The following is a 284,820-nucleotide window of genomic DNA, read 5'->3' as shown; positions in this document are numbered from 1 at the left end:
TTGCCAAGGGAAGCAAACACTCCAGGTCTTGTGCGGGGGCCAGGACAGGATGTTATTACTTGGCGTTGTTCTCAAAAGCAGGATTTTTATCTGTTCCCTCTCCTGAGTTCAGTTTTCTCTTTCCGTTTTACACGCCCTATAGTTTTACAAAGCGGCATGCTTGGTTTTTGCTGTTAGATGGTAGATATTTGAAGTGTCACAGCGTTTCACTGCCCTCTGTTTTATCCGAATGCTTTGTGGCTGCGGATCACGTTGTAGATACGTCACATGGACCAACTGCTCAAGATGTCAGGAAAATTTTTGCATTTGCTATCCAGATAAGAGAAAAGAAGAAAACTTCACATTTTTTTCTTTTACATTTCTTCTGAACTAAGACTTCATCTAATGGTCACCATGCAGACCCTGGGCTAGATCTGTGCGAGCAAGGTCTTGGGCGTGCAAGGGAACGCTCTGAACAGAGAGCCGGTGTTTTCCCAAGCTCTGCGCAGAGTGCGGAGCTCGCAGGCAGGGCAGGAAAGGCAGCTGAAGCTGTTACTCATGGAGCATGCAGACATTTACACCTGGGAGGAGGGAATTCCAGCGCTCAGGATGGGTGAAGCCAGCGCAAGCCCTTTCCAAGCCATCCCTCCAGGGCTGATGGGGAACACTGGGAAGGTCGAAGGGACAAAGAGGAGGGCTCAGCAGTTTCCCACACAGGCGCCTGCGTGTTGCGAGCTCTTCTCTGAAGATTAGCTCTTCCTTCAGAGTCTTGGACTCTGTTTTAAAAAGCAAACAACTTGTTACAGCTCGGAAGGGTATCCGCATGTCTGAACGCTGTGTGATCAAAGCAGAGTCCACGGGAGATGTCCACAGCCAGTTCAGTGTAGGGTGATTTGCCTTGCTCATCCAAGTGAGCCCATGGTTTATATAACCAGTTACGGTAATTTAAATATTAACATTAGTGGGAATTTTTTTCCTGATGGAGCAGGCAGAGGTAAGGTTGGAGCCTTCCCACGTCACTGGGATCGGTTTCTTGTTGTGTTGCCTTACTGCGGGTGTTAAGAATCACAGAATGGTAGGGGTTGGAAGGGACCTCTGTGGGTCATCTAGTCCAACCCAAGAAGCAAACATAATTTAGGATTTGCCTAAATGGAAGAAGTTAACATATAGATAAAGCAAGTTGTAAGTGAAAGGTTATACAAGCAAAGCATAACTTCCAGTAAGACCCACCTTGGAACTTTTGCTTCACCCATTTGCTTACACTCAAGTAAGGTTATTTTCAAAGAAATCATTGTTTCGTTCTTTTCCTCCTTTCCGAAAGCCACCACCCAGAGCCCAGGAACAACTGTGCTTTGCTGCGGGTAGGTCTGTCTCAGGCTGCAAACGGGTGACATGCACAGCATGATTTTTCCAACCTGCACAAGTCAAGGACACCTTGCTTGGCAGCGGAGTCAGGAATGCGTGGCCTCCCTGCTCAGTGCCGACTACGGTGTTCGCTTCTCCTGGCACTCATGCAGAGGAACTGACATCTCTGAGGCAGAACAAGAGTATTTAAAAACTTTAGACAGAAATACATGAAATATACACCGTCTATGGACATGCACACAACAATATATGCTGTATATGCAAAGCATACATTATCTACAGTGACAGGATGCATGCATGCCACTAACTCATCCTCTCCAACCATCCCTATGTGGTAGAAAGAAGGCGAGTCCTGTAGGCCTCATAAGAAACAACGTGTCTTAACATTAGCTAAAATTTTCCAAGCTACCAAAGCTAGAACGAGCTTTCACTGAAACTCTGGCCAAGGGATGATGTTAACCTTAAGACGCATTTGCTCAGTATCGATTACCTCCGTGTGTAGCAATCATGATACGCCTAAGGTGCCAGGAAATGTTAGTGTAATATTTCAGTTAGTCACCCATATAACTTGCATTTATTCACTTGTCGTTTATGGGGAAGAACATGAATCTACCTGACTTTTTTTTTTTCTAATGCTATGAATAATATTTATGAAGTTGTTTGTACTTCAAAACCACAAGGTGGTGAACTCTAAGATATAAAAATGCAAAGAACTGTAATCTCTGAGGAATGAAAATGTGAGATCAAGTGTTGAGCAAGAGGCTGCTAAAGGAAACAATGTCTTTTCTGAATTATATTACAAGTGATTTTGCTGCTGTGCGGAATAATTTTTCATTCACTTTTTGAAGGAAAGTAAAAAAGAAAACTGCATTTCATCCCCCTCTCCAGCCCCTTACATTAACAAATGCTTAGGCAGAATATCTTGTCCTCATTTAATTTTTTATTTTCAGTTTCAGAAATTTTTTCCTCCCCTTTCCAGGTAGATTAACTGCTAGTCTCCAATTCTTTGCCAATGAGGAAAGGATTATGCTCTCCACCCCCCTCTCCCCCATTCTTTTTTCTTCTAAAGGAGAGCTTTTTGTGAGTTTTTTTTCCCCATGGTGTCACTTTCTTGGGGTCATGAAACACAGTAAAGCCTCATACTCTCAGAGATAAAGCTGGATACCTGGAGATGACTCGGAGTTATTGGAATGATATTGATTTTGCATTTCTTAGTTTTATTTTGAAAGGTCTCAATCCAGTAAGAATATTTAACATAACCATGTCAACTACAGGTATAGAATTTTTTTGTTGTTTAAAGAAATGAATAGATGAAACTACATCACGCTAGTCTTGATTATTTGCTGCTCCTTGTGGACAATCAGGCAAGATCAGTGAACTCTGAGAATCTGTGCAGTGGATAAAATATCTGCTTATGCTGTGCCACCTGTGAAAAGTGTTGCTTTTAGAACAAGAATTCATGTAAATGCTGAAGCAATGGAGCAAAGGGGAAGTGCCCATAAGTCAGGAAACCAAAAATTGATGGCAGGGTGTCTCCTGGAAAAACAGTGGCTGGATAAGAGTGCGTGTAAAGTGGGGCAATAGTTACCAGGGAGTTGTCAGGAAAGAGCTCGCACTCGGCAGCGGGTTGTACCTCGATAAACAGGGCCTCAAGCAGGCAGTTGTGGAGTGGAAGAGATGTTTCAAAAAAACACGCTTGCAGGTCAAAGTGGGAAGCAGTTCCTCAGATCCGGGGCCTAGGAGAGATGGTGAGAGGCAAGGAAGGAGTGAGCGGGTGTATCGGCAAAGGAATCAATCTCAGAGTTCGGGAAACAACGGTGCCACTGAATAAAGCTGTTTGCTTGGGATGTTCTGCGGCCTAGAGAGAGAAGAAAAGAAAAACAACCCACCTTACCCTTGCCTTGGAACCTCTCCAGAAAAATTCCATAACTTGAGGGAGGAGGAAATGCCTGATGAGGAACTGCTTGATGTGCACAAAATACTCAGCCTTGCGGGGAGAGAAAAAGGAGTTTGACAGGAGACCTGCTTTTGGAATACAAGTAACCAAGGAGATAAATACAGAGCTCGGTGGGGACACCATGAGGCTCTGGGCTGCATGTAGAGAGGAGAGGTTCTTGGACGCTTAGGATGTGTGACAGCCTGCTAGCCGAACTACTGGGTGGTAGTCATGTACATCAGTTTAAGAACAGAATGGTATGTGTGGTGAACTATGCACCTTAGTTACAGGGTTATAAAGGGCAGACTGCAAGGCCTGCAACGGAGTCGGTGGGAAACTGTTTCCTTCTCCCATCCGTTTCGGTGTTTCTATATGCTTTCACTGCAGAGGAATGAAAAGTCTAGCTCTGGTGACAACGGGCGCCTTCACACCGTCTTCACTGGGTCTTCAGCCAGAGGGACGGACACGGAGCCCTTGCCAAGGGTGTGAGCTTCCTTCATTCCCAGGGCAGCCGGGCCAGGGAGCGGTGGCAGCGTGTGGCACCAACTGCCAGGCATTTTATTCAAAATCAGAGCTTCCTTACGAAATCGCCGGGCTTAGTTATAAAATACTTCATGTCCATCCTGCTGAAGGAAACCGCGGAGTTTTTAAAAAGTTTAAATGTGATGAGGATGCATCTTTCCCATGACAAACTATCCAGAAAAAGCTTTGGTTTGGTGTCTCTCAGGCATCTGCAGTTTTTCAGTATTTCAACTGAGTAGCCTGGAGATTTTGAAAACTCTGCACTGTTAACACAAAATGCTGCTGTGGTGAGAGACAGGAACGCATGTATCCCGAGGGAAACGTTGCAGGCAGAAAGGGAAAATTATACACTGAACGAAGCTGGAGTGTTATCTAACAATTCAACTGTCGTCCCAAAAGCCAAAAGTTCTGATTTCCCTCCTCTCCCAGCTCTGGACACTTTATTTTTTGGCTCTAGACTCACACGTGTATGCTAAGCCGCCTCTGATAAACTTCGTTTTCCTCAGAAGGCTTGTTAGACATAATAGGCATTTCCAAAGTGAAAAACACTTTGAACGTCTCCAGGTTACACTTTGGAAAGCAACAAGATGAGAGTGGTGAATGAAGCCCTGAAGCACACACGCAGAGCCCTCCCGCAGGGCACTCCAAATGCCATGGCTCTGCTCATGCCTGTCTCTGCCGGGACGCAGAGAGAGCGGGAGGCAATCTCTCACAGCGACATGATAAAGCAACCAAACCCAGCAGCCGGCTTCAAAATTACACCCGTGCAGACGAGCCCGCGAAAAACAGCGGAAAAGCTACGCAGAAATGGCAATTTCTAAGGAAAGGTGCTCGATCCAGAGGCTTTCCCTTGGGAGAAGTCATTATGTATGTGCTTGGCGTGACAGCACTCAGCAATGCTCTGTGTCCTCCCTGGGAGCCAGGCACCAGCACCAGTCTGTGTTCCTGCCTGCCCAGGCGCAGGCAGCAGGACAGCCCTGTGGCCAGTGCCCTCGCCTTGCTCTGCATGGGCACGAGCACTGCGGACGCGCGGGCACCGAGCACCCACCTCCTCACGGAGGGCCGGTTCTGGCAGCAAGAGCAAACGAGTCCCCAAGCACCGAAAGCGGGCAGCTGGGGCAAAGATGTGCAAGAAGGAAATGGCTCGTGGAGGCTAACAGGTCTGCTGCATCGCATTTTTTCAAACGACAGCCTCTTCACAAAAAGTTACATGCGGTTAATTAGCAGTCTGCTCTGATTCTGTTTTTTACATCCTGCTAGGTCAAAGTACCCAGGTAGTAATTCTGAAAAACCCTCCTGAAAGCACTGGCTTGGCTGAGAGCCTACACGTCGTTGACGATGCTCTTGCGCTCTCGCTGCAGGTATTTCTTCATAGCTTACCTGAGCAGGTTTGGCTGTTAGAGATGCAGCCGGGTACCCACTTGCCTTGGGGAATAGCGAGGGGCATTAAGTAATTTTGGGAAATATGAAGAGCAGTCTTTCTTGATGAGCGTACTTAGAAACCCGCACAGCTCAGCGCTGTGGTCTGTTCTCTGAGTCAGCTGCGAGGGGAAGAGGTGTTTGCTTTGGCAGAGCGTCCTGTCCAACCTCAGAAGATTCCTTAGGCCAAGATCTTTGGTCTCAGACAGATTTATAGTGCAAAAATGCTTCCTCAGCCTTTTTCCAGCTGTTTACAGAAATTAGACATGTCTTAAGGAGATTGTACACAAGTCCAGTACTATTTGAGTGAGACGGGAAGAGCACAGGACACGGGGAGCTTTAGGATAACACATTCCTTACCCCTTAAAGTGATTAAAAAAAAAGTTTGCATGCCTCTGTATGACAGCTTTCATAACAGGTTGCTAGTGCACGTTGGAGGCAAAGCACAAGATTTTTCTTTCAGAGAAGGGATAATCGTCTAATGATGGTGAAGTAAATTTAATCACGTTAAATGCGGTTCCCGCTTCTTTGCAATTTTGTCATATTTTGAAGCATCTTCACTGAAGATGGTAATAACTTAGGAGAACTAAACCCTGAAAGCTAATCATTGTTTCACGTGAGTATTTACTATCCGGAGTGTTGAGCGGACTTGATTGATCTGGGCAATGCAGAAAGGTGAGGCCACAAGCACAAGAATTTTATAGCACCTATAAAGTACTGTATACAGTTTTTGCTCAATTTTATGCTGTTAAACTAAGCATTTGGTATCATATGGCACTTTAAGTACTCTGATTTATGTCAAGACAGAAATTGCATCTGTAATAAACATTCTAAAGTATGAGTTTAAGAGCAATCTACTGTATTTATTTGTGACATAAACACTCACCTGCAATGCATTTGAGAATCGTCTCAGGCTGAACTCAGCGCACATTACAGCCATTAAGCCTCAGGCACAGCAAGGTCATAGCCAAGGTGAAGATGGAAGCGACTGGGAAGAAAGGGCTGGCAAAAATATTCTTTTTCTCCTGTTAAATATTCCAGATACAGGAGTGTAATTTCTTACCAAACAAGATAAAGTACAAATCCAGTCTTGTTTAATTTGAAATGTTTAAGCAGACAGCCATGAAAATAACAGGAAAACCCCACTGACATCTTAGAAAATAAATATAATAAAACTGCAGGTGTTTCAGGTTTAGGAAAACTCCCTCAAGGATGAAGGAAAGCACAGAAACCCTTTGTTGTGCTGGAACCTGCCATGGCTGGGCTCCATGGGAAGAATCCTCCCACCGCTGCATTCACTATTTTGGTACTGAATTCGTTATGCTCAGTGGAGCCCGCTTAAGAGTAACATAAAGTAATTTTCAATTATTTAGGTAGCTTCTTAAATACCTGAAGCCTTCTTCTTTGCATGTTTTCGTATGATAGTAATAGATGGCAATAATGTCACTGATATTACAAGGGATGAGTGACAAGGCTTCATTGGCGGAGCAGGATGTTAACACTCGTACATTTATGTCTTAGGAAGTGATAGAGTAAGTGAATTCAGATAGATCTCTGGTCTCTCAAGAGCGGGCAGAAGAGAGGACAAGAGAAAGCAAGACACGGTATGAAATCATGAAGTTTTCAGGATAACACAGATCATTTGGGTCATGAACTTAAATCAAAAAGAGAAAACCAGGATTCTTTAGTATAAATAATAAAATTGGAGTGAGATTACTAAACAGTACTCAACCTTCGAGGTCATACATGCTGAACTAGCCCTGTCTCACTGTTTTTACAGGAAAGGGAAGGAGATGCTGTCTTTTTATGTTTCTGCTACACATCGATGCAACAGTGGCACCCTGAATTTCTTACGGTAAGGCAGACTTGGGCTGTCATGCTATGGAGAGTTACATAAACTGAAATGGGTCAAGAAGATGGGAAAACAGTGCTCCTTACTAAAATCCTTCTGCTAAGTGAGCAGAGAGTCAGGCTGATCTTCTTTGCCGAGTATTTATTTTTCCAGGAATCCTTTGTCATCGTACTTGGCAGAGACAATTCGCCACGCTTGTCAGAAGCTCTCAGAAACACTTCTGCAGAGTGCATTTTTTTGGTCTTTAGCATACAAAACATTGCAACAGAAGTACCCAGGATGAAATCCTGATCCACAAGTCAGCTTGAAAGATGGCAGGATTTTTTGTGGTAGTTGACTGATTAATTGAAGTCAACCCAACAAGAGCTTTGGTGAGGATATCCCCAGAGCCTCTGCAAGCTGCTCACTTCCACTTTTCCCATCGGCATACACAGCTGAATCTGGCCATAATATTATCATCCTAACTCACAAACTGCAGTTTAATATGTTTACTCACTGTGTGGTGTTGCCTATTACTTTGATTACGGGGCTAGAAAGCCTTTTTGAGACTTAGGAGATCAAATCTGTTTTATTAGATCTTCCTTTAAATATCCTCGCTCATAAAATGAATCAGATGTTACATGAGACAATTTCCGTGGGATCCTCTTGTCAAAGTGCTGGCATCATGGCACTGCCCATGTGAGTTACACATTAGATTGATTCGAAATTGGTATGAGAGTATTATAGTTTAAAGAATAAAATCGAAGTATTACTGCTTCAGACAATGACAGAGCATTAAAATGGTACCTCGGGGTGTACGCCGGTTACGTATCTTCCAGCTTGAACTACCCCTTCTCTGTATTTACCTGTGACTTCTGAACCAATGTTTAGAAATAGTTACAGGAAAAAGGGCACTATCTTTTTGATGAGAATATTCTGGCACTCTATAGATTTGTTAACTTTGCTGGGCACAGCAGCCGGAATTTGTACCCATCATATTTGGGGCAGGCTCTGCAGTTCGTTTCTCGTTGGTGAGGGTTGTCGGCCTTGACCCCCAATATAAAGTGTCAGGAATCCCTGTGGTTAGGATTGTGCTCGAAACGGAGCAGGGGGGACCTGGGGGAGCAGCCGTGAGCCATGGAGAGGTCAGCTCTGTTGGCTCTGTGCTTCATGATCAGAGCGGGCTGGGGGTCTCTTCGCCCTCACCAGTGATGCATCCAGCTGCCTCCTGACGCTCCTCAGCATCTTCCTTCTGAGAACGATGGTGGGAGGGCATTCCTGGGACTCTGGCCTGTTGCAGCAGCCATACGTGTGTCCTGGAGGGAAACTGGAGTGTGCACATGAACAAAACCCATTTTCCATGGATCAGAGACACCTGGGAAAGCGCTGGGCGGCATGACAAGGGTCTCCTGGAATAACCGGGCTACTTAGCTGGGAAAAAGACTACATTTTTCTTTCCGGACACAAGCTTTCGCTGGATACAACTCTGCTTTCCCAAGCTATCCCTTCTATCTGTGTATACAAACCATCTCCAATCACGGCCCCCCCCCGCCGTGAAACCCACGGTGCTGTGCACGGCCACGCGTTACCTTCGAGCTCCCTCAGGCGGCCAGAAACCCTCGAGTTTATCGCACGGGTGCTTCCCCACGCAGGTTGGCAGCTGGAGGCTGTTTTTCAGAGCCGCTACGGTAAACTGCAAGGGCTGCACTGATTTCAAGCCATCTCGACTAGTTGAGGGCAGCTGAAAACGTGACCCTGTAATTTTGTATCATAGCTCTCCTTTGGCAGGCGTGTATCTGTTAAAAGACATCTATCGAGTGAAAATCCAGCATTTTTATACCCAGTAGTTGCAGCAGATGTGCTACGAGCAGGCAATGCCTGTTTTGAAAACTTACTTTGATTTTCTTGAGTGGCTACTGACCAAATTAATGACAGAGTGGCTGGAAGTGGACCTCTCCGTTCACAGCACGGCAGGTAATAATGCTTTTCTTTCGATCATCCTGGAAAGGTAGATAAATACTTTGGCTTAAAGAAGAGAAAATGAATACTTGGCATGCTGAAAAGGTAAATAAATACTTTGGCTGCCCTCGTCAAGAAAATATTCTAATCAAAAAGCACCATCTGTCCCTTGATGACGCGCACACAGGATTCAGGCAAACGTTGGTGCAAGATGATGAAATTTTTCTGAAGGCTGGACCTTTTCACAGGGAGTAAGTAGCTTTTGGAAGGGTTTGCCCAACACGGGAAGACCTGCCTGGACCAAACAGCTGAAGTAAAATGACTTTTAACAGCTGAGAGGAGGATAACGGAGAAATTTTAGCAGCTTTTCCATTTCCCTGTGTGCTTATTGTAGGGCTTGGTGCAGTCTGTGCCTTAAGCTTTTTAAATTTTTTTTGCTACTGCTTACGAGATGTTTGTCTCTCTTGAATGCCTCAAGCAAAATACTAATACAAAAAAACAAAGCCTAGCCCCGCACGGATAAAGTTTGATGTTCGAGATAAAGACCACTCTACGATTCTACGGTTCCCAATCAACGGGAGGCGAGGGAGGCTCCCCGTTCCGGGGGGGGGGGGGGGGGACGATTTTAAGGGGTTTTAGGTCGGTTTGGCTCAGCGAGCCTCATCAGCGGCCGTGCATGAGGCGCGGGACTCGGCTGAGCTCCTCACGGCCCGCAGGCCTGGCACAGCCGACGAGGTGCAGGCCCCTCCGCCGTAGCAAAACGTCGCGGAGCATTGTGGGCCGGGCCCGCCGCCGCTCACGTGACGCGGGCGGGGGAATCACGTGACGGCGGCAGCGATGGCGGAGGAGGAGCGGGCGCTGTTGGGCCCCGGCGGAGGCGGCGATGGCGGCGGCTCTGCGGGCTTCCCCCGCGCCCTGCCCGCCGTCTGCGACCCGCGGCGCTTGCCGCACCGCCTCCTGGTCCTCGCGCTCATGTGCTTCCTGGGCTTTGGTGGGTGGCGGCGAGCGGCGGCGGGCGAGGGGGCCGGGGCCTGGGCCGGGGCTTCGGCCTCTCCCTGGGCCTGGGTCTCTCTCGGGGCAGAGCCCTGAGGGTTCCCCTTCTCCCTGCAGGCAGCTACTTCTGCTACGATAACCCGGCCGCGCTGCAGACGCAGGTGCAGCGGGTGAGTGGCGGCCTGCGGCGGGAGCGGGGTCGCGGAGGCCGGGCAGCAGCTGGGTGGGATAGGGGGCTTGTTTCTGACCCCTCCTGCCTGCCTGCTCAGACTGTCTCTGTGTGGTTACCTTAGGACTAACTGCTTTTTTTTAATTCCCCCCCTCTCCTCCGTGTAGGATATGAAGGTGAACACAGCACAGTTCATGGCGCTTTATGCTTGGTATTCCTGGCCCAATGTGGTTCTCTGCTTCTTTGGAGGTTTCCTGATAGACAGAGTGTTTGGGATCCGGTGAGTGGAGTGTGTGTGTAGTAGTAGTACCACTTTTTCACACTTTTTTTTGTATGCTCTAGGAATTTCCCCTGGTCTAAATAGGCTTCCTTCCCTTTATGGCTTCAGAAATGCCAGTCTGTACCATCTTTTTTTAATGAAGCTGCCAAGTCGTGACATTTATTACAGACTACTTTTTAATGCATATCAGTCTCCCTTTTTTTCCTTGCAGTAGGTCTGATATAGTGCTTTATAGGAAAAAAAAAGATTCTAGTTACGCATTAAGTGGTTTTATTTTTCTTGCAGGTTGGGCACTATAATATTTAGTGTCTTTGTTTGTGTCGGGCAGGTAAGTGCAGATGAGAGGGTGATGTGTGTCTGAAGCATCTCTGCTAGTGGTGGGGCGGGGAGAAGAGCCCAGATGGCTGCTCCCTTAGCAGTGTAAACCTCGCATGGGAGAAGGTGGGTGAAGAGAACTGAAATGGGAGAACCAGGAATTGTATTGGGGTGACTGGGAACAGATGGGGTAGCTGGGAACTGAGGACCTTGAAGGAGGAGTGAGATAAGCAAGTGAAGGAACCAAGTGTTTTATCTGTTTGATGTGAAACTACTGTGTAGGTGTGTTTGGGTGTGGTGATAAAGGGGAAGCATTAATGTGAGCCTTCTAGAGGTGCTTTCTGAGTGCAGCTCTGGGGTGGGCCCGGTTGGGTGTTGTGTAGCCAGGAGGATGAGGTGTAAGGCAGAGGGAGCAAAGACGAAAAGCTGGGAGCAGGATGTGTGGTAGCAGCAGCTGTGAAGTATTTCTGCAGGCCTGGGAAGGGAAAAGCATTTTTGTATCTGTTTTGAGACGGTTCTAGTTTGTTCCATACTTCAAATATAAAATTGTAATTTTTCCTTAAATTTTATCTGACAGGTAATTTTTGCTTTGGGAGCACTACTTAATGCTTTCTGGCTGATGGACATGGGCAGATTCATATTTGGGTAAGTCTAGAAGAGAATGGCATGTGCTCTCTGAGGTAGGGACTGTCTCTCTGGGTCCTAGGAAACTGCTACTGTGTTTACACTTGGAGATGGAATGGTTGGATTTTGAGGCATCTGCAAAATTGAGGCATGCAAGATCTTCAGTCGCGATCCCAGTCTAACATAGAGTTAGAAAACAAAAAATAGGACTTTGCAGGTCTTATGAAATTCAGAAATTATGAAACTACCCAAATAAAGACATGCAGTAAGCTGATAAAACTGCTAGTCCTTCTCTTCTCTTAATTCTTACTTTCCTGAGTAAACGGAATTCTTAGCAACAACAAATACAACAAGGCTCCTACGGTGGCAAAAAACGAGAGCAAAAGTCAGAAGAAAGACCTCCAACTTATGAATGTGCCGCAGCATACTGAAAGTTAGAAAATCTGACCAGCTGTATTGGGGGTTGGGCAGGTGACTGAAATTCAGAGCCCGGGGAAGATGCCTGCTTCTGGTTTTGTTTGGGTCAGGGTCTATACCACTTGGTTCCTTGATGCAGAAGAGAGATGAGAAGCTGCTGCCCATTGATTTAATTTCTATAAATGACCAAAGGCAATTATAATTGCTTCTAGACTACTTCAGATACTTTGTACTCTTAATTATCCTTAAGGCACTGCAGTTCTCTTTTTGGCTGGTCTTTAAGACTTCTGTTGCCTTGCATGCATGCGTGAGATCTACCGGTACGTGGATAAATTTCTCTGAAGTGCTGTTGTCTTGGTGTTGCCAGCAGCTGATGGACTGCTTCTTTGTTGCTTTGCATGTTGCAATTAACGTGTTTTCTTTTGTGCCTTCCTTCTCTTTTAGAATAGGTGGAGAGTCCCTAGCGGTGGCACAAAACACGTACGCAGTCAGTTGGTTTAAAGGCAAGGAGTTAAATCTTGTGTTTGGATTACAATTAAGCATGGCCAGAATTGTAAGTGTAAAACTGTAGCTTTAATTCATAGACTTTAAGTTGTGCGGCTTGTCTTGGCAGTGAGACAGGTGGAAAACAGCATTCCTACTGCTCCCTAGGGAGTTTTAGTTAGAAATGGATATGAAATTTAAATTTAAAATGTTTAAAACTTGTGGCAAATAGACAAAGGATACACAAGGAAGTGGGTTGATAAGATTTCTTAGAACCTACCAAACTTCTAAAGCAGTCAGGTGGTGTTGTTAGTGTGGATTACCGGGTGGGACAGTCACAGTACTGCGTTTCATCAGACTTACTGATTCTTGGCATATCTTAAAATGTTGGCTTAACTGAGTGTAGCTTGTGGCTCGGGGACTGAGCTCAAGCTCTGATAAATGAGTTGGGATGGCTCCTCTGAGAAACTCCCATCCCTACCTGCTGTTGTAAGATGGCTTTGTCCCTGTTGCTGGTTCTGATGGGAACTGTGTGACTGCATCTCAGCTGTGCCGGTTTGGTTTGGTATGATCACTTAAACTGCTGCCAGAGGTGGGTTGAGAGCAATGTACCAGGCTGTCAGGGGTTAGTGTGTCCTGTTAGGGTTCCTCCTCAGCAGCCTGTGGTGTCTTGAACCACTGCAGGCCTTCACCTTGGTAAAAGAGTTAGCTGGGGCTGGGTTAGTGTTCAGGCTGCTGCTAATTAGCAGTTGCCTCATCACAAGCTGAACTGGAGTTAAACTGGTGGTTTTTAGCGTTGGGATTGCAGCCAGGGATCCCTTCTCTAGGGAGAGAAGGGGTGGGGGAGGAGTGCTTCTTCCTGGTGCCTCTTGGGTGGGGGTCCTGTTTGCTATAACATGTGGTATTAAATTCAACTCGGTTTATGAGCTAGTATGGTGTAGAGTTTATAGCACTTCTAATGTTTCTGTCGAAATGCTGTCAGAGTTGTATGAAATTTCGGTTTGTGATGGTATATTATTGTTGCAATGGTGAATTTATTACAAACACTGTCTAAGCCAGCAGGGAATACTGCTGTCGCTGTTGCTGGCGGTTTATGTTCCTGGTGTCGCATCTTACCGGTCCGTTTTAAACACTGCTCATTAAGCAGTCTGCCGCGTGTTGCTTGTATGAATTCATACAGTTGTGAAATACAGGATTCTTCACATGAGTGTGTTCTGCCTAGGGGAGCACAGTGAACATGAATGTCATGGGATGGATATACTCCAGAGTTCGAGATCTGCTGGGCTATACTGGTCCCAGTACTCTTGGGTTAACCCTCATGATAGGTCAGTAATATTTTGAATTGATGTCACCTGCTATTTTGGGCTTCTGAATTTGAACAGCATGCAACTTGGAAGTAGGACGAGTATGTTTGAGACTAGGAAGAGCAATTCAAGTACTGTTTTTGTCAATGGCTAATATTCTTACGAAGAGTGTATGATTACTGCATCTGATAAAACGCTGTGTGATTTTTGTGGTTGCCAAATCCAAGTTTGTATCTTGTGGAGATGAAACATTTAACATACTTTGAGTAAAGGACAGACTTGAAGAATTTTCTGAAGGGTATCGTGTCAAAGCTTGTGTGTAGCTGTCTAGTGTAAAAGTGGAGTTTCAGCTGCCTTTGGATGTGTGTTCCTCTCCCTCAGAGCTGCGGGTAGTAAGGCCCTGGTGTTGGTAACAAGGCCTGGGCTTTGTTTCTGGTATTACGAGGTACAGATAAGGAGCTCGGCTGTGCTGAGTGGGACTGGTTGTAATGTTTTAAATAAAATACATGCAGCTACGTGCTTGTACTCTAGTTCAGGGCAGATGTCTCTCGTGGGAGGCTTCAGTATTTAACCCCTTACTTTGAGTTGTACAGCTGTTGAGTCTTATGTATAAGACAAATTGTTGCTAAGCTTAGTTTGTATTAGATATGTAAAGGTACACTACACTAGTTGTGCTTAAAAGCCGGATTACTACTTGAGTCAACAGCTAAACGTGTCGCATTGCCTTGCTGCAGGTGGCTTGACGTGTCTCTTTTCCCTGACCTGTGCGTTAGTCCTTGCTTATCTGGACAAGAGAGCAGAGAAGCTCCTTTCTAAAGAGCAAGGGAAAACGGGTGAGTGCTGTGGCTGAACCTGCCTTGGGCTTCATTCTTTCGTGCTGGAACGGACCCTTCCAGGTAGTCTGTGCACTGTGCAGGTTTGTCTTTTAGGTAATTCAGTGGCTGCTGCTTAACATCTTTTTCACAGTTTAAGCATAACTTCTAGTTCATTTTTTTTATCAGTAGGAAGCGTTACAGTTTTAAACACTGATTTATAGGCAGATGCACTGTCATCCACTTTATAAATAAAGTATGTGGAGAGCCTCCCAGTTCACACCAATTTGAGCTGTGCCATTCCACTGGTACTTTCTTTTGTTGGATAGGTCTTATTTCCTTTAACAGGCATGCAAAAACATGCAGCTCTTCTCTGTCCGTGTGTGTGGTGGTTTGAGTTTTCTGTGTGGGAGGATTTAGACCAATTAAAAATAAACCAAATGTGAGAACCAAGTAAGAGCCTATAACATGAGGCTTCAGGTGTGAATTTCACTAGCTGATTAAACACTTCCTTGAAAAAGTGGCTTGTATTTAATTCTGCTGCATAAGACTTTTGGAGGCTGTAGAGAACTTCTCTCCCACATTATGCTGGATGTGCAATTCATTCTTGATTTGGCACTGTTGATTTAACACTTCGGTATTCCTAACCGACTCGCACTGTGTAGTCTTCAAACGAGGGAGTAGATAGTGGCAGGAATACATGCTTGAATAGTGACTTGTGATCGCCTTAATGTGTATTCAGTGTGAATGAAGTTCAGATATCATTATGCTGACTGAACCAATGTTGTCTCTCACCCCACTCCAGGTGAAGTGATTAAGCTAACCGATATGAAGGACTTCTCTTTGTCCTTGTGGCTTATATTTGTAATCTGTGTCTGTTACTATGCAGCGGTTTTTCCTTTCATTGGACTTGGAAAGTAAGTGTCTTGTAAATGTAATGTAAATGTAGCTATTCCCCTTGAATTTGGCTAGGGTTTTAACTATCCAGAGAGGTGCCGGCTAATATTTAAGAATCCCAGACGGCTACAGAGCCACTGGTCTCCCAGCAAGTCTGTGCTGGGGTTTGTCATGTCTTCTGCGGCATTGTTTGCTGTACAAACTAAAACAACTCTTATAGTTTCCTTGTCCGCTGAGCTTTGCGGGAAATACCCGTGCTTGGCGTAGACTGAGTTGTCAGAATTCAAAGGTGTAACGCATGCTCCATTTCCCAATTAAAACTTGATACAGATTTAAAGTACGGCGTGAGTTTTGGTGTGGGAAGCTGTGGAGAGCTTTCATGTAGAATTCATTCCATCCTCATAAGCTATTGACTGAGTGCAAGGTTGGGGGCTGAAAGAAGTTCTCTTACTGTGCTGACTTTGGTGTCTGTCAAGTTGAAACCTGAAGCGTTCATATGTAGGTTTCCCTTTTGAACCACACGACTTGGTATAATGGCTCAACCAAGTGGACTTTGAATACACTTGGAATTAGGAACAGGTCTCTTGAGCTCAGTGTGTGTGTTGAGTGAGATGGAAAAGCCGGAGAAGACTTGGAGAGGCCTTACAGTCAGCAGTGTAGGTGCCTGTTTTTACTTGTGCGCATATTCTCAAAATTCTAACTTTGGTCTCTCTCAGTGCGCTCCCTGCTAGTGTCTCGTTATTGGGTCGGTTATGTACTTGGGATGTTTTCCCCAAAGTGTAACGTGAGTAGTCCTTAGCCAAAAATTTGTAGAGTGTGATAATAAGTTGCTAAATGCATTATAAATGAGGATCTGTGATCTTATTTTTTTTAAGATCTTAAGGATCTTAGCTTTTCTTTCATGTCATACAAGCGTGCATTTTAAATTTTTTTTTCTTTAGGGTTTTCTTTATTGAGAAATTCAAATTCTCATCTGAGGAAGCAAGTGCAATTAACAGGTATGTTGTGGCTGACTTAACAAGTAAATGTGCTAGTGCAGTTCTGGGGGGTGCATGTACCTCTGGGCTCTCCCCGCGGGGGAGGAAGTTTGGGATCTGCTGTTGCAGGTGGTGACTTGCATGGTAGTGGGAGGACAGATTTCACATGGCCCAAGGAAGAATTGGGAGGTGTGGCTGTCTGTTTAAATAAAAATGTCTTGGATGTTCACATTGAGGAATCGGAAAGATAAGGCTCTGTCTGAAGGGTGTTATTTTGGTATTTGGTGATTCCTTTCTGAGTGATAGGAACAGTTTAATAGCGGCACTAAATGTTCCTAGTTTGAAGATGGATTTGTGATGTGGCAAAAACCCAAACAGATAAAAAACACCAACAAAACACTTGTTGGTACATGATTCCGAGAGTTCCGAGTATGTCACTGTTTCCTGGGATGTTGAATGTTTTCATGTCCTCAGACCTTTTGGGAATTTTGAGTTCTGGAGTCTGTCTGGGGGTTTTTTTGTGGGTTTTTCTTATGGCCTCACAGGTAACGAGAATATGGTGTTTTATCTGGAGACACTTGTATTGTGTAATGCCTAAAGCTGTCCGAGGCTAGGTAGTGTTCAGTTCTCTTATTTTTATTCTTTTGTAGTATTGTGTATATCATATCGGCACCCATGTCCCCAGTCTTTGGACTCCTGGTGGATAAACTTGGAAAGAATATCATCTGGGTTTTATGTGCTGTAATAACTACACTTGCTTCTCATATTATGTTGGCTTTTACCTTCTGGAACCCCTGGATAGCAATGGTAACTAATTCTCTGAGACTCACTGCTAAATATGCTAAAATAAGAAATGGAGTTGATGCAGAATTAGTCTGCGTAAGTTGCCACTGTCTACTGACTGTTTAGGCAGTCCTCAAAGCCCATTTTGATATCCCTGGCTTTAAGGAGGATGTACTGCGTGAAACTGAGTTTAAAACTGAAGACAGTGAAAAAGCAAAGAACGCGTAATGCAGGCAAAGCTAACGTGCGCTATCTGCAGCCTAAAGAGAGCACTTCAGGCTTTGGTGTTTCGTGGAGGGAGGCGGTAGTTATGCGTATGTGTTGAGGTGGAAAAGACTGGCTGCTGCCTGCAGCAGTAATTCAGTGGTCATTTGATGCCAAAGGGTGTTCAGCTCCGTGGGAAGGATGGGGTTAGGCGGGAGGGCTGCGAGGAGCGGCAATTCCTCATCCCTTCAGAGGCCTCAATTCGTCACAGCACATGGGGTTCGGTGGTGCTCTGTTGCACAGGTCTGCTCTCATGCTTCATTCACACTCCTTGCACTAGCTACTGTGAGATTACTGTACTAGGTGCTCGCTTTTCTCCTAAACCTTGTTCGTTTGGTGTAGTTCTGAAGCTTATTACTGTTACCTAAACTGTCTGTAATATGCTGTATTGGATAGTGGCAAACTGCAATAAAAATATTTGTTACTGATTTCTCCTTCCTAGGGCAGATTCCCTGAGAAATTGCTTTTGAACTAAGGTTTACAGGCTTAGATATGATGCTTACCACTGTATTGGGGTTTGTTACATTGGGGCCCTTGTTTCTCAGGTGCTTTTCTAGCGAGTTGCAGCATTGATATTTTCCTCTTGGTGTACAAGTCAGGCTCTTTACTGAATGCTAATTAGATAGGGTTTAGTTTGTGGGTTGCTCCTGGAAAAACTTCTCTCTCCCTCTAAATGTGTATATTGATTTAGAATGATACTGCAAAAAGTATTACTTGAGCTCTTTTTTCTTCCTCTTTTGGGAGAATGGGAAAAACAATATATTCATTTGTTAGAACTTTACCGCAAAAATGCAGCTCGTCTCATCTAACGTCTGTTCACTTGTTCTTACTTCACCAGTGTTTGCTAGGAGTGGCCTACTCCTTGCTTGCCTGTGCCCTGTGGCCCATGGTGGCCTTTGTTGTTCCTGAACACCAGCTGGGAACTGCATATGGCTTGTGAGTACTGAAATCTGTCTGTGCGCGCTGCTCTACAGTGACAGTGTCCTGATGCTACTGAGCCACTGAATACCAGGCAGTGCTAACGTGTTTAATGGTTACCAGTTCCTCCAAGTTCAGTCTAGCAGGAAGCCTCCTGTAGTTCCAGGATGTGGATGTGTTGTAGATGCACAGAAATTTCTGCAAAAATGCAGAGTCATGACTCTCATGTGTTGTAACAAATGGGGAGAAGTTAATCTCATTGCTGCTAACGATGTCTTCTTTAAAAAGAAGTTTCTACACAGTGGTAATCCTTTGTTTATGTGTTAGTATGCAGTCTATCCAGAACCTTGGTCTGGCAATCATTGCTATAGCAGCTGGGATGATTCTGGACACAAGAGGATACTTGTTTCTTGAAGTCTTCTTCAGTGCTTGCGTTTGCTGTAAGTAGTAAAAACATTCAAAATGGATTCTGTACATTCGGGAAGCTTTATTAGGCTTTTTTCTTAGTATTTCCTGTAGAACAGTAATAACTCCTTTCTTACAGTTAGGTTTCTACTGGGACGATGTTGAAAGTAACTCAAACTTAGCTGAGTGTCTCGTGGTTTTCTTGAAGTGACTAAGTAGTTTCACTGTTTCTGAAAAAAAAATGAAGAGTGAGTAAAAGGGTGGGTGAATGATACTCTTAGAGGCTATGTTTGTGGGCTGTTCTTGATATAACTATAACTAAAATAATCATTTATGAGTTACTGTGCTACTTAGCATCATGGAATTTTCGGTAGCAATTAAGAGATGCTACTGGCAAAAATCTTCCCTCAGTTACAACTATCCTGTAAAGTCTTAGTTGTTGCTTGGTTGTATCTTAAAGCTGTTCTTCTCTCATTGTAAATTTATTATTAGCTAAAACTCTTCCCTTTTTTTTTAAGTGTCACTAATAGCTGTAGTCATGCTGTATTTTGTGAATCACCTCACAGGTAAGCAGATGTTTTCAGTTTCTCCTGATACTGGTTTTTGTCATAATTGTTGCAGTTATCAAGCAGAACTGTTCACAGGTGGCATTGTGCAGCCCTGTGTCAGGTGCCATAGCTCATGGCTTGGGTACCAGGAGCATTGCTTGATGAGGCCTGTCCTTGTAACCTCGTCGTTGTAGGTGCTGTAGTGTGGAATTCCCTGAACCTCGCTGCGATGTGAATCTCGTCAGCAGGGCAGTGGTACTGATCCCTTCAGCTGACTTGAACGAACGTGTAGGATGTTCTGCAGCTTTGTCTAAGCTGTGTAGCAGACTTGGCTGTGTATGTATCTGCCAAATATAAAAACTTAATTCTGTAGACTTTCCTTCAAATAACAGTGTTCTTTCTCAACTGTTTTTTGAAGCAGTAACTACTGAAAGATCTAAAAGGGATATTAATTTGTTTCCTTCAAAATTGCTTCCACTTTTTTTAGTTTTGTGGGGTATTATGGTGAGTTGTAGAGAAACTTCATTGTTACTCAGCGGAAAAATGGATCAGACTTGAGAGCTTAGTTTGGATCCTGATTTTGCTTGCGCGGATGATTGAGCAAGTTGCTCTTTCTCTTTACCTGTTCCTACTTTTGTAGAATTACTCCACGGATTTCTTTTGGCAAATGGTCTGAGAACTTCCACAGTGAGGTGCGGTATCAAAGATATGATACAGAAAGACCAATTTCAAAAATTTCAGAGTGCGTATTACTTCTGTTGCAGGTGGTGATCTCAACTGGTCTGCAAAGAAAAGGGAAAAACTGCAAAAAGTAGCTGCAACAGAGTAAGTATAAAGAACAAGAAAGAATAGTGTCCTTGGGAAATGTTTATTAACCTGAAGTAATTAAGCAGGTTACTGTCTGAATTCAGTCTCTTGCAGGTCTGCCATTTGTATTAAATGTTATTTTCTTTTTTACCAGTTAGTAGTAAGATTTCATATTCCTGCCTCCTGTGAATGAATAATTAGAGGAAGTAGCAATCAACCAGGTGTTCTTTCCTGGCACTCTTCCTTGATATTTTTCTGTATTTCAGTCGCCTTTCAACTGAGTGGAGCTGAAGTGTGTTTAAAAAAAAAAAAAAAAAAGTTGTATTGCTTCTTTATGTGGTGTGTGCCTGACCCAGTCAGCAGCAAACATTCCCTGGGTTTAGTGCCAGGTAGCGCATGCACCAGTTGTTCTAAGTGCCATTAAAACTAGCGCTCTCTTCGGAAGCAGCTACACTCCAGTCGCTTCCCCTTCAGCTTCAGCTTGCTCCTCTTGCTGCCTTATTGAGAAGGCTTAATTCAGCTTGTCTCTGAAAACCGTGTCTTCAGTCTAAATTGCAGAGCTAATGTGAAACTCAGCTTGTGGTCAGATCTGTCAGGAATGTTACTGATTACAGTGAAAAGTTTCAATTTTTAGGAAGAAAATGGGACAGAGGTATTTCAGTACAGTGGAATCCACTTCCTTTAAAAGGAAATGAGGCACTTGATGTGGGCTTTGGGCAGAAGTTGTTGAAAGAAGCAAACTTTGACAGTTCATCCAATTAAGCACATTTCATTCTGCAGAGATGAGGCGTGTGTGTCCTGCTGTACTCTACAGAGCATAAGGACAGTGATGCTCTTCAGATTAGTAACTTAATTCCACTTCCTTGGTCTTGAGAAAACAGCAGTGACACGTTAAGACCCCGTTGCTGTGCGTAGTGCTAACAGCTGGACTCGGGTGCTCTTGCTTTTTAAGAGTGTTGTTTGAGCAAAGATGAAGGTATCAGTCACCTGCTTTTGGGATATCCCCTGAGTTCCAGGGCACCAGGTTATTGCCTCTGCATGGTACGAAGCTTATTTGCTGTTTTGTTTGCTAAATGAGGGGTAAAGCTCTCAGTGGATATGGAATGTTGTACAAGAGGGTCAAACACTGGGTTAGTCTTACGACTTTCAAAGAATTGCTGTGTACTGGGGGAAGAGGAGAGAGAAAGCGTCGTATTGCAACGTCCATTAAGAGATGTCACCTTAAAGGGAGAGCAAAAGACCCTTCTGCTCCAACCTCTCCGTTATCTATTTAAATATCTAGAAACATTATGCTTTTTAAGTCTATAGAATGTAAAGTCTGTCCATCAGACTGAGCTGGGGCAGCATAGTTTCTATCCTGATGACCTTGTTGAAAACGCTTCTTCTAGTAGTGTCTCAGCACCCAAAAACTGTGTTCCCTTTTCCTAGTTCTAATTAGTACTGTGACGATTAAAAGTATCTGCATCGGAGAATGTAATGTCAGTGGGCGTAAAGTCTTGGTTAATTTTTTTTTTTTTTAATAATATATTTGAAGTAAATGTTTAATTTGTTGAAGGGTAGAACAAGTCTAAGAAATCTGAGGTTCTGCTCTTCTGATTTGAATTTGGTGAGATTGGGACTGAGAAGTGTTGGCGAGGGCACAGTCTGTGCATTTCATGACTGGTCATAGTTTAACGTTCATCACGTGAAAGAGTAACTCAATATGCAACAAGTCACTGCTTTCAGGGCAACATCTGTAGAATTCAAGCTGCTTGTACATGAACAACACAATTTTTTTTTTTTAATGCTTTCTGTTCTGACCTAATTCAGCTTGGTGGGTCTCTTCAGATCTTGAAGTTCATTTGCCTGTAATGTTGGAATTCTTTACTTTTTAGTAGGCAACTGCATTTTACCTGCAGATACTATACACCTCACAGCTTATACGTGAGTTTGTTCCAGATAAATACTTTGCGAACAAGCCATCTCTTACAAATGGACTTTATGGACTTCTCTAAAACTGGGCTGTGTGACTGTCCGTATGATGACCCTTAAATTAGTCTTGAGAAAAAGCAAAAAACCCATCAGCAAGGTCTAGCCAAGTGACTTGTGATGAGGTTTAGCATGGTTTTGACTCTTGTCCTAATTTGTGGGCTTACTACACATCAGTCGTGAGGAAAGCTCAAGGAAACAAAAAGCGCACCAGACCTGACGAGCGTGCTAGCTCGGTTGTGGTGAGTACCATCTTTGAGCCAAAAGATTGCAACCAGTTTTTAATACAAATGTGACAAAACCCACCCCGTACCCAGGAGCAAAGGAGTGCTGTGTCCAGATGGAGCTGCTGTTCAGTCTGCCTGGCACCTGCGGGATGTGCTTAACTCTTCCAGCATTTCCTGTGAAAGATGTCTTTGTATTAGTGTATGTTGTGGGATAGAGTGTCTTAGAACAATATTTTCAGTAACTTTTATTACAATGTTTTTTGCAGAAAAGAAATTTGAATAGCAAATATCATCCAGAAGTGGGGAGCAGTTGATGAGCATCATGTCAACTTGAAGAATTAGAGTGTTGTGTAGTTTGGTGGTCACTCTGGACAGTAGTTCTTTGGAAAAGAAACTAGCGTGCTGGGGATTCTACAGTAAATGGCTAAATTTTATGCTTTGTAACCAGTTTTAACTAATGCCAAATCATCTCTTAGTTTGAACAGAATGGGTTTACAACGTTTTGCACTCTGTTTAAGCTCTGTCATTGGAGAGGGTACTCTGCAGCCCAAGACAAACGTGTTCATCTTAAAGACTAGGGTAAAGTGTCTTCTGCGTGCAGTGCTGCCATTTTGGTGAGGGTGGAGGTTTGTTTAACGCAATGACGGTTTATGTTCTGTAATAAGGCTCGTTGCCTTACAGAGCTCAGGTCACTGTCTTTGTCACTGTCTTTATGCAAACCACTTAAGCGAAGTGTATTTAGAGCTGGGTTTGGTCCTGCTTCTCTTTAACACTGACTTGAAAACGAGCGACCACGCTCTGGTCAAATATTGACTCTCTTGTAGGAGACTGCTATTAATTATGAAGACTGCTGAGCAGTCTTTTATTTGCATTTTTGACAGTAGATTCTTTTTGTATTGTAATCTTTAAGGAGTGAAAGCTTGTTTAATAAAGAGATAGTAAAAGTTGTTACAGAAGCTCACTGAGCGTGTTGTAATCTGTGCAAACCAAAAGGTTTATGTTGCTGCCGAAGTCTTGCGATCTAAATAAAAGGAAACTGCAGAAAACAGCCTCTCTCTTTCTTTACACTGAATTAGAGTAATCCGTACGCATCCCTTAGTGTCTTTGATATCCAGTATTCATCTATAAACATTACAAGGTTTTTCTAGTTATTAAAAATGGAACTGCGTACACGAGATAAAGTTGCTTGGCTTTGCACTCCGCAGTGCAAATATCTTAAACCAATTTTCTTTTCCAGAGCGGAAGAACAGGAGAGACTCAGACGTCAAAATGAAGATGACTTGGCCAAGTTATGGCCAAAAGCTGATGACTTTAGTTTAAGGAATAAATACCTCTCCAAACTAGGCGCTCAGGTATTGGTAACAAAGTAGAGGTTTTAGTAATGAAGAACGGAACAATAAGACGCTGATTTTTAAGAACTTGGCTTATTGTTTCAAATAGCCAGCAAATCAACCTCTGATTAAAATGCTAAAGGTATGCTTGCTCTCAGAAATGGTAATTAAAAGTCTAATCAAGGCAATAAAAATGAATCAATGATGACAGACCCAATAAGTTGAGGAGCAGGTTTATTATGATGCATGATTTTTTAATTCTATTTTTTTGCAGCTACCAGATAATTACTCTTCCTATTTATCGACAATGGTACACAGAAGCATGTTGAAATAGCATCTTGCCCCACTTGCAGAAGCAGAAATACATTGAAGTTCCTGGTGCACCAAACTTTGTTTCCAGCACTGACAACAGCCACGGCAAAAGCACCGTGCTCTTCTGCAGCCATAGATCCTGTTTTTAAAACACTTGGCGTGAGCTCCCCCTCCGCGCCGTGGAGAAGTAACGCAGATGCTGGTGAAGAACCATCTGGCTGTTTGTTTGAACCCAGGAGCTATGTACTACGCCCTCCTGTCTAAAATACTCCGTGAGGAGCTTGAGTCAACAGCTTAGACCTGATCTCTTCAGCGGTGTCTGCAATGTGGAAGCTGTGTTTCGGTGATCAGATTGCTGTGAGAGGAGCCTGGCTGTAGGTGTGGGTTATTTACCCTCTGGAGTTGGACAGTTTGTTACCACGTTGGAAGTGGTCTGTTTCATTTTTCTTATAGAAAAACGTGAGGAAAGGCTAACTTTTTATTTTGGTCCAAGTAAATATTTCAGAGGTAACTGAACTATACAGTTCCAGTGTTAGAGTTCAAAAAGTGCTAGCCCTGGAGTTTAATACTAGATCACAGGCTGAGCAATAAACCTCCTCTAAGTCCCGAAGAATGTGAAAATTGTTCAAGTTTGTAATGAAACTTAGCGCTTTCCCATAATTTCAGTGGAAGGCTTGCTGAATAACTAGTTACTAGCATCTCCTGCAGAGTGCATTTGTCCTTGTTTTTGTTAGTGGTGAAGGCTCACATGTAATTGGACAAACTGTTCCTAAACTACGCTAATCTGACTGTAAAAGGCGAGAGCATCTGGCTCTTGGAGCAAGAGCACTAAGCACCCCAAATGAAGAGCTGCTGTACGAGCAGAGGAGGAGGTGTGCAAGGCTGAGCAAGCTTTCCTTGGCTGACTTCAGGCCACAAAATGCTGAAGAGCCTTTGAATTGCTTGCTTGCAGAGAAAACAGTTTGTTATAACAAAAATGTTACGTTATACCTGCAATATTTTTTTGCCCACACTAATTTAAGCAGACCTTCTGGAACTCATGGTCTCAGGGATTTTTTTTTTTTTTAAGATACTTTTGGGTGGAGACTTCTTTCCTGTTCCTGGAAGACAAAGATTATCTTCCCGAAAGACTAAGCCAGGGCTATTTTGGTTAATAGTTCTGAAGAGCAATCAAGGAAAATAAAAGTAGTAGGTCATGAAGCATGCTGAGCTTACTGCTGATGGGGAGCAGCACACTGACCTCTGATAACTTTTATCGGTGCTGTCTGTGCTCCCTTCGAGAGCCGCACGCTATCAGTGCTGAGACTGGTTGGTGCAAGCTGGCTTGTGTTTCCTTGTAGACTTGTGAATTCTCAGGCTTTTTTAATAAAAGCTTTAAACGGACACTGACACCTGTATTTTTCTTGCCTGACGGATCAGTGAGGGGTTGTTGCCATTGGTGGTTGTTAAGACTTAGGTACGCATTTTGTTAAACGAGCATGACGTCTGCTTTCCCCTGAGAAATGTAGAGAGTATCTGGGGAAGTGTCTTTCTGAGGATCCAAAGGCAAAGTTTCTCCCAGCTCCCCCCGCTGATGGGTTGATGCTTTTTTTATCTTGGTGAGGGAGGGGTTAGAATCTTGTTCTGTTGCTCTTCCTCTCCTTCAGCTACCTGCTCCTCCTCTGATTCTGCCATGTTAGGTTTGTGGATGACTTTTCTGCTGTTACCCGGAGGTCGACATTTCACATGTGATGTGACATACAGTAACTGTGAACTTCGTGTCTTGTTGGAACTTTACTTTCAGTTCCTAAATTCTCTGTACCTTTGAGCGTCTTGCTACAGTAGTGTGGTGGACTTCTGCAAACAGCGTAACTTCCCGGGTGAGCTCAATGCCACGTGCCGTCGCCTTTCCTTTCTGAGGGATTTCACCCCGTAGATTTCCTTTTACCTCGCTTTTTCGATTGTGGATGTGGAGCATGGGAGCCATCTGGCTTTTGTTCCCCTATCCCCCATTCCTCTAAGAAATCTCTGGTAGGATGGAGCCTTCCCCTTTCTGTTGCCAGCCCTTTTGCTTCCAGCCCTGCATTAGCAAGTCGTGATGCTGTGTTTGCACTTCAGACTTTCAGTGCATACTTTCTAGTTTCAGGTCGATCATCAAGAGGAAAAAGGAGTTTTGAATTCTGAAATGCAGTTTGTTTCTGACAGAGGGAATCTGGTTGTGGTGGTTGTGGGAGGGAAGCGGCCAGCAGCTACGGCCGCAAGCGGGCTGCCGGCTTGGCCAGGGAGGGTCTGCCTGGGCGTGCGGTTTGACAACGTCTGCGCAAGCCCTGTCCCGGTGAATGTGGAATGGCTTGGGCTGGAAGCTGCCCATCTCTACAAGACTGCTGTTTTTCCCTGCAGAGCTTCCTTTTGCGACTTCTACCCCAACCAGCCTGAGCAGCTGTTGGTATGATATGGCTTTCCTGACTTTTTTTTTTTTTTTTGATACAGAGTTTCTGGATTGGGCTCTGCTTCTGGACTGCAGTGGCTGAACTAACTTCTGCTAGTGGAAGTGCACACTTGTCTGGAGATGTTTATAGAAGCATTGGTAAGGCAGTAAACACTAGTTCAGCACAGTGTTTTATTAAAATTATCTAGGGAAATTTCCAAGGGAGGTGCAACTTATGAAGAATATAAATGGTGTTGCCCATCTCTCTGCTAATACTTCTGCTGTGTGCGCAAGGTACCCCCACGGCATCGGGGCCTCCCAGAGCTGCCACAGCGTTTGGGTGGTTCTGGTCCTCTCTGTTGGGTGTGGGGTTTCGGTGGTTTTTTTTCTTTCCTTCTTTTCTGCAGAGGTGATAGTTGGATGTTTCAATGGGCTTTCTCGTTTAAAAAAAATTTAATATTCCGTTGCGTACCTCACCACTGTAGGTGCTCTCTGACTGCTTCTCCTGTTGTGCAGATGGTCAAGCAGAGGCAGAGCAGAGCTGTTCAAATGAGTTGCATCTCCGAGGGACGTGAAAATCTCTGTTCATAGTATGTTCATGCTGTGTTCTGTTGGCTGGGGCAGATGTGTGTTGGCGTGAATGGGGAGCCAGAAAGCCCTAGACTTGAGTACACAGTGTGCAGACCTCTTCAAAAGGAGGTGTCTGAAGCACAGAAATAATCTGTAAATATTTAAACTTCCCGTGCATACGAATCATGAAATATCTCTTTTAAACATTCAGTAATGGAGTAGCTGCCCAAGCGACACTGGGGTGCTTCAGATCTCGTGGTGTTCTCCAGATACGCAACTGGTTTTGCACGTTGGAGATTTTTTTCATAAATACCGGTAAATAAGAACACTACAACAAAAGCATTTGTACCATGAAGACAGTACTTATGAACAAGCTTTTTATCATCCAGGATGTTTAATAGCAGTGAACTCTTCTTCAGGCTGAGCCTCCCAGAAAGCCGGCCTTGGGGGTGGCCGCAGCGCGAGACAGCGGCGATGGTTTTGTCTGTCGTTACCTGCAAGGATCTGTGCTGAAGCCAGCCAGCGTGGGCCTGCTCGCGGCTGTCGGGAGAGGTGGGTTCCAGTTGTTACCAACCTCAGCTGGGTTCAAATCAGCGGGTTGGAAGTTCAGGCTGCTCTGTCTCACTGCCAAGGCTCTGTCTGCTGAGTGGTGGAGAAGGGAACAGAAGCAGCCTTGCCCAACCGGGTGGCTTCATCTGGATTCCCTGGTAGTTTGCCCCTGTTACTGGGGTCACGCCTACCGTGCTCGGGTGGGGAGAAAGCAAACGCACCTCTGCCCAGAGTTCCGATGGAGGTGATCTGCAACGTCTGAAGTAAAGGCTTCGGATTTTGTTTCATGTGAGTAAGGAGAAAATGTTCGTAAAATAAGTCGAAGTCTGTTTAGTCTGGGCTCTGGCTTCTGTCGGCATATGTGAAATTGGGTAGCTGAAGCAGTTAGCGTGTCCTGGCCATCTGGTCTGCCCTTCTGAGAGAAGCTCCCACTGCTGTTGCAGAGATGGCTTGAAAAGCAGATTTTTTTTTTCCAATTCTTTTTTGCCAAGTTTGTTGAATACTGTGAAGAGGTTATGAGCAAACAGGACCTGTTTTCTTGGTCTTCTTCAGCTTGTATTCTGCTACCGTGTCTCTGCTGCTTCTCGGGTGTATACCATGACTGCTTTTCTTTTGTAGGTTCTGATGCTTGTGTGGATGTGGTCAGGCAGCATCCCAGCTAGACCATTTGTTGTCAGCCTCTGATTCCTCTTACTCTTGGAGTATCTTCTAGGTCTCGTATGGCTGGCGGCTCCTGTTGCCGTACCTTACTTCCTCTCTCAATAACTGCTTCTCCCAGCTGTGACTCAAACATTGTGGGCAGCGACAGGTCTGCGGTTGCCTGTAGCTCAAATGTGGGTTTGGAAGCAATTAGTACTTTAATAATAGTTCTGTTACGGTACCTGCCGAGGTCCTTATCAGGTTCTTGCACATTAAGTTTTGTACAGATAGTCGAAGCTTCTTCCTATCCCATAGTGCCCGCAGCATTTAAACGATGCGTAATGAGGTTTGGCGTTGTGGGAGGGAAGAAATCGGAAGTTCCCCGTTCCTCAGAGCACGGGGCTGGCTATTTTATTGAGCTGCCTTGCGGAGAGAACAGAAGGTTGCTGAGCCAGACCGTTGCTGCAGTGCCAGTGAACATGCCACGGGTGGGGCATGAAGATGTGACATCTAAAACATTTCTTCCTCATATCCAGTCTAAATCTTCCCTCTTCTAGCTTAAAGCTGTTACCCCTTGTCCTGTCGCAACAGGCCCTGCTAAAAGGTTTGTCCCCATCTTGCTCATCAGCCCCTCCAGGTGCTGGCAGCTGCTCCGAGGTCTCCCCACAGCCTGCTCTGCTCCAGGGTGAACAGCCCCGGCTCTCCCAGCCTTTCAGCAAAAAGACAGCAGACTCGACAGGTAGCTGCGGGCAGAGCCGGGCTGGGGAGGGGTTTGCTCAGAGCATGTGTTCGTTGTCACCCGAGAAAATGCAGATGTCGTTTCCCTTTTCCCAAAGGAGTGGGGAAGAGATGTTTTTCTGCTTCCTGCTGTCCTCTTTGTCCCAGTTAGAAAATATTAAAATAATTTGTAGAAATAAGATTTTTGTTTGTTTGTACTAAATGTAAGTCCCGGATCTCCCAGGAGAGCAAGGGAAACAGGAGGGGTTCGTTACCAGGCGCCCTGTTCTAAAGAGGTCAAGGATCAAACCGAGAAATGACTGAATGTCTTTTTGTTCTTCATTTAGGGGAAAGCTTAGTCACTTCTGCGTGTGGTCACCCAGGCCAGAGCTATTGAAGAGTTTTCTCCTGGCAGGAGTGATGACGTGCGTGTTCTGGTGAGCCTCTCTGGTTTTATCTACTTGGGATACTCGTTTTACACTCTCGCCTCTGGCCCTGTTTGGGTTTGCCTTCCATCGTACATCAACAACATGAACAACATAGAATCATAGAATGGTTTGGGTTGGAAGGAACCTTAAAGATCATCTGGTTCCAAGCCCCCTGCCATGAGCAGGGACATCTTCCACCAGCCCAGGGTGCTCAGAACTCCATCCAACCTGGCCTTGAACCCTGCCAAGGAGGGGGCAGCCACAGCTTCTCTGGGCAGCCTGGGCCAGGGCCTCACCACCCTCATGGGGAAGAATTTCTTCCTCATATCTCATCTAAATCTGCCCTCTTTTAGTTCACAGCCATTCCCCCTTGTCCTATCACTACACCCCCTTGTGAAAAGCCCCTCTCCATGAGGGAACATGAAGCCCTTAGAGTAACTTCCTGCTTGGCTTTTGAATTCTTGTACCAATTTCTTCATAGTCTGCTTCATCATCTAAGCAGCGAATTTTCACTTGGGTGTCTTGATGTTTGACCCTTTGAAAATGTTTTGCATGGTAAGGATGCAACGTCCATGGTGTTGTCCGGGAGTGAGAGCCCGGGGCAGCTGTGGGCTGCGGCTGGGGTTGCTCGCCCCATGAAGGTAGGGGAGATGGGTCTGGACTGGTGGGTGAAATAGGAGGAAAGAGGTGAGGAGTGCAGTTTATCCCAACAAACGCTCCTGTTTTCTGGGTTGTCTGTCGCTAGAGGTCAGTACTGCAACATTACTGTGCAATAAATGTGTTCTATAATAGAACAAAAAGTCTTATTTCAGGGCTGCAGCTGCTGTCATTCATTTCTGTCAGTTATTTACATGCCTTTGGAGGCTAGTTGCCAAAGACAGATGCTAATACCAGCAGTCTTCAGCAGGAACAGGTCTCTTTGATTTCTTCTCCTGCAAATAAAACAAGGTAGGGTAATAAATTGACCAAACTTGCCATCCTTTAAAGCTGAATCACAGAATGGTTGAGGTTGTAAGGGACCTCCAGAGATCACCTAGTCCTGCTCGAGCAATCGTAAGTGTGTATGTCTAATTTTCTGAAGTACTGACTGTCGCATGCCATCTGCCTAAGGCTGCCATGGTTTGCCGCTCAGACCCTGCTACAGTCGCCTTCAGTCCGATTTGTGGGAAAAGTGCTGGTTCCCCACAGCTCTGCTGGAGAATCTGGTGGAGGTGCTGGTTAACTCCCATCCAGCCCAGGGCAGAACACCCACAAATCCATGGGCCCCGATGGAATGCACCCACGAGGCTGAGGGAGCTGGCCGATGTCATTGCTGAGCCACTCTCCATCATCTTTGACAGGTCCTGGAGGACAGGAGAGGTGCCCAAGGACTGGAGAAAAGCCAGTGTCACTCCAGTCTTCAAAAAGGGCAAGAAGGAGGACCCAGGGAACTACTGCTACCGCCTGGACGCGGTCCTGTGCAGCCTGCTCTGGGCGACCCTGCTTTGGCAGGAGGGTTGGACTAGATGACCCACAGAGGTCCCTTCCAACCTTTACTGTTCTGTGATTCTGTGATTTTTGGGTTTATTTTATAACATAGCAGTGTGAGGAAGTCAGCTTATATCTGTTGGCCAAGATGAGTTCTGTTGGGGAACTGTCCCTTAAAACACTTTCACAGTGGTCCCCCCTGGCCTCTTCCATGCTGAATGGTTTTGCATGGCTGTTGGGACGTCTCTTACAGTCAATATTTCTGGGTAATTCAGATCTGCTAACCTGAGTTTAAAAGCCATCTTGTACCTTGACTAGGAGGTTAAGAGCAAAAGCTCACTTGTGACGCCTGGGCTATCGGAAACTATTGCTTATAAAAAGAGCTCCCCAAAACAGGTTTTTCCAGTCTTTGTGTATAAAATTCACTTAAAATAGTTTTTAGTGAGACTAGAGGTGATATCCCAGTGTATGAAATCTGCCAGAAATGTTTGATACGCATATGAGAAGCTGAGTGAAAACTGAAGGAAAGATACGGCATTGCTAGGCTTCATTTGAATACAAGAGCTATGCATTTAGATAGATTTATTTTTATGCCAATAGGTTCTGACATAAATATAGTGATATATAATGTATTGACTATAATATCAACGTTATTTTAAAGCTGACTCGAGGAGAAATATCTCATTGTTAGTGCTGAAATACAATGCTTTGTTCTACTGAAGGGGAAAGCCTATGATCAAATAACCTCTTTCTGAAGACCCATTGTAATGGCTCTTAAAGCGAGTAGCAGTGGAGGTGACCTGGCGAGGGGCACTCTGTGCTGTTTTGGGACTTTCAGGGTGGTAGCAGACTAAGGAGAGGAGAAGCACGTCCCGCAGGTGCGCGGGAGGTGAGGCTGTGGCTGTGCTCAGAGACCCCAGCCGGGTGGCTCAGCCCTCTGCCCTCTGGTTTTGAAGTATCCTAAACTTGATCCGTGCTGCGCAGCAGGCTGGCTGTTAGGTTGGCCGTTCTTCTGAAACGGAAGGCTTTTCATGGAGTATATTGTTTCTGAGCTTGCATTTAGCCTGCTTGAATTATGCCAAACCGTATCAATTTAACTTAAGTCTACCCTTGCACATTTGACAAGCTTTCATCCCTTTTTACCCTTAGCATCTTTCTAGTAGCTTATTCACAGTGTGTATAACGTGTAGAAGTGGTTGTGGCTCGTTGCTCGGTGTTGTAGCAAAGAGGCAAGGCACTGTCTGCAGTTTTGCTTGGAGCATGCTGTCGACCGCTTTGGAAAAGTCCCTCAGACCCGTAATGCTGAGTTTCTTGACTTAGGTGGCCTCTGGGTGCGGACGTGCTGAGCACCTGCAGCTCCAGGAGCGGTTGGTAGAACCTCCATCTGATAATCCCCTCTGCAGATCACTGCTGGGTACCTTCATCCCAGCACCCATAACCTGTGTCTACGTAGGGTGGAGGCTCGTCTCAATGCATTGTCAGGGAAGGGCCATTGTCAGGAGCCGGGGCTTGGCAGAGGACGTGTGAATCTTGGGCTGTGGAGGAAGACCTCGCAGCGGGGCTGGAGCACTGCCAACTGCCCAGGAGAGTGGGGATGCTCCTGAACGATGCTTTCACCCAGGACTGCTTCTGCCTTAACCACTGAACATTGATAATTGCATGCATACATCGTAGCATATGACCTTAATGGCATTATGGTCACTTCCATAATGCCATATGTTTTGGGACGTCGGTGACTGTGACATTTCTATTCACATCTGAATTGTTGTAAAAGTGTCAGATGGAGAGTGCTATACCTAGATGTAAGTTCTTTCCCTTTACACGAAATTACTCTTTTTTCTTTTCTCATTTCTCCTGCATTTTTTTACTTTGCACAGGCTGCTGATATAAAGGGTTTATTCATGAGGTTAACCTAATTACTGTCTTCAGAAACAAAGCCTGTTTCTACAGTGAATATCCTTTTGAAATCCATCATCTGAATATTGCCTAATAAAGTTAGCAAATGGCCTCCAAATGAACCAAAACGATTCAGTATCTCATCTAGCAAAGAATGTATTATGGTTTTACCGATACTGACAGAAATGTTTAAAATTCTCAATGCGTTGCTTTGTTCGTGGATTAATATGCATTTTTTCTGTCTTGAGATGAAAAACACCGTCTGGATTTAATGCAACACTTACAAAATTGCTGATGTGAGTCTCTGTTAAAGCTGTTTTATATACACACTGGAGAGTTTGCCGGAGACAACTGGAAAGTTCACTTTGAGAAGCTCCAATACTTTTAATCAGTAACTAAAACGTATTCATGGAGCTGCAAGACTGAAAGGCATGAATTCAAGTGCCTTCATGTATTTTCCGTGCTTGGAACAAAGGTGATTCATTTTTTCATGTAAGCAAAGTTCCTTGGAGTGGAGTATGCTCTGGGGAGATAATTAAGGGAGATCAATATCTACTGATTGATTGAGTTTCAACCTGAGCATACGCTGTCTGTCCGCATGTCGTGGTGGCCAAGCCTTGGGGCGCCCGACTGCTGGCTGGGTCCCTGGGCTGGCTGAGCTGCTGCTGGAGTCATCTTGTAAGACTGTTGGGTTGGCACGGGGGAGAGTTTACGTTTATTCAGATTTCCCTGGCTCTCGTGTGAGCGTGGGTTTAAACACCTGAGATAAAAGCCTGTTTCAGCCCTTCCTGATGTGTATCTCAAGATGTGTATTCCTTGCTCTACTCCTTCGTCTTTCTGGGGAGAAACGGAACTGGTAAATGAAGACGTAAGTGACCGTTTTCCCCTAAAGGTTGTAATTCCATTAAGTGAATTCTTGGACAACAAAATTTAAATTTAGCTTGCCTTCTCTGCAGCAGAAACCCGGCTAATCCTGTTAAAAGAGTGTAGCTGATGGATTGCAGTGTTCTTACGCTGCCTACCTGCTGGACTCTTGCAGATATTCGTGCAGAAGACTGGGGCAGTGTTTGTGTTCTTAATCTTCCACCTCTACTTGGGCTGGAGCTTTCATAAATAATTTAACTTAATTATAATATATCTTTAGTGGAAAATATTAGTTTACAGGAGAACATTTCCAAAAGCATGCTGATGAACCGCCTTGTTCCGCGGAGTACTAAAATCGAGCAATAAGCGATGACGAGGTTCGATGCGTCCAAAGGAAAATCATTATTTCAGTTACTTCTTAAATAGCTCTTTGGTTCGGAAAGAATATTTGAGTTAATGGTAGTTTGGCATCATTATGTATTAATGGGCTCCATCTGATTTATTTTTTCTGGCAGCTATCCACTCGCACGATGTATTACGCCTGACTGTTCCATTTCTCCTGCTATCGAGTGGTGGATGGTGGATTAGTACCTCGAGCCAGCGAGAGGGGCTGCGTGGGAACATAATGGGATCTCACATCATTTTTAATGGTGAGTTATGGACTGTCACACCGAATATCTGGACACACTTAATAGCTTTCTGACAACAACCGCAACAGGCGTAAGGATACATGTTGGCACTGAGCTGCTAGAGAGGCAGGCTCCTGCTCGCCAGGTGCTGGTGCACTGCACCGAGTTGTCTCTGTAGATATTTTTGTAATTACAAACTTTTTCATAGCTCTAGTAGCGCTTAAATAAAAAATTGATCCCGTGGAACTATATTGCTGAATACTAAAGCCGATATTTATTTGCAAGAGTCACTTTGGGGTGCCTAATTTGCCCGCAAGAGCAAGGTTTTCTGCTCAGGCTGCAAAATGGTGCAATAAAAATTGGTGATTGATGTTTATTATCAGATTAAATGGTTTAGCTGTGGGGATCAAAGTTATAAATTACAGCCCTCCCCAAGCTGTGATTGGCCACCAGAGATCTTTTGAAGTGCCAGCGTTTTTTAATGAGATCGTATATTTTCAGACCTCTAACAGTATCAACTTTTGTAGTTTATTGAAACTGAGTTTAAAATAACAGCTTACCGGCTGTCAAAAATATTGGATATGTTTTGTATTTGCTTGGTCAAACATCCCAGAGGAAAAAAAAACATGACTTAAAAGCAGGGATTTTGATTCCGAAGCAGAATCTGAGGACTTCAGGAGCATGAGGGATGCCGTGCTCTGTGCTGATGTAATTTTTGCTGCTTCTGGTTTTCGGTCGTTTCGCTGTAAACATGGGGCTCGACGTGCAGCAAATGCAGATGCTCTGGGGCTCTCCCTTGGGCTGCTGCCCCGGGGCACTGCGAAGGGGAGCCACGAGCTGGTTATCCATGGAAATTGGATGTTTCCATTCCGGAGTCTCAAGGAGAGACCGCAGCGTCAGTGTAGTGTTGGTTGGGTCGGAGTTGAATGGTCAGCTTTTTCCCTGTTGGGAGGCTGGCCTCGGTGACACCATCATTTTCCCCCTCTGTTCTTCAAAGTAGAGGAAAATGGAGATTGCTCTAAATGGCAGAAAAATGTAAACATCCTAATATTATTTGCTTATAGCTGGTAGGGCATGCCCTAAATATCAGAAGGATAATATTATAATAATAGACATTTGATGAAAGGGATACTGAAATGATCTTGTTAGATTGCTCTTTAACTCTCCATCTGAAGACTAGCAGTCAAAGAAGAGCTAAAATTTAGTCTGCCATTAGAGAAGACTAAATTATGATTTGTTATTTGCTATGAGAGGTTGATAATTGGGGTAAAACCTTAACTGTGAGAGCATTAATCTCAAGTACAGTATGGTAGCATCAGAAGCACGATATTGTCTTCCTGTCCCCAGGACATTCTTTGGTAGAAAATCATTTGTTTTACTCACAGGAGGTCTTTTTGCTTTTCACATTAAAAAGCTGGGTCTTTTTTTTCCCTGTGGCTGCATTTACTCTCAGGAGATTCTGATTAAGCAGCTCGGTTCAAACGAGTTTGCACTGTACGGTCATTCTTTGGGGGCAGAAATCATTCGGCGTGCCGTGGGTGTTGCAGGGAGGTCTCAAGGCAGGCACTCTCCTTCCTCTCCTCCCGCATCGGCACAGCGGATGCTCTGCCCCAGGTGCCAGGGAAAAAGAGGAGCTTTTTCAAAGTTGGAGAAAAAACTTGTTAAAAGTGATGTACAAGATGGATTTGCAGCCAGTCGTGCGGGTGTCACTGCCCTCGTTACACTGATGTGGGAAGCGCTTGCCCAAAGCCCACCTCCGGAGCGGGGGGAACCGCGTTTCCGCATCCCGCTTGGTGTGCGCTCGCTTTGTTGGAAGGGCGTCATCAAATACAGTAACGCTTGCTGTAATTACAACAGGCTCATACATGCAGCGATTTGCTCTGTTGTCAAGTCAGCGTGGTCGGTTTTACTTTTTTTTATTATTTTTTTAAAGGCTAAAATGAGCAAAGGCAATCAGTGGCTTTGCGGCGGACGCAGAGCCCGACGCGTAGCAGAGATCTGGGCGCTGTCAAGGAGGCCGGCTCTCCCTCGGTGCAAGTGGCAGCCCTTGCTGCTGTAATTGCACCTTTACCTTGCGAGCCCTGGTGGAAAATAATTAAATTTCATAAAAGCCTGTCTCGTTGCGAGCCCCTGAGGGTATCAATTAAATGTAATAATGGTAACTGCAGCTTTTAAGCAAATATGTAGGGCTTTTTTAAAGAAACGAGGTGAAGTCTTTTGCATGGTGTGGGGCTGAATTTCTATATTCCTATGCACTTGCTGCAAGTACCACCCTGTAAAGTCTCAGGAGGAGCTGTTTGTGCCCAAGAAACAGAGGCAGGAAGATGTTCAGGGGTTTCTTTGGTGGCCAAAGGCAGGTGCTGGAGCTGCTGAGTGGGGCCTGTCATTTAACGTTGCTTAGCTGGGATATTCCATCTGTGGTAACCTTAAGCTGTCCCAGCCAGCCATTGCAGTTCATCACCTAGCATCCTTAGGAGTAAGTCACCATAGATTTTCTTCCCCTGATGTCTTTCCACAAATGAACGCACCCCCAGCCCCATGCTCAGATGTGGTGCAAAGATTTCTATATCTTGGGATATCTGCTTTAGAAAGAAATCGGTGTGGACCACACGTCTAATCAGGAGGTCGGCCCCGTCGCAGAAGGGGATGCTTGTCGCTGGGCTGCAGCTCTGAGAGCAGCAGCACGAGCTGCTTTATAGCAGTATTCGAGAAGCAGCATACACCTTCTGCAAGGTTGCATCAGAGGGAAATAAAGCACTGAAATTATCCTAATAAATTATGATTGTGCCTGGCAGCATGCGGTAATTTAAAATAGATTTATCTAACAAGCCTTAAATACGAATAAATAATAAACATCTTTGTGCGTTGGGAATCTTATTCTGTTTAATTCCAAATGAATATTAATTACTTCTCATAAACCCAATGCAAAAATCGATCCGTGTGGGGAAGGCAGAAGGTATTGAGTATACCAAATTGGACAGAGCCCAGATGAATATTCTCATCATCAATTAAAGTCGGATTACACTGCTGCTCGACTCCGTCACCGGCTGCCTGGTGATGAGAAGCAGACTTTAAAACAGGGTCTGTGCTGTTGCGTTTTATATTCAATTTTGCATCCCTTGTCTCCTAGTAGGGTAGGATGGCTGGCTTACTGCCGGGTGGGACGGGTCGGGAATTATCTACTTAGTGTCCCGCTGAGAAAGGAGGAAGCCACAGGTGCTGCTTGGCCATCGGAATGGGCAGCTGGTGCTGGCATCCCGCCGTGCCACGGCACGTCCTCCATCCCGCCTGCGGGCAAATCCGTGGAGCTGGGAATCGGGAGTCTCACCTCCTGACTTCTGCAGCGATAAATACCAGAGAAAGACTTTCTCGCCTGGCAAAATGACCCTTTGGGCTATGGTGACATATTGGGTAGGGCGAGACACCGTCCCAGGCGGCGGTGCCATGCTCTGGCGCCTGTTGTGCTGCGCCTTGTGTGTGCAGAGAGCGGAGATTTCAACCGGAGCAGAACTGAAGACCTGCTCGGTTCTGAGTTGGAGCATATGGAAGATGGATGAGAGGGAACATCTGCACCATCTGCTGCAGGGGAGCTCTATCCTTCATCTTCGCACCTCGCCGCGTTGCTGTTGTGTTTGGATGACATCCTTCATTCCCTCCCATTATCGCCGTTCTCCTAAGGCCAAGTCTTTCTTCGGCAAAATGCTTTGCTTAGCAGTAGACTCTCCTGGGAGCACCTACGTGGAAATTTCCTCTGCTGCCTTTCTCTGTGCATGGCTTGGGCAAATATATTTTGCCCGCACACATTGCCTGTACAAGCAGGCATCGGGATCCTGCTTTCGGTGGACATACACCGCGTGCCAGAGTGTAAAAGGATCTGGGGGGGGATAATGGGGGTGTTTGGAAATGCAGCGTCGCACTGGGGCTGAGGCAGGGAGCTGGTGGGGATGCTGGCTGCGGCACAGGGCTTGGTGCGGCAGGAGTGATGCCCCTGTGGGGAATTACTGGGTAAAACTGGGTTTGTGTACCAGCGTGCTCCCAGGGATGTGGGGATGGCATTTTGCATCTTGGCTTAAGTTGTAAAGCCTGGCAGAGTTAAATGAAGGTCACCGGCTGTAAAAAGTGACAGGGACGTTTTAAGATGTATCATAAAATAAACTGTAGCCTAGAAAAAGCTTACGATGGTATCTGCTGCGGGCCTTGGCCTTCATTTTAAAGCTGCCTTGATCTTTTAACACGGAAGCGATTCGCTGCTGTTGTACCACGCCTGAGATCTGCAGATACTGTGCTTAAAAGTGTTTGGAGGCTGCTGGTATCCTCGGGGTTTGAAGATAAGGGGGAAGGGGAAAGGGAAAGGAGGGATACATCCCTGCGTATTCCTGAGCCGGGCCAGGGGCTTGTTTCAGGTGTATATCGAGCAGGCTCACAAACTGAAGTGTGCACGTAAAGGGCATCCAGGAGGATGCGCGGAAAGGGAACGGCTGAAGAGCACCATGGGTCTGTCGCTCCCATCCCTGGGGTCTGTTCGCCTGCAGATTTTTCTGGGACCTGGGAGTCTGGAATGCTGCTGGTTCAGTCTGATACCCTAAATTCCGTGGCTGTCTGGTGCTACAGGGAGATGCGGTGGCACTGTGTGTGTGTGTACAAGGGGTGCGTGTGTTCTTGTACCGGGTAAAAACATGTTGGCTGGGAATTACACAGAAGTCTTTATGCTTTTCCTCTGCCCGAGTTGTCACTCTTCAGTAAGTAGAAAGGTCTTCACAATCTACTGCACATAAGAAGTGTTATGAGCTAATTAAAAAACCCATCAGCCCACAAAGCTAAATAGTTCCCATTTCCCCAGAACCCAGCAATTAGCAGACGTCTGTCTTGCTTTCACCTACAGCTTAAATACCAAAGAAATATTTCCCCTACTTGCAGCAAAATTCAAGAAGCGTTAGCTTTCCATGCTGCCTTGAATGTTAGAGATGGATGGGCAAATACAGCAATAGCTGCTCCAGTTTGTCAACTGGATCTGTGCATGCATCTTTTTTTAATACTTAATACAAGATTTCAGAGACCCTTTATGTGAGAAGAGAATCAAAGAGTCACAGAATGGTGGGGGTTGGAAGGGCCCTCTGTGGGTCACCCAGCCCAACCCCCTGCTCAAGCAGGGTCACCCAGAGCAGGCTGCACAGCACCGCGTCCAGGCGGGGCTGGAATATCTCCAGAGAAGGAGACTCCACAGCCTCCCTGGGCAGCCTGGGCCAGGGCTCCATCACCCTCAGAGGGAAGAAGTTCTTCTTCGTGTTCAGCTGGAACTTCCTCTGCTTCAGTTTGTGCCCATTGCCCCTTGTCCTGTCGCTGGGCACCACTGGAAAGAGCTTGGCCCCATCCTCCTGACACCCACCCTGCAGATATTTGTAAGTATATATTAGGTCCCCTCGCAGCCTTCTCTTCTCCAGGCTGAACAAGCCCAGCTCTCTCAGCCTTTCCTCTGAGGAGAGATGCTCCAGTCCCCTCATCCTTGTAGCCTTAAGAATTATTAAAAGGAAATGTGAGAGCCAAACTTGAACATGAAGTGAGAACTACCCTGATATCAGCAGGCCAGGAATTAGACTTAAAATAAGCTAAGAATAACAGATTTTTTTGAAGAACATGAAAATATGGTGATTGCATTAATATTTGTATGAATTTGATGGGTTTGTGTATTTCTATGTATGGATGTTTTCCAAATTTGCTGCCAGGTCTTACCAAGATTGCACAGTCTTTGGCTTAAGGACCGTGCATTGTGTGAGGGTTGCGAAAAGCCTAGGAAAACACCCTTTTGTACATAAATGGGCTTGCTAAAGAACAGCACTGCGTTAAAAAGTCAGCAAAAGGAGCGGATGATCTATGGGCCAGTTTCCCTTCTGCTTGTAGCATGCAATGGTGTCGTTTGCCATTCGTCACCCTAAGGAAAAATTCTAGCAGTGACAGGTACACATTTTTGCCAAACCTGACTTTTTTCCATTTCATTGAATATGTTTCCCCAACCAGCAGCTATTGCATTTGTGGGGAAGGAGGGAAAAAAATTCGGTTATTAACATCTGTGGACCTCGGGCACAGGCAAAAGTTTGCTGAGCTTTGGACTGAGACCAGCGGATGCTGTCTCTGCCGATCTCCTTGCCGGGAGAAGGTTCCCCAGCCCCTGCCCAGGGAAGCGGCGGGACCGGGGGTCCGGGAGAGGAGCAGGCGATGGCTTGCAGAGCATCCTAGCTAATAACACCGTGGCATCTCCTTGGCAAACCCAAGTATGCTTTAAAGTCCAGAACACCCGTAGCAGCAGAATTGCCAGTGGGTTGTTGGTTTCCAGTTGGTTCATTTTCATTGCTCTGGATGCGATGGTTTGTGCATAACTTGAAGCACCCGTGGCACAGGAGGCAGCCCTTGCACCCTGGCAAGGCAAGCTTATCTCTGCGGCAACCATGTGCTCCCGAAAGCCACTGGTGATAGTAGCCAGTGATATAAAAGCCAGTAAGAAGGGACAACGTACACAAAAATGGGGTTTCTAAGACTGGAAGCTTATAGGTTTACATGTGTCTGTAGAGGATGCTTTGTTGCAGCTTAAAATATTAATTAAATGTATGGCATCGTAGGTTTTTTTTGGTTTGTTTGGTTTTTTCTTTAAGATGGGGAGAGCTGGAGTGAGGACTGAGTTGTAGCAGGTTATGTGGATGTCACAGCATTGGCGCTGCTTAGGGACGTGAGGCGAACCAGCCAAGGCATGTGCAAAACACTGTGAATTTTAAACATAATTATCATGTAGCTTGTTTTCATCCAGAGTTTTCTGGAAATACCTTAAGTCTAACAGGTCCAATTAAGAAAAAAAGTTCTTGTCCTCCATGCTACCATGGAGACCACTGGCCATTTTTTACAGTGCAGGGACGCGACTTGATGTCGTGGGGACAGAAATCACTCGTGGACATTTTTTTCACCCAGCGCATGGTGGTGTGAGTGGTTGCTGCCGGCCAGCTTGGCCCCTGCTGGAGTCGAACCGCTGCGGCCGAGCCACGCTTGCGATGCGATGGGCTGAGCTCTGGGGCTGTTTCCTAGGAGAAGGCTGTGGAGCACAGTCTGCAGCGGGCGGACCTGGCACAGGGCATCGTCCTGAAAGCTGCGTGTGACCTGTGTGATGGTACCGGGAGGAAGTCCAGTAGCAGCGATATGGTCTAGCTGGGGACTTTTAAAAGCGACTTTATATAGATCCATTACCAAGGACTTCAAAGAGATTGCGCTTTGGTCTTTGCTGCAAGGGGAACAAAGTGTTATGAGTTTGACCTGTCTGGAAAAGCAGTTCCTTTGCCTTGCTGCTAGGCAAGATTTAAATCCTGCTGCCGTATTGCATTGATCCCAAATAACTGCTTTAATAGCAGTCCCGGTGTAAACAGTGAGTAGGTTTTTGTCACTCAAGTAATGAAATTACAGATTTTTTTGCCATGAAATAATCTAGCCCGCAGCTTGGTGTTGTCTCCCCAGGATGAGGAAGCTCCTTCCTCAGAGCCCAGGCGGTACGAGCCCACATCTCCCAGGGAAAGATGGCTTAGGGGAAATACGGGGCAGGGCAGAAGTTTGGGGCAGTAAATTCTTTAAGGCGTCAGGGCAGTTACTTCTGTGTGACAAGAAGATAATAGGCTACTGCTTGTATTGTAGGCTGTAATTCCAAAAAAATGTCCCATGGTTTCGCTTTGTCTGGGCTCCGTTAGTAGCACCCAGAGTGATTTCCTCATTTCCCAAGTAGCTTCTCTGGTTTAGGGTGATGATCTTCAGCTGATTGTATGTAAATCATGTGGGCTTTGATTAGAAAAAGTCAACAGCATCTTCCTCTTCCATCCCTTTCTCAGTCTGTTTTGTGACCAAATACAGACTGCTGCTTGCTCTTCCCACGGCAATCTCCCGTTTATTTACATTGATTTACATTTCTCAATTCCCTGCAGCGGGTGAGAACCTAACGGAATTTGTAAGGTGGGAAAAAAGTAGCTTATGAACCAAAGGTCCAAGTTCAAGCATAAGAGCATCATCCCAGCTCAGCAAGGTGAGCCTTTGCTCTGCCAGAGCCTTGGGAGCTTAGTTTCTTTTTTTCTTTCTTTACATTTTTAAATACACACGAAGCAGCCCAGGCTGCAGCCCTGCCTTTGTGTGAATGCGTTGCTCCTGGTCGGAAAGCAATTGATGACGCCTGCGAGCTTGTCCGAGAGTTTCGTAGAGATATTTACCCTTTGGCAGCAAGCAAGTGAAGAAGATTTTAACACGAAAATAAGACTCATAAACAGCCCAAAAGGGAAACCATTACAAAACCACAGCCATCACGGCGTCTCTGCGTGTAATGAATGCCTTTTACTTGAAAGAGTGATTTGCGATATAGCAATAACTGGCAAAATGTGTACACCTGGGTCATAAATTCTCACAGTAACGTGGAGCTCTAAACAGTTAACAGAATTCACCACATCTTTATAAAGTGTGGAAAGTATACTTGAAGTATATAGATGTCTTTTCTACAGTGTGGTAGTTTCATATGGTTCAATCTACTGCATGCAGGCAATTTGCATGTGATTTAGTGCAATATTTATGCCAAGCGTTTCATGTTGGTCTAAGTAAATGAACTACTGCTGGCAACCCTTTTCATTATTAATACCGCTAGAAGTAATAATTTTGTATACCAAGTTGCAGGTTTTCAGCGAGCGGATCCCTAGTTAATATAATGTGTTTGACCTTCACGCTTAGCGGGGTGAGGGCTGATAGACTATCTGTTGTGTAATTGCCTTTTGATTATTATTCACCCACCCTGGTTTTGTTTAATGGGCAGATTAGTATCTTGCTTGTGAGCTTTGGTTCATAGCCACGGCTCGGCTAAGCATCGTGCTATTTTGTCCTTAGTGAAATCACCATAGTAACATTGCAGGGAAAACAGTGCGCCTTATATTTTTATCCTATGCTGAAATATCAGGACCGGCTAATATTTTTCTTAATCTTGTCCACCTCTCATCTTTAACTCATGGCCAGAGGAAGTTGTAGCTTTGGCTGCAAGATGATTGCAGTTTCTCCCGTGGATGTGGATGCAGCTGGTCTGTGCAAGACCCCGTGATGCTCGTGGAGCACGTTGTGCAGCCACTCCTTACACCATGCTGCTCTTGATCCCTTGGGCTGACCGCTAAAAGCAAGATGAAGGAAAGTCCTTGCTTCAAACAATTGGTAATCAAATGGCACAAACCCTGTTTTATGCACAAGTGTTGAGCAACTTAAGAGTAAAGTTATTTCAGGGTGCAGCGCAGAGTATGGGGGTCACGATGTGCCACCCTGTGGGTTTGCTTCCTGCAGAAAACCTCTGCTCTTTGAGCCCTGTGTCATTCTCATTAATTCATCTCCACGTTCAAGACTTCTTTGTTTAGATGGGTGTTTTTGAAAGTAAGCTTATTTTGCCCCTTTCTTTAAAGAAGGCCAAGGAATTTAGTCCACCAGCAGATCTGTGTGTTTTGGGGGGAATATGATGGAGATTTTGGTGGCAACGATTGACCTCTGTTACCTTCAGGTTCAAAAGCAGAAATGGCTGAAGCTATGCCCTTGCACCCATCGCGGCACATGGTGACCAAGTGTGTCCTTGTCCTCCTCCGAGGAGGAGGGGGTCCGGCATCGGTCGGCCCGTCCCGGTGCTGCGGCAGCCGGTGCCCGTCCGTGCTGCGTGTCTTCTCCCCGTTACCCAGCTGTGGGCCGTCGGCGTGGGTTTCCCTGCTTGTTAGAGCACACGCCGCTCTGCTATGTGAAACGAGAAAAAGCTCTTGTTCAATAACCCATTGATAAGTTAAACTCTGTGATTCTGAAAATAGTAATTGGGTTGCCAGTATGTGTTTAAACAAAGGATAAATTATACGTGGTTTTTGGCATGCAATTTCACCCCTGCTGGTCCAGAAACTCGTTACTAAGGTAGGAGTGATCGCTAGCCAAGATTTCCAGCTTCCATTCTCTTTCCAATAAGACTTTATACTATTGTGTTATAATCTTTGGCTGATATCAGCATGTATCATGCCCTGACTGCCACGGGTGATAAAACATTTGATGGTGTTCCGCATCCCTGTTGAATAAAGCCCAGTAATGGTAAATCATGTGGAGCGAGGTCTCTTGGCTGGGGGCAGGGCACGTTGTTTTTCAGCCTGAGCCTCTCTGAGATGCGAGGGGTGATAATGTGTGTTTCCCAGCCCTGCACAGCATTGCCCCCTTCCTCAGAAATACCAGGGATGGTTTCTAAAGCCCTTATGAGTGCTGTTATGGCTCCTAAGTGATGGGGATCCTCCTGCAGTGATTTTTTTCCAGGGAAGTCCTGCCGTGCGGGCAACCAGCCCAGCATGTCCGAGCCGCTGTGGGAGCCTCGCCTGCAAACCTCAATTCCTTCCTTACCACCCCAGCAAATAGAAATCATCTGCTTTACTTGAGTTATTTTGCTTTAATATGGAGAAGAATACATTCAATGTGTTCCTTGGACTATGCCAGAATAGCGGGTCAAAAATGTGACAGTATTTTTGTTTCTGATCTGAAAAATATTACTCTCTGGGGTCTATGCTGAGATGTATCATACGTTTGGCTTCCACAAACAGAGCAGAGCTCTGGCAGGGGATAGAAATCCCTCTGTGGTGTGATGATTTGTGACCGTGTTGCTGTGTTATTGGGTTGTCAACTTGGAAGAAAAAATGCCCCTCTGCTTTCATTTATTATGCCTGGAAAAAGAACCCCCGTTGCTCTCCTTGCTCTTGTCTTGATTCATCACGATGTGTAACCCCGAAGCACGCGGGGAGGGCTGGCTGCGTGCTGGCATCTCTGCTCCCCTCCTAAAGACTTCTGTAAATTATGGTTTCACTTACGGCAAAATGGAAGGCGAAACCTGGCCTCTTCCAGCTGCCTGCCTGCCACTTTTGAGGTATTTATGGGACAAAACGGAACCCCCATATTTGAGGAGAAGGCTGGGTTATTGGCTGGGGTATTCCTTGTAGAAATTCAGAGAGAAGAAAAATGGGTGACTCTGGGATACCTACGGTTTGAATTTTTCCTGTCCTCTGCAGAAAAATGCTATTGGAAGACATGGCCCCAAAACCATCTGCAGACCCTACGTTGGCACAGATGGGCGTTTTGCTTCAGTTCTTCATTAACCGAAGACAAAAGTCTGTGTTTCCCTGCTCCTTATGAAGAGAAACTGCTCCGCAGAGAGCAGTAAAGCTTGTTTCGGTGCTTGAAGCGAGACCTCTCCTCCTCCTGGAGCAGTTTGCTTGGTGGTGTGGCCAAGGTCGAGACTGCAAGTGTGGGACAGGGCTGGGGTTGATGCCGCAAGTTGGGGAGGCAGGGGAGAAGCAGCTCCTGTCAAAGCAAATATCTGTGTGAGGAGTTCATCGTTTGGGCTGAAGTAGTTTGGTATGTAGATAAATAATAGAAAATCACTCAATTCATAATTGCTTAACTTCTGGATATTTATGCATCTTTGCTGTTATAAAAATAGCATTACATATTATGCCTTCTTATTGCCTTTCTTTCTGTGGTTTGGTTTTTGGGAAATGCATTTTTAACAGGCTGCTTCAGCAAACAGGTGACAATTTACAAAAGCTCTACTATATACCTATATATAGTATAGTAAAGTGTGTATATATATATAGTATAGTAAATTGTGTGTAGATATAAATATATAGTAAAGTATACATACTTTTTATTAGTTCCTCTTTTAAGCCTGGGTGCTTTGGATCGCTTGCACAACTTGGCATTAGTGAAATCAATCCAGGCAACACAGCGAAAGAGATTCCTGTAGCGTAATGTGTTCAAAATGGGGTTTAAACATCCTGCCGAAAAAAACGTACCGTGTGCGATTTCATTCCCAGGTCACGTTAAGTGCAATTACATTTATGTGGCTCTGAATCAGTTTCCTTAAATATCTGGGCTATATATTTAACGTCCCAATGAAATGGCTTATGCTGTAAATATTGAGGCCATCCAGGGTGATGAAATATTTAAAATGACATTTAAAGAAAGCCCCAGTTGCTGTGCGAGCTGAGCTCTCCCGGCTTTTGGCAAAGTGCGAGCTGATCGCCAGGCTTCGCGTCCGGCCGCTGATGCTTATTTCTGTGGAAAAAGTGGGAAATCCAACCTGGGTGTTATGGGTGGGTGTCGGAGCCCTCCGTATCCACAGGACAATTTGCTTTAATGCCTTCTTGCTTCTTCCTTGCTCAACCAGCTTCTGGCCAAAACCTTCCAGCATCACAGAGAAGGGAAAAAAATTAAAAATCCCAGGTCTTGAGGGCAGTCCTGGTGATGGGACTGGCTTTGGTGAGCTCCAGGAGGGGAGAGGTGACCCTATTTTACTGTCAGCTTGCAGGGGGGTTCCTCCTGCCTGTGAGCCCTGACATGGGCATGCCATCGGGTGGTGGGTTTACCATGTGAGTTTCCAAAGAGCAAACCAGAACAAAAACACCCCGAACTCGGAGCCAAAATGCTTTCCGCTGACACGTGTGCCAGCTCCTCGGGCGGGACGGTGGCTGCCTGTCTAGGTCTCCTCTCCCAAAAGGCTGTGGCGTCACAGAGGGCACTGATGGAGGCTCTGCTCTTGCATGAGGGTTGTTACGACACGTCAGGCAGTGCGATCGCTGTGTTATAAAGCATTTGGTAAATTCCATCTTATTTTGCGTAGCGGCTCTCCGACAAATGGCGTGAAACTCCTGAAGAAAAATATGTATAGAGCAATTACAGTGGTCCGTTCAAACGGTGCAGAAAATGAAGCAGATGTAAGGAGCATCCTTATAACAGCCTACTTGCTTCAGGTATCGCAAGGTAATTCATTCCCCTACAAGGAGCAGAGTAATAAAGGCTAAAGCTCTTCTGCCCAGGGTTTGACTTCTAGAGGTCAGGACTTTCATGAGGAGAGAAGTTGCAGAGTAGTATTTCAGGGAGAAGGCGCCTTGCCCGAATACAAAGTCTTTCTATCTGTAATAGAAATCCAGGGCATGTGGAGCCCCTGGCTCCATTGTAATCAGAATTAAATAGCCTGAGAGATACTTTTGATTTTTCAAAATTACGTTTGTAGTGTACCGTTGAATTCCACAACTGATGTAAATGCGAAGAGGGCGAGGATGGGGAGGGAGGGATGGCGGGGGGTCTGTACGCAGGGTGGTACCCGGGCACGGGGGTCTCGTGCAGGGGCAGCTGCTGGTGGTAGGAAGGGAAGGGGTTATGGTCCAGCTCAGCCTCATCTGCCGCGTGGCCGTAGGGGTATGTCCCCAGCCCAGCTTGGGCTGCCCTGCAGACCCATGCCTGGTGAGGACGTGGGCAGAGGCACCAGGAAAGCACCTTTCTGCACTGTCCGGTGACACCAAGCGTAACTTTCTTAATTACCCTCTCTGACAAGGCTCACTGTTTGTCAGTCTTGAAGTAAAGCAGTATTAAAAGTCAGAAATTTATGGGATCTGCGCGCCTGCGGGAAGGCTGTAATTTCAGGCCATTGATTTAAAGGGATGTAAATCAGCTGGGAAAAATAAATAGAGTAGCTGTCAACTTTAAGATTGCAGGTGTTGTGTTTTATTTGGGTGGGATCTTTTAGGAGAGCGTATAGCCAGCGTTTGCTTTAAGTGGAAACGATACAAATGGGCTGCATGCTGATCTCTGTCCGAGCGGGAATGAGCTCCTGGCCACACCTCATTCGTTACCCTGCAAAACCCGAAGGGCGTCCAGAGGCTCATCGGTCTGAAGAGGAGTTGCTGCCTCTGCCGCCTCTGTCTCTCACAACTCCGAGGTACTTGCAGTTCACTTTGTTCAGCAAGATAAACCTGTTGTGAGTGAAATGATGGAGGCAGTGCATAAAAAGGCCCGGGATGCCTTTACACGCTCGTCCTGTAACTGTTGTGTTGGCCAAAGCAGAGTGTGTGGAGAGGACAGAAATCTGTGGCTTCCATAAACAAACCAAAAGCCCAACGATAAACCCCCCCTAAACATAGAAATGACAGCTGTCACGCTATCACAGAAGCCATGCACTGAATCTGAAAATACTCAACACAGCTAAAATTCAGAAATAAATTTGCAAACCATGGGAGAGAATAAAAATGTTGGCTTCCTTCCATGTGGGTGGTGAAATTCAGTGCAACTGTGCTCATATTAGTGGCTTCACGACATACGGTGAATGCATGCTAATTTTAATTTTCCATCTAGAAACATCACTAGTTAGATGGTGACGTGTCCTCATCGTACTTTATTTCAATAGGAAGGTACTTGAGGTTTTTGGAAACTTCAGATTTGAAAAGGCATTTGCAGAGTGGCTGGAAACCACTTACTGAGCTGGTGTTAAAGTGCTCGTTAGACTTGCAGGTTTACCTGTGGGGCTGGAGGTCAGCGGAACCAGGCGCAGAACACTTCTCCTCTGCACGTCTGCTGAAGCACTGCTGTTATTAGTGACAAACTGGTATGTCCCCAGCAGGCCAGAAAAGCGTCTTCTCTTCAATGGATTCCCATCAAGGACAGTCACAAAGAAGGATTTTTCTCAACTCAATACATTTTTTCGTTTTGTTTTGACTCAGCAGGTGAGTTGCCACTTAAGTTCATCCATCGAAGGTCTTCATAGAGACTTTTGTGATAAAAGTCAGTACCTGAGATTAGTGAGGAGTTTTGTGTGGGTTCCTGTTGGGTGCCTGATTGCTTTCCAGCTGAGAGCAGATACTCAGTTTGGGCCTGGATCTTGCACTGGAATATAGGGCTGCCCACAGCTCCTGGTGTTTCTTTTATTTATTTTTTTTTCCCCACAGTATTTTTTAAAATTCATTTAGCCATTCATGAATATTGTGAACAAAAAATTTCTTGTTTTTGAATGCCAAAATGATCTTTAGATCTGCAAGAGAATGGTGAGCTTTTTATGTTCTTGCCAAGGTTACGCTGAACCCCGCTCAATGTGCATCTCCAGTAACGCTTCGCGACCCTGGAGATCATCCTTCAAAAGCCTGCTCCAAAGTGAACCCTTCCTTTTGGGTGCACGAGCAGATCAGCCAGGCCTGCATACAACCCCAAGCTGGGAACCATGGTAATGTGAGAGAAATTAAAGATGATTAAACACTTTCCTGCTTCCCAGGGTGAAGGGCAGGTTGGGACACCACAGCTAACTAAGTGGTCCCGGGTTATGTAGGAAATGTGTAGTATAGTAGGTATTTGAGCTCACGTATGAGGCAAGTGTCTTCAGCAGGCTGTAGATGAATCTGTTGCTTGGCTGTCAGTGGGATAATGGACTTGTGTGTTCTCTGCCCTCCTCAGAGAGCGGCTTTCAGTGTAGCTGTTACTACGACCGCAGAAGCAGTGGAAAATAGTGGTTCTTCTCGTCTCCTGCCGTTGCAGCGATGAAGGTTCGAAGGTGGAAGCGGTCTACTGCGTGTCCTCCAAACTGGTAATAACCTGCAGTGGAGCTAATGGACTGAGTGAGGGTGCACAACGTGCTTTTAATGAGAAAGCATCAGTGGGAGTCTCATTAATTTGTCAGTATCGAGAGGCTCACCACGTCTGTTGGCAGCAGCAATGTGGTGCCTGTGGTTCCCCCCGTGCAAGGGCTGGAAGCTGGTGTAGACTTGTCATGTCTGTGCTTTTAGGAAGACAGTAATGGAAAAGGGAACAGATGTTGTGACTGATTGTATTTTTTTTTGTTCATTTGAGCTTCTCATCTCAAATGTCAAAGTATTAAAATCTCAGCGCAGGAAGTTGCAGGAAGAGAATCGCGCTCATAAGCAAAATTTTTGCCTTGGCTGCTGCTACGTGTATTTCTCTGCAACTGATTTTTTTTTCACATGGGACTTGAATTGCACGTAACTGATAAAGGGATATCCAAATACAACATGCCCTTGAATGATCAGGAGCGTGTCCCCCCGAAGCGTGTAAGTAGATTGCAACGCACTGCAAGCTTGCACCAGGGCGTCAGGCTCAGGTGAGGGGCTTATCCCTGGAAACATTCCAGGCCAGGTTGGACGGGGCTCTGAGCAACCTGATCCAGTTAAAGATGTCCCTGCTTACTGCAGAGGATTGGGCTGGATGGCCTCTAAAGGTCCCTTCCAACCCAAACTATTGATGATTCTTACTTCTGAGTTTTCCTGAGCAACAAATGAGCTGAACGTGCTTGGACACAGATCTCCTCCCCTGAAGATCCCCTCTGCACCAGATCCCCTCAGCTCATCAAACAGAGTATCTGAGACTCTTTGCTGAGCTGCTGGGTCCTTTCTGCAGAGTGCTGGCTGCAGAGGGCATGGACACATTTCATCGCAAGCCACTGGCGTGGCCTAATTAGCCACAGCCTAATAAAGCGGCGGTTTGACACACTGGGAAGGCAGCATCGGTTTTGTGTGGCGAGAAATGTTTACGGTGGAAAAACTGTTCTTTGGCTTGGTCTGCGCGCTCCACAGAAGTAACTCCGATCGTCGGTTTTAACAGGGACTTACTTAATGGTAGATTTTTTTTTTCTGCCATCACTCCCCTTGCACTCCTTGGCACCATGAAAGAAGAGGCTAAAAAACACCTACCTCTCCCCAAAGCTGTAGGTATTGCCTTTGCCCGATGCCACCCACCCTATCAGCCCGGCACTGGGTCCCGGCCCCTGCCTGTCTCCTGCCTGCACGCAAGAGCTATTGATTAACTCACTGCCCTTAACTAAGCACGCACAAGATGGAAAATGCCAGCTTTATTTTAATAAATACGTTTCAGTAAGTGCTTTTGATAACACCGAGATATATTTTCTTTTCTTATAAGGGTCTGCAATACTGCAGAATCTCCTGGGGTTGTTAATACAGTTTAAAAACAAAACTGAGCTGGCTAATAGTATTTAAAATGATCCAAACACTGCTATTTCACATGTAAGTTGCCTCTGGCTTTGTTCCAGTATAAATCTACCTGGCTATTAAATCTGCCATGACTGATGCAGCCCTTATTTTTCAAGGATGCATTAAGGGAACTGTGATTGAAAGATGACATAAAAATTATGTGGTGTTACTGCTGAGATATCTCTGATTATAGCTGCCTTTTACATCTTCTGTAAATTCCTGTGTTTGCTGTGTTATTTCCCTGCGAGGGCTTGTGAATTAATTTGGTGGCATGAGGTTCTAAAAAGATATTTTGCGTGCCAAGAAAAACTGTAAACATAACCTTATCCGAGCTTGCTCTCCTCCTCGGAAGCCTTGCTCCTGCGGTAGGTGAGTAGCTCGAGGAAAGGACCTAATTCAGGACGCAGTTGTAGGACTGTTGACTGACTGCAAGAGGAGGTGTTATGGCAGAAATGGATTTACCTTAGTAAAAATTCATTTTTCCTTCTGTGGTTTCCCTGAAAATCTAGGGTTTATCCATAGGGCACTGCAGAATACACATCTGTGTGTGTATACGCACATGTGTCTGGTTTGTTAACTGTTCTGCGGGGTCTGTGTTTCAGCTGACGGTTAGGATGTGGAGCAGCACCAGGAGGATTTTAGTTTATTTAAGATGCAAACGATGGAAGCCACTCAGGTGTTTATAAATGGCTTTCTGACTAACTCCAGGACTGTGGCAGCCTGTTTCAGCAGGGTGACATCAAGTAAGAGGTGAAGGTCGGAACTGTGTAATTGAAAAAGAAGGCGAACGCAGCATCTGGTTTGCTTTCTGCTGCAGCACAAGGCTTCACCTCTACCTTGCTAAATAGCTCTTAAGAGAGATTATCATTAAAATCTGGCAGTGACTCAACAGGAGTACAGCTGTGCGTTGTGAAATCAAATCTTTATTTGAGTGCGGAACACTTTGATCAGCTGACTGCCCGGTTTGCGGGGTTAAAATGAAAAAAAAAAGGAAATCTATAGAAATAATGTTAAATCAACCTGATTTTCAGTGCAAAGCTGGAATGATGAAGGTCACTGCAGCAATTCCTCCTTAGGCAAGTGACCAGGAAGGAGCAGTGGTTGGGTCCCCAGCGCTGCCTCCCGCCACAGCTCCTGTTTGCCCTTGCACCCCTGGGAACCAGCTCGGGACTTGCGGAATTGTTGTAATCCAGTTTTTCCCACTGCTGGTGTGTGTAGAAATACACCCCTGCTATTGAAAGCCCTTCCCAGGCTGTGCCTCTTCCCAGGGCCGGATGCCTGCAGCCATGAGCGAGGGGCTCGGGCTGGAGCGGGATGACCCAACCTCAGCGATTAACAGATGGGTACAGCAAACAGAATACCTTTGATGAGATGTAGGACATAGAAATAGATTGGATTATTAACTAGTCTATACGTGAATAACATGCATTTTATTGCCTTTGCACATTTTATTTAGCAGAAATTCTTTTTACAATTAGGAAATTAACTGATGTATTGACTGGGACTGTAAATTCCTACATTGCTGGATCCAGCATCCGTACTTCAAACAACTCAGTGAGTTATTATTTTGAATGAAGAATTGTCATCTGATGAAGAACGTGACTATTTTTCTGATCATAATGCCAGAACTGGCATATTTGGGATCAACAATATTTCTTCTAAAATATCAAAGCTGCTGGCTTCAGAACTGTGTGCCTTCAGGAATGGGAGTGTCCTTGGTGTAGAGCGATGCTTGGCGTGGTTGTGCCTGGTAGGGTCAGAAACCAAAGTCGCACCTTGGGGTTCTTCTGGCCTGTCAGAGCTAACTGGCAAGCGCAAATAGAAAGCAGTAACTGCTGGCAAAGAGCTATCCATTGTAATCCTTGCAGTCATCTCTTCTTGGGGTCAATCCCATGTCACTGCCTTTCTCCGATTCTTCATGTTGAGTGATAAAACAGAGGAAAAAAAGGAAAAGCAGTGAACAGAAAACAGTGGAATACAATTTTTCTGTGTACACATTCACTAAATATTTACATGAAAAAAATCATCTTTTTAGATACTGCAGGTATTTTTCTGCAAGTAATATTTTTTCCAGTCATCTCAATTCAAGTGTATTAAATACAGTCCAAGTAGTTACAGTTCTTCTGCATGATAATCATCTGAAGAAGCTAACATGCTTGCAATGATTTTTTCCAGCAGAAGTAAACCTGAATTTTGTGGATACTGAAAGTTATGAACTTGATGCATGCAATGAGGCAGAATGCTGTTTTTTTTAGGTACTTACTCATTTAGTAGTTGAAAACAAGAAATGACAGATAAACAGTACAGTTTTTGAATAAATATTTTTCCATTTCCCTCACTAATTCTTGACCTACTGCAAAATTTCTTGTTACAAAGATTGGGTCATTAATTATATTTAAAAACAAATATTCCTGTTACATGTCCTGTCTTTAAAGAAGAAACTTGTGGAAATGTAGAAGCTTGGAGGTAATGGTTTTAATATTCACCATGGCTTTAATGCTTCATGAAAGACTTGCTTTTTGTCACCGTAAGGCAGACCATGCCCTTTGCTTTAGAGGAGTGCAGCCAGCTGTGGCCTCTGTTTAAAGTTAGGAGTCGCTGCTGTTTAACAGCTCTTTTAATGTGGTCCTTGCTTTGCACAGGTGTGTTGCTGGTATCTTCTTTGTCCGGTTGATTAGGAAAGGTGAAGCTGTGTAGGTTGGCCAGAGGCACGTTTGTGATTTCTGCAGGTTGTGCAAGGGGTGCCGGGCTCCGGGGAAGTCACTCGAAAAGCCAGTGGTTTGTCCAAAACACCGGCTTCAGCAAGACTGTGCTCATGCAGGCGAGGAAGGCTCGTGGGTGTGCAAGGAACGATACTGTGGGTGTGCAAGGAACGATACAGTAGGTGGTTGGAGTGTGCTGGCCATGCTCTTTGCGCCGAGCAATGCCGCTCTGTGCGCTTAGCCCCTTCTCTGGACCCAATGCTCATTGAGATGAGAAGTAGACCATAGTTTGCCTGCCATCCTTAGTAAAAAAGACATGTTTTGAAGAGGTGTCTCAGTACAACGGAGCCGTAGATGTTACATGGGCTATAGTGCTGGTTGACATGATGTTCTTATGAAGCACTGTGTGTGTATTTTGGAGACCTGTCCCTCTGCAAACACGGTCTCTGGCATTTTCTCCTTCACTGGTAAGGACACAAGTTTCCTTCTGAGGCTCCCTAGGACTCCAAAAGCTTTAACGTGCATTAAAAATGCACACTTCTTAGATTCCTGTGGCATCACCTTGTCAGCTGCTATTGAGCTGCCATGGGGAAGGGGAGGGATGGTTTTGCCGCGTGTCAAGCAGTCGGCTAAAAATGCCTCGGCTCGGCGGGGAGTGCTCTGAATGAAGGCTTTGCGATGCAGTGCTTATCACTTCGGGAGGAAAGATTGAATACTCTTCAGCTGGGAGGGAAAATTATAAATACAGATATCAGGGCAAACACACTTTTGATGACAGAGGCTTTAAGACCACCGAGAGGCGAGAGATCCAAGTCATGATAGGTGCACCTCATCTCTAAAATTAATTGAAGGGAAAATGAGAGGGAGGGCTGATGTCTGTGGAGTCCTTGGTGTGACATATTGTTGCTGAATTCCTGGGAAATGTGTAGCACTGTCTTAATAGTGGGCTTCCGAAAAAGCTGAAAGGATTATATTTGGGAAGAAAGAAGAGATAAGAATGATTAGGTGGCTGAGAAGCCCGGTGGAGGGGGTAATTGCTCACTATAATTGAGGAGGAAGATCAGAAGAACTTGACATGAATGCTTGACTTAAAACAGTGGGAGGAATTATGAAGAGACTTCAGAAAAAGTAATTAATAAGGGAAAAATTTCTGTCTGTTTTGTAGCTGGAAGAAGTCATTTAGACATTTACCTCGTCTGAAGATTTTCTGCTCTTTATCCTATAGAAAAGGCATTAATCATCCCTCCAGTCTTACGCGAGAATTTGGTGTAGGACGCTCTGGCTGCTTTCTCTTTGGTGGGGGAGCAAGCCACGCTTTGTGGTGCATCAGTTGATGGAAGACTATATCAAACTACGTGTAAACTGCTCATTTATTATTTATACCCTAATGCTTCATGGACCAAAGCTGTAGAATTGGGTAGTTTTGAAGGCTGAAATACAGTGTTACAAAGAAGATGGGGGAGAGAAAGTTCAGGAAGAGATGTCCAGGGGAATAAAACCTCTCGTTGACACTTTCCAGCTGTGGAACTGCTCTGTGAGGGTAGCATATGCTAAACTAAAGGCTGGAGTCTGATGTGCTTGCTTATATTAAGTAAGCACATTGATCCTGTTGACTTTAGTGTACTGATCCATGCTCGTGGTATTTTACTCCTTGAGGTATTTAAAATCCCTGGTTTAAATGAATCGCGGCGTAATCCTGCTTAACATGAGGAGAGGTATCAGAAAACAGCAAGCCTGTTTATGTAAATTCACGTGGTCTCAAAGTATTGGGTTTCTGTCCTTTACCAGTAACTTCAGCATTACTTATAACTTGAAAGAGGTTTAAGCATTCTTTTTCACTTGGGCAAAATTTATTGACTCCCTTATAAAAAAAATGGATGTTAGCTCCTAAGCTTGGAAAGTAACGGTTTCAGGCTAGCTGTCCAAACGTTGTCAAAGCCCTGTGGCTGGTACAGAGTGTGTGACAGGCAGGAAGACTGAAGGATTTTCCTTATGACCGGAGGGACGCAGACCTGATCTTAAACAAAGGCTGTGTGCAAAGGACTTTTAGAAAGCGTACAGGGCAACTGAAAAGCGAAGAGCAGCGATGATTTGTGCGACTTCCCTTGTGCAGGTAGGATTTAGCTGCATCCAGAGATGCACCGAGGTGGGAAATGATGCCGTCCTTCCCTTTCAAGTCAGGGCCAAACTAGCAAGAGCAAGTGTGCTGCTCCATGGGGGTGAGGAGGCTTTGCCTGAAAGGAGAAACGTGCTGTTACCAAGGCTAATGAAAATGTCGATTCAGTGTCACATAGGTCAGCCCAGGCACCTTCCTTCAGCATGCCTGCGGCTTTTGAAATCTTAATTTATGTTACAAGTCCCAGACAGCTGACATCAGCTTATGGGAAAGAATGCAGAGATGTTCCTGTTAGTAGCATTGTTTAACAACATGACTGACAAGGTGCTTTGAGATGGTCCAGTGGGATAGCCCACGTGCATGTACCTGAGCACAGGCAGCCCGAGCTGCCCCCCAAAACTCAGCAAGACTCTTTTATACAACCCTCCCCTGCCCCAAACATACATGGTCCATGCCAATAACTGTGTTTTATTCAGATGTTGTCAAGAAATTGGCCAAAAATCCAAGCGTTTTTGGGACACTGATAATTGTAGATGGCTAAATATTTTATAAGTGTTTTTAACGACTGCCCTGTATCAGAGCTATTTGCTTTTCCTTTACCTGGTGTAGCACTGTAACTCCGAAGGACTCCGATCATGCCATGATTTGTGTGTGAAGAGTTCCTAGTCTCAGGGGCACTCTCCAGAAGGAAATATTTCTTACTAAGGGTGAGACTGAAAGGCTTTTTTGGCTATTACACATTGAATGCTCAATGTGTAATATGCATTACACTCACCAATCCAAAGACTATTCATAATTTTCCAAAAAGAAAATTGTAATTTCTTTACTGCTTCTCTGCTTGGATATTTCCTAATTTTATTCATTGTCTGGATTGTCAGTTCAGCGCTTGAGTTTTACAACCTCTTCAAGTCCTCTGTGGAGCAGGGGCACAGCATTTAACCGCTGTAATGCTCACCTTCCCCCTTTCCCCAGTAAATGTTCCGATCCTGCTGCTGAAGGAGGACAAATGCTTCCTTTGGTGCCGTCAGCTTTCCCCCCAAATGAAGCCGCTATGGAGATCTTCCAGTGTTGTCTTTTTCTGGGAAGGTCTTGTTTGACATTTTCCTTCTGCAATGTAAGAACTCGCTGTCTTTGAGCTCTTTGTCTTCGCCGTGTCCTCCTGACTGACGGCATCTCTTCACCTCCGTAGGTTTGGACCACCGCGGACTGCACCCGTGTTTCTGCGGGCTGAGAAGTGGAGCTGGCACCAGAGCACCCAGCTCTGAACTGAGGGTTTCCAAAACAGTTTTCTAACAGCTATGAGTGAGAAAGTCAGTGAGATGTGCCCTGCATCCTGTATGTGTGTATGCAGGTATATACATACACCTATGCACAAAAATCCAGACAAAGACCTTGTATGTATGTGTATGTATGTGTATATATGTCTATATATGCACAAATATAAAACAGAAGTCATCCTAGAAATTTACTTGTGCTCCCTTTTGGCAGAGATTCTGTTCCCTCATTTTCTCAAATCTTTTTTCCGCAGCAGCCAGCAGGCCGTAAGAGCTTTCAAAGAGGAGCGTTGCACTTCGGGCTGGATGGGAGGATAATGAGGGACTTGTGTAGGACTCCTTCTGGAGGTGAAAATCAAAGGAATATGCAGCTTTTTATTTCCCCAGGAAAGAATTTATGCACATTGTTCGGAAGACAAAGGCAGATCAGTAGATTGGATATGATGGTGGTGTCTGAGATCATAGCTTGACTTTGGGTGCTTATTTTCATTTTTTTAAATGTTATTATGGAAGCGCTGCCTGTCTGCAGTGCTGCTGCAGAGAGGGGTCATGGCTGCATCTGCACCCGCTCCCTTCTCCTGCGGGTAAAGCACAAGAAGATTAATAAAAAGCTGTATCACCTGGTTTTCAGAGCTCCAGCACACCTTCTTAGAAAGCCTGCAGACCTTAATATTTTATTGCATGTTTTTACAGATCTTACCTGCATCTCCTCTGCTGCAGCAGAAGGGATGAGCTGGTGCTCGACCCTTGAGTGATCGGAGCTTTGGGCACCCAACAGCGACCACTGCCCAAGCTGCTGCCCCAAGACCCCCCTGTCCTGGAGAGCTGACAGTGCTTGGGGTGAGGAGCTGCCATAGCTGCCCTGGCCACCTCACTGTGGTCCTTTGGGTTTAATTCCCGCACGGCAGCAAGACCAGGGCAACATTACAAGCATTTAAAATGGAGAATGTTGTTACATGCATATGTATATTTAACAGTGCGTGGAGTTCACTTTTCGGAGTCGAAATGGGTTTCCTACCCAAGGTTTCAGCCCTGTGCTTGACACAAGCCAGCCTGGGAGCCCCGACTGGCATTTGCAGCCGCAGCATCCTCAGCTGACAGCAGGAGACCATTTGAATGTTTTGTTCTCATTCCTTGATTCTTCATGTCTGGAAAGCAGATCATTTTCTGGGAAATGGTGAGTGGAACTACGAACAGCAGAATGAGGAGGCTGGGGGCAGGTTGTCTCTGTTCGCTGGAGAAAGCTAATAAATGATGTGACAGGACAGAGGAGTATGAACATAAGTCTCTTTTGATCTTCACCGCTGGCTTACAAATCATGTGAATTTAAACAAATTTGATGATACCTCAATCTATTAGTGATATGTGCTGTCGTTACTGGTCTTTTGCATTTCTGTTTATAAAGCCCTATTTAACATACAACAGTCAAACTGTCACCAGTCAGCCAGAGATTTATTGTGCAAACCAGAGTTCCTCACGTATCTTATTTCTTCCTAGACACTTCTAGGTTTGTCTGTGAATCTTTATCGTTCGCTAATGAGAGTTGTGGGGATTTGCAAAAGTGAGATCTAGTTCACCTTGGCATTGATGAAATGTCAGCAGCAGCAAATACAGAACTTGCTTTGCAGTGGAGGAGAGGTCGTTTCCTTAATGAGTTAAGATATAAAAGTAGCAAAGAAGCTATCACGATTTTCTTTGATACGTGAATTAACTCATTATTTAACATTGCTTCTGTGCAGTATCATCCATGGCAATTTCTGTACGGAAGCATCCACAAGCATTTTAATACAATCCCGTCCCCAACTATCTCTTTTTACAGAATGAAGCGTTTAATTTTAAATATAGTCTTCCATTTAAATTCTATCAATATCTGGTGTAACTACAGGTTGCCTCTTTTTTGGTGTATAAGCTTCAGTCTGTTGTCTGTGGTACTTGAATCATGTGGTAAATTTGAAAACAATTAAATATTGCCACAGGTTTTAGACAGTGTTGGTCTGCTGTGCTTGACTTTGGAGAGACTTTGTCGCATTGTCTGTGGCTCTCATCCAACCCCTTACAACGGATGATTTCGTATACGATTTTGTGAGGGATTGTTCAACAAGACAGGCACAGCAGGCTAGTCTGATGGTGAAATGATAAAACAGTCCTCAGAATGAAAACAGCAATAAAAAAAATAATCCAGGACGCTATAAAGAAGAAGTGGTTGTACAGCAAAAGGGCAGATTCTTCACTGTAAATATCTGAGCTGGTAGAAAGTCGAGAATATAGTGGATAATATGCCAATGCTTAATTATAAACAGGGCTTTGACTGTTTGGCACGCTGTGCTGGTTGCTGCTCGGTGCCCGGGGGCTGGCGGAGGTTGAAGGAGATGCAGAGGAGCGTGGCTGGGAGCGGGTCCCTGCCAGGCCAGGGGCAGGGGGCCAAGCAGGACGGCCCTGGGGGTTCCCGTCTGCTCAGAAATTAATTTTTGGGGTAGCCAGAGGGGAGCGTGAAGTCAAAAGTTATCATTTTAAAATAAACATGGAAGCATGTGGCTTTAACTTTAGTTAGGCCTTAGGGGTATGTTTTATTCAAACTGCTGCAGAGTAGAGAATTTGCTCAATAGAATGCCAAAATCCTGATTAGGAGGAGCTTGAAGAAAGCTCAGTGGCAGACCCACATCCGTGTGAACAGCATCGGCCTCACCTCTGGCGAGCTGCGATGCGTTTCCTCGTGGCTGGGAAGCCGAGCCGGCTGCGTGGTCCATACCGTGCTGCAACCATGTGCAACGTCAGCAGCAGAGCCACGCTTGCCTCTTGGACTACTGCCATGAAGTGCTGACAGAGGTTTATTACCACTTAAAATAGCAATAGGATGAATGAAGAGTTTATCTGGGGGTTCACTAGTATGTGCTGCCATGGATGGTGAAGTACCTTGGTGCAGCGCAGCAGCAGGACTGCACAACAGCTTCAATCCCAGGACATTTCATGGGGCACAACCCGAAGCACATCCTCCTTGGTGCGTCACTTCCTGAAATTCATTTGGCAAAGGGAGAAAAGTAGTAATTTCAAGTAAGGAGGTGATAAGTCTTAATAAAACGCAGTGGGTTTCAGCAGCACCGCGTCAGACCGTGCAGGAGCACGTGCGTCTTGCAGCCCACTGCTCTGCTTGGTGGACGCTGCTTAGCAGCAGGTTACAGCTTGGGGTAGGAATATTAGTTCAGGAAATCAAAAGAGGCTCAGAGGGATGTCCTAATGTGAGATTATTACATGTCATTGAACATCAAGCAAGACTTGAATTAGAAAAGATGTAACCACACCTCAAAAAATGGCTTATCAGTATTTTTCTAAATTAGAGCAGAAATTGCGATTTTTTTCCCCAGGTGACATTTAATTTACGTAAAAAAGAATAAACTCAAAGTTTATTCATCTGTTATTCTGTAAAACAAGGTGCAGTACGTTGCTCGCATTTGGCTTTGCTCTGATTGTGTTCGTGAACTTGTTGCTAGCGTAATGTGAACACGTTCCCCAGCGCTCAGAAACCTTTGTGGAGCCGCAGCCCTGGCCAGGGGACTTTATTGGAGGGGGAATTAAAAATGAGATGCTCATGGCTAAGTGATTGAACCCCTGTATGGAGGTGCTATGGTTTTTGTCGGTATGTGTGCGAATCAAAATACCCTATTATTTTCACCCAGCTGAAATGATGATTTTTTTTTTTCCAGCCCATCACAGAGTAGGAGTCTGTACTAACAGATTGCCTCTAGGAAAAACTGTCGGTGTTGTGATGTGAAAGCAGTCTCTCACATTAATCCAGGCTGATCTGTATGGATTAATGTATTGATTCTAGCCTTAGATGACGGAGAGTTTCTTGCAGGGGTGGTGGGTGTGAGGAGATGTACGGAAGCTGGTGATGCAAGGTTGTTGTTCAGTTTGCTGAAGCTCACTGTGGTCTCTCTTGCGTAATCTGGTATTATGCAATTTCATTAAAAAGAAAAGTTGAGTATATCTAAGGGTGGTTCCTATAATTACCGAATTTCTGTGAAAACTCAATTAAGAAGCCATCTGGCCGAGGGATTTTATTGACCTGTCACTGGCTAATTATGTTGAAAATTTAATCTTTAATGATTATCATTAGTAACTGCCCAGTGCTTTGAAAAAACCTTTTTGTCTCCAAGTGTTGCCGTCTTTAAATTTCAGAAAGTAATGAGGGGAATGTTTTTATAGCATTAGAGGAAATGTTCTCTTAAGAGTGAAATTCAATATTTTATAAATATAATTGAAATGCACAGCAGTCAGGAAATGTGAAAGCTTGTTTTTCGAGCCCTAATTCAGAAAACACATGGAAAGGCTTCAATATGCATGTCCTCCCCCATAAAAATATCTGGAGACCGCAGGATTCGTGGTCGGTACTTTCTGTGCTCTGGCAGATGGGGATGTCCCATGTCTGTCCATGTGCTTCACCACTCCGTGTCCCTTCTTCATGCAGAGCATGTCCAAGGTCCTGTAGGTGAAATGAAACCAAACCTGCAGACCAGCATTTTTGGGAAGAATCCTGTTGGACTGTGGTTGTCATCTTGGTTTTGTTTCGTGTCTGCATGCTGCTGCTGCTTCCCTGTAGCTGCCAAGCTCCCGGCCTGCTGAGCAGCACCAGCTACACAGGCAGCAGCAGATCAGCTTGAAGAAGCCTTGCTTGGGAATAATGAATCTATATGTGAAATGTGAATGGAAATTCAAAGTATTCTGAATTTTGGGTGACGGCTGGGAGATGCCCAGCCTGCCTGTTCTCCTGGAGCACCAGCCAGGGGTGCTGGAGGGATATGGCCCCAGCCTTCTCTCACCCCATGCTCTGGGTTATGTCTGTGTGAGCTCCAAACACCCCTTTGGGTTGTAGTCTAAACAAGCATATCAAATCGTGCCCAGAGTGAGTGAAACTCCACTCATGTCCTGCAGCTGGAGAACCCAGGCGTGAACCTCTCTGCCCATCCCACGCATCCCTTCTTGGCAGTGTTGCTGGGTCAATACAGTGGAGTTTGGTTTGGGGTGGAATGAGTCCAGCCTGTCCCCACCGGTCACCAGGAGACAGTGTTTCTTTGCTGGGATGCCCTCCGCAAAGCTCCATCCCCCACTTTCGCTCCTTTGGCTCTGATGTTTTTTTCCATCCTGCCCTTGCATCCCACAAAGAGTTCCTCCATTACCTTGCTATTAATTGTGGATAGTATGTCAATGTTCTTGAGTGTAAACCAATTAAAATAAATTACCTTCAGGGGGGCGTTAGGGCATATCGCTTTCGTTTCCCTGAAGCATCTCACTGCGCTTGCCAGCGGGAGCAACTTGCTCCCCAGGGATTTTCTCTGCCTGTCTTTCACACAGAACTTCCCATGGCATCGTTTTAAATGGAATATTTCCACTATTGGTTATTTCTTAGCACCCGCCTTCTCACCACTGCCATCGTTTTGGAGGCGTATCGATACGAGGCAGCTGATAACCATCGCTGCAGACCCTGCAACTGACTGGGCAGCAGAGGAAATTTTAATGCTGGGTCCTCTACGAACAGGTGGATTGTGGCAAATTATGAAGTACTGTAAGAAAAAAAAGTCCCACTCACCCTTATCAGGATCCTTCTGTATAAGCAACAGTTTATCAAAGTACTGTGCTAATCTAGTATCATTTGGTAAACCCATGTTGTCCTACACCCCGTTTTCCAGGCATTCTTGCCTTTTCAAATCTCTTTTGAAGTCTTGCGTATGTTTAAGGTCAGTCTAACAGGTCCCAGTCTCTTTCCCTCCATGGCTTAAATATAAATGATGCATTTCGAATTCTGCAGTGAAATATGGGAAAAACCTCCATTTACCGGATAACAGTATGAGGAGCTCAGTTCTGGGCTTGTTTTAGGATATATTGGATTAAAAAAATGTTTACCTGTTTATGACTTATTATACACTGGAGTCCTTTCACATAAATTGCTGTCATCAAAGAAGTACTATTTTATCTGGATTTACAGTTAGCCTTCCTCCATTGGCTTCTTAGTGCAGCTAATTTAGCAAAATTGCATTTAAATGAGTCCCTGATGAGAGACCCAGGGTTCACATTTTTCTTTTAATAGACACGTTAGTCTTCCTGCATGCTAAAATTTCGTAAATGGCTCTTTACTCTTCACGTGTGAGACAGCCATTATGTAGCAGCCAGCGTGTTATATTCCCAACCTCACCTTGGGGAATTACCGAGTAGTCGTGGCGCTGCTTTGAGCTGAAAGACAGGCTTTTTAAATTGGATAATTTATATTTATATAGTGGTTGGTGTCCTTTATCAGAGCGGTCTTGTAAAAAAGCTTCTTTCAATGGTTAATTTCAAAAAAATTAATTAATTCAATACAAATAAGATAATGTCTTTCTTCAGGCTGAAGCCTTTGAAAGTTGGATTGTTGTAATTCGGGGCTTGCTGTGGGCAACCTATTCCATAGTCCTGTGAAATCCCACAGTTGATGTGTGAATCCCACACCCGGTGAACATATTGGGAGGATGCAGGGATTCTCTCCTCCTCAATGTCCGTTTGACTTCTCTGAAAGCACCTTTCTGGCTAGGGATGAGGAAACACGTGAGCACAGTGGGTGGATGGGTCCTTTCTCTTTAGGCAGGGCAGCTGTAGGTGAAAAAGCCAGCTAGAATAAAGGGAACGAACCCACAAAGTCCTCTGCAGGGCTTTGCACCATTTCATCTGCAAGAGGAACATCTGCTCAGCAGGCATGCTCTTTTAGTAGCGAAAGTTTTAAGTCCAATTAAAATGTTCCCCTTGTTCCTGCCTGACCAGTGGAAGTCTGCAGCTGCTCTTCAGTGCTGGGAGGAAAAATCCTTGCTCTTCTCTAATGGGTTCCTTCCCACGGCAGTTTAAACTGGATTCTGTGCTCCACAGGGTGGAATATTTTCTGTGAGTTTAGTGCCATGATCACAGAGTGAACCTGAAGTCGGTCCCTGAACCAAACCCACCTGCGCTGCGAGAACCATACCGCAATAGTCTTCATTCTCTGTATGCTCTGATGAGCAAGAAGAGCATGTTTTGGTCCTAATCACTCAGGTGCAGGCTCTGCGTTGCCTGCAGCTGTCTATAAAAACATGCAGAGAAATTCGCCTTTTATGCATGAAGAAAAAAAACACAGTAAGGCAGTTGCCATCCTGTTTGCGAGAGAAGAGGGGCTTTGCATTCTCACAGGACTTACTTTTTCGGATGGTTCTTGGCAGAGAAAAAATGATTTGAAAGTGGCAGTCCTTTTCATTTTCTATCTGAAGTAGCTTACACTGAGTTTAGTAAAAAAAAATTAAAAATCTGTGTCAATGGAATGTCATTTTCTTACTTGTGACTACAGCAGCTGTGCTATTGATTTTGCAAACCTGTTTGCGAAGTTCTCATTTAAGGCAAGTCTCTCTTGGTTCTGTAACATTTACAACTGGCGTGGGTTTTATTCATTTGCTGCAGAAGTTGTGCTTCTGATGCACGTGAGAAGGGTCACCAGGGGAGGATGGGTGAGAGAAGCTGGTAAGTAATGGAGACGCGGGATGCTCGGGGCCGGGCAGGAGACATGGCATGGACACGCTTCCTGCAAAAGCTGAGCCTTGAAATGGGACTCTCACATCAGTGCATCAGTTGTTGGAAGTGGCGCCCGGGTCCTTCATTGCTTGAAAAATGCATGTGAAGGCAAAATGTGGGTGCAAACCATATATTTCTGTTTAGTTTTATTCGTAACATGAATGCTGTATTTCATGTAGGTCGGCCGTTTCAAGTCCTCCTGTACCTCAGCGTTACCTGAGCAGTTCCCCAAGCAGAAAATGCTTAAATTCTCCCTGTAACATCCAAACCCCTCGGGCAGCTGGTAGAGCTGCAGCAAAAGTTATGGCTGCCATTCCTTGCCCAGAAAAAAGGAAGGTAAGGATCAAGGGATATATTTAACAAATTGCTACGAATTTTGGTTAAATGCTTCTGCTTGGGAAAAGTTCTACCAAAAAAGTTTTATTTTGATATTTCAAAGGCAAACATTGATTTATTTTATTTTTCCTGTTCCAAATAGTTTTATTTCTAGTGTAACCATCCTATACATCAAGTGCTGGTATCGATCACAGAGGTCTTGTGAACCGTGTTAAATTGGCTTTGGCAGATGTTGATGCCCACATAAAAAAAAGAAAATAGGGCAACGTCCTTGCTGGCGTAGCCTTTCCTGCCCAGTGGGTTTCTGTGACAGCCTCCGGTACCCCGTTATGGTTTGGTTACACGTTGCCACCAGGACAATTTTTTTGCAAAGCTGGTGCCTGCTGCTGTGCCGAAGTCGGGATCTTCGCTGCACCGTGAAGCTGACGCCCATTCCCGCAGTGCACGGTGTCCATTTGCAGGGTACGAGCTCTGCCGCTTGGCCTGCACTTTAGGGAACGCAGATAAATCTCCCCCGCTCCTTGTTTTTGGGGGTTTCCTATGTGTCTTGAATACCAAGCAGAGCTGCTTGTCGCGGTGTGCCTTTTGGAGGAGCCTCCCCGTCGGTGGCACCCAGGCTCCGGCAGCGGCGCGTCAGTCAGGTCCAGGCGCAATTAGTGATAATCCAAGGTTTTGCTTTGTTTAGACTGATGCAATCGTTTAAATTTTTTAAATCAGAAGAGACCATTTATCTTATTCCCCAGGCACAACTAATGGCTAATTAAAAACCATAATTAACTGGAGCAAAACCATGAGAAATTGCAAGGCAGCAGAACCGCAGCTCCCAGCCACCTGGAAGAACATCTTGCCCTGTGCTTGCACCCCGAGGGCTGGGCTGGGAAGGGGGCTGACATAGGCAATGCAATCAGGTTTTTTTTACTGTTTGATCTCCAAGATAAAGTTTTAATATGTAAATAAGATGATTAATTTTTCTAGATTAATTTTGGCTCAAAATTCGGAAAGGATGATGGACTTCAGTTGGTGTTCCTCAAGCAATAGAGCCAGTGAGCAGACGTGCCCTAAAGAGCAGTGGATGCCTTTGTGTGTATACAGTGGTGTATCTACTCAGTTATTCAAGGGCTTTGTCTCTCGACAGCAGCCAAAACCCCAACACGGTTTATTAATCCACCACTAGCATTTACCCACCCATAAGACTTCATGTTCCCTCGCAAAGCTTTGGTGTTTCAGCTGGTTGTAATCCCGGTGCTCCTGAAGGCACAGGCTGGAAAGGGCATTTTAAAGAACTTCAGTGGTGTCGGTAGGAAACAGGACGATATTTTGGAGTTTTTCCATTCACTCCTACTTCAGACTGACAGAAGCAATGTCTGGATTTGATCTAAGCTCTGTGGGAGTCAGTCAGGATTGTACTTTAAACGAGCAAGGGCATCTCACGGAGTAGCCTACGGGAAGACGAATGTCATACTTCCCAAGTGCGTCCACTTGTCTTGCACAGTGCAAGGGCGTTCAAAATAAACATTTTTGAGATAAATGAGTTTCTAAAAATACATCATTCACTGAAAGTACTGTTGATCACTGCTCTGGGAAAGCCTCTTGAATGAAAAAAGTAAGTGCTGTGAAGCTTTAAATGGAGCAGGGTTCACAATAAAATCAGAACAGGGAAGTATAGCTGAAAAAAGCTCTTGGGCAGGCTAGTTAATTACAGACGACAGCTAATAAAAGAGATGGGAATGACAGCACCGAGTTTAAAGATAAATTAACGTGAATCTGCATTATTTCTGCTGCTTTTCCTAGGCAAGCTGGACTTTGCACCATACAGCTCTGCTCTGGAATCGCAAGGGGGTTTTGTGCCACACGTTTGTTGGTTTTAGAATGGAGATGTTGAAAATGTGCTGTTATTTCAAAAAATGTGGAGATTATAGTTGGATCAATAAATATATAACAGACTGAACCAGGACCAGTATTGGGGGAAATGACTTCTAAATTGGTCGTGGTATTAGAAAAATAATTAAGTAGTATTTACTTACAATAATATCCAATAACTTTTTTTATGCTGTGATTAATTAAATTCTAAGATTTCCTCATAGTCACTGCATATATTAAACGTGGAAATTAATTTTCTCCAACAACTCATTAAGGTCCCAAAATGCTGTGGATTCCACTTTAATCAGTTATTCTTTACTTTGCATTGTAAATCTTTACATGCACATCAGTCAGCCTGAGCTCCCGAACAGAGCCGGTGGGGAGCTGCAAATTGTGGCCGAAGCCGCTTGCCTCTGCTTTTATACAGTAAAGTCTAGCGCTGTGTCTTTGAGAAAATAAAACCAGTTCCCGCTTAAGCCATTGGAATCTTTTTGAACATTGGGTTTTACCAATCTACCCAGTAGGACTGAAAGGGGAATTTCACACCACCAAAACACAGGCACTGAAGTCACCTGCTGACGCAGATGGAAGCATGCAAAGTCATCTCCTGGTGCTTTCACACCTCAATCCAGTATTTGCCAAGTGTTTCTGTGTGGAATGGTTTTATTTAAAAATAATTGTTTAATCATGAAGTCTTATTCAAATACACAAATGCTTCTATTTTCTTATATAGGTGAATTCTCTGTTTTCATCCAGACAAGGAGATCTGAGGTCTGAAAGCGGTGGGTCCTGGGGAGCTGGGACTGGGGCTCTGCAGCCTGGGCACATCACGTCCAGTCAGAAAAGGTGGGGTTTGGTACGTACCGCTCAGCCCCCTTCCCCCGGCAAAATGGGAGAGGATACCAGCGTCTTCATGGATGCTAGGAAACTGCGTTTTCCAGGCTTAAAATGAAACCAGCAGTTTTGAAAGGAGGCAGAGATTCGTACAGATACCCCCGTGTGATAACGCCACGGCGAGCCACATCCAGATTTCATTTTTTTGTTGGCTAAACATGGCTGGAAGCGACCGAGAGCGGGCGGGATGAGACAACTTCTCCTTAGTACAATATTTGAATTAGACAGTTCAATAATTGCATTTTTAAATATATTAAAGTCTGTTTCTTGAAGTTTGGCGAAGGCGAGTAGAGCCGTCCAGTAGCTTTTGTTTGGCTGTAGTATTGAAGAGTTGAAATCCCAAGCAGACACAGCACTGAGAGATTGCTGAAAATTTCCAGCAAGTGTTTCTGCACTAATTAGCTCCCCAGAGATTGGAGATTTGAGCAGAGGGAGCCAGCTTTGCTCTTCTTTTCCATTGGCATTCAGGGAGTGTAGAACTTAAAATCTCAAGCCATAGCTGATCGCCATAAATGATTAATACGCTATTTATAGGATACAAATTCTTCAGTATACAATGGGCGCATTTTAATCAGCCTTTCAAGGCTCTTAAAACCAGATTACAGTGAAAGGCTGCTTGTTAGGTCCAGAGCTGGTCAAAACCCTAAACCGATTCAACGCGTAGCCTTACAGCCTTGTGAAGACGTATTGACACAGCAGATACGACACGCGTCCTGTTTGATGATGTCAGGAGCAGACCTCACAAATCCCTTTTCTGTGACAAGTGATGGATTGTGGCTTGGGATGAGTCCCCTGTACGGCAGCTATGCCCGGGAGAAGAGGGGTGAGACATGCCCAGCTCTTGGCCCTGGAGATGGGGATGCAGAGGAGCATCCTCATGCTGCTCCAGCCCGACCACCCTGGTCCAGCCTGACCACCCTGCTCCAGCCCTGCCTGGGCAGCAAGGGCCAACACACCGCAGTGCGTAAAACACAGCAGAAATACAGTTAGCTTCAGCAGATGGGAGCTGCTTCTTCAGAAAAAGCTGGTTAAACCATATTGTCCCTTATTAAATTAGATGTATGTACACGTATGGCTGTCTATATATTTAGTGCTATCTCTGCAGACCAAACTGTGTGTCTCTTATCTGACTAATTAGCTGGGTGAGAAGAAGACTCCTTTAGCTTTGTTGATGAATTCCTGGTTTTAAGGTTATTTGCAAGAGGGTTCGCAGGCAGTACTGAGTGAGGCACAGGAATGCAGGAGCTCCTGTCTTTTGGCTGACTGGCTGTCTTAAATCTTCTAGTCAGGCAGAGAGCCCTCGTTATTTAAAGAAGCAAATAGGAATTAAGCAGATTGGATATGAGCAGCTTGCACAGACCCTCGCTTTCGCAGCTATAGCTGGTTGCATCCTTCCTGCTCTACCAGGCACCGAGTGGGAACCAGCTCTTCTTGCTTTCCATCTGCTGCCCAAGGCCACCCATCTGACTTCTGCCGTGGTCATGCTGCTGGGTCTTCAGCTCTTGGAAGGGTGGGGAAAGGCAACCATGGCTCCTGGGGAGAGCAGAGAGGGCTTTCCAGCGTGGAGGGGTGAGGAAGAGGGGCTGAAGCACAGGAGACCAAGTAACTTCGTGGAGAACTGGGTTTTGAAGAAGCACTTGAGTCTTGGTTTTGTCCTCTTGGCAGCGTACTTGGGAAGGAACTGAGGAATGTTCTGCCCAACACGGGAACCCTCAAGCTTTCCAGCTTTACTTTGTGCTTACAACTCAGGGTTTCTGGCTGAGAGCCACCTTTTATGTGGCATGGTGGGAGGCAAGCATGCAGCCTGCTGGGATGTGTTCCATGGTGCCTTGTGGTGGCTTGCCAACTTTCTTGAAAAAGGCTTAGAGATGTAATATTTGAGATATATTTTTCTCTCCCTTGTTTTTTTGTTTTTTTTTTTTTTTTACTCTGGTTATAACGTGGCAGGCTTGACTCTTGCAAGGCATCATGTGCAGCATCTGGACAATGTCTTACCCCCCTGGTGACTGCAGGGTGGAGAAAATTCATCAGGTTTCTCAATAACTCTGTTCATTTCACCTTTAAACAAACTGTGTGTTAAAAAATCGGTGTCTCTGCAGTGGGTGTCAAACAGCAGGGCTCAGGCTGGAACTACAGGAATAGGTGAGTATTTATTTCCTGATTCGCACAGTTGATTACAAAATCAAAAAGGCTCTTAAAAACGAGGTTTGCTGTAGATGGAAAGGAGAACTGTCACTGCCCTGCATGGACGGTGGTCGCCTTGCCTGCGAGGGGCTCAGTGTGTGCGAAAGTCCCTGCGACCACCAGGCGGGAGTGAAGGGGACAGAGTTCATTCTGCATCCGATGGAGCTGGTGTTGTCATAGAAAATAGATCGTCCTTGCCTGATCTATAATTAGCTGTCTTTGAATTATATTAAACTGCAGTTAATTTTAATTTCTGATAAAAATTAGATAATAAAAGTCAGATCTTTTTCTAATGGTGCATTATTATCTTACAGATAGAGTAATTCAGCTTATTAATTATTGCAAGATACCCAGGGCTTCCTTTCTTTAAGAAGAAAATCCACATTTCTTCCGTGATCTTATCTAGGACAGATTAGTAAAAGTTGCCACTGTAGGTCTTGTGTAGCTGTATTTTGCTGCAAAGCCTGGGTTTGGGATCGCTCTCTCAGAGGTGACAACAGCTTGCAGCCATGGGATGTGCAGGGTCTGCCGGGAGGATGTGGGTGCTGCGGCTGGAGTCACGGCAGCCCACCCTGGGGCGGGGAGGACCCACCATACCCACTGGTCCCAGCCTCAGGCGAGTTCCAATGCATCCAGTTCAGGTCCTATGTCTGGAGGAAGAAGCACCAGCCATCACCAGCTGCCTAAAATACTTTGGGGCTGATGTCCAGGCAAAAACTTGCTTCCACGAGGAGCCATCTGGTTTTATCATGATGAGGCCAGAGGAAAGTCCTTTTCCCTCTCCGCGCATGGATTTGTGCACGAGGTGGCTCATCCGTGTAGGCAGATGGTTGCAGCATTGCTGTTTCCTTTGCTATTTCTTTCATCTTCTGAATTGTTTTTATTTTAATATGTGAAAAAGAGATTATGAACAAAACCTGGTTAAAGCCCAGTCCTTCTGACAGAGTGTATAAAACTGCTCTGACCGTAGTGCGGCAGGCACGGGGGTAAGCACATGTGCGTCAGGGCAGCTGTAGCTCTGCCAAAAACCTTGTTTCCTCTCTTTTTCGCCTAGGCGAAGGGTGGAAATGAGATCTGGGGTCTTGATAAAGCACTTGGCTCAAAGAGCAGCTTTCTAGTGATCTGGTTATTTGAGGGAATAATTAAATTTTTCCCTAACCAATATTATCTAGATTAGTTACGCACCTTTTTATGGACATAACGTCAGTGTTATTGTGAAAAATGAGCATGCCTGGAAATCAAAATGTGAAACAGAGGCTGAATTTGGACATGCTGTCGCTGGTGCTAAGGAAGCTGCAGGGCGGGGGGGGTGTGGGGGTGTGCAGTGTGCCCCAGGCTTCCCGGGGAAAGGGGTCTGGTGCTCCCCCCAGTCGCTGGCACTGGTCGACCATAAATTTTTGGCACTGCAGCTGGGTTTTGGCATCATGGGAGAAGTGCGAACGAGTTGTTTTTATTTGTTATTTATATAAATTTATATTAATTTTTATATATTGTGCTCTGCAAAGCTGATCAGAGAAGGGAGAGAGTGTATTTCATTCAATCACCTGCTGTTCTAAATTGAAAGGAGCTTTGTGAAGTGTCTAAAGGCAGAAATCCAGTGCTCTGAGAACCTGGGGTGAGCAGAAAGGATGTGTAAGAGACCTTCAAGCTGTAGGGGCTGGAAGGGCCCTCTGTGGGTCACCCAGCCCAACCCCCTGCCCAAGCAGGGTCACCCAGAGCAGGCTGCACAGCACCACGTCCAGGCGGGGCTGGAATATCTCCAGAGAAGGAGACTCCACAGCCTCCCTGGGCAGCCTGGGTCAGGGCTCCATCACCCTCAGAGGGAAGAAGTTCTTGCTCGTGTTCAACTGGAACTTCTTCTGCTTCAGTTTGTGCCCACTGCCCCTTGTCCTGTCGCTGGGCACTACTGGAAAGAGTCTGGCCCCATCCTCCTGACCCCCACCCTGCAGATATTTAGAGGCATTTCTGAGGTCCCCTCTCAGCCTTCTCTTCTCCAGGCTGAACAAGCCCGGCTCCCTCAGCCTTTCCTCACAGGACATTCTGTGATTCTGTGTTTGGAGTTCTGTCTTTGCTGTGAGAAAAGCAATTGTATGTCAAGCTGCATGAAGAAGTGCTGGAGCTGGAAGTTATGGCAGCGCCGGTGTGGCTGTGGGGATGTGCTGGCTAAGAGAAGTAATGCGCACAGCAGGCTGTCAGACAGCAAAGAGAAAACCAGCAAAAACCCTTTCAACCTCCAATGACATTAGCTCCAAGCAAAACACGCTTCATCAGCTTGGCAACTTTCATTACCTATAGGTAATGATCTCTCTTCAGTCACAGGGAGGCAGAAGACAAATTAAAAAAAAAAAGAAGTAATTTAATGAGCATGTTCTACATTTCAGACTTTCACTGCAATATGTAATTTAGAATCCAGCTTAGAAAATCCCTTGTATAGCTCATATTCACGTGCTGGCTCTCTGCTACCGCTCCTTCCTCTGCCAGCCCCTCGGAGCCTGTGACTCTGACAGGTCACGGCAGCTTCAGCATCTTCCCAGTCAGAAAATGTGCGCGTTTCTTTTCACGTGCCAAAGTATTTGACAAGAAATGGGTATTCTAAATGCACAAATGTAGCAACAGGGAACGCGGCGGAGGACAGGGTACTTTCCAAATATTTCCTTGTGTTCATGGTGAGGTGATGCTGGGTCTGCGCAGCTGGATCTTGGAGGTCGGGAGCTGCACACACAAAAGTCCTGTGGCGCAAAGAAATAACTTTGTGGGTTGGTTTTGCAAAATCCAGAGTTGTTTGCGCTGGGACAGCTTTTGTCCCCGGCTCTCCCCGAGGTGTGGAGCTGTCGTTTTGGGGGGATGCTTTAAAGCTGATGGGTTCTTGCACAAAACCCAGGACTATTTTCCCGTGATGCAATTACTCCTCAGGTTAAATCCTGCAAGGGATAGGAGATTCTTTTTGATCTCGATCCTTAGAAAGGACCATTGATCATCTGGGCTGAGTTTTTCTTCTTCACAGGGCATCAAGGCTCACCAGGGTGCCTCTGTATAAGCCTGGAGATGTGGGTTAGACCCAAATGTTAGTGTCCTTGAGAAACTTGCTGTGGCACAGGAGTACGAGGCACCTGCAGAGGCAGGGAACGGGTGCAAGGAGAGATATGATCCCACCTTTCCCGGGTGTCCCAGGTTTCGCTTCCTCCGTGCAATCCAAGATCTCATCCATTTTTATAGCCCCGACGTGTTTTCTTCATTTTTGGTGAGGTTGGTTGCTAGATGGTGGCACTGGCTGCTTCGGTCTTCAGATCCTATCCTGCCGCGGCAGCAAGAAGGGCTGGGGGAAGCTGCTGGTGCTGGGGGAAGCTGCTGGTGCTACACGGGGAAAATCGGGGAGAGTGCGAGTGAGCGGGCGCAGTCATCGCTGAGGGTTAGAAAATTAAAATAGGATGGGGGAAGTGTGATGCAAATCAATGCAAATATCAAATGCAAAATCAAATTTCTCTCAGGTAATGGGTAAATAAAGATGCGTGGAAAAGCAAACTCACCATAAAATATTCCAGCGAAAGATGGGTTAAATTCAGGGAATTCCAAATTGAAAAAAAAAAAAAAGGTTTGGGGAGAAACTGAGGGAAATGTGGAGAAGCAAGTGAGTGTAAAAGAGAGCATGGAGGAGTAGTTAGAAAGTCAACGGATTCACATTAAAAAGCACAAAGCCAAGCGGGTGTGAAGAGCTGGCTGCTGGCCCCGACCTGCCGGGCCTCCCCTAGCCCCTCTTCCCAGGGCGGGTGCTGCCTGGCCCTTGCTCTTCGTTATTGATTTATTAATAAATAAGGGAGTGGGCTTTGCTGCTGCTTTGCGTGCAAGTCAAAGCGGGCTTGCTCTAAATTCAAGCACTGCAAGCTCAGTTTGGCCTTGGGGATTCAAACTTTTTTCTGCTTCCTACTTGCTGCCAGCTTGATCCCTGGCCGAGAAGCGGGTGGGTGACCGTGCTGGGCGACGAGGCAGGCGAGGAGACAGCTGGCCCTGCTGCAGCATCCCGGGCTCTGCCCCGAACCCACCCAGCCCGGGATGCTGCTGGGACACCAAGCACAGATTTTCAGCAGGTTTTGGCTATCCCATCGACGCTCTCTCTGCCTCTGCAGCAATCTTCCCTTTCCTACATTCGTGTTGTCAGCCTGCGGTTTGCTCGGTACTTTCAGCCCAACTTGGAGACAGAAAAAAGCCATCAGCCCTGCGATCAAAGTGGAGTTTGCCAGCAGTTTTCAACAAAAACGTGCAGTATGAACCTGAACAGGGTGGTACACGCAGTCTCCACCGCTTTTGCCTTCAACAGTAATAGTGCCTGGGCCAATTTCTTCATGTCCTGAAATGCCTGGTCTTCCCTACTTCATTAGAGATAACCCCTTTAGCTTGTACTAATGGTGCTGTTAAAAACCAGGTTATCTACCAATACAGATGCCCGTATTCCCTGGCAAGAGCGCAGATTTGCAATGCAAACCAGATAGATAGTGAGTTTTGGAGAGAGTTTTCAGTTTATGTTTCAGGAGCTATGCAGTGGTGGGTTGGTTGCTCAGCCACCGCCAAGAAGCCTCCTCCATCCCAGCCCACCCGTGGCATCAGCTTGGCTTCAGCGTGTGTGTCCCTGGGGAATAAACGATCTGAGATCTGGAGCACCCAGCAGCCTGGGATCCGCACTCGGCGCAGGGCTGGGGGGTGACCAAGCTGGGGTGCTTTTGCCCAGCGCTCCTGTCCAGCTGCAGCGTGCCACTCTCTTTGGAGGCAATGGGAGGTGCCTTGGTCAGGCGTTGGACCAGGCATTGGACCAGGCTGCCCAGGGCAGTGGGGGAGTCCCCATCCCTGGAGGGGTTCAAAAAATGTGTGGCTGTGGCACTTGGGGACATGGTTTAGCAGGCGTGGGGGTGTTGGGGTGATGGCTGGACTCGATGATCTAAGAGGTCTTTTCCAACCTTAATGATTCTGTGATTCTATGAAAGAAGAGAAATGGGATTATTTGAGAAATGCCTTTGTACTTCTGTGGGTGGCAGATGGACGTGGCCGGTGATTAGCAAACACAGCCACGTTCCCAGCTCTGGGGCTGCGCCGGCAGCCGTACGGTGCCTTGCTGAACTTGACATCGGCACAGCTGGGCACAGCTGGTGCCTCTTGTCTGCTCCATCTGCGGGGCTGGAGCTGAAAACGGGAGATGAACCAAATGTTGTAGCGTCGCTGACATTAAGGATGCTTCTGCTTCTATATACCCAAAAATAGGCGGCAAATATTTCGCTCTTTGCCACGGAGCTCTTCTGCCTTCCTCAGCGTCGCCTTCTGTGTCACTAATGAATTCTTGTTTGTTTGTTACTGCTTGATTTTCTTCCCACAGAGGGCTAATTTATTAATAGGAAGAAAACAAGCAATAAAGAATCCCTCCAGTTATTTAGCTTAGCTCATCTTCTTACTCTTCTTTCTTAGCTAAATTAAAAGCAATCCAAATCTACAGGAACCTTACCTCTAATTTGGAGAGCCGTAATTATTAGGAGCTATATTTACCAAGGCACTGTCTGAACTTGTAACCAGATCTTAAATGAATGCATTGTCAGGGTAGGGAATAAAAGAAGCTGAATTCAGTTACACAGTTTAACCCACGAAGTGTGGAGCCTCTTTTCCCTTTTCATGCCAAGAAACTATTTACAAATTTTTCATGGGTTGACATTCAGTTTGCGTACACGGCTGCAAAACATCTAAAGACAGCAGACTGCACGTCCCTGAGAAGTGCTGGAGCTGGGGTTTGGTGCAAAACACCGAACTTCACAGTTTGCACTACCAGCACTAAAAAACACTGATTTTTACGTTTTGCCACAAATCCAGATTTAAACACTTTCTTAGCGACTGTAGTTGCTTATGCCTTACAGAGTCTTTCGACCTGTATATGAAAAATTGGAACCGTCAATATTTCTTCCTCATTACTTTAACAATGGACTTGTTTATTTTCCTCCTATTGGCTGAAAATGCCTAAATGTTTGGACAAGTTTAGTCTCAGCGTGCAGACACTTTTGCCACGTGCTTGAAAACATGTGAATTATCTGGTTTAGCTTCCTGGAAATATTGGATAAAAACCTAAACAGATTTATTTGTGTGCCTAAAGAGCGTTATAAAACCCGGTGAATCCACTTTGATGTATAAAAGGAATAGAAGTTGCCACTGTACCTCTGTGCTGGGTTTAATAAAATGCACAGCAAACAGCTGATGGAATGAGCCCTTTGAATTAGTGCTGGCACCTGGGCTTACGCATGTGTGTATCGGGGTGTGTGTGTACCTACCACGCTATTTAATTTTTGATCCAGTATTGTTCCTAGATGAGCCTTGTAAAATGAGCCGAGCTGCGACCTGCGCATCATCGCAGAATGATTAGAGCAGGATCCAAATCCGCCTGTAAATTCAAGTTTCCCTTCATTTCCATCGCTCTATGTCTCTGAACGACAGCGAATTCATTCCTGCGCTGGAGACTTGCCAGAAGTTTCTCATCTCGCTGTCTGTGGGCTGCTCACTCCCCGCTCTGGCTCTTTTTTTTTTTTTTTCTTTGAGGTTTTTCTGATGCCTATAGAGTGAGCTCAACTCCAAGCTTTACAGCTTCGCTCTCCTCTGCTAGTCTGCCAGAGCCAGCCTGGGCGCCGGTGCAGCCAGGAGTAGCGTGCGAACCTCGGATTTCTGCCTTCTTTCCCTGCAGGTGACTCGGAAACTTCACAATGCGGCTGGTAATGTATTTCATTTTCTAAATAAATACTGCAGCGTTTCTCTTGTGCAGCTTTTGGATAGACTGGCTTGCTTAGAACTAATTAAAAGAGGGGATGTCAGGGGGTGGCGGGTGCCTACTGGGACGTGGATGCTGTTTGTTTTACTCACCAGCCAGAGATGTACGGGCAGATTTCCTCAAGGAATCTTAGATCAAGCAACACTTTTTCCTTGAGATAAGGAGCCTTGAACAAATACAGATTAGCGGATGCGATTCCTAACGTGCACAGAGCTGCAGTAAGTTTATCAGGGAAACCGAAATTTAAGGCTGTGTTGTGTTGTAAGCTCGGAAAGGAGAGAATCGTCTTCGTGTGCTAACAATTTAAAACAGTGTTTGAAAAAGATGCCTGAGGATTTGGAGGGCTCTGCGGAGCAGTGGTCATGCTGCTGTGGCAGAATTTCCGTAGGTTGAACTGCCCTTTTCTTTTTGCTCTGTAATTACTGGAGAAAAAAAAATGTGGCTACGGTCCATGGGGTAACCCTACAGGGCTTTTCAGCTGCGGTATTCAGCAGGCGTTTCAGCTCCTCGAAGTGCAAGCCCTTGAATAGCAAGCAGATCAATGTAGGGCTCCTGGAGCCGAGAGTTCAGCTGTTTGTCAACACGGAAAACCTCACAGCTTTTGCCGGGTGCGGCAGAGGCGGCTTGCTAGGCTCGTATGAAGTCATCCGGGAAACGCTGCGGGGACCAATCCTGGCTCTGACAGCGGTCAGAGGGATGAAGTAATTAATTTCAGATTGATTTTCTTTTTTTATAGTGGTCGTAATAGGCAGAGATTTAGTTTGGAGGTGCTAGTTGTGTGTATTTAGCACGAAAGATCTTTTACGAGGAAATTCTGTCTGTCCTCCTTTCGCAATACTTCCCTCAAGACTAGCTCAGGCGGTGTGTTATCTTTACACCTGATGCGAAACTGTACATCATCTCAGTACAGCGCAGACGTAGCCCACGAGGCTTTTTCATTTCCTTCTGCTTACAAACAGACCGCTTAAACATCGTATGCATCATTAAAAAGCTATCCATCAGGAGGCAATGTATTGAAATGACTGTATGTAAACACCGCAGGGTAATAAATAAACCTAGGTGCTATTAACTCTGAAGAGACGGAGCAGACTGCCGTGCTTCTGAGACAGCGGAGCGGAGTTAGAGCTAATTGTGAGTGGTGCTCAGGCATCTGGCCGTCAGGTTTCTGGCGCAGCAGGTGAGGATCCATCCTGCCCCGGCAATTCCTCGCCGCGTGGCATCCGCTGCTGCTCCTCGTTCGGTGGGGAAGGAGGAGGAGGTTTGACAGGTTGGTATTGATGTATCTGACACGGCACAGAAGATATGGCTCTTAGCTCTAGTGTGGGTGGATGTAAATAAGCAGATATTGAATGATCATTTCTACGAAGTTAGGATTAATTTGATCTTTTATGTTTTCCAGGATAACTTGTCAGACAATGTAAACTAATTTGCTAAATTGCACAGGAAAAAAGAATGCTTTAGGAATATCTGATTTACTTACAGCTGAGTATATTTTGATTCCCTTGATTGCCTATTTCAAGTTTTTCAGCTTTCCAATAGGCTAGATGAGCTCTATAGGTAGTCTTATAAATAAAAGAAATACATAAAGAATTTATCTTCCTAAGTAGGATGCTGGGATTCACTTAATGCTCACAGTGCAGCACTGTAAAGCCTCGTGCATTGTGTCAAATACTTTCCTCACCTGCCTGCACTATGCATTTCAAAGTACAGACGCTATGCGAGACCTTCACTTGCTTTAAATCTCTGGCCTCTTCAACCACGGATTTTATGTTACGGAAGGGTCCTGCAGGCTCTCACTCTTACAGTTTGTGGACTCCTGTAATCTTAGCAAAACCAAGGAAACTATTTATATGCCCAAGGGCTCGATCATCTGTTTTGTGTTTAAAAGCTGGTACAGACCTGAAATACAGACATGAGATCAAATGCAAGGGAAATGTTTGTGCCTACAGTAATTTCCCTGGATGCCAAGGAAAATACAGTAATAAACGCCGTTGTTAGTATGCTCTCTGAAGGTGACGTCTGACTGTTTCAGAATACCTGTAACTGTTATACAGACTTGTAGCTGTGTGTAAGCTTCACAGTAAAACCAATATTTAACACTTTTTGTGTCTTAAAAGCCTGCGTTGTATCATCGTGGAGCATTAGGCAGGCAGTAATTCAGGTGGGTTGGAGCAGAGTAGCCTCCAGATGTTGTCCCAGGTCGCTGTGCTGTCCAGAGAGCAATGGGGCTGTTACCAGAGTTCAAACACACTCCTCTGCGACAGGTTGGATGAGTAAATGCAGTGTACAAAGTCACCCGCGGCAACACCAGAGGTAACATGAACATTTCCCACGAAACAATGGTGTCGTTGGGAGTTTAACTGGAGTTTGGCCATGAGACAGATGAAGTGAGCTCTGCTCTCCCTAGGTTCGTCAGAAGCTAGACGTGGAGACGTTTTCATTTAACAAGGTGAGATCCTCTGAAGTGTAGATGTGTCTTTGAGAAAAAACAGTTCTTGGGAAAATAGGCAAGAGTAGTGATCAAGCCTCTGCTTCAGCATCTCTGTAAGAATGGGAGGGTCAACTGAACTTAGACAATATTTCATTTAAAGTTGTGTCAAATACGTGAAGATGGATGTGGCCTCAAATTGTCCTTAGGAAAACTGTGGACGATGACAAATGGGTGTTGGTAGAACCAGGCTAGCATGGTTTGTGAGTTGACACTGAAATGGGCCGTTAAATTGGACTAAGTGATCCAGACTGAGCTGTTGGGAGATGAAGTGGAAGGCAGCTGCCAGCCCACATGACTGGGTGCGTTCCCCAGGCTGTCTGCGTGATGGATGTGGAAACGCCTTGAAGCAAGAGGCTTCAAAGTGGATGCTTGTACCTTTGGAGCCGGCATTTGACCCCGAGCATCACCTGTAACGATGCACCTCAGCCACGGTCGGTCCTTCCGCCAGCCACCATGCCTCGGAGAAGCTGATTCCTGGGAATATGCTGAAATACCTGTAATTTGGCTAAATAGGAGAGGATTGGGAAGATAAACCACTCATCAGTCTGAAACTGTGTAGTTTTCAAGGAAAGGATTTGCAAGGAGTTGTTTATTGTGGTAGGTAGAGACGTAATGAGTACGATGATAAAGGCATAGTTATGTTGAATATAGGAACATTTTCCTGTTGTAGGGTCTTTTTTATAGTATGCAAAATAACCTCTGCAGGGAGCCAAATGAAATTTTACTACTTAAGCACTGAAAAAGAGCTGTGACAAGCTCCGTGCCCAAACAAATAAGGCACATGTTGGATCGGGCAACTGGATTCATTTTTTAAAAATCTCCATTCCCATTCTGTGGTGAAAGAAATTTGTAGTAAAAATCGAAGTTATTTTCAGAATTCAATGAGGTGTTTAAATGGGACTATTAAATTATAAGCGTTTAAAACACCTATAAAATGTAGGTGTTCAACAGGACTATTAAATGCAAAGCATAGCTGAGATGCGTTTCGCCATCAGCAGCGCCCTTTAACCTTCCTGGCAAGTAACTAGAACAATAAAACCAGAAGAACACGGCAAACTTCTCCAATAATTCTTGCATGGGGCTGAGCGTATTGTATCCGACGCTCTGGTCGAGCCGGCTGGATGTGGAGATCGGCGTAATCAACCCACCATGCCCAATTTTAACTGACACCTCTGAAAACAGCTAAGCTCCTTAAAGGCGAAAGCATTTGCGGGAAGAGTGGTCCCGAGTCCTTTGCCTCTCTGAGGGGTGGCAGCACGCTTGCCAGTCTCTTTATGGTATTACCCGAAAGCACTTCTAAAAGCACTTTGCAGTATTGGTACAACTCGCAGCAGGATGAATCCACCGCTCCCACCAGCAAGAGGTTTTGCCAAACTTTCTCTGCCCAAAGCTCCCCTTCCTGGGGCAAACAGCACGGAAGCAAGAAGAAATTAAATGTGTTGGTGGTCTCCGAGCACGTTTCCCTCCCGGGAGGTTTAGTTTTTGCAGTGATTCTGAGGTTTTATGAAACTCTCGCATCTTGGTGCATCCAGTACTACCTCAGTGCATCAAGCTAAAACCAAGGGAGGCTTCTGCTCCAGGGTTTTCTGTTGTAATTACTCTTATTGTTGCACCTGAAAGACCTGTAATTAGCGCCAGCCTGGCTGGCTGAGAGTGTAGGAAGCTGATTGCTGAGGTGCCAGCATGTCCACCATGGTGGGGTGGGAGCCAGCACTGCTCCCTTCCCTGCCTGGTCCTTTGGGTAAGAGCCAGTGGCTCCTGGAGCGGGGAGAGGACAGATTTGCCTTTCTGTTGCCAGATGTTAAAGCCGTCCTTCGCCTTCTGTTTTGCTGTTGTGATTGAGTGGTGGTGGGGAAAAACAGGTAAGAGAGTGTTATTCCTCTTGTCTTCTTGGAAGGGCTGGGGATGGGAGTGCTGCGCCTGCTCCTGTGGTTATTTATCTTTAGTATTTGCACCTTAAAAGAAGGAATCTAAAGCCTGTTGGGGTGGGGGGAAATGTTGAACTTCTCCTGTAGAAATATCCTGCAGACTCTGGAGAGGGATGGCTGCTTTCCTCAGGTGCTCCCAGCCTGCATGGGTCACAACTGGGTCTGGTGTGCTGCTGTGTTCATCCCGTGGCTCTCTGGAAAGCAGGCTTTCTCCCCGGACGGTGGTGAGGTGGGAACGGGAGAGTTTGGTGTGACGCTGTTGGGCAGAACCTGCTTCTCTCAGCGAGCAGGTTACAGCCACGTGGTCTGTGCAAAGCTTCTGTGGCTCCCTGTGCTGGGTTTTGGGACTGTGACCTGAAGGTGGATTACCGCCGCAGACCTATAGCCAGGGCATTTTCTTTGATCCGATGTCAGTAGGATGTACATGGCATGGCCTCGGCTGTGATACTGCTTCCAAATTTAATGACTGTGCTTGATCAAATTCTTATGTGAGGGAATGGACAGTACTTTGTAATGTTGTTCACATGGTAGGCTTTTCTCCCTGAAGAGTGCAATGTAATATTTTCTTTGGGGAGAGAGATTTGCAGAACTCCGGGGGGGGAAACCAGGGGGAACCAGCCCTTTGTTCCTAACTGTACCAAACGCACAGCAGCTGTGCTGGTAGTGGTGCTGATGCTGGGAAGGCTTCTCTGGTCCATGCTCTCCATCTGCTACAACCTCATGAAGGGGTGTTGCCAGGGCTTACTGGGCGCAGGTGGGACTGAGGATGGTCTCACCACAGGTCCTCCCTCCCTGATGGAGCAACACCCGCTAGGGATGGGCTGTGATCAGGTCTGGAAGGGACCAGGGGTTTAGCCAGGGATGGAGCAGAAATCTCTTTGTCCAGAAGCTACATAGCATTTTGGTACCTGGAGATGTTGCAATACCTGTTTGATACTGTTATAGTACTGCTGTATCCAAACCATGGGTGAAGTCAGAAATCTTCTGAGATTTTTACAGAATACAGCATTACAGGTGGGTGAGATGGGGTGCAGGTGTGAATTGTGATCTGTATTGCTGCTGAATCTTTTAATGTGGGCAGGGCTGGGGCTGCAAGGTTCATGGTGGTAAAAGGTGGCTGCACATGTGCGTGGCTGGGTCTTGGCCATGCCTGACCCTCCTGCCATGGGAGTCGGGTGATGGCAGCGTCGGGGTGTCCTTCGTGTCCTGGTTAAACCATCTAGCAGTGTTCTGTTCCAAGCCATGGTCATCTCACTCTGCATCTCTACAGTACCAGTCATGGCTTTCATCTTGTATCTCGTGTTGTTGTCTGCTGTTTGCTCTCTCAGCGCTGAGGAACGGCTCCCGAGTCCAGGAGCTTGGCTAGTGTTTCCAGCGGCATCAGCTGGTGTTATGGATATTAGCTCTGCCCACAAACCTGCTCAGTCCCACAATAGGGAAAACAAACAAACAAATTGGGAAGTTGAAACAGGTGATTTTGCTTCCTCTGTGGTTTCAGAACAAAATATTTTTCATTTCCCGTACTGAAGATCCGTTGGGCAGTGCTGTGCCTTGTGGAAGAGTTGCAGGGGTTACCTGGAGCCAATTTAATTGCAGATAAATTAATATTGTTTGTAAGCTGCTCCACAGTAACATTTGAGCGAGATGTGATATGGTGTGGCACTGTAAAGCTCGATAATAATTTTTAATAATCTTTGGATACTCTTTTGAGGGATACCCTCTGCAGAATATTAGTCCCTGCCCTTCAAAGCTCCAGCTTTCCTGCTGGATAGATTGTACGATAGTAAATACCTGTTTCCAGGGGCTCATTTGTTTGAAAACCACTGGTAAGAACTGTGTGACTCCTGTCCAGAGGCATGGCTGGCTGTAACTGCTCAAGACAGAAGCTTTTGATTATAGAAAATATAAGTTGTTCCTTGTCCAATACGAGTGTTTTGAGAACCTCCTAAGGAAAAGGTAAATGAATCTGTAAGAAAGACACCTTTTTTATTTTTAAATAAAACCTAACAGACTGCTGTATAGGCTTTTCTGTGCTAGTTTTGTGTACTAGAACAGAAACATCTTTATACAAGGTTAGAATACATCCAAAAAATGCAGTTTCCTACAACTTACGACTCTACTCACTCTGAGAATGATCAGAAATAAGGAAAACCCATTTGGAGTTACTGTTTTCCCCCCCTTCCACAAGTCCTGCCATGCGGTTATCCTTGTTAGTGAGTCCTGACTCTGGTGTGTTAATTTAGTGCATCTTGCTTATTCCTGATAAGCATGAAACAAATTAGGGCACGTTAACACCTACTTCAGTTCTGCCTCGGGTTGCCTCTTGGCAAATATCCTCCCATCAATTCCTGCAGCACCGGAGGTAGCTGAGATTGAGCTTTCTTTTGCTATCCTGGGCATATTCCCAGAAACATTAGGTTTGGAAATCTTTCAGCAGAAATGGCTGGTGATGATGCTAGCTGCCTGCCAATGCATCCCTTGCCAGGAAGCAGCAGGAATAGCGACCACACCTCAACAAATGGCCTAACGAGCTGAATTCATGTCCCTTTGGAAACAGGTTAGTCATGAGTGCAAAGCAAAGCCAACAGCTCTTGTATTTCCCTTTAGAACCTTCTTAATATTCTGTTTTCTAGGTAGACCAGTTTTGAATAAGCAACTACTTCTGTGTTGATACTTGAGTACCAGTCAGACACTGGTGTTGCAGGAGGAGCTCAAGGGCTGATGATGGATGGCCTTTGCTAGTTCCCCAGCTGACCCATCTCTGCTGGTACAACGTGATGTGGTACAATGTGATGTGGCTCTGCCAACAGCCCATCTTCCATAATGTAAGATATTGCAGGCTTTCATATCTAAACTAGGAAATAAATGACTTTTAATAAAGCACAAGAAAAAATAAATCTTGAATTCAGGTTCAAGGGATGTGGGGATTAGCAGGGCATCACAACCTGTGAACCAGTGAAGGGCAACCAATGATGTTCTTGGTGGGCTATTCCCATCACTGACCTGTTGGTACCCGCTGCTGCCAGAAGTGGGTCACGGTGGAGGTGCCTCTGTCACAAGCTGTAGGACTTTCCTTCTTGTTTTCGTATCCTTCTCCAAGATGAAGCTGCAGCTGCAAAGGTCGCCAGACATCAGATGCTGCAAGTCAGTGTAATTATCCTTGGAAGAAAATTGCATCACTTAAGCTAATTACCAAATGGCATTTCTCCTCTGAAAAATTACGTACCTGGGCTCTCTAGGAACACAGAGTGCACAGCGTTGAAAGCAAAGTCATTCCTAAGGCTTTTTGAGCGATGCGATTTAGTTAACCTACTTCCTAAAGCACAATTAAGGGTAGCTGAATAATGGCTGTACAGGAGTGACCTTTCCTGAAAAAATCTGGTCCTTGTGCATTTGGTATTTCACTAAGAAGGTTTGCACAGCAGCTAGCGTACAGCTAGCGCTCAAAGAGTGGGCTCCTCTCCACTCTTGATTTCATCTTGCCCGCAAAAGAGGTAGTAGCATGGGTGAGCTGCTAGCCAAAGCATCCTCCCTTCCCTTTATAAGCTCTATGGAACGCAAATCATTGGGGTGGGGTTTGAAGACGTGGGGAAGCAGAGGATCGTTGGGGTGCGGTTTGAAGATGTGGGGAAGCAGAGGTTTTTGGGGGCATTGTCTGGTCTATAGGTGTCTGTTGGAGGGGTGACAGGCAGACTGGCTCCTAGGTTTTGTGGGTCATATTTGGGTTTTTTGTGTTTTTTCCCTCCTAAAAGAGGATGGGTGAACACATTGGTCCCCTTTAGTATGTTCCCAGCAGTTCAAGCCTTACTCTGGATAAATTCTTGCATAAGCCTGGATGGTAACAGCAGTGGTACAACCCGGTAAAGGTTTGGTCTTGTTTCTGAGCACTTTCAGGATATTTTAAAGCCAAATGCAAAATTCTTAATTTATCCCTTTTTTTTTTTTTCCTGTGACACTTCCTATCAGAACACCCGTTAGTAATAAAAATCAAACTCTAATCAGCATGAATGAACATGTCTGGAAATGTCCTAGTCAAATGTGTGGCCTCAACTCTTCTTTCTCAAGCCAGTAGGTTGTCTCTAAGTCTTCAGTGTGAATCCCAGAGGCAGGTTTTAGTGTAGCTTTTTGCCATCAAAAAAGTACTGAAAAAGCAAAACCTGAAGAGGGAAGATTGGCTAAAATTGCACCTTGCAGATTCTCAGAGCTTTTTGATCAGATCCGCTGGCAGGGTGGGATGAGATATTGTCGATGCATCAGTATTAAGAAGAGCTGGCTGTTTGTTTCCCAGCTCCACATTTTGCAGAAATATTCTTGCTTCATTTTTTTAATGAAAAATGTATTTCTGGCCTTCTGTGTTTGCAGAGAATAGCTTACAGTCATGAAGCCCAAAGCCTCCAAAACCCAAAGGCAAATAACGCACCAATATTTACAGCTGTTTAGAGCCGCTCTTTTTTAATTGAGTTTCGTGACATTTAGCGTTTTGGTTTATGGGTTTAGAATGATAATATACTGTTTTTGAAGTATCTTGCAAATTACTAAAACTGGGTCAAATTTTGTTAAGTTAATCATAAATGTTCTGAACTGCCTTTTGAAAAACATTTTTTTAAACAATTATATTTTATAAATCCTGTTTTGAGAGATTTCCTCCCATCTCATAAATTACTTGGAAATTATTGAAGGAAAGAAGAAATAGAAAGAAAAACTGAAAACTTTGATGTCAATTTTTCTCTATTTTTCTCTTTCTCCTCACTTTTTGTCTCCTTCCCATTCCAAGTATTTCATGTGGTGGCTGAGGACAGCATTCCTTGTCCTTTGTATAAAAAATAATAGGTGGTAGGCTTATTTTTAACTGTTGCTATATTGTCTAACAGTCTAGATTTACCAACCGTTATGTGCATTGTACTGGCAATGTGAGTCTCAAGGAAGAAAAAAAAAATCTTTCTGCTCATATTTTCCTTTTCTTATTTTATTTTTTTTTAAATCTGTCTTCTACTGAAGCCCCAGGCTTGGGGCGTTGCACTGGCCATCATGCAAGTACCCCCGCCACAGCGGTAGCCTGCATTCCAAGCCATGGTGGCTGACATCCTCTTAGGTGAAATCATCCACTTTGCAGTCCAGAGGCTTAGGTGGACTTACAGCCTTCTGTGGTCACCTATACGTCGCGTTACCCTTTCTCCCTATACATATATTTAAGGACATGGAACTGTTGGAGCGGGTCCAAAGGAGGGCTACAAAAATGATCCGAGGGCTGGAGCACCTCTCCTATGAGGACAGGCTGAGAGAATTGGGCTTGTTCAGCCTGGAGAAGAGAAGGCTGCGGGGAGACCTGATTGCAGCCTTTCAGTACTTAAAGGGAGCCTATAGGAAAGATGGGGACAATCTTTTTAGTAGAGACAGCAGTGACAGGACGAGGGGTAATGGTTTTAAACTAAAACAGGGTAGGTTTCGGCTGGATATAAGGAAGAAATTCTTTACAATGAGGGTGGTGAAACACTGGAACGGGTTGCCCAGAGAGGTAGTGGAGGCCCCATCCCTGGAAACATTCAAGACCAGGTTGGACAGGGCTCTGAGCAACCTGATCTAGTTAGCAGTGTCCCTGCTTACTGCGGGGGGGTTGGACTAGATGACCTCTAGGGGTCCCTTCCGACCCAAAACTTTCTATGATTCTATGATCTAGACCTGTCTTGCCCTTGGCATACTACTGAGCTGTATCTTCTCCTGACAAGGAGCTCGTAAGCTCAGGGCCCATTGTATGAGTGTGTTTCTTCTGGTCATATTTGAATTTGCTGCTTATTCTCCAGTGAATGCCAGTATTCAGTCCTAAAAGCTGCTGACCTACAGTCCCTGTAATGTGCCAGAGGGTTTATGGGGACCAGTCCTCTCCATCCCCTTCCTGGTGGGAGAAGTTCCAGCATTTTCACTGGGTATGAGAAGCTTTCTCCATAGCCTGGCCAGTCTGGTTACTCTTCTACAGCCTGTTGCTTTGCAGTGAAGGAATCTGGGTCTAATACCCCAGCTGTAGGAATGCTGCTGTTAGGTTTGCATGTAAATCTGATTACATCCTCCAGCGTCTGTTGCATTTCACTTGTTAATGGTAGGATTAATCTGCCCTCAAGTTCGCCGGATTTCAGCATTCTTTATGGTCTTCGTTAGGTTTGACAGAATACGAGCATCATCTGCAAACCTTGTGCCCTTGCTGCTCATCTGTTTTTCTGCATCAATAACAAAAATAATACTATGGAGCTCTGTGAAGCTCTTTTCAAGCTGTGAAAGTTTTGCTCATTTTATTCCTGAGCGCTTCACATGGAAGTCCCGATATTCAAGCAGGGAATTCATTTACATGCTATGTGTAGCTCAGCTACCCCTCAACTGCTGCCATTTTGTCCCTGTTTCAGAATATTATTTACATTTATTAAAAACCAGTTGAGAAATATTTGTCTCAGTTGATTTTAAAAAACCCAATGTAAACCAGCTGCTTTCAGAAACGGAGACACTTCAGATGCGTTTCCTATTAATACTTCAAGCAGTTTCAATTAGCCTGGTTTTAAAGTGTTTAAAGCGTTTTACATGCTTGTAACTGAATAAATGAGCAGCTCTTTAAGTAAGCTTTTGTTTAAGGCAGTCTCTGCAGCTTGTGCATCTCCTGTAGAAATACGCGGTTGCAGGGTAAGAATCATTTTAGGTGATTCTGCGTTTGTGCTCGGTGGCAAATAGTCTTGATTCTGGTGAAAGGTTACTGGATTTTAAGCGTATCTTAAAGAATTTATTTTCCTTGAGCAAAAGCTCATTGCGCAAAGGTAGTCCGGTACCGGCAGCGCTCCTAGGTGGGCAACTTTTTGATTTATATGGAAATGAATGTGGCAGAGCAATGCTATTTCCTACCTCAGGAAGGATCTTCCCTGCCGTTCTCTTATTCTGAGCAAGGCCACTCTTGCTGGTTCTCACTGCATAAACTGAAATGCTCAAAACCCTTAATGTTGCTGGTCCCATGGCATCTGCATCTACACTGAACTTCAATGCTTCTCTTGCTGGAGCTGATGCAGGGGTTTGCTTCATGTGGAAAAACATGTTGTCGTTGCTATCCGGTCCACACATTGCTCATGTACATGTATGTGATACACAAGGTATATAGAATATCACCATCTTTTCAGGGAGTGAGAGGGAGGAGGGAAAAAATAATTCTCAGAACGCAAATGAGCCACAGAAACCCAAAGGCATGTTCTCTCTGTTCTCATGGAAAGTAATGTTCTCATTAAGAATGTTCTCATTAAGAGTAATGCAGATATTTCTGTTAACCTTATCAGGAACAGGCTGAGGCAAATGTGGAGAGCGTTTACAATTCCTTTCTGTATAATACTAAGAAGAAATCTTAGTATCACAAAAAAGGTTGAATGTTCTTTTTGGTCATAGGATTTCAGATTTACTATGAAAATTGTCATAAATCACACAGCAGCTGAGTGATCTCACTTTCTCAGAGATGTATATCAACATTGGCCCAGTCTGGCATGTCCTACCTGTTTTCCTACCACCAAGAAGAGGTAGAACATGCTTTGTAGAGCTGGGCTTGTCTCTCGAATAGGTAAGTCTTACTGGTTTTGTAGACTGAGTGGGAGTTTGCCCTTTAAATTCCTTTACAATTCCTTTCTGTATAATACTAAGAAGAAATCCTAGTATCACAAAAAAGGTTGAATGTTCTTTTTGGTCTTAGGATTTCAGATTTACTATGAAAATTGTCATAAATCACACAGCAGCTGAGCGATCTTCTCACTTTCTCAGAGATGTATATCAACATTGGCCCAGTCTGGCATGTCCTACCTGTTTTCCTACCACCAAGAAGAGGCAGAATGTGTTTTGTAGAGCTGGGCTTGTCTCTCAAATAGGAAAGTCTTACTGGTTTTGTAGACTGAGTGGGATTTTGCCCTTTAAGTTGTGTAGGCGATTTTTCAAATGTAGTCCAAATATGTAGTTAAAAATAATCGTTTTCTGTGTTCCTTTGTTTGTATGCTAGCTTGGTGTGGTTTTGCATCTTCTCTTTGTGTGATGGACAAGATGACCTAGCTGGGTGAGCAACGGGACTTCCTTGCGGCTCGTCCCTCTGTAGTTGGTGGGCACCTTCCGGAGGCTTTGCTGGGGCTGGGGAAGGCTTTCGGGCAGCCCGTCGTGCGTCCATTACTTCTGTGGCCTGCCCACCTCGTTCACCGCTTTTGCTGGGGAAAGAGCGACATGACTTTGAGTCCTTTTGTTGGTTTGGCTTTGTTCTCTCGCTTGAGGTGAAAATTGCCGGTCAGGGCAAATGCTGTCTTCAAGGCTTTGTTTCAGCTACACAGGGAGGGCAGCTGCCTTTTGAGTGCTGCTGTAATGATTGCTTTTATGGGGAGTTTTTTGCTTTTTTAAATGTTTTATTTTAAATTCACAGCGAAAGATCCTTGAGGCTATAACTTCCTATTCTACTAGGAACCTAGGGAGAGAAACGTTCAATTTTTCTAACTTAGTACTTAGCTAGGTGCCTAAATTTTAGGGTAATATAATCTAGTAGTCTAAGAGACTAATAGTAGTCTGTAGTCTAGTAGTCTAATAGTCTACCCTCTTTTTCTTCTCTCCCCCCAAAATCCCAAGCTACTAGCCCCTCTCCTTCTTTCTTTCTTTCTTTCTATGGGAAACGCAAGAGGCAACTTGATAAAGCCAGCAGTGACTGATGGGGCATTTTCCACTGAACAGCAACGCGCTGGTGGAGGTTACTGATCCGAAACGTGGGCAGCAGTGTGATCGCTTCCAAAGCGAGATGGAAAAAGTCCACTCGGAAAGGAAGCGTTGCAAATGCTGGCTGGAAATGCTGGTGGATTTTAGGCTCAGCAGAGAGTCAAGGGCTGTACATGTGTGTAAGCCCCTCTTGGGTCCTTTTTTTGGTAAGTGTTTCAGCAACCCGTTAGATTTCTGTCAAACTCCTCATGTAGCTGGTCTCTCAAAAATGGGATCTGCTTGTACATAAAAATAAAAACCCAAACTGGGTAAAATTAAACTGGAGTGTTAAAATGGAAATGTATGTCCCAGGCAAAATGATTGATCTGAAATTATCCATTTAAAAACATTGCTGCTAATTGAAAATGATTCGCAGTGGAGGCCTAAGTTAAATGCAGTATCACAAGAAGCACGTGGACACAAAGTGCAGCTAATTTTAAAATGCTTGTGTCTTTGGGCAAACTTATCTTTTCATGAAGTCTGAAAGGAAGGTAACATCATCTCTTCCTTAGCACAAAGAGCACCAGCAAATTAATGTCACTGAAGCAGAGAATTTAATGGCTGTTTTGCAAATTAAAAGCTACTTTCTCCTTAGGTTTATGATTTGAAGTAACGTTCCTGAGTGAAGCGTTGTAATTAAAAGTAAAACAGAGGCCTGAGGATGATAGATGTGACCCGCGTTGCTCACATGCTGAGAAGTCTGTGTAATTTTTCCCCAGCAGAAGGTAGAAGGGAGATTCATCACCAGGACAGCAAACATACTCAAGTAAGGGAGGAGGAAGCAATTACATAGAGACCTGTCACTGTGAGCAGCCTATGAATTTTCTTAGTCAAATTTTAATTTAAAATATTGGTTTAATTGTCAATTGGGGAACTTCACGTTCACTTCATAATGAAAGCGGAGAGTCTGGTGATGGATGTGCCCCATCAGTCTGGGAGGTGTTCTTCTCTGTGTGACGATGAAGTGGCCTAAGACACTCAGTACAAGTAGTGCCTGTCACAACCCTAAAAATAACAGCATTAAGTAATTTAGCATCTTACGTTTATAGTAGACGATGACTGATCCAGTGATCTCTGACAGCGCAAATTGTATTGCACTAGGGGAGCTCAAACCAGTGGCCAAGATTAATGGTCATATAATGGGAAGAGAAGTCTGAAAACACTTTCTTCATACAGAAATTAAGAGGCGTTAATTTAGACGTAAAAGGCATAAATGTTTGAAGACACTGGCTTACTAGAAGTGATAACATGTATAACAGCAGCACTTTTCAAGTTTATTACTGTTTTCAGTACCACAGATGGCTGCAAATTGTAGGGCGCTCTTCTATTGTGTCTTTCCCCTCTGCCAAATTAACAAAAGAATGTTAAATCTTGGCTAGCCTTAATATGGTGCATATGTTAACGATGGAAATTGCTTCATTGTGCTGCTAAACTGATGGAAGCAAGACAAGATGTGGGGAAATGTGTGTGTTTTAGTTGGTACTGGGTATTATTTTGGGATTCAGACTTATGTTCTGCACATAGTGGGGCTCTCTGGAAGATGAATACATTTGCATTTCATGTTTGCCAGCACATTTCTGTTTTGAGTGCTTTCATGTTTCAGTTGCTACTGGGTGTATTTCGGGACAGAAACTTCTGTTGGTATAAACTGAAGCTCTTTAGAAGGTGAATAACTTCATCTTTGGCAGCAGGTTTCTGTTTTGAGCGATTGCATCCCAACTGTCCATGCAGACACACGTTTCTGCTCAGTGTGTCGCTTTGAATCATGAAGAGGAGATTGCCCTGATCTCAGCCTGGCTTCCAGGGAGTGGAAAGGCAGTCTACGAACAAGTCCTGGAGATGAAGCAGGGCTGTAGCGTGCAGGGGGTTATAGCTGGCCAAGCCCTATGCCGCTTGTTGCAGAGTTTGGAAGGTGTGTAGGCGAGATGAGGGACCACAGATAGATAAAGAGCAGTATCCTAACTGATGGATTTGTGTGCTATGGGGGGGTTCTTGTCCTCTGAGCTTGTCTCAATGACAACATTTGTGTGGGAGTCACTCAGGTCATGTTTCAGAGATTCTGGTGTGATCTTTGCTCCTCTGAATGCTCAGGGTCTGAGCAGTCACAGTCGCATCTGAAATCTGTAAGTACCCAAAAGTATTCTTCAGTTTTCCCTCCCTGCTCTCCACTCCAGACTGTACCCAAAATGAAGGAACAGTTTTGCTCTTGGTCTCTCTGTGCCTCTGATTCACTCTGAAATGGAAATTGCTTCCACTTCTACCCCAGACTGGATAATGAAATATCCTGATGATATTGCCATGAGCACGTAGGAGAGACCGGAAAGAAAAGGAATGACTCAGACCAAGCTTTGAGATGTGTGTGCAAAGATGTTGATTCCCTCACCAAACAGAGGAGGAAGCAAGCTGTATATAATAGAATATTATTTATAGAGCAAAACAGCTTTTTCTGGATTAGTTTTAACTTCAGTGGACTCCATCCTATGGAATAAAGTGGAGGTGGGGTGGAGTTGGGTTGGGTAGTCAGAGTAAGTACCAGGAATGCATGACAGGGCTGAGTGTTTTGGCTAGGCTACTTTAATTCTGGCAACTTAAATGCTGACATTTAGTGTCACATAATTTTTTGTTCTATACGTGTAAGGTCTAAGACCTCTTCGCTCATTGCAGTTTTCCAGGCAGGCAAGGGAGCGGTATCTCTGCTAGTCCCAAGCTACTCTGGGCCTCATTGGCAGAGGTCACTGGGCCAAGAAAGCATTGCACCTGACAGATTTTGGTGGTCAGCATAACCTTCTATCCTTGCTCTTTCAACTAGTGTGCTCTTAGTGGTTTCTCTATCAATTTGCAAAGAAGTTGAGAAATTCTTATGTATCCGTATACAAAAGAATTTTTGTAGGGGCCACCATATGACATGGAAGTCTTCCTTTGTAAAACCAGTAGAAAACTGGATATTTGTATTTTCTTATGAACAGACCTGCCTCTGCTATTAAAAAATGTCTCCTGCTCTTACCTATACATGCTTTAAGGAAAATAGACCGATGTGAGAGTACAGCCACTGTTCTCTACACCGGTTTAATGTCACTTTTCTGCAGCTCAAGTTGCGCTTGCTGAAAGTCTTAAATTATGTGTTTAGCTCTTTCTTCTCATTTTAGGCTCAGTGGGAATAATTGCATTGCCTTTGTCCGCAATTTCTTGGAGACTCAGCAAATGAGCTTTCTTGGAGCCGGTTCTCTTTATTGTTCAACAAAACATAGCTCTGTTTTTATTTATTTTGCTTTTGAGCCTTTCTGTAAGGCATTGTGTGGCAGAGAGACATGGGGAGGGATGGGAAGACTCCAGGATTTTCTCGTTGTTTTGACTTGCTGGTCATGTGGGCGTTTTTGTATCTCTGCCCACATGCAGAAGTATGCATTGGACAAGTCTGGAGAAATTCATTGGTCTTGGTATAGATCCCACTTCAAAACCCATTTGGAACAGAAATCTGATGATCTGCTGAAGATCCTGAGATTTTCCTTCGTGCTTATTTTGAGCTGTAACAATATGGTTTGCCAAATAAAGACCAATGCGCTAATCAGAACTTGATATAAATAGGGGCCAAAATATTTGCAGGGAGGTATATTACATTTTCTCAGAAGTTAATAATTTGAGCTAAAAAGGTTAAAGCTGTTTTCTTTAAATAATAGAGAACTGAGCACATACTTTGTGTAGGAATGGTAAGGAAGAAGATACTCACTGATAGCATATTTATTTCAGCCTGCTTGGAACATAACTTACTTTGTATTTTTCCTTGTGACAAAATCCAAATGTGCAACCAGGAGCTCTCCTTGACCTTCTTGCACCAGAGTAGCCGTCCAGCTACGTCTGCTAATGGAGTTCACTTTAATACAGTAATGTTGCTGTTTGGAGCACATTCAGATATGAATTACGGCTGCGAAGAAATCTTTTTTTCTGATTCAGCTGTTCCACCTGCGGAGCTGCCCTGTGCAATCGCTGAGCCCGCAGCCCAGTGCTGCTCTTCAGGGTCACCTGCGATCCATCACCGTGCACGGGTGCTGCCGAGACCTCGGTGCGAGCAGCACAGGGAGCTGAAAGAAAAACCCGCGCTGTGTTGTGATATAATTTATGCTAGTAAGCAGATTTAAATTATGTAAATTACTGTCTGCACTGAATCTGCCATCTGGAAAAAGTTATGCATACAAAAATCTGTCGGGGCAATGCAAGGGACACAGTATCATTGAAGAGGGAGATGGGTTGACAGAGTAAAACCAACCTGCTCTGGGAAAATTTATTCACTTGCTACAGTCCAGTGGTAAAGCTATTCTTCCATAATAGCCAGTTTAATTTAGTAGGAATGAAACAATTGTTTAAAGCTACTTGGGGGTTTGAAGACTTCCTTGTTATTGGGACCAGATAAATGCTGTGTAGGATGTGAAGGAGGAGCAGGAGGGAAAGCTTGTATACCCAGAGCTGCAGGTGTGCAGGGGCCAGTCAGCAGTGTAAGGGTCGGTGCAGAGGAGATGAGATCTGGCTTGAAAATTTTGGGGCAGAGGACAGGTTCCACAGCCATCCTACATGTAGCATTCCTCACAGTAAATGAGAATTAGAGGAGTAAAAGGCTACAGCACTTACTGCCTCTCTAGCATGTTAGCCATCCTGATGTCTCTAAGGTCAGAGCAGATGTGTGGCTTCTCTTCCAAAGCAAGAGCTCTCATGAACTAGAGGAGAGTACATCTTGGAGTTGCATCATGTAATGATACATGTTTTCTGGGAAATATGTCCTTTTATGAGCGGGTATTGTCTGATCTTCTGCTCCCAAGAGGTTCCAAGGTAAGACCTCTGCAGACCATGTTACAGAAATCAATGTTGGCAGGGGGATGAGGACTTGTAGGACTGCCTAGAAAGGCAGAGTTTCGTTCTTCACGTGCACAGGAATAGTAAAGCCTCTTGGCTTTTCAATAAACCCACTTACGTGTTTTGACTCGGCTGCTTTTGTGTGCCTTCAGTTTAAGGAAGCAGCAGGCTCTCGGTGATGTGTCATTCATTACAAGAGCAGCACAGTACGTGTATTAGTAATATTCTATAAAGCAGAGCAGTAATTACAGAATGCTTTGTCAAATTTTATTATCTGTTACTACAAAGTATTGTGTGCACTATTACAGAAACTTATAGAGAAACCTTACTGACTGCACGCCTATTAACTCGGTAGGCACTGCGTTTAATTTAAAAAAAATAACAGTTGGAGACTGTCAATGATGTTCCCATAAAAAGTACGCCAGCTTCTGCTGCAATGCAGAAGGGAAACAAATGGTTCCCATTTAGACTTGGCACACTGTAACCCCACAGAGCTGACTTACCATGATAAACTATTGTCATTGAGTTGTATTCCCACAAGCCATTACTATAGCCTATTTAAAAAGCGTAACGCGATCTCATGTATTTCTAATTATTTGTGAGATGAAGGGATAAATGCTTCACAGTGCTATTTTTTGCTTACCGTTCTCATAACTTTCCAAGCAGCTCTGAGCGCCTTGCCTCTTTCCGTTACTGCTTGTTTAACTGCGCTTTAATGAAATGGGTCAGCAATATTGTGAGGCACTGAGCTTTTGCCTTGGACTGAGAAGTCTGTATTAATGGCTTCAGAGAGTGGGCCGCTGGACAGTGGAGGAGCAGCAGCAGTCTTTGAGAAAATAATGCTGGTTAGATCGAAGATTACAGAGCTCTGAAGAGGAGAGGCTTTGCAGCTTGGTGTTTTTGAGCAGGCTTCCTCTTCGCAGCATACACTCGCTGCTTTGAGGATTAGGTTGTGCGTTGCCGAGCTAATGGACTGGCAAAGTTGGTCTTTTTTTTTTTGAGGCAAGATTTGAAGAGAGTAAAGCTGTTGTGGCAGGGATAATGAGGGAGGACAAGCATCACCCCCGTGCTGCATGCTGTGAGTCACTCCCACCTTCTCAAAGAGCCTGGGCAAAGCGTAGCTGGTCAATGGCAGTCACGCAGGAAAGGACTAAAGGGATAAATCAGCGCTTGTGGTGGAGTCCAAAGTCTGAGATTCACCAGTTCATCAACTTTGATCCTTCAAAAAGGCGAGCAGCAGTACTCTCCACTGCTAATTAGTTGCCACCGTAGCTTCTGTTCTTACAGTGTGCTGTTTTCTTCTGGATCATTAGGGCTGCTCTTCTCAACCAGGGTTGTTGTGTGCAGCACAGGGCATGCATTCTGTTCACCCATTCTCCACCATTATTGATTTTTGGTTTTGTGTTTGTTTTTTGTTTTTTAAAGCCATCCATCTTTCTTCAGAGAGAAAAATCTGTAGTCCTTGCAGACAGTCCTAGAGGAAGGATGACCACGCCTGTGCTCAGTGCCACTAGATTCCTTTAGGCATCTTTACCCGGGAGGAATTGCTGCAGCACATCCCCTCTGCAGGGTGCACGAGCCCAGCTCACCACCCTCCGCTTTCTGCACTGCCTCTCCCCAGGGCATCAGGTCAGGCTCACCTGCACAGCCCTTGTATCGCAGCTGCCAGAAAGAGATGAATGCAAGCAGAAAATGAGGCCGAAGTAATGACAGCTGTAAGGATAATCAGTGACCACGGCTATTTGCCTATGGGTGTGGTGGGTCCTCTCTTTAAGTCCCCTCCTGAGGTTTGGGGATCTGGTTTCTACCAGAGATGCCTTTGCTCAGTCAGGGGTTAGGTTCCTCAGTGCTGGAATGGGTAGGTGGAGTTCTCTGTGCTGTGTCAAACAGCAAATGAGATTAAGCAATCAGAACTGCTTTATGTCCTTAAAAAAGCCATTATATGAAACCGCTACAAACGAATGTCTTGGTGCTTTGGTGTAAGAAAGAGCAGCCTGTTCTTCTAGCTGGATCAGTCTCTGGATTCTAGTCAGGCGATGGTCTCAAATGTGCTTTGAATATGTTTTCAAACCTTTTAATGTTTAAATAAAAGGGTTTGATGGGACAAGAGTAGAAAAGCTTGTTCTACCTGTGAGAAGAATCAGGCCCAGAACAAAGCTCCTGTGTCTGCACTTTCAACGGGGCTGTCGCTCCGGGGGGGTCTTACAAAGCCCACGCTACTGAGATTCTGATTTGGAAAATGCGCAACAACCCAACGTGCGGTGGCAAGAAAAGGAATGAATGTGCCGTAGATACAAGAAGTATTGATTAAAGGGATTGTGCTGCTTCTCTGTCTGGTGAAATTAGAGAGGGAAAACATAAGATTTAAATAGAAATCCATTTACTTTCTCAATAGCTTTTACTGCCTCCGTGCTAAATTTAGTGATAATTAAGTTCTCTGTGCTTCGTTCTCCTGGTAGCTCTTTCCCAGTGGTCAATCCTTCTGCAGGAGCACAAGTGTTTCCCAGTATCGAGTAGCATTGTAACAAGCAACAGTTCATGTTATCCTGTAGTATGGGGATTAGTCTGAAACCCATGATCTGAGTAAAACCTCGCTTTGTCAGAGGGTTTGGGTTTCTTGCGTAGGCAAGACAACCTCCTTGAAAAATACCTTCTTTTTCCTCTAAGCCCCCAACAGGGAAAAACTTCTGGGTATAGTGTTTATAACAGATTCAAATGTTTGTATTCTGTTCTGAAAGCAATAAATGATAAAGAATCCATACCATTTTGGACAAGGGCCTCAGCTGATGAGAGCCGGGCTTGCTTTTGGTATTTTGCTCTTAAAATTGTATTTCATCACTAAGCAAATTTAGAAAAATACTTCATCCTTGTTGTGGCTGGCGTGCTTTTGGTGCAGAGATGAGCTTGGCTGTGCTCATAGAGGAGCACAGTGACTCTTATTCGCCACTTAAATAACAGCAAGTCGCCTTGCAAGGGAGAATCATAAGAGCACTTTGGCCTTTCGGTTGTTCCTGGCTGCTCAGAAGATGCTGCTGGGCTGGAAGCATCTCTCCACTCCCTTCCCCAGTGGGAGAAGGTACTACTGAGGCTTGGGTTGGGATGGCAGTGCCTTGGGGTCACAGTGCTTTTGCATTTTGTGTTGGCTTCCCCTGCCTATAAAAATGGACTGCCCAACAACAGAGTGCTCGAAGAACCAGAGAAAAACCTTTCCTATGAGAGCCACCTTGTACACCTAGGCTTAAGTCCTAAGCTTGGGGCTTGTGTTTTGTGGTAGCTTGTAATGCTTAATGAAAGACTCTGATGGAGAACTAGATGTTTAAACTTATCCCATCCCATACATCCCTTTCACAGCGAAGAGCCCAGCACAGGGGCTGGAAGGGCTGGTTTTCCTTTGCGTGGCACGTACCTGCCAGTATGGCCCAAACTGCCCCAGCAACAGAACGGTCTTTGCAATCTTCCAGACGATGAGCGTTGGGTGGCTCTGAGAGATTACATAGCATTATTGATCTGACCTTTCCTTCCCATGGCCAAAGTTTATCCACTTGTAAGGAGTTTTCGGTAGAAGTAGTGATTTGACCTTTACTGCTTTCAGCAATCCATGATAAATGGAGCAGATGAACACCCAGAGCCAACATTTGCTTTTTTTAAACCTGAATCTCCAGATTTTGACAGATATATCCTATTAATACTGCAGTTTCCAGAGATATAACCGTAGCATTAAGGCAGCATCTTCAACTTAACATTTATATAACATTTCACTGTAGCTCCCACCCTCACCCCACCATACACACACATACAAACTGAGTCTGTAGGGATGTGACTCTTGGTGACCGTTTGACCTTTTCTTCAGCTTTTCAGTCAATAAAGCTCAGTCCTGTGACCTTATTGTAGCTTGGCAGTGGTTCTGTGTTATGATAGTGGTATTTCTTACGGTCTTGTAGCATTAAACTTGGCAAAAATGGAATATTTCGCTTGTAGGCTCAGCTGTGAAAGAGCTTTGGTGTAATGGGCTAACTTTAAAAATTGAAGGTACTATAAAAGCACCTTGAAAAGGAGAGGTATAATCAGGCAGGTGCTTTCATGTGTGAACCTAAGGGCTCTATCTTGCTTTTTGATGACGGAAAATTTCAAACTTCTGGTGAATTGCGTTTTTGTCCTTTCTGCCTCTTGGATGGAGGAAAGACGTAGGCATTTCAGAAGAAAGGTTTTGCCGTGCTCCTTCTGGCATCTCATGCTTGTGAGTGCAGTCATGTTCAGTTTTGCTCTTGGGAACTCAAAGTAGGGGCTACCGTGGCCTTCATGGCAGAGACTTGTGCAGTGATGCCAGACAGTGAGGAAAGGGGTTTTCTTGTCGCTAAGTATTTGGGTTTTCTTTTATCCGGATTAATTACTGCAGCATTTTTGTTCAGTTTGGAGAAAGGGTGGAGCTCCAGAACAAGACCTTGTTAGTATTTTTCTAATATAGCTGAGTAAGAGCCAGCACAGGTCAGACAACCTCTGGGGGTTTTCAGTGAGGGAAGAGTGGTGTGGGTTTGGTTTTGTTGTTTTGTTTTTTTCTGAAGCCATCCAAAAACTCAAATTACCATTATGACAGTGTGCAAGCTGCAGCCGTATTGCTTCTTGCACAGCAAATGAAATGACGATCCCAGCCCAGCTGTGTAGGCTACCTCAAAGCTAGCCCGCATAAACGTCCCCCGGACTATCTGGCTTTGCACGTTGTATCAAAGACTTCACTCTCTCTGCTCATTGACCAGCCAGGCTTCTCTTAGAGCACAAATTAATAGGCTCATTAGTGGAAATGGAGACTACGTGTTCTGCCTGCCTGATTTACTAATGATCCTCAGGTGTCTTTCTGCAGCTCCCCATCATGTAGTGAAAGAGGTGGAAAGTACTTACAAGAATATATTACACTGGGGGCATGGCTTTTTGCCTTTGCCCTGGCCGTTGCTCAGACAGTACGTCCACCATGGTCTTCTGCTTGTTGTCAGGGAAAACATTGCTTGGGGTGGTGGTGTGGCTTGGGAAAGGAAGAGGGAGGCCAGGTGCATCAAGGGCAGTTTTATTGCCAGACCAGCTCCTATGCCATTACTCAGGATCTTGATGGGACCTATGGGTTAGGTCCAAATCCACATCCTTGAAATGCTGGCAAACCTCAGTGTTAAAATGATGGGCTGGTTTTACCTTTCCTGACTGAAACCACCTGGGGCTGCTCAGTGTGTCTAGCTCTTTTGTTTGAGACGCTGTATTTTGATTTTTTTGTTCTTTCTTTTTTTTATCTGATCTTGTGATGTTTGGGAGACAGGACCTTAATTTCCTGTTCTGTTGGATCTGTCTTTTAAAGCTCCCTGAGAATGTACGTTTTCAGGAAACTGGGAGTATGAAAAGGCCCCTTCTGCGTGCACATCTAATCTGCAACAATGCGGCTGCAAATGTCAAATGAGGAGGGCAGAATTGACAAATCAAATCAAGCCAATATTGTCGAACGCGGTCATTATAGACTGACCGCATCTGACTGAATTAGCTGAAGATACTGCAGTTCATGACGTCACCTGCAGATATCACAGCAAGAAAATTCAGTCGACCAAGACAGGATGCTGCAGAAAGCCAACAGGTCCAAAGGACAGGCTTTTTGCTCTGTGATTGCAGAATCCACCTTCCCCGGTATGTCTCAGCTGGGATTATTTGCTATTTGGTTCTCAGCTGAGAAGCGGCAAGTGCAGTTTTATCTCTTAGGGAAAGCTGTAACCTGTTTAAAAACTTCAAGTACTTATAGTCTCATCAGGATGGGGACTCACATAAAGTCATGGTTTTTATTCGTGACTGTCTACTGGCATCTCAAATTATATATATATGAGTGGCCCCATGGCAGGTTTCTTTTATTCAGTATTGTGGAAGTGTGAACATTGAGGCTGGGAGTTGTGTGTCTGCTTGGGTAGAAAAGCTTTTAGACGAAGAGCTTTTCAAGCTTTGCAGGATGGAGCAGCCACAGAAATTACGAGCAACAAAAATTTTACGAGGTGTTGAACAAGCTTTCCTGCCAGCTCTGGGTCGGCTCAGTGGAGCTAGATAAAACTGTTGCCAGCTGAGGAGCAGGGTTATGGGGGCCTAGAGACATTTGAAGAAAAGATCAATTTTAGTCTGCCGCCAACATTTGTGATTAACTTATCCTGACTCTTGTTCTTCAGAGCGGCAAGTCTGCAAAATCAAAACAAAATTGCTCTGGAAACGATCCTGTTTCCACTGTCCATTAAGCATGAGTAGACGTATATTTTCTTATTACTTGAAAGCAAGTTAACAATTAAAGGTTGATGCAAACATTTAATTCATGTGGCGGAGGCTTAGGGATCTGCACCCCTGAGAGGAATCTGCTTTGCACTGATGCCGTGACTGGTGCGACTCTAAAAGAGATGTTCTGGGGCATCTTCAACCCTGGAGATCCACAGTAGATCTAGCCCTGTCATTTCAAAATCTCCATGAATCCCACCCACCCAAACAAACAAAGGCATCCATGGAAAAGTCTGTGAGGAAGGAGGCTGCGGGAGGAATTCCTGCAGCAGATCGGGGTGTACGGTGGATGGGGAAGGCTGGGGGTGCCTGGGGCTGCTGGAGCCCCGTGCTGGCTCAGGGCTCCTGAGAAAGGATTTGGTGTCTTATCAGCCCTAGTGAGTCTGTCTTCATTTCTTTTTTTAGACTTGAAGCTCTAAGGTGAAATTGAAGAAAAACTCTTAGCACAATGTGCAACAGAAAGCCAAGTGGTGTTTTTTTTTCTTTTTAATCAAGCAAAGCAAAACCAACAAAACCCCGGTGGCTCTATCTGATTGACATTGTCTAAAACCATAAATATCTACAGCTCCATCACCTGCAGCTTTTCAGTAGGTGCTTTTCAGGCCCCAAGCTGCATTTCAGCACTGCAGGAGCGCTAAGCCTTGCACCAGCCGAACAGCAGCTTACATGCTTACTTTGTCCTGGAGGGTTTTTTCCCTCCCCTCTGTTGCTCTCACCTTGAATGAGGTCTGTATGGGTGGATTTACTTGAAGATCACAGAAGAAACAATCTTACTTTTTTTCCTGTCTCTTGATACTGATTAATCTGCTAAGCATGCTGATTTATACAAGATGTGTTAAAAACTTTATTTGGATTTTGTTGGTACTATGCAACTATATAGCTAGAAAAATAATTGCAATACAAATAGTAGTCTTTCTTGACCCACTTTTTTCCCTCTTGATGTATCTCCAAATGTGTGTGTGGACAAATAAGTAGTAAATGGTTGGTTTTAATAAGTAAAATGCTCCATTATAACATCTTGCAGTTTTATGTGGTATAAGCATGAATAGCATACCATGACCCTGTCTTAGCAATGCAGGGCCTTAGATTATTTAAACCTTGACACCCCTGTCCAGGGTGACGTGTAGGAATGCAGAAAAGAAGATACCTCTAGGAGGAAAAAATAAAGTCTGGATGTTTCCACATGACCTGTGAATTTTTCTCTGAGCTCGAAGGATGACTACATCTGTAGCCCCTTTTGGGCATGGTTTCTCCTCCAGCATGACCATGCAGTTGAGCCTTCAGTCCATGCCTAACCTCAGCCTGGCCTCACCATGCCCAAGGTCTTTCTGTCCGTACGTCCCTCTGCCCCAGGTCTTCCGTGGTGCCTCTTTGCCGGTCCCTCTCCAGCTGAGCCGTGCAGAGACCCCTGCAGTCGCTTGGTCACGGGGAGGTCGGGCTCCATTTCTCTGGGGATATTCAGAATATTACAGTATTATTACTGCACTTTTCTCAGTAACCACCATAGTAAAGCAGGGCGCTAAAAAGAATGTGAAAAAAAAATCGTTGTTGATCTGATAAATCAGGATAAAAGATCAAGACCAAAATGAGGAATCACACTGCAAGATACCGAAAACTTCTGATGACACTTTGACTTCTGCCTCAAGCAAGCTGCAAAATCAAGCTCTGAATTTAAAAAAAAATATTTGGTTTTATTTTCTTTCCTTCAGGGCTAATTTGTTGGTGCAGATTTTTTTCCTGATCGTAGAACTGTAAGAAAAATACAAAACCTTAGACAGTCTTTTGAGTTTGTAGAACAGTTTATTACAGCATGAAAAAAGAATAATTCATGTGTAGGTGGGGAATGAAAAAAAGGAATTCAGACCTGAACTAAGAATTTTTGGTGAGCTTTTTGGCTTGTATGTATAGATGTGTGTGCGTGTATGGATATGTGCATAGTACATATACATGCACAGATGAGGTATAAATAGGTGTTACACTTGGACATAAAAGCCAAGAATCAGAAGATAATTACAGGGTGTTTCGTATCAGACCCTTTGCCTCTGAGGGGAGAAAAATAACTTTGCAGTACTTTGTGATAATACCAGTAGGAATTTTACTGTGATAGTGGATCAAGCAGACCGATACAGAACTGGTGATAAATGACAGGCTGCATTTTCCCATCACGCTTAAACTGGTCTTGTATCTTGACTTATGACACTGGGATCTAGCATGCAGTTTTCCTTTCCATTTGCTTTACACAGCTCTCATCTGACTCTACAGAATTTCCATTGTCATAAGAAAAATCAAATTCACTCTGCTCTTAAGCAGGCAAGGTTGTGGAAGGCTTTTTGCTTTTGTTTTCTTTACCAGGCTTGAAGTGGAATATGGAAAACTGGAATATGCTTACTATTTAAGGTCTGGATGATTAAGAAATACTTTTTGCCATACTCTGTTAATATTAAAACATTTCTTTTAAATCCTGAGTGGAACAGATACCTCTGCTCAAGTCAATGAATAATGAAGCAAGATATCCTCTCTCCCTTTGGAGTTCTGAATTAGAAGCAGCATGGTTATCTAGTTGTAAACCTGTCATCAGAAAGTATCAGTGTATGAAATGGCACTAGGTGACAAACTAGATATTCTTCTTTCCTTTGAATCACATCCATCAAAATGGAGATGTCTTACTAGAATCTGATTTCTCTGCAAGCCTGTCCTGAGGAATGGACTGCTATTTCCAGATTAGGTCAATAAATACACCTAGTTACCAATTTGAAGTTTCATCTTTGGATGATACAATGACAGTAAGCTTTGAAAATTAAGTTGCTGTTATTTGAAGATTTATTTACTGCCAAATCACCTATGTGCTACATATTTTAGCTGAAATTTTTATGTCCTTCCATGATTTTCTGAAAAAAGGGGTGACTAGGGCAGTGACAAAGTTTCCCGAGGGTGCTACATTACTCACATTAGTGAAGGTGGTTGGTTGTGAGGAGCGGCTAGGCAAGCCTGTGACTGGGCTTTACATTTGCAGACAAAGTTCACTGTGAAGAATGTGAATTGGTGCGTATCTGGGGAGATAATCTATACTTCACGTATAAAATGATGGGCTTCAACCTGATTGTTACCACAAAGGAATGAGACATTAGCACTGTAATAGATATCTTGATGGAAATGTCAAGTCAACGCTTGGGAGGAGTAAGAAAAGGAAATACAATCCTAGTCGTTATTAGTAAAATTACAGAGGAGAACGGGATGTTATCCTGATGTTACTGCATGCAGTGCTGCCCCTGCATCCCAACAGGGCAGAGCAGAGCTGGAAACATTCTGAAGGAGGGCAGCGAACAACATCAGTTGTAGAGGACCCTCTGTACATGGATGAATAAACAAGGGTTCTTCAGTTGGTTAAAGAAAGAATGGAGGCTGGGCATGGTAGATGATTTATAATCGTGATTGTGATGGAAAGGATGAGCAGGATCATCCACTGCCTCTTCCACTATGAGACCCAAGGAACATCCAGTGGAGCTGGCAGATACCCACCAGAAAAGGAGTACCGGGTGATATCTCTTCCTTTGGTGTGTACTTATCCAGATGATTGCAAGAGGTAACTGCCCATCTTCCATTCTCATAAAAATGGGCTCAGGTAGCTACTGGTGGTGTTTCACAACCATGTGAACAGGCCAGCATTGCAGCCCCTCAGCTGGAACGTTTTTTAACTGTCTTCTCTGTTCCAAAATCTGTTTGTTACTTGGGCATCTCATTTAGCAAAAACAAACCAGTAAGAGTCAGAAATAAAGTTATTAAACCGTAATGTATGCAGCTAGAATTATGTTTAAAATGTGAAGGTCGAGTACATCAATCTTCCTTCAAATTAATAAAAAATAGTTTTCAGCCAAAGGCATTGTACACATGCCCAGCACAGGTTTTTTTTATGGACAATTTCATGGAAATTAAAATAATGGAGGCAGTCAGTTCCATCACCAGAAAGTGACTCTTTCTCTAGGCAGGGAGTAAGGTTCAGATTTTTAGAGGCAAGGCACTCTGGGTCTTTGTGAAAGAGTTAATTTAAATAAGTGAAATGACTCAATAGAGCATTCTAAGAACAAGAATGAGCTTTTCCTGTTGGCAATTATAACTGTAAATATAAAGAATGAATTTGTTTAGATTACTAGTTCAGTGTCAGTTTGCTCAGCATTAAGACTTATTAACAGGGAAGCATAGATAAGGCAGCTCTTGTAATCCAAATGATAAATTATTAAAATTCCCATTAAAAACATGGAGCTAATATTTGGAATTGTACTAGTGTGCTGGGGAAACTCCATTAGTAAAGCCTCCTTCATTGCAGGGACGCTGTCTCAGGCGTATGTGAAGTAAAGGGAAGCCAACCAGACTCTTGAAGCCAAGGTCCCTCAAGTTCACAAGCCATGGTACACGCAACTGTCACTTCTGATGATGCTAGTCCCAATTAGTGAATATAACTGTTGGGAGGTATGCAGCTACTTGTGAATATTTTTATTTAGTTCCCCCCGAAGCACAGACACTCCTTCAGCAAAAGCCTGAAGGAAGAAGCTGGGTGAGTAGCTGGGCTGACTTCTGGGAAAGGCAGCAACATCCAGAAAAAAAGAGCTGAAAGAATGGTGAATGGTTGCTGTGGAGATGTAGAGGATGTGGACCTATGCAGGAACTGCTGAGCCTACAAAAACCTTAATTTTCAAACAGACTGGTTTGTATGAAAACCCAGAAATTCCTATTGTGCATCGCATGCGTCTGAATGAGAACACATCCCATAAGGTTGTTTTATCAACCGCATAAATATTCACCATGACAACCCAGTTTCTAGAGCTACAAGAAACTGTGAATTCATTTTGGGAATTAGTGTTGATTATAATAATTTTACTTTGGGGCCCAAATATGTAAATAATTTCTACAAAATTATGATGCTAAAAGTATTTATTACTTGTTCTTACAAAGTACCAGTTACGTGACCTAACACAAGTGAAGGTTTGCTGCTAGCATTGCCCAACTGTCACTTCTAGCAGGGTAAATTGCTAGTGTAATTAATAGAAATTTTACTTGCAAAGATCTGATCCAAGAACCACAAAGCAATTAAGTTGGGGAATCTTCCATTTTCTACACTATTAAAGAGAACAGAGCTTGAAACTGTTTTCTCCAAAGGTGAAATTATATTTAAAAGTTACCTGCATTTGAGACTCTCGTCCATGAAAAACAGTCTTTGCCCATGGATTTTCATTAAGCTCTTTTACTCACACAGGTCTAGAATGAAAGCAAGCCATGTGTAGCCAAAAGGATGCTTGAAACTGTTTAAATCTGGGTTTTTTTTCACTTTGCAATGATGGCTGCTAGAGTTCATAATTATATCTGTCTTCTGAATGCATCTTCTTCCTGGTGGAGAAATCTCAATTAGGACAAAAATTAACTTGTATAAAAATATTTCTATTTAGATGGAAGTTCACCTTGCTCATTATGGTGCAAAAAAACAGAGGGGGATGAAAAATTATTTTCGAATCCACTCTGAAGACCTGTGCATTGTCCAGGCCAGAAATGTTCCTGAGTTTGTTTTGGTTGTATGTGAGAAATCCTTTTTTCCATTACAAGTGTTTTGGAACTTGATTAGTTTCAAAGCGGACAGCGATGGGCTGTGTCCAAAGGTGCTGTTAGCTTCCAGCTGGAGGGACGTTTGTGGGCTCTTCGGCTGGCAGCCAAATTGCCCTGACTTTGCTGGATACACAAGTTCATCACTTCATGTTTGGCCAAGGGCTCTGGGAGGTGTAGGGCTGTGGGGTGGACTGATGCGTGGGTGCGCAAACAAAGTCAGTGGGATATTTTTTTTTAAGGAACATCACTGAAATAATGAATACAACTTTGCTCTGAGAGCTTGTATGCTGACCATCATCCTGGTGCAAAACCTGTGACAAGTTTGAAAGCCTCCAACCTGTGGACAAGCATACTTGGGTGGAAGCGCTGATGGTGTAATTCCGGTGGGAGGGGGTGGAGATTCGCGGTATTTGCAAGGATCTGCGCAGTTCGTTGCTCACAGAGGACAGCACAGTGCTGCAGAGAAGGGCCCCGTTACAATGCGATTGATATAAATCCCAGTTCCTCTGCAATGACTGCTCTTCTCATCCCACCAGGACTAAGGACCTGGAAGAGGTACTAGATTTGCGCTAAAATGAATGATTGCTCAGCAGTTGCTTTTCATACATAATTTTAAATATGTGGAATTTCTACACATACACACACCATCTACAAAATTGGGCTTGAAAAAGAGCAGGTAGATTTTTTTCCTTTCCCTTTTCAATTTATTAAGGGTTCAGAGGAGAATTTGCAATTTGTCAGAAAAAGCGTAACGTGAAATTCAAGATTTACTTCTGAGCAGAGCCCTCCCAGCCCTACGGGAGAGCACACATGAGCAGCCCTAGTTTTTAACACAACGAAGAGGGCCCTGGAGTCCCACGGACAGGCAGAACTTCATCACTGTGACTCTCTGTGTAAAGTGAAGCGTAAATCATTGGTTTAAACTTGTGCTTGGGTGTTGTTTCTGATGGTAATTTTAATCTGCTGTTTTTGTAAGGCGTAGGTGAAGGGAGGGGACTTGTTTTTAATGAATCATTTTGTAAAAATGGACTTCTGCTTTTCACCATGAAGAAAATTTTAATTCAGAATTGCAGTGTGTTTTGCAGGGCTATTTATATTAATACTTACTGCACAGCGAAACTAGCTTGGTTAAACGGACAAAATTAGAAAGTCTTCTTTTCTCAAAAGTATCCTTAGCATGAGGGCTAATTCTTTCCCTTGGAGGATGGAGTGAATCGACTCCAATAAACCTCCTCCACCAATGCACATAGCACGCCTCTTCCCGGGTACCTGTGCCTTCAGGTGGAAAAGGATATTGCAATGACTTGGGTGATAGTCTTCACTGCTCCTCACTTCTCCAGAGCCAGCCTAGCTAATGAAGCCAGGGGAAGGAATGTGCTGTACGTCTCTTATTGAAAAGCAGCAGCAATATTGTTTACCTTGAGGATCCACCCACAGTAAATGGATTAAGATGGAGCTTGTACAGGTGTCGGGGACAATCCCTACAAAAAAATGGAATTAAAGGCTCAGAAAAATGTTTTTAATCAGTATTCTTATACGTCATGTTCAAATTAAATATTAAAAATGCTTTTTGACAGAACTTTCTCTGTTGTGTTTTGGGCTTTGGGATTTTATCTTCTTTGTTCTCATCCTAGTTCCTTAAGGAGAAGCTGTCTTGCAAAGAGCTTTGAATATTTGGGTGGAGAAAGACTGGCATTATAAACATGTTAGGGTTTCCATTTGCTATTTTTTCTTTTTATTTTGCTGATATTATTAATCTGCAGCCCTCTGTAGCAGTTATACAGCCTACAGCACTGATTTCTTACATCCATAGTAATTAGGAATGTGCGTGGGAATATTTTGGATTCCTTCTGTAACCTGAGGCGACCTTTTAGCTACCAGAATTGCACCATGTTCGTGGTTACTCACTTTCCTTGGCAGAATATATGGGGGTTTTAACATTTTCTGTGCTTGAGTCTGTTATTGTGTTAAAAACTCACGGTGCAAAAGCAAAGCTGAAGACTGACCATAAAGGACGTGTTCCTCAGTATTGGAAAGTGTTTTGAAGCAGGTGTGTTGTCTTTTCGTGCTCCCTCTCTGTGCTGAGCGGAGTGGTCGGGTTGGCAGCCACCGATGGGTTCGATGGAAAAAGCTCTGTGGGTTGGGTGGGAAGTGTCTGAGCAACAGAGGAGGTAGTGACTGAGTGTAATGAGCCTCAGCGCCCTCAAAATGGGCCGTCTCTACTTGATGTCTGGCCAAATAACCTAGGACAGGGTGAATATATTGTGAGTAGATGACACGTTGTGGAAACATTTCTTGAGGACAGTACGTTTGGTTCTCCCCTCTGGGATCTGGGGCAGATGGGAAGCATAGCTCAATGGGCTGAATGAACTTGGTTGGTAACCCAAGCCGTGGTGTTGTGGGGACGTAGATGGAGGGGGACAAGCAGCCCAAGCCCCTTCTCACAGTGATACCTGAACTTGAACCCAAGCAGGGCCAGACCCATGGCTAGCTGCAGAACATCAGTCCTACTGCTCTTGCGTAGACAGTAGACACAGTCTTCACTTTCTAAGGAGAGATATCTTCAAGAAAAAAGAACAACCATTTAAAAAAATGTAGCGGATAATTGTTTCTGAATACACAAAACCCGTTGATGTGTATTGCCTAGGAAACCCACAGCAGTTTATCCAGTGGGTTCTCACTGTGCTGTGGGGGCACTTAGTGCTTAGGTTTTTATCTACGTAGTTAAATCCATCAATGGATATTAAAATGGAGATGACTCCCTATATTTGAAACCCAACATCAAAGTGGAATGACTGTGTCTTAATTTGGAGGTGAAACTCCCACTGGCTGGAGTTTTCTTGGGGGGTGGAGGAGGTTACGGGTGCTGGAGAGGGCTGGGGAGCCGCAGCTGGATTCGTGGAAGGGTCATGGAAATAATTGTTGACTTCATCTGTAAATAAAGACCCAACAGCCTATTTTTCAAAGCGTTGTTGAAAAATATCCAAAGGCGTATCTGCAATTTAGAAATCCAGCATATGCCACAACGTCTCAGCAACAGACCTGGGCAGTGGAGTCCTATTTCTATAGACATTGCATAAAAGTAGCCATAGCAATGCTAATTTGTGTGTTGTCTAGGGAGCAAGCACAGACTGTCAGAACAAGACTAATCCCCCTCTGTTTTTTTCTAATAAAAGGAAAGAACACTAAATAATTAACATAAACAAATGAAAACTAATTTGCCAATTTTTAATTTTTATCCAATTGCATGATCCATGTTAATGAATAATTTACAAGTCAGAAATGAATATAAAATTAAAATATTTCTCTGGGGTCTGACTCTACATGTTATCTGAACATCCTATTTGGCTGTTCATTTATATATAAAAAAAAAAAAAAAAAAAGACTAAAAAATAACCCCAGAGAAAACAGCATTCAGTATGAACCAGGCTGTAATAAAAAGAGCTGCAGACTCCAGAGGTTTTACCATTTCCTTATAGACCTGGGATCATTTGTCTGAGGCTGTTTTTGAATTATTCATATAAACTGTAGCTCTTTGCTTTCAGAGATTGAATGCAACCAGCTTCTGTCGTATGGTTTCACATGCTGCTTTTTTTTTGTTTGCATTTAAGTTTTTTATAGGGTGCCCTTTATTCAAAGGCTCTGCTGGATGCTGCAGGATTCTACCAGCCACACATTAAACATTAAGAACCTGTATTGTGGTTAATACTGAGAGTTTCACACAGCAAATAAGGCAGCTGGTAGGAGGGTGAGCCAAGGAAACAAGGGAATGTAATAACTGAAGAGCTAATAAACCTTGGAAATAATGCTATGTTTCTGCTTTGACTTTGGAGTGCTACCACCAAGGAAAAACTATTTATTATTTTAGCTCCAAATGCTGTGTGTTGATTTGAAGAATCTTCTGCTTCCCCATGTCCCAGACCTATGTGAGACTAGCAGGACATTAGGTTGACACCAGTGCCTCTATATTAGCATTTTAGTTTGGATCAGAAGGGTGTCTTTGAAACAAGTTTCCCGATTGCCCTCCCTTACTGTGTTTGGACTCGGAACATCCCGCACTGCACAGAATGCATTTGTCATGGCTGGAGCTAAGCTGAGAACCACTGAAAGCTGCTTGCCCCTAGGACCAGGCTGTTGGTATCCCCAGCTGCTTAGCAGACCGTTGGTTCTGCCATGCAGATCTGCTCCTGTTCCGTCCCGCTACTTGTTAACAGAGACATTGCCATGGGTCACATCAGGCTGTCACACCACACCTTCAATCTCCCCACAAGAAACTTGTGATGCTACAGGCAAGTGCAGTGGTTTAACTTTCCTACCACTGCCCTTGGCTAATCAAGTCTGAAGATGCCAAAAAGGGAAGGGAAAAAAGTCTTGGCCCTATTGGACCTACTTAGATCCTGAAATACAGGGGTTGGTTGCTCTCTCTATAATTAGAAGGACATGTTTTGGGTGTAGCTGTCTGGGCTGGATGACTACATGAGGCTTTTAAATTCTGCTTCCATCTTAGGTGGATGACTTTCTTCTAGTTTTTTCTGAATAAAACTGGAAATGTCATTGTCTTAATATCTTGCTGGCAATATTCTGGTCAGAAAAAAGGCAGCTCTGTGGGATCTTCTTTTTGAGGAGGGAAGGAATTTCCCTTGGCTATCTTTATTTTCTTCTCAGTAGCTCAAAGACAGAGTTCTCCAAATATTACTTTAACTACCTTTTAACTATCAAATAACAGTGTCCTTACGTAAATGATTACGAACTTATTGTCATGACACGAGCAGCATTCAAAACCGGCAACCAGCTTAAGCTACTTCTCTGTGCTTCACTTGCTTGGTGTCTGGCACAGAGAAAACTGTCCTCTCTCTCAATTTTCAACTGTCTACTGGCTCTGACAGTTGCTGAGATGAGAATGAAGATCTAAACCAAGGAATAATAACAAAGAATGGAGAGTTATGGAAGAGATTACAGAAGATAAAATGGAAAAGTGGAAACTCTGGCTTACAGTTTGATTCATGTGGTTTACAACCAATGATTCAACATGATTCATCCTGCAGATAAAGAATACATTTGGGACAAACTCTATGGTCCAGGCTAATTAGTACTTTGTCTACATTACAGTAACAGCCCTCCAGTATCCGGACTTCAGCAAATAGCTCAGTAACTGCAGCCAAGCTCCAGTAGGGATGTCCTTGGCTCAAGACTTTGGAGTGATAATAAAAGATGTGACAGAGCCCTGCTGTGTACCCTGGTAGTTGTACTGTGATATGGAGAAGCTACAGCAAAGCCAATCTGAAGAGTACTTGCCAAGAGAAAGCACGTTTTGTAGCCCTGAGCTGCTGAGAGAGACTTCTAGCACATGCTGAAGTTCCTCCTAATCCTACATAGCAAATTTCTATGTTTTTCCAAGTCCTTTTTAAGAGGAAATACCTAAGCAGATGCTTAAGTGCCAGCTGGAGCAGAAGGGTTTTTTTTGAATTGGGACCTTTGTGGTGTTTAGGTGTTCAGATCCAAACTGGGTAAGCTACGCTTCCCTTGAAACCCTCCCAGCGTACCCTCTTCTGGGGCTTGCCCAGGGCGTAGTTCTTCTGTGTCTTTCCAGGAACCATTGACCTTCCTGGGAGCTATCTTTTGCAACTGGTTTTGTATTTGACATGTCAAGACTGATGAAAAATGTCTCCTGCTCCTTGATCCAGCCATCTGGATTACAAACCTGCACTCACTCCATCTCCCCTTGCCATCTTAGCCCTGTGGTCCCAAGCCAGGCTGCTCCCCACCCCGTAAGCTGGAGAGCTGCTGGTGAACAACTCTCTGGAGGTATCTGGAGAAGTGAGTCTCACCCACATGTCTCTGAGCATTCAAACAGACACTTTGTTGTCCCAAAAGTGGGATCATTTACCAGGTGTGCAGTATGCCAATATCCACACAGAGCAGAGGCATTGTCGTTATTGCATATCTGTGCAGATATGGATGCAGGGTGATAATTCCATGAAGCTAGCATACAGCTTGGTAGAGTCACAACAACTATATACTCTTACGAAATGAAAGAAATTACTTGTTACATTCCAATTGGTTCATTGTGTTACACGCTTATCTTAGAAGTATACTCCTTCCTTCCTTAATTACGTGTACTCGAAAACTGGGGGCTGTGCAGTCTCTTTGGTTCTTAATTCACAGAATCACAGCATGGCAGGGGTTGGAAGGGCCCTCTGTGGGTCACTCAGCCCAACCCCCTGCCCAAGCAGGGTCACCCACAGCAGGCTGCACAGCACCGCGTCCAGGTGGGTCTGGAATATCTCCAGAGAAGGAGACTCCACAGCCTCCCTGGGCAGCCTGTGCCAGGGCTCCGTCACCCTCAGAGGGAAGAAGTTCTTCCTCATGTTCAGCTGGAACTTCCTCAGCTTCAGTTTGTGCCCGTTGTCCCTTGTCCTGTCTCTGGGGACCACTGGAAAGAGTCTGGCCCCATCCTCCTGACCCCCACCCTGCAGATATTTGTAGGCATTTCTAAGGTCCCCTCTCAGCCTTCTCTTCTCCAGGCTGAACAAGCCCAGCTCCCTCAACCTTTCCGCATAGGACAGATGCTCCAGTCCCCTCATCATCCTTGTAGCCCTCCGCTGGACTCCGAGTCGGTGGTCGCAATCTCCTCCTGCTGCCCTTATCTTTTTCCTAGTTCCCCTAGATCTTTGTTAACTTCATGCTTCTATGGCATTTGTCCAGATTTCGGTGCCTTCTGGGCTGGACATTCCCCTTTTATCTGTCTGTTAGCTCCTCTTCAAGGGCATGGTTGTTAGTAAGGCAGGCATCGTTTATACAAAGTAGTCTGGCCTAAATTAAACAATGTCACTACGACCTAAGCATTTCTGCCCTCTATCATTGCAACCTAAGCATCACTATGCTCTGAATATTTCTGTCCAATATCGGCTTCTCTTGGGACTTGTAGCATGTTATTTTGCTTTTGGTATTAGGGATTTTTGGAACAAAATAAAGGCAACAAGAACAGCCTTTACCTGGCAAATCACATTCTGGTCATGGCTGGGACATATAGCTGGCTTGCAATGGATGGGAAAATGCATTCAGATCTTCTCTGATTCTTAAATTCTTAATGGGTCACCATCTATTGGACACCGACACAGCAGATCACTAACAAGGCAGAAGCAAGGTATAAATGTTAATGTTTATATTCACGTTATAATGCAAAGATGTTGAAAGTGAGCTATTCAAGTGCTTAACAGTCTTAGTTAGAAATGCAGTAAGCGTACCAATAACTAGCTCTTAAACAGCTTGTAAAGGCTAGTATAGTAGCAGTCTTTAAACAGTAATGTCCAATTACAAAAGTTACGAGGAAATCTGTTTCCCTGTGGTCTGGAAATGTACTTTTTCTGGTGCTTTTCAAAGAGCCATAGGCCTGTACAGAAAAACATCTGTGCATGGTTGCAAGTGCTCTAGTATTTTATCATTATGTGTTCAACTGCAGTGAAATCTTTTGAGCAAGAAAAATCCTGCCAATGCTGTCTCCCTCTTGATAAGCTCCGGTTGTGAGAAGCAGCCCGAAACGTTCGCCGGGCAAGAGGAGAAGAAGGGAGCCCTTCTAAGCTGCAAATGAATTTCACTGGGTTTTCCCTGCTGATGGGTATTAGGTTAGAAGCATAACTTCTGGAAAAGCACTTGCAGCTCATTGTAGCCAGCTATTTCGTTGCCGCTAATCAGATTTGTAAAGTGCCAGCCTGATGTTTATCTGCTGCAGGTGAAAAGCATCGCTGCAGCACACAGGATGCAGTTGCTAAGCAACCGCCTTCAATTAAAACATCTTCTTAGATATCTGCAGTATATGAGAAATTAGATTTAACTCCTCAGGAGCTCAAACAAGAGCAACCTCTGAACCCAGCAGATACTGCCATAGATCCCTCCTCCTTTACATCAGCAGTTGCTGTCACTTTGCCTATAGTATAAAGCTTGGGAGTGTTATGTTATTTCTCTGCACATTAGCGATGTGTCTCCCACACGTACTTGTCATTAGTAAGATGCCTGCAACTCCAGAAATGCTGAATGTCAGACAACTCTGAGGAGGGGCTGCAACCAACCTCTGACCTTAGGATTTTTTGACTTCTGGCCTGGGAAGCACAGAAATTCAAAATGGCTCAACCTTAGGGCTCTCTCTGTGGAGATGGACCTGGGTGTCCTGGTGGTTGACAAGTTGACCATGAGCCAGCAGTGTGCCCTGGTTGCCAAGAAGGCCAATGGGATCCTGGGGTGCATCAAGAAGAGTGTGACCAGCAGGGCGAGGGAGGTTCTTCTTCCCCTCTACTCTGCTCTAGTGAGGCCCCATCTGCAGTAATCTGTCCCGTTCTGGTCTCCCCAGTTCAAGAAAGATGAGGAGCCACTGGAGAGAGTCCAGCGGAGGGCCAAGAGGATGATGAGGGGACTGGAGCATCTCTCCTACGAGGAGAGGCTGAGGGAGCTGGGCTCGTTCAGCCCGGAGAAGAGAAAGCTGAGAGGGGACCTTAGAAATGCCTCTAAATATCTGGAGGGTGGGTGTCAGGAGGACGGGGCCAGACTCTTTCCAGTGGTGCCCAGCGACAGGACAAGGGGCAATGGGCACAAACTGAAGCAGAGGAAGTTCCAGCTGAACATGAGGAAGAACTTCTTCCCTCTGAGGGTGACGGAGCCCTGGCCCAGGCTGCCCAGGGAGGCTGTGGAGTCTCCTTCTCTGGACGCGGTGCTGTGCAGCCTGCTGTGGGTGACCCTGCTTTGGCAGGGGGTTGGACTGGGCGACCCACAGAGGTCCCTGCCAACCCTGACCAGTCTGTGATTAGTCTCAAAACAGAGCACAGATCTAAGTGCTAGAATAGTGCTCCTTTAAAAGAAGCTCTGAGTAGAAGAACTTTTCAAAGCAGATTCAAGCCTAGATTTTGCAAGGAGTTTACCACCACTGTCCGTCACCACCACCTGCCCCTGCTCTATCTGCCCTGGTCCATGGTGGTCATAGCTGGTCACTTCCCCTTGCTCCAAAGAACTCCAGTGTGGACAGGCTGTTTCCATGCTCAGACTCTCAGTGATGTACACCTTCACGTAAAAACTTGGAAGCACAGCCTTTGCTTCCTATGTGCCACAGACTCCTCGACTTCCCTCCTAAAAGCAACAGGAAGATGACATTTGGAAATGCTGTAATTTTTAGCATGCAGTTTTGAAGCCTACCAACAGCTTGAGTAGCAATATGAGGGGGGTTTTTTTACAAACTAGAAATATTTACTACCCGGATTTGTGATGTACTAAATTCCTTGGCTGGTTTGTTGTTTGTGAAAGATAAAAAAGCAAATGGAGAGCACTCGTAAGGTGAAGTGCTGCTGAAGGGTGAGGAGGGACTGGAGATGCAAGAATGAGAGGCCTTTTACTCTGGGGAGTTCAATAATACTAATCTCTGGAAATTAGAAAATGGGATTTTCAAAGTGCTCAAATGCCTAAATTTTCTTGAAAATTAATAGGATCTGAGTGCTTTTACTTGTATCTTATGAAAAACCACACCTTAGCTGTTTCTGTCCTAGGTTCCTAGGCAGGACCATGGCTTTGTTTTTGAAGATGTTTTGTGGTATTTATGCATTTGAAGTCTAAGCTCTAGCTTTTTGTTTAGGACCTGTGTAGCTTGTGGAGAAGCCCAGACAAAGCTAGAGTATTCTGCTGCTTGTTTGAAACAGTCTCGTAATGGCTTTCCTGGACAAAAATGAGCCTCCTGAAAGTAGTATTGGAAGCTTGGAAGTGTTGGAAGAAGTGGATAGTGTTGGAAGGTTCTACATGCTGGATTTTAGAAGGTGATACCAAGAAGCATAAATACAGAAAAGAAGCAAACATCTGTTTCATTATATTTTTACAAGGTTCAGTGCCTTCACCCTTTCCACTCTTTTGAAACACCCAATGCTTAGCGTTCTCCAGCACTTCAAATTGCATAACAGAAATAACTCTATTACTGAATATCAGCAGAGACTGAGCATCAGCTGTGAAGTAACTAAACCCTAGCTTTTTAAATGAAAGAACTTTGTATACCTTCTGTGCTCTTTTAGTACTTGGGAGGTTTTTTTGGCTATTCACTAAAGAAAAAGGTCCACATGGTTGCTCAATTGCTGAACAGAGTATCCCACAATTTGCAATTATATTTAATTTTTATGCAGAAAATTAGATAGGTGGGTTTCGATGGGTATGCTTGCTCTGAAACCTGCTATGTTCTGTGACTATTTTTTTTTTTCTCCAGGATTCATATAGCTATAGCTAATGTGCTAAAACCACAACTGAATAGTTTTGTAATTGGCCTCTGAGACTAATCTGTGGCCATCTTTTTAATGGGATTGTAAATTATAAGCACTTTATAAAGGGACTACAGTAGACTGAACAATTGTGTTAATGACTTTTATCAAGAGATTAACTAGGAAGTCAGGGTGTAGAAGATTAGATTTTCACCTGTGAGATTGCCAGGGGAACATCTTTATGACTTGTCTAATTAGCTCAGTACCATTTTATAGCGGTCCCCAGCCGTGCTACAAAGTTAGAGGAATTTCTGCTGTGATCCCCATCTTAAGTTGTACCGCGGCTGTTTCGCATTGCATTGGGGTGAAATGCTGGAGCATAAGCAATCTCTTTTTGAAGGAGTTTAAAAAAATCACTTAGCAAGGTGGTCTGTGTGTACGAAGCTTCATACACGTGGTGATGTTCTGCTGACACACGGTCCATGCCTTGATACATTTGCTATCCAGTTTGCATACAGCAAGCTGGAGACTGAAGAGAAGGAAAAAAAATCCCTGCTAAATTAAATTGATGACTTTTGCGAGATGTTATTAGTTGGAGCTGTTGGCTTGTGCAAGAACAGTAGCTGACTGGGAGCCCATGTTGGCTGTCTGGCTTACAGCTCAGCGCTGGCAAGGTGGTAATGATATATGGGTGTATGGTGCTCTGATCTTAATCCTAAAATGCCGTCAGTGATGGGATTCAAACAAGGACCACGGTGTTTGCTTTACCCTACATAGCCCTTTTGCTAATCTTCCTACTCATTTAATTGGCCTGTGCTGCCTTTTAACATGATTATGCCTATCCTTAAAATGGATATAATGCAGATTTATGCTTGAGAGTGCTGAGGAATCTTCATGGAAGTTAGATCTGCACAGAAAAATACAAATCTCCTGTACTGCCAGACTTCTGGGTGCAATGTCTGGGTGGATGATGAGGGATGTTGGCTAGGCTGGATGCAGGATGCTGTCCTGATGGAGGGATTTAGCCTCAGAGGACTGTTTCTCTGTTTCTGCAGCTGTAGTGATCTTTATGGCTGAGTAGTTTCCCGCTGCTAAATATAAAATATTGTTTTCTTGTATTAGAAAATATTGTGTTGTATGATCAAGTGATAGCCAGGATGGAAAGGAAGGTGGCGCAGGGATGGAGACTGATGTAACTCGTGCTTACTGTCTCTAGCAAGCACAGCTCAGCTGGCACATTAATACATGGATTGCTGGTTTCTTAGTGTCTTGCATAGTTATAAGCTTCAGAATGAGTGAGTAGTTTCATTATTATCAGCATCAAAAAGCTATTTCTCACATTCAAGACCAACACAAGAGTATTTGGTGGAAATTACAGTGTAAATAAAGATTAAGACCCTAATCAAAACTGCTTGGTATGTAGTTCAACGTAACAGAGAGAATAGCATTTCTGTGAATGCACCTATTCTGCCATGGACTGAAAACCTGTAGATGTGACTGCTCTTGTTCTCAGCCAGAGATTTCATGTGGCTACTGATTGTGCTGGCGCCTCTCGCTTGTGTGCCTTGCAGGAGAGGGACCATGTTAGTGACAATGTCTCAAACACCTGAAACGGGAGCAAAGCACAGCGGCCTGTGCGTTCGGGCTGGCTGGGATGTGGTGGCCTCTTCTGGGAGCCAGCTTTGCTCCTTGATGCTGCGGCTGAGAACAACACTGCTGTATAAACAGAGCTACCTGGCGTGGAAAGGCTTGATGAGCCAGGCCGTGCTGGGGCCATCTTCCTTGGCAAGCTCCTCTGTGTGTGCCTGTCGGGACTGATCATGGCTCAGAGCTGTTTGATGCTGCTGCCTCACCTCTGTCCTCGCCACCCTGGCACGGGGACGCCTGCCCTGCGCAGGGATGGGTATTCCCAAGCGTGCAGTTGGAGGGCAAAGCTTCCCGGCGTTAAATCTTGTAGGTGCGTTGTCCAAGCAAAGGCAGTCACTGTCAGGTTGATGGCTTGGAGGCCATTTTGAAAGTGCTGCTACAGTCCAATGTAACAAACTTTTGTGCATGCTTTCCGAAAAGCAATTCTTTCGGTTATGGACTGAACACACACTGCTTGGCCTAAAAGGGACTTTCAGAAATGCAAGAAGTGTAGAAAAGCGTTTCTGTAATAGATGTGTGGTTTTTATTTTTTTTTACAGTAACCTTTCGATTCCTAAACTAGTTCATTAGTCTTCTCTTTTGTGAAAATTAGTAGACAGTACCACATGCTGAAAAGCTGAAAAATTGGATTAATAAATTTCCTTTAAGTTTTAAAACAGTCATCTGTTGTTGTCATTAGAAGTAATAGGCTCATGAGCTATAAAAAGAGCTGCTTACTTTTTCTGGGGGAGAAAACCTCCACTGGGAGTTCAGAAGATGGATCTGTCATGTCACATTTTCACCCTGTCTTCCTATTCCTGGCATGCTGAAATCCATACAGGCTTAGTTGCAATCTCATCATATTGCTCTCAAAATTAAGCTGGACTCAACTGTAATTTGCAATGAAAACCTTCTAGGGAGATGGAAGGTGTGGATTTCTTCCAGTAGAGTGGGTTGGGTGCAGATTTCTGTTCTTAGTAAAATAACCATTAGACCAAAACATTGGCTTTTCTTTAGCAGGTGTAATTCTGCAGCCCTTCAGAGAAAGGGTAAAATAATGGTAAAAGAAACTTGGACTGTTAGGGATACTTAAGGATGGACATGTCTCTTCTCAATAAAAACATTTACCTACCATTCCCCATGTAATTTGGCCAGTGCTGTTCTCTCTAAGGTGCAGCTTTTGTGCCATAAGGCAAAACTCAACACTAGGGTTGCCATTTACTTTCATTCCTTGAAGATTAAAGTGCCATTCCACATGAACCAATGCTGGGTTGGAAAGCCTCATTTCTTCTGAAAAGTGCTGTTATTAGGCTTTGCTGCCCTCTCTGCAGTGCAGTGTTCAAAGCCCTGGTGAGCTTTGACCCCATTGCCTTCATGGCTCTTTCAGCACTGGACATGCCCCGTTGGGATTTGGGGGCTGCCTTTTGCTATCCAGGATTTGCAGGGAAGGCTGATTGCTCTGACAGCAGGTTTGGTGGCATTTGGCGTGTCAAAATTGTTGCGTTTCGTTCTAATTGGAAACTTGCTTTTGAAAAAATATCAATGTTTCCTGCAGCATGTTGGTTGCTGTCTTGACCAGCTCTAGCTCTGGTGCAGGTTGTCGCTGTAGTAAAGACAACGTATAATGGGCAACACGTAACACAATCTCTGCTTTGATGAAGCTATGGTGATTTACACCAGGTTTTGCACTGCTGCATCAGGTCCCATAGAAATGGCACTAAAATCCAAGGTATGGTTATAGCATCTGCTCATCCCGTAAGTGAATCCTTTAGTGCCTGCTGCCACTTGTAGGGTAGCTGTTATATGTGACTCCAAAAATTTCTGGACTTCAGTGAGAAATTGGCTCCCTTGCCCTGGACTTGAATCCCAGTACCTGTATGTACACATGTACATACATGTGTGTATATATATTTAATTTTTTCTTTTTCCCTTGAACTATAACCCACAAAATGCTTCCTTTGCTGAGTCTCCTATAGCACGGGTGTTGTTTCCAGACCTTTTCCTAAGAGTTCGGACTGGCTGTGGTTTCAGAAGCACTTCAGCGACAGAGAAGCCAAGATGTCAAGAGGCGTCATTCTCTCTGGTTGCTTCCCTTGGCAAAAGTTAAAAGCTTGTGTATTTCAAGGCAGAAGCAGTGCTGTTGAAAGCCCTGACCACAGTGACAACATCAGAAAGAGGAGGCTTTTAAGAAGGAATCTAACTTGGCTTTTTAATAGTATTCATCCTTGTGCAAGGTTTCCAGAGCCGCTGTAACTATGAAATAATGTTCCGTAGCCATGGTGCGATTGATTACTCTTCCTGAGGGCAGAGCTGAAAGAAGGAAAAGAAAAATTTATTGATACCACAGAAAGTGGAGAAGAGCTCAACAGGTCACCATGTGAGTGCTCCCGTCCCCTGGGAGATATTGCCAGCGTTGCTGCACTTCCCTTCCAGCCGTTAACACCCCCTTATGAGAGGAATTAATGTATCAGCTGTCCTGGGCATCCTTACGTAGCCAGGATCAAGCAAAGGGATTAGGCACAAACTCCGTTCAAATATACGAAGGCCAAGACTTTGTGATTTTGTTCCCTATGCTGGGTTTACACTTAGTCAACAGAGTTTTATATGGAGTCCTATTTTGATTAAATCATGAGTGAGGAGAGAGCAATGCCATGATTTACAAGATTGGGAAGAGAAACAATTAGATATTATGTCCATAGGGTATAAGAAGGAAGGAAGGGCTTTACATGAAGAAAATGAAAAAATTACTAATTCATCTATTAAGTGAAGAAAGTGTGCTGTGAAGGAGGAGGCAAATACATCCTCTGGGAATTTTAAACAGTAACGAGTATAACTCAGAGAAGATGCAGCAAGGAGTTTACCTTTGGCAGAACAGTAAACTCGCTGCTTTGATAAATCTTTTTCCCTCTGCCTCATTAGGTGTTCAGTGAAGGGAACAAAGGAAGAACCTACAACCCATCATTGGGTTTTGGCTTCCAAAACCCAAGTCAGCCCCGGGCAGGTGTTGGGGCTGTGCTGCTGCTGGGTCAGCAGGCAGGAGCAGGGTAAGGGACTAAATAACCACTCACTTTGTTGGCTCACACCATGTGCACAGGGTGCAAAAAGCAGAAAGCAATCTGGAAACTATCAGAAGTGCTGGAGAAATCGTGTTGCAATTTTTTTTTTTTTTTCCCCCACTCTGTGGGACAGCGTTATAGGAAAGCTGAATTCAAATGATCCCAGACTTGTACCCCTAGCTCCGCCTTGAGCTCCCATGGAAAACCTCAGAAGTCAATCTGAAAGCAGTCCACATCAGCACGGAGATTTCAGAGCATTTGGACAAGAAGTCCCTTAGCCAGAAGGCACTTCTCAGTGCTACCATTGTAGGTAATGCTCCACTGCTCTATATGTGGGGACATCGTAGACATGCATTACACATGAAGGATGGAAAAGGCTGATGGTACAACATTAAAAAAGCAATCACAGAATCACAGAATGGTCGGGGTTGGCAGGGCCCTCTGTGGGTCACCCAGCCCAACCCCCTGCCGAAGCAGGGTCACCCAGAGCAGGCTGCACAGCACCGCGTCCAGGCGGGTCTTGAATATCTCCAGAGAAGGAGACTCCACAACCTCCCTGGGCAGCCTGTGCCAGGGCTCCGTCACCCTCAGAGGGAAGAAGTTCTTCCTCGTGTTCAGCTGGAACTTCCTCTGCTTCAGTTTGTGCCCATTGCCCCTTGTCCTGTCGCTGGGCACCACTGAAAATGGTATGCAGGATTTCTAAACACACCAAACTAAGCAAGTAAGAAGCCACAAAAGACTTGTCAATCAAATCACACAGTAAGGAGAACCTAAGGGGACCTTTGGAAAATTAGACTGTATTCTGTAAAGATATTAGCTGGTAAAGTGGTTGTGGAAAGAATTCCCTGAGTGTTGGCCTGTGCTGGAGAACAGTGGAAAGCAATGGGGTCCAGCTTGTTTGACAATAACCTATGTTGTAGCAAATGAGCTCTACAAACATAACTTTGAATATGAATAAACCAAGAAAATGCATATTGAGCGAAGTATCTCCTAAGTATCTAGAATAATGGAAACAGGAGCAACAAACTGTGGCAGTTCATTGCCTAATGACTACTGTTCCCATCCATGCTCCATTTATCAGCTAGATCTTCAGAAACCTTGCCACAGCACCAGCACATGCTTGCTTGTGCTGAACAGCCATGATGCTTAACGCTCATCCCATAGGCACCATAATTACTGGTAACCTCTTTTCAGCTTGAAACATTTCAGTGATGCTTGCCCTTTGCTTCCTACTGTTGGCCTCATTTTCTGCGCAGTGTGACACTTTCTTTCCTTGAGCAGTCCGCGGGTTTTGGTTGACACTGTGTTTGGCTTGTTTGGAAAGATGAATGCATGGCCAGAGCCTGCACACTCTTAGCCTGTGCTCACCAGGAGCAACGTTTGTAGCAGAGGGACTCTGGTCACTCTGCAGTGAGGGTGAGCCGTGGAAGGGAAATACATGCACCATTTGATGGAAGAGCAATGGAAGAGTCTGAAATTGTTTGCTATTAGATAGCGGTTGATTACCACATTATGTTTTAACTAATCAAGATCAGAGCCCTGATGCACAAGTAAAAAATAAGAGCTGTTCCCTTCCTTGGAGATGTTGTGACCTAAATGGACAAGATGGACACAAGAAAGGAGGTGGAAAGACGTAAGGTGCCATTGGAAGTCAGTGACAGGCTAGGATGAAGGACCCGCCTGAATGTGCACGCTGTGTCTCCCTGCAGTAACTAACCCGTTTCAGCGAGACTAATTCAGGTTTCGTTTCTAAATCTGAATATGAAACTTTTCAAAGTAGGTTTAGGTAACTCTATTGATGGCACAATATTGTTAAGTGATCTGGCAAATCATTCTGACAGCTGTGGATCACAGAGCCCCTGTAGACATGTTAATCTTGTGCAGTTAACGTACTTTTCTTGAACGTTCATAGCTGAAGTGTTCAAGGTCCCTGCTGGGTTGCCAGAGCAAATAAAACAGGACCTTCCCCCTCCCGCCTCTAATATCCAAAAGCCACTGTCATCCAATGTGTCTTTTTGTTCTGAGACATGAACCAGTGGTCACCATCTGACATTTCATTACCGACTTTGCCAGATGCTCAGCGTATTCGAGGAGTAGCATTAGCTTTTATGTTCCAGCCCCCAAAATGGCATGCGGAAAGCTCTACGCATCCCTGAAATGCTCTACAATCCCTGAAATTAGTACAGATGGTCTCATATCTGCCCAAGCTGGGGCTTCTTGTGCCTCTGGTGTACCCCCACACCAGGCACACGGATCCCACCAGAGGTGCTGCTTTGGGGACAACCCCCCTGTTGCGTACTGAGAGGGGACAGGAGCTTTAGGGTGTTGCTGGTGCAATCCAGCGTGTTTCCCATGGGAGCAATGCCTCCGTGCCGGCATGAACGAGTGCCCAGAATAGTAGCAAGTAAAAGCTTTCACCGCACAGGATCCTGATCTTTCTGTCCTCTTTAGACTCATTGTATCCTGCTAAGAGGTTTAATTAACACACTGCTTGACAGGCCGAAACATGGATTCTGCATCGTTTAATACAGAGGCGGTGGTCTTCCCTGGCAAAACTGGGCACAACACAAATGAAAATGAAGAAAATGAAAAAAATATAAAATGAATAAAACCCAAGATACTTCACAGACACAAGAAGAGTCAGGGGAAGATTTCTTTGTTAAGTGGGAAAATAAGTATTAAAAATACGGATAACAACAGGCCTGGGTGCAAGCAGCTCAGAACAGTATTGGCGTGGACGGTGTGCAGTGTCCAAAAGCAGCTGGGATGTTTGAAAGGCAGCTGAGGCTGCTGCTTCTGTGCTGGAACACGAATGGCACGTGGATCAGAGCTGGTGCTAAAGGTGGTTTAGCGCTCCGTGTGCTGTCCCCAGACCAGCACGACAGACTGGGAGAGGTGAGCAGCAGCAGAGAGAGCTTCATTAGATTCTATCCACCTCTGAAGACCACAGGACTGGAAAATGGCAGGAGGTGAGAATGTTAAAGCCCATAAATTGGCTTCCTAATAGGTGACAGAAAGAGGCATCAGGTGGCTTTGATCAGAGGATGGATCCTGCATGGCTTCTGGTCTTCATGGCAGCAGGCACTGCAGTGTTTCTGGCTTCAGACTGCCTTGCCCCAGCTGCGCCATCCCTTCAGAGGCTGTGCTGGGAAAGTAACGGTCAGTTTTGCTCTTGCCTGCGTCAGTGCTACAGAGAACTCATATGTTTGCCTTTAAGTTCAGCAGCTCTGGAGCAGTAAGATGGGCTAAGGCATTCGCTGGCAAGAGAGGCTGTGAAAGCTCCAGTGATCTTTATCGATATTTCAAAATCAAAGTTTCTCTGGTCACTGTGGTGTTTCTGAGTCAGGAGGATCTCAAACTGGCACCGTGGTGTTTCATCAGGTGACTTGCCAGTAAGGAGAGGAAGAAATGCACATACGTGGAAGCTTTCCTGCGTAATAGAAAACCACCATTCAACAAAATTTCGGTTAAAATTTAGAAGAATGTCAATGAAACAGAGAAGTACCCTGAGATGACAAATTTGAATAACTGTTATACTCACTATTAATTAAAAAATGGAAAAAAAACCCCTGTTTTACTGCTATTTTTGGGCCACAGTTCTACTGAAATCCGAGCTTTCTCCTCCCATCTCCATCTCTCTGACCTCTCGGGAAGCATGGTTGTATATTCATTCAGCAGCCAGTGACAGACCTCTTAGGCAGAGGTACTCAAACAATAGCACACATGGCCAAAAAGGTTTTTGAAAATTAATTTTTAATATGTGGGCTCTGCCCTGATTTCTCTTGCTAATCTAAACCCATGGATATAAATAGCTCCACTGACCTGAATGAGTATTTTTGGGTATAGCAACAAAAAACAATCATTGCCTGCTACTGGAGGTAAATATTTATCTAGGTATGACTGGATGTCTGCAGATCTCTTTGCTTACAATTTGCACTAGTAACTGTTTTCTGAAACAGATTTATTCAAAAGAAATATAGGGAGTGGTGCATTTAGATTGTTTTAGATTTCTGCTCCTCTGCGTCTGAACCTGCCTGGGATCGCTGGCTGCCATCGTCTCCGCAGCTGGTCAAATGAGACGAGGCATTTTTATGCAAGTCCAAATAAGGACCAAAGTCTATGGCAACCTCTGGGTCCCCCCATTAAAAAAAGCCCCTGAAAACTGCTGAAGGCAGCTGGTTGGGGTTGCTAAATCAGCACACTGGACGTACACACACAGAGCCTGTCCTTGGGCTGTGTGGAGCCACACACAGCTGATCTGCAGTGGAAAAATGTAGAGGGACCCAGAATCTTCTCACTCCAAGTAAATACTAACAGCAAAGTCAAGCAGACTTGTGTAACGCGTGCACTGCACTAGGAGCCAGCTCAGTGCAGCGTAAGACACTGCTTTTACCCAGGCTTCTCACTGGTGGGAGTCTATAGACCTGAGCCCCTTGGTGTCTCTTGTCCCACAAGGTTAGAGGGTCTCCTAGCAGTAACTGAGTCGTTGCAATAGCCCGGTTTCCTCAAAGTACAGATCTACAGGCTGAAAAATAATTCACACATAAACAGAACATACACGTTAAAGACTAGAAGAAGACAGTTTAGTTCGTTCTTAACACCAGTCTTGCACTTCAGGCTTTCATTGCTTTTCCTTCCTTAGGTATCTACATGTGTATGTAGCTCCCCAGCTGAAGTTAATGACTGTATTCGACTGAAGTAGGAAAACAAAAACTGCAGTAAATTCTACAATGTGTTTACTTTACAACAAGGTTTATAGAGGCATTGTAATTCATCGTGTATTCCAACAGGAGTATGGATCTCTTCCAGTTTAATTTTCCGAAGTTTGAGTTTGCAGCTGGGTCACTGCCGGTGTGATCTGGGAGATGCATCTCCTAAGGCAGTGGGTTGGAAGAGCGGCATCCCGGCTGTCACTGCCACCCATCAGTTACCACGCCGGGGGCTGGGGGCAGAGCATCCGAATCGCTTTCTGTGGGCGCAGCAGCATAGCTAGCTTCATAAATTTTGTTGCAAGGAGCAATAATCAATACTTCATGGTTAATGACGCAAAACTGAAGTTAGTATAGATTTTATGTCTCCTTCTCTTCCCAATTATGCAAACATTGCTTTGCCCCTTCTGTAGTTGCCTTATATTACGGCTTTTATAAAGACTGTCCGGTGATGTTTAATTGAAAGACTGAACAGTCAAAAATGTCACAACCAATTTTGGTTTTTACTTTTTTTATTATTCAGTCTTCACCCTGAGGTTAATAGAATATGATGTCAAACACAAGAAATGATTTATGTAAGTCATGCAGGTTTTGTCACCCAGAGCTATATATAAAGTCAATTGCAAATTGTTTTCACATTCTATATTACCGTGCATAGCTCTGGGATACGCTGAAAAAATGACCAGTGGAATAACATGGGAGAAGAAAAGGTTATCTGCTGAACTGAACTGTGCTTCAAAGAAAACAATTTTGAAAGTTGCTTGTTTTTAGTACGCCAGAAGAGGATGTTCCTCAGAGCAGGCAAAAAGCCACCCAAAAGGCAGGCAATAATGAAAAGAAGTTTCATGACTGGATTATTTCCAATGGCTGCTGAGCAGTAGGCAGTGGCCAGGCCTCCCAAATCACAGGCAGGGCTTCATCAGCTGCGGCGTGTCCACAAAACGGGGCGGCAATTGGAGACCCAGAGGTGCGAAGGCTGGCGCAACATCTAACTTCTTGTCTTGACAAATCTAGTTTATGCATAAAACATATTTTGCAGTAATAGTTCTTCCAAGGCTGGGAGAAAATGAAAGCTGTATTAGGAGTAAATTAGCTACCGACTGTGATCTTGTTTCATGTCGAACAGGGTAGAATCTTGTACAAGATTAAAAAGCGCCACGTAAAATTGCTCGGTTTCACAAAATTGGCTTTATTTGGGAAAGCAGAAGGTAGAGCTGGCTGATCTGTTGTGCTCCTGGACACGGCAACAGTCTTATAGGAAACAAAAATCTGATTCATCCCTAGATCAGATACGATATACAAGACAAAAACATCCTTGTTTTGTCTTTTTAATGTTCTTAGACTTCCTGCAAATCCTGTATCTGTACGCAAGGTAGGTGTGAAGTAATTTACCCTCCTTCTTTACTCTCAGTACCTTTTGCTTTTACATTTGATTCCCAACTTAATGAGCTAAAAGAATTCATGAGTTCATGTCTTTGTGTTTTGCATAGACTTCTCACCTTCCAGCGTTGTTTAATTACCAAAGAGTTGATGTATAAACACAAACCTGAAGGCATATCCCTGCATCTCAGGAAGGTGATGTCCTTTGCATTGTATCGCAGGGATGCGGTCGGGGGGTTCAGTGTTTGCTTGTCAGCCCAGCCTGTACGGAGACTGGGCAAGCGTGCTCTGCACGTGCGTGTCCCAGTGATGCCAGGGCACTCCGTGGGATCGTGCCCTGCGAGGGGACGGAAAGCTCAGGCTGTGAATTGCATCTCCTGGAGCAAGAGCTTCACTGCGACCAGGTTCACCTCCCCCCCTGAACTCCCATCCCTTCTGAGTGATAAAACCCTGACAGCCAGATAAAATTTAGTTTTTGAAGACGTGTGTCTGTGCTGAACATCATGGGTAATTTTTTTTCTGGGACACTAGCGTGGATGCAGAGAACCCCAGCTCTGCATCTGCAGTTAAATTTGTGACATCTCTTCTACTGAAACAGGTTCTGATGCAAATACCGTGGTAGAGGCATCGGGCTGTAAATCTCAGCCAGTGACTCTCTTAATTATGAGACTGAATGCTGTTTGATTGCAGAACAAAGAGAAGTGCCTGATAGTATGAGCTGATGCTCACTTGCCTCTTACCAAGATCATCTCCTCTCAAATCAAAGCAGCTGCACACCTAAGGCATGAAAGAATACTTTCCTCTCTTGCTCTGCCTATATTTTTTGTAAGTCTGATATTGTCTTTCAAACTTGTGCTGGACATATTAATAAACATATTGGTTTCTTTGTGGTTATTTTGGATATCTGAATTTTGGATATCTAAATTTGAAACCCTGTGGCCGTTACCTGAGGGACCTTTGTGCTTCCTGGTTGGTTCATAACATCTCAAGGTTGAGGGGGAATCTCCAGTGTCAACCAAGGGCTTTCCATAAGCACACTGAAATGTTTTTTATCTCCTTGTAGGAAGAGCTCAGAAGGCTCCAGCACACCTTGGAACAGGTCAATGATGGCAAAGGCTTACTTCAAAGGTAAATACGTGATTTCTGCCGCATCTCACATGTGGTAAAGTGAAATGGCTTCTACAAGACAACAAGCTCTTTCTGAGGGACAGTCTCTTTGTTGTAGACTATGTTTTTCACTTGGTAATATACTAAATATCCAAGATTTTACACCTCTCCCATAAACGATTCTTATTTTTAGTTACAGGAGGATAATTTCTGAAAACCACTGCTGATTGAATGATGTAATTAAGTGTCCAGTAAAGTCTCAAAATAATTCCACAGGTTGGGGTCTAATCTTACAAATTCTCATGCAGAGACCTTTCATTCATGTTGCTAGTCCCATCCAAAGCAGCGGTGTCCCGAGATGTTTGATTTTTATCTTCCAGCATTTTAAAATTGCTTTCTCAAAGTGAACAGTTTGCAGCACCAATTCCTCGGTCATCATTTATCACGAAGAATTTTTTCTTCATATTCCTGTATGGCTTTTGCTGATGAAATTCATTTGCTACCGGCATTACCATTGTTACTTTTCATTTTACTCTCCAGCTTTTCAAATGTGGCCTCAGGGATGAAAGCTAATTTAGCAAGAATATCTATTATATTTGCCAGTGTATTTTTTTTTTTTTATTTGCAGCAGCTTCTTTGCTGGGTGTGCCTGTCTCTGGAGCTGTGGCATCTGGAGGGGTTAGTGCAAGGACTCAGGCAGGCTCGGATCTGGAAACTGGATCCAAATTGGTACTTTTTGTCAACAGTCAAATGGGGCTGGAGACAGGGACCCAGATGCCTTCCTCCAAAGACAGTGATACCTTATAACGAGCAGCTCTTGTAGCTTCCTGTCAAAAATTCTGAAATAATTCATAGTGATTGCAAAAACGTCGTGCTGAGATACTTTAAACCCTTTTTTTTTTTTTTCTTTTCCATAGCCATCAGCTTGCCATGGATGAGGAAAATAATATTGAAAAATATCATATCAATTTACAGCCCTTGGAATCAAAAGTGAGAATGTAAGTAACAAAGAATGTCTTTTCTGTGTTTAAATGCAGCTGAGTTTGTCCGATTCCTGAACCACAGCACCCAGACTGTATCAACTGAGGATTTTTGTGTAACTTTAAGTACAAAAAAGCCTCAATTTCACCAGGTAGCTAAGCTCTTCTCTACCTTTACAAAGGTGAACATTCTCTTTGAACTGAGTTTCAAATGTTAAACTTCAGTGTTGCACTAATTTTGTCATTTTCTCTGTAAACTATAGAATATTTGAATCTCTGCTAGATTTTTTATGTATACAGAGAATATCTTGGTGGGGGGAACGTATAGTACAGAGCAAGCAGAAGTCTCTTCAGTGGTGTTTTTCACATCTAACCTGAAGCCTGGCTAAAGCTCCGCTGGCGGCTCAGGGGACTCCCCTGCAAGGAGCAGTCCTGGTGTTCACATGGGGATGGAGATGGAAGTCCAGAGGGGCCAGGGTTCCTGGGCTGAGGGGTGCAGCACAGCTACATGGCTCTAAGAAAGCTGGTTTTTGCTGGAAAGTGCAGCAGTTGCTAGCAGTCAGCCGAGGCACATAGATGACACCTAGCTGCACCACCTAGAAGGAAGAGATAAGCATCACTGTGTCCTGGTAATCAACACCCCAACTTCCCAGGCCCAGCAACAGGACAAGGGGCAATGGGCACAAACTGAAGCAGAGGAAGTTCCAGCTGAACATGAGGAAGAGCTTCTTCCCTCTGAGGGTGACGGAGCCCTGGCCCAGGCTGCCCAGGGAGGCTGTGGAATCTCCTTCTCTGGAGATATTCAAGACTCGCCTGGACGCGGTCCTGTGCAGCCTGCTGTAGGTGACCCTGCATCAGCAGGAGGGTTGGACTAGATGAGCCACAGAGGTCCCTTCCAACCCCCACCATTCTGTGACTCTGTGATTCTGTGATTCCAAACGCAATAATTTTAGCTTTTTGATACATTTCCCATGTGTCGTGTCATCATGGGGTCAGTTATTCTAAAAGTCTCAACCATGCTGTAATACACATGACAATACTGGGGACAGGACTTAGAACTTACCCACATGTCTATCAGAGCAGAGGGCTCCTCTTTGTGCCTCGTCCAGCGTTGTTCCTCCAGCCCTGGCTCAGGCGTTTGCTCCATCCATCTGGCACCAACCCTGCGCTAACATGGTGCCGCTGGCCTTCCCAGCAGACAGCAAAATCTCAACATGGCTCTGCTTGCATCAAAAAACATGGACATCTTTATGTTGAAGCCACCGACGAGTTCACGGCAAAATTCCGCGACATCAGGCACAGCTTTACACAGTCATGTGCGTTGCTGCATCACGTACTGAATTTCACTTTCGGTTGAAAAGCTGCAGCTGACTTGCTATACAGGACTTTGAAATATTAATGCTATATTAAAATATTAAAAAGACATGAAGTTTCAAATTAAAATCCAGCCGGTGTCTTTTATTCATGCAAATATAAGCCAGATGAAAGAATAAATTTTCAGAGCTTTCCAGAAGGGTAGTTATGACTTAACCTCAGTCTATTCTCAAGCTTTAAAACAGGTAAAGATATAAATACTACTTGTCCATATTATGCAGGAAAGCTTGAAACTGAAACAAAGCAAAGTGTAAATGCTTGAAGGGTGAAGATGTGGGGATTTTTAAAGTAAAATGCATTTACTGAAAGCTCTGCCGTTGGCACTCACATTTGGGAGCTTTGGCAGATAATTCTGTCCATTTTAAAGCTGTTGTATGAACACAGCACAGACCTTAACCTACCTGACTGGCTCTGGGGTGCACCTGTCCTGCTGAGGCTGTGAGGAATGCTGGTTTGATTCTCCTCTGGTATTCTAAGAAATAACAAAATACATTTATTTGATTTCCTCAACTTTGAGACGTTCAAAATGCCGCGTGTGTTGGGAGCATTGTTCCCCGACCAGGACAAACCACACACCAAGAGGCACTTCCTGCTGTCTGGAGTTCCCAGTGCTGGAGGCGGTCAGGGGGAAGGTGTAGGTGTCCTGGTGCTGAGCTTCGTCCTCCTCCCACTGAGCCAAGAGGCAAGGCTGGGCGCTCAGCGTCCAAGCCCTTCGGGAGCAGGCGGGGTGCAGGAGTGCCGGCTCCCACCCGCTCCCCGCACAGCCGCCCTTGCAGAGCTCTGCATCGCTGAGAACAGCTTCAACAAAGTTCGGGGAGCTCTGCGTGGTGAGCCACGCTGAAGGTTTTACTGACTTGATATCTCCGTGAATAAACTCAATTGCTTAAAAATCTGGAGAGGAGCTCTTCCTAGCCCCATGCGCTGCAGCAATGGTGCTGAGTCTCAGATCAGAATTTAGCCCCGCTTTCCTGCAGAGCTCACAGATCATCCAGCATGCAAACACCCCCATGCTTTGTGTTAATCCCATTGCTGTGGTAAACACGGTATTAATTCCCAGCATCTCTCACTGGTCTCCCTGGCACCTGGGGAAAGGCACAGGCGGTCCGGCACTGCCACCTGGTGAGACCCGCGCCAGCCTCCAGCTCCCTGGCCACCACAGAAACTGGAATTTCTTTACAGAATTTCACATCAGATGTTGGAAACTTGGTCGAAGTTTAGAGTTTGGAAGCAGAGCTCCTACTGAAATCCCCGTGCCTTGCTTTGGAGGAGGTTTGAAGTCCCCAGCTACCCAAGACAGAGATCTGCTGCTGAACTTCCAACTGTACCTACATTATAATCTGGAAGCTGATACAAATATAAGATTTTGATGGTTTTTCAGTCTTTTAAACAGATAATTGCATTTTTTCTTGGTTTGCAAGTTGTAAGAGAATTGCTTAGTTATGTACAGCCTCAAATTTAAATCACTTTAACTTTAAGGATCTGAAATAAAGAATTGCTGCTACTTGACAGATATCTCAAGTTAGACTAGTAGTGGCTAATAGAAGACCTACAGAGCGTAGTTATTTGTGGTCATTATCCAAATCGGATAACAAAGTGCACAAAGAAAGAGAAAACCACCAAACCTTACCTCTCCACTCAAGAATACATATCTTAAACCCTTTTAAATCCAATGCTCTGCCTTGGTGTTTGCCGCAGTATCCAGCGAGCATGGCGTGAGTATCTGCAGCGCCAGGACCTGCAGCACCACGAGCAGCTGGACAAGCGCAGTCCCTCCCCGCCGTCCCTCTCCTCGGACAAGCTGAGCAGGTCCATCAGCATGAACACCTTTTCCGACAGCAGCACACCGGTGAGTAGAGCGCTGGGCCCCGTTTTCCTGCTTGTTGCTTGTTTGGGGGGTTCCTTTCTAGGACTTTGGATGAATAAATGCTGATTTATGGGCTAAGCATGAAAGAGGGACTTTTTGGGGGAGTAGTAGAGTCTCAAATGAACCTGCAAGCAGATGCGCCTCTTGTAGACACAGCTGAGCATGTGACTGTGCGTGTTAGATGTGTATCTCAGCGATATTGTGTATTGGACACAGCAGTGCTCTTGATGGGAAAGAGGTGTTTCCAAACGGTGTCACCGCCTTCTGCAGAAAGGAGGGATCTTCACATGTGGTTAACGCTTTGTGTTCTCCAAAACACCAAACTGTGGTGCTTTTCCTACAGATAAATGTGTTTCCTAGTTGTTGGGGTTTTTTTGCTAAAAGACACTTGGAGAAGTTGTCCTAGGGATTAAAAATTAAGCTGGATTTTGGAAACAATGTACGTGCCACCTTGCAGACTGGGTGACTGGCAGCGGGAGGCTGTACTTCTCTCTTTAAAGTGACTCAGCTAGAAAGCCAAATATAGAGCCCATATTTTGAAAACATGCGGCTTTGTGGCTGTCTCTGGAGTAGAATCTTTTAGGTCAATAAATCAGCAGGTAGATATAGTGCCTACAAATGTTGCTTTCAGCTTTGTGACTGGATGCAACAGTTTTGAGGAAACTGTAGACTGGAGCGCATGAAATAAATCAGTAGTTTAAAAAAAAAAAAAGCAGGAGATGATAGAAATTGCCACCGTGGGTGTTAAATCAGCTAAATAAAAGCAAGATGTGTCCCACTGTTTGACCGAGGTGTGCAGGACAGGCGTGAACAGGCTGTTTGGATCCTTGCTAGGAGTGTGTATTGGCCAACTGTAGGAAGCTCTGTTGCCAGTCACAGGACACCATTTGGTGGCTTCTGGACAAGAGAAGATTTTTTTTTTTTCCCCCTACAAAAATCTAGACATCAGTGCTAGTGGGGTTCTTAAATTAGATGGAGCCCCTGTGCAAGGAAGAGACATGAGTTAGTTAAACTCTGCCGTCAGCTGCAAAGTTGGAGCGATGCCGCCTAATGTGAAGCACAAGGCAGGTCACAGACCCAACAGAGCTTTTCTGTGCTAAGAACTCTGGTCTTGGACCTAGGGTGACGCTTTGACTCTTTCCTCCACTGGACTGCATTATCCAGGTACAAGCTAAAGCTAGGCGAGCTGTTTCCAGCAGCTATTATTTTGGTGACAGCGTGCAGGTTGCATTAGGTATGACAGCTTTTAATACAATATTGCAGAGTGCACTGTTTTATGTTTCGATGCCTTGTGTTCATAGTTGGAGACCAGGACAATAAACCAGGTTGTGATATTGGGTTATACACTGATGTATCATGTATTAAACGAGTTAGGTTCCTCTAATGAGAAAGATAAATTTGGATATATGTTTTTCATCTGCCGCTGGCGTTGGTGGGAGCCTGGCTGCCGTGCGGGAGGGCTGAGCCAGCAGCTCGGCCACCACAAGATGTCCCTCGTACCCTGCGCCAGGAGGCTCCTGGGTGCTCTCAGAGGATCTCCATCAGTTTGGAAAAAGCATTTTCAATGCTTTCGGGTCGTTTGGGGTAAAATGAGTGCATTTGGGAGTTATATTTTTGTGGCAAAATTAATTTTGGACACTAAAATTGCTACTTTGTATTAATGCAACAGTCATCTTACTTCTGCATCCTACGTGTTTAATGCAAAGGAAGATGGGAATATTTTCTTACTCTTTTCTAGTGTCAAACCTGTCAATAACGTTTGAAAACGCAGGGCAAAGGAATGCCTATCTATTTAGTGTGACCTTGATTATTGCAATACCTGAGGCTGCGAGGGGCCTACACTTTTATGTGCAGGAAGGTCCTCAGTTCTGGGATGGGGCACTGGGACTCCGGGCAAATGCCATTGTACTTTCCAAGGTCCTCACAGTCTACTTAAAACAGACCTACTGATTTAAGATGTTGCTCTGTCCGCATCAGAGTGTGCTGTGGGGCATCAAGAAAGTAGGGAGCACCTTAAGCAGGTGAGGAGAAGCCTTTAGTGTGGAAGATCAGCAGGTTCCCTAGGAGGGAGGTGGTTGAAGGTGTGAGATCTCGTGGGGACATGTTATATGGGAAAGGTCTGAGAACAGCTGCAGCCACAAAGAAAACTGGCAGCAACAGTCTTTGGAGCAGTTTTGTTTCATAATTTCTTCTGATGAAGTAAACCAGTGCTGGCCCTGTGTGGATCATGGTCTCAGCTTCTGCAGCGCACAGTTGGGTGTGTAGGTGTGTGCGCAGAAATGCCACCAGTGTGTGTGACTCTCAGAGCTGGGCTGGGTCATCCTTGTAGTCCCTGGACACAAACTTTATGGATGGACTCAGATCTAATGCGGTAGTATTTCTGCCCGAGACATGTGTGTCTCCCTGATGGCAAATGTCATATAGTTCTGGTTTGGATTGATACTGTCAGGTTTGGGGCAGGGCAGGGATAAAACTAGAACAAAACAGGGACAATTAACCTTGAACTGTTGACGTGTGAATGGGAGTAATTAATTGTCTTGACTAGCTAAAGACTTGGTTAGAATTAAATGCACCATTTGTATGGTGAGCCACGTTTTCTGCTCTAGTGTAAGGTAAAATTAAGGAAGGAGAAGAAACATCTGAGAACAGAGAAACCACTGCAGGACCTATTTGTAGTTTTATACTCTGTAAGTGTAGTCTGTCCATCTTGTTCCCAAGCTGGAAGCAGGGGAGGAAAGTTGGGGAATACCCAAGCAGTCAAACACATCCAATTGCCAAGTCCTCAGTTTGGGCCACATTCCAGAATAAGATCTTTGAAAAATGGGTAAATTCATTATAATATTATTTCTTTTGTATTAGAAGTATTGCTGGTGCCCCAGGAAATTCACCTGTGCCTAGTCTTTACATAAAAATATGATGTGCTGAGCAGTATGGAGTCCCCTGAATTTCTCTTGCTGTCTGGCAGTCTTCCTCTAAAAATTTGGAGGAGGAAGAAAGTCAGACTGAGATTTGGACTCTTTGGAGGTTTTCCCATTTCTTTTTTTGAAGAAGTAAAAAGCAACTAGCATGTCAAAGTGTGTTAACAATAAGCATTGATGCAGATTGGAGAGAGAAATTTCTCAAGTATTTTGAGAACCACTGTCCTAACACAGCCACATAATTCATCTGAAATCTAATCCTGGTTTTCAATTTCCTTTCTCAGCGCACGCCTCCCAGTGTTCAGTTTTGCTGAATCCTCAGCTGGATCTTACAAACTCCTGGGGGCAAAAAAGTAGTGGGCTACTTGAATAATGAAAACCAGAAAGGCTCGCATACCTAGAAAATAAATAAAAGCCTGTGGGCTACCAAATACATGCCACTGCAGCAGGATGGATATAGAAACCATTTACACCACACATCTATTTGTACTCCTATGTGGAACCCAGTGGTTATGATGAGGTAGCATTTTGAAACTCTTCATTGGCTGTATAATACCTAAACTCAAGGATTATTCAGACTGTTGGGGACAACAGAGAGCGTCAGTGTGTGCAGGTCTGCAGCTGGAGAGTGAAGAATGACGTTTGGTCATTTGTAGTTGAAACAGAAGATCTTTGAGATCGTTCCTACGAATGCTACAAACCTCCTGATGCAATTGTAAGGGAAAAGGGGAATTACTTGGACTGAGGAAAGTCAGAGCTTCAAATGTATTTTTCTGTTCTTGCCCTTGAAACTTAAAAAATAAGACAAATTATGCAAACAGGAGGTAGAAAAAGTAATTAAATCCGTAGGAAACTGAAGTCCAGTGAAAAACTTGTACATCCAAAGTAAAAAAATGTCCAAAGACGTGGGGCCTTTTGCTAACAGCACAGCTCATGTGCAAGGTGGGAGGGCAGGGCACCAGCATGACCACTAACCCTGGTAAGGGCTAGCAGTGATGGGCCGAGCCTTGACAGTAGCTGTGCATTCCCGATATGCAGGCACTTCATCATTTGTAATGACTAAAGCTTTGTGAATTCACGAAATATGACATTTCCTTGTTGTCCCAGCTAAGAAAACAACTACAGAAACACAAAGTAACCATTTTAGAGTAATTTTAGAGTAACTTTAGAGAAGTGAGTAGATGGGGACGTGCCAGGAACAGTTCTTACTCTGCTGGGTGGCAGCAGGGCTGCTTTCTGGTCAGCTGTACCCCAACTTTCATGGTTAGCATATGACTTTTTAAAAGCCATTTGGTTCCCATGAGGTGGTGACAGCTTGGCAAAAGGGCTTTGCCTCTGGCCAGTGTGAGACACCAGCCATGTAATCAATCAGTTCATCACTGGTTCATTGATATATGGGTGACGTGAGCTCTCCTTGACTTGCTGAAGACCATGTATGGCCTTTGTGTACATGGCTTCAAAGAACTGTAGTTTAGCTCTGCTGGCTGCAGTTACTGTATTTCAGTTCAGAGACAAAACCTAATTGTGTGATTCCAAGACTCAGAAGCTTGATAAATCATTAATTATGATACCTTTGAATCAAGTGTTTGAACTTGTTTTGGATCAGCTAGCTGTTGTTATGACTGCAGAAAACTGTTTCTCTTAAAATGAGATACTGATGAGAAACTTGTGAAATAGAAAAGGAACTACTAGATTAAGGAGAAACACCCCCGCCACACACATTTTAAATAATTCCTTGTTTTTGCTGCTACCTCCAGGTCTTGATAATTCCCAGCAGCTCTCCTGTGTGAAATTTTGTCTTAATTTTCTGGCAGAGGAACAGTGCCTTCTGGACTGTGGGAGACTGAATCCTTGTGGGTAGTAAAGGGAAAAGATTCTTCCTTCAGGTTTTGTTTATGTGCCTCTTGCCCTTGACTGGCCTCTTGCCCCCACTGGCACCACCTTTGTCTTCCTCCTTATGGCTGTAAGGGTTGGTCAGAATGGCAAATGAGGAAAATAGGTGATTTAATTCAAATTCATGATGATTGATCACAAATACCTTGAACAGTTCTAGGTAGTTGCAAGTCAGTTGTTCTATTACTGAAATTTTAAAATAAACATATTTGCGGATAATATAGTTTAAGAAAAAGGGAAAGATTGGTAAGGCTTTTCTGAGATGCAGTAACTGAAATATCAAGATGAATGATTACTGTTCTGGAAAATTACTTGGAGATTAACATGCATCTCGGAACACTTTTCTGGTTTTAAGGCATACTTTTATGCTTAATAAAGTGCACTCAATTTGATCTGAATATTTGTCACTGAAAATATTCTTCTTTGAGATTCACTACCAATCAACAAGTATTTCTGTTAAAACAGCATGAATTCATCTGCCATGATGCTGAGACATAACAAAAGGCACAAAATAGGGCACAATGAAAAACAATTAAAATCCCTCATTGGATATTTAGCAGGAATAAATACAGCAGTGCACTCAGCAATCAGAAACTCACATCCAGAAAAAAATGTACTAACCACAAAGTATTATATACATTGTAAAGTTGATGAAGTCCAGAATTTCACTTTTTAATATTTTGAAGGTAAACTTAAGAGGATAATGATCTGTGAACATTTGCAATGAGATTTCATCTCATCTTTTTAAACAAATTTAATTTCTTTTAAAATGTCAGGCCAAATTGCCTGCTCTGCTGCACTGTTTGTATGTGGATGTGACTCTGACCCCGAATTAATAACAGCCCTCCTGAAACAAGAACAAACCCTCTGTGCTTTTCGTTTGGCTTTCTTCTGTGTCATAAACTACACTGGTGAATCCTAGGAGGACTCTCATACAGGCTGTCTCTATCCAGGGCTTAGGAAGTGCATGTGTGCTCAGTGAAAGCACTCTTAGTTCCCTAGACTACTGCCAGAGTGCTTACTACCCTCTTAATCCAAGAACCTTTCAGGTAGATCAGATTGTCAGGAAATGGGTCATGCTTTCTGTTTACAAATAGATAAATCACTCTTGGCATTGGAGAAAAAAAAAGTGATAAGGCTATCTAAAAGTGTTTGTGCTATAGTATACAATGTTTTCTTGGTCCTGCCTCCCAGTAGAAAACTGATACGATAGGCAGAATGACAGAGAAAGGATGTAACTTGAGTGATGAGATGGGAAACAGACTTTTTGTGTTAGGCTACTGCTTTGTAGGCTAGCAGCGAAAGGATTTGCCAAGATACGTGTGTGTAGTACAGGCAGTTTCCTAACTGTTGGAAAAGATCTGGTGTCAATCAATTATCAGATTATTATATTAGGAGCACACAAGCAGTATTTGTATCATCTTTAGTTGCTTTTGCTTCCCTTTTGGATGTTTGTTTTTAATGAAAACTGAGGATCAAGACATATAATAGATTTGGAAATAATGTTCTTATAAATACTTTATTTATTTTTATTGTGTAGAAAGGTGCCAAAACCTACCTTTCTGTGTGGTGTGTGGCTGAGTTTCTGCTTTTTTCCCCAGAAATAAACAAATGTATCTATAGTTACTAAGAAAAAAAGATGATGCCAGATAAGTCTCACTAGCATGTGGTGGTTTCATCATTGACATCATTGTGTCTCTTTAAATGGTTCAGTGGCAAAGGCATAATCTTTGAAAGCCACAGAAAAGCTGATAATCCTCAACAGACAAGCAAAAGCCGCTGCAAGACATACCTGCATCCAGAGCTCTTATAGAATTGCTGTGGGATCTTGTGGGGTTTTTTAAATTTTTTTTACTTTATTCTGAATTATTGGCATGGAAACAAAATTAATCCATTCTGCTCTGGGCAGAAGTGCCTTCCACTGTGTGTGATTTGAAATTACGTGTCCAGGAGGATGCATTTCCCCCAGCTGCCAGCTCCCGCCCTGCTATAGCTTCCAAGGAAAGAATGGCAAGTCGCCGCCGGACCCCGGCACCCCGCGGCCCCTCGGGGTCTGCTGTCGGCCGGGGCTGCGGGGACAGCGGCGGCGCCCGGGGCCCTCCAGCTCCGCGGACAGCGGCAGCGCCCGGGGCCCTTCAGCACCGCGGACAGCGGCGGCGCCCGGGGCCCTTCAGCACCGCGGACAGCGGCGCCCCGCCCGCGGCCCCGCGCCTTCCACCAGCCGGGCTGGGTGCTCGCTGCCTCTTGGTGCAGTTCTCCCCCCAGCCGCTTCACTCCTCTCCAGGAATACCGACAAAGCACCTGCTTTTTCTGCTAGTGATGATCCTTCTGGTGTTCACAAGGATGGCAGTAATTGATTCTGTAGAATGACCATCTATTTTCCTTGAGCACAGTGCCCGAATAGGCTGCTTTCTGCTACTCTTGCTAGAGATATAAGCATGTGAAGCATGCTTTTCCAAATGTGACCATATGGTTATTTTTCTATCATTTCCCATTGGTTGGTGTCACAGAAAGTAATTCTGAAGGTCTTCCCTCGTCTCTCAAAGCTGGATTAGCTGCAAATACAACATAAACCAAATCCACATTAAAGACCAGATTCCTACTTTGTCTCACAAGGATATTATCGACAATAAAAGAAATGTTACTTCAAGTAATTACAGTGTCGAGTACCTGATATTCATTCTCTACTGTTCAGGACAAGAGCAGCAAGCATAAACTGAAAGATAAAAGATTTGTCTGAACATTAGGAAATATGTTTTTTACTGTTAGGGTGACCGAGTACTGGCACAGGTTGCCCAGAGAGACCATGGAGTCTCCATCTTGGACATATTCAAAAGCCATCTGTACATGGTCATGGGAAAACTGTCCTAGGTGGCTGGGCTTGAGCAGGGAGGTTGGACCAGGTGACCTCCAGAGGTGCCTCCCAACCTCAGACATTCTGTGATTCTGTAAAGTAATACATAGGAATTGGAGTGAAATGGTTGGACATGGAGCATAATGTCAAATCAAAGGTAATACAGACAACTGCAAAGAAAGGTTTGCAGCTCATGCTACTCAGAATTAAGCCCCTTATCTGGCTGGAGTTCTTCTCTTGTAGTTTGAGGAATTCAGGTGGCAAGAAAATAACATTTCTACTTAGTAAGAATTCGCACAAAATTTGCGAAGTTTGCTATTGGGGAGGGAGAGATCCTTTGTACAGTAGCAAAATAAGAAGATGCAAGGTGTATGATTTCTTTAGAAAAGTTTTTTTTAATATAGTTTAATAGTGATGTATATACAGCTTTATTAGCTTCCACCAATTATCCTGTGTGTATATAATTTCCTATACTACAGATTTGAAATAGTAACCTTTTAATGCAGATTTACTACTAAAATCCATAACTGCTTACTGTGGGCAGAATATAAGTGGTTGGTTTTCATTAAATCATAAAATTTACAATGTGCAAGTACTCGGAATGTGTGGGCGGGTATCTCTTCAGAAAATCAACAGTTCAGAACGTTTTCTTCGCAACTTGCAAACTTCTGTAGATGGAACAAAGGAAAAAAAATAGCTGCACAGTTACCACATGCAACTCATGGAAAATTATTTAACTCTTTGATAGTAGTTTATTTCCTTTTCAGCTGTTACCAGCCCTTTAACAGATATGATTTTTAAGCACTTGTTTGGATGAAACATATTCCTTTGTTTTAGTGCCAGTTACCTTTGGTGATCTGGGACTGAAGTCTAGCCTGAGAGTTCAGAAACGCAGAGTATTCTAAAAAAGATATTTGGACAGTGTCACGTGTTTTCATATTTTATTTGCTCTACCAGAATTTGTCATCCTTACAGTTTAGGAAAAAAGTGTCCCGAGTGCTTTCTAACATCGTAGATTCATAAATCTTGTCACCTTTAGCTAAAGTGATCTTGGCTTTGTATACTGCAATGCAGTGCTATTTGGAAGCAAGAAAAAGGTCTAGGGTAAAACCTAGGCTCCATCATGGCAGGTTTAAAACTTCTCTCAGCTTCACGTAGCCAGAGCCCACCCCTACAGGGCCTGTATCTGGGGATGAGACATTGGGATTTTTTTGAATTGTTATCAGTTTCATTTAAAAAAAAATCTGAAATTTAATGTGCAAGATTGAAGAGACTCTTTCAGTCCATTAATTCATCCTTTTTTGCTCATACTGATGGAAAATTTTACATCATCCTGCCTGACAATTTTAAGTATGATATTATTGCCTTTAATCAAAATACTGCCTTCAAGATTCAAAAAAAAAAAAAAAAGGACTGCTGATAGTGATATCTCCACCCTAAATGTTCTGATGGGGCTTGGACCCTCTGGCTTTAGGCAGGTTGTCTTATTGTTCCCATTTGGAGTGTGAATTGTATGAGTGTTCATTTCACTCATTTTGGAGGCTAAAAAAATTTCTGTGCATTAGAGCCGTGAGAGTTCTGTATTTCTTGCTACATCCTGTCTCAAAGGATTTTGCAACATATTGTAGTTAAAACACAGGCATAAAAAGGGGAAGTGGTAGAAGGCAAAACCAGATGCTCTTAAGAGTGTTTTCCAGCCCAGACCCTGTGCCAGATGGTACAAAAGCTGAAGGGTAGGGTTTCCTGTCCTCTTTAGCACTGACTCCTTAACGTATCCAGTAAAACTGTGGCTGTGGTATTCTGTACCTTAGTGCCATCCTGAACTGTAATTACTGCTCTGATGCAGAGCATAATGGCACAAAAGATGGAGATTTTTAGTTCTTACTAGATCAGATCAGTGCCTGCCCCTGAGCTTGGTTTCCCTTGGACAGTCTGAAGCTCAGCTCTAATAACTGTCTGAAGTCAGTGCAGCTAGGAAGGAGGCCAGGTTAATCAAATCTGGTCTTTGGGGCATTTCTCCACACTGACAGAAAGAAACTGCTTTTCCTTCACCACAGCACTTGAGCATGCCCCCAACCCTATTTTTTCTTCCCATTCTATAATTTCCTACCTCCCCTTCTGCTTGCTACATCCCTGCAGTAACCCCATGCTTACACCCTCCCGCTGTGTGAAACTGCGAATGTGTCTTTATTTGAGTACAGCGTAGGTACAGTAAACAGTCCTGCCTCTGCAAGTTATCCCTCTTGGTTGGAATGACAACTCTCACCTAATGCTTCCCTCCTATTCTGTTGGGTTTTTGTTTGATTTTTTTTCCTTCTATAGAGTCTTTTCTGTTCTGTTCACCAATTCCATCTACTTCAGCACTACATACCAATCCTGCCATTCTGTCCTGCTTAAAATAAATAAGAGAGTACACAGTAGTTCATTTAAAAAAAAATACACTGGCAAAATTAAGGTTCCACATTTGGGTTACCAAAAATAGCTCCAACTTTCCAAACTACCTTGTCTGAGGCTGAGCCCAGGACAGCTCTGGTGAGAGACTTGTTTGGGAAAAATAATATTCTTCTGAAAAGTAGAACAGGAGTTTTAAGTGTGATTTTGAAATGAATTAGTAATACTGAGTCCTGTTGCTTTGCCTTCGTTCAAGATAAATGTTACTTCCCTTGGTTTCCTCTGTGCCTGGTTTGTTACTGAGAGTAAATATCAAATTATTAGCAGGAATTGTTCAAACATGCACCAGTAATCCTGTGTACCTTTAAACAGACATGGATTAAGGCAATACACAGTATGAGCTGGGACTGTAAAATAGATTTTATCCTCTGGCAGTCACCAGGCAGTATTAGCAGGAGGGTGGTAGTTTGTTTAGGTGGAACTTCACCAGCTAATATAATTTGTGATGATCAGCAGAATGAGCTCCACTGCCAAACAGAAAGCGTGACTTGATTCACTGCTTATGAATCTGTGACTCAATATTACAAAGAATCTCAGAGACATTAATTGTGATAAATGTATTAATGTTCTTAATGATAATAACATTTTATGTATTTGCAAACTGAAGCACGCTCTAGCACAATACTGAGGCGTGTGCCAGAAAATCTCATAATTTTGTTCTGGAAGGTCAAATGAAGATTTGTGATTATTTCTGATTGTCTGGAATGGATTAGTAAAGTTCTCATAGCAAAATGAATCCAAAACTAAGACAGTTATGGAATGAGAGCAGATTTTACATAATATGAAGGTAGTAAGATGGGAAGGATAGGTCCAGTTGGGAAAAGACCGAGCGCTGAACTACCTGTGCCACCAAAAGCCTGGCTGGCTTTGCTGTCCTTCCTCCCCTGTGTGGTACCTTCAGAGCTGCACTCATTGCGCTCAGTGACATATGAAGATTTGGTTCTAAAAGTAGGACAAAGTCCACTTGCAGCTTTTGTGTGTTTGTAGGTCCCCACACCTGCAGGTGATACCTGTGCTTGTGCCGATGTCAGTGACTTTCCTCAGGTGTGTTTTGTGAGGAGAAGCAGCCAGGGGGAAGGGGGTACCAAATTATTGAAGGCAGTGCAATCCTAACAAGCACTCTCTTGTGCTTATGAAGATGTACCTAAAAGGAAGCGGAGCGTTGGTATGGGGAACCCTCACTCTTTTCTGTAAGGCTGGCTTCATGTACCCATGAGCAGCACAGGAGAGAGGGAGCTGTCTGAGAAGTATTTATGATGTGATTTCTATATAATGTAAAAATGCAAATTTTTGCATTTGCTCTTGAATAACATAGATGGAAACATAATTAAAGATGAGGAAGACAAATCCAGCATTGGGATGAAAAAGGCTTAATTAGAAATCAAATATTTGATTATTTTGTGAGAAACGTTAATGCTGGTGTGGGCTATAATAGAACACTTGAAATTAAGTGAATGTAGAAACAAATGTTGTTTTCCTTCCCTTTAATTTACTTCAGATAATTTCAGCTTTAAATGTAAGCAGAGAATACACGATGCTTCTGGCCTAATATGGCATTTGTCTTTTGAATGGGGATTTTAAGTAGAAACAGTTCTTGCGGTGAGTTTGTGTATATATGTGTACATACACATAATAATCCAGAACGACTGTGTATGTTGAACTCTTTTACAAGTCGTGTCCCATGGGGCTTTTAAATGCTGGGATACAAAGGGGCCATCTCAATTCCCTTCTGCTGGTGGTAGCAGAACGCCAATAGATTTCGTTTTCTTTGCGTTGAGTATTTTGAATGTTCACTATCGATGTGGTTAGTCAATTTGATACATTACAGTTTAGCAGCAGCTAAATCAATTAAAAAAATATCTCAGTTGATGACAAAATGTCTCACGACATTTCTGAACTATGCTTCTGTGCGAATATTCAGCGGGGACGTGATGCTTGAGAGGACTGAAATCAATTTCATTGTACTTCTGGAACAGGGGCTAGCTTTGGTGTGGTGGCTCACAACGGGGTTACCCTGTTTGATGCTGATGGTAGGTCTTAAAATTAATAGGTTTATTTTAGAAACTTCCCCTTCAGAAAATTAGGCTGAATGCTTCATAAATATTTTCTAAGACAAAGAACTAGAGAAAAAAAAATGTCTACAATGCCTCACTTATTCCCAAGGCGTGGAAAATCCACACACTGCCTTTGGCAAAGCCAGGTCCAAAAAATGAAAACGACAGTAACGAAGACTTTTAATGGTTAATCAAGCAGGTGGGTGCAGAGCAGAATCTGACCATTACAGAAAGTTCTTGGAGTGTTTCTCTCCAGCCTCTTGGTAGCATCTTGAAAATCCAGAATTTCATGCGTCTGATCCCCCAAAATCATATTTCACCATTTTAGAAGATGTTCTATACATCCGTTCTTTTATTTGTCTACGTTATTCTTCTCACACAGAACAGGGCTGGAGTTGGGGTGGGAGCGTGCATTGCTCTAGGGTTGTTTGCCAACAAACGCATGTGCTGGCAGCTGGGGTAGCACGCCGTGAGCACCAACAGATGCTGTATGCTCTGTAACCAGGGAGTCTTAAGGATGGTATTTGCAGCCTCGTAGGGGGGTGATCTCTCTCCACTTGAAAACGGCCTAGTTTTTTTTCTCTTGAGATCTGATAAGGTCAGATCTTTTTCTGCTGTTTAGGGTCTGCATCTAAAATATACTAAAAATATGTAGAATTACAAATGAGACTCTCTGAGATCCCAGCTCTGTACCCTGGGTGTTGTTTGCAGTTTGAGAGTTGGGCGTGGATGAAGAGAGGATACAGCAGAGCACACCAATCCTGGTTCCTAGGACATGTTGGGGAAGAACCAGTATTGGCAAATCCAAAATATAAGAAATCTGCTTTTGTCATCCCTCCCCATGTGTGGGGACTGTGCAGCAGAAGACAGAGGACAGACAGGCAGACTTACAGAGACAAATATTCAAGCAGTGCAGAGAATGAGAATGGCTTTTGAATGGGAAAAGGGGGAAAAACCAAAAGCTGAGCAGATGTTCTCTGTGGTTTGCTCTGACCTGGCAGCATCTTGAGGGTTACATGTCCATTCATCCCTACCACCCCCTTGGCCACAAGTGCTTTTCTCATCTCGTGCATGGGATCTGTTATGGTATTCCTTCAGTGATAGGTTCCAATTGCTATAGAGAAGAGAAGATTGCAGAATTCTTTTTCTTTCCAGCAACTTCTATTGCTGCGTAATTTTTCCATCTATCAGTTGTGTGAGAAGAGTACATGGTGGTACGTCTCCAACTCCAAATTATTTGAGACCAGGAGACTTCCAGCTGTGGATTTTCCCTGAGGTAATTAACCTCACTCACTGGAAGTAATTATATTCTGATTTTACCAAAAAATGGAAATAGTGTAGGAAATCTAAACAACAGAAAATAGTCATGATTAATAGGACCAGAAGGAATTCAATATATAAAATACATGTCATAGTAATTTATTAATGAGTAGGGAGAGCCCTATTGAAATGGCCAGATCAGGTCCATTTAATTATGTTAGTGGCTATATTGACACTGAAATGTGGCAGCATTACTTTAACAGTGTCTGTTACAGAGCAGTTTATTTTTCCAAATGTATTCATTTTATGCCCTGCCAAAGTGGAATGTATTCATTTTGGCACATAAAATAAATTTTTATATTAAATATACTGGAAAAGTGTATTTTTACCTGAACTATTTTAGCTATTTCTCTCACAGCTATGAATTTAAGCAACCAAATAACAAACACTATCCTGGTCTTCAGGAGATTCTAAATCTATTTCAATAACTACCTTTTTTGAGCCAGCTTGATCGCTTACGCATATGAAATGACTACTTAGGGTCAGCTAAAGTTCATTAGTAAGACGTATATGACATTTTAGGAGGGAGAATGTGCTAAACAATTCTGCCAAAGGAATACATTTAAGGCAAAAGCCCTTATTTTCTTAGGCAAATTCTCTCAAAGTAGTGAATTATTTCACGTTGGGAAAAAAACGAAAAAGCCACTATAATTTTAGCAAAGAGCCCAAATTGGAGCAGCAGAGAAGTGCCTCATTGTTAGTGATTCATTCCCATCTGCTCTGCGTGTGGAGAGCAGATCTGGCGCCCAGACCACACGGGCACTGGGTTTTGAGAGGAAGGTTTGGCAGCTCTGCACCAAATGCCCCCAGCACCACTCCTCGATAAACAGAATGAACAATCCTCCTCCCTGCCCCACCCCCCCCTCCCCCCCCCCCCCTAGTGAGGCCCCATCTGGAGTACTGTGTCCAGTTCTGGGCTCCCCAGTTCAAGAAAGATGAGGAGCTACTGGAGAGAGTCCAGCGGAGGACTATGAGGATGATGAGGGGACTGGAGCGTCTCTCCTACGAGGAGAGGCTGAGGGAGCTGGGCTTGTTCAGCCTGGAGAAGAGAAGGCTGAGAGGGGACCTTAGAAATGCTTCTAAATATCTGCAGGGTGGGTGTCAGGAGGACGGGGCCAGACTCTTTCCAGTGGTGCCCAGCAACAGGACAAGGGGCAACGGGCACAAACTGAAGCAGAGGAAGCTCCAGCTGAACAGGAGGAAGAACTTCTTCCCTCTGAGGGTGACGGAGCCCTGGCCCAGGCTGCCCAGGGAGGCTGTGGAGTCTCCTTCTCTGGAGATATTCCAGCCCTGCCTGGACGCGGTGCTGTGCAGCCTGCTCTGGGTGACCCTGCTTGGGCAGGGGGTTGGGCTGGGTGACCCACAGAGGTCCCTTCCAACCCCTAACTTTCTGTGATTCTGTGGTTCTGTAACACCGCACAGAGCAGCAGAATGAGGAGGGTGATGTGGTCAGCTGTACCCAGCTCAGCATAACTAAACCCAAATTGACTTTCTGCGAACAGCAGTTTAGAAGCCCTGAGTACTTCTGCAAAGGTCTTAATTTTAACATGAAGATGATACATGAACTTTCCATACAGGAATTATCAAATCTTAGTCATAGCTTGAATTCATTAACTGTAAATGACTATATGGTTGGTTGACCTCTTAATGTTATCTATCCATTTTTCCTTTGGTCAAATTCCAATAACAAATTACTTTATAAAATTAGCTTGATCCAGACTGTCTGTCAGTTTTTCTATTAAAAATGATCATATATTATTTCTCCATGCCACTAATGTGTTGAGAAGAATCGTTTCCAAAATGAGTTCTTGCACAACTAGGTGCTAATAGTAATAGTTTTGTGAGCGGATCCTTCCCTGAGGTAGTATTTTCTTTTTTTTTTTTTGCTTAAATGGATGAAGACACCATTTTTTGATGTATTTGGTCATTGTTTTGTTTGAGATGCGATTCTGTGGACACTGGAGATTAAATTATTGCCTAATTTCCCAAGTTCACTGACACTTGTCATGGATACGTTGTCGCAGATGACATGGGTTTAAATAGCATAAACTTCAGCGCAACCTTTCACTGTGCCCTCTGTACCGTGCCTATACCCCATGTATGACACAACTTCCCAACGTGGAAACCGGGGGGCAGCCCCAGGCCCATGGGGTCCACGAGGGACGTGGCAGCCCCTGGGGAATCAGCCACGCAGAGGGGGGGATTCTCCATTTTCAAATAGTGGAGTGAAATTAACTCTGTGTCGCTGAAGAAGTGTTGTTCCCAATGATCTTGTTTGTTTGGACCATGTAAGCTCATCTGTGTCTTTCTAGTCATGGATTCTTGGGTGGATTTAACATCATTATTGTTACAGCCTTGAATTCGTAGTATTTCTGTAAAAATATGGGTGAGGTGGCAGCCAGTAACATTGCATTACCCAGAAATAGCACTTGTATTTTTTATTTATGAATAGAATTCATTACTGTTTCAGTAAGCTGTTGGGAATTCTTTAGATTAGTGGCATTGATCTGACTGTTCCAGGACTTCAATAAAGAACAGTAATACAGGACATAAAGAACAACCTTTTCTTGTAGCTGATATGTTTTGGAGCATGTCTTATTATCTTGTCCTAATGGCTGAAAATCCATATGCTATATTTATTCAGGTCTTCATGTTTTATCCAAACCTCATCTCTGATAATTTTTAGCAAGGCCATCCTGCTTTATCAAAGGCCTTTTAGAGATCAAAGGCTGGCAGTGGACCTTTGGTTTTTACTCTGTATTATGGATTGCTTCCATGATTTGTTTGATTGTATCACTTAGCCGTCTAGTGCATATGAAACCCATTTGGTCAGTGCGTAGAGCTGAAAGGAGATTGCTGCTTTTCCCTGGGTAAAAGTCTTGGAAAATATTTTCACATCTAGAGTGGGGTTGGGCCCTCCAAAGAACCTGATTTCTTATAGCTTTCTCTGTATTATATACATGTATTTTATATTATATTTCTATATTTATATCTATTTATATTTATATATTTATATATTTTTTTTTTATTCTTTTCAGTTCTGTCTAAACCATAGGAACAGGCTCTGGCTGGGTTCCTTTTTTTTGCTCTGCAGGGATAACTGTTCTGCTTTTACAACTTTATTTGTCCTTGGGATTTTTCGTGTCACCACTAATTGCTTTTGACAGTTTTCCTCTTATGCTTTGCCTATGGTGAGGCCTATGAACAGATGTTTACTGAGCGTGGAGTGGGAGCAGTTTATGCTGGGAGGGCGGGGGGATTAAAGCCCTTCTTTTCCACTTCTGTGGCTCTTTCTCACTTGTCTCTAAAGATTCAGCCACTTGGTATCCCAAAACTTCCACTGTTCTACCCAAGTGACAGTAAATTTGGAAGGGGTTTCCCGTTTCTTTGTTCTCATCTCATGATCTTTTATATTTTTCATCATTGCCAGACTACCTAAAACTGTGCTTGGACTGATGCCACAAACACCCATGGTTTCCTCCCTCAGGAGCTGAGCTGTGGCCAGAGCTTTGCCAATCATAGAATCATAGAATCACAGAATGGTCGGGGTTGGAAGGGACCTCTGTGGGTCACCCAGTCCAACCCCCTGCCCAAGCAGGGTCACCCAGAGCAGGCTGCACAGGACCTTGTCCAGGCGGGTCTTGAATATCTCCAGAGAAGGAGACTCCACAACCTCCCTGGGCAGCCTGGGCCAGGGCTCCATCACCCTCAGAGGGAAGAAGTTCTTCCTCGTGTTCAGCTGGAACTTCCTCTGCTTCAGTTTGTGCCCATTGCCCCTTGTCCTGTCACTGGGCACCACTGGAAAGAGTCTGGCCCCATCCTCCTGACACCCACCCTGCAGATATTTATAAGCATTCAGTGGTGGCTTCTGCAATTTTAGACTTTATTTTGCCCTTTCAGGATGGTTTTATTCTTTTTAACATCTTGCTCTCTCCCTTGCATCCCATCCCATCTGCAGAGAGCTTTCCTGCCTGCTGAGTTAGCGGTGCCGGCTCCCAGCCCGCCTGCTTGTGGGAAAGCCTTTCTTAGGGCATGCCTGGATTTCTTTAATTGTGCCTTCTTGGGGGACTTTTAATTGAGCATTTTTCTTCCTGTTAGACAGGGCAATTGCTGGGGAGAGCAAAAATGGCAGGGGTCTGAGCAGTTGGCATCAGGAAATACATGAGTACAGGGTATCAGAAGAGCCATGGGTGAACTGCAGTATATTGCTGTAGTGTGTTACATTCGGCATTTTACTGCTGTGTCGAATAATGCATTCCTCACATCGTGTGCAACAGTCATGTTGCTTCATTATTTTAAAATTTAGAAGCCTTTGTTTTTCAAACTAAAACCCGTGTTTCCAGTTCCTCATTACGGTGCTGGTTTAATTTCATTACTGCTCTCATTGTGAGATTGAATATGGCCATTCAGCTAGAAAAATGCTGCTAGAATAATGTAAATGGCCAAGCTTTGGTCTTTCCAAGGTATTTAAAATTCTATTGCTGTTCCCATAAGCCACAGACAGTGGATTATTTTTCATGGACAGACAGTACATCTTTCTCTTGGGAGTTTTATGGACAGACTGTATAAAATGATAATGCAATGAATGGGGCACCTGCCATACTCTATCAGCTGCCTAAATCAGCTGTTTCAGACAAATTCAATACAGTAGAATATGTTTCAAATAGATTTTCAGGCACAAGGTACAACAAGGAATTTCAAGAGTATTCTTGATACATGTGCACCAAGATAGCTTTAAAGACATTTATGTTGCTTCAATAAAGATGTAGTTACGATGCTTTCAAATCATCTCCAAAATAATAAAATTACTTTCGTACTCTGGGGAGCTAAGAAGAATATCATATTATTATTATATTTGATTATGATAGTGTCTTAGATATTTTACTGCCCATTGGATAAAATATTGCTATTTTAGTGAGGAGCAAATGGAGTATCTTGTTCTAACGAGCAGTTTGGCGATGGGAAGGAAGAGAAGGTTTTGCATGCAGGAATAAAATCCTTCACGGTAATTTTATTTTTATGCAAAGTAAGTGCAATAATGGAATATAAATAGATTAGCATGTCATAACACTTTACACGCTAACTTCATGGTATTTCCGTACACCACAGTGCTGTGTAGCCCAACCTGTGAAAACCTGCTGCACACACTCTTGAGCAGCCCAGGGTGCTTGCGATTTGTATGGTCTCTTGTGTTTAATTCTGTGAACTTTGTATGAAAACCCAAAGACAAAATCCTGAAGTTGAATTTCAGAAACAGACTTCCTACCTCAAAGGAAACTGAAATGCAATGTGGAGGTGCTATGGAGAATTCGCTGATTTTAGTCTGGAGCTGTAGTTGTTGGCATGCAAAGCTGCTAAAATTACGACCATGGCTTCTCTACCAAAGACTGGCAAAGTGCTATCGACACAAAACTGGAAATCATGGCATGGCTTCTTGCCCACTCCATGCCCATTTTGACATTTCTCTTCCTGATTATAAGATATTTTCTTGATTTTCTTCTGAAATAATTTTAAAATTAACTTCCTGGGGTGGAGTTACATCAGTTGTTGTTGGGCAGCTCTGGACATCTGTCTGCCCCTTCCCGTTTCTGAGCTTTCTGAATCTCTGCAACAAAATCCCCCACTTGATTGAGACATAAATCTTCTCTAAGACAGCACGGTAAGAAACAGTGGGGCTCAGAAGAGCTTAGGTTTTGCACGTACAAATCCCAGTTTGTGTTTTCCATTTCTCTGTCTGCATCCTGTACGTGTAATCTTGATAGACTGAGTTGTTAAGTATATCTACAGGGACGCCATTCTCTTCTAATGAAATGGATCCTTTGCTGATCCTTAACCCAAATGAAAGGTACTTTGTGCACCAATTGTGACCTTTCAGGAGAGACTCTTGCTGCCTCCTGGAGAAGGCTTTGTAAGGGCACTGATCTCCTGCAATTGTGAACTTGAATCACCACATGACTAGATGTCCCCAAACCTAACCTGATGCTGTAAAAATATCCCAAAGTTTCTTAACTTACTTTCCAGGAGGAGGTTTAATCATCCAGAAAACTAAAAATATTCACATTTTGTCAATGAAGAGATATTTTAATTTTAAATGCTCGTTCTTCATTTCCTCCAGAGCCTTTAACATAAGCATAGACATTTGCTCCTGAACACTGCACGTGGTATAGATGTCCTTTCAACTGCCCTTGCCTTTTGGAGCATATTTCTGCCAAGCCCCCATTTTAGACCTGACTCTGCTAAACAGAAAAGCATTATTTCATGCATTAGAGGGCAGGCACAACATGAGATTCTGTAGAATCATGCCAAAGAAATTAGAAGCTGTTACTGAATCCCTCTCACTGTGAAAAAAGAATGCCAGTGCCACTGGCTTTCAATGAATATATTTTCCAGCATCACTGAAGGGCATTATTTGGGTCTTCTACAGCATCACTGTCGTTTGTCTTAAGCCTTTGCCATACAGTGTAACTCTTGTGTGCTTGAATAATTGATGCCAGCAATGTAAAAGGTCTTGAGAATTAAAGGAATCTCTTTGTGGGCACATGAGCCTCACTCTAAATAATGCTGTATTGTATCAACATGAGCACAAAGTTCTATTAAAAGAGAGGTAGAGTTATAGAAAGCAGTTACTTGAAACATGTCAGAATTTGTCATGTATGGGCAGGTTTATTTCAGCTTGTGCATCTTAATTATTCCCAAACTGTGGCTCTTCAAAGAGGGATTTTTTTTTTTTAATAATAATTTTGTGCAAGTCTAGACTCTCTGTACGGTTGAGTTAAAAGTAATTTTTATCATAACCTAATGCACTTCCTTTTCCTTAATTAGGACTAAAAAGGAACTGGAGTATATGTTGGATATGGTAGCTGGTGTTTTACCCCGTGTAAGGCATAGTTTAGCAAGTCCTGTAGTCCCTGAACAGCCAAATCAGCAGGGACAAGCTGTGTTTCTAATTTCCTCAGTGTTTCTGCTGCAGTGCTGTTGAGCAGGTATTCTGGATTGATTGCTGTCTAAAAGTAAACTGTGAGTTGGCTTTTTCACTCCTCCTGTGTGTTTTAGACCTAGGCTGGCTCCCCAGTCCCGGGCTGCCGCCTTGTTCTGAGCCCAGGCACTTGGTGTTAGCCAGGGCACCCACGGAGGGGCTGGGGAGGGTGCCGTTAAATGTGGTTTAACCTTTGACTTGGTTAAATGACAGCTTGTGCCTGAGAGAAGGTTAGTTTCTGGTGAGCTGCATTTAAAGTGCATCAGTTTTTGAGAATTAACCTTGATGTAAATGATTGGGAAATGCAGCTATATTTTAATAGAAGTATTTAGAACAGAGAAGTAGTTTATAATTGCATGAGCAAGATGTTTGCCTGTTCCATATAACCTGCATGGACATGTTCAAAACACAAACATACATTTTGTTTGCATTTTCTTCCTCCTTTTCTTAGAAGGTTGACACGTTATCATGGGAAGGGTTAGATAAATGTACATATTTAAAGAAAGAAAATATTCTTTGCATTAAACTTCCTCCTTTCTGTGACTGAAACGCACACGACCTTTTTGCTGAAATAAGCTGCAAACAGAACTGGTGTGAATAACATTCCCAGACACTGGAAAAAGAAAATAGCACGCCAAAGTTATTTACCTTGTTTTAATGTGGGTTTCATCTCTGCTATTACAAAGGCCATACCCGTACCACTGCTGAGCTAAAGAGTTGTTACAGAGTATAATATGGTGGTGAATTATGTTATGAATTGTTTTAATAGATGATTGTGGCAGACAGACACAACAATCTTCTCCATGTGAAATGCTGAGTCAAGAGTTTTAATACTTCAATACCAGGAGCACCGTCTCCTTTCAGCAATACATCGTTGTAAACTCATTTATCACGTGTGGAGCAGGGTTTCTTGTATCCAAATCCATGTGAAACGGTGACAAATCAGCATCTAATGCACGCTGCTCTCATCCTCTGCCTGAGGTAACCATCTGCCTGTGAGCCCCACCACAGTCCGGATGCAGAATTTAGCTCAGTGTCCAAATTTTATTCCCATCTTGATCAAAGACCTGATCCTAACTTAGTCCCATCTATTTTCCTTCTTTATTTTACTCTATGTTTTGCTACAGCTGCACAGTAACTTTCTTCTCTGCTGCCCAAGATCTGGAAGAACCCTAGAAACACAGTATTTTAAGTCTAATTCCGTGAGACAAGGTAATGCCAGGGTAAATGTTAACTTGCAAAGATGAACTTATGAAAATTTAGGGCTAATTCAGTAGGTTAAGTACTGGGGAAAAAATGATGCTGTGCATCAATTTACTTCCGTAATTTGGCAAGCCTAAGCTGCAACTGGAGGCAGAATTGAGCACCCAAACAGCAGTGACCAGGAGAACCTTGTTCAGCCTCTCTTCAGTGATTTCTTATTGGTTTAAAACCCCAAAACCTTAGAAATTTGAAAATCTACCTAGACATTTAAGTGAAAGACAGAGTAGAGAGTTTCATTCTGATATTATTCTGAAATAGTTGGAAAAGAGGGAATTAAGTTTATTTGCAATAGCAGGGTTCCTTGGCTTATACCAATGTGAAGTTACCTACTTGGAAAGAATGTAAAGAGTTTATGTTTCATAATTTTTCTTTATTGCGGAAATATTTTATGCAAATGTTCAGGGTAGGAAGATGTTTCCAGATGGAAATGCAATAGTTGTGGAATTTTTCCTGGCACTTTTGACAGAATATATAATACTGAATGGCTTTATGCTAATGCTTTGCACTGGAATTCATATTTTATAGCTACTTTCATATGCAAATTAAAAAAGGTTTCAAAACTGAAAACCTTGCCCTCTAAGAAATACAGTAGTATGCAGAGAAGCCTTTATCTGTGTTAGCTCCCAAGTATTGCCACGGCTGGCGTGTAAGAGGATGATCTTTACGCTACGAAATGTGAGCTGGATATCTTAAAATGCCGCCTGTCCTGAAGGGACTTTCTGCTTTGCCGGGCAAGTGCCATTGAATTGAGCCTTTGAAAAAAGTCATTTCCTTCCAGCAGGGCTGGTGAAATATTAAGGCTCCAAGGGTCATTGTAAATACCAAGGAATTAATGTGTCAAGTAGTTAGCAATGCCCTGATCGTAAAGCTGCCTCCCCAGGTCTACTCACAGCGACCCAGCATATGGGATTGGGGTCTTAGGTACCAACTAACCTTCCCTATATTGCAGCGGCAAATATCAAGATATCAGAGAATCTGATTTCCTACCAGTTATGTCTCCTGTGAGTTACTGCTAAGGTGAACTTTTATTGATGTTCATAGAAAGAAATAACAACTGCAGGAAAACTAAAAGGCCACCGCACTTCATCCACTCACAACTCAGTCCCATTTCCATGTCTCTCTGTTCTCCTTCTCCGCTCATAAAATATCTACGTGGTCAGATCTGGTTGAGGATTATTTACACCCTAACATAAAAACTTCTCAAATTGGCAGGAGTTTGTGCAGTGACTACAGTGAGTTTCCATGTAACCTAATGATCCGTAATCCTGCCCAATTCTCAGGTCCAGATTTACCAGAGCAGTTCAGGGATTTGTAGGCTCTTCAGCAGTCACGGTATCCTGGCCCCTTGTTGCAGCACTGGTTCTGGCATCGCAATAAGCTTAAATACCTGGTGTTTAAAAAAAAAACCAAAACGCTGGAATCCAAAAAGCGGAAATTTACACATAGGACCCAGCAGAGCAGAGGAGAAGTCTGAAGGGTGCTGAAGGTGATCCAAGACTCGGAGGGGTTTTGGACCAGCATTCAGCCACTGCAATAAATTGTAATTCAAAATCTGCTAACATAGTGCCAAAACATGGTTGGAGTCTCATTTTCATTTAGAAAGCATGTATTTCACTGATGTGTAAGGGGTATTTTGCACGCTGGAAATATTCACTGTGTGCATGATTTGGTGTTTCAGTGTGGTGCAGTCCGTTCAGCCACCATCAATGAGTGCATCACATTAAGAGCTGACAGGAATGAAAGTAGGTAAAAGTGAAAGGAGTCATCTAATATTCACCCGTATAGCAGCACAGATTTTCCAATTATGTCTTGGAAATGATTTTGCTGGAGATGAAGCTGTGAACTCCACAGGCCAGACACAGAATTTGTACAAATTTCTTCGAAGTAGCAATATGATATATGGGAGAATATGTTCTGCGTTTGGTTTTTTTTTGTAGGAGTCTTAACAAGGGAAAAAGCTGAAGTTGCGTTTAAGTTGGTTCATTGAAAATACATTTTTTCTTTAAATGGAAAATAATTAGTATTCTCTGCCATTCTGTAGATGAGGAGAGGAAAAGAAGCTGTTTTAGGGACTTGACATCTGAATGCAGCCGCAGTACTCGTGGAGTACTCACAGCATCCCTGGTTGCTGAATCAGTAGTGGTTCTTTTCCACAATCACAGACTTATAAAGTCAGATTTCCCATAAATCCTTAAATGGCTCAGATTTCAACAGCAGAAAAGACTCGCATGGTCATTTCATGGGGTCATTTCAACTCATTTTTCATAGCAAAAGTGTTATTTTACACATCTGACCAACTTCAGCAAATCAGGAATGACTCGTGCTGCATCTAACACATCTGAGGTAAATTAGGGATCACAATCTGGCAGCAAGATTCTTTTTAAATTGTGCTTCTTTTTTAATTGAAATACGCCTTAATTAAAAACAGACGTGTCAAGAAGTGTCGTGCGTCAATTATTTTAGTGACAACGCTTTCCAATTTTGGAGGGACATATGCACCAAGACAAGATTGCTGTCTTTTCTCTGGGTTAATATTGTGCCAGCTCAGGACAAGCATAGAAATAGCATCTTACGCTTCATTAACATAATATGTAATATAATCAGTGACCACTTACCAGAACTCAAACTAAACAGAACATTAGGGATATTATTAGTAAGAAATTGCACTTTCATGTTTTGCAAGCTTGATCTCAAAATTGCGTGAGGCTAAAGGTGATGGGGACGGATTCCCACGACGCAAACTGGCTTTTGAAGGGTCTAGCTGTGGGGGAAAAATGTGCTTTGGACACAAGTGATGCACAAAATTATTGAGATTGGGCGACGTACATAGCAACCAAATGTGTGGGGTTTTTTTATACATTTCATTAATCATCCACATACACAGTGGCTGCTGCTGCCCTCACAAATAATAACTGTACAAGTAAATTAGGCAAAGAGATAAATATGTGTTCCAACGTGCACAGTTTTCAGAAAATCTATTCTCTTACGTCTGAAGCTTTGCAAGAAACTGCCCATTTCAGGCCGGCACAGGATGGTTGTAGGGAAAACACTGAGGTGTGCGTGTATGTTGTTACAGACAGTAGGAATACGCCCTCTCTCCCGTGTGTAAATTATTCTTCAACAAGCCATAAAAGACTGATCTCATCTCATCCAAATTTTAATGTACATGTGTTTTGTGACTGACGCTCCGAGAGGGACTGGGATGTAGCAAGGCTCGTGTAATATTGTCCTCTGAGCTTTGGTGAAGGCAGCCAGGCTCGAGCAGTACAAGCGCACTTTCAAACTTGCCATCATTCATCTTTATCCCAGTTGGCCAGTTGCTCATTTCCCAAGTTTGCTGGGCTGTGGTCATTGAGGGGTTAATTAGTGATGTGCAACTCAAAAGACAGGCCGAGGCTGACGAGGAAAGGAGGCTGCCCGCTGGCTGTCAGAGCAGCTGACTTGTTTAAGGCAAGTGCTTTACCAGCTTATTTTAACAGTTTGTTTTGAGAAAGACTAAAATATCTATAGTTGTGCAGTAACAACTTTATTTGTTGTTGGTGGCACCAGAGTCATGAAATAAAATGACCTAGATATCATAGCCTTGAAGCAGATTTTTAACATCTGGCAGATGGGATTTATTCATTCATAAAATGCTGATTTATGGCATTTGGGAAAAAAACGTCAGAAAATATTGAAATCCAATTTGTCCATGAAGTATCCTGGTGCAAACAACAGATCTACCAGCGAGAGAGAGGAATTAGGGTTGTTAAAAGCAAAGCTATCACAGTTTAATGTTCATCGCCGTAGCTGGCAAGGTTTGGAGGTGGAGTTATATGTATTCACGTGGCCCTCAGATATCAGACACCTTCCATGTTGTTCCTCTTGTGCAAATAGTATTTCTTGTTCTCATTTCAGGAGGGCAAACCTTATAAAAAATTGAGCAGGAATAATTTTAGAAATATTCTCAGTTTGAAAATAGTTTCTAATTAATTACTTTAGACCTTCGAACTGTCAAGATATTCCAACACTGATGAGTACTTGTTCAATTTACTTTATAACTTTTCTTTTGAAGGTATTTTATCAGTGTTATTAAGAAAATAGTTAAAAAAATAATCTGACCCTGGAATAGAAAGTTCCATGCGGCTTTTCACAGTGAAGATATTGCAAGACAGAAATTAATTGCAGAATTAACTTTCTTAATATGGCTCTCTTTAATTGTCCCTGTCCCAGAGCTGAGAACTACACCCAGCCATACCAGTTTAATCCAAGCTGCTGACTTCAGAAATGGGAGCACTGGCCAATACTGAGGGAAGGCTGTGTTAGCGTTGGAGCTTAGACACTAAGCCAGCCCTGCATTCCACATTAATTTCATGGTAGCTTGGTGGTTGATGCTAATTGATAATTTCTAATTTGTCCAAATGCCGCTTTTTCAGAAAAATAATGGGCCTCTTTTTCCTCTCTTTCATAAAGTTCTGAAATACAGGACATGAATCAGTGGCATTCTACACCAATAAAAATCCCTCAGTACTTGAGCAGGCTGACGAGATGACTCAGACAGCCAGAAATACTTCTGTCGGAATGGAGTAAGCAAAAGGCATCTGTCTTGTCCTTATTCCTCATGAAAGTGATATTATGTGTCATTAGATTGCACTTTCTGAAGAACTCTGACATTTGTTTGCCAGGTGCGGAAACTGCCTTTGGAGCCCATTTCTAACCCAATGCCCACCCCTCTCTTCCCTGCCTCCCTTGGGGCTTGCCTTCTCCTACACCTCTCCGCAGGTATTTCTGCCCTCGCCTGCTCTCAGTTACGAGAAAGTCAGTTTGGTAACCAAAACTAAAGCACACAGGAGAAGCAGAAGTTGATGGTTGCATGGACTGCGGGGAGGCTGGGGTTTTAATCTACTTGAATATATTCATTATATGAAGATTTTAACCTTTTCTATAGTTCCTGTTCACAAAAAGTTTCACTATTTTCATTGTGATTGGTTATTTCAAAGTTGAAATGTTTTGCCTTTAGTACATGAGCACTGAAGTCACAGTACACCAAAAAAAGCGAAACATTTGCCTGCGACGTCCTTTCGACGGAAAGCTGAAATGTGTGCTGTAAATTGCTTGGAAAATTGCATATCATGAAAACCTTTCTCAAATTGAGATTAATGGAAATAGCACGCAAGCAGAAGAGGTTTGAGCAATTCGGGTAACAAAAATTTCTCCTGATAGGCCAGAGAGCTGCAGTCAGGAGCACCCAGCATCTGTCTGCTGTCCCACCGCTCGCCCTCGCTCCCGCCCTGCCCTGGCAGAGTGATGCTGCAGGGTCCGGGTAGCGAAGGGAGCTCCCGGAGGTGCTCTCCAGCTCTCCCTGGCTCCATCATTTGGTGATCCTTCAGAGTAGCCTGACCTTTCCCAATGACTAATCACTAAACTTCTTACACTGAAGTAGGTAAATTAAATGATGTGAAAGCCTTGCTCAGTGCAACTTGGTGATTAGGACAGAGAAACCAGAATTGAAAATCGTTGCTTATTAAGTATTTCCTACATGCAATAATCTACAAAGGCTGAATTTTGAAAGCCAGCTGGTTTAGGAGATCAGCAGTCTGGTGTGGAGACAGCGAAGGTGCAGTGAACCTCTCCTAATCCTAGCCAAGAAGCCTAGAAAAATGTTTCTACAGTGATACTAAAATCTTAATAACCTGTCAAACGTGCTGCTCAGAAGACATTTGGAATGAAAAATAGCTCCAAGATTTCCAGCTGAACAATGCAGAGTTCATTATACATCTATCAAAAGCCAAAATGAGAGTTAATTTACCTCAAGTCATGCTGATGATGAAAACCAGAGCCTACTTTTTAATTTTAGAGGAGAAAGCTGGCAGTTTCAGCCCTGGCCTTCTAACTGCCCATGTTTGTAGGCAACACAGTAGCAAAGTCTGAGCACGGAAAGATAAATCTAATTGTGAGTGGCCAAATACGGGAAGGTGTATTACATCTAAATAAGTGTTACCTAAACACAGACACTGGGAAAAAAATAAATAAATAAAACTAGAGCCCTGTGTGTGAGCTGCTTAGTCAACCTGACAAATGTAACTGGAGAATTGCACCACTCAGGGAAGATTTTTTTGACAATCTTATTAGGAATAATTGATCCTATGAAATACCCTATACCAGGACCACGCAGAAGAGAAAGCAAGAACCCAGCAGTCTGCAGTGATAAGGTGGATTTGTGGCATGCCCGTAAACCTCGCTGAATCTTCCCAGTGGCACGAGCCCCACAAGGAGGGTGGCCAAATTTCACCTTCAATATAACCTGGTGCGTCGGTCCCAGCAGTTGGAGCTGGCTTGCGGCAGAGCCTGGGCACCCGTGTTGTTGGTGCTTTTAGGTGTCCTTCAAACCATCAGACAAACATGAGCTGTTCTCAGGGAGTTTGTCTCTGAAAATAGGAAATCCACGCCTTTTCCCAGCGTTCAGCTCGCACCGACGCACTCTCAAGCTTTGCATTTTTGCCCGTCATCACAATGTTTGACTTGTGAGCTGTCACTTCATTTTGGGGAAAGCCAGTGTGGCCACAGAAATATTCTTGATTTTCTTTGGGAGTGATGTCTTCGTTTATAACAAGGACTTTTTAACAGGTCTGCTGTTGAAGAAAATATAAATTATTGATCGATTTGAAGATGGTTTTAGTGAGAAAACTAAAGCTGCATGTAGACACAGCCCCTTGGTTATCGCATTAAGAGCAGCAGATTTCTGAATGTTTCGGTGCAAGAAGCCACAATGACAATTTTGTGTAGGAAATCTTTAATGAGGGTGGTACAGAAGAATTGATTACTTACCTTTTCATATAATTAAAAGCCGCTATCTCGAAAGTCTTTGGCAAAGAACAAATTAGGTGGGAACCTAGAATAGGAAAGAGTCATTACTCTTGAAACAGGAGGCTACATTTCTCGGGTGCACAAGCTGTTAATTAGGATGTGGAAGCTAATTTAAGAAAACAGAGGAATCTTAAATTAAGGTGTTTCAACTAGAGACGAAATGAGGAAATCTGAACTCCTTCCGAGAATGTACAAGTAGCTTATTATTGTCGAGGTTGTGCTTTCTCGTGAACACCCAGCGCCCAGGGGTTGCCTCCAGAAGGACGTGGGGATGGTCACGCCAAGGGGCACGGCTTGGTGTGAGGCCATCCAGACCCCCCCCCCCCGTGCCTGTGGGAAAAGGGCAAATACCCAAAGCAGGGCTTCCTCCTTTCCTTCCACCTTTTTCTCACCAGCTTCTGAGTTTCTTCTCCTGAAATTCTTGCTCTTTATTTGTGCACATGGCACGCAGAGATAGTCAAACATGAGATCAAATCTCTTATTACATTTCTTGTAGGAAAGGTGCAAATTAAGGGCTTGTGCTGCGCATTGCATGTGAGTGACAGATAGATCTTGTCTTTGGCGCTTTTTTTTATAATAAAGGCATCGGGGTAAGTAGCTGATTTAGCTCCAGCTCACACTGTATTAGGTACAGTACACGCTATATTCCAGAAGGTAAACTACAGCTAGTGGTGACTCATCCCCACTGCTGCAATAATTATAGTTCAGCCAGGAAAGATGTAACAGAATTAATGCAAGAATATTTAGCCTGAAGGCATCTGACAGTACTTACAAAAGGTGTGAAATGTGTTTTCTTTCGGTAAGTTTTTAGAAGGAAGGGTTTTTGTAGCTTGACTAATCTGAGCGGAATGACCTAACCCCCAACTTCCCAACGAAACCCAGTTCCTAGGGTGGCCCAAATGCCCCCAAGATAGCCCTAGGGAATGGGGAACCACCCAGGTGTACTTTGCTGTGTATTTTGTTGTGTGCTGGAGGACAATGAGGAGGAGGCTGACCCCACTTGTGCCATATGGACTGCAAGCATTTCACACCTACCCAGCTCAAATCCAACTATTTTTGCTGGTTTTTAGTGGGATTTGCTATCCTCTGACCAGAATTGTGAGCAGCAGCCTTGGATGGGCTCTGCCTGCATGCCCCTCATAGAAGTACATAATAAATACAATTAAGTGACTGATCTCTACAAAAGTCTTACCTCCATGCTGTGTATTTTTGTGCTAGGTGCCTCCAATTTCCTGCATAAATTCGTTGATAACTGTCTTAGTTTTGCTTTTCATTAAAAAGATATTAACTACACAGTACATGGAGCACAAAGCCTCGTCTCATAGGCCTCCAGACAATGGAAATCGGTGATTAAATGCGTTAAAGCCTTCACTGGTGTTGTTTACACGTTTACAGTAGTGGTTGTGGTCTCCAGCGATAGAAAAGGCGATAAATAAAAGCTGTTAGGATTGTTCTTTTCATTATCATATGATTTTACAGCCTTTGGTGTCTTAACCACCCATGCTTAGAATTGACTGATATATTGTAAATACTGGAAATGACTACTCTTAATTCTTCTGACTGATATTTAAAGCTTTGTCTGGGATCCCAGTGGGCTCAGACGTGACTTCTCAGTACTGCATTAACCCGGGCATGATCCCAAGTGTGAGAGTGGGTGAGGAGGAGGCACATCTCATCCTAACAGCAAGACCTTGCCTGCAGGCACCAAGCCCACACAGCTGGAATAAGCAGCCAGAGAGAGCGTGCTTGCAGACGTGTCAGGATGTTCATGCTGCTGCAGAAGGGGTGGGAGAGCAGGACCGCAGCGGGGGGCCGGGGCATGGCACGTGGGAGAAGCAGAGTTTGGGTCACCCAGTGGCATGGCAATGGAGAGCTGTTCATAATGTCGATGGATGTGTATCGCCTGGACAAGGTCCTTTACTGTAGGTGACCCTGCTTTGGCAGGGGGGTTGGACTAGATGACCCACAGAGGTCCCTTCCAACCCCTACCATTCTGTGATTCTGTATTGTGGGGAAGCTGATGGCATAGCAAAAGGCAAAGGGAGAGGGAGACGGCCACGCTCAGGGCATTACTCACTTTTAGAGACAAGTCTTGCGGAGGAGCGGTTGCGTCTCGTTGCACACAAGTTCTGAAGCTCAGTGCTCAGGGTTTATGAGCTGTCCCTGGAAATGGGGTGGAGGAATTGATTTTTAATAAAAAATAGGTTTTCTACCAAGCAAGCTGGTTTCTACATATATTTTCCACTTTCTGTTTAAAATTCAAGATCGGGTTGTTGGCTTTTTAAAGAAAAGTCACGAGTGCCAACAAGCCCCCTGTTGTTGTCGGCTTTTCTGTGTCTGTGCCCAGTGGCTGGGGTGCCAGCGTCCTTACTGGGGTCTGACTGCACCAAAACCAGAGCGCAGGGGAAAGATCTTGTCCCTTGCTTTGTGGAAGGGACGGCAGCGAGCTGGCCCCCTTACACGCAGGCAGGTACCAGCTGTCCTGCCTGCAGAGATGGACAAGGACCTCGCTCTTCTTTTTTCCACTGGCCAAATTCTTTCATCTCCAGTCTTCCCTAGGAAGTCTTCTTGCCTTGTATTTGAGGTAATTGTATCTGAAGTAAAATTTTGAGACATTTTCAACCTGACACCTTCTCAGTTTAAGTCAGGGCCCTACGCTGGAAGAAACGTGAAGCCCGCATCAATTCTCCTGACAGAAGGTAATTCTTTGCATTGCAGACTCATCCTTAGGTCTGTTTTATGGCTGATGAAGAAGAACTGATCATTCTAATTCATTGATTTGTTTCCAGCCTATCTGTGACTTTGATTTGATTGCTTTAGCTTTCCATCTGAGTAAAACTGCAATGCATTAGCCAGATAATAAATTTGCTTAAATGTAGATTTATTTATTTAACCTTCTTAAAATGAATTCCAAGGAAAAGTACCCAGAATTGATTTATTCTGCCATGAATAAACTCAACCATCAACTCTGAGCTGGATGATAACCCTAAGGAGGAGAAGTGCAAGTCACCAAGCTCTGCTCCCCCAGGAGCCCCATGAGGTGACATTGTGTTGGGGCAGCGGTGACACCAATGTAGCCGCTCAGCTGCAGGGTCAGCCTCGCGGGCCTCGGGGAATCACCATGTTGTGTGGGAAGAGTTGCGTTTACGGTCCTGTCCTTCCGGGACTGGGCAAGGTGGGGGGTCTTGTGCCGGGCCACATACAATACTGAGGTTTTGTTTATCTTGGTAGGGTTTTTTTGGGATTGGGGGTTTTTATTTTTAATTTTTGCTTTTCTGTTGTGTTCCCTGCTGCTTTACTCTTCCCTAGGACTATTACATATGCATAAGGAAAACCAGAAAGGAGGCTTAAATCTGCAAAGCTATGTGAAGTGCATTTTAGTTTTACCTTTCACACAATCAGTCATGCCTTTTAAGTGTAGAAATTGTTATAGACCAGCCTGAGATAGACAGTGTAATTTTTTTTTCTGCTTTAAATGTCTCTCAGTTATACAGTATTTTATGAAAAAGCAATGTCTTACTAGTCAACATAAGGAATGTGGAGACATACTTTACGGAGTTTATTTTAACCGTTATGCATTTAAATTGTTCCATTAGAGTGGACATGCTCTCCCCTCTGCCAATAAAGATCAGTCTTAAGAGAGCAATGTACGCTCTTCAAGGAATTATTTTTGCTATTTTGAAGTTTAATCGGCAACTCATTTTATGAAAACAATGACTTTATACAAACGAATCTGCCTTCAGTTTAACCTTTGTGGCCATATATATATTTTCCGTGATTGCCATGTGATGTTGTTATCTATTATTACAGATGTATTGAATAAATGAGTTAGCAGCAACCTGATCAGGCCCCCAAGGCACTGTATGGATCCAGACCTCTTGATTACCTGCCTTTCCTTGCTCCCTACCAGCCAGCAGCAGTTACAAGGACACAAGTAGCCATTCTGAGCATTGAAAAATAGAGGTGGGGTACACAACATTTTCCTGTAATGGCTTTTGTCAATATATGATAATAACAAGAGCGCAAATAGGAAACGGCAGGGCATTTAATGCCTGTTGTATTCGGTCCTGCTTCCATTTCCAAAGGATTTAAGAGAAATTTAAAGATAAGTTGAAATACTAAAAACCTCTTACAATAAGTTATATGAGCCTAAAAAATATTAATATTTGAAAAATATCTCTATGAAAGTCTAAAGCAAGACTCATTACAAGAGGTAATGCTTACAGAACTCTGAAGCACAGCTGATGCCAGAGACTGACCGTATTTACTGTGTTCTCCAGAGGACTTAAAATCTTCCTGATTGCTTATTAAATGACAGCTGGGAAATTGCTATGCAGTCTCTCTGAAGTCATCATTGGAATGCTTACTTCTATAAAAGAGAACAGGAGAGAGGAACAGTTGATATTTCCAATTACTACTTATTAAGGTGTGAAAACAGATTAAAGCAGTTGCTGACCGAATCCAGCATTAAAAAAACCACAACAAACCACACCTGCATAGATAGCATTTGCTCAATAATGGCAACAGAACAGAACAGCTCAAGTCGGTTGTGTAAGTCTTATACAACAGCCCAGGATCCAGGAGTCACTCTCAGACTTTGATGATCCTACTGCGTTGCCTTTGCATTGTTCACAACGATTAGCGTGAAAGTGATGTACAAAGCCTGCTGAGACCTTCAAAAAAATAGCTAATATATAAATCCATAGAAAAATTTAGAATTTAAGTAGGAGATTAAAGTAAAATTTAGTAAAATCAGGGCAAATACATATTTTTTATTATTCAAACTTGTCCAACCCAGTGTCATATATAACGTGGTGGCGGTTTCCAGGCACACGGAGAACACACGTACCTGCATGCACAGGCATGTACACACACGCTCACACCCCCCTAATCTCCTTAATTATTTCTTTTAGCCCTCAGTTTTCAGAGAAACTTTAAAGTCCTTCAAAACTCTCAGTGCATTTGAAGGAGTTTGTGCTGTATGAGCCAGCAAGTGGTTTTAAAAATAGGTGTCTGAGCATGTCCGTGCCCTGAAGACGCATATTTCTGCGGAGCCAAGGGAAACAGTACCCAATTCGTTAGACTTTGGGGCCCTAGCAACTCAAGGAATGCTAATTATTGTGCATCCGGAAAAGGATCTAATTGTAAGTCCCATTTCAAAGCTCATTTTCCCTTCATGCCTGGTAGCGTTAGCTTTCAGATGAGTTATTTTGTTGAACTCACTGTACTTCGTGCTTGAGACAGCTTGTCTTAAAGCCAAGTGAAGGTGAACCTGCGTACTGCTGGTTTATGGCGCTTCCCAGGAGATTTGTCCCAGATTCAACAGTCTTTTTTTTTTTTTTTTAGGAGAGCTGCTGTTTGTAGAACTGGAAGCAAAGCAGCTTTTTCCAGGGAAGGTGGAGAGCATGAGTGGAGGTTCTTTGTCAGGGGCTGGAGGAGAGGGCTGGCTCTTCTCCTGTCTCTGCTGCTGCTGCTCACCAAGCTGAACTCATTTAGAGTATTTTGACCAATGAGTCAAATATTCTCCTGTGGCTCTTCTGACCATGGCTGGTTTGTTCTGTCTGGTGTTAGGTGAAAGGCTGTCCCAGCAAGGGTGTCCTGCGGTCTTCTGTTTGTCTCCATCTGTATCAAATGCAAGACTCATCTTTCCTGTATTCCTCTCTGCAGAGGAAACTACTTTTTAAATTACACTGATTTTCTCTTTCTACCTAAGAAGCTATTTGGAAAATATATTTATTTTTTTCAGTATCTACATCTCTTGGCTTGTAGCTTTAATTACAATAGTGATTTGATGGGCCAAGTTAAAATGATCATCCCGGTGAGTGAATCGGAAGGTTCAAACAGCCAAGAGCTCCGTCCTACCACCTGCAGCAATTTCAGGAAAAGAAAGTGTAGGATTGCATTAAGTGATCATTTCCATCCCTGTAAGACATGTGGGGGCATCCTCAGCATTCTGCCAATGAATATCTGTGTGGCAAATAGGGCAAATTTCACTGTGGACACTTTCCCCGTGATTTAACCTTGTCCAACATCAGCCCAAAGGATTGAATGGTTTTTATTTCTTTTTTTTTTTGGAGTGTTCTTTTGAGATGCAGTGCAAGGAGATGTGCTGACCTTTGTAAAAGTAGGATTAAGACAGGACAGCTTTGATTATCAGTTGTCTGGTTAAGCTGGAAAACACAATGTGGTCTTGTTTGTCAGGGTTCATACATAAAAGAAGCTGTGAATTCGATCATGTGGCAAGAATTTGGGATTATCTGAAAACAAAAATCCATCACCAAAACCTGTCTAGTTTTGAAAACATTGCTATCAGTCTGTGCCAGCATGGAAATCGGACCGCTCAAAACCTTCCACGTGTGGGAAGAGGGTGAGAGATTGAGATCCATCAGAAAGACGCAGCAGCCTGGGCCTGGGGACATGTGTTCTGGGGACACAATTCAAAGACCCCATTGCAGTACTTGCTGAGGTGTGTTCTGACCAGAAATGTCCTCCTGGGCTTGAGGAACTTCCTCAGTAACAGTTTATAGGGAGATGCTTTGGTTCAACGTAGCAACATTTAAGAAAAGACAGTCACAGCTGCTTTGCTCACCTTGACTCGGAGATATCTCCTCTTAACCAAACCTGTTGGGTAGCACCCACTTACTTTTTGGCTTTGGCAGGACATGCCCATCCAGCCAGGTGACACACAGGTAAAGCAGGTGAAGGGGCTTCTAAGTGTGTTCCCCAAGTGGCATAACCTGACAGCCAGGAAAATGAGGGAACCGGGTGCTGCACTCATTTAAAGAAACTGGGTGATGTTTTTAGAGAGGTCGGCCAATATTAGCACTCTGTTGAGTACTGACATGGCTTAGGAAGCATCCCAAAACCCAGGAGACCTGGGCATTTACTGCATTTCAGTGATACCCAATTTTTTCAACGTTTGGACCAACAAACGTGCAATTCAGCAAATAATTCTGGGCAGAGCTGGTAAACAGGAGACAAGCATTTGGTCAATGCTTTTATACCGTGTTTTGCCAAGAATGGAGCAAAATTTGGTGTTGTCTCTGCTGACCTGCTCCTCGAGCAGAAAAGAGTGCTGGGGAGAAGCAGAGAGCTGAAACCAGACACGTTCTGCTGCTTCTCTATGAAGACTGGGCAAGAATGGAAACGATGTCTTTCAGGCAGCCGAAGGAACCATGCACGGAGTATGATCAATGCTTCTTTCCAAAAGATAAAAAATAAAAACAAAAAAAAGAGATTGATAAGGAGAAAACGGAAAAAAAAGAAAGAAAGAAAATAAGGCCTATATAAAGAGTTATGATATTTCCATTGCCATCTACCTTTGATTTTCAGACTAATCCGCTTCCAAGGGTTATGAGTTTCACTTAGATGGAGGATATGTATTAAATCAACCTGATGGTTTTTCCAGAATCTTTATTTAAAACCTTACCCCTTAAATTATACAGCAGCTATCTGACAGAAAGGTGATTGAATTAATGAGGGATTATTACAATATTCTTGATTTGAAAAATTAGAAAACAACACCTCCCTCTGCCCCCAGGAGATATGGCTGTTTCATTAAGAATTAATAGAAAAAATTGACACTGCAAGAGCTGCAAATCACACTCGTGATGAATAATACAAAGCAGAGAGTGTTGGACTCAAATGTATTTAAAGTATTTTCCCATGAACCTGCCAGCTCTCATTTGAAAAAGTTCTACGTCCGCCTGCTATTTTGTCTGGCTGTAGGTGGAGAAATGGAAACCGGCAAAGTAAATTCTACTTTTTCACCCTGCCCAGTGATCAAAAAGTCATTACCGTGAAGACCATTTATCTTTCTGAACAGATATGGTATTGTTTGCTGAGTTTCTTTTCACATAAGTTTCCCAGGTAAGGCTGTGGCACTCCGGGATGTCCTCAGATACACCACTATCTGGTTCGATTTATCACTTCAACGATAGCGAGCATTTCAACGAAGCCATTCAGTGCAGACCTCAAACTGGTTTCCTCTACTGAAAGCTCAAATAATAAGGTGACACCGGAGCATGACACTGGCCCAGCTGACTTGTCTCCTTATTTTAATGACAGGATACCGCACTCAGAAAAGCTCTGCCGTAAAATCACCACTAAATTGCCTGTTTGCCTGCCAGTCCTGCCTGCTGCGGGCTGCTGGGAGGATGCTGCCCACCGGAGACGGTGTGCTCCAACCTGCCAGGGGAAAAAAACAGATATAATAGATATTACTTGTTGTTTGGTCAGATCTCCTTGCGTTTTGCGTTTGCCCCAGAAAATTGCATGAGTCTGGTAGTAAACTCTGACGAAGCGGTGGGAGTAAGGAAAGCTGCTGCTGAGGTCCATCATTATTTTGGAGATGTCACCTGATGTTTCTGGGCCCCATAACGGGATCTAGCACTGCTTCCTCCAGTGGATGTGAGCAGCAATGGACAATTCAACTCATTTTTCTTGGACTTCTTTTAGATGCTTCAGTGCAGGGACCTTGTGTCAGCTGTGAGGCTGAGCTCTGCGGAGCACTGGTCCCCAAGCCTAGGCCTGTTCTGGCATCGTGGTCCAACAAGGGTGAGGGGTGCTGTGGGGGCTCATTTAATTTGGTTTTTCATGGTATCAGTGAACAGCTTTCCTTTTTTTCCTTTTCCTCTTCCTCTTCCTTTTCCTTTTCCTTTTCCTTTTCCTTTTCCTTTTCCTCTTCTTAATATTTTATCTGTTCTGACATGCAAATAATTTCTAGTCTCTGTCAAAGGAGTATTTATTAGCACAGATGTGCTGCCCACATGCACCTGCGCTAAAACACCCAGGCAAGGTCTATGGCTGCAGTTCTTCACGAAGAAAAATGAGGTGATGTGTTGAGAGTGGTGCTGAGAGGAGTTTCTGACAGAGCGTAGCCTTCCTGGGAAATCTTAAAAGGCGTTGGGCGATCTTCATGTTACTCCTTTTTGGTTGCTCAAGTGCAGCGAGACACATTTTGAGTAGAGCACGCAAGCATAAGCATCACAAATTGTAAAGACGGTGAATCTTCCTTATCCTCACCGTAAGCAAATTTGCAGCGGCTGCTGCACGTGCAGAAGGCAGCCGCACCATCAGATCTCCAAATCTCCCTCCGCTCTGACAGCGAACGGACAGAAATGACCGAAATTTAATTTCCTCTTGGATCCTGGGGAGGGGCAGCTCTCAGCAGAGTTTCTCCAGGGACAACATGGGAATTTGGCAATATTACCAAATGCCTCCAAAGCCCAGGTTGTGTCAGCTGAATACTTGTGAAGTAACTCAAAATCCATGAAGTGTTCCGTAGTTTCAGCAAATAGTCCTACTTATTTATTTTCAAGACTTCCACTGAAGCTCCTAAGAAGCGAGTTTAATTTAAAAAATAAAATAAGTAAGAAATATTTTCAGGCTGAAACTTCTATGTTTACTGAGTACTATTAAATTGCCATGGCTTGTGACAGTGTTTTCCATCAACATTTTTAATGGATGACTATAAAAATGGCACTCAGGAATTTTTCCAGGGAATTCCTCACGCAGGCGGCTCTTGCTGATGCTTGGGTGTATCAGTACCTGGGCACGGCATATCAATACTCACTTGAGATTGTCCCCCAACCTAAACAAGAGCCAGAGGCACTTGGAGTACAATATTCCCTCTCCTTAAGGGAGTAAGCTATAAATTATCACACTCGGCACATACACACACAGTTGATGAGCCACGTACCATGCCTCGAATTAAAAAGGCTCCTAATTAATATAAAATATTTATTATACTGAGCTTCCAGGCACCTGTGGGTGGGGAGCTGGTGCCAGGTAGGACCTAAGCATCTCCTGGGGTGGGAGGAGGAGGTGGATGAAGGGCTGACGTGTTCACCCTGCAATGCTACTCCTCTCTGCCACAGCCACGCGACCGCACGCCGGTCTGTCAGTATTTACTCAGCTATTTCAAGTTCAGCTGAGCTGGCAGGTCAATTAAAAAGTTATAGACTGCTTTACTGTAAAATACATTCATTAACATGAGACTGCTGCATTCCTATTGTATTAATCATAAAAAAAAGTAAGTCAATGCCATATTTTCACTTCAGCGTGATGGCTGGTAGGTTTAACTTTTCAGAGGTATTTCTCAGAGGTTTCCTTTCCCATCAGGGTCCCTTCAAGACTAGAAATAACATTTTTTTTCAGGGTTGCTGCTTTCCTGTTGATCATTTTAGCAGCCTCAGAGAGGCAATACCTGCATCCCCGCCAGCCTTCCCCAGGGAAGGACCGTGTGTCAAAACAGCACACAGCCACTTGGAAACTGCTCCTTTCCTTACTCCTCAAAACTCTCCCCATTCAAATAAAATGAAGCAGCTTCTGAGTTTCCAGGCTGCTGCATCAAGGAGCCACAGGACCCAGAGACCCTGCCTGGGAGCTGACAGCTGAGCTTTGCCAGGCTTTTTACTTTACTGTTTGCAAAGCCTTCAGAAAACTTCCTTCTGAGTACATATTTAACGGGATATTTTTTTTCCTGGAATGGACTAACTCATTCAAGGATTGCAGCAAATATTTCTAGCTGCTTGGAGGATGCATTATCCTCACAAAAAGGGAGGGTAAAGGCGGTGGATGGAGATGCTGGCTGGATTCTTGTGGTGCAGGGCTGGTGAGGGAGAAGCTCTATTATAGAACTGAAGAGCAAAACTTTTAGAAATGTGGAAGAAGGACTGTTCTGATCATCAGATGCACGTGTCCTGGTTACGGTGAGTGTGCAACAGGGTGTGCGAGGTGTGGAGGGAGAGGAGATGCTGTCCACGATCCCCCCGCGGGGCTGGTTTGCGTGGTCTCTTATGCGAGATGTGTAGCTTTTAATCAGGAGACTTGTAATTGCATTTAATTAAGACCACCGCCTTTGGTAATAGAAGGCATGAAAATAGTAAATAGGGAAGTCAAGTGCAGATTGAACCTTGAGGTATGAAGTGGTGAAATGATTTAGTGGAGCACCGGCTTTAATAGGGAAGCCTGTTGGATTTATCAGGCATTTAAAGGCAATTGTTTTCTGGCAGGGTAGAGGTGGGGGATTAATGAGCTGCTCCTCAGCTGGAGCAGAGACATCTCCACCTGGTTAGCGGTGCTGGTGATGGAGGTGCTGATTGGTGCTGCGATGGTAAAAGTGCTGCAGCAGGAGCTGGCAGGCTTGATGAGAAGTGCTGCTTGTGAGGGGCTGTGATTCAGCAGCTCGGGGAGGGGGTGAGAGGCTGCCTCCAAGTGCTGGGATGGCTGGGGAAGGTGGAAGGCTTCACTGTGCGGAGTAAGAGCGCATCTGTGGAAATCTCAGGTACCGCTTTGTGTTTCTACGGGTAAATTAACCTTCCTCCTCAGGGCTGTGTTTTCTCTGCCTGATGAGAAGGTGTTGAGGCAAAGGGAGGAAGGTCTCCACCTCTGTGGTGGAGGGTGGGAGCTGCTGGCAGTGCAGTAGCTGAGGAAATCCCCCAGCCTTGGGGAACAGTAGCAATCCTGGGATAACAAATATTGAGTGATCCAGAAGGTGCTGACAGTAGTGGGTGCACTGCTGTGTGCACTGTCCTTCCCGAGCCCTGTCCTCGGTCAGAGAGGTGATGCTGGGGAAGGGAGGGGTGTGGGATCTGTAACCCTGACAGAGCTCCCCTTGTGAAGAAGCTCTAGAAAAGGCTTTAGAAAGAAATTCTGCCTTGCTTGCACTCTTCATCCTCGGTAAAGGGGTGACAGTGGCTGTGGGGTTTGTTTTCCACTTCAGGCTCCTGGCAGGAGAGTGGGGCTGTGACCTTCGGCCAGGGCACCCACAGGGCTCTGTGCGTTGGTGTGCGGGCAGGATCCTGCCTGTCCAGCCTTGCCTAAAGCACTTAGTTGAAGTAGTTTTCAACTTCACAGGCTGCACGTCTTGTGAGAGATGAAATGTGAAAGCACCTTCCAAACCTGCGCTTGTAACTTTAATGCAACGGGGCTGAACTGTACGATTGCCCTCCAGCCCCAGTGAGAGAACGCGTGTGCTCTTTAGGGATCTGATCCACTGTGGGTACAGCAAAAAATGAGAACTCTCATGAATTTTTCTATTTTCATGTGTACAACACTGGTGTTAAGCAAATCCTTTCCTAGTAGCAATTTAGAAGCTTTCTGAGGAAGTCCTAAGTTTCCCTTGGTGCAGCAGAGCAGATCTGTGTTGCTCAGTTTTAGATGATCTCTGTAAAAGGCTTTAAAACTTCAATTGTAACAGCAGAAATCCTGACTTCATGCAGGTTAGGGGTAAAAGAAGTAGTGATACGCTCCAAGCCTGTCTTTAACCCGAAAGATGAAGTCCTTGGGGAAGAGACTATACTGGGGCAATTGGAATTGGTAACGCAGGGATTATATTTGTGCATCCAAGAGGCGTGAAACAACTGTTACACCAAATTCCCTGTTTGCCTCTACTCTGAAAATGTCTTTTTGCACAGCAAGAACTGGAAACTAAAGCAGAACAAGCCTCCGTGCTTTAGTGGTCTTGGACGATGTGAGCCTGCGTGTTGCTTCCTTGAGTAACTTGTCTCTCTGATAGGCATAATGAAGACAATTAAGCCTGTTTTCTCCTTTTTTGTTGTTGCTCACAGTATGGCGAGAGCATCTGAACTGCTCCTGCAAACAAGCTCTTCAATCATGGTTATTGTTTCTTGACATTCTTTACAACATCTTAAAACTCGCAGCTGCATGGCGATGCGGCTGCCGTGCATGTTGAGTCTCCGGCGTGCATCGCGGGCTTTATAATGCCTGTATTAGAGCTCAGCGAGTTAATTACTGCCATTGGAGGTTATGGCTCAGGAATTGCTAATCAGAAAATGGTAACGAAATGCATGTTCTTCTTTGCCCTTTTCACCATTTTTAGCCCCTTATTGGGGGAGGGGGGGTGGATGTCACCGCAGTGTGTGTCTCTTCACTGTTTCCAGGTTTTTTGGAAAGCAAGTCTTTGCCTGTGAATAATTATTGCTGCTTTAAGAGGCACGGGAGCTAGGGAATCAAGTCTGTACAACCCCTCAGACCACTGAGAAGGGATCTCTTAGGAAGAGAATGGTGCAAGTCAGCAATATTTTGGAATATAAATCGATGTATTTTAGAAGTGAGACAAGGACCCAGTCTCACGTCTGGGCCCGACATGCAGATGAGAACGTTAACTCTTCATTCCCCAAAGTTCAGCCCCAGGGAAATCGTTACTGCCACAGACAACTGTGATTTTTCACTGGGAAATAGGCCGTCCTTTGTCAAAGAGCAGGTTGTGCTCAGAACTGGTGTGACCAAGAGTTCAGGAATTAAACAGGCAAATGCCTCAGTGTGGTGGGTGGAGATGGGTGGTGATGCATGGGGAAAGCTGGGGCAGAGAAAGGCCGATGGAGGGTCTTGGGGCTAGAGATGGAGATCTGCAGTCAGACCTTCCCATCTGACCTAGCGCTGCGTCCCACCAGGCTGAACACCATCCCTGTGCCTTCCCTGGAGGTCCACAGGCCCTGCCCCACGGCTTGTGGTGGCTAAGCACTTTGATGGGCAAAGGGGTCAGTCTGCATTCAGCTCTTGAGCAGATGCCTCTGCAACTTTTATCAGACTTTGGAAAAACTGACCGCAGGAATTTTTTCTTTAAACTAAGGCAAATATTTGACCTTGAGTAGAACTGCCAGGAGCCCATCTGTGACTTTTTTTTGTGCCCAAGTTTCATGGCTTCGAGCTCATGTTCCTCTATACCAGGCATTTCTCCCAGGGATGCGAACAGAAACTTCAGATAACTTTTGAAAACCTTGTTGCTGGCTGTGACACGCGCCTCTAAATTTTCAAACCCATTAAATTGTTAGTGCCTTTACTGTGTATACCTTGAAGATGGATTCTAACGATGATTGTAAATCTCTGGAGAAGATGAAAGTTGTTTTGAAATCTGGTGCCTTTGATGTATCGCTGCGCGATGGTGGGGATGTTCCTTACACTACCAATGCACGGATGTTTCTAGGCTGGGTGTTGCTCTTGCTGAAGGTGATGAAACATGAACCATCGGTTTTAGCAGCAGAAAGGTACAGTCCTTAAAAAAGAAGATACTTTCAGGGCAAGTTTCCTTATTTCTGTGTGACTGTAGATGTCTAATATTTTATATATATAGGAAATAAACCTTGAATAGTTATTTACCATGGCAAACGTGGGCAAGTATGCGAAGGTTAGTTCAGCTCAACATTATCACCGGTGTCTGAACCTGAAGAATCACCACATTTTGTGAAAACTCCACGTTGTACCCCATCCTGGCCCCCTCTTTGGAAGCCCAATATCTCAAGTGCCCCAGGCCTCTAAAACTGGAGATAAGCGTGTGCTTCATCAGTTTTATACCACAAGAGATGTTATTTCAGATACTACTCAATGACGACGCAGGTAGATATGACCACACAATATTGCAGGAGGTGTCTGCTGTGGAATAGAGAAGTGTCAGCAATATGTCTAGTGGGGAAACAATGTAAAAACTTTGCGGGGAAAATATTATAAGAATTTATAAGCCCAAATATAGTTCATAGATCAGTGTTTAAACAATGGTTGTTAAGTGCATGCTGAACAAGATGTACAGCGTCATATAGCTTCGAATGGTACAGAGATAAAATAAGCGGTGCTAACAGGCTGCTGCTGCTCTTAACAGATCTTTACTATGCGTTAAATTATTTGATGCTGTCGTCTAATGTTTTGAGATCGATGATACTCTGGACTGCATTTGTGCTGCTATTAGTTTTTGGGACTGCATTTCCTGTGAATGAAATTTATTCTTGTGCTACGGTAACACCATTTTGCATGCTGCTGCGCCTGCTGCCAGGGGGCTTGGATCAATCAAACAAGAGAAGCCTTTGCTAGCTCATTGATTTTCATTTATCCAAACTCATCTGTTTACTCTGTGTCCAGGTATGGGACTAGTGTGTTTTTAAAGTGTCCATGGCATAGGCTTGCTCCTGTAACCAGGTATTAGCAAAGTGTATGTGATGGAAAATGAAAGCCAATACGTTTCTATGGTTTTGGAAGGGGAGAGAAGAAAAAGTAAAATAGTGTCACCTCAGTGAAGAGCGTGTGGGTTCAGATTGCAGCTCTTAATACTGTGGGTTTGCCTGGTTCTGCTGGCATCAAAGCTGTGCGCTGTGCATCCCTGGTCTCCACCAACTTGCTCAGCGCTTCAGCTGGCTGGCCTGAAAGGCAGACTGTAACCCCAATGCAAGGTGCTTACTGTTGCTTAAAAAAAAACCCTGCAAAACCCCAACATGATAAAAGCGAGGTATTGCTCTCTCCAGCTGGCCTGCATCTGTCCTTAGGCAGAAGCTCTCTGAGATCACAACTGGCCTTCTGTTGTAGACCAAAGTGACTTTTTGGGTGCTGCTGATCTTGCCACGGAGATGTCCTTCAGGAAACACAGGAGAACTTCTCCAGCACAAGGCTTTGGGCCTTTTTGGGGGATGATATGCACATTTCAGGAGCTCTCTAGTGTGCAGGCAGTTGCTCTCTCGCCTCCTTTGAAAGTTGCTTTACAGAGGAGCAGGGATGGTACGTGCAGCCAGACCCAGGGGTTGGAGTCACGAAGAGAGATGTCAGTAGGTGGCTGGGCAGTGGGAAACCTCCGGCTGGCTTGTATGTCTGGTGAGGACCACTCACACTTCAGCTGCCTATAGAACAGAGACCAAACTCCTCTCCCATGAGATGGTATTGTCATAATTATCTGGTTCAGCTTTGGGTGTTTTTCTGATATAAAAGTGTTTGGTAAATGTGGCTTGGTTGTTTGGGGGTTTTTTAATCATTGAAAAACAAGTAGTACATAACTCTGATCATAATATTAACTCAGATTTGGCATCGCTGCAAGGCAGAAAATGGCACACCATGAAAACAGGTCCTCCTGAAAGCAGAGAGAGCACTGGGTGACCTCCAGCCCCAAGCATCGCGGCGAAGCGATCAAACCACGAGAGCTGGCTGTGGCCTTCTGACACTGGATAGCTGCTCAGTATTTATTTGCGGTATCTGTTCCGCTAAAGTCTGTTGCTAATGTTGAGTTGATTGGGTTAGGGACCTGAAAGGGGACCCAGATTGCGTTAGGCTGTCTGGGGAAGCCGAACAGGTCTGTAGCAGCATGGGGTCTTTTTTCTTTTAAATGCACCACGCTGCTTTTTCTTCCAAAGTATTGAATTTCATTTGACTTTCAGGGGCACCAGCCTGCATTTGCTAGGTCTAACTTACTCTTTAGATTCAAACCACTGTGGGAGACCACAGCCTCTGTTCAGCACTGGGCAAACTCTCTCTCCTCAAACAGACTTCTCTGCTGCAAAGAGAGTTAGTGGCCATACATGCAAACAGCCGGGCAAAATGTACTGGAGTAACCAAGTGGAGGCCAAGCAGGATAAACTCTCCATGATATTTGCATTAGTAACTTCTACCCATCTCTGCAGGGTAGGCAGGTCCCATGGGATCCTTCTGGGCAGACAGTTATGTTGCTGCTGCCCTTCATTGTGGGGGTCAGGACAAAGTGGCAAACAGCAAATGCCTGGCAAGCCAGTTGGAAAAGCCAGGAGAGCAGCAGGCAGTGAGGACTGACCTGTTTTGGGGTGATCCTCAGTAAGGACAACCCTCCTTAGGCTGAACCTTTGGCTCAGTTGGCGTCACCCCTTGAATCTGGGGGAAGACACCCAAGTGTCTTGCACCAAGGGGCAACGGGCACAAACTGAAGCAGAGGAAGTTCCGTCTGAACATGAGAAAGAACTTCTTCCCTCTGAGGGTGACAGAGCCCTGGCCCAGGCTGCCTAGGGAGGCTGTGGAGTCTCCTTCTCTGGAGATATTCAAGACTCTGCCTGGACAAGGTCCTCTGCAGCCTGCTCTGGGTGACCCTGCTTGGGCAGGGGGTTGGGCTGGGTGACCCACAGAGGTCCCTTCCAACCCTGAAAATTCTGTGATTCTGTGAAGTACATCATGCCTAAAAAACCCACTGGGGATGGAAAGGTGGGTGCAGGAGAAGTTGGAAAAAGCACCTTAGTTAAATCATTGAAATAACCACTTGCTGGGTAGCTTTAACAAAGAAACGTCACGTGTAATGTGGGCAGCAGGGAGTATGTAAGCTGTGGACTTCATAAAATGCTTTACTGCCAGGTCTGTGTTTGTCTGAGCTGGAGAGCGGTGGTGAACTTCTGGCACCAAACCTGGCACTGAGAGCCAGGCTGGCATCGCCAGGAATGGGCAAAGTGCTATCCAAAATACACTTGGCAGGAGACGCTGGAAAAATTTGCCTTTCCTGCTCTGTGCTCTGGCTGTGGGGTGTACTTACGGAAAAACATATGATTCGGGTATTACATTTCCCTGCAAGAAATGGGTATAGAAAGGCAGAAACTGTATAATAGTAATCTTAGTCATGCTGAGCTACAACTGCTCTTTCTACATCGCAATTTTGCTTTGGGGCTTTTCCTGGATGCTTTGGAAAATCTTATCAATAACTTGTGCATGCATCTTATGGTATCGGGTCTAGATAACATACTTTGTGTCTTTTGATGGTTGTAGGACTTGAGTTCTTTAACTCTGCTGTGGTCAGTCTTAGCTCACCTAGGTTCCACCCCACCACCCCCGAATGTGGGCGTGTTGGGCATCTCCCAGGGCCATGTAGCACAGGCAGTCCTCTGCAAAGCTCTTGGTGAGGGACTGCCGTGCAAAGGGTAAATGTTGCCACAAGGTCTGATCTTAGCACCTTCTCTTTTTTTTTTATTTACCTTTAAATGGAGCAGGTCTTGCTAAAGTAATTAGCCTGCTCGTGATAGCTCTGCTGCTGCTCTTGGTTCTCCCAGGATGCCAGGGCTCATCTTGACTAAAAAAGCAATTCAGGGCTCGACTGTGTGTCCCAAGGGTCCCTTTTTGTACACGCTCATTAGACTAGCTCAACAATTATGAATTTGGGCATCGCTTTAATTGCATTCACTTATCCGTAAGAAGTAGTGTACAACACGCCATACCACTGATTAACTTTACTGTTGGATCAAACTGTGAAAATGCAACATGTTTCTTTTAGTCGTGCTGCACATATATTTACATACATTCACTTGGACCTCGCAGTGGGGTTTCAGTAAAAACCCAACACAGGAATGGCTTTTTGAGGCTTTATACTCGTGGTCCGAGTGGTTTTAAGGGCAGTGGGAAGGGAGGGAGTAGAAGGGTAGCTAAAAATCAGGAGAGTGGTGTGATAAGATTGTCATTATTGATTGTCCACTAAAAAAGAAGTGCTATAATTCATGCTGTGCATGTGACATGGTGTGCCCTGAAGCCAGCTGGGTGCCAGGGGATGTAGCCAGCTCCCTGCATCTCATTCCTGGGTGGTGTCAGGATCGATTCAAGCCTTTGAGAGTGTGGAGCCCCGGCTGGGATCAGGCACAGCTCCCTGGGATGAGAAACCTCAGTCTGAGGGATTTGGTGTTTGCGTGTCAGGCCTGCAGGATCCATAGCAATTAGGGAATCTATGTGAAAAGCACTTTTTTAACTATTTTCCTCTTTCTTTTAAAACATACCTATGGCTGTGGTACATGATGCTCTGCTGTGGGGAGCAGCAAGGTGGTGGAGCAATAAACCCCAGCTCCAGGAGACCCTGGCATGACACACGATGGTTTCAATAGATTTTTTTAATATATCTGAAAAATTAAATCCCAACAAAGCATTTGGGGGGCATGCCACAAGCTTACTTATTTGCAAATTCACCACTCGAGCTGCAGTCTCTCCTGTGCGTTCAGAAGCACCCGCTCACTTGCATTAACAGAATTGTACCTATAGAGAAGGGTAAAAATATCTCTACACCTTGATACTGCTCACATCACAGTGATGGCTATGCCTCCAAGGAAATAAGCAGCAGTTCCAGAAGTTCAACTCCTGTTTCAAATGAGATCTACATAAGCAGATCGAGCAACTAGCTTTGCCTGCAGCTTCTCTGATGCTGGCGTTTTCTCACTTTTGTTCAGATAATTATTCCAAAATAACAGGGAAAGTGAACCAGAGGCAATTAGTTTGCTCTTGAGCGTATTGTGGGGGATAGAACAAGGAAAGGACAAAATGCTGTCGTAGGACTGGGAACAAGAAATCAAGAAGGATGGCCAGTTCAATGGTTGCTCCAAAAGCGGCGAATTATCTCAAGAAGCAGTGGATTATGTGGGCTGGAAGGACTGAAGTCTTGATGTCTTGATGGGCTGTTTAATATTTCTCCTAAAAATAAAACACACACAAAAGCATGCTGCCTGCCTAACACAGGTGAAATGCTGCAGTCATTTGTACGGTCACATTTTCCCTGCCTTCCCCAGAAACGTTCCTCAAAATCTGGCTGCTTTGGTTTGTTGAAGCAGTTCATTTGCAACTGCACCATTGGTTTCATCACCATCTGTTGGTAGATGTGGCACTGCAGGACATGGTTTAGCAGGTGTGGTGGTGATGGGGTGATGGTTGCACTTGATGATCTTAGAGGTCTTTTCCAACCTCAATGATTCTATGATCAGGATCTCCACTGAAAAAAGGTTATTTTTTTCCCCTCTCCAGCATGTTCCTTGTTTCTCAGCTTTTCTAATCCCACAGGCATGCTAGCAGCCCTCTCCCCACTGCAGTGGGTGTCGTGATGCCCCATCCCCGCTGGGGCTGGCTGGGGTTCCCCCACTGGGATCCTCCTGTTCCCGGGGTAAATGAGGGGGGACACCCCTGTCCTCACCCCCCCAGCAGCGGCCGGGCAGAGCGTTGGTCCCCATGTGTGGCACAGGGGCGGGGACAGCCTGTTGATTTGGCACGTGTTTATTTTGCGCAGTTGATTTCTACCTTAGAAATCAGCTGGATGGCAGCTGAGGTACATGGTTACCTCCCTGGGCAACTCCTTAGGGCTGGTTCTGCCTTCTACCATTACGAGAAATCCCAGCTGGGGTGGACTCGAAGCTTTCCCTTAGCCCCAGGGGGGTTTAGCTGGACCCCAGTCATCCCCATCCCACTCCCGTACATCACAGCAGTCACGTAAGAACACACTACATGAGCACATTTGTACCTGAGCACAGTACCACAGCTTGCAATTAACAGTTCTCCAAAATTCAAGGATAAAACCATAGGTTTGCCTTGTCAGCGCTGCTGAGTGATGTTACCTGAAAAATGCAAATGAATGCATCTGCTGACTCCACTTTTTATAGCAGATTTGAGCTCACTGATCACCTGAGTTCACCAGCAAACTAAATATATCTGTTTGACTAAACCTAAAAATAGGCTGTTGGACAGATGGGAATTTGCATTTACAGTAGGTATCTTTTGTATCTTACAACATGATAATTTGATTTTACTAGATAATAATCTCCTTGATTAGATTTACATCATCTATAATCAATTGTTTCTTTCCGATTAAGTACCCTGAAAAATACAAGATAGGTTATAGAATAAATTAGTTTTAGGATCAGAATTTGATTGCCTTTAAATATTCAGTACTCCTCCGGGCTGAAGCTGAACATATTTTGCCTGTAGGAAGTCTGCGCCTGTATGAAGTCATTATGTTTTTAAACATTATTTTTGTTGTTAACTGATCATTGTGAAGCAAGGTTTTTTAAAGTTGCTCTGTTTTGATCCCTGGGGGAAAAAAACAGACCTGTGTTCCCAAAATCATGTGAGAGGATTTGATGATGAAACATGCATCAGTAGCAGAAAAATCACATGGCCATGTGCTGCTTACATAACTTAGGGGTTTTGTCATGTTAGTAATTTAGAAACTCCATAAAGAATATTCCTTTGCAAGCGTGGATCTTGCCTGAGCACCTGTAGCCAGGTTCTGCTCAGCAAGGATATAGGTTATTACCAGCCTCAATGGCCTTTTCATGACTCGAATGGCTTTTCGTGTGCTCGTTAGCTGCGAGCTGGAAAGAATGGGAGTCTCAGAGGCTGCTGCTTTGCTGGCATGCTGCTGCTCTCCGGGCACTGCCTGGCGCTTGTTGTCCTGGCACTGGCCATGGCTCACTGCTGCCTGGGACCTGTGACTGCCCCAAAACTGGAGGTGCTGCTGACAAGCAGCCCAAGGGAGGACTGAGGTAGGGTCACCTAGGACTGAGCAGATGTGCTGTGTAACTCTTAGCTTCCAAGAGCTCTTCAGTGCAGGCCTTTTGGAAAGGCAATGATAGTTAGCTGTCACTGTTTGGCTTTTTCCTCTGCTTCCCAAGCGGGTGACTGAGCAGGTGGAAGGAAGGTCATGAAGCAGGAGAACTAGCCAAAGAGCTCCACAAAAAGCTTTTGCCTTTCTGAAGCTGATCACAGTACTTCATGGAGAACTGGACCCAAAATCTGCTTGGTTTTCTTCTGTACCCATTCCTCTGAAGACTTAACTTTTCCTTTTTTTACCCCCATATCCCTAGGTCTTTGCCTTGTGCTCCACACACATTCGCATGCAGCATACACCATAAATGCTCTGCAGCAGGGGACGGTCTGAACCCGCGAGCTCGGAGCGCCCAGAGCTATGACAAAAACCAATGTGCAAACCAGGTCACCGGTGCCTCTGAAAAATGGGTCCCAAAGTCTTGTATTAGCTACTTACAACATAGAATCTTGCCGGGAGTTTTGCTAGCAGGGAAAACAAGGGTTTCGGAAAGCCTAATGCGATTGGGCTTATTTCTTTCTTCATCCTATGGGAGCTGCAAATAAAGGAGGAAAAAAATAAAGACAAAGCCCTTCACGTTCAGACAGAAGGAACCCATTAATTCTGAGTTGCAGCAGTCTGAGGAAAGGGCAAAAAGACACGGTGGAAGATGTAATTGAGAAAATGAGCTCTGGTCTTAGCAGAGCTACCTGCGGTGTCTTTTGAACAGCTGTGTGATGAGGGCTGCTGGCTCTTCCCAAAACTTCAGCAAAAACAAATGACTCCAGGAATTTCTTGCGAACGGTCCCAATTACGCTGACCTACCTCGTAGCAGCAGTAGGAATAAATGTCATAAAGAATGTGAATTCAGGCTGTTTTCCTCATAGGTATGGCTTAAAATAGATTTTTTTTTTTTCCCCTGCAGTTTTAATACCTGTTAATTATCATCTTATGAGAAAAACGGTTTCCTCCTTGCTGATGTTAGAGTTTTAATTAAATGTTCTTCTGGTTCTAGTTAATAGGATATACACCTTACATGAGGGGATTAATGCAGTAGTTTATAGCAACCTACCTACAAAAAATTTAAGTATTGTATGTATGACGCTTTATCTTATCCCCTACAATTTACCCAAATCTGAGGTGTGTTTTCCAGTTGTTTGCTTTTCCTTTTTCTTTTTCAATTAAGTTACAAGCTCTAGGCGTGCTTGGTAATGTACAATTTTAAGGAAAGACAGGCAATTAAACCTGGTATACCTTCTTTGCAATCTGCCTATGGAAGGGATGGTGTGAAAGCCATTAGGAAAAAAGGATTTAGCATACAGAGATACCTGCGTGTCACGGTGGAGTTCTGCCCAGCGGCCACAGGCATATGGCATTATGAAAGGAACTAGGACGTGCGCTGCTTTCTGGAACTGAGGTGGTCTCCTAAAATACGCATGGATAATTCGTATATAGGAAAAGTCGTAGATAGAAGTTTGGCAGAAAGGCATCTCATCCTCTCATGAATTTATTAACTCATGTGATAAGGAATGGAACATATAGTTTATTTAAAAAAAAAAAAAAAGAGGGAAAAAAACCCCCAAAAAACCACTACTGGGTTTTTCAAATTTTATTTCATTCTTTCAGTGATTTCAGATTACAAAAGAGAGTTATAAACAATGGCCAACATACTGCTGTTTCCCTCTTGACCCACACACACTCACACCCACCCACCCCCCCTGAAACATGACAAGGTAATGTTCTGTAGGAGTTGTATCGTTATGCTGAAACCCAATTGTTTTTGATCAGTCCTGAGACATCTGCTGATTAAAAAATGTATATATAATATATATATAGGAAGTAGGATGGGATCTGCCATTTGAAGAAACATCTCAGTTCATAAAGATAGAATCTGGGATGGAGAAAGCATGAGCAAGCTGTGTGGGATGGAAGTGGCTTCTGTACAAACACAAGCTGGGTGAGAAGGTGTCCACCTCAGTATTAGCTGGGAGAGAGAGGAGAAGGACTTGGGCTTTGGTTTAGGTGGGTTTTAACCAATTCACTGATTACTGTCACGTCCCTTCCTGTCACATCCCTGGTGCCATGTTGCTTACAACTGATGGCAAATACCATGCAACATTCTCTGTCATCAAGTACTACTGTGACAAACTTGAGTTTAAATTGGGTTTGCAGCTTCCTGAAGACCTCAGAGACCAGAAGATACCATTTCGGTCTCTGTCTTGAAAAAGTAAAGATAAACTGCTTATTTCCATGTGCTCCACAAGCTGTGTTGACTGGGGAGCATCACAGCAGGCTGCTGGGCAGTCCCAAACATCTCCCCAGCAAGAACCTTGATGATCTGCTTCACCCATTACCAAGTGGCGCAGGAAAAACAGGTGCTGGCTCATGTACATATTTCAAATGCAAAAGGTGAAGCATCTAAGGGCTTTCATGTGTGTTTATTTTTCATCTTTGTGTGTGTTCAGAAATAGGAGTCCACGTCTACCTTCTGCTCTGAACGTATTTTAGTTTGATCACCAGGGATGAAGATTTAAAATGGATTTGATTTGTGTTTGAAGGGTAGAAAGTGAATTGTGCTTCTTGAAACCCCAGCTGGAGGTTTCCTCAGTCCATGTCCATCTCACAGTCACCCTTGCAGCGGATGGGGCATTTCAGTACCGGGGTTGTGGTCGGGCTGGGCAGCCCTGCATGGTGTCCCAGACGATGCTGCCCTTGCCGGTGGGGTCTCTGTCCATCCTGCTCCAGTCCCAGCGGGGGAATAACTCCGAAGCAGTAAATACCAGTGAGCAGAAGGGTGTTTGGATGCTGTGGCTACAGCAGATGCTTTCTAATAAATACTAAACTTCATCCTGTGCAAGCAGGTTTCATGGAAGTTACATGGGTTAATATGGAGCTGCAATAGAGTATGTTGATAACTGAATATTTCTCCGGCAAGCTAGGCTTTTGAGTGAAGGAAAGCAGCACTCACCAGTGTCATGGGATGCTGGAGGTAAAGTGGCTGCAAGACAGGAGGCAGGTGTCTGCCCTCCTTCCCTGGTGCCTCATCCATGCTCCAAAAAAACTTGGGAAGAGGAGCTGGCAAATGCCATCTGCAGTGGGACAGGGAGTTACAGCCAGAGTGAAGTTCCTCCTCCTTACCAGAGGGTGAGTTCAGAGGAGATTTAGAGGGAATTTGCAGTTATCTGGTCTAAATATCAAAGGTTAATAGCAGAGACTGTGTGTGGAATTGCAGCAATTCACGCTGCATTCAAGTGAAGCAGAGTACAAAAGCTAAATCATTTACATCTTCAGACAAATCATTAAATGTTGTCATTTTAGTGACCTAATGCAGATGCTGCTGTGGAACAAGGGGGATTACCCATGTCATTGTGCAAACTAATTAGGGATACCTCTTCAGAAGAAAATGTATGAAAGCATAGCACAACTTATAAGTAATGGGAAGTATTGATACTAAAATTTCTCTTCAGTTTTAGCAAAGGGACTGCTCTGTCATATCAGCGCAACTGCCTTACCAAGATGAACTCAGGCCAGGTGTTGTCAGGAATGAAAGATTAGGATTTCTTACATTTGTGTCATCCCTGAGATGGGTGCCCACAGCTGGGTGTGGGCAGAGCTGCTGACAGTTTGCCCGGTGATGCTGTGGATGGGTCCATGCTGTGGGTGGGTCCGTGTTGACCACAGCTCCTCACAGCTCTTGGCTTGTTCCACCTCCCGTTAAGTGGTTTCTTTTATCAGCTCTTGCTCAATAGCGTAGAAAATAGACCTGTTTAGAAGCTGTACCTAGGAGTTACTGTGACACACACTGAAGTCTTTTCACCTGTGAAAGCCACAATTTATTGCACTGAATATGCAGCATTGACAAAGAAGCGATGATGCATTTAACAACTCCCCGCTTGATTATACCGAGAATTACTGTGGGAACATAGAGTTCAGCACGGTCTGCTCCCGCTTTCCTGCGTATGCTCTTGGGGTCTTGTTGTCTGAACGTATCAGCGGAGCAACCTCTGTCCCTGGATAGTAATACAGTCCTGGGCTAAACAAATCAGTCGCCCACTACTAGTTTAAAACATCAGATTTTGTCCTGGTTAGAGAATTAAAGTGTTTGCACGATCCATTTGAGATACTTTCTGCTTGCCAGAAGGGAGGTGGCTCCAAACAATCTCTGTCTTGGGACTTGCTCGCATGCCCAGATGGACCTATTTACCCTATTTTATAGCTGAGCTATCAAAAAAATAAAAAATCAGCAATTAAATGCAAAGGAAGGTAAATCCTTAGATGAAGCTTATGCATTTGAACAAATGCTGGTAAAAACTGTTTCTCGTGATTCCCTGGGCTCTGGTGGTTTGGAGAGTTCCCATCAGATGGTGGAAACGTCTCCTAAAAAAACCTTCCTTTCACCTCTCCCCACCTGCGTTATTATTGCCAAAGGCAGTGATAAGAGTTACAGCCTAGAGCAGATTGCCAGGAGCCAGATTCCTGTCCCATCTTTAACTGGGACTGAGAGCTGGTTTATTCCTTCAGCGGCCCGCGGGCGAGGTGGTCCCCACCAGCCACGTGCTGTAGGACCGAAGGACCCCTGGCTGGGCGCCCCATCTTTCCCCAAGACCCTTCGGCTTCCACGTCTGATTCCGAGACTGTTTCCTGCCTCATGTGCGCGTCAAGCAGGGCTCATGTTCATGCAATTAGTGTAGATTTAATGAAGCAACCATCTGCACAAAGACGACCGGAGTGTATTCGCTTTTACTTGGAAGAATCCATATTATGTATTTCACCATGCTTGTAAAGCTTTGCCTGTTCATTGGGGACAACCCACCTCAGCCCTCTCCACTCTGCGCTGCCTGAGCACCCAGCCACGAGCTCCTGCCGTAAGGGCACTGGGATGAGCAGCAACCTTACTATAAGGAGTACGCCTCGTTACAGCTGGGGCATTAATTACAAGTAGAGCAATGCTCCAGCAGGACCATACGGGTGTCCCTTTATGTCTCGCCCACTGTGCCCACCCGTGAGCTGGTGACATGACCATCGCCACCTTGCAAGCTGTGGTTTGTCACATGAGCTGCTGTCTCACACCTGCGATGCAGGTGAATGAGTGTTTAAAAAAAAAAAGAGGAAATATTATCTTGTGTAAACATTTGCATTTTAATTTTCTTTTAATTTTGTGGAGCCTGTTATGTGTTTATCAAGGTGTGTAACAGCTTTGTGTTAACAATGCACCATTAAACCTGTGCCAGCTGTTCCTAACCTGGTTCCTGTTACCGACAGCCCTCAATGGTTCCTGTCAAGGGAGGGGGCGGGGGGGGAAAAATACACGCTTTGCTTTAATAACTAACACTGCAAAACAAGAAGCAATAACAGAAAGGCCCTGACACATTTCTTTGATAAAATACTGCCTGGGAGCTCATTAGCTGAGCATGCGGCGCGTGCAGAGGAACGCCCGATTCCGAGTGGGACACAAGGCAATTTGGAAACAGAGGTGAATCCCAGGGATCAGATTGCTGGTGTTGTTTCTGATGACAAGTTTGTTGATGTCTTACGAACCCCAGCTCCAAAGAAAATACTTTAAATGATGGTGAATGCTTTCTGCAAAATAATGTTTAGCAAACCTGATCAAACCCATGCTAGGTACTGGTGGGCTCCCATGGGATTCCACTCAGGAGCTGGGAGAGACCATGGAGCAGCTGGTGGGAGGACATGTGGTACCCTGTGTGCTCCGGCATCGCATGGGGTGGGGACCTAGGTCTTGACTGCAGTAGTTGGCTCCAAGGTGGCCTCAGTACCATTCCTATAAGAGGTCTGCTTGGTGACTCTGCGTTCTGCTGGCATGTGAAAGTTCATTCCTGTTTTTTTTTTTTTAAGCTCAAAAAAATATTGAGTATTTTTATGGCTTACCTTTTCATTTCTTGAAGTAAAACCCTGGGTTTGTGCTCTTCAACATCTGTTGGATGCTATGCACGGCCCAATACTGTAACGAAGCAGGCAGGTGTGGAACTCTATCTTTCCATGATGCTCTCCAAGCACAGGCAGGGATGGCTGTGCCCCGGCACACTGCTCACACTGGCCATCGGGCTGTGGGAAGGGTGGGCTGCCTGCCCCATGGGGACCTGCGGGTGAGGGAGCACCTGCCACCGGGAAGGCGCACCAGGGATGCACAACCCACAGCCGGGAGCTCTTCTTGGGGTGCAGCCCCATGCAGGAGGCTTTCCCAGGAGCTGGGGGGGTGCCAGCTCCTCCCAGGGCTCCCCTCCATCAGGTGTTGAATCTTTGCCTCTTCCTTCCACTTGGGCTGTCCTGTATGGTTCAAGGGCCAAGCAGGGCTTGAACTCTTGTGAGAAGCTGAGGTAGGAGATTTTGTTGGTGGGTGTTTTAGAGAGCCTGAGCTTTGTTTGATGCCAGTCTCTGCTAACAGAAAGGCTCAAACCCATTTATTTAGGGCGGCATCAAGCAACCTAAATAAACAGGTAGGAAAAATTACCTTGATGTCATGGTCCCTTAAGGGATTAATTAGCTTGTGTATCGATGACAAGATGGAGTATCATGTGCTGCCTGAGCTGCTGTGAGTCATACGCATCTTTTTCTTTTGTTCTTGTTGCAATTTTTGCACTGCAATGATTTATCTGACTGAGGTACCCCAGCACGATGGGGAGCAGAGTGGGGGGCTGCCGAGTCCTGGGGTTGCTGAGTCCTGGCCCAGCCAGCAGTGCTGCTGAACCCAGAGACTTTGTGAAACCTGCTCGGACACATTTATACCCTCTTCTTACATGCTGCCGGTGTAAAACACCATTATAAAAGGTTCAAAGAGCCTTTTCTATAGTACAAAAAAGAATTCAATATCATTTGCTACTTCATGAATGACAGCCAATTTGCATTTGCCCAAAACACAAGGATATACCATATTTACTCTCATATGAAATAATGGTATATTTTAGGTATAGCTCATATACCAGCAGCTGCTTTTTGTAGGGACAGACACTAAGGGATTGCTGGAGGGAAGAGTAAAATTTTGGGGTTTGTCTGTGATTAGGTTCAACAAATGAGGAAAGGGTTTTAATTTATACTTGGAGGGACAAATTATAATATGTATAGGTTAATATATCAGAAAGTGATGAAACTTCATACGTATATATTGGTCTGCAATTCAAGGTTATCGTGTGAAGTTAGAAACTTTGCTGTGAAATCTAGTACAGAAGATTAAGCTGGCCCGTTTCCTCTAAGGGATGGGAAACAGCTGGTTGGACCCCGAGGCTGGCGTTCCTCTCCCGTAGGTTTAGATGTGCAAAAAGGGGCTGCCTGCCTGCGGCCGACCACCGAAGCAACCTGGGTGACTGGCTTAGACCAGTCCTTAATGCTTGTGTTAAGGGTAATAGTAAGAACATCATTACTAGCTGAAAGGCAAGGCCAGTTTAGGAGTTTGGCGTTGTATTTTATTCCTCTATTGTTTTCTCTCATTTTGATGAGGACATTAGGTTTCTTATCTTTTTCTTGCTAAGTCACCTCAGGGCTTCAAGTGCTGAAGTCCAGGTTCTTAAGTCCGTATAGAAGGTCGTGAGACTTGTTGCCTTCCCTAGCTCGTATTTTGTGTCGTAGCTGTGGCAAAGATGGAGAGAAGAGCGCAAATTAAAAAGGGATGGCAGACAGGGCTGAAAATAGTACTGTGTATTTGTTCAGCTGGGGGCACGTGAGCATCCTCGTGGTGCTGCCGAGGTGCTCCAGTGGTAGGATGACGAGGGCTATGCACGCATGTGCCTTGCTTTTGCTTTTCAAGGACAATACAGCATCCAAGGGAGGGACAGCCCACCAGCCACCCACCGTTTTCAATGCTGCACCAGTTACACTTCTCCCAGCAAGGTCATGCAGTGTAAGGTTGAAAACAGCATCTGTGGATGGCAGCCCACCGGTATCGGAGTTCCCAGTGCTGCTGGTGCCAGAGCTGATGAACTGACATCACTGATGGTTATCCCTGATGTGTCTGTTGGCCATGAGGAGCTCCCAGCCCTTGGTGCATTGGCTTGGGAAGGCTCCATGCAGAGAGCTCTACGCAGATGGACCGCCAGCATAGGCAACATCATTCTCGAGGCACCAACCCAGGCTTTTACAGTTGCGATTCTCTGCCTTGTTTTGTTGTAACCCAATCATGGGATTTTTTTACATAAGCAGCCTTTGGTCCAGACACTTTTGATAATCCTGGGGTCACCCAACATGTATAACTTAGTAGTTGGTATTTGTTTGCCATGGAGTAAATAAAAGACCTGTAAAACTGTATAACATAATCTATAAAAACATTTTAATTAAGCTTAAACATCCTATAAAACAGACATAGCATTAACCACAGACAGAGTAGAAGTTGACATTGCTGGAAGTAATTGTGCAGCGCTGTTGGGCTTGTGCAACACTTGCTCCAAAACTTCAGTCACCTCTCCCTGAAATTCCCCATTGATTTAAAGAACTTCCTTTATTACCTGACAAGCTTCCTCATTCTCTGCATTTATTTTGATTTTGTAGAGCTTTCAGCCATGCCTTTATTGCTGCTGAGGAGTAAAATATCTGTTATAGCCAGAGCCATAAATCTCGCCTCTATCCGGGGACTATATCCTCCTGACTATACATCACTTTAGTTATTGCCAAAAAGTGCCATCGTATCACATTGCAAATTAGGGGGCCGAAAGACAGGGCTTTGCTGATTATGCCGATTATGTGTGTCTGAGGAAAATCCTTTACTCCCCAAACTCAGCTTAGACAGTTGGACAAAGTTCAGGGAGAAAATCAGAAATTGATGGTCGGTGATGGCCAGCTTGCCTTGGTTTTATCTGAGGATAAATCCTGGTAGGGGAAGGGGGGCTGCCAGCGCATCCCCTTGGGAGTGGGAGGGGGGGACCTGTGCTGCCCCGTGGGCTTTTGTCCCTCAACGGTGGGGGTTGGGTGCTCACACCCGGACAAACAGCTTGCGGAGACCTCATGCATGGACGACGCCGGCCATGAGAGCTCCTCCAAACCACGGGTAAATAATATCCAAGACTAAGCGGCACCTTTTCAATCACTGAAAAAATGGAAAAGTACCCAGCCGGTGTCCTTGGTGTAATGGTACCCACCAGGAGCAGCACTGGGGATGCTCCATCCCCATCCTGAACCCAGCTGCATCCCTGGGACCCACTTGCACCCTGCCGTGCTCCTATACCCCCTCTGAAACAGCAAGAGCCCGGAGCTCTTCATAACACCTCTCTCACAGAATCACAGAATGGTAGGGGTTGGAAGGGACCTCCATGGGTCATCTGGTCCAACCCTCCTGCCGAAGCAGGGTCACCTACAGCAGGCTGCAGAGGACCTTGTCCAGGCGGGTCTTGAATATCTCCAGAGAAGGAGACTCCACAGCCTCCCTGGGCAGCCTGGGCCAGGGCTCCGTCACCCTCAGAGGGAAGAAGTTCTTCCTCCTGTTCAGCTGGAACTTCCTCTGCTTCAATTTGTGCCCATTGCCCCTTGTCCTGTCGCTTGGCACTACTGAAACGAGTTTGGCCCCATCCTCTTGACACCCACCCTGCAGATATTTAGAGGCATTTCTAAGGTCCCCTCTCAGCCTTCTCTTCTCCAGGCTGAACAAACCCAGCTCCCTCAGCCTCTCCTCATAGGAGAGATGCTCCAGTCCCCTCATCATCCTCGTAGCCCTCTCTCTGTGATGGGATAGACCCAAGAGCCCGGGCAGGGCCATGGGAATACCTCCTGTTCGTGCCTGAGATGCTGCGAAAGCTGAGTCTCATCCGTCCCCTCGTGCGTGAGGAACAGCTTAATTCATGCAGGCTTTTAACAGGGCTGATTTCTAGACACCCCGTTGATATAAATGGAGATCAAAAGTACACTTTTAATGTGAAAATTGTAGTGAAACATATGTCTCTTGTAATGCTGGAAGTGTAGGAGAGAAAAAGCAGCTGTGCCGCTGGTGGCCAGAGCTTTGCTGGGTTCTCCTGGGCTCCCCCCCTTTCCTGCCCTCTTCTCTTGACTACAGTTACACAGCCCCATCCTTTAAGCCCTTCTTTTCTCTCTGGAACATTAGTAAAGAAATATGAATAAATTAAATGCAATATTAATTATTTACCGATCTGAAGTGCCTCTTCCTGCTTTTTCAGAACCCAGCATCCCCTTCTGCGGCACAGGTCTGCTTTATTTTTTAAATTATCTAACATTTCTTTCAATTTTTAATTCTCCCCCACTATTTAATAATTAAATGACCAACTTTGGCATGAATACCTTTTTCCAAGCTGTGCTGCAGGGCTTAGAGAGGCTTCAGACCAGCGGTGGAGCGGGTGAGGCAGTAGCCCAGCATCCCGCAGCTCTTGGTCTGATCCTGCCCCGGTGCAGGCGTCCCCTCTACCCTCAGCTGCCCAGCTGTAAAGTAACTTCTTATTTTACCCTGTTGGTGTGATTTTTCTGGTCACTCTGCTACTGCACGGACCTCCCCCAGTCTTTTTTTCTGTTGGTTCACCTTCTTCCCTTTCTCTTTTCTTATTTTACCTTTTGGGTTTCTCTGTCCTCCTGTTTGTCTTCTGTACCACTGCCATACCACATGAGTTTTTTTTAGTCTTTTTTTTGTGTGTGTGTGTGTTTTTAAGATCCTTTCACCCCCCTTTTTTACTGTTGACTCTACTCTTTCAGTGTGGTTTTCATTCTTGCTTTGCTTGGTGGTGTTTCCCACTAGCTGGCCATGCTGGAGGTACTTTGCAGCCAGTGTATGTTCTTGATGTTTCCATATTTTCAACAGCAGATGGACCTAGAATGCCAAATTCTGGGGTTTGTTTTCTTCAGTGTAGCTTGCTTTCATTTGATCAGGGTATAATTTGATCCTTGAAAATGAAAAAATTCTCTCTTGAATGACATTCCCCCCACCTTTTCTTAAACCCTTTAAGGAATTTCTTGCCCTGTATCTCTTCCCAGCAGGAATCCCCTGAGGCTTCAGCGCATCCCTCGGCATTGCAATGGTAAAAGATAACGTGGAGCAGGTATCTCTTAATATAGCATTTTTTTCTGAAGGAGGCTTGCAGGTAGTGGTTTGTCCACAGTTCTTGGATGCTCAGTTAACTCTAGATTTTACACATACCTACATGAAAGACTCGAAGCAGGGCGCTGAGGACACCTCTCCTGGGATCCCCTCTCTCCAAGTGTCAGCCTGAATTTCCTGTAAGGAAGCAGAGGATCCCAACATCTGCTGTTCAAACTTTAAAAGCTTCCTTTTAGTCCATTAAGAAAGAGGATTTTAGCATTCAAAACAGGCTTACCATTATCTAAGAGAATATTTTCCCCTGATGCGGATAAGATTTCCAAGCTTTGAGAAGGAAGAAGCGGATCATGACGACTCAAAATGCAAAAAGGCGGCAGCCAGCGCAGTGTTAGGAGACAATCTTTGAACGCTTTAGTAGTGGGTTGTCTTGGTTTTCTTTTATTTCCTTGGCCAGATTGGAGCATTAGAGAGAAGTATGTAGGTCTCAACACCACGCAAACACAAGTAATTCAAACCCCGGACAGATTTTTATCCTAGAAAGCTCCTTGGGAATCTTGCCTGCAGTGTATTAAAAGGGCAATTTTGCCTACTTTTTTCTATTTGTTTTTATAGCCTGCGCATCATAATGCTGCTGGGGTGCGGCTGGTGGCAGCGAGGAGGGGGGACCCGCCGGGAGGTCTCAAAGGGGGGAGCACCAGCCCCATCCAGCCTTGTTGCACCCCAGCTTCAGCCCCCCGCAGCCCTCGGGGCTCCTGAAAAACGTCACCCCTGAAGGCAGTCCCTGCCGAAATGCAAACATTTAAGGTGACGGATGAATCCCACACGAGCCCGACGCTCTGCAGTACCTGCGCCATTGAGTGGGCTGCGCACTTTAGCCATATCAAAGTATACTTTATTCATAAATTCAAATTATAGCCATTTACATACCAGATAACACGTAATTGCTGTTTAATACTTTTACGTCCTAATGCGGTTACAAAGGACAAAGAATTATTAGGATCTTTCTCCCATGATCTCTTTTGATGAAGAAAATATTAGCTGGGAGTTCTTGGCATTAATTCTGAAAGGCTGGTATTGATGGCTTACTGTAAGCCCAGCTTCAGCCGGCAGACGAGATATTTCAAAGCCCAAAGCAATACAAAGACATGAAAATGAAGTGACACTTAACATTTTTGAAAACAGCTGGAGAATGGCTCGGAGGAATAAAACCTGGCTTTACAAGTTAAATCTCCCAAGGCCTGGAAACGCTTAACCCCAGCCCATTTGTATTCAGCATCCCCGGGTTGGCGCTTCGCTTGCGATCAGAGAGGCAGGGGGGTGTTTTGCTAGTAGAGGATTATGTTGGTTTAGGATTGTTCTTTATTACCATTTTAGCAGAAAGCCTGACTTAGTTTTACAGAGTGGGCAGGAGGAGTGATTCAGTGTGAGCGCTCGGAGCATCCCCTCTCTTGGGAGGCAATGCTGCTGCCGTGCGCCTCAGGCATGGTCACCATACCCCCTGGCAGAGGTTGCAATGGAGATGACACGAAAATAAACAGGATGAGTATAATTAAGGGGCTGGGTTCCTCACTGCAGCACCAGCATCGCTGTCTGACCCGTGCTTTTCCCTCCTCCTGCTACCACAGGCTGCCTTCTTCCAACGCTTGGTCCGTTCCGTGCCACCCCTCACGACCGCTCTAAAGGTGCATTGCAGGCAGCAGCACGGCACCGAGCAACCCTAAAGCACAAAGATTTTGACCTAAAATTTTGATTATTGCCCGGCAAGGCTTTCGGAGCCTCCCCACCTGCTGCAGATGGCCAGGCAGGGTGCGGAGGTGCAAGGAACGGGGCGGCTGTACCCCTTGCTATAGGTTACACCCTACGAAATGTGTTTCCATGTGTGTATTCACACACATATCTTCACTTCTTGGCCTTACCAATTGGTAGCGTTAAGCTGTGACACAAATATTAAAGCTAGCAATGAAGCTGATTCAAGAGTAGCTAATTCATCAAGGCCAAGTAGAAGGTTTCATGGGTTTCCTTCACCCTGGCTGCACTTTTCACCCGAGTTCCTGCACGGCTGGTATCTTCTCTGGAGCTGCTCTGGCTTCTCTGGTGTGGTTCCTTGACATGGCATGCTGAAGAAAGACAAAAACTCTACCACCTCCTGCATGGACATATTGAAATAGGGAGTTTTCAGTGCTCCAGCCTGGACAGTGTCCTCCCACCACAGCCCAGGGGTGGGCTTGGGGCACCTCAGACCTGCAGCTCTGGTCTGGGGTCTGCCACACCATCGCTTCAGCTTTTTCAGTTTCTTGGAAGAAGAAATGCTGTTTCACATTATTGCATTTCTTTCTGATAAGACATTTAAAATGAAATTTCTGATTAATCTCAGCCTGACATGTCAAGGTCTGAATAGATTCCTAAAATATTTTATGCTTGAGGAATTAAACTGATCTCTTTGAGTGTAACCTCGGGGAAGGCAATTTGAAAGGGGGGTTATGAAGCGATACCCATCTTTCAGAGGTGACTACTGTCTATCAAGCTCCTGGAGTCTAATTAAAATGAATGATTGAGCTGTTATTGCCTGAACAGTCATGCTGACACTGTACTCTTCTGGAATTGCTTTCTCCCAGTCGCCATTATTTCATGGACTGGGGGCCAGTGACTGGGACAAGCACTAAAAGACCCTCATGGTACCAGGGGGCCATGACCAGTACTGGCCAGCCAAGGCAGCCCCAGCAGAGGAGGAAGAGGAGGCAGCACGAGAGGCTTTGCAGGCTGGGCAGCCCCCTTCAAACAGCACAAAATTCTGGGTGCATAGCAACCGGCACTGTCTGTCGGGCTAATGAACCACCGAGGGGATTTGTAAAGGAGCCATTACTCTAGCAGGTCAAAGCATTTTTTTTTTTTTTTTTTTAAATGCCTGAATATCAGTTTTCATCACAAGCCATTATTGCCAGCTAATAACTTGAGCAAATAATTGATCTGTCTTTCGAGGAGCTTTTTTCCAGGCATCTTGGGATGCCGTGTGAAAGTGAAGCTAGAAACCTCAAAGAGAGTTGATGCCACAGGAAAACCATGTTATAAAAACTGAAGAAGGGAAGGTGGCAGAGGAAGGATGCGAGGGACGGGTACACCAGAGCAGCCCAGCCACGACAGAATGGGTGCGGATGGAGGCACTGCCCAGCGCTGCCGTGGTGCTTACGCCTTTTTACTATTGGGAGCGGCGTCTGGTTTGTGCGGTCTCACATCTGATTACAGACGTGCAGACTGGATATTGCATGGTCTCCATTGGTGGTCTTGTTCCTTCTGCTGGTTGCTGCCTGCAGGCTGTGGAGCACGATGGATGGGCTTCGCTGTGAATGCCTCCGCTTGCCACAGTCCATGTCGCTGTTGAATTTCCCGGGAACAGGAGCTGCTCCCACCCAGAGTCCCACAGGACAAGGGGCAATGGGCACAAACTGAAGCAGAGGAAGTTCCAGCTGAACATGAGGAAGAACTTCTTCCCTCTGAGGGTGACGGAGCCCTGGCCCAGGCTGCCCAGGGAGGCTGTGGAGTCTCCTTCTCTGGAGATATTCCAGCCCTGCCTGGAAGCGGTGCTGTGCAGCCTGCTCTGGGTGACCCTGCTTCGGCAGGGGGCTGGGCTGGGTGACCCACAGAGGTCCCTTCCAACCCCTCACATTCTGTGATTCTGTGTTACAGGAATGGGCTCGCTAGACCCAGCAGTGCCGAGCGTATCATGGCTGTCTCTGGTACCTGTTTGCATAACCTTATCTTAAAGCTGCAAACGTGTCCGTGAAGGACCTGGCCCTAGAGCTACCCCTGTCTCTTTGAATTCAGCAGGTTCTATGTCAGATCAGGACTGTTAAGTAAATCTCTTCCAAATATACATCAAGGGAGTAAACAAAGAACCATTATAGCGGCATATTTAAAAGGCTGCCTCACTAAAAACAACGTGCTACTGTGAACCACAGTCAACCAGAAATAAATGGAAGCGTATAAACAGAGCTTGCAATAAATGTTAATGCATTTTAATCTGCTCTACTACCTACCTGCCAATTAAATTTCACAATACACTTGTAATAATGAAATAAAACACAGCAATAAAAGTATACAGCAGAGTTAACCCCTGAATCTCTGACAGACGGAGGTAGGGGAAGAACTTACCCTCTTGGACCTGGAAAAGATTTAACAGGGTTGAGCCCATGGCTGTGCAAGGAGACAGCCATGCAGAACTAAACTTTCTGAGCAAATTATATATTTTTTAATTACAAAATTGTTATTACTGGATCCTAAATGCCTAAAATGGATGCAAAAAACAACTGCCAACTTTGAAATCTCTGGGGAGCTGCATAATGACTGGTGCTAATTATATAGTTACAACACGAGCTGAGCAAGCAAACTGAGAAGGCAAAATTTTAAGTAAATAAAAATGACAGTGGGATTTAATTAAAACAGACGGAACTGCGTGAAACCTGTGAACTTTATGTAGCTGCTTGTTCTTGCCAATACCACGTGTGACGGAGAGAGGCTGGGAAGGCAGCGATAGCAAGATATGAGGGTTTTGTCCATCTTCTGTACCCCCTTCCCTTAAACATGAGCAGCAAACGCTGAGAAGCGGATGGCAAGGAGCCCTGGAGCAGGCGCTGCTGCACAGAGCTGCTGGTCCCCGGGTCCTCGGCAGCGGGATGGGAGCAGGTGACGGTGCTGGAGATGCCATGGCTTGGCCTTGGTTGGACTGAAGGCAGGAGAAAACAGCCACTGTCCCCTCACGCGGGTGGGCACAACAGCTTTCCAAATGGTTTCCAGCAAAAATCGTGACTTATTTCTGGGTGACTTTGTATTGCAAATTGTGCAGAATTTAATTCTCTAACAGAAAGTTTCTGTAGCTCTGGGGATAATGCCGTAAAATGCTCCTGGGGTGCATGTGACCCCAGCAGCTGGACCTCCTCAAGTTATCATCCCCTTGATGCAGAAGCGATGTCCCCTGGGCCGTGCTGCCTTTCTCCCACGGCTCGGGGGTTGCCAGGTCTACCAGCCCCATGAACGATGGCGTGGGGTTTGGATGTGTGTTGCCAGAGGTGCCCATGCTCACAGGGTGGTAGGTGTGGGTGTGCATGGCTCTGGACACACAGTGCCTGCTCCTGGGGATGGCTTGGCATCCCACACCTTTCTGCTGCCTCCTGCGTGTCTGCCATCCTTTCTTTCCCCCATCTCTGCACATGAAAGCTGAGGGATGGATGGCGTGGAAGATGGAAAGGCTCTGTGGAGCAGATGGTCTGTGCGCGGCTCCACGTCCTTCGAGCTAACGTCAGGAAACCCATCTCTGCTTTGGTGAAGAGCAGTGAGCATGGAGATGGAGAGAGGCAGTAACCACCCACGTACCATGCTGGTGAGATGAGCAGCTTCTTGCAAAGGCGAGGCCAAATGTACTGCCCAGGTGTCTTCTGGACAACAGCCAGACCTTTTTCTTCTTTGCCTTTATCTGAAGCATTAGTGATGGGTGAGAGTGAGGACCCAAGCACCAGCTGCTTGGGACCACAGGGTGAGGGAAGATGGGGGAGTTTTGGGTTGTGTTTGAGATGGCGTGAAGAAGGAAGAGAAGTAGGAAGAACTGCTGGTCTGGGGCCCAGTGAGGAATATACCCTGGGTGAGATGGTGAGGACCACGGCAGGGAGAGGGGACCATGGGGAGGTGAAGCAGCATCTACTTGTGTGCTGGGCACAGCATCCCAGTGTCTAACCTACCCTGCTGGTTTTAACACCAGACCCTTGGGGTGAAACGATTGCATTAGAACTGCAGAAGTGAATATACATTATCTCAAGGCTGCCTCTTGTTCTTTGAGAAGGTTTCCACCTCTCCCTTGCCCCGTTCCCCGTGTCTCTGCACCTCTCCAGCCCCAGACACAAGCTGGCGCTCAGGCAAAGGATGCTGTTGGCTTTTTCCCAGTGTGTCTTGCCCAAGTTGCAGCTTTCCTAGCCCTAAAACATCTCCACACCTGAACATTTTGCTGATGGGGGAATTGTGTTGGTACAGCACTGCCTCGCTCCCGGGAAGCAGCATCAGCCTGGAACACAGCGCTTCCCAGCCAGGCGCAATCAGCACATTCACAGCCTTTCTTTGGGTGACTTTCATCCTCTTTCACTATTCCAAATTTTGCACAGGCTCCTCATTACCCTGCCGGTTAATAGCAGCTTCAAATGCAAATCCGACAACACACGGGTGAAATTGTGGTGCAGAAAGGAGCCGGGCTCCTGCGCCTGCCTCGAGTGCCTCGTCCCACGGCCGCAGAGGCAGGAGCAGCCCTGCAGCTTCCAGCAAAGGGAGGCAGAGATATTTAGCTGGTTTCTAAACTCTGTGGGTATTGTAGTTCTTGCCCAAAATAGGTACTGAGGGGCTCCTGAGTGCAGCAGCGTTTGGGTTTGCAGGTGCTGCTACACCGAGCCCGGCAGACATGGGAGCTCCCCCAGCACCCAAGGGGTCCAGGAGGCTTCACGCCGCTGAATCCGTGCAATTATTACTTCGTTATTATTCTTCTAATTCAGTACCTTGAGTATCTCCTCAGCCCCAATCCACAGGACATCCTCCTGTCCCCCGGCTGCTCTGCTCGGCAGAACCACATGGCTGCAGGAGGGAATTGCTGCCACTGCTCTCCGGCACGGCAGCTCCCCGGCCATGCTTGATGGCATCTTCAGGACTCTGGCTATGAAAATAATTTGCGGTCTGCCACAAGCCAGTTGTATGTTATTTGCACTATGAGATCAGTTCAGGAGCCCGCAGCGTCCCAGGGGAGGAGGATGCGATATTTTGGACCCAACAAGGTGTGCTGCACCCAGCACCAGGCTGGGAGGGATGCAGAGTGCTCAGCCTCTCTGGTGGGGGGCACCTAAGCCGGGGGGAAAGCATACCAGGGCTGGGCTGGACTTTTGTACAGACTCTTCCCCCAGCTACAGCTCTGCTGCCTGCAACCCGTGCCCAGCCCATCGCTCCCTCCTTGCTTCAGGCACTGCGACAGGCTCGCAGGCAACATGGGCTTCGTGCTCGGTGCGGGTGGCTGGGAAGGCAACGTGCTGTTAGCTGCTCAAGTGAATATTTTGGAGGATGTGAGCACTTGCTGAGATGTATTCAAAGGATGGGTATGGGGAGAGGATGATGGCGCCAGAATCAAGACAAACTTCTTAGCTGCAGAGACGTGTGTGTTTGTGCTCCACTCTTAAGGAATTAGTGGAAACCTATCATAGGAAGTCCTAATCCCGTACTGGAAAGGGAGGATTAAGAGACCCAAAGGATCGCTGCCGTTCGAGCCGGCCGTGCCCGTCACCCAGGCAGGGCCGTGGGTGCTCTGCACCTTGGCTGCAGGCACGGGGTCTCCAGTTTGTACCCAGTTCGTCCCTGGACCCTGAGTCTCCCCACGGCCATGGCAGCTGCCAGCCCAGGAAATGCCTGTACTCATACTTTACATGTAGGTCACTAACTTGTCAGAACCATTAGGTGAAAGGTATTAGGTGCATGCTAGGAAATACTGGAATATGTAATATCTCAGTAGGTCTGGTGCTAGCGAGAGAGAAATGAGGCAGCGCAACTACCACTCGAGTTTAAATTGAGGATTCAAGTTTAAAACCCTTTAGCTGGGGGAACAAGCTTTGCAGTTTGTGCATACCTAACACCTGAAGTTCTTTGTCAGCTCTACCTGGAGCCCAAAAACACTAGGCTGTGTACCAAAATGCTTTGTATTTTATTATATCTTATGTTTTAAACTTCTAGCACATTGTGAACAGTTTATTAATTCTGTCTCACAGCACCTAGTGAGCCAGGGACAAACTGGTCCTGTCTAATGGGACGGAAGATCTGAGGCAAGAGAAACAGATTTTTCCGAACACATAGGCAGTCAACCAACGACAAGGTTCTCCTCCCTACTTCCCACTTTTAAAATCAGGGCACAGCTCCCAGCCATACTGGTTAAAAATTATTTCTCAGTTCACAATCGGTGATTTCAAAAATCCCACTAAACTCTGAGAAAGAGTTTCCTGGAGTTTTGAATCCTGGAACCGGCTCCTGCTCAAGCCAAGGACAGAAAGTGCAGCTTTGCACCCTCAGCCATAGTAGAAGCCCAGTGTAAATAGCTGCAACAGTCGCTTCTCCGCAAAAAACCCCGCAATAATTTAGCTGTTGGCAAATGCACAGTAATTTGCAGTAACTGCCATACAACTATGGGCTGGAGCAGGCAGCCAACGCTTGAGTAGCTTAAATAAAATATGAACTGCCAGTATTGGCACAGGGCAGAGCAGTCCCGGCTAGAGGTCAGGCACGCTGCCACGGCGAGGACGGGTCCCGGTCCCGGCCACCCACCCGGCTCCCACCACCCCGCCGCCTCTGGCTGCACAAAATCAGCAGTTGGCTGGTTGTCAGCTGGAAGATAAGACATGGCCGCAGTAAAATGGGGGCGTAGAAAAGCTCCACAAACCCATCTGTGGGGCAGGAGGCTGCAAGGGTGCAAGTGCCCATCTGCCTTGGGCATCGCAGTGCTGAACAGTTCAGGTTCCCGCCGCATTTGTGTTATAAAACCAGTTATGGTGCCTATGTAAAATCCATAAACAAGGGAATTTTGTTGAAATTGTTGGGTTATATCTGTTCTCATCTCAGCTAGAGTGGAGCTGCAGCAGCCCATGCATCTCGCACCTGGGATGCTGGGGGTGCCTGGGGCTGGGGCAGCAGCCAAGCGCCCTTCACCCTTCACGTACGCAGCCCAGGCTTAGCAACAAGCCCACCTCCAGCACAGCAAATAATTGAAGAGCCGACGAAAGCAATGAGTTCAGGCTGCGATTTTATTTGCAGGAGTTCCCCGCTGCTGAAATGTCACTTCCCTCTTCAGATAACAGGGCAGAAATTTCAGCCTTGAGCCGAGAGAAGCGTTCGCCTCCCGGAGACCGGCTAATTGCTCCGTCCGACTTTTAGTTAATAAGCGTTGCCCGTGGGGGAGAGCGGACCCATCGGACCCGGGGCTTGGCCGCTGCAGCGAAGCTTCAGGCACCCAGGGTTCCAGTTGGGCTCTGTGAGGAAGGGGTGAGGATTCTGCCGGCGGTTTAATTAATTTCCAGACTCCAGGGCAAGTTTGGGATCACCACAAACCACATCACCGGGAAAAGCTCCTGGTGTGAGCCGGAGGGAGCAGAGCCTGGCCTGGCCGCCATCCTCAGGAATGCCACGATTTGCTGTCTGCCTTACTTAAAAAGGATGAAAACACACGCTTTTATAGAGTTCACAGCACGGTTACCTTCCTCGTTTTCATTTTTTTCTCGTGATGCTGGAAGCCTACCCTGCCTGCCGTCACCGGGCAGGCTCGCAAGCTGGGAAACGCTGCCAAAGCGTGAGCTCCAGACGTGGTTCGTACTGCTTCAGCTAGAACCAGCCGGCGCTGTCCCTGCTCCCGGAGCTCTTCCAGTGGTATTTCCCACCGGCACGGGCGTGCGTTAGGATGGAGATATTTTTTTTATTATTGTTTATTTAGTAAAGCAGATGAATGCTAACTAATCTAGCCACGACTGCGTCATTTTGAAAGTGGCGAGTTGCGTAGGAGAAAAGATAGAAGTCCAAAAGGATAAAAAGCCATGACATATTAATGACTGGAAATGTACACTGGCGCTGGCAGAACAGAAAGTATTATGAATAATTCAATGGAGACAGGATTTCCCTCGCAAGGTCGAGGCGGGTAAAAGGGAAGGCTTTTGGAAAGAGCAGCATCACATCCTCCCGGCGCTGCTGAGAGATCTCCGTCCACCCAGAGGGTGAAGACGAGTTCCGGCATCGTCTGGTCATTGGGAGAGGAGATTATATTGGAAGCGGTTGGCACCGCGGCTCCTTCGGCGGGACGTGACAGCTGCTGGGAAGAGTTAAGCCGGAATCTTTGATGCCAAACGAATTAATAGTCTGTTTTTCAACTCGACCAGCAAGTCCCAGAGGAATGGCCACTGGCGGGCAGGGGAAGGAGGGAGCGGAGCCGTAGGCAGCCGGCGCGGGGCTCTGCCTGGCCCGACGAGCGCTGGGATCTCTCACAAAATGGCTTGAACGAGGAGCCCGGGCTGGAAGATGAACGTGAGTACGCCGCAGATCGGATGCTTTCAGGCTGCGCTCTGCTTCCACGCTGGTCTCTTTCTTTTCCTTTAGCTACCTCTGTAGAAAGACAGTGTGGGAGAAAAATGCTTTAAATAACCCCCAGTCCGAACGCCTGCGAGTGCGACTGCCCGTCTGGCTCGCCGCCTGACAGATAGCGTCGCAAACCGTAATGCGGTCGGGAAATCAGGACTTGAACCCTTTTGCTACGGTGTGGGTACAGGCGAAAAAAAAAACCCGCACCTCGCCTGAACGAGCTCAGACGCGGCTGGATTTCCGCTGGCGCTGGGGAGAAAGCGAAAGGGTAGCGAGGGACTTCGGTGTTTCCGATTTCAGTCCCCAGCTCAGCCTGAGCCCATCTCTTGCTGCTTTTCAGCGTGGAGGTATTTCAGGCCAACCTACTGGATCCTTGAGAGAGATCCTATTTCATCCTAAGTCAATATTTTTAACCATAACCTGATTTATTTGATGATTTTTACGCAGGCTGCTTTTTTCTTAAAGCGTATATCAAGGGCAGCCGGCAGGTTTCTGGGTGTGACCTTAAGCTAGCTTGTGCCTCTGGAGATTTTAAAGGAAATCATTCCAGCACCATTTTTAAGCTGCAGTCGTTTGTGGGTGTAAGCAGGACCCTGCAAGCACCGAATTGCCTCACGGGAGCCTTTGGGGACTTGGACACCTCATTGCAACACATTCTGCTCGGCCAGGCAAAAACCCACCCGTGATTCCCAAGCACGAGGGGCTGCAGATCTGGGAGTTATTTTGGGTGTTTGGGCTGTGTTTGTGACTCAGCATCTTCAAACAAGCAGCTGCCCCAGTGGTAGGCGCGCAAAGAGGAGCGGGAGGCAGGCAGGAGCCCAGGGTCAGGGTCCGCGGGGCTCCCGGGGGGCTGGCAGGGTGCGCAGCCCCTCCGTGGCACAGCCCCGGCTCCAGGGGTCCCTCCCGGTGTCTCTCACGGGGGGCTCTGGCTTCAGACGCTGCTCTGCATCAGGGGGGAAGGAGGGAGCCTTTGGGTGCATACGCCGTACGCGGGGACGGGCAGAGCAATGAGCCCTGCCTGGAAGAGGGGGGGTCCACCCCAGGTTTGGGGGGTGCTGGGCAGGCAGGTCCCCACCCCCCCTCTCCTCTGCGTCTGTTTTAAACAGGTTTTGGCACAGTCCGCATTTGGTAGCAAGTTAATAATGCTCAGGGCTCTTCAAAATAAAACTAAGTTGGGTCTTTGCTGTCTCAGGGGGGGCCACAGCTTCAGAGCAGCTGAGGTCCCATGGGAGAATATGGTGCATGGGTACTGCTGGCCATGCTGCCGAGAGCCACAGGAGCGAGATTTAATTCGTTTTAATGACTCAGACAAGACATGTTCACGTAACCACTCTCTCGGTAACAGCTGGACCATTTCGAGTGAAATTCATGATTGGAAAACTTGGCTTCAGTCTCGCTCACGGGGAAAATGATTCTGCCTGTGCCCTGCACCGCTGGCCTCTGCCCGGCCTGGGGAAGCCAGCAGGAGCCCCCGGCATGGCCGGCTCTCCACGAGTGGGGAAAATTAGAATAATTCATGTGGAGAGGAGAGAAAAAGGCCCTTCGAGACTGAGACCTGGCAGGACTGCGCGTGGAGGACAAGTGATGCTGGAGGAGCAGCGATGCTGGAGCTGTGCACGGAGGAGAAGCGATGCTGGAGCTGTGCACGGAGGAAAAGTGATGCTGGAGTTGTGCATGGAGGAGAAGCGATGCTGGAGCTGTGCATGGAGGAGAAGCGATGCTGGAGCTGTGCTTGGAGGAGAAGCGATGCTGGAGCTGTGCACGGAGGAGAAGCGATGCTGGAGCTGTGCATGGAGGAGAAGCGATGCTGGAGCTGTGCATGGAGGAGAAGCGATGCTGGAGCTGTGCATGGAGGAGAAGCGATGCTGGAGCTGTGCATGGAGGAGAAGTGATGCTGGAGCTGTGCGCAGAGGGGAAGCGATTATGTACTTACCTTCTGCCTGGAACAATCGCACGTGCCCCGAGGAAGCAGCCTGCACGTCGCTCCTCCGCGCGTGATCTCTGGAAAGCTGGGCACACAACCTGCAGAATCACAGGGGGTTCCTGGGCTGTGCCTAGGCAAAAGCCCACAGCGTTGAGGCTGCGAAGCCGAGCTCTGGTCCTGAGTCCCTGCAAACCTGCTGCGCACCCTGGGGAAAGGGCATTTCTCAGGATGCTGACAGCACCACTTGTCTCTGCTCCTGCCTTGTTCCTTTTTCCAGACATAAGGGTGTGAGGAACTGATGTTTGCCAAGCGTTTTCTAGAGCGGGAGAGCTGCAGAAAGGGACGGCTCCTCAGCCGTGCTCAGCATCCCTTGGCGATGTTCTGCAGGTCCCCCGGGGCAGAACACCGATGCTACTGCCGAGGATATCGTGCCTAGGGTGGAGAGGAAGAAGATGCGATGCTTCCTCCGCCCGAGCCGAGAGCCAGCCCCGCTGCCAGCCCTGGCTCAGCCCCACAGGAGCTGTGTCGGGGTGGGAGGCGGGCGATGCTCCTGCATCCACCCCAGCCCTGCAGACCCGGTCTGTCCGGAGGCATTCATAACCACGGCAGAAATGGAAAGGAGCCGGCTGTGAAAGTCATTCCTAATCGGATCTGTAGGCAGCTACCACTGTCCGCCTCTGCCCTCCTGGAATGGGATCCCGAGGAGCAACTGCGCTTACAACCACGCTACTAAGCTTATACTCTTCAAATGGGTAGAGCCCAGTGTCGTGTGCTGTCTGTCTGTCCGTCCTGCCTCAGCCTTGAAGGAGTTTTTCCCTCTAACCTGGCAAGAGTTATTTTAATTTTCTCTATCCCCCAGCATCCGAGAGCTTCACGCTTACGAATTCCCATTCAATTAATAGCTCCCCTAATCTCCTTCTGAGGCTAATCTCTCTCCAATTGTGTTGCAACGTAAGAATTACACGCTTTTTGTCCAATGAATGCGGTAAAGGGATGAAGCTGCCGGCGTGAGGAGCTGCAGGTGGAGCTGCCCTGGGCACGCGTCCTGCCCACGCTCCTGCATTGGGCCGATTTTTCTCGCAAAGCCTCTGGGCATGGGAAATATGGGAAAAGCAGCTTCTGGAAAGAAGAGATTTCTCTGACCATCCTCACAGGGCATCTGCATCGTCAGACCCGGGCAGCCGGGAGCGATCCCCTTCACTGCAGCAAACCCTGCGCTGTCTGAATTGCGCTTTCCTGGGCGCCAACAATATTCCCATTGACCTCTGCCCAAAGAGCTGCAGAACACCTGAAGCAGAAGAAGGAAAGCTCTTCTCCCGCGGTGTGTAACCATCTTGAGCTCTCTTAAATGGCATCTGGGACAAAGCACGCTATTTTTAAGCATCGTGTCCCTTTAGAGACACACACAATTTTTTCTGGCAGGCCGGTGGAAGGCACTGGTTTGTGCCTACTGAAGCAAATCCCTGTTCAACGCAGCCGGCCTCTTTTGTCTTAAGTACAGCCTCGTTACTTACAGGCTTTCACTGTTAAATGGAAAATCTATCAAGTGTGTTAAAACTTCTGAGTTATTGAAGAAGCAGAATGACAAGAGCACCCAGGGCGCAGGGCAGGGTGAGAGCGGCTGGGTGGCAGCCGGGGGGGTGCGATGGGTCTGTCTCCCCGTTTGGGCTGCAGGGAGGGAGTGGAGGATGCTGCCGCTCCAGTCCTGTCTCATCCTGTGTCTGTTTAGGGGAGGCTTCTTGATTCTTCTCAGAAGGAAAACCATTGAAAACTACTAAATTCTCTGTTTAAAACAAGCAAACAAGATTTTCCTTGGAGAGCAGTGCAACTTTGAGACCACAGAAATCAAATTCACGCAAACCAAGGTACTCTGCAACCCTCTGTTTGAAGGAATAATTGTAGATTAAATGTCAGCTTGGAAAAGCGACAAGGGCTAGCTTCCGATTTCAAACTCCTCTCAAAGTAGAAGCAATGCTCAGGCTGTGCTTTGTGGAGTGTTTGATGCTGTGGATGGGAAAGGGATTCGGTTTGGGGGGCAAAGGGAAAGCTGAGCTCCAGGCGCACGGCCGGCTCGCGGGGCAGAGGGAACACCCCGGGGCCATTTCCAGACCTGCCTGCCCCAGGGAAAAGCAGCCTTGAGCTGTCAGGAGCATGTCCCTGGTTTCTGGGGGTGTCTGTGGTGAGCCCTAGCAAGAGCAGAGGCACTGGGGACCGGTCCTGGTCACTCTGGGGTGGCCGGAGGGGTCCATCCTCCATCGCGGGGATGGTGCTGATTCAGTGCCACTTTCAGGGCTATTTGAGGACATCTCCTTTCTCCCAGCCCAAGCAGCCGTGCAGTAAGCATGCTCAGTTCTCCCTCCCTCCCATAATTAATAACAAAACCTCCGATGAGGCTTAGCGGCTGGTGTTAATTGGAGCGCAGCACGGGCGATGGCAGCCGGCGCCAGCCCCGCTAAGAGGATTATTCACTTTCTGTTTCACCGACTTCCAGTTCCAGCGGGAAAACCACCAGCATGAGGCCATTGCTGAAGCCTGGGCTGCAGTATGAGCCATAGGGACATAAAAATCCACAGCAGTGATGTGCTACACTGCCCTACCCTTTATACAGTCTGGGTCGGTCTTGGGAGTTAACTTCAGGTTTTTTCTGCCATATAATGTCGGATCAGGCTTTACGCTGCTGAAAGGTACGTCTGTGCCGTAGCTCTGCTACCCGGCCTTCTTGCAGAGGAATGCAAATGTTGGTCCCATGCTTTCTTGCAGCACAGTCAGAAATACCCAACCCACCCGCTTTGCAGTTTAGGAATAGCTGGAGATGGAGTTTCTGCCTTGCGAGCGTTCTGTAGAATAAAGAGATAAAGCTCTCAAGAGCTGGATTAAATCTACCACTTCTTCTGAACTCCTGTACTCGGTATGTTGATTATTAAGGCATTTAAATAGATATAGTTGGTTTCTCCAAGATACTATCCTGGAATGACTGTAAGAAACGAAATCTGCCATCTGTTTGGGAGCCAGCCTCTCCTACCAGACACAGCATAACCCTAATGCCAGTTGCTGAGCCGAAATACCAGCACCTGTATCCTGGGTTTCGCTCTACACCTTGAGGCCTTGCTGGGATCAGCAGCAGGGAGAGATGCCTCCAGGAATAACATCTCTTTCCATCATACTGAGAGCTTTTCTTTGCTTGGGTTGGGGAATACCAAGAGCTTATGTCAGTGGTTGTCCTCTTCATGGCTGCAGGCAGGAGACTTTCTCCTGCCCCTTGGACTCAGATGAAGTAGTAAGAACTGAACTGCTTGTCACCATGCCTTATGCAGGAGGCAGCATGCCGTTGAGTGTCCACAGCATGTGTTGGCCATGGCAGTCCCCCCTGCACATCTCATTCTCGCAGCCTCTGGCTCCCGGGACCGGAGAGGATTTGCTTTCCCATCCCAGCGCAGGCGAGCTCAGAGCTCACACTCAGCCCCACGACCTGCCAGAGCGACGGCCTAAAGACCTTGAAACTGTCCCTGCCTGCCAGTAATTCAGCTTTTTAGCATGTACCATGTTATTCCCTCTGGGATGACGTAGATCAGCCTTGTCCCGTCCCGCTGCGTCGTGCCAGTGTGTCACTGGTGAGTGAGCAGCAGGAGCTGGTGGTGACACCGCTTTACGCCCAGAGCTTTGCCTAAGTGGGTTACAGCCTGAGACTAGCCAGCAATCCCGCTGTTTAAATAGTGCATGCATCGGAAATAGATCTTTTCTCTCAAGTAATAGGTCATGGCAATTTGCTTGCTATTTTTTGCTGTCCTACCCTGGCATTTGTGCGCCGAGTTCAGCAGCATCCCTCTGACCTGCTGCTGCGTAATGAGAGCTTTCAGAATTAGACCTGCTTTGTTGTCAGTTTTTGGGGGAGGCGGGGGGAAAGCACGTTTCTCTGTCCCTGCAAACGGCGGGGGCCTTTCTGCCGTGGAAATGGCTTTGGCCTGATGCCGCACGCAAGGAGAGACGTGGGGAGGATGCTCTGTCCGGGCAGGGCAGCAGTCCCATGGGCACCTGGGACCCCCCAACCCCCCCCCCAGCCTTCAGCCCCACTTATGAGAGCTTACCATTCCTCAGCCTTGTTAAACTCCCTTTGGCAAGAGTTTCTGTACCCATCCTCTGCGACGGAAAACGGCTTTGCAGGGCCAGAGGGAGCAGGGACTGTTGCTAGCCAGGTCCTCTCTGCTGTCACCAGTGCTGGCAACTTCCCTGCACGCTTTCCCGTGCCCCGTAGATGCTTGCAGGTGATGCTTTCACCCTGTAAAATGTGCAAAGGTTTGTTTCAGCTGCTAAATTCAGCCTCAAAGCCAGCCCTCATTTCACATGGCATTTACCCAACCGCCCACAGAGCGAGCCCGCAGTGGGACAGAGCCGGCTTCCCTCCCACCAGCACCAGTAAAGGAGATTATCCCTGAGCCTTCCCCAGGGGAGGGCACAGGCTCCGGGACATCAGGAGCTGCTCAGGCTGGCAAGCACAGAAGGGATCCTGGGAAGGAGCAAAACAAGTGAGGCTCTTGCCTACGAGGGCAGGGATGCTCACCATGGCTGTGGGACAAGGCTGCTCCCGCTAATGACACACTGCAGTAATTGTTTACTTACTTCGTTGCATCAATTTCCAGCACGCAGATATTTAGTAAGACTCCTTAGAGGAGAGGAAAACAAATTCTCTTGAAGAATTATGTTCTGGGATATCCTATAGGGAAAGCCATAAATTCATCCGATGCATTTTGTAAAAACAATTAAAAATAATTTAACTCGACACCGATAGTGTTAAACGAGATTATGAAAAGCAGAAAAAATGGGCTCACCATTTAATAAGATAATAGTATTCGGTGCCTATCCTTTTCACCTTTCCTGGCTGAGACTGCAGAATATTCCTCCCATTGCCCGCACCCGATGCATGCTCCCACTTCCATTTTTTTGTAGGGAATAAGGCTCCCGGGCCAGCCCATTGCCCGTCTGTGCTGGGGATTCGCTGCCAGCCATGCTGCGATATGCCAACGGCCACCCTCACCGCCCGTCCCAGCCGCAGGGAAGCCTGTCCGGATGGCAGCAGGCAAAAAACTGTAAATGATATAAACCGAATTGCAGAGCATAGACCTGTGGCTCTGGCAGCAGCTCCCATCTCGCACCCAGCTTGTCCTTCCTCGTCTCCTTGGGTGCTACAAGCCCTAGGACGCTGCCCATTGCGTGGGGCCGGGGAGATGCCGTCCCCATCGCAGGAACCGGTGGCCAAGGGAAGAAGGAAGGTCACAATCTCCGGACCACGTGCAGCAAAGTCGCCGCGTGGTCCGTGTTCACCCATTGTGGTTTTGGGGCTGGAAAAGCCCCAAAATGGGGCCGTTTGCTGGGGCGAAGCTGCGCTGGGAGGCAGTCAGCTGAAAAGAGCAGTGAGTGATGGAACCGAAGCAAGACGAAGCACGTACAGTTGCTTTCAGGCTAATATGTAGATTTATGCAGAAAACAAATAGAAAGAGCTGCATCTGTGGCAAGCAAAGTACAATTCATCATCAGGGAAGAGGGCTCGTTTCCTCACAGCTACATTTGCTGTAGTTACATATTTTCTTTTCCCCGGTTTTGTGTGTCACGTGAGGAGTTTGGGAGGGGTTTTTTTTTCATTTCTTACTTTGAATACAGACGAGTACCAAAACACTTCCCCGTGATGGGTGACCAGATTCCGAACGTGATACATGAGAAATCTGTGGTTACTGGCTCTCTGCTGTGTTTTGCAACACCAAGTGGGTAAAAAGCCAGCAGTCAGCCTTTGAATGAGCGCAGAGCTGTGAGGGCTGATAACAGATAAGGCTTGCCCGGCCTTTCCCCATCTGCAATCTGTTTAGTCTCCTGCGACCCAAGGGGTGACGGAGGGAAATTTCAAACTGAAATTTGCCCTCTAACAGGCGGCTGTTACGGTTGCACGTATATTTTGGAAAGCAGTTCTCCTTCAGTGCTTGCAAGGAAGCTGTGACCGTGCAGCTGCGGGTTCTGACACCCTGTTGCTGCCTCTTTGGGCTCCCGCGTTGCCGCTGCTGCGACCGGGCTGCCCCACGGGCCGGATTTCGGGGCTAACGGCGGGGAGATGCTCGGGGATGCTGTTGGCTCTGCCCCAGGCCACAAGAAATGGGGCGGTGTTCTCAGTGATACCCTCGCAAAGACAGGTCTCGGCAGCCGAAGCAGAAAGGAGAGCATATGGGATGCCCCAGCCCACGTCACCCAGCATTGCGCTGCCAGCTGCTGTGGATACAGCGGCTGGCTGTGCTGCCATCCAGCGAGACCTGGACAGGCTGGAGAGCTGGGCAGAGAGGAACCTGATGGAGTTCAACAAAGGCAAAAGCAGGGTCCTGCACCTGGGGAGGAACAACCCCACGCACCAGTACAGGCTGGGGCTCACCTGCTGGAGAGCAGCTCTGTGGAGAGGGACTGGGAGTGCTGGTGGGTGACAAGGTGACCATGAGCCAGCAGTGTGCTCTGGCTGCCAAGAAGGCCAATGGTCTCCTGGGGTGCATCAAGAGGAGTGTGGCCAGCAGGTCAAGGGAGGTTCTCCTCCCCCTCTGCTCTGCCCTGGGGAGGCCCCATCTGCAGTGCTGTGTCCAGTTCTGGGCTCCCCAGTTCAAGAAAGACGAAGACTGGACTGGAGAGAGTCCAGCGGAGGGCTGCGAGGATGAGGAGGGGATGGGAGCATCTCTCCTGTGAGGAAAGGCTGAGGGAGCTGGGCTTGTTCAGCCTGGAGAAGAGAAGGCTGAGAGAGGGGACCTTAGAAATGCCTCTAAATATCTGCAGGGTGGGTGTCAGGAGGACAGGGCCAGACTCTTTCCAGTGGTGCCCAGCGACAGGACAAGGGGCAACGGGCACAAACTGAAGCAGAGGAAGTTCCGTCTGAAGATGAGGAAGAACTTCTTCCCTCTGAGGGTGACGGAGCCCTGGCCCAGGCTGCCCAGGGAGGCTGTGGAGTCTCCTTCTCTGGAGATATTCCAGCCCCTCCTGGACGCGGTGCTGTGCAGCCTGCTCTGGGTGACCCTGCTTGGGCAGGGGGTTGGGCTGCGTGACCCACAGAGGGCCCTGCCAACCCATAACATTCTGTGATTCTGTGATTCTGCCTCTAGGAAATAAATCCTAGGGAAAAATCTTTGGAGGAGAAGGGAGCGCAGGGAGTTTGGTCTCATCCCTGAAAGGGAGAAGGAAAAAACACCCCGACAGACTAAGAGCAGTTCATTCTCAGGCTGTTTATTGAGCCGTTCTGTTAATATCGCGTTGCTGGGAACGGCTGTATTAAGCAGATCGCAAATCATTAGAGGGAAGCAAAGCAGCAGTACGTGCTCCCATGAACCTGAACTGCATCTAAATGTATACAGGCTCGTAAAGACACAGAGACAAAGAAATAACAAAAGATAATTGCCCTTGACTGGAAACTGGGAATCAGCAACAGTTGTAGGCTCAAAATTAGCTGGTAATTGAGCAGATTGATGGAACCTGCTCCCGCCCGTTGAAGGGCACCTGCAGCAAAATCTCTCTCAGCAGTAATTGCACCTTCCCCTCGCCCAGTGCATAGGTTCCCTCTGCAGCCCAGGCTCCGGCCGCTTTAGGCTGGCCCTATTTATAAGCACCCTGAATCCACCCCTGAGCTGAGCTAAAAGAGTGGTGAAAGGACGGTGAAACTTCTTATGAAACATTCTGCATGGGAAGAGGTTGCATGACTGTGTAACGAATATCCTGACTTCATTTTCTAGACTGTTTTATGTGACTCTCATTTAATAGGTTTGGGCAAGAAATGATTCACTGGAAGTTATTTATGGTCCTAGAAAAAAAAATCTCAGGCCTAAATCAGGCAGTGGGCTGGATCGCCTGAGGGGCGGCAAAAAGTTGGGAGAAATTCCTGAATGTTGGTTCTCGCTTTAAATGTTACCACCTTCAGCTCAGCCAGCCGGGATGAAATCTGCTGCGGTACCGATGGAGCTGTGTGCTGTCCCCCTGGTTTTGTTACTAGCTACTTTCAAACCCCAGCTGTGATAACCAGAGGCCTCCGAGGCAGATACCACTCTCCTTGTTGAAGCTTAATTAAGGGGCTGATTCCTCCCCCAGCAGCTATGCCCAAAGGATGGCGAGCAGGAGGGGTTTCCGTGCAGAACCGCTGCGTAACCTTCTCTGCACGTGGTGAAATTCCTGAGTCCGTGCCTTCAGACTAACCGACGTAAATATTAAGATGCTGCAGCGCTGCTGTGGACTCGTGTATTTGAAATATTTCAGCTATTTCCCTACTTGCATTCCTTACCATGAGTGCCTGCAAAACCAGTTTATAAAAGGGCTTTTTTTTTTTTTTCCGCTGCCTTGGTGATTACACCAAATTCCAGAGGCCTTTTGACAGATAAGGAGGATCCCTACTGACCTTGCTTTGTGTTTACCCTAAGAGTTTTACTGGCCCTCCTGTGCCTGCCAAATGGGAACTGGTGCAGGGAAAGCAGTCCTGGCAGGACGGAGAACAGGAGGAAAGAGGAATTCACAACCTCACCGAGCGTCGATCAGCCTCAGTGACGTGTCCTTGGAAAACTCTGGGATAGCAGACAGGATTCTGGAGGAGAGGAGGAGAAAGGGTGATGATCAGGTTGCTAAGGTACTGAGCACATCTGCATCAACCCACCTCAGCTCCCCGGTCCCTGAGGTGCCACGTGTCACCCCCGAGGACAGCGGGATGCTTGGGTGGAGTTGTGCTGGAGGTGATGGGCATGGCCGGAGCTGGTGGAGGAGGTGGAAGTTCCGTCTGAACATGAGGAAGAACTTCTTCCCTCTGAGGGTGACGGAGCCCTGGCCCAGGCTGCCCAGGGAGGCTGTGGAGTCTCCTTCTCTGGAGATATTCCAGCCCCGCCTGGACGCGGTGCTGTGCAGCCTGCTCTGGGTGACCCTGCTTGGGCAGGGGGTTGGGCTGGGTGACCCACAGAGGGCCCTGCCAACCCCCACCATTGTGTGATTCTGTGATTCTGTGAGTCGAAGGAGGAGGGACAAGCAGAGCTACGCTCTTCAGCTGGACATAGCCATTATCTGAGCAGTCCTTGGGGAATGCCAGCGCTGGACTGCTAATAACTTAATTGCACCTCATTTACTCCTTGAAGGGTATTTTTTGGTAATTGCCTTTAATGCACCTTTGTTCGAGCAATGAGGCAGAATTCGCTTCCTACTGATTTCAGCATAATTTCAGTTTAAATATACTCAGGTGGTAATCCCCATCTTGCGGGAGCAGCGATAAACCCTCCTGTGTGTGTATCAGCACATTTCACAGGGTTTGGGAATCAAATCGGTTCTCCTGGCTGGCCGCTTTGGTCTCCTGAACGACAGACCTCAAGACATTTCAGCAGTTTTCTACCCTATTAAAACGGTCAAGGAAGAATTTTAATTGAAGGGGACTTTTTTCCTTCCTTGTTTTCTCCTTCATAACCCACTGAGCAGCAGAAAGGCATGGTGAATGCTTCTGAAAACAGAGGTGTGCCCTCCCTTCTTCCTTCCCCACCGTTGCTTTTTTGAGTATTCCCCAGACGTCAGGATGTGAACTTGTCATTGAGTTTGGTCATTGGAATTTGTCATTGAGTTTGGTCATTGATTTTGATATAAAAAGAGTTAAATAAGAGATGTAAGAGAGGTGGTTTAAAAAGCTCGCCCCTTTTCATCTGTGTGGTTCATGTGATGTTGCCCCTCTATTCCTCCTCCAGCCCACACCGAATTATTTAGAGGAAAACTGGTTTGGACAGGGACCTTTTTTTGCTATTCTCTAAGTTGCACAAAGGATAGGAAGCAAAGCTCAGATGTGTGCTAGGACGCCAGTAACGACCATTTTTGCAGCCTCTCCGTTGCCGTAGCAGCGTTGGCGTGGCCGTGGCAGGCAGCAGCATTGGTCCCTGTGCCCTGACCCCGCTGGCGTGGGGCAGACCCTCAGCGAGGGAGCTCGGGAAGCCCTGGCAGGGGATGAGCCATCCCAGCAGCTTTTCTTGCTGTGAAAACCAAATCCCAGCATGGGGAACTGGGGCCGGACAGAGGAACACGCCCTAAGAGGGGATTAGTTTCGAGACGCTGCTGTTATCCCTCTCCTCCACCTCCGTTACCTCCCCTGCCAGTAGAAGAGCTTTAATGAGAGCGTCATCACTCACACTCCTGCCTTGTGCGGTTTCCCTTCCCCCTTATCCCCCCTCTAAATTAAGCAAAGGATTAATTGGCTAAATTTAAATAGTTCAACCCGCAAATCCAAATGAAGCCATTCCCGCAAAGCTGCCCGGCGCCGTGCCCTCCAGCAATGCCGAGCCAGGCTGCGGCTGCCCAGGGAGGGATGCGGCCGGCCAGAGCCCCTGCCCGTGCCCCGCCGGGCTGCAGGTGAGCGCTCGACCCACTTCGTTTTTAACCGGAGAAGGCGTTATTTTGTGCTGCGGTGTCTCAGGGGCGGTGAGTGTTTGGTTTGTGGCTGGAGGGATGCACGGGGCCAGCTGGCAGACGCGGAGCAACGCAGCATCCTCGTGCTTCTGACTCCTGAAGACAAACCGTGGGGCTGGTGGCATGTGAGCGGGCTAACCCGAGCATGCAGGGACTGCAGGAGGTTATCGGTGGTTTTTAGAGAGGAGACAACCTTTTACCTATGAATAAGCAGTTATAAATGAGAAAAAAAATTGAAATACCAGATGCAGTGCAAGTTTATAAAGTTTATATTGAACGCAGCGAGGCAGCAGCACGCAAGGGCATTTGGCTGCTCAAGCTTTTGAAAGCTGGTGGAGCTGCTGAGGACCACGCTGTGCAGGGCTGGAGTCGGAGCTGCAGCAGGGGTCTGGACGTGCGTCCTCTCTTCCGCCATCTTCATCCCTCTGAAGGGATCGCAGAATTTCTGTTCTGATCTGTGGACCGTTTTCAAGCATTTTTATCGTGAGGCTCTTTCCCCGCTACTCTCACGCCAAAGCAATCTCATTTTTTGTCCTTTCCTGGTTTTATTTACCAGATGGGGGTACAGACTGCCTGCGCCGGGGGTCACGCAGCGCTCAGACGGGGCTCGAACGCTCCTGTAACCCAAGCGCTGAGCAAAATCCCGTCCCAGCGCTGCAGCCTCTTCTCCCTCCCGCGGGACAAGGCAAGAAATCCCGGTTAGGCGTGATCACGGCTGCACCCAGAGCAGCAGAAACCCTGCGAAGAGGGGAAATCTCACAGCTGAGACCTTGTGGTCAGCATAAGAAAAGTCAGGGCAGGGAAAAAAATAAATCAAAGCCTCGGGCTGCGAGGGGACCTTAGAAATGCCTCTAAATATCTGCAGGGTGGGTGTCAGGAGGACGGGGCCAGACTCTTTCCAGTGGTGCCCAGCGACAGGACAAGGGGCAGCGGGCACAAACTGAATCACAGGAAGCTCCAGCTGAAGATGAGGAAGAACTTCTTCCCTCTGAGGGTGACGGAGCCCTGGCCCAGGCTGCCCAGGGAGGCTGTGGAGTCTCCTTCTCTGGAGATATTCCAGCCCCGCCTGGACGCGGTGCTGTGCAGCCTGCTCTGGGTGACCCTGCTTCGGCAGGGGGTTGGACTAGATGACCCACAGGGGTCCCTTCCAACCCCTACCATTCTGTGATTCTGTGGAGGGGCGAGCTGGAGTCGGCAGAGGCGCGGGTGTACTGCCCATGGCAGCTGAGGGAGGGAACAGCACCTCTCGCCCGGGTGTATTTACGAACGCGTTCTAGTCATCACTTCTGTAGGAGCGATGCATTCCTTTTCCCAGCAGCATTCAAGCTTCAGTTTGACCTTTTTCGTTCCCCTGCCCACTCTGCTGTCTGCGGGAATTATTTTAGAGGCACCAACCCGCCAGCATGGTTGGGACTCTCAGCATCACCTAGGAAAATAGCTAAATAACGAGGGGAATACGCCAACGTCCCCAGGCTGGGGCTCCATCCTCCCCGGCCCCTCCGGCAGCTGACAGTGGGACCGTGGCGTGGCTTGTCCCGCTCTCTCCCACACGCTGCAAGAGGCTGGCAGGGCTCGGCACGGCTTGGCACGGCTCGGGCAGGCAGCAGGCCAGGGCTGCGTCACGCAGGAGTTTGTTGCATCTCTCCAACACAGCCTAGAAAGTGTGAGCGGTTCCTCCCCAGTGCTAGCTGGAGGCTAGGCTGGCTGCGGGGGATTAATCAGGCAAAGGGTACTAATAGGAAACGGCGACAGATGTCAAGCATGTGGTGCTCCTATGTATAATTTGGCCTTAAAACACAAATTCGTGAGTTCCTGTTTGCTTTGGTGATGTTGGAAGGTGTCTGTCACCATGGTATCTGCGTGCTGGAGGCAGGACAGAGCCAGGCTCTTCTCCACACCAAAAAAAGCATATCTTTTTTTTTTATTTTTTTTCCCTTGGAAATGGTGTGACGCCCATGCTGAGCTGTGGGGAGAAGCTGGGGGGTGTGGGTGGGATGGTGCTGCCGAGGGACACCCCCGAGGGAGGCAGCTTCTGGGCTCTCCTCCCTCCTCCTCCTCCCCAGCCTGTGGTGGAGTGGGGCCCCGGTGGGATGGGGACAGCCGTGGTTCCTGGGACGGGGAATGCATACCAGGGCGGATATTTTAAAGATGCCTCGGAATTAAGGCAGGGATATTCATGAAGCCAGGGAACCTTCTGGCTCCTGAAGGCTTAGGAAGAACAAACCACAGCTATTGCACTTGGCTTGCACTTGGTACAAAAGCTGGCGGATGCATTATTTGTAATGAAAAGTTAAAATACCTCCACAGCGAGCTCAGCCAGCAAGCACCCACAGAATGTGTGGCAGAAAACTTTTAAAGAAGAACAGGTTAAAAAAAAGGTCCTGAGTAAGTTGGCTAGTTTAGGGGCCAGAAACTATATTTGCCATCTGATTTTTGGAGGCCTATGCTCACTTGCGTGTGTGTGTCTTGGGCTCCAACACAGACCTCAGGCAAATGCTGACGGCCTTTCTCCTGCCTGCGGGATGACAAATCCCAGAAATACCAGAAAAAGGAGGCATGCAGTGATCTCAGTGCAGCCTTTTTCCGTTTTATGGGTGGTGGGAAGCATAAACTCTTTGTGCTTGGAGGAAACCGCATGTTCCTGTACTATCTCGGGGCAGGTAGGTCAGCATCATTTCCCTGGCAAGTCCCTGCTTGCACAATGACAGTGGCCAGCTCTGCGTGGAAGTCAATTAACAAGTAATTGCCCCAGAAACCCCAGCCAGAATTTTAGGGTGATCACAGAGTTTCCTTGAACCAATTATGGGTCTAATTTGGAGCTCTCAGTAGACTCCAGGCTGCACAGGTACGAGCAGCAAACCCATTTGCTATGAGGAACACAATCCAGTTTCAACTGAACGTACCCGTAGGACGCAGTTTTGTCCTCTTCCCTTGCAACTCAGCCCAAACTGAACTCGCCCACCTGGAGATCCTCTGCTGGGGCTCCTCTAGGAGAGGAGAGACTAAATTAATGAGCCTGGCAGGACAGACAGACTTTCGAAGTTGGGAAAAATCCAAACTTTTTTAAAAAGTCACAATCTGAAAGCACTTGGTTAAAAAAAATCAGCTCGAATGTCAGTGTTTGCTACTGACTGCGCTTCGATCCGTCGCTAGCTGCTGCCTGGAGTAGTTATCCAAGGGCTGACTGATGCCAGGAGCATCCCGGTGGTGTGGTGGGGCAGATGGTCTACATGGTCCTCTACTCATCTCTCCTGCATCGGGCAGCACGTCCCGTGCGGGGCTGCTTAGGGCTTGGGAGCTCAGGGTGGAGATGAAGGTGCTGAACCGTAGGTGAGATGGAGATCCAGCTGGTGGGGATGTTCTCGTACTTATGGATTTGGATGTTGTCTGTGAAGGCCAGGAGGAGGAGGAGGCAGCGTAAGGGTGGTTGTGGCTTCTTCCCTGCCTTCCTCCTTCGCTGACCCAAAAGCTTATGCAATTTAGCATGAGAGAGAGCACATGAAACACATTTTAGAATGGGGTTAGGGTAGTGCCAAAATGGTAAAATGAAATAAATTTAACACCTGATGATAATATGCAAACTGGCTTTTAAATCCGCCCTGAATTCACCCACTGAAAGAAGTGTCTTATCTTCATGATATATTTCTGTTTCAGAACAAACTCTAAGTGCCTTGTTTGTATTAAAACCTCCTTTGCACTGAACAAAATAACTGTAAAGCACGTTCTTTCATCTACAAGGGCTGGTGTTCACACTCCTCACCCTTTAAAATTCATATGAATTTCAAGTTTTTCACCGCGTTGGAGAAGCAACCTATTTGATGTAGGCTTGTAAAAGAGAGGAATTACATATGTGTTTTGAATAACAATATCTGGTTTCTTCTTGCGAAGGGTCGAGTGGAAATATACTCTCCATATATAATTAGAAATGTAGAGGGCTTCCTACAAGATTAAAAATGGTTGCATCTGTCTGCAATGAAAAAAAAAAGAAAAAAAAAAGAGAAACTTGGAAAATCATCAAACATGTGCCTTCTTGTTAACCTCGCGGGAGAACGCCATCGGTGGAAGCTGGGGCGGCAGGCAGGTGTTTGCGAGGTCTGGCAGCGTGGGAAAACAGGGCTGGGGAGTCAACCGAGTCGACTCGGTGTTGGCTGAGCGGTGGTCGCGGTGGCTGAAACAGCCTTATTCCACCCAGAACAGGCAAATTTGCCGTGGGTCATGGCCACCACCCACACCGCAGCCCTCTGGGCATCACAGACTGGTGCTGCACTGGGAAATTCAATGTGCCACGCGGGAGGGGAGCTCTCTCACCTTCCACGAGATGTTGTCAGCATACTCGTCGCATCGAAGACAAGAAATCTTCCTGATCCATCAGGCACGCCGTGAGATCCTATAAATAGAGCTTTGGCAGGCTGCGACTGCCAGACTGGAACCAATCAGGCAGCTCCTCTGCTCTGCTCGGCAAATATTCGCTTCTTAGGGTGGTGGCGATATTAAAATAGACTCAGATAAAGAATTACGCCCTGCAAAGTATGTCAGATGCCACCCCCCCCCCAACCTTACAGGTGTGCAACTGGTAAAACCTTGTGCCAGTACGATCCATTTCCAGGATCGAGGCTTAACTCTTGCTCCCTCCTGGCATTTGTTTGAATTATTTTTAAAACCGCGTTTTCCACAGTTACTAATTTTATGAGTCCTGGCAGCCTGGGAGGCAAGCAGGGATGGTGCGGAGAGGAGGGATGCAGCCTTGACCGCGGCTGCTCTTGGTTGACGTGAGAGCATCTTGGGTTAATCTGTGCTGGTAACCCGGAGAGCACCCAGTAGAGACCCCCAGCCAGCGAGGTTAATGTCATCTTGGCCAAACAAGCCGTATTGCTGCTCACCAGGTATCACAGCCCCGTTTTCTACCTCCCAAGCTGTGGCTAGGAGCCAGGGTCTCCCACCCCACGGGGCGTGCTTAGATGGGAGGAAAGCGGGTGTCTCCACTCGGTCACTGCTGCCAAAGAGACGGGCGTTGAATCATAGAATCACAGAATCGTTAGTGTTGGAAAAGACCTCTGAGCTCATCGAGTCCAACCATCCACCCAACACCACCATGCCTGCTAAACCATGTCCCCAAGTGCCACATCCACACATTTTTTGAACCCCTCCAGGGATGGGGACTCCACCACTGCCCTGGGCAGCCTGGTCCAATGCCTGACCACTCTTTCAGGAAAGAAATTTCTCCTGATATCCGATCTAAACCTCCCCTGGTGCAACTTCAGGCCTGTGTAATAAGACCTGTACGAAGAAGACTCGTGAGGCTGCTCCGGTGCAGGTCTGTCATCTCCTCGGGCTGAACAGCTGCATAGTAGGCATGGTGGTGTTGGGCTGACGGTTGGACTTGATGATCTCAGAGGTCTTTTCCAACCTTAATGATTCTGTGATTCATCAGCAACGAGTTCAAAAATCCCCGGAGATAACTGGCTGCAGATGTTTCCCTCCGTCCCCTCCAGAAGACCTCGCAAGCCCAGGCAGGACCAGGGCACGGGCAGCGCCGGAGCAGGGTCCCACGGAGGACAGATCCCTCCAGGCGCCGCCGCGCCGGAGCTGCGCACGCTCGCTGGGTGTCTGTGCCGCGGCCACGCATCCGTGCTCGCCGTCCCACCCAACGGGACGGTTAGAAACCCCCCGCCGCCTCCACGACGTGTTTCTCACACAGCTTTCCCTATTTCTGCCCCCAAAAATGAACTCTCAAGTGCGTTAAAGTTTTAATTTAGTTATTATTAAGGCTAGTGGCTGGTTAGCTGGTCCGGTCTGTGGGTACCAGCCACCCGCCGAGGCCGATTGGGTGCTGCCGCGTCTCCCCATCACCGCGGTGAGGGTGATCCGCTCTATGAGTAATGCTCTCCATCCCGGCTTTAAATTACCGGGAAAAGGAAGGAATTGGGGGTGTGGGAAGCGGTGATTGGCGGCCGGGCGGGTCCCCCCGGGGGCGCGGGATGCCGCAAACCGGGGCACGTCCCGGCGCGGAGGCGAACGGTGCCCGCAAGGCAAATCGGCTTCTCCCACAGCCGGAGACCCGGTCCTGGTCTGCGGCTGCGGGAGAAGCCCTCTCCGCATCTTCTCCTCTCCAGGCGGAGACCCGGTCCTGGCACACACACACACCCCCCCCCACCGCCGGCCCTGCCTTCGGGCACCGGGGCGGAGAGACCGGGCCCCGCCCCGCCCCGCTCGCTGCCTCCCTCCCGTCCGCTGGGGGGCGCTGCAATAGCGGGGCCGCCCCTTCCCCAGTGCGCGGGGGCGGCCCCGCGGTTCCCGCGGCCGGCGGTGCCGGTTCCTCTGACACCCGTGGGGGGGTTGCGGGGGGGGCTTTTCTCGCTTCTCTCCGTCAGGACTCCCGGGAGGATGGGATGGATTTAGGGAGCGACGCCGGCAGCAGCCGCTCCAGCTCGGAGTCCAACTCCAGCAAAGCCACGCCGTGCTCGGAGGGCAAGTCCTCGCCCTCCCCCAGCAGCCTGGACCTGGCGGCGCTGGACGACTCGGAGGAGGAGGAGGAAGAGGAGGAGGAGGAGGAGGACGAAGGGGGTTACCTGCCCTCCCCGCCGCGCTGCCCCGCCGATGCCCCCCCCCGCCGCCGCCCCGCCGCCTCCCGCCCGCGGCCGCACCACCGCCCGCCGCCGCTCCCACCGCCGCGGGGCCCGGGCGGCGGCGGGGAGAGGGGGGGCCGGCAGCAGCAGCACCCCCCCCCGCGGGAGCCGCAGCCGCCGGCCATGGACTGGGCGGCCCTGGAGAGGCACCTGGCCGGGCTGCAGTGCCGGGAGCAGGAGCGGGGCCGCCGGGCCAACCCCGCCTCGGTGAGTGGGGCGGGGGGGGGGGGGGAGCGGAGGAGCGGGCGCGGCTCGTTGCGGGGCTCCGCCGGGGTTGGGGGGGGGGGACCGGCAGCCGGTGGCTTGGGGCCGGAGGAGGTAACTTCTCCCGGAGCATCTTGGGGGGGGGGGGATGCCCCGGGGATGAGGCAGCGCCTGGTGCCGAAGCTCCTTCCCTGGCTCCCTCCTTCGCTCCCTCGCTGCTTCCTTCGCTGCTTCCTTCGCTCCCTCCTTCCTTCGCTGCTTTCCTCGCTCCCTCCTTCCTTCACTGCTTTCCTCGCTCCCTCCTTCCTTCGCTCCTTTCCTCGCTCCCTCCTTCCTTTCCTCGCTCCTTTCCTCGCTCCCTCCTTCCTTCTCTCCTTTCCTCGCTCCCTCCTTCCTTGTCTCCTTTCCTCGCTCCCTCCTTCCTTTCCTCGCTCCCTTCCTCGCTCCCTCCTTCCTTCTCTCCTTTCCTTGCTCCCTCCTTCCTTCTCTCCTTTCCTCGCTCCCTCCTTCCTTCTCTCCTTCCCTCGCTCCTTTCCTCCTTCCCTCACTCCCTCCGGGCTCTCTCCCCATCCGGTTTTCCCCCCCGGTGAGGCTGGGCAATCGCAGCCTTGCAGCGGGCTGGGGGCAGTGGCCGGCTGCCAGTGGATGTTCTCCCGGCTCGAGGACGACGAGAACCCAGCGTCAACCAAGACGAAACCCCCAAAACGTGGTGTTTTTTTTACAGCAGACCGTTAACGCGCTCATGTTGTTCGCGGGGTGTTTAAGAAATCGTGCGTGTAACTTCTGAGGCGTGAGCCACGGCGACGGTTGGGTGAACGGCAACGCGCCGGTCGAGGCTCTTCCCGAACGCATGGAATGAAAAGGAACCCACCAAACCTCCCGAAGCCGCGCGGGAGCCCTGGGAGGCGATGACACACGCGATGAGCGACGTGTGCCTTGCCGCCCACGCCCTGCAGCCTCGCCACTGGCACGCTTGGGGTTTTTTTTTTTAAGATTTTAATTTTTTTTTTCCGAGGCATTCCATCCCCTGACTTCCTGTGAAGTCATCTGGCTCGGGGAGGTGGGGATTTCCCCCTAAATCCCTGAATAAATCCTTGAATTATGACTGTTTGGTGAGAAATCTGGGTGGGGGCTGGATGCGGTGAATAAGCTGGTAGAGGAGTGGGCCGGCTGCCGTGCGGGACGCTCTTTTTCCAAAGCCTGAACGTTGCAGCCTCGGTGCCCCGAGGAACTGACAGGTGACATCTTTAATTACAGTCATTTGTGCAGAAGCTCAGCTTAAAGTCAAAAAGCAGCTCATTTTTGTGGTTTGGGAGCTTATTTCTGCCAAGTTATCTGATAAACTCCTGCTGCCCCAAGCTGCTGGCAGCGTCTGCGGTGCTGGAAACTCTTCGCCTCCGGGTATGTGCTTAACCAGGTGAGGTGTCACCTGAGGAATTTTGCCTCTTCACCTCTCTAAGGATTTTCCTCCTCCATCCTTCTGTTCCCTCCTGCGAGCACGAAGGCGTCCACGCCTGCCTCACGCCCTGACTTGTCCAGCCCGAGAGCCGGGCTTTGTGGGTTGGGCTGTGCGGCCCGAGCGCTCCTTGGCAGCACGCCGAGCCGGTCTGAACCGCGACGCGCACCCGGGTTTGGGCGTCCAGGAGCCCGGCTAGAGTTTCCCGATGTGTAGCCATGAGTTTTTCGCTGTATGTGGCCTTGGAGAGAGACTTTTCTCAACCCTCCACCCAACCAGTGGTCCTGGAGGCACCTGATCGAGGTGGCTTTTGCTTTGCTTTCCCAGCTGTATCTTCACTCCTGAGATGCTGGGGTTCCCCTTCCCCCGGCACACAGGGAGGAGGAGGAGGAGGAAGAGGAGGAGGTATTCCAGCCCTGCTGTTGCCATTCCCCACCTGGGGTGAAGGGAAGGAGCTGCTGGCAGCTGTCCAGACCCCGCTGGGAAGGGGCATTTCACCTCCTGGCCACCCCGGAGGAGGAGTGTGATGCTCCCCAGGTCTGGGCTCTGTCTAGCGCCCAAACCTGTGCCCCACGAGCTGCAGGGACTCGGTACCTTCAAGGGTCACTAAAACCAGATTGAAGAGAAAATCTTGCTTTTTTTTTTTCCTCTTTTTACTTCTTATTCTTATATTTTTTTTTATCTTTTTTTAATCTTTTTTATCTTTTTATTTTTTATCTTTTTTTATCTTTTTATTTTTTATCTTTTTTATCTTTTAATTTTTTATCTTTTTAATCTTTTTATTTTTTATCTTTTTAATATTTTTATTTTTTAATCTTTTTTAATCTTTTTATTTTTTAATCTTTTTATTTTTTATCTTTTTAAATCTTTTTTTCTCTCTTTCTTTCTATTTTTTTTCTCCTGCCCCTGACATTTTCCTGCCGTTCAGCATCTGGCTATTTATAACAAAACCTTGCCTTGCCCTGCTGGAAGCCCAAATGTTTGTAAACATGAAAATCATGAAGTGAAACCAGCCAGGAAGCAACTACAGAGAAAATGGACTAGCTCGCTCCGACTGCTAGCAGAATATATCAGAAAAAGGGAAATTTCAGTATGAGAGGCCTTGGTTAGTGTAATCTGAAGTGATCTTGCCACCAGGGATGTGGTGTGAAAGCAGCCGTTGCTTGGAGTGGAAGTGTTCCTTGGGCTGGTTTACATTACGAGGAATCCAGAGTAGATATTCTATTAAGAAAAATAAAATCCTGAGCAACTCCTATGAAAGGAGAGAAATATTGAGTTCTTTCCGGTGGCCGGTACCTGTATTTAGTTGCTTTTTCTTCTACTCCAGGAGGAGGCAGGGCAGGGGCCGCAGTGCTGGGAGAGGTGTGACCCATCACGGCTCCGTCTGGCCTCAAGTTTAGCTTTTAGGAGGTTTTCGAGGTGAGGAAGATCTGGGCTGAAATGCAGGGAGGGGCTGGAGGACTGCAGCTGGCCAAAATATAAAGTTGAAGCTGAAGAGGGACCTTTGGTCTCATCTGTCTGTGCAGGGATCTGCCCCAAGTCATTGAGAAGGTCGGAGAAAGCGAGTGTTGATGACATGGGAATGGCTGTTGTTTAGCTTCCAGATGCAATTACACAACGCAAACGAGCCATGGGGGTCGAGGCTGGTTCCTCAAGTCACAGGCAGGGTAATCGTGGCTGAGAAGCTTCTACCAGGAGCAGTTGGGAAGAGGATGGTCACTTCTGGTGCTCAGCTTTGGCTGGTGAGAGAGCCGCAGGATGAGCCGGGTTGGACGGTGCTGGGCTGCGGGTCTGTCTGTCGTGTCCATGGGCAGGTTCTTCTGTAGATGTGGGCTTGCTGTAATGCCACCCAGGTCGCTAACGCCGCATCAGTCTCGTGGCTCTGGGAGGGTTCACATGGGTCAGGTACCTATGGGAAGATGATGTCCAGGAACGGCGAGTGTTGCTTTCCTTCCCCACAAGCAAGGGTGAAATGACTGTTTCTGGAGCTGCAGTTCGGTCGTGCCCCAGGGCCTGAACTTACTCCATGACGTTACTGCTCCCTTGGACTTCGCCCAGCTGCTGCGTTGCTCTGTGGGGCCTCACACTGTGACCACATGGGCTGAAAGATGGGGCCGAGACACTTAAAAAACATATTTGGAAGTCAGCGATGGGCTGAACGTTTCTTGCCTTTCCCCACACCAGCTAGACCAGGCGAGTGCTTGCCCCGTGTGGGCGGCAGCACGTTCCTCCCACCTTCCCAGGATTTTATTTCTTTTGGGGCAGCTCTAGCTGTCCGCAAGCCCACTCCGATACGCGCAAGCTCGATGGGTTGCATTGGATGGCTCTTGAGTCTGCAGGACGTCTACCTGAGAGAAGAAATGACAGCTTTTCTGAAGGCAGTTGATGCTTAGAAGGTTCACTGAAATGGCGCTTGGACCAACCTCGTCACCCAGCTGCGGGAACCCTGCTGCTGCCCCCGTTTTTCCCCCCTGCGCGCAGCCCCTGGCTGCAGCCAAAGCGGTAACAAATGTGCCGTGGGATGATTTATGGCGCTTCGGAGCTGCCGAGGTGCTCGGGAAGCCGTGGCGCTCTGCTTGCCGTTTCACTAATGGCTCTAATGACGTCCAAATCAGCGTTAATGGTTTTCGTATTCTTTCCATTGCATCTCCGAGGATGGTAATTACAATCAATGGAATGTATTTGCTGAAAATAATATCTGCAAATTCCGTAGTCAATTAAAAAAACACTTGCAGGAGAGGAAATGGCTCAGCCAGCCGACTTGCCCCTGTAAAGAGACTCGGGTGCTTGTGACAGTCGATAGATGGATGGCACTGCCAAACGAATTTTGCTGTCCACAAAGCAGGCTTATTGCAGGCAGCGGCGATGAAAGCTCATCCCTGCAGCCTCCAGGACTTCTGTGGAAGCCTCCTGTGCGGGTAAGGGTGTGCTGGGGTCTGCGTTTCCCCTTTTCATCACTAAAATATCCGTACATACGCTGTCGAGACAGATGGATGCCCGTTAGCTGGTGCCTTTGGCGGTAAGCGTAACTGATCGTGCGGCAGCGCCGTCCGCCCAGACACATAACTCACCCCTCCAGCGCGTGGGCTCGTGCGTTCACAGTGTGTTCAGAAGTTAAATTGGCTTCCTTCTGCCTTGTTTGGTCCTCGAGGCTGCCTGGAGTTGGTGGGGATGGGCACGGTGCTCCCGCTTCGCTCGGAGCGGTGTTTGGTCAGTGGCTGGCCGCCTGCAGGGGTCTGCGGACCGCGTTGGGGGGAACCCTGAAAGGCAGCGAAGAAGAGCCGGAGCCGGTGCTGGCAGTCTTAAATTCACTGTCCGTAGGTTGGAAGAGTTTCGGGTCTACAGCTGGAAACTCCACGAAAGGCTTGAAGGACTAAGACAGGAGATGCCAAAAGCAAGCCGGAAGGAAGTTATCGTGGACCACGTAAACACGCGATTCTTCTGCCAGTGGCTTTACTGGCATCTCATCTTGTGGCTGCTGAAAGTTTGAGATTGATTCAAAGTATGTATTAAATCTTTAAATAATTCAGTAGTTGGCCACGGGCAGGGGTCTGCTTTTGATGGAGCGGTAGGGCAGCTCTGAAGAGAAAGCTGGGTCACAGCAGCCGTGGTGGAAGGAGAAACGTGTAGAGCAGGTTGGCAAGAAGGAGCGGAGGAATGGAGAGAGCACTGATGCTTCCGCACCTGATGGGCGCTCGTTAAAGCCCCAGGAGAGTATCAACGTGGCAGGGCTGGCAGAACGCAGGCCAGGACCAAGTGCCGAGCCTCGGTGTTGCGTGTTGCACAGCTTTGGTCTGCCTGGGCATGTTGTCACCAGCGTGTAGGGAGCAAGTATTTGCCTGACAGGACAGGCCGTGAGTTTGTTCTCATTTAAAAGAAGTCGTATTTGCTTAATGAAGCTGGCTTAAAGTGTTAGGTTCTTTATCCCTAGGTGATGTTCGATGTTGTCGCGGCAGAGTGTTGGGAGTGAGGAGTAACAGACAGGGGTTTAATGTTCCCAGACAAGGACCGTCGGTGCATTAACTTCTGACACACTAATTTTCAAACTTTTGGCTCAGAGGAAATGGCATTTCTGTCACTCCTGCAGCACAGAGGCCCAGCAAGACCTCCTCTCTCCACCTGACAGGGCTACAAGGATGATGAAGGGACTGGAGCATCTCTCCTCCAAGGAAAGGCTGAGGGAGCTGGGCTTGTTCAGCCTGGAGAAGAGAAGGCTGAGAGGGGACCTTAGAAATGCCTCTAAATATCTGCAGGGTGGGTGTCATGAGGACGGGGCCAGACTCTTTCCAGTGGTGCCCAGCGACAGGACAAGGGGCAATGGGCACAAACTGAAGCAGAGGAAGTTCCAGCTGAACATGAGGAAGAAGTTCTTCCCTCTGAGGGTGACGGAGCCCTGGCCCAGGCTGCCCAGGGAGGTTGTGGAGTCTCCTTCTCTGCAGATATTCCAGCCCCGCCTGGACGCGGTGCTGTGCAGCCTGCTCTGGGTGACCCTGCTTCGGCAGGGGGTTGGACTGGGTGACCCACGGAGGGCCCTGCCAACCCTGACCATGCTGGGATTCTGTGACAGCTCTTGTAACTATTCAACTTGACCATTCAACTCTTCATCAGGCAACTGAAGAGAGTCAAAGTCACGACGCGAGAGGTTCTTCAGGGCAGTTCGTTTGTTTTAGGGCTCAGCTGATGTGAAAATGAAACCTTTTAAATGTGGAAAATACTGTCATTTCCGTGAGACCAGGGGTTTGTGGTTGCGCTGCGCCAGCGTTGCTGGGTGCGGGACCTGCGGGGCGTTCGTGCGGTGGGCGATGCGTCGCTGCCGGGTTCTGCTGCGGAGGAATCCGAGCAGCGCTGTACTTTGGCCGCTTCCCACCCAGCTCAAAGGTTGGGGCGGCTGGCGAGATATTAATGATTCTGCCAAAGCGCGCAATGTCATTAAGCTAAGGAAACATCCATAGGTACTCTGAAGTGCTTGTTGCTTGGGGAGCATCGGTAATTAGGTTGGAAAGATGTATGTTTTCTGCTTCTGAAACCGGGCCAGGCAAAATGCCCACAATTAATAATCTTGAGCAAAAACTTTATCTCCATCGCTGCTGCAGAGCCTTTCTTTAAAGAAAGTGCTAAACACATGGGGTGACAGCACGCGGATTCTTTCTTGATAAACAATTCTCCTTTACCTGAGGATTGCTACCATGTGAATTCCTTGGTGTGATGGACCCCAGCGAGCTGGCGGTGCTTCCCGGTCGACTGGTGAGTGAGCGGTTCCTGTGGGACGTGGCAGTCGCCGAAACAAGCCGGGAAAGTTGGGTTGTTCTGACGCTGATTGCCTGGTGGGGAAGGGTGAATCTCCCTTCAACGTGCTTACATGTGATGCTGAAGGGTGCTGCTCGTGATGCTGGCAATACAAGGCCAGTGAGCGTATTTTAAAAATATTTTTGGTATTGGGTAGAGTAAATAGCACATGCTAAGGATTTCCAAAGAGTGAAGTGAGCTTCTGTCTGAAGATGAGGAAGAACTTCTTCCCTCTGAGGGTGACGGAGCCCTGGCCCAGGCTGCCCAGGGAGGCTGTGGAGTCTCCTTCTCTGGAGATATTCCAGCCCCGCCTGGACGCGGTGCTGTGCAGCCTGCTCTGGGTGACCCTGCTTGGGCAGGGGTTGGGCTGGGTGACCCACAGAGGGCCCTGCCAGCCCCAACCATTCTGTGATTCTGTGTGGAAATCAAAATTTTTATCATCTCAGAACATAATTTTGTTGGCGTAATCTTGAAATTGAGGGATTCTGGAGCCCCGTACCCCCCCCCCCCGCTGTGCCTTCGCTAATACTTTAAAATTCCCACTTAAACCGAATTAAGCATCTCGAGTTGAAATCGCAGCGGGCAGCAGAAACATTTATGTGACAGGGTAATAATTATGTACTTAAGCATTTGTTTCTTGCGTGTCGGGCGCGATAGATGCGAGGGTGGTGAGTTGTGTTCCTCGGAGCTGACCTGCACTGGGTTAAACCTGTTCTTTTGCCGGCGGATGGATGGCGGTGGCTGCGGTTGCGCTCTGCCTGGCAGTGGATGCGGTGTCTGCAACACCTGGCGCTATGGAAAATAACGCTGGGTGGGGAGAGAGAAAATACAGGCAGGGGGTGTTGAAAATCCAGGCTAAGGGAAGCTGCAGCTCAAACCACGTTGCAGACCTGCCAAGGAGCGCTTGGAAGCCAGCTGGGCTCTGTCCCAGCAGCGGCTGCCAGAGCTGCTCCTACAAAGCCCTTCAAGAACGAGCGTTAAGCTCCCCAGGCCCTCAGACTCTCGCGGGCACTTAGAAAAGGCAATGAAACAAACGCAGCGAGCAGCAAGCGGGACGGCTGAACTCCAGGAGGAGATGGCTGGAGGAGCTGGAGTGGCGGACGCTGATTTGCTAAGCCCGGAGCAGCCCCCCCTGCCCCGCCGGCAGCGGGCAGGGTGGTCCGGGGTCTGCCACGGAGAAGTCTCTGCCCTCGTCGTGATCCTGCGTCCGTAGGGCAGGACCGTCCTCGACTCCGAAGCTAGCGGTTGTTGCACAGGGACCTCAGGCACGTCTGCTGAAACTCTATTTAAATATTTTAAATCATGCTCCAAATACCCCCCAAACCTTACCGAGAGTGTTCATATTAACAGCAGAGCGGGCTTCGCAGTGATACGGACAGCAAGAATTGTTGTCATTTATTTGCTTATTTCTCTCTGGCTGGGTTTAAGGCACTTCTGCGTTAATTGGCTGCTCGTTGGAAAATGTCCTGGCGGGTGACAAGGTGACCATGAGCCAGCAGTGTGCCCTGGCTGCCAAGAAGGCCAATGGTACCGTGGGGTGCATCAAGAGGAGTGTGGCCAGCAGGGCGAGGGAGGTTCTCCTCCCCCTCTGCTCTGCCCTGGGAAGGCCCCATCTGCAGTGCTGTGTCCAGTGCTGGGCTCCCCAGTTCAAGAAAGACGAGGAGCTACTGGAGAGAGTCCAGCACAGGGCTGCAAGGATGATGAGGGGACAGGAGCATCTCTCCTGCGAGGAAAGGCTGAGGGAGCTGGGCTTGTTCAGCCTGGAGAAGAGAAGGCTGAGAGTGGACCTTAGAAATGCCTCTAAATATCTGCAGGGTGGGTGTCATGAGGACGGGGCCAGACTCTTTCCAGTGGTGCCCAGCGACAGGACAAGGGGCAATGGGCACAAACTGAAGCAGAGGAAGCTCCAGCTGAAGATGAGGAAGAAGTTCTTCCCTCTGAGGGTGACGGAGCCCTGGCCCAGGCTGCCCAGGGAGGCTGTGGAGTCTCCTTCTCTGGAGATATTCCAGACCCACCTGGACGCGGTGCTGTGCAGCCTGCTCTGGGTGACCCTGCTTCGGCAGGGGGTTGGACTGGGTGACCCACGGAGGACCCTGCCAACCCCTGCCATGCTGGGATTCTGTGAAACCAAGTGCAATACTTAGTGATTTTTTTTTAAAGTTCATGTAGCAGCTGGAAAGAAAGATCTGGGTTCTGGCTGCGTTCATGGTGTCATTGCTCCTTATAGCAAAAAAATAAAAATCAGTGAAATTAAGGTCGGTGGCGTAAAGCCAGGCCCGCGTCTCCTGCAGCAGCAGGTGTGCTCGGAGCGCCTGAGCCAAGCCGCGCTCCCGTGATAATCGAGTATTGTAAACAGCAGCCAGAGAGAGAGATTTTCCAGGCCAAACCAATCTGTGCTGCTTCATGACGTGCTTTAAATAACTCCTCGGTGCACTGTGCAGCATCGATACGGGTTGCTCAGGAGCGGGGATGCTCCCTGCAGCTTTCTCGTGTGCTTGCTGTCTGCCCCGGAGTGCGGTCCTCTGCTCCCTGCGCCTCTCCGCCGCCGCGGCATCTCCTCCCGCAGTGAAAACGGGCATCCTGGTTTCCACCATAACTTCTGTTCTCAGGGGAGAGAGCACCCGGGCGCCCAGCGCCCGCAGGACGGGGAGCGATGGGAGCCAGCGTGCGCGGGCAGGGTGGTGGGGCGGCTGCGAGGGGCACGCAGCTCTGAATTGGGCCGTGCAGAAGCACGCAGAACCCACAGTCACATCACAGGGGAGATGTGGGATGTGCTCTCTTCATCTTAAGAAAGCAAAGGGGCAATTGGAAGCCGAAGCGAGCTTCCTTGCACCACGGGATCTAGTTTTGCTCCTACAGGAAACGAACCATTTACCAGTATTTTGGCTAAGCTACCTGGGAGAAGGTAAAATAGACTTTCTGAACTCCAGACCAGCTCGTGTTTGGACACTGTACGGCTTCCCCTACTGAAATGAAACGTTTCCTTTCTCGTGTCGGGAGGCTTCTGGTTGGCGACTGCTGTAGCAAAGCAGCCCATGCACCCCGCGGTGCCCGCTGCGGTGCTCACAGCACAGCCAGGATGGGTGGTGCGGCCCAAGGGAGGTTTACAGGGAGCATCATGGAGTATTTGGTGGGGAAAACGGACTGTTACGAAACTTTTTGAGGGGAAGACCCATTGTGAGGGTGTATAAAATTCTTGAGTTATGAAAGTTAGGTATAACCACCACTGGAAGGAAATCTGATTTTTCCAGTTTCTCCCGGTGTCTCAGTGTAGGTATTTATTTTCCAAAACAAATAGCTGTTTGAAATAACCACGTCATCTGATCAGTTGATCATTTTCCGAGGCTGGCCACTGTGGGCTGCGAGTCACTGTGGCTGGGGGCTGCTCCCCGAGAGAGGCATCCCCCAGCCGAGCATCCCAGCTGCGGGGCAGAATAATGCTGCTGGGTAGCGGCTGCGGCTTCTCCAACAACGGGGTTTGCCCTGTTTTGGCTGTTAAATCTTCAAATAATTCCGTTTTGCGTCGGAGGTTTCCGTAGCTAGAACTAAAAAAGATTTGAAATGATTTCTTCCAGCTCGTGTGCTAACCTGGCTCTGCAGTCAGTCCTGCCTCTGCAAGCCAAGCGCTGAGGGCCTCGGTGGAAAACGAGTTTCCCTCTTGCAGTTATCTGCGGTTCTTGCCCGAGACGTGAGGTGCTACATAATCGCTCTCCTCTTCAAGGGTCTCCAGCTTTTTCAAGTACTTGTGTCGTTTTGGGGCGCTTTGTCTTCCCCTGTCGTGCCCACGGAGCCATTCGCGTCACGGAGGTGGTGGAGCTTATTTATATCGCCAGTCTGGGTTCCCTGCTCGGTGATCTATAGATCTCCTTTAAATGAGAAGATTGCGCCGGGGCCATTTGTTTCAGCCCGTCCGTGCTTTGTTAAAATGCAGTCCGAGCATTGGGCTGGGCTGGAGGAAATCGCTGCTGGTCGGAGGGGCCGGGGAGGAAAGGGAAGTGCCGGGCTGAGATTTAATCCTCGCTCGGCTGGTAGACGGCAACGCTAAAAAAAGAGAACTATATTAAAGTGCTTAATTCTTTATGCATACAAAAGCTGCTCGTACGTGCGGTCCATAGGGAATTGAAATGCTTTTAGTAAGTTATTAAAAATTTAATCCAAACTTTTTATTTAATGTAATTCCTATATTGAATTTATTAAAGAGGGACTTGGGGAAGTATCAGAATTCTGTACCTGAGCCCTGCGTGGCCATCATCTTCTCTGTCTCCTTGGCCTGATAGGAGGCTGATGAGAAACTCTTCTTACTAGTTTAAAAAAAAAAAAAAATTTGTGAATCATTTTTCCTTGCTGAATTCTCTGTGCTGTGCATTTGCATTAATGCATAATATCCAGTAGCTTAGCATACATCCTGGCGCAATCTGGCTGGCCTTTTCTTGCGTCTTCTGCTTTCTCATCTATTATTTCTCGGGTTGGAAATCGAAAAGCTGGCTTCTCGTTGTGCCATGCCAAGATGCAAGAGGCCTTTCCTTAGGAGGAAGACTCCCAGCTCGTTCCTGCTGTAGGCTGACCTGGGAGCTGTTGGGAGCAGCAGGGAAACATCCCGCGGCCTTGAGAAAACATCTCCAGGACCTTTTCCTGCTGCCTGCTTCTGGGAAGGGCAAAGCAGGGGAAAATCAGGGCGTGCGCCTGCGGAGCAGACCTCTGGACAGCCTCTTCCCCTGCTGCTGGAAGTCTTTTAAAACACATCCTCAGATGACCAAAATGGCTAAGATTTGCGTACCTGATGACTATTTAAATTGCACACAGAGGTTGCTCAGGAGCTGATCCCATCCCTCTCCCTGCGCAGAATCGGGAGGATCTGTACCTGTTTCCCAAGAAATCCAGCAGCCCAGGCTGTCCGTAAGACACGTGGATGGGGGTTTCCCACACCTTACACGTATGTCCCTATGTGTCGTACCGCCACGTATGTTTTGCTTGCCATTGGCCATCCCAGCCCCCTGCACGGCTCGGTCCGACGCGACACGGAAAGCTGTGTTATCCCAAGGGAGCTGCGCTGCCGTTTCGGGATGGCTCGGAGTTCCCAGCTGCTCCAGCGCATCGTTCACAGCCTCTCCTGCCTTGCTACCTGTAAGCTTTCGGACTCGTGAAATGGTTTGGACGTGGAATTAGCGGAGGGTTAATCGGATTGGAATTGCTGATACGAATAATAAGTGCTGGAGAGCTGCTGCGGTGTCCGAAAAACTCTGCCGAGGGCTCCAGCGGCCGGGCAGGGCTGAGCCTTTCAGCAGCCGCGTGCTAACAAGGCTGGGGCTTGCAGCCAGCGCTGTCTGCAGGGTGTAACACGCTGCTTATGGCCTGCCTGTTAATTACTCTTATTTTTATGTTTTACACTGGACCAAACAAAGCTGGAGTCAAGGCTGGAGTAGTTTGGTGCCTGGATCCAACCCCGCAGATGTCCCTGCCCTGATGCCCAAGGGACAGCATTTCATCCCAGAGACAGAGCCAGCTTCCTTGATGTAGTAACTCTAGCTTTATTAACATTTTTTTTTTGCTTGTTAAAGTAACGTATTTGGAGGAAAACTGGTAAACATGTAACGTAGCACATGTCTGGTGGAGAAGGAACAGCTTCTGGTAAAATAAACTTCCCACGGTGAAGGCCACCAGAAGCATCTCCGTGCCTTGGACGCGCTGCTGCTGTTTCCAGCACGGCCAGGAGCGTTCCTCGGAGGAACGCCCGCTGCAGCAAAGCGCAGCGCTCCTCTGCTGCCCGAAGCAGCACCCGGAGAGCTGGCGTAATTCACTTTGTGGCTTTAAGCTGTAGTTGCTTTGCTGTAGCAGCTGGTGTTGTTATCACCATCTCTTTTTCCTCCGCCGGCTCAGATACTTGGGATCCCCCGTTCCCTTTCTCCCGTGTCCCCTGAAAATCAAGCTGTGCCAGGGGCTTCAGGCCAGACCCAGAAGAAGTTCTTCTGCTCCCTGGATGAAGTGTCCATGCAAGCTCCAGCACAGCCCGTGCCACCCCAGGTGACTTCCTACAGCCCGTGCATGACATGCGGAAACGTGGCCCCGAGCGAGGGTGAACAAAATGCCAAACAATTGCATTTATGACGAGCACCTCTGCTTTGCTCTCCCCGGGTCGGCGCGTCTGTGGCTTGGAGCATACAGCCACCCATCAGGTGCCAAAGCCAGCTCCCTTGGAGCACTCCACCACCACGAAGAGCAAGGACAGACCACGCAGCTTCCTCTGAGCTCTGGCGGGAGTTCTTTGGGCCGAGAGACATTTTACCTGTGATTTGTAGGGAACTGACTGAGAGAAGAAGCACAGTCAGCCCCAGGGAGGGTGCAGGGAGGCCGTGTGGATGTGCAGGCTGCTTTCTGCAGAGATGCTGCTCGGCGTGGAGGTGCTGGTGAAGGGGTGACCACCATTCCTTGTTCACAAACCAGGGCTCCTGCCCGGCTGTTGCTCTGTTTTCATCTTAAAATGCCATTTGTTATTCTTCTGCTCCGGGCTCGCAGCTCCCGGCAGAGGTGATGGAGAGAGAAGCTGTGCAGCAGAAAGCAAACACCTTCTCTGAGCATTTTCCTTCTCTAATTCTTTTTCCCCCAGCTCCTTTCACGCTGATAGCTTGGTAAAGTCCAGAAATACAAGCCATAATTTCTCTGTAAGAGGGAGTCTGAGGCCCAGAAACAGCTTTTGCCCACCAGCGTGTGCAGAGGTTGTGCTGACCCGTGATTGCTGGGGGGTTCCTCAAGCTTTGCAAGAACAGCACTGGGCTGGTTTGAGAAGGTAGGGCTTAGTCCCAGGGCCACCACAACCCACCCTGGCCGTGCAGGGCTGTCACAATGGGTTTAATGTCGCTGACGTTGAATGCAGAAGTCCAACGTACCATTCATCTGTCCTACAAGGAAAGGCTGAGGGAGCTGGGCTTGTTCAGACTGGAGAAGAGAAGGCTGAGGGGTCCTTATCAATGCCTCTAAATATCTGCAGGGTGGGGGTCAGGAGGACAGGGCCAGACTCTTTCCAGTGGTGCCCAGCGACAGGACAAGGGGCAACGGGCACAAACTGAAGCAGAGGAAGCTCCAGCTGAAGATGAGGAAGAACTTCTTCCCTCTGAGGGTGACGGAGCCCTGGCCCAGGCTGCCCAGGGAGGCTGTGGAGTCTCCTTCTCTGGAGATATTCCAGCCCCGCCTGGACGCGGTGCTGTGCAGCCTGCTGTGGGTGACCCTGCTTGGGCAGGGGGTTGGGCTGGGTGACCCACGGAGGGCCCTGCCAACCCCCACCATGCTGGGATTCTGTTAAACGCAGAGGGCACGGGGTGGGGCGAGTACTGCTGCTCCCCCCGCCAGCTGCAAGGACTGGCATCGGGCCGGGGCAGGGATATTATTTGCAGCGCTTCTCTCTTTTCTGCATTATGTTTGACTTCTCATTTGTCTTCACGGGTATTTTGCTGCTGAAGCCTTATTTCGTTGCTTTATTATCCCGGTACCGGTTCTCCCTGCTCCCAGGTGCTCTCAGCGCTCCCAGGGATTTTCACGTCGGAGGTGCTGGAAAGCCGCAGGCAGTCACTTTGCTGGGGTAGCCGAGCTGAGCGGAGGCGTGACGTTGGGTGAGGTGGTGCTGGGACGGACCCTCAGCACCCACCAGCCTCCAGCACGGGCACAGGGCTGCTACGCGTCTGCCGGGCTGGGGGACCGGCCGGTGACACTTATGTCCTCTTAGCAAGGCAATGGCCCTGCGTGTTGTGGTGCTGGGCAGAGCGTGGGGGAACTGGTGTGATGCCGTAATTACAATTAGCACTGAGGGAGAAGATGGGGGGGAGTGGGGCTGGAGTGGCCAAGCGCTGCTGGAGCAGCCTTGGAGGAGGTTCCCACCAGGCTCCATGCCTGGTCTGGTCCCTTCATCCCGAGATAAAAAGCTGCACGTTGCACCTTACCCTTTCTGCTCATCCCGATTAATCCTCCTGCCGTCGGTGACTCAATCGTCACTCAGCTCAGACGTTTAATTTTGACACAAAGATGGTGTAGGTGAAAAAACCCCGTAATAAACCCCTCACATGCCTGTCTGTCAACATCGGTCCGATTCCGGCAGACACCCGAAAATGAATCACGCGTGATCTTTATTCTGCTTAAGGCTTGCAGAAAACAAGCCGTGTTATTAGTGGGAGCTGAAGGCTGCTAGAGCAAGGCTCCCCTGGGGGGGAAAAGAGTGCCTGGGGCACAACAGGAGAGGGGGAGAATCTGACTGAAGAGACAGGAGTCGTTCTCTTGCTCTTATATGGTGCTGCTCCCTCGCTCCGTGACTAATAAGGCTCAGCTGGGATCCACCCTTGCTTATCCCGTTATTTTTAGCTGTTTCCAGCCTCTCGCTCGGTGTGCCTGCCCTACGGAGGGCTATAACTTCACGTCTTGTTTTCAGTACTAGGTTTGCTACCAGTCAGTCTCCCGTGGAGGGCTGCGTTGTCACGAGCGGGCGGGGATGGGGGTCTCTTGTCGCTGACGGTGTTGGGTTTGGAGCTTGTAGCTGATACCCGTTGCGAAATGTGCCGTGCCCGTTACGTGCAATCAGCTTTCCGACCTACAGGCTGCTGCGCCACGAGAGGATTATGATTTTTTTCTGTCTCAAGTGACAGTGGGGTTGGGAGTCAAACTCAGAAGATCATCTTTGCATCCATTTATTAAAGGCTGAAAATGCAAAACAAACCTAAAGCAAGAGCCAGGTTCTGCTCGTGCGGATGCGGGGTTTGCTCCCACATGGCGATCGCGTCCTTCCCCAAAAAAAAACCTGAGCTCAGCAGCATAGGGGTTTGAACCTGATGGATTTCTGGAGGGCTGTGTGCGTAGTACAAGCAGACCGCCAAAAAACGGCGTGGGTTTCTGCCAGGCCGTGTCAGTAAAGCTTGGAGTTACGGACATCAGACTTTGGAGCTGTGTGAAGAATCCCCCACTGTCTATTTTCATCCCGGCCGTGACTCAGAGGGAGGTTTGTCGCTGTAAGCTCACGCCTTTATTGAGGAAGCCTTTATATATGTAATAATCTGTTTCTATTAGTCTATTCGTATTTATGGTATTTGCCTCTGATAAAGAAACTGAATTTCAGAGTGAGTTCGCAGTACAGTTTGTTTACTTCTTCAGCCTGCAAGTCCCGGTTCTGTGCTTTTACCATCCATTTTGCAATTAAAATGAGCTGCAAAATAAAACCAGCCCATAACTAAGCCCTCTCAGCTGCTCCCTGCCAGCAAGCACCGGGAGAATGGAAAGGGACAGAGGGGCTGGAGGTGACCGGCGGCAGGACGGTCCCGTCCCCATCCGCAGACGTTGCCCTCTGACTCCCGTGGGGTCAGTGACTCAGTTTATAATTGATGACTCAGCGCCTAATTTCTGTTATCGGGTGAACGTCGGTGCAGCCTGTTGCTACGTGCCGTGCTAAGGGCAAATGAATCGCCCGTATTGCAATGCAGGGTGTACTGCTGTCTGCCTGCATAGCTGGGCTGGAGTTTCAGGGACTTTGCTGCAATTAAAAGGGCTTAATATTTCACCCAGAAACTGCTTTTGGCCCCAGACCAGTAGCTTAATGGTTGCTAAGTGTTGAGCACGGGACGTGGGATTTCTGTGCTTTTCTGCTTCCAACTCATCAAAATTTCCATGTAATTCCTGCTGTCCTGGGTCTGAGGAAGCTGAAGGCCACCCTGTCCTTCATCCTCTTGGGGAAAATCTCTCTCTTCTCCCTCGTGCCATTTTTTTCCCCTCTTCATCATCGGAAAATACATGAATTCCTCTCCCTGCCTGATGTTAAAACGCAAGGGTGTGCAATGGGGGCCCAATGCAACTTTAGTTCTTTCAAATAGAACAAATTTATAGTTGGAAAATGAAAATGAAAAAAAAAAAGCGGGGAGGAGGGCTAGGAAAGCCTGCTTGCACACAGCAAGCCTGAATGTGCTGCACAGCAAGGGGAATTTGAAAACGCATACCTGGGTTATTAGCTCCATTAAAAACTTCTACCAGATTTGTTATCAAAGAGGTCTGACGATGTTACTCAGAGCTTATGCGTCAGAAGAAATAGCTTTAATGGTTTTGAGTTATGCTGTAACCATATTTATACGGCTGTGGACTTGGGAATCACAGAATCCCAGAATCCCAGCATGGCAGGGGTTGGCAGGGCCCTCTGTGGGTCACCCAGCCCAACCCCCTGCCCAAGCAGGGTCACCCAGAGCAGGCTGCACAGCACCGCGTCCAGGCGGGGCTGGAATATCTCCAGAGAAGGAGACTCCACAACCTCCCTGGGCAGCCTGGGCCAGGACTCCGTCACCCTCAGAGGGAAGAAGTTCTTCCTCGGGTTCAGTTGGAACTTCCTCTGCTCCAGGAATCTTTTATGGAAGATCTCAAATGCTTTGGGGAGCTGCTGGGTGCCTCGTGCTGTGCCAGCACCCCCTCACCCAGGCACAGCTTGGAGCAGAGAACGGGCTTCTGACCCAGAGTCGGGGGCTGTCGGTGGGTCCCCCTCTGTGTTTCGGCCGGCAACGTGGCCGTGCCGGGTGCGGATGCTCCAGCTGCCGGTGCCTGGCTGCTCCTGGCGAAGGCAGGAGGATGAGGGCGGGCGCAGCTGGTCCGACCAGCTCGGGCAGGGGCACGTCTTGGCCCGTTGGGTGCTGCTGGGGGTCAGCTCGTCCCTGGGGCTGGGCTGCGGGCAGAGCTGCTGGGCAAGGTCTGCGCCGGGTTCGGCTGAGGGGATGTGAAAATAACAGGCTGTGACGGAGCGATGCGTGGTTTATGCCAGCTAACCCAGCCCCTCTGCTCGCCCCGAACAGCGGGTCTGCTGCACCGCTCCGTCTGCAGGCCAAAGCTGCCGAGAAGTGTTTGTGGCTGATGGGATCTGCTGCAAATCCTCTCCCAGATGGGACAGAAATAGTGCTGCAGAGCGAGGTGGGTTCTAACAGTTTGATTTGGTGATGCTAAGACGGAAAGCTCCGGGTTTGCCTTGTCCTGCTGAAAAGCTCGCGTTCTCCATAGCGTTTTGCATGCCGTGAGTACTGCATTCTGAAAGCACGGCTTATCCTTAAGAATAGAAATTAAATTGCAAGGAGGCAGCTGTAGCTCTGCTGCTATGTCCCACACCTCTTAGGCGCTGGTAGATGAATGGGTTCTCCGGTCATTAGCAGTAAATACTTGGTGGGGTATCGTACCTGCCCATCACCAGACCGCTTCTAAATTCTCTGTTAAGCACGTGTGAGCCAGCTTAGGAATTGTACAACTGGAAATTAAGCCTGTGCAACTGTGTCGGTGAGTCTTTCTAGGTGGCTTGGATAGGCATGTCTGGTGGTTCACTGTAGCTTTTGTCACTTTTATGCCACGAGAAAGTTATAAATACTTGGGTGACTTACTCACTCCGGTTCCCTGTAAAGCGTTTGACCTCCTGCGCATCAGCGGTATCAGCAGGCGAAATCCCTGGCACCTTCTGTTCCGTGTTTTGAGGGGAGATTGTGGGTTGGTTGTGTGATGGCGAGGGTGCCATCTGGGCGATGTGTAGAAAAATTGACATGTTTGGAGGAGTCTCTTACCGCTCAAAATGGAGCACGAGGCTGTTAAAAGTGCAAGATGTGTGCTTCTGCATCAAAATAAAAACGCAACGGGTCCCCTTCCCGGCGCTCCTTAATTCTTCGGTCGCATACAAGTCCCAAATAATAGCGATTCGCTATCGAGTGGGGTTTTCCCTGCATTTCCCTGGTACTGTCATATCTGGTCCTTCTAGCTGGTCCTTGGAGGACCAAGCCGAGTTTCATTCTAACGTTTTGGCGCACAAGTTTTTATCCTAAAAATTGATCGGTCGGTACTGCCGTGCTTCAGGAGGGGTTTGTAAAGCTGCTGCTTGTCAAGGACCCGGGAAACCGCCGTGGAAGTAAATGGGGCGTGGAAGAGGGAAGGCACTGTTTGGGTTCTTAAACTGTTGGAGGTTTATCCCCTCCCAGAGTTACGCCTCCAAAATGATGGAAAACACCTCAGCATCGTCCTCCTTAAATAAAAAAGTAAGAGTATAAAGCATTATATGTGTATGTAATCCAAACGAGCGCTCCCCTTTCTGAGCAGCTGTCTAGTATTAACTGATTAAAAAATAATCTTTTTCTTTTCTTGCTAGATTTAAACCCTGGAAAAGCTTTGGCTTGGCTTAAAGAGGAGCTAAATCCGTCCCTCTCAGTAAATTGTCGGCAAATAAAGCTGAAATCCTGTGATGCTGGGTATCGGTCCTGGTTCCCTGCAGGCTTGCTGTGCTTGGGCAAGCCCAGGGGCTCGGGGTCGGCCAGAGCATCCCGGAGAGGCTGGCGGGGCTCGCTCGGGGTGGGCTCCCGGCCGCTTCCCCCGCTGTGATGCAGCTCGTCCCCTGCCTCATTTCTGCCTGGTACGTGATCCAGCTGCGTCTTTGAGATGGGAAGAAAATCATATTGATTGATCCAGCTATGCATTTATTTTGAGATTTGCAGAAAAGAAGAAAGCAGCATATTAATTTAGACTGGCTTTTTGTATCAGCCAAATGGGTTGGCCAGTACGAACCTGAAAAATAAACTTTCCCAGCTCGGCCTGATAAGGCCTCTCAGGGAATGAAGGAGAGCAGGAAAACATTTCCAGTGTTTTCATCGGCGAGGAGGAAACCCATCAGCAGCCTGCCTCGCGGAGGGAATGCCGCCTTTCCCCTGACGGAGTTTCTGGGGCTGAAGAGCCGTGCCTGCAGCTCAGTGCAAGCCCTTGCAGCTGGTGGGGTTCAGGCAGGCAGCGCGGGACGCGTGTGCGTAAAAATAAATGCGTGGGGCAGGGAGAAACGACAAAGGCGTGAGGAAGAGGGCTGCCTGTGGCTTCCGTGTGAGTAATGCGCCCGGGCTGCTTCCCTTCCCTCCCGCGGCAGCAAGAAGGTGCCCGCTAGGCTGCCCTCTGCTCCCAGGCACTGTGAACCGGAGGGTTTGGCTCTACTGCGCAGCTTCATTATTTCTAAGGAGTGTTTTCACCCGAGTGGGGACGGTGATGGGAGAATTAATAAGCTCTGTGCATTACCCCCTCTCCCCTGTTCATGATTTCCTCGGTCCCGGGGCAGAGGGGCAGCAGCCGGGGAAAGCACCAAGGGCTGCGATGGGCAGGCAGGGCCAGAGGTATAGATGGAGGATTAGAGAAATGGAGGTGTAGATGGAGAAATAGAGAAATGGCTGTATAGATGGACAATTAGTGAAACGGATGTATAGATGGACAATTGGTGAAATGGATGTATAGATGTAGGATTAGAGAAATGGAGGTATAGATGTAGGATTAGAGAAATGGAGGTATAGATGGAGAATTAGTGAAATGAATGTACAGATGGAGAATTAGAGAAATGGATGTATAGATGGAGAATTGGTGAAATGGAGGTATAGATGTAGGATTAGAGAAATGGATGTATAGATGGACAATTGGTGAAATCCTGTTGTTTCGCCACAAGAATTCGAGCGTGTCTGGCAAAGCGGCGTCTTCTTTCTCCATGGGGCAGCTGCTGTAGCAGCGTGTCCGCAAGGAGTAAGCAGAGGGATGCTGCTGCCTGTGCCGTGGGGTTGAGTTTCTCCTGTCCTCGCCCCTACAGCCCCGCAGGCATCCAGGGCGTCAGGCCTGGTCCGTCCCTGGTGCCCACCTTCACCGCAGCACGGGGCCAGGCTGGGGGACTGCTCAGCCAAGACTCACCCTGCCCTAAGCCGCATCTCCCCCAGCCCTCTGGAGAAGACCTGGGGTAGGGATTTGGAAGGGAAGTGTTCCGTGCGGGTGTCCTCAGCTTGGCATCAGACCCCCTGGAGATGTTCTCCAGGGCTTTCTGAACCACATGTTTCCAGTTCAGAGCTGGTTTAGGGGAAAGCTTCAGGAAAACTTGCCCAGATCATCCCATAACTGGTAGAAGACACCTCAAGTTAGAGGATGCCTCGATAAGAAGGGGGAAAGGAGGCAGTGCGGGTACCCCCCGGTTTCTCTTCCCAGCTGAGAGGGGCTGTTGGGGGTCACCAGGGGGTTTCCTGGGGCTTCCCGCTGGGTTGTGCCTCCACGGAGAGCAGCAGCGCTTCTTCCCTGCCTGCATCCAGGAGCATCGTTTCCTGTTGACCCACCTGGAGGGCTGCCAGAAGCCTTTCACTCAATCTAATCACCCATCGCTTTAATTATAACCTGCCTGCCCGCCTGCTTTCCGAACGGATCATCGCAAATGGATACACAACGGAGGAGAAAATCCAGAGGTCAAGGACGATGCCTGGCCCTTCCTGGCCGTGTCGCAGGCTGGTGCGGGGTTCCCTGCCCCGGAGCGAAGAGCCGTGCTGCAAACGGGCGGCTTTTCTGTCGCGGGGGACACGCGAAGCCGAACGTAGCTCTCCCTCGGGTCATTCTGCAAAAGGAGTAAGCTGTTAGGTGGGGGTTCACCCCGTGCCGCAGCAGAGCTGGGTGCGGGGAGGTCGGTACGGTCGCCGTCGGGGATCTGCTGTGTGCTCTGAGTCACCGCCGTTACAGATAGAGCCCGTACGTGGGGCGTGGGGGCTGAGTTCAGGAGTTTTCGTTGCAATGCTTGTGATAAATGGCATGAGAGATTGTGTAACAGCGCGGAGCTGCTTCCAGCTTGCCACAGATGCTTCTCCAAAGCAAGCCCAGGATTTACACAGGTAGATGGATTATGGGGTGCTGGTCGACAGCAACTGGCTGGATGGACGAGCGCAGAGAGTGGTGGTGAATGGAGTTCAATCCCATGGGCAGCCGATCATGAGTGATGTCCACCAAGGCTCAGTTTTGGGTCCGGGCTTGGTTAACATCTTTATCAATGGTCTGGGTGAGGGGATCGAGTGGTCCCTCAGTAAGTCTGCAGATGACACCAAGTTGGGTGGGAGTGTTGGTCTGCTGGAGGGTAGGAAGGCTCTGCAGAGGGATCTGGACAGATTGGATCAATGGGCCAAGGCCAACTGTATGAAGTTCAACAAGGCCAAGTGCTGGGTCCTGCCCTTGGGTCACGCCAACCCCACACAACGCTCCAGGCTTGGGGAGGAGTGGCTGGAAAGCTGCCTGGCAGAAAAGGACCTTGGGGTGTTGGTGGACAGCCGGCTGGACATGAGTCAGCAGTGTGCCCAGGTGGCCAAGAAGGCCAACGGCATCCTGGCTTGGATCAGGAATGGTGTGGCCAGCAGGAGTAGGGAGGTGATCGTGCCCCTGTACTCGGCACTGGTGAGGCTGCACCTGGAGTGCTGTGTTCAGTTTGGGCCCCTCACTACAAGAAGGACATTGAGGGGCTGGAGCGTGTCCAGAGAAGGGCAGCGAGGCTGGGGAGGGGTCTGGCGAACAAGTCTGCTGAGGAGCGGCTGAGGGAGCTGGGGCTGCTCAGTCTGGAGCAGAGAAGGCTGAGGGGGGACCTTCTCTGTACAGCTCCCTGACAGGAGGGTGTAGTGAGGCGGGGGGTTGGTCTCTGCTCCCAGGTAACCAGCAATAGAACGAGAGGCAATGACCTCAAGTCACATCAGGGGAGGTTTAGATTAGATATTAGGAAAAACTTCTTTACTGAGAGAGTGGTCAGGCGTTGGACCAGGCTGCCCAGGGCAGTGTTGGGGTCACCATCCCTGGAGGGGTTCAAAAAACATGTGGCTGTGGCACTTGGGGACATGGTTTAGCAGGCATGGGGGTGTTGGGTGAATGGTTGGACTTGGTGATCTTAGAAGTCTTTTCCAATGCATGATTTTATGATTCTGTGATTCTATACTGAAAAGCATTTTGGTTTATTCTGATGTTTGGAAATACCTGCCTGGTTGAATGGGATTCTTTGCAGATCCGATAAAAACCAGGCACGACTTCATCCTCTCTTAAAAACCTATGCAGAATATAATTTTTTTTGTCTTTTTAAATGAAAGCTGGATTTTTTTTTTCTTTTTTTAAAGCCCTTCTCCCACAGGGGAGAGGGTGCCGGGGAGGGGGGTTGGAGCTGGGGCGAGTCTGGGGGTTTCTCCCCATCCCTGCCGCCCAGCTGCGCGCGGACTCTCGGGACTCTCCGTCCGCCCCCGGCTGCTCCAGCCTGCTTGCGCGGGCGAGACGCTGGGAAAGCTGGGGCAGAGCCATGATCCTCCAAAGGCCTTTTTTTTTTTCCTAGAGGCACATCTGGTGCGGGGAATCAAATCCGAGATGCCCCGTGAGCGAGCGTTTCTGGGTTTCGCCGTGCATTTCCGAGCGCAGCCGCAGCTGGCCGCGACCCGGAGCAGGATGAAGCCCCAGCTGACGTATGAAGTGAGGCGAGGCGAGGCGCGGAGTTTCTCGTAGTTGCAAGCCAAATCGCTGTCGCCTGCCTGGGTAAGGGTGCCCAGCGCGTGGTGCAAGCCCAGCCCGCGGCACTGCCGTCGCTCTCTGTGCGTTTCGCCCCTCGGATGGCCCATGTCCAGCTGGAAATAGGACTTGAACGTGAGACTTGCTGCATCCTTGCACCCAGTTTGTGGTCAAGGCCAGCCTAGCCCCAAACTCGTGCAAAATTAGGGTCTTGGGGTACGTGTTACCCCCTGGAAAATGAGGGGTGAAGCTGAACAGAGCTGACCGCTGAGCAGGTTGCAAATGCAGAGAACTATAAACTATCCACCTGCTTCTCGCTTTGTTCCGGTCTCTCCTATTAATCACAGAATCCCCGCATGGTCAGGATGGCAGGGCCCTCTGTGGGTCACCCAGCCCAACCCCCTGCCCAAGCAGGGTCACCCACAGCAGGCTGCACAGCACCGCGTCCAGGCAGGGCTGGAATATCTCCAGAGAAGGAGACTCCACAGCCTCCCTGGGCAGCCTGGGCCAGGGCTCCGTCACCCTCAGAGGGAAGAAGTTCTTCCTCATGTTCAGACGGAACTTCCTGTGCCTCAGTTTGTGCCCGTTGCCCCTTGTCCTGTCGCTGGGCACCACTGGAAAGAGTCTGGCCCCGTCCTCCTGACCCTCACCCTGCAGATATTTATAAGCATTTCTAAGGTCCCCTCTCTCAGCCTTCTCTTCTCCAGGCTGAACAAGCCCAGCTCCCTCAGCCTCTCCTCGTAGGAGAGATGCTCCAGTCCCCTCCTCATCCTCATAGCCCTCCCCTGGGCTCTCCCCAGTAGCTCCTCATCTTTCTTGAACTGGGGAGCCAAGCACTGGACACAGCAATGCAGATGGGGCCTCCCCAGGGCAGAGCAGAGGAGGAGGAGAACCTCCCTCGCCCTGCTGCCCACACTCCTCGTGATGTACCCCAAGATCCCATTGGCCTTCTTGGCAGCCAGGGCACGCTGCTGGCTCATGGTCACCTTGTCACCCACCAGCACACCCAGGTCCCTCTCGACAAAGGACTTTTAAAACAGAGAGCAGAATGAGGATTGGGTTCCCTCCATGCCTCAGGTCTCCAGTCAGAGCTCGCCAGCGGGGAAGAAAGTCGGATAACCTCGCCGTGCTATTTTGGGGTAGCAAGGGAGTGTTCTGCAAACGGCAGCGAATTTCTGGTGGGTCTGCAGCGACGGGGGTGCCACAGAGGGACCCCCAGCCCCGGGACTGATGGGGGGCTTCGCTGTCGCTGGGCTGCGAGTGCCGACAGCCCACCCAAGCCTTTTCTTTGGGAAAATGATAGAGAAAGGCCCACTGCGGTGGTAGAAGGGTGATGGGGAGAGCACAGGACCCCCCTGCCCGAAACCAAAAGCCCCCGAGGTGGGTGCCACACACCCACTCCACCCACCCCGACTGCGGCTGCTGCCTCTGCCTGCTGCAGCATCCCCCCGGGGGCGGGGTGGGGGGGGGGGGGGAAGGGGGGTATTCCCAGCCGTAGCGCAGTGTCTGGGGGGGTTAGTTGGGGTGGTTTTTTCCCCTTCCCCGCCAGCCCTGCCCGAAGCCCCCCCCTCTTTGTGCCGGCGGGGGCGGGACCGCCCCCCCCCCCCTCCCCGCCGGGGCCGTCGCTGCGCAGGCGGAGCATCGCGGCAGCATCCATCTTCCCGGCGGGCGGCTGGCCCGGGCTCCCATCCTCCTCCTCCTCCTCCTCCTCCTCCTCCTCCTCCTCCTCCTCCTCCTCCTCCTTCTTCTTCCCATCCTCCTCCTCCGCCTCCCCCCGCCCCCGACAGGGCCCGAGACCCCGCGGGGCGGCGGCTGCGATCGCTGCCGGCTGGGCGGATGATGCGCGGAGATGGTGCACCAGGAGAACTGCTCCTACCAGGTAAGGGGCGAGGGCGGCCCGACCCCCCCGCCCCGAGCCAGCTCGGCTACCCCCCCCCTGAGCCGGCCTACCCCCCTCCGAGCCGGGCTTCCCCCCCCAGCCAGCCTGGCTGCCCCCCGAAACGGCCCCCCCCCCCCGCCCAGAGCCGGCGCCGTGGGGTGCGGGCAGCCCCGGGGTCGCTTGCTGGGGTTTAAAGCGTGGGCTCCTGCCCCCCCCCCCCCCCCCGGCGGGCAGCGTGGGGGGCTGGGGAGGAGGAGAGGTGGAGGGTGGTTTTGGCAGGCAGCTGCCTGCACCCTGCTGCCTGCAACCCGCACCCTGCTTGCACCCCATACCCTGCCTGCACCCCGCACCCCCCTGCCTGCATCCTTTTGCCTGTACCCCCCTGCCTGCACCCCATACCCTGCCTGTACCCCGCTGCCTGCACCCCCCTGCCTGCACCCCATACCCTGCCTGTACCCCACTGCCTACACCCCCTGCCTGCACCCCGCACTCTGCCTGCACCCCTCTGCCTGCACCCTGCACCCCATACCCTGCCTGCACCCCATACGCTGCCTGCACCCCGCTGCCTGCACCCCGCTGCCTGCCTGCACACCCCTGCCTGCACCCTGCATCCCACACCCCGCACCCCGCGCCCTTCTGCACCAAGCCGCTCCTTGTCAGCGGGCGAGCGTCCGGGGTTGCCGTGGGAGAGCGACGTGCATTTTTCAGGCAGACCAAACGGAATATTTCCCTGCGCTTCCCAGATGGGTGTTAGCGTGAGCGCCGACCTACGCGAGAACCCTCTCGGGATGCGGTCCCGTTGCGGTCCCTGCTAACGAAGCGGTGCGGGAGCTGGCGATGGCCTTGGGGATGAGCGTTTCACCCGCTGCGCATCGCCGGGGCCTGGCAGCACCCATGGCCGTGGTTTCAGGGAGGCGAGGGGGAGCATGGGGTGGGCTGTTACCGTGGCTTCCTTCCCCTCGAAAGGGAGGGTGGGTGCCGGCAGGTGCACCTGCGCGGGAGACGGCCTGTTTGGGGCTCGGTGGTAGAGGCGGATGACGACACGCGCAAATGCCGTCCGTCTGCCGCGGCGATGCTGCGAAGCGCATTTGCGTACGTGCGGAGGAGCGTGTTTGGCGAAACACCCGACAGGCATCGCCAGTGCACGGGGCTGGAGCCCCGGCAGCCGGGGCTCTGCCCGGGACGGCGGCTCATCCTCGCTTTCCTCCATCACAGTGTTCGATTCCTACGTCAATCAGTGTTTTAGAGCAAAATATCTCGTATTGCAGAACGTGTCATGAAGGGAGGAGACACCAAAGCATGCGTAATAACGGAGAGAGAGAAGAGCTGAAAAAGATTTTTTGCTGAATGTTTTCCATCCAGCGAACGCTTCTGGAAATCAATTTCCATTTTTAGCTCCTTTGTAAAAAAAAAAAAAAAAAATCCAGTTTTCAGCCTGCGTTTTGAGGGATGGGATTTTTCCGCAGCTCGGAGCCTGTTGCTCTCCAGCGCCTCGATCAATGGTGCCGTTGTTTCTGCACAGCGGATGTTTTCCCAGCGTGCTCGCAGGAACGCAAGGGTTAAAGGTTGCGCATTGTTACCCCGGGTGGAAGCTGGTCCGCGGCGGTGGGCAAGTGAGCGAGCGATGGTGCCGAGCGCTGCGGCGCGGGCCTGGCCGGCGTCCCTGCATGTTAATGCGACGGCCGCGCCGCTGCGTGTATCTGCTGCGATCGGCTGGCTTGGTTATGGGTTGGTTCCTCTCCTCCAAACTGAGAAATAGTAGGGTGAAAACAGCCAGAAGGCGTGCAAATCGCCGGGGAAAAGTCTGGAGATTTCATTCTTTCAAATGAAATCTGTTTCAAAACCTTCCTGCGAAGATTAGAGGCGACCCCAGCCCCCTCCCAAACCCGTGAACCTAAAGGCCGAGTTTTAATCCTTCCGTGGCCGGCAATCCCGGGTTTCGGATCAGACTGGAAACCAGCCACGATGGGATTTCGGTGGCTGCCCGGAGTGCCGCGGGGGGAGCGGGGTGGCAGCGTGTGGCTCTGCTCTGCGCCGTCCTCGCGCGCTTGTTTTCGAAGCTGCTAAAGAAACCAGAAATAAACCCAACAGAGGAACAAGCCAGCGCATGGGGAAAACTTGAAGAACGTGTGTGTTTTGGAGAAATTCAGCAGAAAAGCTCTGACAAGGCCATGTCACGGATGGGGATGGGGTTCAGCACAGGCGAGTGCCGAGGAAGAGGAGGGTACGTCTGTCGTACGCCGTGCCTGGCCTCGAAAAGTCCTGCTTCGCGTCAGAAATCAGCTGGCGCTGCTGCTCTGTGAAATTGAGGTGGCCGTAGGTCCCCCTGGGTCTTTGGGGGTGGCCGAGTCAGCCTCATCACTTGGAATTTCGGCCAGGTCCTTCACGGACAGGAGGTCCCCGCGTCTGGCATCTTTCCTGTGGCCGCATCCTGGAGCTGTGCACGCTGCTGCCGCTCTTTGTGCCGTGTATCTTCCTCTTAGCTACTTCTCTTTTCCTGTTTTATACTGATTTATTCTCCGATGTCAAACGGTTTGTTTAGGGCTCCACATTTCTCCTGCAGTTCCCGAGAGAAATATCAGCTCTTACCCAGTGAGTGACATTTTGCGAAGTCCTGACCTCACACATCATAAAAGGCCAGCGTGCAAATCCCGGTCTGAACATGGAAATCAAGGTTTTATTCAGAGAATCCCAGCATGGCAGGGGTTGGCAGGGCCCTCTGTGGGTCACCCAGCCCAACCCCCTGCCCAAGCAGGGTCACCCAGAGCAGGCTGCACAGCACCGCGTCCAGGCGGGGCTGGAATATCTCCAGAGAAGGAGACTCCACAACCTCCCTGGGCAGCCTGGGCCAGGGCTCCCTCACCCTCAGAGGGAAGAAGTTCTTCCTCATCTTCAGCTGGAGCTTCCTCTGCTTCAGTTTGTGCCCACTGCCCCTTGTCCTGTCGCTGGGCACCACTGGAAAGAGTCTGGCCCCGTCCTCCTGACACCCACCCTGCAGATATTTAGAGGCATTTCTAAGGTCCCCTCTCAGCCTTCTCTTCTCCAGGATGAACAGGCCCAGCTCCCTCAGCCTTTCCTCGGAGGAGAAATGCTCCAGTCCCCTCCTCATCATCCTCATAGCCCTCCGCTGGACTCTCTCCAGTAACTCCTCATCTTTCTTGAACTGGGGAGCCCAGCACTGGACACAGCACTGCAGATGGGGCCTCCCCAGGGCAGAGCAGAGGGGGAGGAGAACCTCCCTCGCCCTGCTGGCCACACTCCTCTTGATGCCCCCCAGTTTGATTCTAAATGCGTGGATTAGCAGCGCGTTCCTGGCCCGCCGCCGTAGCCAGCGTTGCAGTTTGCTTTGTAAATGCGTGTTTTCAGCGTCACCAGCCGGGTCCACCTTCGTGTGGAGCGAAACGGGCTGCTGCCAGGCTTCGGCCGCGTTTCTTTCCCACCACCGCATGCGTGGGCAATATGTCTGGATTGACGTCGTCTCCTTGGGTCGATTTATCATGAGCCTTTAAAAGCGGAGAAACCCCCCGGTGCCCCTGCCCGAGGCGGGAGCCTCCAAACTGGCAGTTGCCCCTGGGAACCGGCGTTGGCTCCGCGCGCTGGCATTGGTCACGGTCTGAGCTATCTGTTGGCAGCTGGGTCGCTCGGGAGGTGCTACCGGGCTCTACACGCGCGAAGAAAATTAGAAAGGAAAAAAGTAGAAAAAATCTGATGTGACAAGTGAGATTTTATTTGCTCAGAAATAATTTCATAGGCGGGTCGGGGCGCGTGGTGCCTCCTGCTCAGCCCCGTGCGTTCGCCGGGGACCTGGTCCGGGTGCGTGCATGGGGCTCAGCGATGCCGGGTTTGTGCGTGTTTCCCGAGGGGGAGTCTGCTGGAAAGACCCCTGTCGCGGGGCAGTGCCGATGCTGCCGCGGGCTGGGGAGATGCCGGTGATGCTGTGAGTCGGGCTGGCTGCCCCGGGGATGGGCCAGGCACGGCTGGCCGGCACACGCTGTGCCCAGGGTCTCACCAAACACCGAACTGTAAAAATTGGGCGATGAAAGTCACAAGCTTAAAATATGAAGTGCCATTTAAAAAAAAAAAACCCAACATATAATTTATTAGGTTTCTTTTGTTTGATATCTTTAGGGTTTTGTAGGCTTTTGTGGCATGTAGTAAAACCGGTCATCATCTTTCTCATTAAAGCGAACATGAAGCCTCATGGCAGCACAGAACCCCCTTGGAGAAAACCCCAAGTGCCACGAAACCCCAAACCCAAAGCCTGCGTTGTAGGGAGCTGAGGCTGAAGGCCTTCTTGTTTAGGCAGAGATCAAAAAAAAATAAAAAAAATAGCTCTGTAAAGTAGGTGGAAAGCACTTCGTGTGCTAAAACCCAGAGGAGCATCTTCCGAGGGAGGGCATGGTCCAGCTCATCCCTGAATTCACAGGGACGCGTTGGAAGCACCTTGTGCCACCTGCCCTGCTCTGGAAGGATGCTGTGCTTCAGAGGGGCTCTTCAGAGGGGATTTATTCCAACCTTTACAATAAAATAAATGTTTTTATGACATAGAATCATAGAGTGGTAAGGGTTGGAAGGGACCTTTCAGATCATCTGGTTCCAACCCCCCTGCCATGAGCAGGGACATCTTCCACCAGCCCAGGCTGCTCAGAGCTCCATCCAACCTGGCCTTGAGCCCTGCCAGGGAGGGGGCAGCCACAGCTTCTCTGGGCAGCCTGGGCCAGTGTTTCACCACCCTCATGGGGAAGAATTTCTTCCTAATATCTCATCTAAATCTGCCCTCTTTTAGTTCACAGCCATTCCCCCTTGTCATATCACTCCACACCCTTGTGAAAAGCCCCTCTCCATCCTTCCTGTCGGCCCCTCCAGGCACTGGCAGCTGCTCTAAGGTCACCCCGGAGCCTTCTCTTCTCCAGGCTGAACAGCCCCAGCTCCCTCAGCCTGTCCTTGGAGGAGAGGTGCTCCAGCCCTCGGATCATCTCCGTGGCCTCCTCTGGCCCCGCTCCAACACATCCATGTCCTTCTTATGTTGGGGGCTCCAGAGCTGGACGCAGGACTCCAGGTGGGGTCTGACGAGAGCGGAGTCAAGGGGCAGAATCTCCTCCCTCGCCCTGTGCCCACGCTGCTCTGGATGCAGCCCAGGGCATGGTTGGCTTTCTGGGCTGCCAGCGCACATTGCCGGCTCATGGTGATCTGCTCACCCACCAGCACCCCCAAGTCCTTCTCCTCAGGGCTGCTCTCGAGCCACTCTCCGCCCAGCCTGTACTCGTGTTTGGGATCGCCCCGACCCACGTGCAGGACCTTGCACTTGGCCTTGTTGAACTTCACGCAGTTCACGCAGGCCCACCTCTCCAGGCTGCCCAGGTCCCTCGGGATGGCGTTCCGTCCCTCCAGAAGTTCTGGACATTGTTCACTTCAACATAGCTCTGGCAGCTTGAGATTTCGACGGACCTGGAAGTCACCTCCGTACCCTGGCCTGAGCGCCCTGTGGCCGTGACCACCGCCTTGGCAGGGAGGGTGCTTGGAGGGTGCTTTCGTTGAACTTTGTGGGGAATTTAGGGCTTTTATCTACTAAACTCGGTACCTGGCAGTGTTGGGGGCAGAAAGCTGGGGGGGTTCCTCGCCCCAACAGCATCAAGGGGGTTTTTCATCGACTCGGGCAAGCGTTACGCCCGCGCAGCAGAGTTCAATTTAACCGCTCGCTTGTCCGTAAGCAATCAGCGCCTGCTTAAAGCACGGAAAACTTGATGTGTCCTATTGCCTCGCCTTGCTGAAGGATGGCTTCAGCGCTGCCGTCCCCGGCCCCGTGTTCCCTGTGGCCACACGTGCTCCTGCCGTAGGGACACCCCCCGACCTGCTCCAGATACACCCGCACCGAGCTTTCCCTGCGTGCTATAAAAAGAAAAGCGGGCTCGCTGTCCCCCCCCCAGCGTCACCGTGGGCAGCGGCGGCTGTGGCCGTGGAGGCCAGTTTCCAAATATGCCTCCAGCAGTGGTTGCAGGGGCTCCCAGCCCAGTTTTGGGGGTTTTTGGGGGGTTTTTTGGTTGACCAGGTTTGGTTTTCTCCTGTTGCCTGGAACGAGGTGTCTGCTGGAAGCGGGGTTTTCGCTGGAGATTGGGACCAGCTCTGTGGGATCTGCTTAGGGGTTGCCCCTCCGGAAGGGTGGTCCTGGAGCATCCCGGCTCGGAGGGCAGGGCGGAGGTGAGCCGGCCTGAGACCTGGAATGGGGGATAAAACGCTTCAAAGAACATGGGTGAAAAGCACTAAATATATTTTTGGTAGGCCATGTCGCTTCCTACCCTTAGGGGCTTTGGTGTCAGTGTGTAGAGGGGCGGCTCGCTGGCAGCGTGGGTTCACGCAGCGTCTCCCCCGCTGCGTTGGGTACCACGGGCGCAGCGGGGCCGGGCTGGGACCCCCGTCTCGGTGCGGGGACGTCCCCCTGCGATGGGTGAGGGCAATGCGGGGACTTGTCCCGAATTGGAGGGGAAGCATGTCCCCCTGGTCCGCGCCCAGCGCTCCTGGCCACCACATCCTTCCTCTCGGGCGATGGGATTGGGTTTTTCGCCCCAGATTTATTGTGTCAGGATCCATCCCCGCGGCCGGGAGAGGAAGTTAATTTAGCAACGGCAGGAAAGGACGCAATGAGTCAGCGGTGGAGGGGAACTAAAAATAATGAGATATCCAGAGAACAACTTTGTTTCGTTTGTGAAATACAGTTACAAAGCAGCATCCTGGGTCGAGAATGGAATTAAACAATCCTGTTTGTTATTACTGTTTTCTCCCCAAAACTTCAGAGTAGAGTAGTGCCGTGATGCATAGTTTGTATGTTGGTAGAGCCGGTAATCTGATTAGAATATGCATTTTGGGTGAAATGATGTCAGCATGACTTCGATATATCGTTTAAGCATGTAAACTTTGTAGGGCTATTAAAATTATTCATCTAGCGCGCGGCATCGTTGTGCCGCACCAGAAATCGGTACTTTTGTTGCCAGCGTGCCGCGTTTGGAGGACGGCTGAGGAACTGCGGCGTAAATTCCGTCTTTCTAAGGATCTGCTGTAGAAATGCCTGCCCCGAGCGCGGGGTCTCGGCCTCTCGCTGCCCACCCGCAGCGGACCCGGAGCACGCCGCGCTGGGTGCGACGCAGGTGGCAGCTCGGCAAGGACCGAGCAGGATTTGTGCAGGGTTGGGGAGCCTGGGTCTCCGGGCGGGACTGCGCGAGCTGGAGTTGTAAGGGGTGAAGGTTTGGGGGCTGCAGAGCCCCCGGGAGCCGGGGCTGAGGTGCTTGGCCACCCTGGAGCGGGGACCAGGCGGTGCAGTGGTCCCTGGGGTCCACAAGCCCGCAATTCCTAGAAACTTGGGTTTTGCACCTGAAAAAGCTGGTTTAGCCAAGAAATCACTCCCTGGGGTCTCTTCTGGTGTTTTTCGTATAAAGAGTGGTAACAAAACTTCATCTTGAGGTCGACGATGCTGTGGCTGCCCATCCCCGAGCGGCCGTGCCAGGGCTGGGGACCGCTCCAGCTCTGCCCCAGCCGCGGGCAGCTCCTCCGACACCGGGATGTCGTTTGGATAATTTCCATGGTGAAAACCCCACGAGAAAGCCCCTTCCTCCTGCCCCCTCTAGCCATGACTATGCTGCTGGGCTTGGATTTTGACATCAGACACTGGGATTTTTCCTGCCCTTGTGTAGCCGGCGAGGGCTCGGGGCTATTTTTATCCGGTGCTGGCAGTGGCTGGAGCAGGACGCGGCTTCCCTGGCCCGCGCAGCCCTCGCCTCCCTCTCCCCAGCTGGCCGGGGCTCTGGCGCAGCCGTTGACTTTATTTGGGAAAAGCAAGGTGCTGCGGAGCGGCCGGGAGGCGAGAGGGGCCGGGGACGCGTCCCGGCCGAGGGACAGTGGGCTGCCGCAGGGCTTGGCTCCGGGGACGAGCGCTTGACCCCCATGGTGCCGGCTGAAGAGCGGAGGAAGGAGTGAGATGCCCCGGCAGGAGCGTTTCACCGGCCGCGTGAGGACCCCAGAGCGAAGGAGATGAGCCGGGAGGGTGATGGCATGGGTGACGTCATCAGGAAAGCAGCCGCGCCGGCCGGGGAGGGGAGTTATAAAAAGGTAAGGGACAAAAAGGAGCTCTCTGTCTGTCAACAGTTGGGTTCTTGGCGGGAGGGGGAACGGTCGAAACGCTGCCCAGCACCCTCCCAGGGTGCTGGGGTTCGGGTGCCGGAGCAGGGGAGCGCTCAGCGGTGTTTAACACACCGACAGCGGGCAGCAAACCTTCCCCCTCGCTGCGTTTCCGTGTCGCTGGATGATAAAAGAAAGCATCAAGGGATGTTTCCAAACGCGTCCGTGTACCTCGAGACCACGGGGTCGTAAGGCAGCTGGCCACGTGGCTGGAGACATGCCAGTTTGGCTTGGTTTTGCATTGATCAGCAAGTCCACCGCGGAGAAAAAGGAGGTGAAACCGATGTTCTGGGGTTCTGATGGCTGTTTGTAAATCCAGTCATTGCGCTTCTGCTTTACAGGGATAAAATAAGGCGCTGCCTACGGGTCTGGAGCTTTAAATACAGTCATTGTAATGACAGACCCTGGCAAAAATAGCCTTGGTGGCCTGGCTGTGTCGCAGCGTTCCCAGCCGGGGCCAGGCGCGGGCTCTGCACCCAGTTTGGTGCTGGGGGGTGGCCCCAGGCTCCACCAGCCTCACAGTGCTTGAAGCCCTGGTGTCACACAGCAGCGGCACTGCCCGGCTGGGATGGGCTCCTGCTGAAGTGCTGCTGGCTCCCGTTAATCTGTAATTCACGGTGTGATTAGACTTTTTCCCTCTCCAAACAGGCAGCGACTTAGCAAAGCACGCCTGGTATTCAGCCCGGGTTTGGTAGCCGTTGGTGTAGCTCCAGAAGCGCCATCGCAGCCGTCGTTAGGAGCTGGCTGCTCTGTCAGGGGTGGGGGAGGGTCTTGGAGGACGACAGGGAGCCTGGCAAATCGCTGCTACACCTCGACGCCAAAAAAATGTTCCGTGTGCGATCTTATCCGCTGTTTCAGGTGACGTTTGTAGTGAGTAAAGGCTGCTAGTGCGGGTGCCTGCGTGCTAAATCACAGAATCCCAGCATGGCAGGGGTTGGCAGGGCCCTCTGTGGGTCACCCAGCCCAACCCCCTGCCCAAGCAGGGTCACCCACAGCAGGCTGCACAGCACCGCGTCCAGGCAGGGATGGAATATCTCCAGAGAAGGAGACTCCACAGCCTCCCTGGGCAGCCTGGGCCAGGGCTCCGTCACCCTCAGAGGGAAGAAGTTCTTCCTCCTGTTCAGCTGGAGCTTCCTCTGCTTCAGTTTGTGCCCACTGCCCCTTGTCCTGTCGCTGGGCACCACTGCAAAGAGTCTGGCCCCGTCCTCCTGACACCCACCCTGCAGATATTTATGGACATTTCTAAGGTCCCCTCTCAGCCTTCTCTTCTCCGGGCTGAACAAGCCCAGCTCCCTCAGCCTTTCCTCACAGGAGAGATGCTCCAGTCCCCTCCTCATCCTCGTAGCCCTCTGCTGGACTCTCCAGTAGCTCCTCATCTTTCTTGAACTGGGGAGCCCAGCACTGGATACAACACTGCAGATGGGGCCTCACCGGGGCAGTGTAGAGGGGGAGAACCTCCCTCGTCCTGCTGGCCACACTCCTCTTGATGCACCCCAGGATCCCATTGGCCTTCTTGGCACCCAGGGCACACTGCTGGCTCATGGTCACCTTGTCACCCACCAGGACACCATGGCGTGGAGTGGTTCATGGTGAAAAGAGCAGTCCAGCTGCTACCTTGTAAATTATGTAAATAACACAATATGGACTTGGTTTCCCAGGAAACTGCGGAGATCTTGTGCCCACTGCCGTGGGCATCCGCTCTCCATCCTGCTGCGGGTTGGTCGGGGAAGGCCCCCGGCTTCAGCGGTAGCTCCGTGTGCCCGCAGGGATGGGGTCGTATGGGACAAATGCGTATATTGGGGAAATTCAGGCTCTCGACCAGAAATGTAGGGTTTTTTGGTGTTGAGGTGCCGCAGCGTGTCGGGGACGGGCTGGGTGCCAGCGGGTGGTGGAGAGCGGGAACGGTTGCATAGAGTCTGCAAACCCCGGCGAGGTGATCGCGCTGGATTTATGGACAGCGCTAATTCGAACCAGGGCTGGGGGACGGTGTCTGTGCCTGCAGCGGGGAGAGGCTGACCCTTGCCTGGCAATCTGCTGCCGCTGGAGCGGCTGTGGGACGCGTTTGACGTGTGGGCAGTCGCGGCCATGGTCTGACGCAGTGTTTTTTATTCGTGTGCTGAAACAAAAGGTGGCGACCGCCCTTCCAAAGGGGAAGGTCAGCGGCGAGAGGGAAAACATCTGCCCCAGACTGTTTCGCTTTCAACATAAAAAGCAGCCTTTTGTTGAAAAGAACTGTCTGAACCTGACTTCAGCTCCACGCCAGACTCCGCTAGCAGAAATACAGAACATTTCCCGATTCGGTGTCAGCATAGAATCACAGAATCACAGCATGGTCGGGGTTGGCAGGGCCCTCTGTGGGTCACCCAGTCCAACCCCTGCCCAAGCAGGGTCACCCAGAGCAGGCTGCACAGCACTGCGTCCAGGCAGGGCTGGAATATCTCCAGAGAAGGAGACTCCACAGCCTCCCTGGGCAGCCTGGGCCAGGGCTCCGTCACCCTCAGAGTGAAGAAGTTCTTCCTCATGTTCAGCTCTACTTCAGTTTGTGCCCACATACACATTTCAGTAACGTGGGGTTGTGTTTTTCTTGCTAGCACCTTTGCATTTTGAGCATTTGAGCCATTTTTTTATGATAGATACCGAGTAAGTATATTTGATGGTCAAAAACCCACTTTTTCCTTCTCAATGTATAGTTTTCAATACCCAGCTGCAGCTGCTGGGTAATTTTTCCAGAGCCGAAAGTCCAGTTCCCTCAGGTATATTCTATTTCTTAGTAACTGTTCCCTGTTTTATAATAACAAATAGGACTCTTGATTTCTTTATGCTCATTAGCCTGCGCCTGGCATATCAAATGGGATATTCTGAGCTCAGTCGTGGGAGCAGCGTTATTTCATATCCTCAGTAATGACCTGGTGGAGAAAACAAATTGCCCGTTGATTAAATGCGCAGAGCCAAGCTGGGAGCAGTCACGGTCTCGGTGGGAAGTGGAGCAAAATTAGCAAAGGTCTGGAGAGACAGCCCCGTCTGAAAGGGGTGAAGGTGTGCCTGTATTTAGGTGTGTTTCGATGGAGAGAAGAGCAATTTTTCGGCGCACACAGAGGGGGTGGATATGGCGCGGAGGGAGGGAGGGAGCCGTCCCGGCTGGCGGGAGGAGGTGGGGATGCGCTGTGGGCTCCTGCTTGCTGTAGGAACACAAGGACCAGCAGAGGTAGGTGGGAAGATGGGGGAGAGGATCAGCTGGGTGGGAAAAGGGGGGAGGCTCGGTATCCATGACCTGATGAAATATCGATGTGGCGAGGGCAGCAGCTGGCACACTCAGGGGAGACCCCACGTCATGGGGTGGGCAGCGCGAGGGACCGGCACGGGCAGCCCTGTCTCTGCCTTCAGTCCGTTAAAAAAAATGTTTCCCACTCAATTTTACTTATTTTTTTCCCTCTGCTGCCTTCACGGGCAGGGCTGGCTGCTCTTTCTTCCGATCTAACTGCCTGCGGGTGATGGAGGCGTCGATTACTGAAACCTGAAAAAAACAAAATAGAAGAACATAGCTGGGTGGTCTCGGTAGAACTTCGGAAACGGGGAGCTGAACCCGAAAACTCGATACCGCTTGGTGCCGTGGGGGTTATTTTTAAGATTCTAAGTATTTTAAATAAGAGGAGTTAGGTTACGAATGAAGTATGTATTTTGGTAAGGGACTGGCAGTGTAATGGGCACTGTGATAATGTAATGCATACAGTCAGCGCGGGAGTTGGAATTAAATTATTAGCTATTTTAAGTTAATAATTTGCATTTTGTTATATCTCACTTGCTCCTATTAAAAAAGATGCTGTATTTTTACTCAGGTGAAATAAGAGAAGCACGGTTATGTTAATTGACACTGTGGAAGCAGCCCATGCTTGCCTGCTATGTTTTCTTTTGTTGCATATTCTTGATCGGTTATTATGTGTTATTTTAAAATGAAATGTTTGAGGGCTTCAGATTGTTCCTGCTATCAATAACTTGCCGCCTTGTATGAATTTGTTATCAGCGTTGGCACATAATCCATTAGCAACAGACACCGGGATAGTACAGCTGCTAATTTTGAGTCTAGCTCTGTGATTTTCATTTATTCCACGTTTTGTTGACACAGTCATCTCCATAATCATTGGTCGGTGATTAATTTCAAATCACTTTGTAGTTTGCCCTTGTTCAAAAAATCATATATATATGGAGATATGTATAGATGGATATATATATGTCCATATATATATGTATATGTGGATAATATGATGGCGATGGTTAAAAACACATCTCTGAGCAGGCTGGCAGAAGAAGGGTTGTGTGGTTTTGGGGCTGTTCGGAGAAGTGGAAGGTGCTAGCGCTGCAGGCGTGGCCTCGGTCGCTGTACATGGCGATAGGTACAGCTATCAGTATATATATATTATGTATATGTCAGGTGTGTGTGTGTATATAGATATAGATCTATCAGTACGTGGAGAGAGAGATGCAGGTGGGCTTCCCTGTTGGGATGGGCTATGTGGCCCACCCGAGCTTGGAGGATGCTGGGCATCGTGAGCGTGGCGGTGGGGCTGGTGGGACACCTCTCCTGGGTGCTGGCGTGGCCGGCAGCCTCATCCTTTCTTGTTGCCCTTCCCTTTCAGGCCCAGAAGAATGAGCGGGAGTCCATCAGGCAGAAGTTGGCTCTGGGCAGCTTCTTCGACGATGGCCCAGGACTTTACACCAGCTGTAGCAAGAGCGGCAAGCCCAGCCTCTCCTCCCGGTAAGCCGGGCGGCCTCACCGCCCAAAACCTCTTTGGAGGCTGAGAAGTGTGAGATGCCTCCAGCGGGACGGCCCGAGACCTGCCCTGCAGAGGATCCCTCCGTTTTTACTTGTGACAATATTCTTGAATTTTCCTTGTTTTAGAACAACGTCTTCTGCTCCAAAGACAACTGGTGTCTGTTATGTAAATAATTGAGAGCAGTACGCTAAAATATTGAGTTAAAACTGTATAAAAGAAATGTTTCAGTGCTCTGAGGATAAAACAAATGAGCGAAAGTTTCTTGAGTTAGGTTTCCTTCAGGTTCTCATTTTGGATCTCTGTCCTGAACCTGTGGACTTGTGCAGACCAGGAGTGGTGGTGGAAGTAACCACGAATGCGCAACTGGAGTTACTGTCGTGAAAATGGTTGATTAATTTTGCTTTCCAACGAGCTCGTTACCTTGAGTTGCAGAATATTGAGGACTTTTATTCTGATTTAATGCCAGTCGTGCATGTCCGAAGCAGGGCAGGGCTCAAGGATGGTCCCATGCTCCCACCAGTCCTGGGTCACGCAGCGTGGTAGTGGTTGGTGAGAGACCACAAGTTTGTGAAGGGGCCTCTTCCCTCGGTGGCTGGGGAGGTGGCAGCCCGCTGGAAGCAGGTGTTACGCTGGCAGGTAGCCCTGGTGACAGCAGGGCGGTGGAGAGCAATTAATGTCACGCGCAGAAAGCCCTGGAGAATGGAAATAATGAGCTTTAACGTGGCTCCCGGCCTCTCCTCCATGTCCACGTGCTCCACGCAGGCTCTGCTCGCTGGATGGCTCCATCCCTGGGGCTGCATGTTGCGTAGCCTGGGCTGCATAGCACTTACTCTGATTTTTAAGATTTCTACATCAAATATACTCCGGCAAGGCTTGTTTCCGATCCACTGCTGGGAGTAACCTGTGGCACTTGGAAAGCATTGCGTGCCTCCCACGTTGGGAGTGAGGATCTACCTGTTGCCATGGTGTGGAAGAAGGAGAAGGTCTTAGAGAGGTGTAAGGCCGGGAGGAACACTTGCTGTTACGCCGGAGGGGTACGACTGTGAAATTAAATGGAGCTGCGAGTCATTGGAAAGGGAAAACAATTTTTGCTCTGTGTAGTTACAGCTAAACCAGGAGCTGCTGTCTGGTAATTATGGCGCGGGTCTAATTAACGCTGTGCGGCAGGGCTTGGCAGCTGTGCCCCGAGAAATCACCAGCTGTACCTGAACACTTCGGCGTTTCGTTCATCTTTATAGTCCAGGCAAAGCGTTGGGGTTGGGCGCTGCCCGCGGCAGGACCCACAGGAACCTCGGCAGCCCCATTGCTCTCATTTCTGTGCTCGCGCCTGAAATAAAAGAGCAGAAATTGCTGGGTTTCGGGCGTCGGGGTCGTGCCCTGCAGAGGCGCAGTGGTCGCAGACCCGCGTTTCGCACTCGCCGTGCCCTTTCCGCGCGATGAGATTTGAAGCCGAGCCAAGGGCGCGTCCTGCGCCCCGGCCTGCGTCCCCGCATCTGTCCGGCACGGCTTGGGAGCTTGCGCAGAATTATTCATGCTTCTGTTGTATGGTAACGGTGAATAACAAATGCCACGAACATAAAAGGATAAGAAGAGTTTGATGTCCATGAGTACATGGGCAAGGGCAGGGTCCTGCACCTGGGGAGGAACAACCCCAGGCACCAGTACAGGCTGGGGCTGACCTGCTGGAGAGCAGCTCTGTGGAGAGGGACCTGGGAGTGCTGGTGGGTGACAAGGTGACCATGAGCCAGCAGCGTGCCCTGGGTGCCCAGAAGGCCAATGGGATCCTGGGGTGCATCAAGAGGAGTGTAGGCAGCAGGTCGAAGGGAGGTTCTCCTCCCCCTCTGCTCTGCCCTAGTGAGGCCCCATCTGCAGTGCTGTGTCCAGTGCTGGGCTCCCCAGTTCAAGAAAGATGAGGAGCTACTGGACAGAGTCCAGCAGAGGGCTACAAGGACGATGAGGGGACGGGAGCATCTCTCCTACGAGGAGAGGCTGAGGGAGCTGGGCTTGTTCAGCCTGGAGAAGAGAAGGCTGAGAGGGGACCTTAGAAATGCCTCTAAATATCTGCAGGGTGGGTGTCATGAGGATGGAGCCAGACTCTTTGCAGTGGTGCCCAGCGACAGGACAAGGGGCAACGGGCACAAACTGAAGCAGAGGAAGTTCCAGCTGAACACGAGGAAGAACTTCTTCCCTCTGAGGGTGAGGGAGCCCTGGCCCAGGCTGCCCAGGGAGGCTGTGGAGTCTCCTTCTCTGGAGATATTCCAGCCCCGCCTGGACGTGGTGCTGTGCAGCCTGCTGTGGGTGACCCTGCTTGGGCAGGGGGTTGGGCTGGGTGACCCACAGAGGACCCTGCCAACCCCGGCCATTCTGTGATTCTGTGATAGAAGCACCCGTGTTGGGGATGGGGAAGAATGGGCAGCAGAACGTGGCGGGGGGCTTGCCCTGTCTTCAGCAGGTAGCACCGGGCTGGGATGTACCAAGAAGGCTGATAGAGGTGACCCCAGAAATTTGTGGTTTCTGGGGTTCGTTTTTAATGGATTTGGAAGATGTGCAAAGCCGAAGCAGGTTTTGTAGGAGGCAAATGGGCCCGACCCTGGTGTCCGGTGGGCGAGTTGTCCTGGAGAGCCCGGGGCGCGTGGGCTCGGCTGGTGGCTGCAGAGCTGCTCCAATGTGAGCATCAGCGGGGGCTTTCACAGGCACCTTTTGCTCCTAAAAAGCTGTTGTGGTGTTTGCTCTCGGAGGCCGATCTGAGCACAGGGAGAGGCAGGGTCCACCTGGAGCTTGGTGTGCCGTGCTCTTCCAGGGGCATCAGCCAGAGCCGGTAAAAGGCGTGTGACATGGCTGGTGGCCCGCTCTGCGGTGGCCTTGGGGCAGGACTGGTGCGTGAGCCAAAGTCGGGACGCTCCCAGCTGTGGAATTGCTTTTCCCTTCTCTCAGCCTGCGCTGGGATGCCCCTGAGCCACCGTGTCTGGAGAAAATCAGCCCCCGGGAGGTGAATTCGGGTGGTCTTAGCCTGTCCAAGCGGTGCAGGGGGTCCGGAAAGCACAGGAGTCATCTCTTGTGGGACAGTAGTGCCTCTTGGCCACAACCAGGCTTACTGCCCTTCTGAATAAAGAATTTCAATTGTTGACATATGATTTTATATAATATAATAGTATTTTATATATTATGTCTAAAATATATTTATTTCTATTTTATATATTAATATATTTATATATACTTTAATATTTTATTTAATGTAAGAATGTAGCCAGCTGTGATGATGACAGCCCCGCGGCGTCTCGGCAGTTCTGCAGTTCATCAACAGATGGTGGTAGAACCATTGCCGTTACCGTGCTGCTGGGTTCCGGTCCCACGCAGAAATGGCAGCGCTGGGCAGGGCTGGGGGCTTGCCCGTGGCCTGCCGCCGCGGGATGGTGGTCCCGGCTCGGCTTTGGGCTGGAGGATGACCATCGGCTTGGGAAAAAAAAATGTGAAAATGGCTATATTTTCCTGAGGCCAACAGTGTCCTTTGAAAAGGCGAACAACTCTGCGGACGGCGCTTGGTGGGGAGAGCTGTGGGTGGCCGGCGCGAGGGGACCGCGACATCACCTCTCCCTTTCCCCCCGCAGATTACAAAGTGGGATGAACCTGCAGATTTGCTTCGTGAACGACAGCGGCAGCGACAAGGACAGCGACGCCGATGACAGCAAGACAGAAACCAGCCTGGACACGCCATTGTCGCCCATGGTAGGTCTGGGAGCCCGTCCCACAGAGGCTCCGGAGCGTGGAAACCATGAAGCTATCTGTAATGGAAGCTGATGAAGAGCTGATCCTATTAAAACTGCAACGCTAAATCCCAGAGCAGCGTCTTCAGCTGTCAATGAAAGAAATGCGAGATGCTGAGGGGCAGATAGGAAATTGCGCCCGGCTAGCACGGGGCTGCTGTGGAGCGGATGCCTTCATGTGAAGGTGTTCCTTCCTCCTTCCTTCCTCCCTTTCTTTTTGGCTCTGATAATTATCAGGGCAGTAATGGATACGAAGCCATATCAGCTCCCGCCAGCTTTCCTCTGCTCTCTTTTCCTGGTGAATGTAGCACAGAGGCCCCAGATGTTCTCCTCCAGCTTAGCCAGTCTGTCCCTTCGACACCCATTGATCTGGTTGGCTCCGCTTCGCATCTGAAGTGCTTGAGCTGCTATTAATCGACAAGGGAGCTTATCTGGGAATTACTCTGATTTTTAAAGATAAACTTGTGGATTAAAATTTAAAAAAAAAAAAAATCTGTGCTCTTCACCTTTCCTGTAGAAATGATACCGCTTGTAAGTGCACAAAAACATGTAGACGGCAAAGTTCTTTGCGGCAGCGCGGCTGGGGCGACAGGGCGGTAACGGCTGCCTCTCTGCTTTCCTAGAGCAAGCAGAGCTCGTCCTACTCCGACAGAGACACGACGGAGGAAGAGTCGGAGTCCCTCGACGACATGGATTTTCTCACCAGGCAAAAGAAACTCCAAGCTGAAGCCAAAATGGCCTTGGCTATGGCGAAGCCCATGGCGAAAATGCAGGTCGAGGTGGAAAAGCAGAACAGGAAGAAATCGCCGGTAGCGGATCTTGTAAGTGGGGGCCACGGGAGGGCACGGGGAGGTGACACCAGCCCTGCTGCTGTTTGCTTTTGCGTGTCAAGACACACGTGCTGCGGGCAGCGGTGCTTGCTTACGGTGCTCGCTGGAGCCCTCACCTCCCTTTACATGGACAGGCTGCAGAGTTGGGCAGAGAGGAACCTGATGGAGTTCAACAAGGGCAAGGGCAGGGTCTTGCACCTGGGGAGGAACAACCCCAGGCACCAGTACAGGCTGGGGCGGACCTGCTGGAGAGCAGCTCTGTGGAGAGGGACCTGGGTGTGCTGGGGGACGACAAAGTGACCATGAGCCAGCAGTGTGCCCTGGCTGCCAAGAAGGCCAATGGGATCCTGGGGTGCATTAGGAGGAGTGTGGCCAGCAGGTCGAGGGAGGTTCTCCTTCCCCTCTACTCTGCTCTGGTGAGGCCCCATCTGCAGTGCTGTGTCCAGTGCTGGGCTCCCCAGTTCAAGAAAGATGAGGAGCTACTGGATAGAGTCCAGCGGAGGGCTACGAGGATGAGGAGGGGACTGGAGCATCTCTCCTTCGAGGAGAGGCTAAGGGAGCTGGGCTTGTTCAGCCTGAAGAAGAGAAGGCTGAGAGGGGACCTTAGAAATGCCTCTAAATATCTGCAGGGTGGGGGTCAGGAGGATGGGGCCAGACTCTGCAGTGGTGCCCAGCGACAGGACAAGGGGCAACGGGCACAAACTGAAGCAGAGGAAGCTCCAGCTGAACACGAGGAAGAACTTCTTCCCTCTGAGGGTGATGGAGCCCTGGCCCAGGCTGCCCAGGGAGGTTGTGGAGTCTCCTTCTCTGGAGATATTCCATCCCCGCCTGGATGCGGTGCTGTGCAGCCTGCTCAGGGTGACCCTGCTTGGGCAGGGGGTTGGGCTGGGTGACCAACAGAGGTCCCTGCCAACCCCGAACATTCTGTGGTTCTGTGAATACATTGGTAGATTTGAAGACGTGGGGCCAACATTGTGAGGATGTTTCGGCTTGTTTTGGTGCTCTCATTGTGGCCATTGGTGTAGGGTCGTGGGAGGGGGATGCAAGCGACGTGAGCTGCCGCTGTTTGGACATACAAATAGCTTGAAGAAAGCAGTAAGAAATTGAAACTGTCTTTTCAGCTGCCACATATGCCTCATATAAGTGAATGCCTGATGAAGAGAAATTTAAAACCCACTGACCTAAGAGACATGACTATCGGGCAGCTACAAGTGATAGTCAATGATCTCCACTCACAGATAGAAAGTAAGTGATGCTTGTTTAATTATTCTGTGTTATGCCCCATTTAATTATTCTTTGTTATGTCCCATTTAATTATTCTTTGGTATGACCCATTTAATTAAGAACAGTTGTCCAGGATACACACAGAAATGTTGGTAAATGTATAAGAACATGAATATATGAAAGAGGCCCGCCACAGAAGCCGGAGTTCTCTCCAGATTTGGCTCCGTCAGCCTTTTCCTTTCGTTTTTTCAGTTTCTCCTAAAGCGTGGCTCCTCGAGAGAGGAGGGTTGCAGCGTTGTGCCAGCACCCAACGCCCCGCTTGTACCCCAAAACCTGGCCGGGTAAAAATAGCCCTGGGAAATCTGCCCGTCCTGAAGCCCCTGCCGTTCAGGGCTCCGTGGCCGCGTCTTCACGTGACGCTGCGCCGTGGCGTCAGCGCCATCCGCAGGTGGAGAAACCCTCTGGTTTAGCAAACACCCCGGGGTCAATCCGCTCTCACAGTGCTTCAGTGCGGTTCGTGGGTCCTGGCATTTGCTCACAGGGACAGTGCCCCACCGCCTCGTCTGTCTTTGCTCTCTCCAGAAGATCCAGGGGTTTTTTTATCCCCAGGGGATCTCCATCTTCCAACTAATTAATTAATTAAATTTTGAGAGTTGCGTCAGGGGAGGTTCAGATCGGATATTAGTTGAAATTTCTTTACTGAAGGAGTGGTCAGGCCTTGGACCAGGCTGCCCAGGGCAGTGGTGGGGTCCCCATCCCTGGAGGGGTTCAAAAAACGTGTGGATGTGGCACCTGGGGACATGGTTTAGCAGGCGTGGGGGTGTTGGGGTGACAGTTGGAACTGATGGTCTTAGAGGTCTCTTCCAACCTTAATGATTCTGTGATTCTACGATTCTCTGGTGGCTGTAGGTCAAAGAGAAGTGTTGGCTGGGGCCTGCTCGTTTTTCATGTGTTCCTTTTCGGTTTCTTCTTCTTCCTTGCACTTTGCCACAGCCCCAAGCAAGGACCTGGCACCGGGAACGTCCCCCTTGAGCAGAGGGGCCGGCTGGGACAGTAACCCCGGAGCGGGACGGGTGGGCAGCGTGCTCTGCGTTGCCGTGGGGAATTAAAAAGCTCAACCCGAGGCTTCCCCATGGGACGTACGGGTCCCAAAGTGGGGTTCCCCGGGACACCCTGGACTCACCCCCTTTCTCCCCGGCACCAGGCTTGAACGAGGAGCTGGTGCAGCTGCTGCTGATCCGGGACGAGCTGCACACGGAGCAGGACGCGATGCTGGTGGACATCGAGGACCTGACCAGGTGAAGGAGGCTCCTCGGGGGGTTCCTCTCCCCTCACGGGTCCCAGCTTGCCGTCGGCAGCGCAGCGGGGTTTGCTTTTAGCAGAATTTCAGTGCTAAAGCTTTTGCCATCAGAGGTAAGGGCTGAGCAGGGCGCTGTGCTCAGGTCCTCTTGAGGACTGCAGTTTCGGAACTGAAGCCCTAAGCTTGCGAAAATAACGGCCTGAATTTGCTTCTGGTTCAAAGCGTCGCGGTGCTGGGTAGCGGCTGGTTGGGATTTGACGGTGCCCAGCCTGGGAAACCTTTTCTGGCAGCTGGGGTGGCTTTGGGAGGGAGCTGGGAGCAGCTCTCGTGCCGCCCGAGGTTGTCGCCTCGGAGTCTTTCGAGATGCCGTCGCTGCGTCGCTTAACGAAGAGCAAGTGATGAAAAGGGGGGGGGGGGGATTGGGGATGGGGGGTGGACCAGGGTCGGTCGGTGAATGCCTACACCAGCTCGCATCTCTTTCTCCTCCTAACTCTTTGCTTCCTAAATGCAATTAGCAGCAGTTTAGTAAATGAAGTTTATTGGGAAGCTGGTGAGGATGGGGGGGGCTTTGCTGCGTGGCAAGGGGCACCGGCTCTCCCCGTCCCCGCATTGTTCGGGGAGGGAAGGATCCTGGCTGACCCAGAACCACCCTGGAGAAGGGTGCCCTCTCCCCTTCAACCACCTCCCGGTCCCCTCCCGCCGCGCAGGAGCCCACCCAGGTACCACACATCCCTCGCCCGCTGCTTGGGGTTTTTTTTTCCTCGTTATTTTTGGTTCCAAGCCAGCGCGGTGCGGACGCTGGCTTGGAGCAGAGCCCTGCGCGTGGCTGGGGGTTCCTCCTCGCCTCGGCGAGTGACGCGGCTTCGTTCCTCCCCACAGACACGCCGAAAGCCAGCAGAAGCACATGGCAGAGAAGATGCCGGCAAAATGAACCCCGGAGCGCCGGGAGCGGAGCTCGAGCGAAGAACTTCATTCTGCTTCTGTCTGTTGTCCAAGCGCTGATGTCCATGGCGGCACCCGGGAAAACCAGTGTTCGTCATTGACCATGTCTGAAGCTTTATGTCCGGTGGTTGGCCTCTGCTTCTTAATTTATTTTAATTTTTTTACTCGTGCCACTAAATATCAGGCATTTTAATAATATTATTACAAAAAATGTACAGTACTTATAACATTATAAACCATGGGTGAGAAGAGAGGGTAGCTTAACTTTATTTTTGTTTGTTTAGAGATTTTGAGTTGAACGATATTTTACCATTGACTACTTTTTTATTCTTCACTGTAGTTTTAAAATAAAGAAACTTGTACTTGACGGTGCTATACAAGTCAAAAAAAATACATGCCTGCCTCGTAGTGAAGTTGTAGCTTTCAGTAATATGTATATTTTAATCAGTTTTCAACATTTTGTGAATGTTGACTACCTGACATTCATTTTTAGATGTGCTATTAACATTCGGTCGGATTCAGAGAGTTACCTTCAAAGTTTTATGTATAAATATGTAAAATAAAAATCAAAAAAATTGTTTCGTAGGGGACGTCTTTTTGTTGCCTTGCGGTTGGCTTTGGTGTTGCACCGGTGATGTATTCCTCGAGCTAAACGTGCGATTCCTGAGCTGCCGTCACCAGACAGAGCCTTTGGTTGTTTGTTGTTGTTGCTGCCAATCACATGAAGTCACGGAGCGAGGACAGGATTTTTGTAGTTATTTATTTGTAAGTTTATAATGTATGTATGACACGGACTTGAGAGATTCTTATAACATTCACTGGGCCCTAATATTGTGACTATTGTTAGAGTCTGTGGGCACATACCATAGATGGGCTTTTTTTAATATTTTATTGTCTGGGCAAAATATTTAAATGACTCACCAATGTCAGAAATAAAAAAAAAAAAAGAAATCTATGTTAAAAAATCTAAGCAGCATATTAAATGTATGATATATGGCAATTACTCACCTCTCTGCCTTTGGGCTGGCCTCCCCGTTAGCGGCTGCGTTCGTCAGCTGAGTGCCGGATGCGTCCCCCTCTGCGCGTACCAGGGACGCCGTGAGACCGCGCAGGTCCGTCTCCATCCCTCCTGGATTTGCTGCGATGCCGAAGCGGCTCGGCCGTCCCCTTCCTCGGGCTGCCCGGCCGTAGCCTGCAGCACGCAACGGCGTTTTACGTTTTAATTCTTTTCTCCTCGGGGGCAAATTCATCTTGGCGAAGGGTCTGGCTGATGACTTATTCAGGGTGTTTTCAGGAAAGCGTCGAGCTGCATTCAAATTTCATTTCCAGCCAAGAATGTATTTTATAAAATGCTTTTTTTCTCGTCTCCCATCCCCCCTCCTCTTTTTGCAGAACGAGCAGGTTCTGGAAGCGCCAGCTCTCGGCAGGGTTCGGTGGGGCTGAGGAGGGGGGGTGTTGGTTTAACTTAGGGGTTTTTTCTCTCTCCCAGGAGTTGCTCGGGGGGGTTCCAGTGGACAGACCCTGTCCCACAGCCCCCGTGGGGGACCGTGTCCCTACCCAGCAGTCACCCTGAGCAGGGACCTGTGCCTGCCCCAGCTTCTGCAGAAAGATGCTGGGCTGGGTTAGGCTGGAGAGCCCTCGCCTGCAGACCAGGGACAATGTAATCTCTTATTTTGCTTTTTTTTTTTTTATTTAATCTATGCAGAAAAAGAAATATATATGTATTGGGGGTGTTTTTCCTGATGGGTCTTGGTTGGCTTGATGCTGTTGCCAGCACATGACCAGCTGGGTTTTATATTTCTGCTCCATAAAATGCCTCGTTTGCAGCGCTCTGAGGCCAAAACCGTCCCCGCGGAGACGGGCAGAAGCGGCTCTGCGTGTACCAGGGAGGAGGTGGATTTAAAGCACCAACAGCAAAAGCCCCAGATCTGAAAAATTTGCTCTCACCTAGAAAGAAAAGAAAAGAGAAAAGAAAAAAGAGAAAAGAGAAGAAAAGAGAAGAAAAGAGAAGAAAAGAAAAGAAAAGAAAAGAAAAGAAAAGAAAAGAAAAGAAAAGAAAAGAAAAGAAAAGAAAAGAAAAGAAAAGAAAAGAGAAAAGAGAAAAAAGAAAAGAAAAGAGAAAAGAAAAGAGAAGAGACAAGAAAAGAAAAGAGAAAAAAGAAAAGAAAAGAGAAAAAAGAAAAGAAAATAAAAGAGAAAAGAGAAAAGAAAAGAGAGAAGAAAAGAGAAGAAAAGAGAAGAAAAGAAGAAAAGAAGAAAAGAAAAGAAAAGAAAAGAAAAAAGAAAAGAAAAGAAAAAAGAAAAGAAAAGAAAAGAAAAGAAAAGAAAAGAAAAGAAAAGAAAAGAAAAGAAAAGAAAAGAAAAGAAAAGAAGAGAAAAGAAAAGAAGAGAAAAGAAAAGAAGAGAAAAGAAAAGAAGAGAAAAGAAGAGAAAAGAAGAGAAAAGAAGAGAAAAGAAGAGAAGAAAAGAAGAAGGCCCCCAGGTGCTCCCGGGGAACCCCGCGCAGCTGCCCCCGGCATCGCCCCTGCCAGGGTCCCGCGCGTGGGGCACGGGGTGAGGCAGCCTGCTCGGGCTGGAGTTTCGTTCCCTTGCTAAGTGCCTTTAACTTGCTGAAGAGAACTAGTTATTCCAGTCATCTACCGCTGGTTTTCCCCCTGACATCCTTAGGGGGGGTCGGGTTTTTGCTTTTTTTTTTTTTTCCAAGAAAAAGCGTGTTTCTGGGTAACTGCATCTCCTTGGCTCTGTGTCCCGCGTACCGAGGTGTCCTGCCGCTGTGTATGACAGCGATGCTGTGGAATTCATGGATTAAACGACTTTTTTTTTTAAAAGAGAAGGGCGTTGCGTGGTTTCTGAGCTGCTGCCCTGTCACAGGCGATATGTATTTTGTCACCAGTTTCTTTCCGGGTCTCGGTCCTGCTTGCTGAGTCTCCTGCGTCCTCCTGGGTGGGTTTTTGGTTCCTCCTCCCCTTGTCCCCACCAAACACAGAGGGTCTGGCACAGGACACCAAACTTGGCAGTGTTTCCCTTCTGCAGGCAGAGAAAAGTACCTCCCCAGACGAGAAGTCACCAAAAATACCTGATGCAGCCAGCAAAAACACCTACCCACCCCGCATACGCACAGGGGGACGGGGGTCCCGCAAGCTCCCCGCATCGCCCAGCCTGCCCCCCCCAGCATCAGGCACGCTTGGCTGTAGCTCATTCCGTATATCCACAGGGAATAGCTGCTCCTCACAGCGTGGGGTTTCGGGGAGTCCCATCCTTAGGGGAGAATTGGGGGGGTGTGGGGGTGTGGTTCTGCCTTGCTTTTTATCCTCTTTTTATTTTTGGATGTTTTTCTCCCATGAATGAGGCGCTGACACGGTTCCACTCCCGGTATCAGTACCGTACCCCGGAGCCGAATTCCCCGGCAGAGGCTCCAGTGGCCCCCAGTCAGAAGGTTGCTTTCGAGGGGGGGTGACCTCAGCAGGGACAGTAAGAAGCAGCTTCTGTTACGACAGCGGCCGCTGCTCCACCCCGGGGACCGGGCTTCCGCCCATCGGGTGCCTGAAGCAGCCCCCCTCGCCCATCACTGGGGGGGGGGGGGGGGGAAATAATGTGTTCATTTGGAGAAAATATTGAAATGACTTAAAAGGCGCAGGAAAGGGCAGGGTATGTTGGAGGGGCTAGGGCAGGCCAATGCCCACCAGCGTTAGCCGCTGCCTGCGGTGATGCTGCTTCCAGAGCCCAGTGGGCACCCAGCAGAGAATTCAAGGGGGGGAGGCTAAAAGAAGGGTGCAGAGCTGTGATCAAGGGCTGCGAATGGGTGTTGTGTCCCCTGGCTGGGGCTGAGCGAGCGTGGGGCAAGGTCTGTGGTATCTGCACCAGCCCCTGCTCCCTGCCTGGCCCTGGCAGCTTGGAAACAGTTTCGGAGGTTCGTGCGTTTTTTCAGCTGTTGCAGCATCTTGTATTTTATTATTTTTGCGTGTTGCCCGAATAGCCGGGCAGGAGAGGAGCTGCCTCTCGGCGTGCTGTGTCCCGTCCCCATCGTGCTCCCCTTCGCCACAGCGTTCCTCAGCCAGCCCCGGCCACCTGGGGAAAAATCTGCTCACCTTCCTCGCCCGCCTCCAGCTGCTCTCACAAGATAATATTTCTTCATTTTTTTTAAGTCTGTCTCTTGGTCCTAAACCGAAAAGCACGAAATGCTGCATTAAAAACCAAAAATCCCTGAGACGGATGTTGAAGCAGCGCTTGGGAACAGAGATGTTGCTTTACGACCCAGACGCTTCCTCGCAATCAAACCTCGTGGCTTGGATTCCTCTATTATTCCCCTATTCCCCTGTTATTTTTTTCCTCCCCTTTTTCGTGAATCCCGCCCCCCCCCCCCCAGCAGCTCCCTGGGCACGGGGCACGCTGCACATCACCTCGCTGGGCCCCGCCACGGACCACGAACCTCCAAAACCACACCGGCGCACGGCGCACGTGGCCTTGGGCTATTCCTAATTCACCCTTCGGAGGACAAGCGCTAACGAATTTCAAAGCACGAAGCCCTGCGCAGGTTGGGGTGGTGGGACTCATCCCCCCCCTGCTTGCTGCCTGCTCCCAGCCCGCTCGAGGACGTGCCCCGCTGCTTCGCGCTGCTGCTGGCGAAGGCGACCAGCACCGAGGAGCTGGTTTTGAACCTCCTGAACACGACCCCATCCTTGCGCAGCCCTGCTTGGCGGAGGGCATCCCCAAGGAAAAGCCATCGGGGGGGCAGGGGGCGGGGGGTTACGGTCCGCACGCACTTCCCTGCAGAAGCCCACATCGTCTCCCGGGGAGTTTCTCTTCCTTCTTATCGTAAAGCAAAGAGAAACCCAAGCGTGCGGGACCCTTCGGCCTCCGCTCACCGCTCCTGAGGTGACCGGGGACATCCCACACGCCGGGCAGGACCGCAGGCAGCAAAGCCACCACGTGCTTTGCCAGCGGGTACTAAGCCTCAGGCTAAAGCAGATTTCCTTGCTCACACGCCGTAGGATTAGACCTTCCCTCCTCACTGACATCAACCAGCAGCTCCTTCCTAGTGGTAAAATATTATTTAAAATTTTTCAAGACCCTTGACTTGGGGTGGGAGGAGGAGGAAGGATCCATGCAGAAGGAATGATCCCAGTTCTCGGCGGTGCAAAAGGCTCCTTCCCAGTGGTAAAATATTATTTAAAATTTTTCAAGACTCTTGACTTGGGGTGGGAGGAGGATGAAAGATCCGAGCAGAAGGAATGATCCCAGTTCTCGGCGGTGCAAAAGGCTCTGGGGTGTCACAGCCTCTTCTGGTTCACAGCTTTTCGTGTTTGATGCGAAACCGGGATGCTGGCTCTACTGCCGGCGGAGCGATGGCCACGACAGGCTGGCAGCAGAGCCTGGCCACCGCGCCGGTCACCGCCGTACCCGCCGACCCCGCGGCTTCCTAACGACCCCATGTTTGGGGAAGAAACATGCCTTCAAATGAAAAGTGAAATAGCTACGGCTGCGTGAAAAAAAAAAGGGAATTGCAGGGTTTCGCGTGGATCTCCTGAGCTGACAGCCTGCGGGCAGCGGCCGTTTCCAGGCAGCCGCTCCGCGCTCCTCCGCTGCGTCAGTGGAACTGCCGGCAGAGCTGGGGGAGGAGGAATTTTCCCAGGTGTTGGCCTCAGCCCACGGCCGAGGTAGGGCTGACACCGCCGGGCAGGCGCGAGATCCGAAAACTCCCGTCGGACGGTCGGGGAGTTTTGTCACAGTAACCGTCGCCCACAGCCACAGCCAGGGCTGTAGGAGACCTCCAAAGCTAGAGTGAGAGCTGGCGAGGGGCTCTTCAGAGCTCCAAAAACACCCAGGGACTTGTTTCTGGGAGTGGGGAAGTGATCTGCTGTGTCCGACCACCCGTCCTGCACCTTCCCAGAATCACAGCATCACAGACTGGTCGGGGTTGGCAGGGCCCTCTGTGGGTCACCCAGTCCAACCCCCTGCCAAAGCAGGGTCACCCAGAGCAGGCTGCACAGCACCGCGTCCAGGCGGGTCTGGAGTATCTCCAGAGAAGGAGGCTCCACAGCCTCCCTGGGCAGCCTGGGCCAGGGCTCCCTCACCCTCAGAGGGAAGAAGTTCTTCCTCGTGTTCAGCTGGAACTTCCTCTGCTTCAGTTTGTGCCCATTGCCCCTTGTCCTGTCGCTGGGCACCACTGCAAAGAGTCTGGCCCCGTCCTCCTGACACCCATCCTGCAGATATTTAGAGGCATTTCTAAGGTCCCCTCTCTCAGCCTTCTCTTCTCCAGGTTGAACAAGCCCAGCTCCCTCAGCCTCTCCTCGGAGGAGAGATGCTCCAGTCCCCTCCTCATCCTCATAGCCCTCCGCTGGACTTTCTCCAGTAGCTCCTCATCTTTCTTGAACTGGGGAGCCCAGCACTGGACACAGCACTGCAGATGGGGCCTCACCAGAGCAGAGTAGAGGGGAAGGAGAACCTCCCTCGACCTGCTGGCCACATTCCTCTTGATGCACCCCAGGAGACCATTGGCCTTCTTGGCAGCCAGGGCACACTGCTGGCTCATGGTCACCTTGTCGTCCCCCAGCACTCCCAGTCCCTCTCCGCAGAGCTGCTCTCCAGCAGGTCCGCCCCAGCCTGTACTGGTGCCTGGGGTTGTTCCTCCCCAGGTGCAGGACCCTGCCCTTGCCCTTGTTGAACCTCATCAGGTTCCTCTGTGCCCAACTCTCCAGTCTGTCCCGGTCTCACTGAATGGCAGCACAGCCTGACGGTGTGTCCACCACTCCTCCCAGCAAACTTGCTGAGGGTGCACTCTAACTCTTCATCCAGATCATTGATTCCCACTGCCTTGGAACGTGGGGTCTGGGGAGAAAAGGGACACCAGCCCCCACGTCCGCACGCAGGTCGAGAGCCTGCAGCAGATGTTCTGGGTTAGAAGCCGTGACGGGATATTGTGCAGTCGTATTTGGGGAAACTTCTAGTCCACTATCACACCGGCAGCCTGCAGCTTAGCACAGCCCATGTGGAAACGGTTTGGGTCTCCTTGCAGGGCCAGCAGCTGGACGGAGCCATGAGCACTACGAAGCCTCTGGGCTCTCGGTGCCTTTGCCGAGGGAAGGACGGCACCTGAAGCGCCGCAGGCCCCATCCACGCAGCCAGCGCAGGGTTTCTTCTTCCCCAGGTTTGAATTTGCTTCTTGCAGTAACCACCCAGTTCCAGCTTCGGAAAATAATGTCAACTTCATCGCAGTTCACAGTACCCAACGCACCTGCTTTCAAGTGACCTCATTTCATTTTCTGTACTCTTCATAAAATCCAATATTGCCATTTTTTTCTTAATCAAAACCATGAGCAGATGCCTGGGGACAGCTGAAAACTCATTTATGGTGCTACCACACATTTCCTCCTCTCCATACTACATCTCCTCCATGGTAGCAGTAACGAGCTGGTTGACGAACAGGAGCTGCCCTGGTGCTGTGGGACATGAGGAGCAGTCCATGCTGCCTTGGCCTGGGAGGAAAATATTTGATCTGAAAGCACGAGCTCTTGTGCTGCTTCTTGCCTAGCTTCTGGTTTTGGAGGACAGTGACAGGGAAGAGTAATATTAACCAAGTCCGGGTGTGCTCGGACATCGTGGTCGATACCTCACCCGTCTGTAATACGAAAGGCGCTGGGAAAACTGGCAGTAGGCTCGCATCGGCTGACCACGGTGGGCACGTCGTTCAACCTACGTATAATTAGGTTTTCCACCTGTAAAATGTCTCTCAAAAGCACTGTGAGAATTTAATTGGTTAATGGTGGTAAACCTCTGTTTCTCAAAGAGACAGTACGTTGTCTATGATATATAGATATTAATTAAATTATATAAATGATATGTCAGTGTCATTTCAAAATCAGATATATTCCTAAGCCTAAGTTAAAAACTCCTTTTAGGATGCATTAGTAGCAATTACAGCTATAGAATCCCAACATTTATGCAATCAAGTAATTATCAGGCAAATTACGACATGAGCAGTCTTTAATGAATCTAACCCGAAAAGTTAAAGTAACCCCGAGGTTGAACCCACGCCTTGACCTGTCGCCCTGTCCCGAGCAGAGCAGCTCCCCAGGGTGACGTCCCAGCCCCAGAGCCGCCCGGCCGTGGGACGCGGGGCTGCCCCGTGCTGCCACGCTCGGCGAGTTTCTTTACCAGCAGCAGCTTCCCCTTCCAGCGCAGGAGGGTCCAGATGTCAGCTGGCACGGAGCGAGCGGCTGCGGCGGGGTGGCCGAGCCCCGCGTCGCGCTGGAGGTCCTCAAGGCTCCACGGATAGGTGAGCAGCAGCTTCCTCTCATTGGCTCCAAAGCCTCTGCTCCCATCTGGGCTTCGCAGCGGAGGTGATGCGCAGGTACCGGGCTACAGCGAGAGCGACAGACGTTTGCGCACCCACGAGACGACCATAACAGAGGCTAAAAAAAGAAAAAATTAAAATAAGAAAAAAATAAAATCCAACATGGAGCACAGCAGGCAGCTCTGCAAATCGCTCTTTCTGATTTCGGAGGGCTGCTCCTCCCAGGTGTTGAGGGAGAGGGCTCTGGGTGCCACCCTCCCTCGGCACCCTCGTTAATGGGGCCGTGACAAGAGAAGCCTCGCCAGAGCCGCCACGCTCTCCCCAGCCCATGGAAATGAGGGGTTATGCTGCTGCCAGGGCAACACAACCTGACCCACCCCACGGTTGCCACTGGGGTGTTTTTTTTTGCTTTCTCCTCATCTGAGAAAAGTCCAGCTCTCCACGCTGGCTGGCAGGAGCGGGCCAAGCTGCGTGGGTTCCTGGGACCTGATGGGTGTCTGCTCCTCCGAGCAATCACCCGCGCTTGGGGAAAAGCACTGGAAACAGCTCAAAGACAACTATACGGCTTCAACCAATTTAAATGTGATGTTGCTTTCATGCCCTAATTGAACCGAATCCAGAAATTTCCATTTTGATTATTTTTAAATCAAAACAAAATTTGTTAAAACTGCATTAAAAATAAATTCCACTAAATAAATTGAGTTGTCTAAGGCGTGACCCCCTATTTTTGCCCGCTGGCCTCCTGCGGTCAGCAGAGCTGCAGCCTCACGCCAGCACGCATGCTGCAAGCGAGGCCAGGCGTGCGAAGGCAGACGCCGACCTCGGTACCGCCAGCTTTCCTCTGCCGATGCTGCCGCCAGAGTGAAACAAGCCGCTAACCCACGCAGAGCCCCTCATCCGCATCGGGTGGCAGCCAGCTCAAGCAAGCCAGCGCTGGGGTCCGGCGGGGCTCCAGCCACCCAGCCCGCGCCAGGAGCCCGCGGCGGCCGGCTCCCCAGACCCACAGCGGGGTAAAGCTCTGCCAGGAGAGACGCACATCCCAGCCTCTGGCCATTAAATATAAAACCTTTATCTGTGACGGGTTTCACGCGGCGTTTGTTCGGATTCGAACCAGTTTAGTGCTTCCCAGTCCTTCCATACGGGCACGGCAAAGCCCCCCGGAGAGCTGCCACCCCGTGCCCCTCCACCCCCCCACGCACACGCTTTGGCAGTCCTTCCCCTTTCGCTGCTGAGGGTGAGGTAATCCACAATTCGAAGCAAGTGCAGCTGCTGTAAGTATCTTTGATGTTCTCCTTCGCGGCGACTTTCAGAGCCGAAGGCTGCGCTGCCTGCGAGGTGGTCGTCGTCCCCACGGATTCGGCAAATGGAGCAAGCAAATATTTGTGGTACGGAAAGCTGGGAGACAAACGGCACTTGCTCACGTATGTAACCTGTGCTTTACTCACACTCTACTCACACGTGTGATCCTTACTCCTGCAAGCACACCGGCTGCTCCAGACCCTCCTACTGACCATTGCAGGGTCCAGGATGTCCCTGCCCGTCCCTCTACCACACGCTGCCTGTGCCTGGCTGACAAAATACCGCGCTGCGATGCCACAGGTGCTGGGTTTTGCTTATTTTCCTCCAATAATGGCTTCAGTGGAAAGGACTGGTCCCTTTCCCACCATCCCCACGAAACCCTAGGGGCTATAATCGCCTTTCGGTCCAGGCTTCATCTCACTGAGACTGCCTTTTTTTTTTTTTAATGCTTACAAAGGAATTAATAAAAAATTAAAGATGTCCCTTGAGAGTTCCTGCCTGCCAGAGGAGCGCTCGACCCGGAGGAGCAGCAGCGTGGGGAGCCCTGGGCAGAGCATTCCCTGCCGGGATGGGTGCTCGAAGATCTCCTGCCCAAGGCATGATCTCGGGACCGGAGCTGGGTTCCCTCCCTCACTGGGGAACGCTCTGGCCGTGGGTCACGCCCGCAGCTCTCTGGGTGTCCCCAAGCACTCCAGACGCTGAGCTGTGCATCCTCGGGTACCGAATTGCCGGCTGGCTCAGCGCCAAACGCGGGAACGCTTTCCCCATCCTGCTTCTTCGGGATGGGGTGAAGGGTGGAAGCCATCACTAACGAGGTTCAGGCAATCCCGTTGCACCGAAGAAAAGCAAACAGAACATCGTGCTGATGCATCTCCCGGTCACCCAGTATCGATGCTCCTGGTTTTTTTTCCCTGGCTGCATCACCACTGCCAGGTGAAACAGCGAACACGAAACCAGCAAGAAGAAAGCAAAACTACCGTCACCCTTTTCTCCCGTCACAGCTGTCCTCCTGCCCGCCCACCTGGCCTGAACCCACGAGAGCGTCTGCACCTGCAGGGAGGAGACAAAAGGGACGGGTGAAAGAATGATAAAAAAGCACCCGGCGACGACAGACGCCGCAGTGGGTGGAAACAGAAAGCGAGAGCGAAAGAGGGGCCACCGAAAACGTGGGCAGCCAGGCAGCGCTGCGGTCAGCGCTCCGTCCCCGCACACGAAACCACGGGCACCGCTGGCACCAGCCACATCACTCACCCGGGCATTTCCAGGGCGAGGGGGGCAGAGAAGACAAGGAGACAAGTGAGGATCTCACGGGGTTCCTGAGGTCCCGGGGTGACAGGGCAGGAGAGGCACCCCTGCTCTGTGCTCTGACGGAGGGATCGACATGGAGTCCCGGCCGCTGGCACCCACCCCTCCGCACCGCAGCACCATCCCACCCCGTGAAGGTCCTCACAGGAGCTTCTGAGTTCTACTGATGTCCTATAACTTCAAAACAAACCCCACAGGGCTGATGGAGAGTTTTATCCACACCACCAACCCCCTGTTTGGGGACAAGGGGTAACGGTTCTAAACTAAAAGAGGGGAGATTTAGACTGGATATAAGGAAGAAATTTTTCATGCTGAGAGTGGTGAAACCCTGACACAGGTTACCCAGAGAGGTGGGAGATGCCCCAGCCCTGGAAACACTCAAGGCCAGGTTGGATGGGGCTCTGAGCATCTTGATGTGGTTGAAGATGTCCCTGCTCATGGCAGGGGGGTTGGGCTGGATGAGCTTTAAAGTTCCTTTCCAACACAAACTATTTGCTGATTCTATGGTTTCTGTGGCTAAGGGTTCCTGAATCTTGCCCACATCTTTTATTTTCTGTAAAGCATCACGTGATACATATGGCAATCCCTTAGACTGACAACGCTGAGATTGGTGTTCACAGTCCTTTAACAGAAAGCTTTGCAGTCAACCTTGCAGCAAACGCAGTTGGTTGATGACAGGGGAAAAAAAAAATCACCTGCTAGATCCAATGGAAAAAAATTCAGGATAAAAAAGCATAATTCCTGTCTTGTCTCAGGCACACACCGATTCAGAACAAAATCTTCCTTCCCCTCCCTGTGTTCTAGGCTGCTCTTCAAACAGTCCTCCCATTTCAGTAAGAGACTTTACCTGCCACAGATGTAACCATTCAAAGAACCTGCGTGCTTTTTCGGGAGCCACAGCCCCTATCCAGCAGCCATCACCAGCTCCGTCTCTTACCTGGATTCAGGCTTCGGAGTGGAGCCTGCAACTAACGCTGACTTTGGGCGTTCCCAGCACAGCTGGCCACCCAAGGACACAAAGCTGTGGGGCCGTCACCCGAAAGCCAGCGCCCAGCAACCTGCAGTGAAGAGCAGAGATGCTGCGGTACATGGCCGGGTGGTGGGGAAAGCCGCACGAGCTCCGGCGACGGCTGGAAGCGAGAAGAGCCAAGGGATGCAGGTGATTGCCGCAGGATTTTCTGGGTTTCAGAGCCCCCACCGCCAGTGCGGGAAAGCCACTTTGGCTCAGCGATAACATTTAATTAGGTGACTTTAGCTTTCGACTCAATGAAACTTCAGCGCCTGCTGAGGGTTACGTATTTCAGGGGATTCCTCGATGAATAAGCCCCAACCGTCAAAAAAACACCAGGCGACTTTCAAGCCTTCACTTTCCCATTTCATGGAGCCGTTGGGTCCCAGCATAAACCAGAAGCTACGCCTCTGTCAGAAAGGCTGCTATGGTGAGATACCAAAAAAATTGTTCAGGAGCAAAAAAATGATCCAGGTTCATTTATCCATATTGTCTAAATAGTATAAAAATTACTTTTATTTGCTGAAGCATCCAGAAATCTTATTCCACACAGTTTTTGGAGTGCTTTTTATATGGCAACTATCTGCAATTAACTGTCAGCCTAGCTGTGATATACACATACTGCAGCTTTAATTTATATAGATGTATAATTATTGCATAATTATATATATATATAAAATTATTGCCTAATTAGATATAATTATAATTATGGGGAGTAAGACTCTCCTACAAATAACCCATCTCTTCCCACTGGAAATATGTTACCAGTTGCTACATGACCTTCATGAAGGGTTTAGGAGGAACTAGCCCGCTAACGAAGAAAATTCATGTAATTTGACAGGTTGTAGGAGATGTAACGCCACCCAGCCAGAGACCCGGTTAGGAAACATCCCTCACCACCCATTTTGCCGCAGCACACGGCTGACGGCGGAGAGGACGGCGCGTGATGTTCACGGCTCTTCGTATGTAACTCACTCGGAAAACAAGGTGGTCTTCATTGAGCTTGGACTTTGAGAGCAACCACGCAGACAAAAGTCAGCTTGCTGTCCGTAAGAGGGGAGAGGAGGCAAGCCGAGACCGAGAGGAGAGGTTAGCACCGCCGCACCTCGGGTCAGCGCGCATTTCCAGGAACCTCCCGGTTTTTTGGAACAGCGTGGCTGGAGAAGATTCTATTTGTCATCACTCGCATGCACAGTCCTCAAAACTAAACTGAACGGAGCGGGTTGGGGGTTTTGGATTGTTCTATTGGGTTTCTTTATTATTCTGTTGGGTTTCTTTATTATTTTTGTTTTTCCTTTCTTTTTCAAATGGGATTTTCGAGTATTGTTTTCTTCAGTGCAGCGTAGCCGAGGACACAGCTTTGCCCAGTCCTGACTACAGGAACGTTACAGGTTTATAGCCAGACCCAGGATGGTGCTTCTTTTTCTCTGGAGGCCAATTTCTGCAAGAGCAATTTACGGTTGAAATCAAGCTCGGGGAATTACATTTTCTGGTGTAAAATCATACCTCTCCTAACAGCTTTCATAGACTATGGTAAGCAATTACTGCACTGTGTCTCTCCATCAGTACATGATCTACCCCTGTCTTTGTTGCTTTAACAACAAAATCATCTCTCCACCTTCACAATCCCCCACACGTCTGACGAGACGGGTACCTGAGTTCAAGACAAGGTATGCGATAAGAAGGACATGCATTTTTTAATTTCAGAAGAGCTTGCTTTTCACTTCTGGATGCTGCTGGCATAGAAAATGTCACCGAGGCTGAGGCATGTTGCCTCCCCTGCCACCAGCCTGGCCACCAGACCATGCTCGCTCTGGGCAAGGCAGGCAGACACAGAGCTGCTCGAAGACCAGACCACGCACAGGCGTTATCGAGATGCTTCCTTCGGAGTCAAGACCGGTCAAACACAAGCTGCTTTGAGAGGAAGGAGGCAGACAGAGGAGGGTAGGAATGAAAAACAGACGTAATGTCCACCCAAAATGAACACAGCGTTAAGACTTGATTATCTCATTGCTAGGACTCAGCAGCTCATATCTTAGACCTTGCTTTGAGATAAATCAGTAAAAAGTGCCCTCAGCAAGGGCAAGTGCAGGGTCCTGCATCTGGGGAGGAACAACCCCAGGCACCAGTACAGGCTGGGGCGGACCTGCTGGAGAGCAGTTCTGTGGAGAGGGACCTGGGAGTGCTGGTGGGTGACAAGGTGACCATGACCCAGCAGTGTGCCCTGGCTGCCAAGAAGGCCAATGGTCTCCTGGGGTGCATCAAGAGGAATGTGGCCAGCAGGTCGAGGGAGGTTCTCCTTCCCCTCTACTCTGCCTTGGGGAGGCCCCATCTGCAGTGCTGTGTCCATTGCTGGGCTCCCCACTTCAAGAAAGATGAGGAGCTACTGGAGAGAGTCCAGCAGAGGGCTACGAGGATGAGGAGGGGACTGGAGCATCTCTCCTCCAAGGAAAAGCTGAGGGAGCTGGGCTTGTTCAGCCTGGAGAAGAGAAGGCTGAGAGGGGACCTTAGAAATGCCTCTAAATATCTGCAGGGTGGGTGTCAGGAGGACGGGGCCAGACTCTTTCCAGTGGTGCCCAGTGACAGGACAAGGGGCAACGGGCACAAACTGAAGCAGAGGAAGCTCCAGCTGAACACGAGGAAGAACTTCTTCCCTCTGAGGGTGACGGAGCCCTGGCCCAGGCTGCCCAGGGAGGCTGTGGAGTCTCCTTCTCTGGAGATATTCCAGCCCCGCCTGGACGTGGTGCTGTGCAGCCTGCTGTGGGTGACCCTGCTTGGGCAGGGGGTTGGGCTGGGTGACCCACAGAGGTCCCTGCTCACCCCGACCATTCTGTGATTCCGTGATTCATGGGAGTGCCCTTGCATTCAGTCCATGACCCAAACGCAAGCACGGTCGGGCAGAGAACACAGATACGGTACAAACTGGGCAAAAGGAGCAGAAACTGGCCAGGCTCCACTCACCACCCACCCAAACCAGCACAGCCACCGTGTTAACATTGGGTGCAGCACCTACCCCGGAGACTTTCACCGCAGTCCATGTGGGATTGCTGCCCCGGGGCGGATTTCGGTCAGCAGAGTGTGACTACAAGTGCTGGAGCTTCGGTGGGTCTCTGCGTTTATCACCTCCCATCCTGCAATAGGTGTACAAGGATCTCCAGCAGCCCGGCACAGCAAGGCCTGCAATTTCATATGCTGTTGGTAAAATAAAGGAGTAGTGACAAAGGTATCATTTGGGCATGTTTTTTTTATAGATTATTGAGAAAATCTTCCTATTTGTAAAACCGCAAGCGTAGCAGTATTCAGTTATTTCTTCTAGCAGGAAAAAATTCGCTCACCAGTATTAGGATACATTCCCTTTTATCAGCAAATTAAACCCACCCCGTGTTCAGTAATGCATTACCCAACCATTGGGCTGAAGGAACGCTGACCGAGGAAGCATTTCTGCTTTGGCAACACCTGTGCAACAACAGGAGGCTCCTCGCGAATTATCCATGAGCGTATATCGTAAGCGATAGAAATTACACGAGGAAAGCAAAATATAGCTCAAGGCTTTGCATGAAAGGGAATCAGCAGTGTCCTACTTGTGCGGCTGTCCTACTTGTGGAGCCTATATTTTTCAGTCCGCCGCAGCTGGGGACTGCTGGGGCACCCTTTGGACCTGAAGTCCTCTGGGAAGATGCTCTTGCCACCCCAGCCATCTTTCCCCAGCCCATGTCGGACACCCTCTAGCCCCAGATTTTCCCCCCACGTCACTGCCTTGGGTCACAAAGAAATGCCTCCAGCAGCCAGGACGCAGCAGTGGGAAGGAAAGTCCTCTCTCCTGGCCCATCAGACCACTGAGAAGAGGCACCTCCAAGCACAAATGCCTTTGAGACAACCCTTCTGTGCATGACGCCCATCAACAGCAGCTGTATTCAGAGACCTCTGAAAATATTTGAGCTAAATATTCCTCCTTTTGCTCAAAGAACCCTAACCAACACCCCAGTAAAAGCCTCAGTGCATGCCATGAGCAAGAAGCTTCGTCCAACTTGCGTGTCAGTGCCCCACCTGACGAGAAACCTCCCGCCCTGCTACCGAGGGCAACGCTACGACTGAGCATTGGGCAAAGAAACCTGGAAAGCCAAACTGCTGCCTTTTCAAGAACATGCATGCAGGCATATTCCAAAGGGCTCTTTCACTTCTGTGTCAGAAAAAAAAAAAGTCTCCTACACAAGACGAAAACCACAGCCCACAGCCTAACGACTAGTCCAGAAATGGAAAACACACAGTGAAATTGGAAAATTATGCGGCGCTGGTATTCTAGCAAAGGAAGTCTCTAGACAGACCACAACC

At 47.5% G+C, this 284,820-nt stretch overlaps 4 protein-coding genes and 1 long non-coding RNA gene across 9 annotated transcripts in view; all 5 read left to right on the top strand.

The window, feature by feature from the left end:
- The first annotated feature begins 9,835 nt into the window (after positions 1 to 9,835).
- MFSD1 (major facilitator superfamily domain containing 1) lies at positions 9,836 to 25,234 on the top strand. 3 transcript variants are annotated; one of them, XM_075418396.1, is made up of 17 exons: positions 9,836 to 10,002; positions 10,122 to 10,174; positions 10,341 to 10,453; positions 10,739 to 10,781; positions 11,346 to 11,413; positions 12,254 to 12,362; positions 13,515 to 13,617; positions 14,331 to 14,429; positions 15,214 to 15,325; positions 16,247 to 16,303; positions 16,933 to 17,089; positions 18,168 to 18,265; positions 18,575 to 18,687; positions 19,171 to 19,218; positions 19,965 to 20,025; positions 23,440 to 23,554; positions 23,808 to 25,234. In XM_075418396.1, the coding sequence occupies exons 1-17, from the start codon at positions 9,849 to 9,851 to the stop codon at positions 23,865 to 23,867; spliced, it is 1,563 nt and encodes a 520-aa protein (XP_075274511.1). In that variant the 5' UTR covers positions 9,836 to 9,848; the 3' UTR covers positions 23,868 to 25,234. The 3 variants fall into 3 exon arrangements, with proteins under 3 accessions (XP_075274511.1, XP_075274513.1, XP_075274514.1); XM_075418398.1 differs by lacking the exons at positions 23,440 to 23,554; positions 23,808 to 25,234 and adding an exon at positions 22,469 to 23,428; XM_075418399.1 differs by lacking the exons at positions 23,440 to 23,554; positions 23,808 to 25,234 and having other exon boundaries at positions 19,965 to 20,029.
- A 125-nt stretch (positions 25,235 to 25,359) lies between these two features.
- Positions 25,360 to 34,220, top strand: LOC142361138 (uncharacterized). Its single transcript, XR_012763686.1, has 6 exons — positions 25,360 to 25,704; positions 26,315 to 26,411; positions 26,769 to 26,842; positions 27,242 to 27,374; positions 29,075 to 29,164; positions 33,898 to 34,220. It is a non-coding gene; the product is annotated as an uncharacterized LOC142361138 (long non-coding RNA).
- A 42,201-nt stretch (positions 34,221 to 76,421) lies between these two features.
- SCHIP1 (schwannomin interacting protein 1) lies at positions 76,422 to 269,159 on the top strand. 3 transcript variants are annotated; one of them, XM_075418394.1, is made up of 11 exons: positions 76,422 to 76,494; positions 128,491 to 128,555; positions 129,452 to 129,532; positions 132,584 to 132,734; positions 222,221 to 222,682; positions 260,385 to 260,503; positions 264,131 to 264,248; positions 264,910 to 265,107; positions 266,238 to 266,361; positions 267,545 to 267,638; positions 268,520 to 269,159. In XM_075418394.1, the coding sequence occupies exons 1-11, from the start codon at positions 76,486 to 76,488 to the stop codon at positions 268,569 to 268,571; spliced, it is 1,473 nt and encodes a 490-aa protein (XP_075274509.1). In that variant the 5' UTR covers positions 76,422 to 76,485; the 3' UTR covers positions 268,572 to 269,159. The 3 variants fall into 3 exon arrangements, with proteins under 3 accessions (XP_075274509.1, XP_075274510.1, XP_009938292.2); XM_075418395.1 differs by lacking the exons at positions 76,422 to 76,494; positions 128,491 to 128,555; positions 129,452 to 129,532; positions 132,584 to 132,734; positions 222,221 to 222,682 and adding an exon at positions 247,456 to 247,581; XM_009939990.2 differs by lacking the exons at positions 76,422 to 76,494; positions 128,491 to 128,555; positions 129,452 to 129,532; positions 132,584 to 132,734; positions 222,221 to 222,682 and adding an exon at positions 255,381 to 255,681.
- LOC142361239 (uncharacterized) lies at positions 201,775 to 207,120 on the top strand. Its single transcript, XM_075420094.1, has 5 exons — positions 201,775 to 201,783; positions 202,307 to 202,414; positions 203,134 to 203,193; positions 203,278 to 203,443; positions 204,843 to 207,120. Exons 1-5 carry the CDS (start codon positions 201,775 to 201,777, stop codon positions 205,493 to 205,495), a joined length of 996 nt encoding a protein of 331 aa, XP_075276209.1. The 3' UTR covers positions 205,496 to 207,120.
- Positions 269,160 to 284,493: 15,334 nt separating the features above from the next.
- The window catches only part of IL12A (interleukin 12A), a 5,135-nt gene continuing 4,808 nt past the window's right edge, over positions 284,494 to 284,820 (top strand). The window contains exon 1 of the mRNA XM_075417887.1: positions 284,494 to 284,567. Coding sequence (XP_075274002.1) covers positions 284,494 to 284,567 — 74 coding nt within the window. The remainder of the gene's footprint in view (positions 284,568 to 284,820) is intronic.

This window comes from Opisthocomus hoazin, chromosome 4 (assembly GCF_030867145.1).
Source record: "Opisthocomus hoazin isolate bOpiHoa1 chromosome 4, bOpiHoa1.hap1, whole genome shotgun sequence".
Taxonomy (NCBI): domain Eukaryota; kingdom Metazoa; phylum Chordata; class Aves; order Opisthocomiformes; family Opisthocomidae; genus Opisthocomus; species Opisthocomus hoazin.
Note: the sequence above shows the minus strand (reverse complement) of the source record. Positions and strands in the feature narration are given on the sequence as shown.

Excerpts from the sequence above, each read along its gene's own strand:
- MFSD1 (XM_075418396.1), top strand. The coding sequence starts at position 9,849 with ATGGCGGAGGAGGAGCGGGCGCTGTTGGGCCCCGGCGGAGGCGGCGAT. Across the intron at positions 14,430-15,213 it reads TAAAGAGCAAGGGAAAACGG|GTGAAGTGATTAAGCTAACC; the intron begins GTGAGTGCTGTG and ends ACCCCACTCCAG. Across the intron at positions 19,219-19,964 it reads TTTTGTGAATCACCTCACAG|GTGGTGATCTCAACTGGTCT; the intron begins GTAAGCAGATGT and ends CTTCTGTTGCAG.
- SCHIP1 (XM_075418394.1), top strand. Across the intron at positions 132,735-222,220 it reads TTTCCGACAGCAGCACACCG|GACTCCCGGGAGGATGGGAT; the intron begins GTGAGTAGAGCG and ends TCTCTCCGTCAG. Across the intron at positions 264,249-264,909 it reads ACACGCCATTGTCGCCCATG|AGCAAGCAGAGCTCGTCCTA; the intron begins GTAGGTCTGGGA and ends CTGCTTTCCTAG.
- LOC142361239 (XM_075420094.1), top strand. Across the intron at positions 202,415-203,133 it reads TTGGGCTCTGTGAGGAAGGG|AGGGTGAAGACGAGTTCCGG; the intron begins GTGAGGATTCTG and ends CCGTCCACCCAG. Across the intron at positions 203,444-204,842 it reads GCCCGGGCTGGAAGATGAAC|CTGGACCATTTCGAGTGAAA; the intron begins GTGAGTACGCCG and ends TCTCGGTAACAG.